Source organism: Aethalodelphis obliquidens, unplaced genomic scaffold, assembly GCF_003676395.1.
Source record: "Aethalodelphis obliquidens isolate GAN/ISIS:26980383/991018 unplaced genomic scaffold, ASM367639v1 scaffold83, whole genome shotgun sequence".
Lineage (NCBI taxonomy): Eukaryota > Metazoa > Chordata > Mammalia > Artiodactyla > Delphinidae > Aethalodelphis > Aethalodelphis obliquidens.
Genome location: NW_020838027.1, coordinates 438,630 through 724,494, shown reverse-complemented (window position 1 = coordinate 724,494; position 285,865 = coordinate 438,630). Strand labels below are relative to the sequence as shown.

The 285,865-nt window shown below is 47.7% G+C and overlaps 4 protein-coding genes and 1 long non-coding RNA gene across 18 annotated transcripts in view; 3 read left to right on the top strand and 2 right to left on the bottom strand.

The window, feature by feature from the left end:
• The first annotated feature begins 74,821 nt into the window (after positions 1 to 74,821).
• CECR2 (CECR2 histone acetyl-lysine reader) lies at positions 74,822 to 229,455 on the top strand. 6 transcript variants are annotated; one of them, XM_027093396.1, is made up of 18 exons: positions 74,822 to 75,081; positions 165,218 to 165,312; positions 181,911 to 182,094; positions 183,136 to 183,275; positions 184,152 to 184,256; positions 186,767 to 186,816; positions 187,642 to 187,811; positions 202,034 to 202,187; positions 214,022 to 214,205; positions 214,657 to 214,694; positions 214,781 to 214,872; positions 215,090 to 215,216; positions 215,858 to 216,234; positions 216,625 to 216,828; positions 216,956 to 217,772; positions 225,914 to 227,213; positions 228,366 to 228,477; positions 229,081 to 229,455. In XM_027093396.1, exons 1-18 carry the CDS (start codon positions 74,956 to 74,958, stop codon positions 229,084 to 229,086), a joined length of 4,281 nt encoding a protein of 1,426 aa, XP_026949197.1. In that variant the 5' UTR covers positions 74,822 to 74,955; the 3' UTR covers positions 229,087 to 229,455. The 6 variants fall into 6 exon arrangements, with proteins under 6 accessions (XP_026949197.1, XP_026949196.1, XP_026949201.1 ...); XM_027093395.1 differs by having other exon boundaries at positions 225,911 to 227,213; XM_027093400.1 differs by having other exon boundaries at positions 74,823 to 75,081; positions 214,076 to 214,205; positions 216,700 to 216,828.
• LOC113613016 (60S ribosomal protein L36a-like) lies at positions 85,076 to 85,502 on the bottom strand. Its single transcript, XM_027093401.1, has one exon. It carries the CDS (start codon positions 85,464 to 85,466, stop codon positions 85,146 to 85,148), a length of 321 nt encoding a protein of 106 aa, XP_026949202.1. The 5' UTR covers positions 85,467 to 85,502; the 3' UTR covers positions 85,076 to 85,145.
• Positions 229,456 to 234,335: 4,880 nt separating the features above from the next.
• Positions 234,336 to 242,134, top strand: LOC113613014 (uncharacterized). Its single transcript, XR_003430053.1, has 2 exons — positions 234,336 to 235,236; positions 240,680 to 242,134. It is a non-coding gene; the product is annotated as an uncharacterized LOC113613014 (long non-coding RNA).
• Positions 242,135 to 248,254: 6,120 nt separating this feature from the next.
• Positions 248,255 to 268,125, bottom strand: ATP6V1E1 (ATPase H+ transporting V1 subunit E1). 4 transcript variants are annotated; one of them, XR_003430051.1, is made up of 10 exons: positions 267,945 to 268,124; positions 262,389 to 262,454; positions 260,553 to 260,662; positions 260,084 to 260,150; positions 253,998 to 254,087; positions 253,365 to 253,433; positions 252,058 to 252,152; positions 249,987 to 250,074; positions 249,230 to 249,498; positions 248,255 to 248,818 (listed from the first exon to the last, which is right to left on the bottom strand). XR_003430051.1 is itself a non-coding variant. In XM_027093393.1 (9 exons), exons 1-9 carry the CDS (start codon positions 267,975 to 267,977, stop codon positions 248,756 to 248,758), a joined length of 681 nt encoding a protein of 226 aa, XP_026949194.1. In that variant the 5' UTR covers positions 267,978 to 268,123; the 3' UTR covers positions 248,255 to 248,755. The 4 variants fall into 4 exon arrangements, 1 of the variants encoding a protein (XP_026949194.1); XR_003430050.1 differs by having other exon boundaries at positions 249,292 to 249,498; XR_003430052.1 differs by lacking the exon at positions 253,365 to 253,433 and having other exon boundaries at positions 249,292 to 249,498; positions 267,945 to 268,125.
• Positions 268,126 to 274,388: 6,263 nt separating this feature from the next.
• Positions 274,389 to 285,865, top strand: part of BCL2L13 (BCL2 like 13) — a 64,247-nt gene continuing 52,770 nt past the window's right edge. For all 6 annotated transcript variants that reach the window (XR_003430048.1, XR_003430047.1, XM_027093385.1 and 3 more), the window contains exons 1-2: positions 274,389 to 274,518; positions 285,801 to 285,865. The exon at positions 285,801 to 285,865 is cut by the window's right edge and continues 106 nt beyond it. Coding sequence is in view for 4 of the 6 variants with exons in the window: in XM_027093385.1 (XP_026949186.1) it covers positions 285,851 to 285,865 (15 nt within the window). In the remaining 2 variants the exon portion in view is untranslated. The remainder of the gene's footprint in view (positions 274,519 to 285,800) is intronic.

Sequence of the window (285,865 nt, the reverse complement as noted above, 5' to 3'; positions counted from 1 at the left end):
AATTAATTCTGGCCAGTTACCTTCTGTATTTTTTGAGAATTTATATAAGTGCTTAATTTCCTTCTATCCAGTTAGGTAGAGCTCACTTACCCAAAGGTAAAAACAAAGATGATGCACACATGAACGTATAGACAGACACAGCGAGAGATCTCACAGCTTCATTTTCTAAATTTAGTCATGAATCAGGTATCACAATATAAAACTCACTAGTTGTAAATAACTATTGGAATAAGTTAAATTTAAAAAGAATCCCCCCCCACCACCCCGTCCTTTTTTTCCCCTCAGTCTCAGGAATTAGAGATGATCTAGATAAGTGATCCTGAGAGCTCTGGGAGGCACAGGGAAAGAAAATCAGGCTCACCTCGTAGGACTTACTCCCTTAGGGTCAGAATTCTGAAGAGAGGTTTTTTTTTCTTCTTCAAGCTAGCTTTCTCTACTGATAGGGAATTAAATGGGGGTTGGTTAAACTTCGACAAGCATTGTGTACTTAACTGGCGCAATTGAAGGTTCATAATTTTTGTAAACATCCCCTTCTCTTTCTTTTTTATGGTCTTGAAAAGTTGGTCAGTCAACATAATGAGGGTGTTTGTATATAACGTGGACCAGCCTAGATTGCATCTTTTGACTAGGGTAGCCAAGTCCTCATCTAAGCCGTCTAAAAAGGCCGAGTTAAGCAAAGCATCATTTTCGTGGTTAGAGAATGATTCCCGCGTCAAGCTGGAATAGGGCTCAGAAGTTTTTTTAACCCTTTCATGATAGTCCAGAAGGATTCATCCGATCTTTGCTTGCACTGTCGAATCTCTGTCACATCTACAGTTTTTGGGAAAAAGCTATGGGATCATTTCGAGTAATTTCTGAGCTAATTCCTTGCATGCAGTGAGAGCCTGTGGTTCAAAATCCATTAAGGGGTGTTTCCATTCTGCTTTCTTTATCCATTCCCTTGCTTTGCCTTCAGAAACTAACAGCTGTATTTATTGATATAGATCTGAAAACCCGGGCTCATAGGTCCGGATGGTTAAATCAGATTCCCTAGCAAATCCCAATGAATCCTGACTCGGATCAGGAAATTCCTTAACCAAGGCTCTGAGTTCTGCTCGGGTCCAGGGTGTGCACGTAAGCACCAAGGATGGTTCATTTCTCCCTGTAATAGGTTTCTCCTTAAAGGGAGCTATAGTCACTTTGGATTTTTTTTCCTTTACTGGGGAAGAGGGGGCAGCAGGAGGTGGAAGAGAGCAAGAGGTGGCGTCTGGGGGCTTCCCTGGTGGCGCAGTGGTTGTAAGTCCGCCTGCCAATGCAGGGGGCACGGGTTCGAGCCCTGGTCCGGGAGGATCCCACATGCCGTGGAGCAACTTGGCCCGTGCGCCACAACTACTGAGCCTGCGCGTCTGGAGCCTGTGCTCTGCAACGTGAGGCCGTGATAGTGAGAGGCCCGCGCACTGCGATCAAGAGTGGCCCCCGCTCGCTGCAACTAGAGAAAGCCCTCGCACAGAAACGAAGACCCAACACAGCCAAAAATAAATAAATAAATAAATTTTTTTTTTAAAAAAAAGATGCCTCTAAAAAAAAACCTTCTTTTTCCCTGTACAGTGAGTTATATGCTGTTGCTATATTCAACCCACAGCAGTATATAGGTTGAGGTTTTAATGTGACGGATATACCATTTTTATAGATGATAATAAGGTCTCTGACCACCAGAGTTAAGAAAATGGATATAATAATAGGTAAAACTTATTGAGAATTATATATATTCACTCACTGAACCCTTGCAGGCCCCTTGACAGGTGGGTGAGCACACAGAGCACCTGGAGACTGGGTAACCTGCCCAGTCACACGGACATGGCCCAGGCAGGCTCACCTGTCGCATCCCTGGCAGCAAGGCCGCAGGTCTGCAGGCGTCAGGGCAGCTTCCCCAGCACAGGTGGGACATCAGACAGAAAAGACCAGGCATAAGACAAATTTTCCAGATACAGGAACTTGTGTTTTTAACAACTAAAGTATTCTTAGGAAGCAGAAAAGTCAGTGCTTCCACAGAACTGCTGTGTGGCATTGAAGAAAATCTGAACATTCCTCAGCCTTAACGACTTTATCTGCAAAGAGGGGGGAGTGACAGGTGCCTCCCACTAAGCCTTTTCCCAAATCAGTTTGTGTGTTTGTGAAACGACACAGGTGGAAATATTTTTAAAACTGTCAAGTAACTATGCAGTTATGCAGGGGAAGTAATGTTCCTTGCACAAGTCTTTCTAAAGTATGGTTTTTTCTGGCTTTGTAGAATGTACCGAACGTAATTTGACCTTTTACGCCGTGTCAGGGTCACGCTCAGGAGCCTTTATTTTATCCTCAGGTAGCTGCTGGGCCATCACACCGCGGTGTGTCCACGCTCAGCTCTGTTCTCAGTGGCTCTGTCCCTACACACGCTTTATATCAATATGACCCTCTGTCCCTCCCCATGCAGTCAACCTGCTCCTTTTTTCTTTTTCTTTTTGGCTGTGTCACACGGCTTGCAGAATCTCAGTTCCTTGACCAAGGACTGAACCCAGGCCAGGGCAGTGAAAGCGCTGAATCCTACCACCACCAGGTAACTCTCCCACCTGCTCCTTCTGGAGGGTCTTTTCTCTAAACTCTCCCCTCTGAAGTGTTCCTTCTTGTTGGCTGTGGACTGAGGGACCAGATGACCAAAACTACAAGGCATGTGGGTCCCCAGCGAGAGCCTGGAGAGTCCTCCAAGCTGGGCACCTTCCTGACTGCACGGACTGATTCCCAGTAACGAAGGCAGACTGAGCCCAGGAATTAACCTCAGCTCCCCTCAAAACCCCATTAACTGACAGCAGAAGAGGTGTTTTGTTTTTGAAAGCATAGATCCACAAGGATGAAGAAAACAGGAGTGGAGAAAAGAGCAAAATATTTTTGGAACAAGTGCTAATAATTTGGAAGTCTCAAAAAGGCGGAATCTTCAACCAGCAGTGAGGAGGGCTAACGACCTCGCTGCTGAGAGCGGGAGTGGAGGTGGGTCCCAGACAGGAGGAACGCGGGAAGGATCCCAAGCTTTTCAGAGAAAAGCAGCCGGGCAGGCTGGACCGTTTAAAAACAAAAACAAACCGAAGAATCGAGAGCCATGGACATCCTTCCTGCTCGCTCTCCGTCCCGCAGAGCACTACAGGTTTGCTTTCGGAGAAGGCAGCGGATTCTGGCCTCGTTGAGGATGGGGGTTCCCCACTACAAGTGAGGGCATTGTTGACATTTTGCATGTTGAGCTCTGAGTCTTCCGAGCTTTTCCCCTGTTTGTCTCCCAGACATCAGTAACCAGCTCATGCCCTCAGCCTAGAAAATCAAAGCCCCAAGCTACCGACAGCGGTTTGACAGACAGCTGCACAGCAGCGGGTGTGACCAGCAACCTGCCCCTGTGGGCACCAGCCTGAGGACCGGGGCTGGATCCCGCTCCCGTCCGCCTTCCATGAACACTGAGTGTCCCTCGGCCTGTCCTCCTGCCTGCAGGTGCCGGCTCACTCTTGGCAAGCCCCACACTTGACCTTTACACTCTCTGTAATGTTTTTGTTCCAGTCTTATTTTTCTTTTCCTATTTTTTTTTGCTGGGGGGAGCTCTTCCCTTATTACACCTGTCCTACCTGCAAGGCTGCTCTGTGGTCCCTCGCTCTGGCTGGTACAGGGGTTCATCAGCAATCATGCCACCTTCAGTGTGGGTTCCGAGTCCAAAGACAAGAAGCGGCCTCTGGTGAGACGGTGCACATTTTGGGTGGCGTGGTCTCTGCAGACGTGGGGACCTGAGCCTCCCGGGGGTGGAGGACCCATCACCGTCTGCCGACAGGGCGTCGGGGATCCGCCGCTCCGCTGGGTGTCCCCCAGCAGCGGGAGAGGGAAAGGGCAGCTCCCTGGACACCGAGGCCTCCCTGGCTGAGCACCTCTCACCGAGGATTCCACTTTGGCCCGTGAAGCTCTTCCAGCATTTTCTCCTCTCTGGGGGAGAGACTTCCATGAAACAAAGCAGATCCCGTCACTTTTCTTCTAAAAACCCTCCGAAGTCCTCGTGGGGCCTCACCAGCCTTACCAGTCACCCCCGGTCTCCAGAGAGACTTCCTGAATTCCAGGCTGTGCCCCTGTTGAGCCAGGCTCGCCCCGACCTCAGACCTTGGCGCGCATTCCCTGGGCCTGAGAGGTTTCCCCTCCCCTTCAGGCCAACTCCCACTTTCTTATCTCAGCGAGGGCTCCTTTTACTCTCAGAGGTCATGACTCCCGCCCCAGGAGAGAGACCAGGTCAGGGGCCCCTCTGGTGCTGTTTTAGGGCTCGCTCACTACATTGAAACGTCCCGGGGCTTTGTCTGCAGGAAGGATGCATCTCCTTTATGGGCAGAGACCCGTCCACAGAGCCCTGTGCCCCTCGCACTGAACCCCCGTCGACACCTGTCCAGCGGTGAGTGGGTGAAGGAAGCGTGGGGTTTCCTCAGCTCTTCCGGGAGACTCAGGCCCTGCGCTGACGGGCTTTGTTTCGCTGACTTCACCAGGTCTTCTATCCCTGAAGTGCATCTCCTCGCCCCGTCCTCTGTCCCTACCTCCTCTTTGATTCCCAAGCTCCGTCCACAGCCTCCCAGTCTCTGACTCTTCAGGAGGGTCAGGGGAGAGTCTGAGCCCGGACAGAGGAGACCTAGGGCGGGAGGAGGGGGCAGGGGAGCCCTCTGCGCGCTGCCCTTTACCCACAAACGCCGCCAACATGCGCAAGACCTGTTGTTGCCCCTGTTGTCTAAGATGCTGCAACAGAGGCCTCAGGGCTCCACACCCAGCCCAGGTGGTCCGTTCTGCAGCCTCCAAGAGGCGGGACCAGGTGGAAACAGCTGCGGTGGCCTTTACCGTGAGCTCGGCTTGCGAGGCGAACTGTGTCCTGTAGCCCTCGCTCTGTAGTCCGCATGGTGGCTTTAGGAGGTGGGCGAGCCGCCTTTCACCCTGTTTGACAGATGAGAAACCTGGAATTCAGAGACGTTCATAAACTCTGTACAGGTCACGCAGCAAGCGGCTGAGCCTGGAGGTACCGTCCTCCTGCCCTTCGCTGAAGCCCCTTGGGGAGCCCGCAGGTGTGTGGACACAGCAAAGCACCGGAAGGATGACCAGCGGGGCGGAGGCTCTGGGCAAGGACTACCTACTCACCAGGAGGCCACGAGCACATCACACACCTCTTAGGCTCCCTCATTATTCCACGGAGCGGCCGGGCCTCACCTCCTCCTTCCCGGACGTGTCCAGCCCTCCCGTCCATACAGACCTCAGACAGCCCTGCTGAGGCCAGCCCTGCCTTCCGGTTCAGAGCCTTGACAGCACGTGGGGTCCTCTAAGCCCCACCCCAGACCACTTAAATCTGCTCCCCCGGCCTTGGGACTTGGGTGCAGGTATTTTTTTTAAGCTTTGCTGGGGGTTCTCTAGCACAGCCAAGGCTGAGAACCACTGCATTTCGGAAGATGGGTCCACGTGGAAAAGTTAAATAGTAGCTCATGGCATTACGGGCACAGATTAAAAAGGCTCAAATTCTTGGGGACTCAGGGAGGGGAGCTGGCGGCTGCCTCGTAAAGGAAGTGAGATTGGGCGTCAGAGGAGGGGCCTGCGCAGCCCTGGGGCCCTGGGCCCCAGACTTCAAGTCCAGGCGGTGGTCCCGGGCTGGAGGTCAGTGGGGAGTCAGGCCATCCAGCAGAAACGTTGACTTCAGGGCCTATTTAAAAGGCGCCTGGTGGTTGTTGAAGCAGAAAGAAGTGACAGCAGTGGGGAGAGGATGGGAGTCCCCCTCCTCCGCCCCCATCGCTCCATCCTCCCCCCGCATCTCCAGACCCGGCGCTTTCACCCCGGCCTTGGGGACATGGTGCTGCCGAGGGGACCTGCACTCAGAGAGCAGTGCCGGCTCCTTTGCTCCCAGAGGAGCTCCTCTGCAGCTCCCCCTAAGCGGAGGCATCGGCCAGGCCTGGCTGGCCCACGCTGTGTGCGGGGCCTCTTGTCCTGACACCAACACCCGCTCCTGACTCCACCCCAAAGCTTCAAAGACAGAACCTGAGGTCTGCAGCAGGAAAACCATCTGTTGGGCAGTGGCACAGGGGAAGTTCCCAGCTGAGACGAGATTGCTCGAGGCCGGTTCAAGTGCAGGAGGGCAGAGAAGGGGAACATGGCTGTCTCTGCCTCAAAACAAAACGCAAACAGGGCTTAGGACAAATCCACAAGGATGCCTTACTTCCCAGACCTACCAAAGAGCCCGGAATGTCGGCCAGCCTCTCGGTCAGCCTGGGGACTAGGTGGGCTCCGGATCAGGGCGTGGGGCTTGTGCGGCCTGCGTGCCCCGCCCGGCCGCAGCTGCATTAGCACCTGGAATTGCTCCATAGGTATGCCAGAGCCAGCGCCCGGGCAACGCTTCTTTTCCCCCAACGCAAATGGAGAGATTTGGGGTGACTCTACCCCCCAACACGGAACCTGGCGAGGTCTGTGTTAAAATGCAAATGCAGGGGTCTTAAATATTTTTAAGGTTGGAATACCAGAAACAGATTGTCCTGGGGCCACAAGGATTACCTTTTAAATGCAAATGAAAATAATGAATCTTTAAGTGCAGTTATTGTCACGGTGATGAGCTGAGGGCTGGAGGGAAGGGACTGACTGGGTGGGCCAGCGTTTTATTAAAACAACAACAACAAGTAAAAGACCGAAAGGGGACGCAAGAGCCCAGGAGAGGTGACAAAAATTTCCCGGGGGAAGCCAGGGTGTTGACCGAGGTCCGGATTCCTGGGGTCAGTGACTCAGGGTGACAAGGAGGACTTTTATTCCACCAGAAAACCCGGGGTCTTCTGGGACAGAAACGGGCCCAGAATTGCTAGCTCGACCGAGTACGGGAACTGAAATCAAGCGGGGGCACCGCGGGCGCCCTCCCCGCCACAGACTCCTGCCCACATCCCCTCCTTGGTAAACGGATGTGCTCGATGTGTGGGATTTGTTTTGAGGTTCCCAGTGTCCGGCCGCCTGAGCGCTCGCTGACAAAGCAACGACTGATCCTTTGCCTCTGATTTCCTTCTGCTCATCCGTTCACTCACCAAACTCTTACCAAGATCTGCTCGGTGCCCAGCTCTGTGCTGGGGGCGGTCCTGCCCTCAGGAAGTTTGCCATCCGTAGGGAGACACAGGCGTGGACGCATTTAGGGTCTGGAGAGATGGGACAGTGTCGGGGGGCGGGGGGAGACCCAACCCAGGGCGGGGGAGCAAGGCAGTGTCTACCGGAAGTGACTTTTTTTTTTTTTTTTTTTTTTTTTGCGGTACGCGGGCCTCTCACTGCTGTGGCCTCTCCCGTTGCGGAGCACAGGCTCCGGACGCGCAGGCTCAGCGGCCATGGCTCACGGGCCCAGCCGCTCCGCGGCATGTGGGACCTTCCCGGATCGGGGCACGAACCCGTGTCCCCTGCATCGGCAGGCGGACTCTCCACCACTGCGCCGCCAGGGAAGCCCCCGGAAGTGACGTTTTAAATGAGACCTGCGGGGGTGGGCAGACGTGGCAGAGGGAGGAGAAGCATCCACCCAGGTGGGGATGCGCGTGGAGGGCCTGGACGGAGAATGAGGAAGGGAGGGAAGGATGGAGGTGGAATAGAGGGAGCGTGGCCCGAGACTGGACGTGGCCCTGCCCAGGCGCTAGGGCCGCAGGCGCTCAGTCCGTGGAGCTGAGATGGGATTGCTCGTCCTGGGGGCCCGGCCCTGTCGTCGTCCCTGCCCCGCACCGGCTGGGAGCAGCCCTCGGCCTCCCCGAGGACACCTTCTGCGTGAAGCGCGGTGCCCCCCGACCCTGGGCGTCCCCAGTGGTGACAGTAGAGTTGTGTCACCAGAGGGTCTGGAGGAAGGGGCAGAGCCTGGAGCCTGCAAGGGACTTGGGTCTTTCTGTGTAATGAGGCCACTGCCCGAGGGCCGGGTGGGGTGAGCAGGAAGGGCCTTAGACCAGAGGCCAATGCGGGCTCCCTGCTGGGGGCTGAGTGGGCCACTTTAGGTGCCGAGGAATCGCGTGTGCGCCCTCTCCGGACAGCTGAAGAAAACCCGGAGGGAGCGCGAGAAGAGGGGGGACTGGGCAGAAGCAGTGTGAGGAAGTGACCCTCACGGTGAGAGCAGGGACATCCCCGGGCCAGGGGACAGTTGGGACTGCGACTGAGCTGGGGTTTCCTTCTGGGGCTGGGGACCAGGCTCACACCACCACAGGGTGCGCGGCCTGGCGGGCCAGGGGCTGGGCAGGAGGTCGAGGTCCTGTAGAAAAGCCAAGAACGCTTTCGGGGACGTTGAGACCATGTCCCGGTCCAGCCATGACTCAGCTTCACAAATTCCAGCTGAAGCCTCCGTTCCTGGAAGAGACTGTCACTGAGCCCGCTGGTCGATAGCCTTAGGGACGTTACACCTGGAAAGGACGCAGTGGCCACAGGCAGGAAGTGACACCATGTGAAGCTGGTCACTGATGGCCATGGTCACGCGGCCGAATATTGGAAAAGACCCAGCAGGCCATCAACAGAGACAGGTGAATGGTAGGCTGTGCTTTACCGAGACAGGAAGACCTTTCTCTGTGCAAACTTCATTCAAGTTAAAAGAAAAAACAGGGTGCAGAGGTATGTACTGGGCCACCCCAATATAAGAAAGGAAGAAGAAAGAACAGTATATACTCGTGACTGTTTACAAAAAGCACCCCTGGGAGCATGCCAGCGAAGCTGGTGGCTGTGATTAGCGACAGGATGGCATGGGATTGGGTGCGAAGGACGGGGCATGGGGGCAGACTTTTGTGCTCCGTCCAGATCCTATGGGGGTGGGCAAAGTTGGGCAAGTGTGACTCACAGCTGACCCTGGGAAGTAGGAACTCACGTGCGCGAACAGCCTTCCCAGGTGCCTGGAGGAGGAAACGAAGAACAGTCACAGACACACGGGACAGCGCTCTGGGGTTAAATCGGGGAGCCTGTGCACCCAGGGCCCACGGCCCAGGCCTCTGCTGGTCTCATAAACAAACAGACGCCTGCCCAAATGGCCTGACCAGCCTCTGTTGTTAGTTGCCTTTTGGTCTCTCCTGGTTGTGTCTCCCTGTCTTTCCCCAGGAATTGTTCAGACTCACGTCTCCGTGGCCTGCCCCCCGTCTCCGTGGCCCGCCCCCCATCTCCATGGCCCGCCCCCCATCTCTGTGGCACAGCTTCCTGGCTGGTGTCCAGCAGCTGGCCTGGCTGAGGGTGGTGACAGCTTAGCTAGACGGCGTGGGTGGCTGCCTGGTGCCGTCCACCTGTCCGGAGACCTGGGCCCTGGGAGGGCGTTCCTAGGAGCCCCCTCAGCCACAGTGCAGAGTGGGCCTTGCACCTCTGCACGATGTGAGGTGACACTCAGTGGCGCTTTGGTGTGATCTGGGGGCAGAGCATGATGGAGTGGGAGGGGCGTGGGAGGCCCGGGCGGGGTGGGGGGGCTCCTGATTGACACACACCCTTTTTCTGTCTGCAGGGAGCATGAGAAGGAGTAAACCCAAGGCACAGCTGGACTGCAGCCCCTCAGGGAACTGCACCGGTGGGCACACGACGCCCACAGGGCATTTCCAGAAGCTGGGCCGCTGAATCTGTGGTAGGAGACACTTGCTCCTGGGCCTCAGCTTCTCGCTCTGTACGAGCTTGCTGGCACTGCCATAAAGGATGCCACACACAGGGGCTTAAACAACACAAATGTGTTCTCTCCCAGTTCTGGAGGCTCAGAGTCCAAGATCAACGTGTCCGCAGCTTGGGTCCTTCTGAGGCCTCCCTCCTTGGCGTGGAGACGGCCTTGTTGCTGTGTCCTCACATGGCCTCTGGTCTCTCTGTGTGTCCAAATTTCCTCTTCTTGTAAGGGCACCAGTCAGATTGGATCAGGACCCACCCTGACAGCCTCATTTACCCTTCATCCCCTCTGTAAAGTCTCCAAGTACAGTCTCATTCTCAGGTCCTGGGGTTAGAGCTTCAGCCTACGAATCTGGGGACACGATTCGGCCTATAACACTGTCTGGAGTTCTAACACCAAACCGTTTCACCAGCTGAAGGAGGTGACGGGGACGAGAAGGCAGAGGTGTGTCAGTCGAGTGTGGAGTGAAGCACCCCGAGGCTTTTGGGAAGGGCTGTCTTGTCCTCTGTTAACAGAAAAGGGCCCCCCTCCCCGTGGTGAAGCCAGGGCCCCGCAGCAGGGCAGAGGCGGCTGGTCTGAGCAGGAAAAGGTTCCTGGCGGTGGAGGGCCAGACACCCTGGACCCCAGGCCTGAGGGAGCTCGTAATTCTTGCTGGGGGCCTGGACAAAGCCCTACGAGACAGCAGGAGCCTGCAGGCCCTGTGCAGCTGCTTCTATTGCAGCTGGATTTCAGAAGGAGGAGGGGCCACGAGGCTGGGGCTCGAGTACCCAGGGGTCTTGAGCCCCTGCTCCTGCTACAGATCTTTCTGTCCGAAACAGTGAAAGCCAGTCAGAAAGCCTCAGTCACGCGGACGCTCAAGCTCTCAGAGTTTTGTTTCAACTTTCTAAAACCTCCAGACGACCGTGGGGTTTGCTCTGCTCCCTAAGGCCCCCTACCCGACACACCAGGTGTGAACTGACACGTTCCACCCCCGAGGGTGGGTAAGAAAGCCTCCCCCCGCAGTCTGCAGGCACCCCTGCGCTCACCCCTGCTGCCCACCGCAGCCTAGCCCCCGGGAGCCCGACAGCCGGTGGTAAAGCCAGCTCGCTTAGGGGCTCCTTCCTGGCCGCTCTGGCCTCGGGCAACAGGATGTGGGCAGAGGGGAAGGAGGAGCCTGTAGAATTAGGGAAGGACAGATGGAATTGGAGAGACAGGATGAGCACGTGCGGAGCTGGGGACCAGGCGGATGGTCTGACCCACTTCTCTCGGCGCTGCGTTTTCAGGTCCAGGGATCCGGCCTGGCCTGGCGCCCCCGGCTCCCCTCAGCTCCGTGTGCCCCACTCCACACTGCCCTCCGGAAGGCCCCCGTGTTCACCGCAGGCACGCGACCCCTCCTGGGCTCCCGGGTTTGCGGTGGGCCCCTCGCCCCGGGGTGGGGCCTCCCTCTCTGCTCCCGTGAGTCTAGGGCAGCGGCCTGGCCCTGGAGGTGGCCAAGGTGCTTCCATTTCAGGTGATGCCTCGGGAATATCTTTAAGACCCGCCTGAAGCAAGCAAATTAGAATTCACCTTTGCTGAGCACGTTAAGTGGGGCTCCCAGGGCCCTCGTAGGGGCTGGGCTGCTGGGTGGAGCGGAGATCAGCAGGGCCATGTCAGACCGGGGACGGGGGGCGCAGGTGTCCCGGGCCTGGCAATCCCGAGGGCCGTGCCCTCTGCCGGCGGCCAGGGGCGAGGCGGTGAGGTCACAGCCTCCGCGTGTAAGGTCCCCTGGGTCTCTGACTGGGGCTCCAGGGGCACCCGCAGCTCCGCAGAAGCCCTGTTTCAGCAGGAATCCGGCTTTAACAGGAACAGAGGATGTCCATCAACCCTCCTTGAGTTTCTAAGGAAAAGGAGCCCAAATCTGAGCTTCCCAGGAACCGCGACTTCAGCTCATGCCCTCCCTCGGCGCCCCGTGGACCCCTGGGGTGCGGGAGACACCCCTTCCTCCGGCACCCCGGAGCTTAGTGATGGAGTTCCCACCCAACAGCGGGCGGAGGAAGGGGCCCCCACTGCTCAGGCGCCCTTGGTGGTGAGACCGCCCAGTGATAACCGTATAATCCCCCATGGGTTTCATTGTGCCGGATGCGGATGCGGTACGTGTATCATCTCATTTAATCCTCCAGGAGCTAATACTGCCATTCCCATCGCAGAGGTGAGGAAACTAAGATAACTGGCCCAGAGGGTGAACGTGCCCAAGGTCACAGCGTGGGTCGAAAAAAGGGGAAGTGAACCCAGGTGAGGTAACCACTATGCTGTCCTGCCGCCCCCCATCGATGGGTGTCAGCTCTGAGGAGCTGGTGGTCTCCAGCAACATCGACCTGAGCAACCAGGGAAGGCCGTCCTGACCCACTGTCAAGAGCGCCCAAGGCAGGTGGGTGCAAGCCCAAGACCAGGACAGGAGAGACCTTGGGAAGAATATTCCAGTCCACAGGCAGCAGACCTACAGCCTGCAGGCCACATTTTCGTCATACTTTATGGAGGCATATTGACGTATAATTCATCCATTTCAAGTGTACAATTCAATGATTTTTTAGTAAATTTAAAAGTCAGGTTGTGCAGTAATCACCATAAATACATTTGAGAGCACCTCCGTCACCCCAGCAACATTCCCCAAGCCCGTCTACCTGCAGGTCCAAATCTGACCCACAGATGTACTTGGTCTACCGTATTTTAAATATATACTTTCTAAATTTGCTAGTTTTAAAAATGAGACCATTTCATATAACATTTTAAAATTTTGACTTCTCTGGAATGATCAGAAGATTGGGCAAACCCGGACCCTCCTTCATACACGGCAAAACCAGCTGCCTCTCTCAGACAAGCCTGTTCCCCCAGTTCCTCAGGAAAGCAGTGAGGGGCCCAGGAGGGGCCCGGCCCACGGCCCAACACCTGGCTTCATCCTCACGGCAGACGGCACAGCCGTTGTGGCCTGTGTGTTGTCACAGAAGCAGTCCCTGCTTTCCACCAACGAGGAGCTGACCTGACTTGGGCGACCTTCTCCGAAAGCGAAGCCGCTTCACGGCTAGGGTTTGCCCCGTCTCTGCTCCCTTTGGGGTTCGCTGTCTGCACACAGGGGGCCTTTGTTAAAGCTTGCTTCTCTCCCCAGGGACCTCGTGACAGAGGCTCAGAGGATGACTCTCCTTAGTTACCACCGTAGACCTTGCTGGCTGTCCACCAACTCCTGCTTTGCTCCTTTTGTTCTGTTCAGGATGTAATACTTTCAGGGGAGGTGGGCCGAGCTCTGAAGGGTGAAATGCGATTGGTCGGAGCCACACCGGGGCCACGCATCTTCTTGGATAGTGATTGGCTTGGAGCAGGCGTGTGGCCTGCTCTGGTTGGGGGGACATTGACTCTGGCTGGGGCTCTTGGAGCAGACCCTTCCCCCCTTGGCCATCTTTGCTTATTGTCACAATGGTGTGTAACACTGGGCGCTGCAGCAGCCACCTTGGGGTCATGAGAACCACAGGGAAGCTGGGACAGAGCCCTGAGGGTGTTGAGCTGCCCGCCCATCCAGATGCCTCCTTCTGCACTTCTTGTCGTGAGATTAGATTCCCCATTGTTTAGGCCACTCCTACTTACGTATTCTGTTATGTGAGACCAAAATCATCCCGGCTGGAGTGTAACATTCTCATCCCAAGTGTGTGACTGACAGCAGGACACCTCCAGTTCCCTCCAGCACCTCCAGTGCTCTATTCATTGCCCGTATTTTGGGGTGGGTTTCTCATGTATAAAGCTACACTCAACCATTTTATGTTTGAATGTTTATTTGTCTTTAAATCTCAAGAGATGAATTTTCCCTCAACTCCAGAGTTAGTGTGTAAGTGATATGCCCGAAAACCTGGATTACAGAGGGCCGAGGGGTTCACCAAGGACTCAAACAGCACACGCACGGAACAGCAGGTGTCGCCCCGCCAGCAACTCACAGGCGTACAGGGCCGTAGGCCCTGAGGACGTGTGACATGGCTTTGTGCGCCGCCAGCCTCCACCCACCGGCTTCTCCTAATTAGAGAATTAAGAGTCGCTTATGCCGGGGAGGCTCCAGCTGCTCCAAGCCTCACCTCCCCCGACACGTGGGGGAAAAGGGGGCAGCCCCTCGCACTGGCCCCGGCCCACTGCTGTGCACACAGCTCTCCCCACACACGAGCTCCCATCTGCTGGGCACCCCCGTGTGCCAGTGTCTCTGTCCATCGGTGCGAATCCCTGAAACTCCTCTGTTAAGGAGGATGATTACGGCGTCCGTTTCACGGACAGGGAAACCAAGGCTCAAGGAGTTTGAGTGAGTTGCCCAAGACCAAAGAGCTGAGAACCTGCAGGGCTGGGTCTGCCTGTCTCTGCTTGAGCCCTTCTTCCTTGCGCCACTGCACTCTCCGACGAGCTCCCCGGAGGGGCCTTGGGCCGGAGCTCAGGGCTCTCTGGACCGCTACCTTCTGGCGACGGGACCTTTGCACCAGAGCCCTAAGCTTGAGCTCCTCTTAGGCCCCCAGTTGGTCAAGGAAGAGCCTTCTGCCCACGCACACGTGCTGAGACTTATCGTAGGGCCTGCCGAGGGGAGGCCAGGCTGCTCCCAGCCCACGTCCGCCTCCTTCTTGCCTGTCCACCCCCCTCCCTGGAGACACCCCCCATGACACCCCCGTTAGTAACAGAACCAGAGGCAGCACCTAGGACGTGCTCTTGCCAAGAAGCTTTCATCAGAATCTAATCAGACCTCTGAGGTCTAACTTTCAGTTTAAAAATATACGGGTAAAGGGACAAGTGAAATAGCACAATGGGGACATAGTTAGATTCACAGTGTGGACTTTTTAAATTCATTTTTATTGAAGTACAGTTGCTTTACAATGTTGTGTTAGTTTCTGCTGTGCAGCAAAGGGAAACAGCTCTACATATATGTATATCCCTTCTTTTTTGGATTTCCTTCCCATTTAGGTCACCACAGAGCACTGAGTAGAGTTCCCTGTGTTACCTCCCAATTCATCCCACCCCCCTACCCACACACAACATGGGATATTATACAAGGTGACTTACCTGTCTCTTCAAGAGTCAAAGACACAGTGAAAGGAGACACGATTGTTCTGGATTCAAACAGATTTGAGGGAAATGATAACAAAACGCAATGCCTGATTCTCGATGTCAAGAAACCAGCTTCAAAGAATATTTGGGGCAAGTGGGGAAACTTGAATATAGCCTTGTTATTAGATTGAAATCATTATTTTGTTAGGTGTGAGGATGGTATTGTGATTATACAGGTGACTATCCTTACTTTCTGGGGATGTATTTGAAGGAGAAAATTCACTATGTTTGTAATTTAAAGGGGTTCAGAGGTATACAGATAATAGGTAGGTAGGTCAATAGGTAGCTAACAGGTGGGTAGATATAGCGAGCAAATATGACAACATGTCAACCATTGTTGAATCTAGGTGGGGGATCTATGAATACTCATTGTACTGTTATTTCTACTTTTCTGTATGGGTTTCAAATGTAATAAAAATGGGGGGGAAAAGCCTTTTCAGGATGAAAAGTTTACAATCTGAGTGAAGAAAAGTTTACAATCCGACGGATGATGACCTGAAGCTGGGGCCGCTGTTGGTGCCGTTTTGCCCACCTGGTGCCCTCTCTTGCCGTTTCAGCCTGGACTCCTTGAGGCTTGAATGAGCTCGCAGACTGGAACCCCTAGCCCCCAGACCAGGGAGCACTCGCTCTGGGGCTGGACGACCAAGGTGTCTTGGGAATGAACAGAAAGGCAGCCCCTGTGGCAGTGATAGGGTTTTGGGGAAACAGACAATCTGGGCGTGATTCTCCTCCTCAAGGAGCTTACCATCTCCAAATGCACTCTTGCAGTCTGTGTTTTGGGCCCACCTCTTTCTCCGTAACAGTCATGCTTTGATTTTGTCAAGTTCCATAAAGTTGTTCACTGGTGTTTGTGGAACTTGTGCTAAATCTATTCACTGGCCTGGGAAATGCCAACCTCATCTTTATCTGTACAGCCAGGAATGACTTTCTACTCTGGTAAACAGTCTTAACTTGGGCCCAGCCTCGTTGCTGATCATCTTGCTGTGCCATTCATTTTGTCCAGCTTTATTGAGATACAACTGACGCAAACCAGTGTGTAAGTTCAAGGTGTACCAAGTGTTGACTGATGCGTTTCCATCTGACTGTGCCGTTACCTCTGTTCCCCGTCATGCTGGGGGAGATGACCCAGCTCCACCAAAAACTGGATATGTGAGCATACACTTCCTCATCTCCTCATTAAAATGGAGATTCCAATAGCCCCTCTCTCATAAAAGAAACCAATAAGGCAATACAGGTAAATGCCTGCCAAAGTGCATGGGATATACAGCAGGTGCTTAGTAGACAACAGTTGGTATGATTATTGTTAGGATTGCAAATGCACTTCCACCTGAATAAGTTTCTCGTTGCCAGTTTTCTTTTTCTTTTAATTTATTTTATTGGGAATTCCCTGGAGGTCCAGTGGTTAGGACTCCGAGCTCTCCCTGCTGAGGGCCCAGGGTGAACCCTGGTCAGGGGACTAAGATCCCATAAGCCATGTGGCGTGGTAAGATAAAATTAAATCAGGTAAGATAAGATAAAGTAAAGTATTTTATTGAAGTACAGTTGATCCAGTTTTCCTAAATATGAGTAAGAAATTCCTCCACCGCCTTTGAAATGCATTCGTCAGTCAATGTAATGATCTCTTTTGCCATGTTCTCTGAGGTTGCGGGGAGATGGGAGACACAGGACAGAAGTGTCCTCCAGGGGTTTCCAGCTCACCCCGGACTAGGTCGTGTCTTTATTCCTTTGGGTCCAGCAACGTCAGTCTCAGAGTAAGTGCTCAGGAAACATTTGGTAAATAGAAGGGAACTCCATCTGATGCCCAAGGCCCCTGGCCTTACTTTTATCAAGTGGAGCTCAGGGAAGATGCCTGGAGGGAGGAAGTCTGGTGGAGGGGCCCTTGTTCCCTAGAAATCACAGGAAATGCTCAAGACGATTCTGCCACTTCTGCCCTTTGGAGCCGTTGACCCATAAGAGGGAAGCTTCCAGAGCTCCCTCACGATCAAAAAGTTTTAACCGGGCTTCAGCGGGAGCACCTGGGTTCAGGAAAACAGGCAGTCATCCAGAGAAAACAACCAGAGAAAACCCGCATGCAGCAATGAAGATCCAACGCGGCCAAAAATAAATAAATAGATTTATTAAAAAAAAAAAAGCATCAGGGGGAATTAGGCTGCAGACTCTTAACAATGTAGCAGCAAATGAGACCTAACCCCGCGGGAAAGGGCATCAGTGGGTGAGGCTGCCTGGGTCTGGGGCAGTCGAAGAGGCAAGCAGCAGGGCCCTGGGGAGAGCGGAGCGAGGTTGGGGCAGTTCTCCTCTTCCCACAGGGGACAAATGTCTTGGGCTTGGTCGAGCTGATGGCAAGCCCAGGACCTAGCGTCTTTGGCCTCCAAGGACTTACGGCTCACACAGGGGACACGGCAGACAGAGGCCCAGGAACACCGATGTGCGTTTGTGCCAGTGCTAACCCAGAGCAAGGGCACTGCCCACCACGGCGCTGTACCCACATGGACACTGCACCTGGCGCGGACGGCATCGCAGGTGTTTGCACAGAGAGACGAGCCTATGGGCCCCAAAGAAGCCTTTCTGAGTAGGGAGAGGGAGGGCGACCCCCTTCCCATCTCTCTCTGGTGGTTTTGCTCCGGTGTCAGAACCTGTGGCAGAGGCAGAAGGACCGCCGGCCCTGCCGTGTAGCTTTTTCCGCCCCCAGCTGCTTCTGTCTCTCTCAGGCTCCCAGACACAAACAGCTGAGCAGATAAACAAGTCAGCAGCTGCTCCTCCTTCCTGGACTCCCTGGTCCCCAAGCCCCGCCCCCTCTGGCCTCCCTCCTCCCCCCCCCCCCCCCCCCCCCCCCCCCCCGCCGGGGGCAGCAGCTGCAGCCCACCCCGACGTGGCCACGGAGGAGCCCTGCACCCCTCCCACCAGCCACTCCCAGCACAACAGTTGTGCAGCCCAGGGTCCCCGAGGAGCACAAGGCTACCAGGCCCAGGAAAGCTGAGAGGAAGGGGTCCATCTGTGCAGAGCCTGGAGGGGGCCCCCATCCCGACTGCAGGGGAGGGTGCCCGGGGGTGGAGGGAGGCCCAGAGGCCAAGGCCCAGCGGAAACCCTGAGCAAAGGCCGCTGTTCTGGTAGCATGTGCGTGCACACACACACACACACACACACTCACAGACACGTGCACATACACGGTCTCATTAACGAAATAAACGTTGTGACAACAGACTCTGGGCTGGTGTGTGTAACAAGCCCCCAGCGCCCACGGCTGCACCCCCGAAGGCTGGTCCTGGGAGATCTGGAGTCGGGGGCCCGTGCTGGTGGTGAGGACCCCCCAGAGGTTTCCTGTGCAATTTAGAGTCTAAGTTTGGGTTACTCCCGGCTCACCTTCACTCTTAGAAGCTGAACACGCTGCACCTCGGAAGACGCACCAGCCCGTCTCACCCCGAAGCTTCCACATCCCCTCAGAGCACAAGGCAGGGAATGGACTTGCTTGAGGAAAGCAAGGTACCGTCTGCGTGCCGACTGTGTTAGGTTTGTCTGCACAGCCCGATGCCGCCCTGTGGGGGGCAGCGGGAGTGCCAGACCGCAAGGCTCGGAGCTGGGCTGGAAACCGGACAGCTGTGTGACCCTGGACATGTTACATAGCCTCTCTGAGTCTCGTCGTTCCCATCGGTAAACTGGATACTATCTACGTCACAGCTTTAGCTCCCCTTCATTTTCCAGGTGCGGTTAGGTAAGGCGAAAAAGGTAATGTCCACAATAAAACACCAGCCCTCTGCTGTGGCCCCGCCGGTGCCCAACAATAATAATATCCTGAGGGAGGCAAGGTGGAAACACAGATGGAAAAGGGACAGTGGAAGTGGCAGGAGCAAAGGGCGCCGAAGCCGGTGCCCGAGGAGGTCCACGCGGGCCCGGCGGCCTCCCTCCTTGCAGCTGTGGGGCAGGGTCCTCACCCAGCGCTACTGACATTTGGGGCTGAGCGGTCCCTCCTTGTGGCCCCAGTTACGACCATCAGGATGTCTGCAACCCGGCCAGTGTGGAGAGGGGAAGCACGCGGTGCCCCTGGCTGAAAGTCGCCGCTTTGGGCCGAGGTGCTTGGCCGCCCGGGGTATAAGGAGCAGCAAGTTCAGAAGGAGGCTCCCCGACCTTCCAGCGAGGCGAGTGGCTCGGACAAGCCCTGGGACGAAGACGTGGTCGAGGAGGAGACGGCGGGCCGGGACGCGGGCCTGCCACCCACGGGACCTCCGGTGCTGCCCCGGTGGGAGATGCCCACGTCGGGACCTTGGTCTCACCTTGTCTGCAGAACAGAGGCGAAGTTTTTTTTTTCTTCTGCGGTACGTGGGCCTCTCACTGTTGTGGCCTCTCCCGTTGCGGAGCACAGGCTCCGGACGCGCAGGCTCAGTGGCCGCTCCTCGGCATGTGGGATCTTCCCGGACCGGGGCACGAACCCGTGTCCCCTGCATCAGCAGGCGGACTCTCAACCACTGCGCCACCAGAGAAGCCCAAGGCGAAGGTTTTTAGTAAACGGAAAACGAGGCAGGGTTAGGAGGCAGCTCCGCTCCGCCCTCTGCTCTGTGGCGAAGGGGCCGTGGCCTGAGGGGAGCCCCACGCCTGAGCGGCCGCAGTCCTGGGCCATGGACGCCTCCACTGCGGTCAAGCCCACCGCTGACGAGGGCATTGTGAAGCCCCCTCTGCCACCGACCAAAGCTGCTCCACAGGGTCCCCCGACACGGGGAGCGCCGTGGACACGGCGTTTCCCTGCTCCTTCCAGGACTCACCATCTGGTTACGGAGAACAAGAATCCCAGAAGAAGGCCATAAACAGAAAATGCCTCACAGCCTCCAGGGGCCCGAGTTAGGAGGCGTCCTCAGGCCAGACCCCCAGTCTCAGTCTCCTCATGTGTAAAGTGGGAGTAACAACAGCCCCCACGTCACCACCTAACTGTCAGAGTGAAACGAGAGGATACGTGTAGGAGACGTAGCGAGGCGGTGGCACAAAATGAAGTGCGACAAGCTTGTTAGCAGCAAATACTCACTGGGTTCTCGGCACCGGGCTCTGCGCTGGCCCAGGGCACCGGGAGGTGAGGGCAGGGCTCCCGCTCAGCTGGCCTCCCCAGGAGCCCTGGGGGGCTGGGCGGACTCTGGGGAGGCATCTGGCCCTGACGCTGGAGGCTGGCAGGGGCATCCATGCTGGGTCTGGAAGCAGGGCCAGTGGTCTTCTGCCCGGTGAGGGAGGTGGAAGGCGGCCCATGCAGGCGAAGCTGAGTGCCCCTGAGCAAGGCCCAGTGTAGGGACCGTGGTGGGAAGGGAGCCCTTTCCATCAGACACGCTGCTTCCCTTTCTGACACCACTGCCAGGCAGGCGGCTGGGCTGACTGTCAGGCTCAGATGTGACCGCATTTCCCCAAACCTGGGCTTTTTAAAAAATTTTTAATTTATTTATTTATTATTTTTATTATTATTTTTGGCTGCGTTAGGTCTTCGTTGCTGCGCGCGGGCTTTCTCTAGTTGAGGCGAGCGGGGGCTACTCTTGGTTGCGGTGCGCGGGCTCTAGGCGATGGGCTCAGTAGTTGTGTCTCATGGGCTCTAGAGCGCAGGCTCAGTAGTTATGGCCCGCACGGGCTTAATTGCTCCACGGCATGTGGGATCTTCCCAGACCAGGGCTCAAACCCGTGTCCCCGGCATTGGCAGGCGGCTTCTTAACCACTGCGCCACCAGGGAAGCCCCCTCGCCTGGGTTTTGACGACGAAGCTGTCATCATCCTCTGGGCCCAGCCTGCATTACAGCCTGGACCTCAATCCTTCACCCGGCTCTGGTTTCGTGGAGCTGCGCCATCACCTAGAACGGCCTGGAGTCCTTTCTGAACACAGAGGGCCTGTAAATACAGAAATAAGCGAGCTGTGAAACACACGAGTGTGTGGGTGCGAAGGAAGCCCGAACCTGCAGGGCCGCAAGCTTGCCTCCTTCAGAGCAGCATGTCCAAAGGCCCCAGGTCCCCGTGGACACTCCCTGGGCCGCACTGGGCCTCCTGGGACGGGTCTCGTTTGCTGCTCCCGACACACCCACCTCCGGGCAGGGGCTCTGCCTTGGGCCCTGAGCCCCCAGAACCCGCCTGCCCAGAGCTGCCTCCCCAGATTCCGGCCTTCAGCCGAAATGCAGCTTTCAGCCTCCAGACAAGGCGGACCAGCCCCGAGGCTCCAGGTCAGGAAGGAAAGAACCGCTCCTCACGCGTCATGCTGAGACCTCTGCACGCGGTTTCTCAGCAGCATCACGTGGCCCCCTTCCCTCGGGATGCGGGGAGGCTGGGAGCAGCCCCTGAGCAGGGCCACGGGCTCGTGTGGGCAGCTCAGGCACCAGCTGCTGCAGCTCCAAGCTCCACGGACCAGGCTCCACGGACACCCACAGTGGGAGGGGAAACGGGAAGCGGGCTATTGCGACCTGACTGTCCTTGTTTACTTGTTTTTAAACTTTTTTCACTTTTGGCCGTACCTTGTGGCATGTGGGATCTTAGCTCCCCAACCAGGGATCAAAGCCGCACCCCCTGCATTGAAAGGTGAAGTCCTAACCACTGGACCACCAGGGAAGTCCTGACTGTGTTTGTTTAGAAAGAGGAACATTTCACAACATGTACGTGTATCCAATCTTTGTGTTGCACACCTTAAACTCATGCAATGTTACAGGCCAACTGTTTCTCAGTAAAACTAGGGGAAAAAGAAAGAGAAACAAGAGGCCAGGAGAATCCACAGGGTTCTGAGGGCCCAGAGGGAAGAGCGAAGCGGGTGGAAGAGCAGGGATCCCCCCAGAGTCCCTGTGGCCTGGACTCCGATCAGCGGGAGTGTAGTGAGGGGTCGGGGCTCTGAGGACTTGGCCCCGAACAGGACACATTTAGAAAATCAGAAAAGATCAAAGCACCGAGTGTGGGCTGTCGGGGCTGAGCCTCCCGCTTCAGTGACACTCAGTGGACACAGCTCCGCCCCAGGGCGGTCGGGGGGCACATGCTCACCAGGCTTCTGGTCTGAAAGGCCTGGGGAGGGGCCGGGCCTGGGAGCCTCCCTGGGCTCGCCGTCGGTGCTGGGCTCACAGCACACTGGAAGGCAGCACCTGTAAACCCTCACCGTGCAGGGGAAGGTGACAGCTCAGTGACGGACGGCCAACTCTGTGCCCCTCCCCTGGGCACTGACCAGTGACAGCAGAGTAATGGAAACAGACAGATGGACCCTGGTGCGAAGCAGCGGCTGTGGCTGGGGCGCGGAGGGTTCTGAGCTGTGGGCAGAGGTTGGGGTGGTGGCAGCTGACCGTCGCCCCGAGTGTCTCTGAAAGGCAGGCCTGCGGTCAGCCTCCCCTCCCCCCGGGGCTCCTGCCGGGGGGCTCCTCCAGCCCACCGCCCCGGTGCTCAGATGTCCTCACTCTGAGCCGACAGTGTTAGGAAGCCGCCCCATGGTCCCTCCTAGCGTCAGATGAAACAGGGTCACACGTGGTGACCAAGGACGCCCAGCCTGGGCGAAGCCAGGGCCTGAGCCGGAGCTCGGACGGGCCGTTCCCCCAGACCCAAGCCCCCGCAGGACCCCCGCCGGGCCCCTGAGACGCAGCGTCCCCTGTGCTCACTGTGAGCGCCGCGGGCCGCCTCCCAGGGCTGCGAGAGCTGACTCCCCGAGTGTCACCAGCTGCAGACGCCCCGTCGTTGTAAACGGTCAGGCTCCAGGCCGCCCAGGGCTTTCATCCCCCCTCCCCCAGATGCTCATTACCCTGCTTAATTAGGCCAGGAAGTGCTCTCACAAAGGGCACTCTCGGCAGGAGGTGCGGACAAGAAGAGATCCCAGCAACTCCACTTCCTGCGGCTCCAGCGGGGCTGCTCCACGTGGCTACGTGGCGGGGCGTCTCCCTCCGGCAGCTGCGGGAAGAGGCTGAGATGCTCCTTTGCCCCCAGGCCCTCGGGAGCTGGGCTGAGCTGGTCTAGGGGAACAGCACCGGATCTGGGAGCTCGGGAGGGCCTGCCCCCCCCCCCCTGCTGAGCAGCCTCGCACCTCCCCCCACCCCCAGGCCCCCCTCGGGAAGAGCTGGCACCTCAGGAGCCAGGGCTTCAGCCCCATCCCTGAGGGAATCGCAGCCTAAGACGCGGCCCGAGACCACCTCCCGTCCCCAGCCGGCCCCACCTTCACCCTGAGCCTCTTCGGTCGGTGCGGGGCCGGCTGGGCACCCCCAGCTACGCAGCACAAATCCTTCCGAGTCTGAGTGCAGGAGCAGCTGTTGGTGCAGGGCGCGGGGTCCAGGGGTTAACCGCACGGACTGATGGACTAGTTCTGTGACCTTGGACGAGCCGTCCACTCCTCTGAGCCTCAGTTTCCTTTGCTGAAAAAACAGAGACAGTTGTCTAGGCTCTTGGGAGGTGTGGGGACTCTTCTCCCCACAGCAGAAGTAGGCAGACCCTCAGGAGGAAGCAGCTGGCATCCAGTGTCAGACGGTGGTCCATCCACACTCCCACTTTGCTTTGGGGGGAGCTTGAAGAAGGGGGGACAAGTGCCTCCCCGGGGGCATCCGTACTAACGTTACCTCACTTAACCGTGAGTTATCTGCTGACGCCTCAGATAAGAAGGAGTAAACTTTCTGAACTTGCGCTCTAGAGCCCGCGCCACAGCTGCTGAGCCCACGCGCCTCGAGCCCGTGCTCCGCAGCAAGAGAATCCACCGCAATGAGAAGCCCGCGCACCGCAATGAAGTGTAGCCCCCGGTCGCCGCAACCGGAGAAAGCCCACGCTCAGCAACAAAGACCCAACGCAGCCAAAAATAAATAAATAAATATTTTAAAAAAAGGAGTAAACTGAGGCTCAGGGAGGGTGGGGAGTAGCCTGCGAATGCACAGCAGACCCTGCCCTGGGGCGATGGGCGGATGCCTCGGTCTCATCAGTCTGGGGCTGCTTCGCGGCCTGGAAGCGTGAGAATGACACCAGGAGGGTGGCCTGAACCTCAGCGCCGAGCCCGGCCATCTCCTGCGGAGGAAGTCGGCCCGGATGGCTGTCTGCAGCGGCTGCTTTTTCCAGCTCTGGAACCCGTGATCACTGGCCAGGAGCTGTGGAACTGTTGGCCCGATGGTCCTGGTCCCTGCTTTATCCATGCTTTATGCCGGCCGCTTCCGTTGTATCGTTTTCTGAGAGAATGTGCATTTCTTGAGAACTGGCCTCGTTTTCCTCTCCCAAAAGGATGGAAAACAAAAGTGATTTTTGGTCCCCACGTCTGGCAGTGCTGTGATGTGGGAGTTTCCTGAGTAACTTTGAAAAGAGCTCTGCCATCCCTGCCACCCTCCCATGAACAGCAGGGGGATGGGGGAGGGGAACTGGGTCCCTCCAACCCCACATGAGGAAGACAGTGGGCCCTTCACCCCCAAGGAGCATCTGGGACCTGGGACCCAGCTTCCCCAGGACCCCAAGGGAGTCTTCGTTTCCTCGGATGCCGCCCGAAATGTGCCCGGCCCCCCAGATCCGCTGCCCGCTGGTCTCTGGCCCTGCTGGCTGCGCTGCTCTGGGACTTATTTGGCCGGTAAGGTGGTCCTCGCTTGAAATCCAGACGTCCGAGGGAGTTCCTAGCTGAGCAGCCAGAGGCGTGCCCCTGAGGGCCCTAAAGCTGGAGGCCTCTGGCGTTGCCACTCGTCGAGCCGAGGGGAGTGAAGCCAGCAGAGCTCCCTGCGGCCCCAGGGACGCAGCCGGGGTCAGGGCACAGGGAGGTGGCCTGGGCCCAGCACTTCGGAGTCCGCCCGGCCTCGGCGTGGTCAGCAGGAGGAAGGGGGGCCCAGGCACCACCCGTGCTGTGGAGGCAGCCGTCCAGGGAAGGTGGGACCCGCCGGCCTGGGATGCTGGCATGGGGATGCGGTGAGGGCGAGCTGGGGGGAGGCTGCCGGCTCCCACGCAGGCCTTCCTGCCCAGCCCCCGCTGGGGGCCTTTGGAGCCTCGCCCTTCTCTCCGCCCCCTGTGCTGATTCCCACACGGAGCAGCTGGGGTGAACACCTGCAGCTGCCGTCCTTCCCCCTGGCCTCGGGGAGCCTGGCCGCGTCACACGCCCACAGCAGCTGGGATGCCTCCTCCCACGTGCCCGGGAGAGGCTGAGAGGGATGTTCGGGGGTCCTTCCCGTGGGTGGGCTGGAGGACGAGGGGAGAAGCCCCCCTCCTTGGGCGTCCTCTGGCTCCCCTGAGCCTGGCGAGGCCGAGCGGCTCCCGAGTCCCTCCCTGCCCTTGGGTCTGCCCAGGGCGTGTCGAAGCACCAGGCGGCAGCGGAGTCCAGGGTCTGGGCGTGTGCAGCCATCCATCCCGCCAAACAGCTGGGTGCACAGGGGCTGCGGCTGGGGCTGGCGCCTTTACCTGCTGACCTGCTTGGGACACGTGGGGTTCGTTCCGGAGCCCTCCTGGCCGCCCACCTCCCAAGCACCGAGCTTCCGATGCCGGGTTTGGGACGGGGGCGCAGGGAAGCCTGGGCTCTCCGTCCTGGAAACGTGGCTGTAGGGGTGTGGAGGTTGTCGAGGAGGTGGGGCAAGGGTGGACGCTGCCGGTAGCAAGCCCAGTGCAGACGTGATGGCAAAGGTGGGTTCTCGGGAACGGGCAATGGCAGGGGCGAAGCAACCCAGGTTGGGGGGCGGCTCTGAGGAAAGGGCATCCCGGCTGAGACAGCAGAGGTGAGGCGGGACCGGGTTTCCGAGCTAAGGTCCTCAGTCAGCGCAGGCCACAGAGGTGCAGCGCTAGCGCCCGGGCCGGCTACACGCCCAGGCCTCTTCCTGGTCTTTCTGCTGATTCGCCGTGTGGCCTGGCCGGCAGCCCTTGACTTCCCTGTGACGATGCTGTCGGCCTGGCTCCCGAGGGTGAGAGGAGCGTTTTGAGATCCCCAGACAAGCCCAACACACTCTTACGTCAGTTACGCCTGTCGTTTCTCCTCTCTGCCTGCTCTGTGGGGCTGCTGCTAGGTCCTTCGCTAGACCCGCCAGCCAGAGGTGCCCCCCGCTCCTCCCGCGGACCCTCTGGATCCTCCCCCCCCCGTGCTGATTTAGAGCCACTCCCGGGTCGGCCATCTCTGCTTCACTGACATCTTCATCGTGGCTTTTGGTGACTTGTTCTTTTTTCACAAGTAAACAAACAATGCACACATCCGGCACAAACCAGGTCCCCTCCTCCTGGGCGTGGTGGCCCTGTTCCCCCCCCAGCCTGTGGCCCAAAGCTGGGGTGCACCGCCCAGGCGTCACCTTGCTCGACGCGCCCACACGTCCGCTGGAACCACGCTTTCACCCTGGGCTTCTCTTCCAGGGTGTGTGTTCGGCTCTTGTTTCTAGCTGCTTCACCGCATGACTTCGTCTGGGTGTTGCGACTTGTTTAATTTTCCCCTTATGGTTGGATATTGACATCCCCCTCCCTCTTTCTGGCTATCACACATTGGGCGGCTTCTTCACAAGGCAGGTGTGGTTATTCTTTAGAGAACCTTCTTCAACAGGGCACGACAAAGACGCCACCGTGGCAAGTGCTGGCCCACTTGCTCAGGCTGCACGAACTCCCGCCACGCTGAGCTCCGCCCCCTGCCCAGCGCCCACCTCCCAGCCCCATCTTGATCCTGGGGGACGCGTCACTTCCCTGTTTCCATCTGGGATGGGCCGGGCTCATGTTTTTGCCCCCCCCATTCTCTCAGGCACCCTTTGGGCAAAGAGCCACTGGGACGTCTCATCCTCACCCAGCCCACCCGCCAGTCCCCCCTGGGACATCTGCTTCTCTGTCCTGACCCTGTTCCTTCACGTCCGCATCACTGTCTCTTCTGAACCTCGGTTTCCGAGGGAGTTTCCGGGGCCCCTCCAGGGAGCCTCTGCACCCTCCACTATGCTGACGGCCTCCCGTCAGGGGTCCTTTAGTTTGCAGCCCCCCGTCGTCGTCCCCCCCCACCCCGCCCAGGGGCACCTCGCCTCTCCACTTTGTGGTCTTGCCCAGGAGCCTCTCCTCCACGCCTGCCCGTCCTCTGCACCAGGTCCCTGGAACACAGAACAGAGGAGGTGGCAATCACCTGATGAGCCCACACAGTGCCCACAACCAATTAAAATACCCGGACGCAAGAATCCTTCACTTGTTTCAGGCTGAGCTCCCGGAGGTCTGCCCTTCACGAGATCTGTCACGCCATCTAGATGATTGGGTGACAAAAACTGATCTTTATCTCACTGACAAGTGAGAATTTCAGCAACCTCTCTGTCTGACTGCCGGCTCCCCAAATAAAGGATATTTAAGTACACCTGCACACAACAAACAAAAACAAAAACACACAGAAAACTACTCTCTTAGGTTTGCGAACTGGAACCCATTCCCCAAATAGGGCTTTCTGTGGAAGGGGCTATTGGCACGGTAACTAAATCTCAGCATTTTATTCATGGACGGATCCTTTGCAAAACACAGCAGAACTGAGTGCAGAAGCTTTTGTGACTCCAGAGACCTGACATTCCTCCCTCTGGTCTTGTTAAAAAAGTGCAAACCAAAGGAAGCCTATAGGATGAAACACAGTTAACGGGCGATGGTTAGAGGCTCGGGGCTGGTGGAAGAGACTTCAACACATTCATATTCTATTTGACAATACCAGCTAGAGAATATTCAGAATTCTACCTCAACAGTTTTAGAAAACACTTAAATGATTTCTGTTCTTTTCCTGAACTGACAACTGGTTGTATTATTTTGTTTTAGGAAATAAAGCAATTACCAGGTACTTTTATTAATTTTACAAGATTTGGACTTCCTTGGGGGCTCAGTGGTTAAGAATCCGCCTGCCAATGCAGGGGTCACAGGTTCAATCCCTGGTCCGGGAGGATCCCACATGCTGCAGAGCAACTAAGCCCGTGTGCCACAACTACTGAGCCTACATGTCATAGCTATGGAAACCCACGTGCCTAGTCTGTGCTCCAAAGCAAGAGAAGCCACCGCTGCAGTGGTTAAGAATCCACCTGCCAATACAGGGGACACGGGTTCGAGCCCTGGTCTGGGAAGATCCCACATGCCACGGAGCAACTAAGCCCGTGTGCCACAACTACTGAGCCTGCACTCTAGAGCCCGCGAGCCACAAATCCTGAGCCCACGTGCTGCAACTACTGAAGCTTGCGTGCCTAGAGCCCCTGGCCTGCAACAAGAGAAGCCACTGCAATAAGAAGCCTGCGCACTGCAATGAAGAGTAGCCCCTGCTCGCTGCAACTAGAGAAAGCCCGCAGGCAGCAACTAAGACCCAACGCAGCCAGAAATAAAATAAATAAATTTTAAAAAAAGAAAAAAAAGATTCAACCATTAATATTGAACTGGATTTAAAATATCTTTGGGGGAAAATATGCATTTAAAGCATGGAGCGTATCTTTCTTGAATAAGTAAAACGAATAAAAATGTATTTGAGGTTTTTCTGATGTGCATTCTCTGACCAGCATCCTCTTTCTTTCCATCCCTGTTCCTGACCCAGGTTATCAGCTCTGAGAATGGGATACTGTGGAAACATCCTCAAAGCAAAACAAACACTCCTTCTCCCCCCTCCCTCCTTAAGCTGTCTATTGAGGGGCTTTTCTGATTTCATGGACTTGGAGATCTAAGCTGTGTGTCTTAGGACAGGTGATTTCCTTCTATGAGCCTTGGTTTTCTCTCCTATATAATGGAGAAACAATACCCACCTCCCAGGGCTGTGGTACAAAATAACAGAGGCTGTATTTGTAAAATTACTTTGAAATCAAACACAGTAAGTCCCTGATGGGCTCTTTTTCTTTTCTTTTTTTGGGCTGTTCCAAGCAGCTTATGGGATCTTAGTTCCCCAACCAGGGGTCAAACCAAGGCCCCAGCAGTGAGAGTACCCAAGTGCTAACCACTGGACCACCAGGGAAGTCCCCCCCGGTGGGTTCTTATGTGGATAAAATTACAAGCACACTTTCATTGCTGAATTGTGCGATAAATACTTTCAGATTTAAGTCCACGTGACTTACAAAATCAACTAAGGAAAATATCACAGAAACACGAAGTTTCCCACATTAAAGAAAGGTTTCAGTGAACTTTCAGAATGCCTTCTTCATATTTTTCACTTGTAAAGACGAAGTGGGGACTCTGCTCTCCCAGATCTTCAGGACCAGCCTGGAAACCCAGTCGAGGCCAGCCCGGCCCATCCCCCAGAGCCGGCTCTGTGAGCGTCACCTGAGGTGCACAGACCCCCTTCAGGAGTCCGGGACAGGCTGCCTCGCCTCAGTGTCTGTCCAGGCCCCCTCCCTGGCGGCTTCTGGGTGACCTTCGGGCTGTCCTCGGCCTGGGAGCCAATGTTCCCACAGCTTCCTGCTCAGCCCGAAGCGGCCCTGCACGGCCTCCCACACAAGCCGGCCATGCAGGCGAGTTTTACTTCCAGGCTTGTGGCTGCCTTTGCAGTGGGGCTCGAGGGGCTGGGCTCTCCCCCACCCTCCCCCGCTGATGCCTAAAGTGAACCAGGAGAGGGTCACTCACCTGAACTCAGGTGTCGTTTCCCGATGCCCTTTATTAAAGGTGTCTCCTGAGCAGCAGCTGTGTCAGGAGGCCTGACCACCCGTCCAGGAGCCCGAGGCCCCCAGTACTCCTCTGCTCAGACTTGGTGCACACACCGCACAGCCCTCGAGGCAGCCGCGATGACGCGGGACCAGCTGGCACGGCGCTCGGGAGCCGGGCCTTCACCCCCTCCTCTCTCTTCTAGGACCCGACCTCCCGGGCACGGATAACCCGCGGTCTGCCTCGTGCCCGACCCACCAGGGCAGCTTACTTTAGCATCGAGGCTTTCAAACGTCTTTAATCTCAACTCACAGTAAAGAGTGTATTTCACGTGGGGAGGCCAGCAACACACGTGAGACGGAAATAAAAGTTTTATAAAATAACACTTTTTTTTTTAGGCCGCGCTGCACAGCTTGTGGGATCTTAGTTCCCCGACCAGGGATCAAACCCGCGCCCCCTGCAGTGGAAGCGCGGAGTCTTAACCACTGGACCGCCAGGGAAGTCCCTAAAATGACACTCTTACTAGAGCACGCACTTCGATATTTTCTATTCTATTTTATCTCATTTTCTAAAAAAATGCTGGTTGACAACCCAAACAAGCCAGGTGGAGACTGAGTCCAGGTATGGACTCAGGAAGAGTGGACACCGTCATGCTTTGAGAGTCACAGAGCACTATCTACAACCTGGCCCCGAACTCGTGGCAAACATCCCTGGCAGCAAATGCAAAAACAATATATGTTGTGTACAACCGTTTCTGTTTTCTTATAAGAGAAAATATCTGCTCACTTTCAGAGATAAATTGTACCTGAGATTTGACTCGGTGCCCTGGGGGGAAGGATAATGGGGACCAAGTGGAGATTGAGTCCACGTATAGACTTCGAGGTTTGCAGATGGATGACCCATGAGCTGTATTGGATTTGCAAAAGTTTTTTGTTGTTGTTAGCACAGTATTTTATTTTATTTGTATTTTTTTGCGGTACGCGGGCCTCTCACTGTTGTGGCCTCTCCCGTTGCGGAGCACAGGCTCCGGACGTGCAGGCTCAGCTGCCACGGCTCACGGGCCCAGCCGCTCCGCGGCATGTGGGATCTTCCCGGACCGGGGCACGAACCCGCGTCCCCTGCATCGGCAGGCGGACTCTCAACCCCTGCGCCACCAGGGAAGCCCTAGCACAGTATTTTAAAAAATATAATTTCCTTTTGTAAAAAAAAAAATGCTGGTTGAGACCCACTAAGCAGCTCTCACGACCAGCTACTGAGCCATGAATCGTGGTTTGGCGTGCGCACCTCTACCTCTGATAGCCAAACGGGCCTCCTGAGTTGTCTGCCGGCAAACTTGTAAACGGTCTCTAACTCCTGGAACCTCAGAGACACGGGCCCTGCCCTCAGAAAGCTGATATGACGGAGACAAGCAACGCAAGCAGTAAGAGTGTGGCATCTCTTGTCTAACAGCAAGAGTTCTCGCGAAGGAGAGGGCGTGAGCTCTGCGGCAAGGGGGGGCCTCTCGGATGAGCCCGAGTGGTGAGGAAGAGTTCGGTGGAACAAGGTGATGGGGAGCCTTTGGGGCCACAGCGTGGTCTGTGGTGCACATGAAGTCCCGAGATAAGGCAGACGTTTGCGGGGAGCCTGTTTTGAAGGGTCTGTGCCACATGGCGCTTAGGTTTACCTCCTGGGAGGTGGGCAGTCGTGCCAGATTTTAAGCAAGGGGTGATGGTGTCAGATTTGCATTTATGAATGAATGCAAATATGCGAGAAAAAAAAGGGACAGACGCTGCTGTTAAGCAAAACCACATCTATGGGTGAACAAACCGGCATCAGAAACCTCAGAGCTTCCTTGGGAAAGGAGGCAGCCTGTGGGACGCCACAGGGGTCGCCGAGGATGGGATGATAGGGAAACGGACGGATCAGTTCCCTTATTGCTCACCCAGCGCCCACTGTGTGTTCCAGGCCCCGAAAGCAGACGGGGGGGTGGGGTTTGCAGACTCATGGGCTGCGGAGTGGCGAAGACTCAGGCATCCGCGCCAGCAGGGCAGAGCAGGTGGAGAAGAATCTGAACTGTTTTTTTAAATTTAATTTATTTTTGGCTGTGCTGGGTCTTCATTGTTGCACGCGGGCTTTCCCCAGTTGCCGCGAGCGGGTGCTACTCTTTGTTGTGGTGCGTGGGCTTCTCACTGCAGTGGCTTCTCTTTTTGTGGAGCACGGGCTCTAGGCACGCGGGCTTCAGTAGTTGTGGCACGTGGGCTCAGTAGTTGTGGCTCGCAGGCTCTAGAGCGCAGGCTCAGTAGTTGTGGCGCACGGGCTTAGTTGCTCTGCAGCATGTGGGGTCATCCCGGACCAGGGCTCGAACCCGTGTCTCCTGCACTGGCAGGCGGATTCTTAACCACTGCGCCACCAGGGAAGCCCTGAACTTGGTTTGGAGTAACACGGGGAGCTGGGCAGGCAAAAGAGAGAAAATCTTCATATTAAACATACAGTCACACATCCTCTGGGACCAAAGCTCTGGAACAAATTCATGCTTGTCAGAGGGGCTAGTTGTGGACTCGGGACTGGCCTCATGGTGTGGTCCCAGGTGTGGCCTTTCCAGCGAGCAGTGACCTGGGCTCCTGGCCTCGCGAAGCCCAGGGTCCCAGGAATCGGGGAGTAGCGCCTGGTTGCGCCCACTGCTCACCTTCACATCGTGAACTCCAAGAGAGGTCAGAACGCCCGCTCCAGGGGTGGGAGGCCAAGCCCGTCCCTGGAAGGAGGGCGGGGAGCCATGTCCTGCAGGACCGCGAGGCCCAGCTCTCGCTCCCGTTTGCCGTTCCCCCACCCCAGTAGCACCCGGCGCACTGTACTGCAGCCCGTATTTACTCTGCGGATAATGGTGTGTCTCCCTTACCGTCCCTGGAAGGAGGGCGGGAGCCACGTCCTGCAGGACCGCGAGGCCCAGCTCTCGCTCCCGTTTGCCGTTCCCCCCACCCCAGTAGCACCCCGCGCATTGCACTGCGCCCCGTATTTACTCTGCGGATAATGGTGTGTCTCCCTTACCAGACGATGAGCTTCCTCGGTGTAGGAACAGCCTTCATCCGCTCCAGGGCCTGAGCCTGCCATCGTCAAGATGAGAAAGGAATGAACGGCTCACCCTGGTTGCAGACCCACCGCCACTTCCTGGGCTAGGGCCACACCCGCCTAGCGGTTGCCCACCTCCAGCCTGGCCTCCGCAGGGACTGACCTTCCCATCACACTACTCCTGGCCCTCGGGACGCTCACTGTGTTCTGGGAGTGACTTCCAAACTCTTTAGCATAACAGGCCCACGTGACCTGCCAGCTTAGCTCCCACACACACCCCCACCGCCCCCCCGACGGTTCCCAGGTGAGTCCTTGGGTCCAGCTGTCTCCTGTGGCCTTGCTGGCCCCCCGTCCCCCGCCCACTGTGCTCTGCGCCCGCCCATCACCGCGTTGTCCCTCCGTGTCGGTGTCACAGCTGCCATTGGTTCAGCCTGCAGCCCACGTCTCTGCACCATGATGCCCTCCGAGCCCCGCCCTGGGCCCAGTCAGTCTCCTGAGGGCGGGGTAAATATAGGGTCTGGAAGAGGCAGGAGGAAGGAGCAGCGGCCAGCAGAAGGGATGGGGTAAATGCGAGAATAAAGAGAAGTAAAAGGATTCTTTTGTTGTTGTTCTTGTTGTTTGTTTTTTGGTTTTTCTTGGACTGTGCTGCGCGGCCTGTGGGATCTTAGTTCCCCTGACCGGCGATTGAACCCGTGCCCTTGGAAGTGAAAGCACAGAGTCCTAACCTCTGGACCGCCAGGGAATTCCCTTTATTTTCTTTTTTTAAAGGGTCTAATGTAGAGCCCAGGAGTGAACAGCACAGGACACAGATGAGGGGTCGTAGATCTGGGGGACCAGCCTATGGGTTTTGTTCAGACACATTACACCCATGGTCCCTGTGACGCATTTGAGTGGAAACGACTAACAGGAAGTTGGAAATCAGTCAGGAGGTGCAGCTGGACAGGCTCATGAGGGGGGTGGCCGGGCAGACTTGAGGGAGATGGGCCGGGGTCCCAGGGCCAAGGCAAGGGCACTGGGTTTGGGGCAGGAGGTCTGGGTGTATTGATGGGAAGGCCGAGGGCAGAGAAGGAACCTCAGGGACAGGAGGGGGAGTCCAGCGAGGCCCCAGGGTGGGGGGCAAGGTCAGCTGCAGAGGAGCAGGGACAGCCTCCTTCCTCCGGGCGAGTGGACGCAGACACAGGCGTCACAGAAGCCCGGGAGGACGCCTCACGCATGACACCCTCTCTTCTCCATAACTTGGAAGATTGTCTGGGGGTCCAGCTCTGGCCCTGCCAGTGACCGGCCTCCCTGTCTTAGCTGCTTGTGGAACCAATGTCCCAGGCCTCAGAATGCTTGGAAAACACCCCGTCTGTACCCCCGATAACCTAGCAACCTCATTACGGAGACTCTTTGTTCCCATAAAAACTCATCTTTGCCACAGAGCACACGTTCCTGCCAAGCTGTTCAAACCTCGAAGGGACTGCCTGTTGGGGCAGAGCGAGTCCAGGGGACAATAAGAAAGGGCCGTGGTGAGCCAGGCCCGCGGTTTACACACGCCGGCCTTGGGATCCAGAGGACGAGGTCCCAACCCTGGGCCTGGGATAGAACTGCACGACCAGAAGACAAGGGCAGACCCTCTGGAGCACTTCTTCTCTCTCCGGTGGAGAGCTCCATGGGCAGCCCCAGCTCTGCTTCGGGTGAGTGCCGTCATCTGTGTATTGGCATCGAGCACCTGCCCTGTGTAAGGCACTGGCGAGGGCTCAGGAGCGTGTGGAAAGGAATGAAACACCCGCCTTGGACGTGAGGGTGCAGCGCTGGTCAGCAGAACAGGGCTGTGAGCTGCACGTGCAGTCTAGAACTTTCCAGTAGCCACGTTACACAAAGAATCAGGGGACTTCCTTGGCGGTCCAGCAGTTAAGACTCTGTGCGTTCCCTGCAGTGGGCGCAGTTCCATCCCTAGCAGGAGAACTAAGATCCCACATGCCGCGTGGTGCAGGGCCCCCAAATAAATTAATTAATAAGCCAAAAAAATAGAATCCGGCGAAATTAATTTGAATGTTTTCTTAAACTCAATATATCCAAACGTTATTGTTTCAACATGTTGTAAATATTTTAAACTTATCACTAGACGTCTTCTGCTCTCCTTTTTTCATAGTAAGCCCTCCAATCCCGTGTATTCTGCACACATAGCGCGTCTCAATTCCCACCAACCAGGCTGCAGGTGGCCCCTGGCTGCTCTTGGGCAGCCCCGTCTCAGTATTAAGGTGAAGGTGAAAAGGGGCTCCGGGTCCCCCGCCCATGCGCCCCTTGGTGCCTGTCGGCGGCTGGGTGATGTGGGCATGGGGTCCCTTCTGAGCTGCCCCTCCCCCCACACCGTCACCCCATCCCTGCCGCAGAGCCAAGCCTCGTCCCCAGGGGACAGGAGCAAAGCTGGTTACTGTCCTTGCTCTCGGGACGCTGGGAGTGAGCGCGTGGAGAGGCCGCGTGTCCAGGCCCTGGACGCTGAGTTCCTGACGACTTGGACTGGGAGATTGTTTCCAGACTTCCTCTGGCCTCACCAGTGGCCACCCCCAGCCTCACTTCCAGGGGACATCTGGGCTTTTCCTTTGTCTGACCAGCAACCTCCCTTTGGGGGACCTGCCCTACCCTACTAGCCCCGTTTCATCGAATTTAGGTGGGGCGTCAATCTCAGGGCTCCGCACCCCGCCACGCGGGCATTTGACCCCCCAAGCCCATCGGTAGCTCCCTCCTCGAATGTAAACACTGAGCAGAAACCGGGGGGCTCGAGGCAAGCTGGAACCAGCGCCCGAGAGCCACCTAAGTGCCGAGACTCCTTTCAAAGAGGGTGGCTTGATCCTTCCTTTGGTTCTGTGAGCCGTCCTCCAACACCCCTCCCTAGTCCCTTCCTTCCCCGCCTCCAGTTAGCAAGAATCCACTGCTGTTACTTATAAACAAAGCACTGGATGCAAAACTTTAACCTCAGCTTTGCAAAAAGGGAAAAAGTAAAGACTCAGACTATATATAGATATATATACACACATATACATATACATTTGACTTCTGTCATATGTGTGCATACACACATATGTATGTATAATTTCCCTTTTTAAACTATGCTGCTATAGGCTTTTTAAGGTTAGCACTAGGTTTGTTTGGTTTTCTTTTTTGAAACAAGGATCGTTGGGAGTTTCCTGTGCTTCAGCACACTCCAAAGTCGGTTCGTGCCCCAGTGATCAAACCACCTGCCCCCTCTGGGCTTAGCGGCCGAGTGGCCAGTGGGGTCTGGAATCAAATGGCCTGTGGGGTCTCAGCCCCCGTGGAGAGGCCGCTTCCCACAGCAACCTGCTGTTGGTGTCAGCTCGCTCCTGCATGTTGAGGGACTGAATTTTTTTTTAATTAATTAATTTTATTTTTGGCTGCGTTGGGTCTTTGTTGCTGCGCGCGGGCTTTCTCTAGTGGCAGCGAGCAGGGGCTACTCTTTGTTGTGGTGCACGGGCTTCTCATTGCGGTGGCTTCTCTTGTTGCAGAGCACGGGCTCTAGGCACGCGGGCTTCAGTAGTTGTGGCACGCAGGCTCAGTAGTTGTGGCACACGGGCTTAGCTGCTCTGGGGCGTGTGGGATCTTCCGGGACCAGGGTTGAACCCGTGTCCCCTGCATTGGCAGGTGGATTCTTAACTACTGCACCACGAGGGAAGTCCTGAGGGACTCAATTTTTAATATTTTATTCCCCCACAAAACCAGCAAAAACAGATGGCTGATGAGGTGAATAACATTCTCTTAGGATAAAGACACCACACACGAGTATTCTCGGGGCTTCAAAACGCTGTGTGACATGATCACTGGGCAATCATGGATTTGTTTTGCTTAGGCGCATTTCCTTAGGGGAGAAAAGGTAAATACTCCCTTTATATTTAATTGAGAATATGAAGGATTATACAAATTAACATTCATTCAACACCCTCCCCAAATATACATAAGATGCTTGGACAGAGCAGGGGGAAGTTGGGGAATATGACACCAGTACTCAGATGCTGCTTGTTACTCTACAGAAAAGCTGGTCTCGATATTTTGGTCAATAACAGCAAAACAACCACAGAACAGAGAGACTGTGGCTCTTCTGAAATGTGGGAATACGCGCCATTGCAGCTGCTGCCCGTCGGGGAGACGCAGTAACTTCCACACAGAAAACCGGAAGGTCAGAGTTCATCCACAGGAAGATCCTCTGCATCCTAAAGCTTGATGGCAAATGGGGAGTCAGAAGGCCTGATTTTGGGAGTTCCTGGCCATCAAGTGGGTAAGATGCAGCGCTCCCAATGCAGGGGGCCCAGGTTTGATCCCTGGTGGGGGAACTAGGTCCCACATGCCGCAACTAAGACCCGGCGCGGCCAAAATAAATAAATAAATATTTAAAAAAAAAAAAAAAAAGGCGGCCTGATTTTTTTTACAGTTCGTGTGCTGCCGCTCACCAGCTGTGTGACCTTGGTGATGGGGCTGAACCAGAACACGGAAGCAAAGCGTGGGCTGGGGCAGGGATCCTGCTGCAGCGAAAGCAGATGCGAATGTGGGCCAGGGTCTGATTGGCTGCCGGCGCGTCCTGGCTCCGGGTCCCAGTGCCTCTCACCTTCCTGGGACTGTGTGTTCACTGCCAGGCGGTCAGGCAAATCTCCCAACACCGCTGGGATTATTAAACAGAGGCGACGTAATGAAGGCACCTCACATGGTGCACGGGCTTAAGTAATGCTATTTCCTTTTCCTTTTTATTTTTTTGGTTAGAACTTGAAGCGCACATATTTAACTTTACCCAGCCTGATTTAAAAGTATAAAAAATGTATAAAAGACAAGTGAAAGCGGAATACGAGGATGGGGAGAGGTGGGGTTATAACTCACACCTCCTCCAGGAAGGGAGTCATCGTCAGCGCGTCCAGCGGAGCCCAGGTGATGGGTGACTGGGCTCCAACACTCAGGACGCACACACGTGGTTAAACGGAAGAGACGTTTTGTCGCAAAAAGACAGCACGGCTGCTGCAATTAAGGGGCATTTCGGATGATGGACCATGGCGGGAGCTCCCGAAAGCTGGGGGCCTGTACGAGCCATGCATTTCGCAGCTTCACCTCAAACACATTTTTTAAGCTGTTTTTTGTTTGGTTTTGGTTTTGGCTGCACCGTGTGGCTTGCGGGAGCTTAGTTTCCCGACAAGGGATGGAACGCACGCCCCCAGCAGTGGAAGCGCAGAGTCCCAACCACTGGACAGCCAGGGAAGTCCCACCGCAAACACATGTGGCGTGGAGAATTCTGTAGCTTTTCTACAGTAGAATGGGGACAGCAAGAAATAGAAAAATAACTGGTGGAGGCAGAAAACACATAAACAAATATGTCTGCGATTAATACCAATACTGAGAAGCAGCCAGACCCGCGGGGCGTGGTTGGCACAAAACAGCAGAGAAGGGGCAGTGGCTCATAAGGGCCAGAAACCTAGCCTGGTCGGCTCTGGTTCAGGGTGGAGAAGGTGGCTTGTTGTGTTATTTGACTTTGTATTATTTTCTTCTTTTTTTAGGTATTTTATTTATTTATGTATTTATTTATTTGGTTGCACCGGGTCTTAGTTGCGGCAGGTGGGCTCCTTAGTTGTGGCGTGTGAACTCTTAGTTGTGGCATGCATGTGGGATCTAGTTCCCTGACCAGGGATTGAACCCGGGCCCCCTGCATTGGGAGTGCAGAGTCTTAACCACTGTGCCACCAGGGAAGTCCCTGTATTTTTTTCTATTTGGCTTAATTTCCCCCCAAAGTGGATATGGTCAATTTCATAGTGGTAACAAACCCTCTGCTGACTTTCTCAAATTGTGACTCAAATGAGCTACTGGAATAGCTGAGGGGACTCAAAGTTCCATACGGGACTGTGAGTGTCACAGGAGGGGGAACAGCCAGGGGTGCGGCCACGACCTGTGCCCAGAGCGAGCGGCCCGTGAACGGCCCCATGGAACAGTACCCGGTGCCTCCCTGTTTAGGGCTCTACTTCTCACACCAGGGCTTAACCAGGGAGCAAAGGAGAAAAAAAATGGGAGCAGAAACAGAGAAGAGATTTCACTGCCTCACGACTATAATAGCTAAGAGCCTAAGAAGATCCCCGCCCGGCATCTGTGGCCTGAGCAACTCTAGCCCACGCCCCGCTCCACCCCAACCCCCAGGCAGCCTCTTCCCAGGAGGACCCTCTCGGTGCCTTCGGTGTGGTCAGTGTGGGTGGTTGTTTGTCAACGCTAAGGAGAACTCTGGGCGGGAGGGTCGGGTAGTTCTTAGACTCCTGGGAGTTCAGTAGTGGCCTCTGGGGAGACACTGTCTCTGCCCCCTGGGATTGTTAAAAGCCTGGAAATGTTGGAATAAGCATCTTCATAATAGGGATGAATTTTCTGCAGTTCTGTCTGAAGATTACAGGGCCAGTGGTAGGGACTGAATTGTCCAAAATTCACATGTTGAAGCCCCACAGTGTGACTGTACTTGGAGATGGGGCCTTTAGGGAGGTAATTATGGTTAAATGCGGTCATAAGAGTGGGGCTCTGACCCAGTAGGACTGGTGTCCTTACAAGGAGAGGAAGAGACACCAGGAGTGTATGCAAAGAGGGAGGCCAGGTGAGGACACAGTGAGAAGGTGGCCGTCTGCAAGCCAGGACGAGAGGCCTCACCAGAAACTGACCCTGCTGGACCTTGATCTGGGGCTACCTGTCTCCAGAATGGTGAGAGGGCCCCCCATCCACAGTGCTCTGCTCTGCAGCCCGAGTGGACTCATACAGATGGTCAAAGACCACTTGGGGGATCCCCGTCCATCCACGAAGGAGCAGGAAAGAGGGAGGTGCTCGATTCACGCTGAGATTTGTGGGAAACGTTATTTTCATATGAAAACACACAGATATATTCTGGGACACGGATGGCCTTATAAGCAAAGGCACTGCCCGTAGCAGCAGTGGGCTGGCTCTGGGGTTCAGTCTGTCCATCCAGGGAGGCAGACATCCCAGGACCGGAAGCTGGACGCACGAGGGGCCAAAGCGGTGCTTGCGAGTCCCCTGGGATTAGCAGTAGCTGGAACCACTGCTGCCTGAGGGTTAGAAGGACGCAGGGCCACGCGACATCGCCACTCCTGAAGTGCTAGTGTCTGGGGGGATGCCGGGCCGTGGGGGGAGCCTTGTCCAGCTGGAGGTGGGCTCAGGTGGGAGGCGCAGCCTTTGCAGGACACACAGCCTTTGTAGGAGAAGCAGCTCTGGCCTGTTCCTGCCTCCCGTCGGCCTGGGAGACGCAGTCCCGCCCACGAAGGGCAGAGAAGGGGGCTCACCTGAGCGCAGCTGCAGGGGTCCTATGGGCACAATCTAAGGCACGCTGGTTGATGGACTTCCCTGCATTTTCCTAGCTCTGAAGCCCGTGGGAAGGGGGACCATGTCCTCAGCCGCCTTCTCTCCGACATGGAGGAGCCTCTCTAGAAGCTGGGTGTGTGTCTGACGTCCTGGCCCACCCGTGGCCCCCTGGTGGCTTCTCTGGCCGCGGCTAGTCCCAGCTCCCGTGAGTCAGAGCGGCACGGGGGACACTCTGTGACCTGGGACTGGCCCTGACAGTCGACTGTCTATCACCCTGCATCACAGGGCGCTCAGGGAGCGGTTGCTGACTCTGAACTTGCGGGGCTCCCCCAGCTCTGCCCCTGGGATTCTGTCCGAATCCTAAGTATTCTTTGAGGCTGTGCTTCTCCCAGGGCCGAGGGGGAGCCTTTCTTCCTCACATGTTGCTTTTCTCTCTGCCCGCGCTTACTCTCTCCTCTTTCTATTGGAAGGAGCTGCTGACGAGGCCGGCCCTGTAACTGGGGCCACGGAGGTTACCATCCATGTTGCCGCTGCCGTGCCCGAGCAATGCTTTGCACTGGTACCTAACCATCATCCTTGAAATAAAACGACTTTAAGGGACTGGGTCGGTGATGGTCTGAAAGCGTGTGTCCCTCCAAATTTCACGTGCTGAATCCTAACCCCCAGTGTGAAGGGAGAGCCTTGGAGAGGTGATGGGGACACAGGGGTGATGAGGTCACACGCGGCATGAGTGCCCTTATGAAGAGGCCCAGAGAGCTCTCCCTCCTTCCCGCCAGCGAGGACACCACGGGAGGAAGGGGGTCTCAGAACCACGAAGGGACCCTCACCAGACTCAGAATCTGTGGCACCCGCACCTTGGCCATCCAGCGCCCAGACTGTGAGAGACAGGCTTTGCTGTCGATGAGCCACCCGGTCTGTGGTGTTTTTGTCAAAGCAGCCCAAACGGACTAAGACGGGGTCCCTTCCCCAAACTTTGAGCCGCCAGAGTGTAAAATGTACTGTTCTGGGCTCGCGGCCGCAGGCCCACCATAACCAGTTCTCTCACCTCTCCCTGCTTCCACTCCAGCAAATTCAAACCCGCCCACCTGCCGGGCAGAGGAAATCCCACTGTATTCCGGCTCTGGAAAAGAAGACTCCTGGGCCTTAGGGGCCGAGGGTCAGGAAAGGAAGGTCCAGTCTGCTGAAGAGCTCAGGCCGTCGCAGCCAGAAGACAGAGGAATTTAGCCCCTGGGACTCACCTGTGATGGGGCACCTGGCGTCCTTTTGCCCCCTGCTGGGCGGTCGTCAGCGGTCACTTCACCCCCATTTTCCTGTTTCTGTAAAACGAAGGGACTGAACTAGATGCCTTTGAAATCCGTTTCAGATCTAAAAATCTTCTGATTGTATAATTAATCAAGTCCCCCAGCTTTACTGGGGGACGGGAGGTATAACTGAAGTATAATTGACAAACTGGTATGTTCTAAAGGGGAACGCCGCCATGATTGATGCCCCTGTGGGATCCACCCACTGCCTCACCGTTTCCTGTGTGTGTGGATGCCCCAGGTCGACTCTTAGCAAAGTTCAAGTGTACAATGCGTGTTCTTAACCAGAGTCACCATGCTGCGTGTGATGCCCTCAAGTGAAACTCTTTCTAAGTTCACTTAAGCTTAATGACGGTTCTCATTAAATTGTTTTCAGGTTTGTCAAGTTCAGTTCACAGGAAAGTTCTTGGTAGGACAGCAGCACATCTCGGTCCCACGGAGGCCTCGTCAACGCCCGACCCGCAGCCCGGCTTTGGAGGTCACGGCTCACCTGCTCTCCCCAGACCACCTTGCAGGTGCCATGTGCCACCTGCAGAGAACAGAAACGGAAGGAGAATTGGGGGAGGGGAGGCTTCTCTTTACTCTGATCTAAGTTTCCTGCCCACACCCCCCCTACCTGTCAGGCTGATCTCTTGCCTGTTCCTAGCATTTGATCTCCTCTTTGGAACCAAGTTAATTGCTTTTTTTTTTTGCTTGTTCAGGTAACAGTCTGGTATCATCTTCAAAGGCCAAATGTCTGGAAGAGAAACAGAATGACACCTCATAATTTACTGGCCTCTGCCTCTGATTAATAATTTTGGACACTTTAACCTATGTGGCCTGTTCTTAGGAAGCTCAAAGTTTTAACTGAAAAAGGCAGAGAGATTTGTGTATTAAGAAGGGGTTAGGAGTCCCTCAGTTTTCTCTGTGAACATGCTTGTGTGTAAGGAAAGGAAAAATAAATAAAAGGGCAGAGAAGTATCTGACCAAGTGAGTATTTTGTTTGTATTTTAAGATTTTCTTTTTAATTTATTTATTTATTATTTATTTTTGGCTGTGTTGGGTTTTCATTGCTGCACGCGGGCTTTCTCTAGTTGCAGCGAGTGGGGGCTACTCTTCATTGTGGTGCGTGGGTTCCTCATTGCAGTGGCTTCTCTTGTTGCCGAGCACAGGCTCTAGGCGCGAGGGCTTCAGTAGTTGTGGCACACGGGCTCAGTAGTTGTGGCGCACGGGCTTAGTTGCTCCGCAGCATGTGGGATCTTCCCAGACCAGGGCTCGAACCTGTGTCCCCTGCATTGGCAGATGGACTCTTAACCACTGCGCCACCAGGGAAGTCCAGCTGTTTTATTTAATCAAAGGCAATTCCTGGGTGACAGGCCCACTGCCCCCTTTAAGAGTTCCCTTAAACAGCAAAGGAAGTGCCACACTCACCCAGCACAAGGGAGCAGGTTTGAAGTAAATTGTCTCTTTTCATTGGGCTGGAAAATATATCAGAACACCTAGCTGGGAGTAACGTGGTTGCTTTTCTGGGGCTGTCTGTGTGGTGCTCCAGAAGCCGGCTCTGGGGATGATTTCCGTAGCCAGTGACGCCTCAGAGAAGTCAGGCGCCCTCCTGTTTGCTGGTGAATCAATCCGCCCTGGGGATGATTTCAGGAGCCGGTGACGCCTCAGAGAAGTCAGGCGCCCTCCTGTTTGCTGGTGAATCAACCTGCCCTGGTTCCCCGAGGGTGTTTTCCTGGCTTCTCTCCTGTACCATCAGCCCAAACTGTGCGACCTCAGCTACCTGCTTACAGGTAGGGGTGTGCTGTTACCAGTTACCAAGGAGATGCACAGCAGAGGCTGCGGGCATGCCAGGCCTGCAGTTCCTTCCAATCTGGCCTCACCTGCCCACACCCGAGTCCGCGCACGGTCACCTGCCAGCCCCTGGGCCCCAAACCCACGTGCTGCTCTCTCCTCTTCCCATAGCTCTGCGTGTGCACGATTCCACCTACATTTCTGGAGCAGCTGTCCTCGGCGAGGAACTGTGATACGGGAGGTCATGAAGCTGGACAGAATATATAGCTTTTGTCTTTCTAAGGGAAAAAAATATATCAAAGACATGGCACTTGAGCTGGGATTGGTAGGAGGGTGGGGATTTTTCTAGGGCGAGGTGGGCAAGGTATTGATAGATTGCAGCGGGTCAGTTTGATTGGATTCATTTTTAGTTGAGTTTTTCAAGATCCCTCCCCCGCAAGTGCCCCTCACAGAGGGAAGGGCTGTGATGGCCACGTGTGTGCGATGGACCCTGTCCTCCCTGGACCCTCCGCACAAGCGGCTGGCCAGCTTCCTCACTTGTGAATCTGAAGTCAGGGTTCGCAGGTGCTGGTGAGTTTCTTCCTCTAGACAAGAGGGTGTGTGTGTGTGTGTGTGTGTGTGTGTGTGTGTGTGTGTGTGTGTGGCTTGGGCTGCAGGGGGCCAGCACCTCCCTGGTCCAGGCCCCAATCCCTTGAGCAGCTGGACCAGATGTTACACCTGTGGGTTTTATAAGATTTCTTCAAATCCTGATAATAAGCTTTCTCTTTTTTTGCTTGCTTGTGTCTTTCAGTTACTTAGCATCAAAAGCGTTTAAATAAGACACAGCGGCCGAAACAGTGGAATTGATCAAAAGAGGCGGGGTCTGAGATGTTCTCCTTTGCCTGGAGTTCAAGGTGGGAAGTGCTTGGCCACCAGGCTGGAAGGGCAGGTTGTTGGAGACACATCGTGGAGACCCCGACTGCCACATACAGAAGTCGGGGTCACGTTGCTTAAGGAGTAAAGAAAGAACGACTGATGTTTCAAGCAAAAGAGCAATTCACTTTCAGAGGCGGCTTCAGAAAGCTGGGCCCAGATGGAGGCAGAACATGTACTTGAAACCCCACTGGTAAAGGACAATATCTTCTGGTTACATTTCTAGACCTTGGGAAAATCGCCTAAACTTTAAACTTGGTTTCTGCATTTCTAAAATGAGAATATTAATGCTTAGCTCATAAGATCTGGGGGGAAATCATATGTAATAATGATAATAAATTGTCAAATACTAAGCACTCAAATGGTATTTTTTTAAATATATATAAATTTATTTATTTATTTATGGCTGCGTTGGGTCTTCGTTGCTGCGCGTGGGCTTTCTCTAGTTGCGGCGAGCGGGGGCCACTCTTCGTAGCAGTGCACGGGCTTCTCATTGCGGTGGCTTCTCTTGTTGCAGAGCACGGGCTCTAGGCACACAGGCTTCAGTAGTTGTGGCACATGGGCTCAGTAGTTGTGGCTTCTGGGCTGTAGAGCGCAGGCTCAGTAGTTGTAGGGAGAGGGCTTAGTTGCTCCGTGGCATGTGGGATCTTAGTTCCCCGATCAGGGCTCAAACCCGTGTCCCCTGCATTGGCAGGCGGATTCTTAACCACTGTGCCACCAGGGAAGCCCTCAAATGCTGTTTTTTTTTTAAATATTTATTTTATTTATTTGTTTACACCGGGTCTTGGTTGCGGCAGGCATGCTCCTTAGTTGCGGCAGGCGGTCTCCTTAGTGGCAGCTCGCCAGCTCCTTAGTTGTGGCATGGGAACTCTTAGTTGCAGCATGCATGTAGGATCTAGTTCCCTGACCAGACATCGAACCTGGGCCCCCTGCGTTGGGAGCACAGAGTCTTAACCACTGCACTACCAGGGAAGTTCCTCAAATGGTGTTATTTTTATCTTTCTCGTCTCTAAATTCCCGTGACACTTATTACCAATACCGTATGCATTTGTTTATTTTCATTTTGGCCACACGGCTTGTGGAATCTCAGTTCCCTGACCAGGGATGGAACCTGGGCCACAGCAGTTAAAGTGCTGAGTCCTAACCACTAGGCCACCAGGGAACTCCCTAGCCTTATTGATTTTTAAATCATTTGGGGATACTGACTTTGTATCACAATCAGATGAAAAGCCCCCAGGCAGTGAGGACACCTTAGCTGGCTTTTGTGTCTCTCGTCCTTCCTGCTGAGTGTCCGGCTGCCGCCGCTTGAAGAGCCATGTTCTCTGATCGGCTGGCTGCTGGCTGCAGCGGGACCCTCTGCACTGGCACTTAGAGGCTGATAAACATTTCCACATGTTGACTCTTCGTGAGCTGATGGTCTGGGTTTGGGGCTGAGCAGGAAAATGACCACATCACTGAAGCCACTTCCCAAATTACGAGATTTAATGAGCCAAGGAAATTAAATTATCCTCTAAAGTGTACTTTCTGGTTTAGATTATGACTGGGTGGCAGCCACCAAACCTTGTGGAAAAATTACACACAGAACTGGGCTCAAAACACTATGATTTTACTCTTTCATTCACGTTTATTAAGAATCTACTATGGGAAAAGTATTGAACCGAGCGAGTCTGATGCCCAGTCATACACAGCATAGGGTCCCTGCCCACAAAATCTGTGATCTGTCAGGAGGACCGAGCCATGGAAATGGACAATTACAACACGAAGCACTATGTGATAAGTAGAGTTAAAATGGTAGAAAGGCTAAAAGAGCCTTTGAGGACCAAGAAGCCTGGAAGGGTCTCTTGGAGTAGGTGTCACGCACACTGGGCTTTGGAGGGTGAGTAGGATTTAGGATTTCAGTAGCTGAGGCTGGTGAAGAGCCATCTGAGCTGAGTGATGTGAGGAGGACACAGAGCTTGAAGAGCTTGAAGAGCTTGAAGGGGGCAGAGGAATCGGGGAGAAAGGGGTCTCACTGGGAGCTGGGGGCCGGAAAGCCTCACGTGCGGATTTGGAGTTTAGTAGATTGGACGAGAGGAGACCCCAAAGGCTGCTGAGCAGAGATTATTGTACAATTTATGGTTAATTGGCAGTGAGACGCGGGTGGGAGGAAGTGGGGTGACTGGCTTCATCCAGGGGTGTGGTGAGAGCTCTGAGTCGGGGGCACTGGGGCCGGACAAGCAATGGACTCACCAGCTACTTGGATATCAAAGTCCGGGGAGACATCAAAGTCTTTGAGAGATGAGCTGAGATCCAGGAGCGTTGATGTTGCTGCTGCCAGGACCACTGAGTCAGGGTCTGGGGCGCTGGGACCTTGGCTGGAGCTCGGAGGAAAAGCAGGACCAGCGCAGAGCCCCCTGCCAATGCTGGATGGAGCTCGGAAGGATCACGTGATAAAGAAAGAACACACACACACACACACACACACACACACACACACACACACAGAAAAGAAGGTCAGTGGGCAAAGTTGAGTCATCTTCAGGGAACCGGAAAAGGAGCCAGAGAAGGAGATGGAGAATCCAAAGATGAAACAACCACAACTAAGGTCGATTAAGTGCTTGTTACTTTCCAAGCACTAGTCTGAGTGTCTCTCAAGTATTAATTCATTTAATTCCCACAATGACCCAGAGGGAAGCACCACTTGGAAATGCTGTGGGTCAGAGACCTGGAGGAGCTTGCAGAGCCCCCAGCAAGGCCCAGAGCCGAGACCGCATCCTGGGCCCCCAGCTGTTCTGCCTCGAAAGCAGGGGTACAGGCCGGGGTCACCGACATGGAGGATGAAGGCGTCTCAGGGTGGGGTGGTCACAGTGCTGAGCTGATGACAGGCCCAGAGGATGAGAATTGTTACTGTGCAGGGATGCTCGGGAGTGAGCTCTAAACTACTCTGTACAGAGTGGAGAGACAACAAGGTCCTGCTGTAGAGCACAGGGAACCACATCCAATATCCTGGGATAAACCACCATGGAAAAGAATATAAAAGAATGTGTATAACTGAATCACTTTGCTGTACAGCAGAAATTAACACAACCTTGTAAATCAACTCTACTTCAATAAAATAAATTTTAAAAAGATAAAATAGAGGCTCTGATTTCAGCGTCATGTGTGTATAGGCACACGCTCTCACCGCCTGTAACAACACCTGTCTGTACCAGCACACCCTCCGCTACACCTGCCCAGCTCTCCAACGAGTCTGATGAAGCATGACAAGAAGGCTTGCACTCCTGTGACTGTTCTGGAAACAAGGCAGCTAATGCACCATCACCAGCCTTCTCTGGCATCATTGTAGAGCCATCAGCCATTTAACCTTCCATTCAGGTGCCTGGAGGGGAACGCCCTCCCAACCCTGACTGTCTGCGGACGGAGCCTTTAACGGAAGGTCCAGGTAAGGAATGAAGGCTTCAGCTCGCCGCTTTAGCTGAGGCCAGAAAGGAGGGAAAAGGGTATCATAATCAAAGGGATTTAAACAGGGTGTAGGGTCTTCCCTGGTGGTCCAGTGGTAAAGAGTCCGCCTTCCAATGCAGGGGACGCGGGTTCGATCCCTGCTTGGGAAACTAACATCCCACATGCTGTGGGGCAACTAAGCCCAAGCACCACAACTAATGAGATTGCGTGCCTCAACTAGAGAGAGAAAAGCTGCATGCCACAACTAGAGAGAAGCCCGCGCACTGCAATGAAGAACCCGTGCTGCAACGAAAGATCCCGCATGCCGCAACTAAGACCCAAAGCAGCCAAAAAAAAAAAGAAAAGAAATAAAAATTTTAAAAATAGAAAATAAACAGGGTCTAAGTAGCACGGAGGGTGCTATCACCCAGCTACTAGGATGTAGAACACGATCCTACGAGGACTCGTGAGGACTGTTGAGTCTTTAGATAAATTTATATTCGGCCTCTGGCTTGGGTTTTTTTGGGGTTTTTTTTGCGGTACGCGGGCCTCTCACTGTTGTGGCCTCTCCCGTTGCGGAGCACAGGCTCCGGACGCGCAGGCTCAGCGGCCATGGCTCACGGGCCTCGCTCCGCGGCATGTGGGATCTTCCCGGACCGGGGCACGAACCCGTGTCCCCTGCATCGGCAGGCGGACTCTCAACCACTGCGCCACCAGGGAAGCCCTGGCTTGAGTCTTTGATTCTACTTGATGATCTTTTGCGCAGAATTTAGGTCTGCCTCCCGTTTGTGGGCCGTTAGCTTCTTAGGGATTATTTCTGACCAAGTGAGGAACACAAGAGACCTCGGATCCGCTGTCTTTATGATGACTCTCCAGCCATCCCCGCCCCAAACTCATGTGTAGGATCCCTGATTCTTCTCGACTTTATTTGGCCCTGTGTACTGTCTACACTGCCTTTGTAACATGGACTGCTCAGCCCCTCCTTTCTTAACTCATTTATTTATTTGTTCAACAGGTAATTATTGACAGTCTGCTATGGGGCAGGTACTGTTCTAGTTGGAGAAGATGAATGATGATCAAATGAACATGTAATTTGTGAGCTGCTGATGAGAGACACGAGGGAAAATCGGCAAGTGTGAGGGACTGGAGAGGGAAGAGGTGGTGGAGCTATTTCAGAAAGGGGCTCAGATAACCAGTAAGGACCTGCTGTAGAGCAGAGGGAACTCTACTCAGTACGCTGTAAAGACCTCTATGGGAAAAGAGGCTAAGAAAGAGTGGACCTATGTATACATATAACTGATTCACTTTGCCTCACAGCGAAAACTAACCCAAGATTGTAAATCAATTAGACTCTGATAAAAAAATTTTTTAAAAAAGAGAAAGGGGCTCAGAGAGCGAGGTGACGAAGGCTGAAGCAAAGTGAGAGGCCCAGACAGGATGTGCTCTGGTTAGGTTGTAAACAGCTCGGAACCGGGGGCCGCGCCCTGTTCATCTAACGCCTCTCAGAGCATTGACTTCTGTGTCAGGTACCAAGTAGCCTCTCGGTGAACACCGGGGCAGTGCCTCTGAAGCTACGATTGGGGGAAAAATACTGCTGACCGTTACACTGAACCAGAGAAAACATTTGTTGCACAGAACCTTTCTTTAGAGGACGCTTTATTAAAACTAGAAATGCCCAGTATTTTTAAATGGGACATGAATGGGCGTGGATTTGGAAAAGGTTTTACTGTATTTTAATATAGAACTCTTCTTTGCAGCAATAACTATAATAAAATTTTATTAAATTAACCAATTATTAGTTATAATGGTACACATTTTATTACACGTAAATTCCATTATAATTTTCTTCCTTATAAAAATAATTATTTCAAGTAGGCAATACATTTATAAGATTTAAAAATCGGAAAGCACAAGTAGGAATGCAGCGAAAAATCTTCCTCCACCTTTTGCCCTCACTCCGCCCAGACCCACCTCATCCCCCCACACACGCATGCACACACATGCACGCACGCACGCACACATATGCATACACACGCACGCACACCCATGCACACACCCACGCACGCGCACGCACACACCCATGCAATACGCACGTCCACACACGCACATGCGTACACACCCACACGCGCGCACACACGCACATGCGCGCACACACACGCACGCACCCATGCACACGCACATTCACACACGTGCACACGCACACACACACATAGGTACTATCACCAGCACCTGTGTCTCCTACCAGAGCTCCTTTATCCATATACAATTAAGTACAAACAGTCCACTCTGCGTTCTGCTGTTTAAGATTTCTTAAGTGTCTTGGAGGTCTTTCCACATCAGTACATGGAGGGTTTCTCATCCCAGTTACAGCTGCCTTGCATTCATTCCACAGCACGAAGGGCCATGACTTATTTAATGTGTCCCACAGATGGGCAAGGAAATGTCCTGTGTTCTGTTATTAAAACAAAGCTTCAATAAATAACCTGGAACGTTGATCGTTTTACATGTGTATGAGTATAGCTGTAGAAGAAATTCCTACAGAAAAATGACTGGGTCAGAGGGTGTATTCATTGTAATTTGTATAGATGGTGCTGAGTTGTCTTCCCCAGAGGTTCTACCATTTGACTGTCATGCTGGCAAATCAAAGAGAACGTTGGCTCCTTTTTTCTTTCATTCATTGCGTGTTTATTGAACATCTACTGCCTCTTAGGCACCAGGGGAAGCTCTAGGGATGAACATCAAATAAGACATGCTTTCTGCCCCAAAGGAGCTGGCCATCGGGGGCAGTGGTTCTCAACTGGGGCAATTTCACTTCGTTGTTCTGAAGACACAGTGAAGAAGTACCTTGTCTGGATGGATGCTCCCAGGTACTGTGGACACTTGTGTTCCTGGAGCCCGGAGGAAGGGGGTGGAGGCTGGAGCTGGCTTCCACAGCTGGTCAAGGAGGGAGGACGGGCGAGTGGAAGGGGACAGGGAGGGCCGGGGCACAGGTGGGGGGCGTGAACTATGTGAAGCCCAGTAGGAAGTTAGGTGGTTGTGAATGGCTAGACGTGAAGCTGTGTGGACGAGGCCCATGGAGTGAGGCCAGAGGAAGAGCTGGGGACGTGATCCCAGGGGCCTCGGTTACTTAGCGAAGGAAGTGACCTGTAAGCACAGTGGGCAGGGGAGAGAGGGTTGTGGGTTGCATTTTAGAAGCTCACACTGGCTGCAAGATGGAGGGCAGGTTGATGGGCCATTGTGGTCCTCCAGATGGGAAGTGACAAGAGCCACCACCGAGTGGGGGGAAGAAGGGGTTCAGGAGACACAAAGGACGGTGGAGTCAGAAGGACAGTGAGCTGGGAAGACGACTGGTAGGATGCTTCCTAGGTTTCCGGTTGTAAGCAACAGAGAGATCATTCTGCAAAGCAGAAAAGGAGGAGAGCAGGTCTGGGGTGAAGAGAGAGTCAAGGAGCCGCAGAGCCCAGGGCTGGAATTCCCTCTCCAGAGGCGCCAGCACTGGTAGCATGAGATCATCCAGGGCAAGCGTAGGCCGATAAGTGGGTGGAGAAGGGGCCCTTCCAGGAAACCGCAGGACGAGCCAAATGCTCACCTCCCAGGAATTGCTCCTGCTTCTTCTGGCTGTGGGGACACGGCTGCCTCTTTTCCTTCCATGCAAGAGTCCCATTTTCGATGACTCTCTAAAAGGATGTGCAAACCCAGCTTGTTATTAACGCTGTCATGTTCATTACCCCAGTTGCTCACCTGGCACCTGAAAGCTTTCTGCAACATACCCTCTGCCACCCCCAACCCTCAGGGCACACGACCTTAAAAACTGAGCTGCCTTAAAAACTCAGCTCAGCAATCCTTGGTTTCCCGCCTGCTTCACAAGGAACCCTGTGCAAGTACCCACTGTGGAACTCACATCCCTCCCTGTAAGTTGTCTGTTGTCTGCTTCCCCAGTGATGCTGCAAGCTCCTTAGGGCAGGAATCATGGTTTATTGTCTTAGACTCTCCCTCAGCACGTAGGCCTTTGAACAATGGCTGTTGAAGGAGTGGGTGTGGCTCAGTCCTGAGAGGTGTGTTGACAGGGCTGCTGTGTGCCCCAGGGCAGTCCTGGTTTACACCTGTGGTCCTGGCATCCTTGTGAATAATGACCCCTTTCAATCTCCACAGTGCCCTATTTGGAAGATAAAATATATGGTTACCCTATTTACAGGACACCTCATTGTCATGGCTGGTCCTAAGGCAGGTGTCTCTGTCTACAAGACATTCCTACCAGAGAAACCTGCAGGGCTTGGTAGTAGTTCTGGTCAAATAATGGGGCCCACTCTTCTGAAATTATGAGACAGAAAGAAGCCCCCAGAGTTATGCAGAGAGAGGGAATTCAGGCAGATCCTCACATCAGTAAAACTTCTCTCAAAACTAGCAGGCTATAGAATCAACAGAGAAATGATGATCACAGAGAGTGCAGCACTCAGCTCCAGGAACCACAGGGCCTTACAGACACAAGGGGCCTCACAAACCCGGTAGGTCCAGTAATTCACTGTGGAGATGAGGAAACGGAGGCCCAGAGACATTATGCTGAATTGACCACTTACACAATTAGCGTGCAAAAAGTTGGGCCTAGACATAGGGATAATCAAATAGATCAGTGAAAGAAAACAGAAAAATCAAACATAGAGGCACCCTTTTCAACAAAGGTGCCAAAGCAAACCAACTGGGAAAGTAAAGTGTTTTCAACAGATGTGCTGGAACATTTAGGTATCCAAGTGAGAAAAATAAACCTTGACCCCAACCTCACACCATTCACAAAGACTAAATGTAAAACACTGTAAAGTTTTCAGAAAAAAACCAAAGGGGAATATCTTTGTGACTTGGGGATAGATAAGTATTTCTTAGAGAGGTTACAGAAAACTATAGCCATAAAATTGACAAATTAGATTTCCTCAAAATTAAAACCTTCTACTCATCAAAAGATAGTGCTAAGAAAAGAATAAGCAAGCCACAGGCTGAGAAAATATCTGCAAATATGTAGCTAATAGATGGCTGTTAGTCACAGAGGGGAAAATAGTAACTTTGCACTGGAGAAATCGGGCAGATTCTATCTTACCTAAATGAGCAAAGTTAACATCATCAGTAATGAGACAACCAACGCCACTCACTCACCTCCTGGTGGGAGGCCGTGGCAGGCAGTGCAAGGCGCCCACAAGATAACGTAACCTCAATCTGGTCGTGAGGAAACATCAAACTCAAAAAGAGGGAAATTCCATAAAATATCTGTCTCATACTCTTCAAAACTTTCACAGTTATATAAGATGAATACTGAGAAACTGTTCCAGATTACAGGAGACTATGTGACCCTAGAGAGAATCCTGGATCAAATAAAGGATTGTAATGGGATGATTGATGAAATTTGAATGAGGTCAAAGTTTAGATAATAGTATTATACCATTAATTCCTAAATTTGATAATAATACCGTTGGTATATAACAGAATGTACTTTTTCATTTTATTTATTTATTTAAAAAATTTTATTTATTTATTTATTTTCAACTGTGATGTGTCTTCGTTGCTGCGCACGGGCTTTCTCTAGTTGTGGCGAGAGGGGTTACTCTTCGTTGCAGTGCTCTGGCTTCTCATTGCAGTGGCTTCTCTTGTTGCAGAGCACAGGTTCTAGGCACATGAGCTTCAGTAGTTGTGGCTCGCGGGCTCGGTAGCTGTGGCTCACGGGCTCTAGAGCACAGGCTCAGTAGTTGTGGCACACGGGCTTAGTTGCTCCGCGGCATGTGGGATCTTCCCGGACCAGGGCTCGAACCCGTGTCCCCTGCATTGGCAGGCAGATTCTAAACCACTGCGCCACCAGACTGCGCCACCAGGGAAGTCCCAGAATGTACTTTTTTTAAAAGCAAATATACACTGAAGAATTTTTATTTTTTTAATATTTATTTATTTATTTATTTTGGCTGCACCGGGTCTTAGTTGTGGCACGTGGGATCTTCACTGTAGCACGTTTAGTTGCGGCATACGTGTGAGATCTAGTTCCCCCACCACGGATCGAACCCGGGCCCCCTGAATTGGGAGCAAAAAGTCTTACCCACTGGACCACCAGAGAAGTCCCTACGATGAAGAATTTAAAGGTTAAAAAGACATCATGCCTGCAATTTACTCACAAACATATGAGAAAAAAAACATATCTGTCCATCTGTTTATACATGAATATGCACATATATGTATGTGTATGTAGAGAGAATAACTGATAAAGCAAGTAGGGTAAACTTGGAACATGTGGGGACAACAGGTGAAGGGTATACAGGAATCCTTAGCGCCAGTTTTGCAATATTTTGGAAGTCTGAAATTATTTCAAAATAAGATGTTTAAAAATATAATAAAGATATGTATATATTTTTACATTATATATATGACAAAGGATTTGTATCCAGGACATCTTTAAAATACCTGTAACTCGGGCTTCCCAGGTGGCGCAGTGGTTGAGAGTCCGCCTGCTGATGCAGGGGACACGGGTTCGTGCCCCAGTCCGGGAAGATCCCACATGCCGCGAAGCGGCTAGGCCCGTGACTCATGGCTGCTGAGCCTGCACGTCCGGAGCCTGTGCTCTGCAATGGGAGAGGCCACAACAGTGAGAGGACCGCGTACTGAAAAGAAAAAAAAAAAAAAAAGCCTATAACTCAATAAAAAACAAAAAACCCAATTAAAAACTGGACAAAATATTTGAAGGGACAATTCACAGAGAAAGATATATAAAAGACGCAGGAAAACATGCTCGAAATCATTTGTCATTAGAGAAACGCAAATTAAAACCACAGTGCAATACCACTGTATGCCCATCAAATTAGAAAGACTGACAACAGTAAATATTGGCAAGGACACAGGAGCAACTTGAACTTTCAAACGCTGTTAGTGGGAATGTTACATGGTGCAATTACATGGGGAAAATTTGTAATGGTTTCTTTTAAAACTAAACAAACACCTCTCCTATAATCCCAACAGAAATGAACGCACGCGTCCCCAAAGACTTGTGCCACGAGGTCCACAGCAGCTTTCTTCATGATGACCCCAGACTGGGGACCGCCTGAGTCTCCATAAGCAGGAGAATGGGCAAACACATTGTAGGGTATTCAAACAGTGGGGTTCTAGTCAGTAATAAAAAAGAAAAAAGAGGTAGCAACATAGATGAGTCTCAAAAACACTTGCTGAATGAAAGAAGGCTTCCACCAAAAAATACGTACAGTCCGATTCCATTTAGATAAGGTACTAGAACAGGCGACACATCCATGGTGAAAAAAATCACACTAGCAGTTACTTCCGGGAGAGTGGGCATTCAGATCGACTGCAGTGGGTAGGAGGGAGCTTTGCGGGATGAAGGTAGCAGTTGTTTCCGGGAGAGTGGGCGTTCAGATCGACTGCAGTGGGTAGGAGGGAACTTTGTGGGATGAAGGTTGCATCCAGTGTCTTGACAGAAGGTTGGGTTACAGAGGCGTAAGCCTTTGTCAAAGCTCACTAGATAGAGCACTGTACGTAAATGTGTTTATTTCATTTACACCGTACGTAAATGTTACCTAAATAAAAGGAACCATAAACGACTACTGAACTCTAGTTATCATTATGCATGTCCAAGTGTTCAGAGGCGAGATGCACTGATGTCTGAAGTGTATCAGAAAATAAGATCATGTGCTATAGGTCTAGATGGCTGGCTGGATGGGTAGATAAGTGATAAAGCAAACAGAACAAAATATTAATTGTAGAGTAATATACAGGCGGCAGGTATATACATGTTCACTGTACGATTCGTTCGACTTTTCTATGTGTTTGAAATTTTTCATAATAAAATACTGGGGGAACATTGGGCCAACATTCCTGGCGTCTGAGTTCCCATTTGTTGTTCTTTCCCCAAACCACCCTTCGTTCTAGCCACGTCCTCGCTGAGCTTTCAAAGCCTGGTCATCAGACAGTGGCAATCCATTTTGAAAGGGCAGGCCAGACAAACAGTAACACATGGAGACATGATGAGATATGTCAGGAAACGCCTCCACAGAGCCTAGGACATCAGTAAGCAAGCAACTCAGATGGGAGAAACAGTCGCCCAACTTAAGTCCCTGTAAGCAAGGAACACAGAGAGGCAGAGCACACCGCCTCTTGGGAGCCGGCGGTGCAGCCCTCAGGCATCAGCTGACCTGTAACCTCACAGCCTGTGAAAGGCCTGGGTTCACTGGGCTGCACGTCTGTCTGACTCTGCCATGCCTGGGCCTCAAGTCTATTTCCTCAATGGTCTCAGCAACTTGGTCCTTGAGTCAGACTCACCTCACCAACAAGAAAGGTGCAAGAACACACCTGCTTCGCCTGCACAGGAGAGAGACTTTGGCAATTCCATAGCTGAGCAACCTCGGGGATGGTGGCTAAGGGGACACACGTGCAGCAGCTGTGCGGTGAGCGGGTGGCAGGTGGAGGGAGCCGTCCACGCAATTTCGGCGTCGGCCAGGGTCTGTACAGGAGCAGTGGGGGCAGCAGGGGCACAGAGCGGGGAGGATGGGCTGCACACGGTCCCTGGTATGGATGCGGGCTGAACCCCAGACCCAATGGGTAGCCAGTCTTGACTGGTTCCTGGCCTCAGAGTGACGGTCAGGCTTCCCTAGCCCCACTCACTAACCTGGATGGTACCTACTGACAGCGTCAACTTTGAGGATTAAGGATATACAGACACAACCAGGTGATGTGCAGGGACATCTAATACACGTGCAACCCTTAATTCACCCTTACAAATTCAAATTTATAAAACACTTAAGTTTGGGGTGATTTTTAAAACATTTTACTTAAAAATAATACATGCTTATATTAAAAAATTAGAAAAGTAGAATACTGAAAAAAAGAGAGAGCTATTTTTTTTAATTATTTGAGTTTACAAATAATATTTCCATAGTATAAAAGTCACGTATGCTGACTGTGAATAATTTGGAAAGTAGAAAAGTGTAAAGGAAGAAAGTTTTAAGTGATTATCCTCATCCCAGCAATAATGGCAGCATTTCTTTGCATTTTAAGCATCTGTTTTTCTCTCAAATGTTTAAAACACGACTGACTCTCATACAACTCTTTCAGGAACAAGTCTGCCATAGCGCTTCTTCAGACGCAGGGAATAAATGAAATCAATTACTGACTAAAGTGTATTTAAAGGACCGGTGTTGTTAGTTCTACTTCCCAAGTTCTACCTCGTTAATCAAATAGGCGAGTGACGCTGGACTCGGCCTCACTGCCCTGCACTAGGGACTGGACCCACCAAGGCAGCCACGGGGGCCTCCATCCCCCCTCTGCAGAGGCCGCACCTCATCCATCACGGAGCGTCCAGTCCCCGTCCGGAGGGTGACCCTCTCTCAGCTGGTGCCCCCGCGGGGCTGGGCCAGTGGTGCTGAGTCTGGTTGCCAGGGAGGGCCTGGCCTCCCTGTTATCTGTCATTTCCCTCTGGCCCAAGTGTGGAAAAATACCAACTCCTCTTCCTTTCCCTCCTGACACAGTTGGGGACTAGTGGGAATTTGCCAAAGGAACTTTCCTAAAAATTAAGGGAAGCCAACAGGAAAATAAACAAGGGAAACTCAGACATAAGGACTCAACAGACAGCGCTGGGCTCAGGCTGACAATGGCTAAGTCACTCACAAGCCATTTCCTGTTTGGTAAGGGCCCCTGGGGTCCTGCCTTCACACCTTGCGGCCTGAGCCCTTACAGAGGGGAGGGCCGCCGGGGTGAGGCCTGATCTCCTGGGTGATTCTAAGAAAACCCAGACCCGCCAGAAGGGCTGAGGGCTCCTCCCCCCTTCACCTCCTGCGGCACCTAGGATAACTCACTAGACTCATCTCTGGAGATCCCGCCATGCTCGCAGAGGATCTTCACAGTTCGTTTGAATTTCCTATCTGTCTTCTCCTGACCTTCCAGGCTGTTGGAGGCCAGTGCCCATATCTGAGACACACAGCTCCTAGCACGTAGTAGGTGCTTTTATGTCTTTCGAGGAGAATTAAATTGAGTTGAACCGAGCTGGACCGCATTGTTCCTGGTCTGTCAGTCCCAGCCATGTACTCACTGAAAGACATCTTCAAATTCTTCACAGTAACTTCAGTTCTGTTCTAATTCTCAAATCTTACCGTGGTGGTTCCCTGGGGACCAGAGGCTGGGTTTCAGGCTGTGCTTCTGAGTCCCACGGGAACAGAAAATCCGTTGAACTGAAACTCTATCCTTCCCTTTTGGCTCTGGCTCCAGTAAGAGGTAAAGGGTGAGGTGGGAGGGAACAGGGGCGCCTCCTGCAAACCGTGAGCAAAGTGGGGCTGCCTATCTCCCTGTGCTGTCGACCCAGCATCAGGGCTGCTCAGCCCAAACGTGAGCTGGCCCGTCAGGGGAGGGTCATCCTCGGTGACAGCCGAGCCTCGTGCTGACAGCGAGGTCCCACCTTCCTTTCCTCCCAAATCATGCCTGCCCCAGTTTCACGTTGCCTCTCTGGCAGTTTCTGGCATCTTCCACCTTTATTTTATGTAACAGGTGGTGCGGGGGGAGCCTCACCTCACTGCCTTTCGAGCATAAGGGACATGAGGCAGGCCCAGCTTTGCATGACGCGAGTGTTACCCTTGGGTTGTAAGCGCTGGGCGTGTGTGTGTGTGTGTGTCTATATTAGAAATCTACTGGTGTAGAGCGATCTGTTCTTTCTTTCAATTAATTAATTTATTTATTTTGGGCCGGGTTGGGTCTTCGTTGCTGTGTGCAGGCTTCCTCTAGTTGTGGTGAGCAGGGGCTACTCTTCGTTGCAGTATGCAGGCTTCTCATTGCGGTGGCTTCCCTTGTTGCGGAGCATAAGCTCTAAAACACAGGCTTCAGTAGTTGTGGCGCACGGGCCCAGCCGCTCTGCGGCATGTGGGATCTTCCCAGACCGGGTCACGATCCCGCATCCCCTGCATCGGCAGGCGGACTCTCAACCACTGCGCCACCAGGGAAGCCCCATAACATGGTTTTTGACAGGAGTACAGGTGTTAGTTGAAGAGTGAATACATGTTGATTGATAACTATAAGAAATCAACAAAATATCTCCCTTGTGTGCTGTAATAGTTTAAGACTTTTTGTTTTAGGTAGTTTATTTGGAATAAAACACATTTCTTCCTTTTATCTCTATCTGCGAGCCACCCAGATCCCCTTCCTGAAGGAAACAATGTTTGGAATGTCATTTTAATACAATCTGGTTTTATATATACATAAAACCAGTATTCATATTCCTCCTGATCTTTAAATTTGGACACCACTGATTTAATATACTTTTAATTTTTCAGGAGACAGGAGGAAAACGTATGAGTTTCTTGATTAAAGAAACATAAAACTTGGGGAACTTCCCCGGTGGCCCAGCAGTTAAGACTCCACACTCCCAACGCAGGGGGCCCAGGTTCGATCCCTGGTCAGGGAACTGGATCCTGCATGCATGCTGCAACTAAGAGCTCGTATGCCACAACTAAAGATCCCGTGTGCTGCAACTAAGACCCAGCATAGCTAAATAAATACATAAATATTTTTTAAAAAGACCCTCAAGCACGCTAAACATTCTCACTAAGAGAGACCGGGCTTAGGCTGTTCTCAGTGAGAGCCCTCAGGAGGGTGGTGTGTAGGAGGGCCAGGACTGCCCTGGCCCTCATCTCCCCAGGCTGCTGGGCGGCCCAGCCTCTCCGAGAGGCGTTGGAGCCTATCAGAGCTGGTTTATTCACCCTCTCTGGTCTAAAACCTAAATGGTGTCTTTGACTCACCCTTTCCTGCAGACTGGAGAGCCCAGCCGGCGTCCTAATTCTATCTTTGAATCTTCCCTTTGACGGTGGCTCTGCCTTCCCACTACTGCAAAGTTCATCTTGGACCCTATCACCTCCGTCCTGCCTTTTGCAAGTATCCTAAAATAGCCTCACCGACTGCAGTGCTTCTCTCCTAAGTCCTTCCTGGCCCGAGGCCGCCTCCCCTGCTGCTTCCTTCTGCCACAGGGAGCCTGGTCCATCCTCCTCCCAAGCACGCTGCCAACCTGCCCGGCCTGTCCGGGTGTTTATCTGCAGTGCCTTGCTTCCTTCTCTCTGGCTATCCTGATCTCACCCATGGTTCAAGTTCAGCTAGGATTTCACCTTCACCCTGAGCTTTCCTCAACAGTCCTAAGCTACAAGCACTGTTGCCTTCCACGTATCCATGGCACTGAGACACAGAGTCAAAGAGCTGAAAGGAGCCTTAGCCATCAAAGAAATCAAAGCATTAATTCCACCAAATGAAGAGACAGATTCAGTCAGATAATGGCAGGACCCACCCAAGGTTACACAGCTCGAAAGTGGTAGAGCAGGAAGAACCAAGACCCCAGCTCTTAGTCTGGGGCCATTTCTCTCCCGCTTTCTACTTTAAGAGGAACTTGCTGGTATTATTCACATGTGTTTCATGGAACAAAGTTGCATCTCCCTATGAAGGTTGAAACTTTTTTTTAACAGCAGTCTCCTGCTTCTTTTATATATACATATATATATATGTGTATATACACATATATATGTATATATATACATATATATGTGTATAGATACATATATATATGTGTATATATACATATATATATATATTGGCCACACCACGTGGCACGTGGGATCTTAGTTCCCCAACCAGGGATGGGACACTTGCCCCCTGCAGTGGAAGCGTGGAGTCTTAACCCCTGGACCGCCAGTGAGGTCTGGTTGAATGTCTCTCAAGATTAGAAGCCATGCCTTTTACTTCTTTGGTATTCTCACAGCAAATAACAACACTCAACAAAAATTTTTTGTTGTATTAAACAAAACAAACTGAAAGGCTTTTGGCAACTCCACGGTGCCCTGCACGCAATGAGCGTGTAACATGCTTCAGAAACACTAGCTGGTGGGTTAGCTGAGCAAAAGGCAGACATGCGTGCAGGCACCCCTTTGTTCATGCGGCAGCAGTTTCCATCAGAGCACCAGAGGGCCGCGGATTGCGACAGTGCTTCGGGGCAGTGAATACGCACACCTAACGGGGGTGTCCACAGCAGGGCGAGGATCGATCGGGAGGAAGCACAAAGACGTCGGCTGTAAGACGGGTCTTGAAGGAGGAGCACAGGTTCACAGAGTGTAGATGCAGAAGAGGATTCCAGGACACGCAGCGGCAGGCGGGTGTCAGGGCTGTGTTGTTGAAGCAGGTGAGAGTCTAGACAGGTAGGTTGGCATCCACTTATAGAGAACCTTGTGAGCAGCGCTTAAGAATTTGGACTTTATCCTGCAGGCAGTGGGGAGGCAGGAAACGTCCTGAAGCAGGGAAATGACAGGACCAGATCCTCGGAAACCCAGTGGGAGGGTGGCCTGGCAGGAAGGGCCCGGAGGCAAGGAAAGCCATAGGGGTGCGATTCCAGGTGGAGGAGAGGTGAGGAGAGGGACAGGATCAGATCCTGCCTTGAAGACATGAGAGGGATGAACTCAGAAACACGGGGGTGGGGGCGGGGGGGGGGCGGGGGGAGGCGGGAGCGGCAGGGCGGGGGGAGAGAACAGGGGGGGGGGGGGACCAGGAGGGGGGGGGGGGGGGGGGGGGGGGGGGCAGGGCGAGGCCAGCACGGCAGAGCCGGGAGGAGGAACACAGGAGGATGCAAACCAAGTTCAAGGTCGGGGAAGAGCAACCAGGGAGGTGACCGCTGGGCCTCTGCTCTCAGCAGTAGCTGAGGGGTTGGCCGATGGAGAGAGGGAGGGCCAGCCTGGGTCCAGACTGGGGTCTGGGGTGAGTGCGGGCAGGTAGCACAGCCACGTGAGGGGTAGGAAAGGACCCTAACCAGGGTCTCAGGAGAGGATTCTAAGCAGATGAGGCTGAAGAATCGTAATTGTCCTGGGGGAGCCAATTAGCACATTTAACATGATTTTTTCTCTAGCAGCAATGAGACAGCAATCTCATCAGCCTCTTCCTCTGGGTCCTAGTTTAAAACGCTTTTCTGCAACTTCCTCAGTGTCTGCACGATACACGTGGCAGCTTTGTCCGCCGGCAGCAGAGGCCTGTGTAGTGCGGGCTGAGAGGGTCATCTTCCAGTAGGTAAATGGAGAATTGGGTGATCAGCTTCCAAAAATCGATTCCAGAGAAATCGTTAGAGGATTTGGCCTCACAGTTTCTGTAAAAGTTTGGACATTTTGGTGTCCATTAGCTCAACGTAACCAGCGGTGTGATGAGCTGCCCAGAAGCCGCAGCTGTCCTGCTCGTCACAATATAAACGTGCTTATCAGATCCAGGGACGCGGCACCACCGTTCTGCGCATTGGTGAGGCCACTTCTGTTTCTACGTGTTTTTTGTGTACAATCCCAAGAAGAACCTCGGCAGAGAGCTTCAACACGACTCTAAGACACGTCGGTGTCCCGTGAGCAAGGAGGAAGGGAAGGACCACTGCTGCATCCTGAACCCTCCCTTCCGCGCGTGCGCACCCCGCCCAGGGAGCCATCCCAAAGTCTCAAGCCAATGGCGACGCAAGAGCGCTCTGCCTGCCCGGGGACCCCTGAACGCCCACCGGGCCTCGAGGTCACCATGTGGACGCAGTCCGTGTCAAGTTTCCTTCGAAAGTGACCGTCCTCACTGGAGGCCGTCCTGTCGGCTCGGACACCTGTCTCCGAGCACACAGGTGCTAGCCCCGCAGTGCTGCCCGCTGCCCGCTCCACACCCTGCACTGCACCTGGCTGGATGCCTGGACTTGGTCTTGGTGACGTCAGGCTGGGTGCTCCGTCTGCTTCCTCAAAAGCACCTCCACACGTCTGCCGGTTTTCTAAAATCAGTTTATGTCATGCTCTCGCTCAAAAGCTCTCCGTGGCTTCTCCAGATGCTTTAGCACAAAGCCTCCCCGCTGCCCGGGCTCCGGGCGGCCTCCAGCCTCCAGCCTCCTTCTCCCACAGCCCGGGCGCTGCTCCAGCCTCCTCCCGCCTTTCAGGCTCCAAGAGCACCTCCTCGTCGGGAGAGACCTCGCTGGGTCCACTCCAGTTTGGACATTCTTTGTCTGGGCTCCACACCACGTCGCACCAGCACTGAAAAACCGAGCCCCTCAACACGTCTGTTTGCCTTCTCTACACTGTCATCGCCAAGGTGCTCAGACCCTGGTTCATGGAACTTTGTAACTGTGAATCTAGAGCCCAGGGCTGTGCCGGGAGCAAAAAAGGCCTTCAGCACAGGACTCTGCTTCTGTTTGGTTTGGTTCAGCTCCCACACCGGCAGCGCTCCAGATGCTGGGACTACGAAATGAAGATCTACGTCTGGGTCCTGCTCTAAATAAACGAATGAACAGGGACTTCCCTGGCGGTCCCGCGGTTAGGACTCCGCGCTTTCACTCCCAGGGGCCGGGTTTAATCTGTGGTCAGGGAACTGAGGCCCCGCAAGCTGCTTGGTGCGGCCAAAAAATAAAATAAAATAAATAAAAATAAATACAATAAATAAGTGAATAAATACTGGCTAAATGAACTGGGCGTATTTACTCGGAGAAAAGAGAACTCAGCATGGCGATGACTAGAATCTTCAGGGGACCGTTAGACAGAAGAGAAAGTGATACATTTTTATCTTGCTCTTAAATTAAGAATCGTTGAGAGACAGTCACGGAGACATAGATAGCACTTCTTTGAATAATTTCTTTTTTTCTTTTTTTCCAGAACTTTTTAAGTCCTGGAACTTTTTTTTTTTTTAATTTTATTTATGTTTGGCTATGTTGGGTCTTCATTGTTTCGCACGGGCTTTCTCTAGTTGCGGTGAGCGGGGTCTACTCTTCGTTGCGGTGCGCGGGCTTCTCATTGTGGTGGCTTCTCTTGTTGCGGAGCACGGGCTCTGGGCATGTGGGCTTCAGTAGTTGTGGCGTGTGGGGTCAGTAGTCGTGGCTCGCGGGCTCTAGAGTGCAGGCTCAGTTAGTTGTGGCATACAGGCTTAGTTGCTCCGCGGCATGTGGGATCTTCCTAGACCAGGGCTCGAACCCATGTCCCCTGCATTAGCAGGCAGGTTCTTAACCACTGAGCCACCAGGGAAGTCCCTGAATAACTTCAATCAATAAAACCTGGAGCAGTCTGGCGGACGATGTAGTGACACCCCATCCTGTAAACGGAGAGTGACCAGGGAAGGCGTGGCACTCCTCGGGGAGGGAGGGGGACCCAGAGGCCTTTGGGGCGTCTCTGGACCGCGAGTCCAGGATGCATTTCTCACTCCCGTTCCTCTCACGCCCCGTCTTGCTGACCTCTGTGGTACAGCGACGGTCATTGTCTCACTAACGCCTTGACTGTGATGATTTAACGACACTGTTCTCCCTCCACGTTATTTTCTGTCACAACATGTCCCAGCATCTAGAGCGCTTTCCAGTGTGGGAGCTGAACCAAACCAAACAGAAGCAGAGTCCTGTGCTGAAGACTTTTTCTGCTCCGGGCACAGCCCTGGGCTCTAGATTCACAGTTACAAAGTTCCATGACCCAGGGTCTGAGCACCTTGGCGATGACAGTGTAGAGAGGAAGGCAAACAGCCCCAGCTCGTCCACCTCTGCTCCCTCGGCCCCTCACCAACAGTCCAGGTGGAGCCCTCGTTCCGGGCGGTGGCGCAGTGGGGCCTGAAAGAGCCGCGGGAGGGTCCATACCCCGCCTGGGTCGGCAACACGGCCAGCAGGTGGGAACCATCCTTCCATCTCAAACAGAATCACGGGGATCGAGAGCCACCGAGGACGTGTCCCTTGGTGTCATTCACACGGTTCCCACGGGAAGCAGCCAGAGCAGCTGCCACTCAAAGTGACTGCAACCTGCAGGCTGAGGCCCACCTGTGCCGACACCCCAGACGGCAGGTGCACAAGGTCCCTTCCTACCTGTTCGAACAGAAGAGCTTGTGCACAGGAAGAAAGAACGGGAGTCGTGCAGATACCGAGACTAAGCCGTCACCGTTCCACACGAGAGGGCAGGACACACCTGTCACCTGCCCAGCCACCGGCCTCCAGTCCTAACCGAGTCACAGCAGTGTTTCTCATTTGTGTCCAATTCTTTCGCTCCCCCTGACCGTTGTCCACCATTCCCCATCCCACCAGCGTCCCCCAGTAGCCTCAGATGGTCTGTCGCCCCCATTCTAGCCTCAGTCAGAAGTGCCAATGAGAAATGCAGCACTGTGCCCCGTGTGACGGGGTCTGGGGTGCAGACAGACACTCGTGGCTCTGCAAAGGGATTGCTGATGTCGATTTGATTTTCACAGTTGACCACCCAGCCTTTAGCTAGAAAGCCTGGTTGGAATTTGGGTTTCCGATGCGCGTGTTGCATGGACCCAGAAGGGTTAGAGATGCCTTCCGAGTTCCTAACCTCAGCTGTAACAACTGTGCCAGGAGACCTGTCTTTCCTGTGTTAACTGGGAAGCTTGCTAACTCCTGCTGTTTGCTAGCAGGGATGTGCCTTTAGATTAGAATGTTTCTTGAGGCTGTCGTATTGGCTAGTGTTTTGGCGGCACAGGATAGAAATAAAGCCAGTTTCTGCACGGTCTATGTTTTACCAGGTATGTCTCGTTCTTGGCATGACTAAACTGAGCAGTGCAATCACCTCCGAATCTACACCATATAGTGGTTATGACAGGGCCTCTCCCCCTGGAGTGCCCATTCCCTTCAGACCTTTAGCCAAACAAAGGCAACAACGTCACAAGCTCTGCTTCCTAGTGAGGCAGGTGACTGGGGAGGCTTGTGAATTTAAAAAGTGATGAAACCATAAACATAATAGATTGGAAGCTCTAGGCAGTTCTAGCTTCTCAACTCTTACAACCATGCTTAGAACATAGTAGCTGCTCAATAAACATTTCATTGGCTGAGGGCCTGGAGCAGTCAGATTAGGAAACCATGCTAATCTCACAGTTTTATTCAAGAAAAGTAGAAATTTGGTTTTCTTTTCTTTTTTTTTTTTTTTGGTACAAGATTGAGGTTAGCTTAAAAAAGTAATAATCTGACCTTGTAATAAAATGAACAGCGTTTATTGTAATTGTTGAAGGTTACTCTAGACTATATACATGTTTACTCTTTATTCCTAAAAAATAAAGATAATTAGCAAGGGAAGCTAATTTCCATATTCTTCTTTTAAAAATACACCCAGGGACTTCCTTGGTTGTGCAGTGGTTGGGAGTCCGCCTGCCAATGCAGGGGACATGGGTTCAATCCTTGGTCTGGGAAGATCCCACATGCCACAAAGCAACTAAGCCCGTGTGCCACAACTACTGAAGCCCACGCACCTAGAGCCCGTGCTCCGCAACAAGAGAAGCCACCACAACGAGAAGCCCGCGCACCGCAATGAAGAGTGGCCCGCACTAGCCGCAACTAGAGAGAGCCTGCGCGCAGCAGGAAAGACCCAATGCAGTCAAAAAAAACACAACCACTCAGATCAAGAAATCCAGTAAAATCAATAGCTAGTGGGAAGCAGCTGCATAGCACAGGGAGATCAGCTCAATGCTTTGTGACCACCTAGAGGGGTGGGATAGGGAGGGTAGTGGGGAGGGAGACGCGAGAGGGAAGAGATATGGGGATATATGTATATGTATAGCTGATTCACTTTGTTATAAAGCAGAAACTAACACACCATTGTAAAGCAATTATACTCCAATAAAGATGTTAAAAAAAATAAAAATAAAAATAAAGCTTAAAAAAAGAAATCCAGGGCTTCCCTAGTGGCACAGTGGTTAAGAATCCGCCTGCCAGTGCAGGGAACACGGGTTCGAGCCCTAGTCCGGGAAGATCCCACATGCCGTGGAGCAACTAAGCCCGTGCACCACAACTACTGAGCCTGCGTTCTAGAGCCCGCATGCCACAACTACTGAAGCCCACGCGCCTAGAGCCTGTACTCTGCAATGAGAAGCCGCAATGAGAAGCCCACACGCTGCAACGAAGAGTAGCCCCAGCTCGCTGCAACTAGAGAAAGCCTGCGCACAGCAACAAAGACCCAGTGCAGCCAAAAATAAATAAATAAAATTTAAAAAAAAAAAAAAAGAAAGAAGTCCAGAGCACACCAGTAAATGGTTTTTACGGTCACGGCAACTAAGACACTCTTCACCCTTTCACTTTGCATCTTGTTATTGAAGGTGATGATGGGTACTCAAAATACGCTGTATAAATTAAATGAATGGGTGGGTGGGATGAATTGGGAGATTGGGGTCGACATATATACACTATTGATACTATGTATAAAATAGATAACTAATGAGAACCTACTGTATGGCTCAGGGAACTCTACTCAATGCTCTGTGGTGACCTAAATGGGAAGGAAATCCAAAAAAGAAGGGATATATATATACGTATAGCTGATTCACCTTGCTGTACAGTAGAAACTAACACAACATTGTAAAGCAACTATACTCCAATAAAAATTAATAAAAATAAATAATTAGGGACTTCCCTGGTGGCACTATGGTTAAGACTCCACGCTCCCAATGTAGGGGGCCCAGGTTCGATCCCTGGTCAGGGAACTAGATCCCACATGCATGCCACAACTAAGAGTTCGCATGCCACAACTAAGGAGCCCACGTGCTACACTAAGGAGCCCACGTTCTGCAACTAAGGAGTCAGTGAGCCTCAACTAAGGAGTCCGCCGGCCGCAACTAAGACCTGGCGCCACCAAATAAATAAAGGAATGGGCTCCTGCATACCCTGTTAGAGGGAGATTTCACTGCTATTATAGGACACCCCTCAGCCTGTTCAATTTTCTGTGCCCAACTTTGCAGCCTGAAGGGATATTCAACAATCAAACCAATGAAGCACTAAGTAGATGCCTGGTGCCCAATGAGAGACCAGGGGAAGACAGAGCTCCCCACGTTCAAGAAGATGATATTTGTTCTAATGTAATACACATATATCAGATATCTGTCTATCTATCCACCTATCTATCTCACAGTCTTCCCCACCTCCATCTCAAACATGTGGGCACAAAATAGAAATCAACAGAGAAAATAACGCACTTGGAACTTGTCCAGATAAATCGGAAAGTTCATGTTTTTAAGGAAGTGCATCACTTTTGGGTTGAACAGGTTTAAAAATAATGAAATGAGAGCTTCCCTGGTGGTGCAGTGGTTAAGAATCCGCCTGCCAATGCAGGGGACACGGGTTCGAGCCCTGGTCCAGAAAGATCCCACATGCCGCAGAGCAACTAAGCCCGTGAGCCACAACTACTGAGCCCACGTGCCGCAACTCTGAAGCCTGTGCACCTAGAGCCTGTGCTCCACAACGAGAGAAGCCACCGCAATGAGAAGCCCGCGTACCACAACGAAGAGTAGCCCCTGCTTTCCACAGCTAGAGAAAGCCCGCACACAGCAACAAAGACCCAACACAACCAAAAATAAATAAATAAATTTATTTTTTTAAGAAAAGAAAGAAATAGATTTAAGCTGTGAATGAAGACAGCCAGCTGTGTTTCTCACCACTTCAAGATACACCTTCCTCATGCAGCTCCCCAAATGCTCCAGCTCACGCTAAATACATTCCACTCTGAACTCCTCTCCAAAAGGAGCAGATGAACTGAATGACTTCTTAGACCCCTTTATAGCTTTCATATTATACAGCGCACTTAGGTGCCATACCACACAGATAATCTTATCAATTGCATTAGAAACTCCTTGAGGCCAGAGACTGAGTTTTCTACCTAAACACATGTTTCTGTGTCAAATGGATCAAATTGGAGGGACAACACCGGGGCCGGCTAAGGAGTTTGAGGCCAGATGTACACAACCCTGGGCACTTTGTCAACCAAAATAATGTGACCTTTAAACTGAGTAGGGAAGGTTTGAGGCCAAAGGAATGACACAAGGAGCTAAAATAATTAAAAAGGAAATTTAAAGAAATTAAGGATTGTAGTCCCTTTGAAAAGAGATTAAGGGAAGAACTCATTAAGATTCACCAGCTTCTGAATGGCTGGGAGAATTGAGATGCTACAAAGCTATTTGACCTGGTGTCAAGAACAAGGGGAGATGCCACAATAAGATAGGCCAGAGATGGACACGCCAGGAATTCGGAAAGGAATTTCAGAGCAGAACAGCATAAACACGGACTGAGCAGCCCGGAGGCAACAAGATTCTTAGACACTGTTCCTAGAAGACAGCTGAAGAAGAGTTTCAATGGGCAGTAAAGTCGGGCGAGGTTCTGAGTCCTAAATCAAAGACGGGCCCACGGTAGAAAGGACTCCCCCCACCCCCTTTCAGTCTCCCCTGTTGAGAACCAGGTTAGCTAACATTTGCAACAATCTCCTTAACGGCTGCATGTGGTGTTAGAATGGCGTTCGCTAGGATGCAGCCCGAGCAGACAGAAGCCATCCTCTCGAGATGGCAGCCTCTCCTCTCCTCAGGGCTGGGCTGCACGGAGCCTCCAGCCTGGCGCTGCGGTTTCCTGGAGGTAACAGATTACCAGCCTTAAGGTCAAAAATAAAGAGAGTGGCTCACGCGGCCCTGGTCTCAGGCAGCCCAGCAGCTGCTGTGCAGGCACCACAGTCCCGGGAACGGGGCCCACGCTAAGGAGCTTGGGGAAGGGTGTGCGCAGGTAAAGAGGGGACCCACATTGCTTTGAGCATGGTTTCCACTTCAGTCTGCCTTTTAGGAAGGGAAATTAACTGGAGGAGCCTCTGGAAGTGGAGGGACATTTACACAGAGGACAGCATGGTCAGCCAAAGAATTTCTGACCCATTCTCTATGCGCTGTGAATCCCTGTAGAGATTTTTTTTTTAATTTAAACTTTTTTTTTAAATTACACTCTCTGCCATGTCCTCTCCCAGTCAACTCTCTCCTCTGTTGCCTCTGTCACCTTCTTCCCCATCCAGTGGCCAGCCCCTCCTTTTGAGTCCTCACTTCTGAAACTTGCTTGCAGAATATTCAAAAGTGACAAGCTTCCCCAGGAAGGTGTAGGGAACACAATGTGGGAACCACAGGCTCCAGGGCAGCTGGGAAGGAGAGTCGGGGCAGAAGCTGGACGGCTGCTGGTAGACGAAGGAGACCTAAGATAAGCACCAGTGGCAGGGAAAGTGACATTTTATCTAATCTCTTTGTAACTCACCTTTTGTTCACTCACTGCCGAGCTGCCCTCTATACCAGGGCAGCGTTGCTGGCCTTCAGCTGAAAATGATGAACATTTACCTGTGTGATTTCATTTGTACAGTACTTAGCTTGGTGTCATGTGAAATGAACTTGATAATATTATGATAGTTGCCAGAAACCAAAAGCCTAACACAATGAAAGGGAAAAATCAGGACTGGGGAAAACAATCTCAAAAACTTGTATAGAAATCACTAGAAAGCAGAGAAATGAAGTGGAAATAGAAAGTCAAGTTTATATGAAACGCTTGAAAGTAATCAGAAAATTAGGTGGTTAACTAGATAACACAGTAATAGCAACCATGCTGACACTTTAAAAATTATAATCTTAATAAACTCCTACCCCCAACATCAAAAAAAAAAAAAATTATAATCTTCCACTACCGACCTTCTTTTATGGTTAACAACATATGTTATAAATAAGCTACAAGGATATATTGTACAGCAGAGGGAATATAGCCAATACTTTATAATAACTATAAATGGAGTATAACCGTTAAAAATTGTGAACCAGGGGACTTCTCTGGTGGTCCAGTGGGGGAGACTCCTTGCTCCCAATGCAGGGGGCCTGGGTTCGATCCCTGGTTGGGGAACTAGATCCCTCATGCCGCAGCTAAGACCCGGTGTGGCCAAATAAATATACAAATAATAAATAAATATTAAAAAAGATTACACACCACAATTACTAAAAACATTGTGAACCACTAAGTGGCACACCTGTGACTTACATAATATTGTACGTCAACTATATCTCAATTAAAAAAATTCTACATCGTAAAAAAATATGTTCAGAGAGTAACTAGTGTTTCCTGTGAACATATTAGTAACACACACATATGTTTATTTCACAAACACTTATTTACGACCAATTATTTGTAGCCTGCTCTAAGGAGGACAGTCCATGGGCTGTTCGCTAGGGAAGAGCTGGGATTTTTTTTGGTGAAATCAAGCATACATGAAAGACGTAGGTTGGGAAATGCTGCCGTAGGCCAGAGTGTTCAGGGAGACCTGCCTGGAGGTGCAGGCAGAGGGAGGGTGTGGACCCGCCGAGGCCGGTGATCCAGAGGTTCAGAGTGGTCAGGGTGAGCCCTGGGCACGTGGGTAACCGCAGACCTGTCCGCCCAACACAGCATCCACAAGCCACAAGTGCCCGATGCAGCACCGAGAGACGGCTGGTCCTAACTGAGATGCGCATTTAAATGTAAAATACACACCAGATTCCAAAAAATCTGGTATGAAGAAAAACGCATGTAGAGTAGCTCACTGATTTTTTTTTTTTTTTTGCGGTACGCGGGCCTCTCACTGTTGTGGCCTCTCCCGTTGCGGAGCACAGGCTCTAGACGCGCAGGCTCAGTGGGCATGGCTCACAGGCCCAGCCGCTCCGCGGCACATGGGATCTTCCCGGACACGAACCCGTGTCCCCTGCATCGGCAGGCGGACTCTCAACCACTGCGCCACCAGGGAAGCCCATCACTGATATATTTTTTAAAAGATTTATTTATTTATTTGGCTGCGCTGGGTCTTAGTTGTGGCATGTGGGATCTAGTTCTCTGACCAGGGATTGAATCCAGGCCCCCTGCATTGGGAGTGTGGAGCCAGGGAAGCTCCATTGGGTGGTCCATTGGGACTACCAGGGAAGTCGCAATTTTTCCTTCACTCTTTTTTGTTTTTTTTAAATCTTTTGGCCATGCTGAGAGACATGCGGGGATCTTACCTCACCAACCAGGGATCGAACCTGCACCCGCTGCACTGGCAGGGCAGAGTCTTAACCACTGGACCACCAGGGAAGTCCCTCTCATGGATATTTTTAATACTGATAATACGTGTTGAAATTATAATATTGTGGGTATACTGGGTTTAAGAAAACATTAAATTTACCTTCTCGGAACTGGCGTACAGTTCTAAGACAAATCCAGCTATGCTGGCGAGACAGAGGAGGTTGGGGAGAAACCAGAGGAAAGAGAACCATTAGGAGGCTTCTCAAATAGGGAGATGAAAGGACCCCGGTTGGGGTGGAGACTGGGGGTGTCAAAAAGAAGTGGGGGGACTTCCCTGGTGGTCCAGCGGTTAAGGTTCCGCTCTCCCAACGTAGAGGGCCCGGCGTTTGATCCCTGGGCAAGGAACTAGATTCCACATGACACAACTAAGACCCCACGCAGCCAAATAAATAAAGGGTGTGTGACTTGAGGAGAAAAATTCGGAGCTAGTTTTCCTCCTTCCTTTTAACATGTTGAGTTTAAGGTGATGGGAAACATCCAGTTGGCATAGGGGGAAATGACCCTGGAGCTCAGGAGAAAAGCTAAGCTGAGGATGGATTCTTCGTCTGCACTTGGTTGAATCCGCGAACGCGGAACCACGGATACGGGGCTGACCCCACTACATCATTTTATAAAAGGGACTTTGGTGACTTTTGTTATCCGAGGGGGTCTTGAAGTCAATCCCCTGACAATACGACTGCATGGAGAAAGGCATGACCTTTGAGACTGCCTGAGTGAGGTCCAGGAGGGAGAAAGCTGAAAGGCAGAGGAAGGAATGAAGGAAGGGAAGCAAGTCGACACCAGGCATTTAAAGGAGTTCTGAATTTCTTATGGTTTTATGTCATCATTAGATAATCAAATTCATCATTTAATTGCTGTGTATTAGGGAGGATTCCACTCGTGCACCCCAAGTCTAATCTGGTGGAGAAGACACCCCCAGCTGCAGTAAAAGATTTGAGTGGTACTTCAATTAAGAACAGAAAGATGACCCAAGGAGGTGGCTGATAAGTGAATCATACAAACTGTAGTTTCTTGAGTCAGAGTACCTGGAGAGATACCCCCAAGCTAGGGTGTTTCAGGGAAGCCATACGAAGGAGGTGAGTTTTGAGTGGGTCATGATTGGAGAGGTTGAGTTGTCTTTGCAGGCAATTGAAAGGGCGGGATCAAAAGGGAGGAGGAGGAAGATCCCGGCAGGCGAGTGAACCAGTTTGGCAGGAGGGAAGGAGTCACTGGTTGGATGAGGTGGGGGTGGGGATCGCAGGTGAGGCTGGGGAGGCAGGTGGGAGCCAAATTGTGGCTTTAGTAAGACTTGAGTGGACTTTCACGCTCAAGGGAGGGTCATAGAGTTTTGAGCAGGTGAGTGACATGATTGAATTTAAATTTTAGAACGTTAATCTGGCTCTACTTTAAAGGTGAAAGTTATAGGGCTCAGGGACCATTAGTTCAGCCCCTCCTCGCAGGTGAAATACAAACGTGAGAGATTAAGCTTTTTCTAAGAGACAGCCAACTAATATAACTCAGTTTCCACAATTTCTAAAATGTTAACATTAGCCTGACTTACAGCCCTCTGTGGGAATAGGTACACTATGGAAGGCAGCTCTCTGCTGAGACAGGAGGCTGTGTGTGAGGGTGTGCTAAGACTTTGTGAGGTGCCTGGACTTCAGGTGTGCAGACAACTGAAGTGGGAGAATAATGGCTCTGTGTCCCTCCAGCTCCAGCTGGGTTCCTGGGCTGAAACGAGGAGCGCCCACGTCAGCGTGGTCAGGCAAAGGGGTAGGAAGGGCAACTTGAGTAGGAGAGAGAAGCAGCGTAATCCACCTGGATGAACAGTTAGATTTGAATTCTAGTCCTGGTTAGCGGGGCTTATGGAAGAAACCACTTTTGTCACACCCCTTCCAAGGTTCAAATAATTGTTTTTAGCTGATCTTACAGAATTTGTATTTCCCAAACAAATGGTGTTAGAAAACGGTCGTTAGTTTCCTAGACCATCCTCCAGGAACCTATAAAAATCCCATAATAGCTGAAATTACTGCATATTTTGCAAAGAGAAACACAAATATTTTTTGTCACATTAATTAAAAAGCAAAACAAGTTAGCCAGACTAAGTATTGTGTGTGTTTTTAATGGGAAACATTTAATTGGAAGATGATATGGAATTGAAGGTGGCGGGGAATCTGGAAGAGAATTTCTTTTGGCACTTCCAAGGTCATCTGAGATTCTTCCAATGTCATCTGAGATCAACAGCGCTGGCTCACAAACAGAAAAGAGGCGAGAGAGAGAGAAAGGGAAAGAAAGTATGAGCTGCGTGTGTCTTCTGGGAACAGGATAGGATACAACTGGTGTTTGGAGGGTGAGGAGTGGGCGGGGCTGGAAAAGGCGTGGGAGGAAGCCCTCGGAGTCCGCGGGAGAAGGGAGGAGACCGGTGTCTGGGGAGGCACAGGGTTAGGGATCCATGTCCCAGGAGGTTAGGCGGAAGCCGCGCGGGGGAAAGGTGGGGCAAACGTTCAAGGGTTCAGGGTATCGGTTCCAACAGAGCAGGAGGGAGGGGTGGGTGCAAACGCGAGGCTCTAGCTGGAGCCTTAGCGCGGGGGAACCCCGAGGAGACACAGAAGACCTCTGGGCTGGAGGGCCAGGACCGGCTCTGGCCCAGTGAGAGCACAGTGGACCAGAGCTAGAGAAGGAGAGAAAGAAAGAGGCCCATGTGGACGCCGAGGCGACCCTCAGATGAAGAAGGCAGCCTGGGGGCGAGGGTGCTGAGGAGGGGGCCTCGGCCACCACCAGGGCTCCCCGGCTCCAGGAGAGTCTGGCTGGATTCCAGGACGGGGCCGTGGTGTGGGGAGAGTAACCCAGTCTTGTCACCTTTCTGCTTCCTGCTATGTGGCGGCCTAGGCGCTGCGACTACCAGGCTGGCGGCCGGACCACGGAGAGGCAGGGAAGGAGGACAAGGATGAAGGGCAGAGGGAGGAGCCGGAAGGAGATCCGGGAAAAGGGGGGGAAGCAGAGGCAGGAGGTAATGGATTAGAAACAAACGTGAAGGGAAGCAGGAAGCTTACACAAAAGAGAGGGAAAGGTGTGCAAGTCAGGCTGACCCGTGGGGAAATGAAGACGTACAGGGGAAGAAAGTCCCGAAAACGTCTAATTCAAGGGTGTCACCCTTCCCACACCTCAGCTGTCAACAGGGCATCTGCCGAGGAGCCGCGCGTTCAACACACAAAAATGCAGCCCCTGCGTCTGGGGGCGTTTAGATATGGGCTCATTTTGGTCAAAGATTAAAACACACGGTAGAATCTGAGGGTGAATTTTAAACCAGCCAATAGTTCCAGGTAATAGAAGAGCAGAACTGCGTAAGCTTGGAGCAGGGGGCGGGGGGGAGGCGGAGTGAGCCAGTGTTGGATGAAGTATTTTCTTTCATGAAAGATACAGTTAAATACACATTTGAAGTTTTTTTTTTTTTTTAGTGCCGCCTTATAAAAACAGGTTACCAAAATGACGGGAATAAAGTGAGGGAGAGAATTATCCGGAGGCGCACTCCACAACGCCCCAGTTGAGCGCGGCCACCGGGCGAGTTCCGCGGCCGAAGGTCCCCGCGCGGATCCCCGAGCGGCCGAGCCGGGGCCGGGACTGGAGCGCGGGCGCCCGGTGCCCCCCGGGCCGGCAGGACGCGCCCGCAGCGCCCCGCGCGCCCCCGAGCGTCGCACGTGCGCCTTCAGGCGCAGTCTCAGCCGGCCGGGCGGGGGCGGGGGCCAGGCGGCCCGTGGGCTCTGCCCGCGTGCGGGGTCCGCCCCCCTCGCCCTCCCCCCTTCCCCTTTTGCCCTTCCCTCTCAACCGCAGCCCCAGCCCCACGTGCGCGCAGCCCCACGAGGCGCCTCTAGCCAGCCCGCCTCAGAGGGGCGCGACCCCCAGCCACGTGGGGGCGGGGCCCGGCGGGGGCGGGGGGCGGTGCTTGCCCGCGGCCCCTCCTCCCGGCCCTCGGGCGCCCCTCCCCCGCCCGTGCGCGGCCCGCGGGCGGCGGGCGGGGGCGGGGGCGGGGTTGTTGTTGTGCCGAAGCCCCGCCCCCGCCCGCCCCCGGCCCATCTGTTCCCCGCGGGCCGCGGCGACATTGTGCGGGCTGGGCGGCCGGGCCGCGGCGCGATGGGCCCGGGGCAGCCGCCTCGGTAGCTCGGCCGGAGCGGCGCCGGGAGCTGGCGGGCGGCGGGCGCGGAGGCGGCGGCGCTGCCGGAGATGCGCCCCGAGGAGGGCGGCGCGGCCGGGCTGGGCGAGCTGCGCTCGTGGTGGGAAGTGCCGGCCATCGCGCACTTCTGCTCGCTCTTCCGCACGGCGTTCAGCCTGCCGGACTTCGAGATTGAGGTGCGCGGGCCGGGGTCGGGGGTCGGAACCCGGGTGGGGTTCTGGGGGGCGGGGGCGCGCGGGGACCTCTGAGGGGCTGAGTCTGAGGGGCTGAGTGGGGGTCTGAGGGCGGGGAGCGCCCCAGGGCGGCCCGGGAGGGCGGGGGTCGGGGTCCGGGCTGAGGGGACCGGGCGGCGGGGAAAGTTGGGCCGTTACTCCCGGCGGCGTCCCTGCGAGCGCAGCGCGGGGCCGGGCGGCCGGGGGAGCGGACGGCGGGCTTTGTGGGGCCGGGCAGCGGGCGGGCGCCCCTGGCCGGCGCCCCGACCCCTCCCCCGGCCGCCTGGGGTCGAGCGCGCGCGGCCGGCCGGTGCCGCGGCCCCGGACAAAGGTGCGGCACCGGCGCGGCCGGGCGGGCGAGCGGGGCCGTGGGTCCGCCGCCCGAGGGAGGCGCGCCCGGCGGCGGAGGGTGCGCGCGGGCGGGCGGCAACAATGCGGCGGCCTCCGGGTGCGGGGGGCTCGGCGCCGCACGCCGTTTTCAAAGTTGGGACGTGACTCGGACGAGCACGGCTTTTTCTAAAAACGTGAGCGGGACGATGGCTCCCGCCGCCTGAGGAGGAGAAACGACAGATTAGGGAATGCCGAGCGTCAGGACTTGTGCCCCAACCGTCCCGAGGACCCCGTGTTTCCTTTTAGTTGGTGAAAATCCTCAGCACTTTAATTCTGCTGCTCAAAATGGTGGCTGCGGTGGGAGGTGTTGTGGTGACAATGCCGTGGTGGTGCCGCTAAACTTGCCCCTGCCCCATTTTCTCCCTGAAACGTAATAGGACTGAGGTGCTGCTGAATTACGGGTTTAGAGTTTAAGAACCCCGTCTAAAAATACTGTGGAAAAATTTCATCTTGCAAAAATCCATGTATTCCGATTTTACTGACGGAAAAATAGAAGAAAGTAATCTTGCTCGAAGTTGTTACAGAAGTCGAGTAATCTATAAATAACGTTTTATGTTCTAAGTAATGAACCTGTGGTTTCTAAGTATTAGCAGCTTGAATTCCTAAAGGCAATGTAACCTGATCTGAGAGGTCCAATCTGTGTGTATAACAGAAATGAAAAATCGTTGTTACAGGTGAATAATCAGGGCCACTTGAGATGAGTGTTTTCTCTTCGGAGCCCAGTATTTCTTGGAAGTGACACTTTTTTGGTGGTTGTTGTAGTTAAAATGTGTGCTATTTGAAGTATATAAGACACGATTGAATATTTGGAATCCAACGTGTACGTATTTTGGTAATTATCCGTATCTGTTTATAATTTGGAGATGTTGTTCCCTAGATGGATACCTAAGGATAGTGACTTTTACCTCTGCAGTTCTTGTTGTAATCCTTTTCACATGTGTTTTGATGAATGCAAAGTTTAATAACTTAAAGTTTTCAGTAATTGTCAGAAATTAAAAATTTTAAAGTAATTTTTAGGCTTCTAGCAAATTTGACTCCGTGAGCGCAGAATTCACTGAGAACATGGTCAATTTTGATTCTCTAAGTATAATTAAATAAGTAAATTATTTTTATTTTGCTTAAGTGATTTTTTTTTAATCTAATAGTTTATTGTCCTGAAAGTTTGACAAACAATCCCTTGGTTAGAGTTTATGATGCACTGGAAGAGCCTTCTTAAAAACAAACAAACAAGAAACAATACTACTGCTCAGTTGGACAGCTGCAAGGGCCCTATAAAATCTTAATTTACTGCAACTTTAAAAGATAGAAATGATGAATAATACCAAGTGGTAGAAGTTGGGTATCAGCTTTTTTAGGAAACCAGTTTTCAGCTGTGGGAAAGAACTAATTTTACCCTTGACCACCAAGCTAAACCCATGGATTTATAGAAAATTTAGGAAGCAGAATCTTCAAGGACTTGGCTTCTATTTATCTAAAGCAAGGCAATCTCTTAGATAGCTGAAGGTCTGGGAGCATTCATGCTGCAATTCTGCAAGAGGTCAAGACCTCCCACTTAGAGAACTGATCCCCAAAGCATGGATATTTTTATTTTTGCATGTAAGAAAACCTTTTTACTCTGTTAATTAGCCTTGAATGTACAGGATTTCTTTAGATGTCAATATACCAGATTCTTGTTTTTTGGGATATGTTTAGGGACTTGTATGTTGCTGCCCCCCAAGTATGGGTCCTGTAATCATCAGACCAAAAATCTGCGAATGTGTAGATATGCTTTAAGTTAAAAATTTCGGATTTTAAAAACAATGCATAATCATTATATAAGACTTGAAAATCATTATATAAAATATAGGTAAGAGACTTAAATCACCCATAATCCCACCACTCAGAGATAAAAGCTATTAACTGTTAACATTGTATCCCACCACTCAGGGATAAAAGCTGTTAGCTGTTAACATATTTAGAAATTCCCAAACATGCTCACACGTGTTTTTGTGCCCTGGATTAAGTGGTGGTTTAATTTTTCAGATGAGGAGATTGAGGTGTAGCTGGACAACAGTAGATTAATGATACTGAATTCAGTAGTTGGTGTTATGAAATATCTATAACTAGCTGCTTAACTGGATGGATTACCAAAGAAGCTCATGGCACACCTTCTTTGCCTCAGAAAATTATCAAATTCAGAGCCACTTCATTTATATCAAGTGTTCTGTAATTGTTTAACATTCTAGTGGGTTAGGCTGGTTATGTTTTGTCCTGATTCGAGAGTGAAGAATGGTGAATTGATCTCCCGAAAGATTTAGTACTGGGACTTCCCTGGTGGTGTAGTGGTTAAGAATCCGCCTGCCAGTGTAGGGGACACAGGTTCGAGCCCTGGGCTGGGAAGATCTCACATGCTGCGGAGTAACTAAGCCAGGACGCCACCACTGCTGAGCCTGCGCTGTAGAGCCCATAAGCCACAACTACTGAGCCCGCGTGCTGCAGCTACTGAAGCCCACATGCCTAGAGCCCGTGCTCCACAACTAGAGAAGCCACTGCAATGAGAAGCCTGCACACTGCAACAAAGAGTAGCCCCTGCTCACCACAACTAGAGAAAGCCCGCGTGCAGCAATGAAGACCCAACACAGCCAAAAATAAATAAATAAGTAAATTTATTAGGGGAAAAGAAAAGATTTAGTACTAATTTTTTTCCCGCTAGCCAAGTGATCTTTACAGTGGTAGCTTGTCTTACATAACCAGAGTAAGGTAAGGGACGATAGACCATCTTCAGTAATCTGGTCTGGAGTTAATCATGGTGGGTGTAGGGTGGGTTGCAGGGGGGAATCCCATCATAAACATTTTGGGCATATTTTCTCTAGAGAAGAAACCAACCATGGGGCTTCCAGGTGGTTCTTTGAAAATGGTCATGTAGAATTACCTGGTTCATATAGTAGCGGCAAGATGAAAATAATGTGATGGTCCTGTCTACTTTTTTTCTTGAGCTTCCTGCTTTGAGTACAGAATCCTTTGCCTTCCTGGTTGTGGTTGTATGTGGGTTAAGACCCTCACCTCATCAGCATGATGATCTGGGGGCAGTGTCTTTAATTCGGGTTCCTGTTGGTGTTTCCTTGGATCCAGCCTCTTGAATCAAGAGCTCTAGGCATGAATTATTAAACATGAAAATAAGTGATAGAACTTGCTGAGAGTAACTTATTAGTACATCAGGCCTATCAGTGGTCTCTGAGCCTGGGGCCCAAGGATGGGTTATAGGAGACTTTGTGTTGGTGTACGTATGTGTACTTTGTCACTTCCATCAAATTTTGAAAGAGATTCCAACCATAGGAAGGTGAAAAGGCCTTAAACTAGATGAAAGATTTAAGTTGGCCTTGAGTAGGGGAACCAGAAGGCTAGTTTCACAACACAAGATGCCCTGGACCAGGAGTTAGGAAACTTGAATTCTTATTACTAGCTTTGCCCCTAACTATGTCTGTGACCTTTGGCAGGTCAAACAGCCTAATGAAAAAGGACACTTGTATAGTACTTTGTACATTTTCCAAATGTTATTTTATTCATAGCCATGCTTAACCATCACTGGGAGGTAGGAATTATCTTAATTTTGCAGATGAGGAAATTGGAAGGTTAGAGAGGCTAAGTTTCTTGCACAGACTCTCACCTGGATCTCAGGTTCTTTGATACCAAATTCTTTGCTACTGCTGCTACATCGCACTGCTTCTACTTTAATTTTCACCATCTATAAAATGAAGGGCTAGACATAGAAGTAATGGCCAAGATTCCACAGTGCAAATGTACAGTTCTTTGGTTCGTAATAACGTAGGGTACAGAAGATCCTTTTTAAAACTTCTGCTGGGACTTCCCTGCTGGCGCAGTGGTTAAGAATCCGCCTGCCAGTGCAGGGGATGCAGGTTCGAGCCCTGGTCCGGGAAGATCCCACATGCTGCGGAGCAACAAAGCCCGTGTGTCACAGCTACTGAGCCTGTGCTCTAGAGCCCCCAAGCCACAACTACTGAAGCCTGTGTGCCTAGAGCCCGTGCTCTGCAACAAGATAAGCCACCACAATGAGAAGCCCGCACACCGCAATGAAGAGTAGCCCCAGCTCTCTGCAACTAGAGAAAGCCCACGCACAGCAAGGAAGACCCAACGCAGCCAAAAGTAAATAAATAAATAAAATAATTAAAAGAAAAACAAAAACTTCTGCTGAATACAGAGGGACAAGTTCATGATTTCATTTGTTTCTTTCAGCAAATAATTATTGAGCATCCATTATGTGCTAGATGCAGTTTATTAGGTGCTGGAGGTACAGATGTGAACATAACAAAAAAATACCTGCCTTCTTTAGTGGAAGGAGACAGATAATAATAAACTAATTGGCATAGAGAGAGCCAAGTTGAGGGGGTAGGTTGTTGGAATTTAAAATAGGGTGATTAGGTGTGGGTGGCCTCATTGAGAAGATGGCATTTGAGCAGGACTGAAGGAAATAGGGGATTTAAGATTATTTAAAAACTAGTAGTTTGTGGGACTTCCCTGGCGGTCCAGTGGTTAAGACTGTGCGCTTCCACTGCAGGGGGTGCAGGTTCGATCCCTGGTCAGGGAACTAAGATCCTGCATGCCGCGCGGCGCTGCCAAAAAAAGAAAAATTAGTAGTTTGTCAGAGTAACGTATTGAATGGAAAATACCAGATGATAAATGTCTTCTAAGACTCAGGGTGTGCTCCTTCTCTGAGGAGGGAAGGCCAAGAACAGGATGGGAATTCCAGAGGGGCAGATCTTGAAACCCTAAAAAGGGGACTGCTCCGTCAGAGTGTCATTCAACCCAAAGTGAACACTGGCTCCTTTTCTGCTTAGACCAGTGTCTTGAAGAGGAAGTCCTCTTCTTCTTCACTTGGCTGCATGTGAAGCTTCAAAGCTTCAAACTGGGAGCTTCTCCAGTTGTAGAAAGGGTAATAACCTCTCATCTCTGAAGGACAGCCCATGTTAGCACCTGGCTTGCTCTACCACGGAAGTTCAGTTTGGTCTTGCTTAATTTTCTGGAACACAGAGGGGAAGCCTAAAATACGACCTGGCAGCATGGCAGCATTTGGTACCACCGCCTATCTGCCCTTCGATCAGGAGAAGCTGAGTGCTGGATTCTTGTGGTGTGTTGGGCTGGCGGTAAGCATGAGGGGTTCTGGCAGAGTGCTGGGAAACCCGCCAGTGTGCAGGGCGGGTCAGGTGAAAAGTGGGTGTGGACAGAGCCCCGGGGACAGAGGGCACAGCTTCTGACTAGATGGGCTTAGATCTAGTTGATGGGATTGAAAATACTTTCAAAAGGGATCAAGCAGAGAGAGCCAAAAACCTGGACTGTGGGCCCACCTCTGTCATTAACTGGAGCTGTGATCTTAGGCAGATCACTTGGTTTCAGATGCCCCAATCTATAAAAAGGCAATTGTGGACTAGGTGATTCCTGGGTTTTTCCTCTGTCAGCGTGCTACGATTCCCTTCGGATGTTTCTCAGCATGCAGGGCACAGGTATCTGATCCAGAAAGTCACCGACCTCCCTGGTTAGGACCAAAGTTATGAGCTGTGTTGGGGTCCGTGTCTTACAAATTAATTTTGTACCAAACTAAAGCTGCAAATCCATACTTGATGTGTTTGTGGATTGTATGAATTTGTTTTTCTGTGGAGATCTTGTCTGCATATACATTACTTTGAGGGTAGCTTAATTGATGTTTTCACTGTCTTCGAGGTCCTCAAACTAAGATTTTGTATTTTGAGATTATGAGGAACTCATAAAGGAGGATGAAGGTCTTGAATTCTGTTCTTTTCAGTTCGCTTCTGTTTGTTCACTTAAATTGAACAGCATTCACACTTATAACTTTGAGTGGAGACCGGTTGAAGGTTCTGACCTGGGGCTTGCCTCTCATTTGACGGTGAAACTTTGCAGGTATCTGTTCTCTGCTTCCCTGTATTTTCCTGTTTCATTGGACTCTTTCTTGGATCCTTTCATCATGTCTTCTCTACAGGAGCCTCTAACAAATACTAGTTTATACCGGAAAACTCGGGAAGGTTTTTTACCGTAGTTCTTAGATCGAGACAGGAGTAGTTGGATGGTGGTACCAAGCTCAGGATTCTCCCAACCTCGCGCTGTGACATTCGGGGCCGGACTACAGCCGCGTGAGTGGCGGGGCCGCGTGCACCCAAAGACGTGGTGCCTCCCAGAGTCCGCCCTCCGCGGTCACACGAAGAACCCCGGGCCCTGAGGCGGGCGGGGGCCCCTCCCTACAGGGAGTCCCCGTCCTGGGTGCGAACCTGTGATGTTTTTACGTGTAGGGTTGAAGGGAGTTAGCTGTGCTTGGTGTGCCGTCATCAGCAACTGCACGTCAGAAATCTGGGAAACAGATGCTTTGTTAATTCTTTTCTTGGAGTCGTTTAGGGGAAGAGGATAGGTTGGGGGGGGGGGGGGTTGCGGAGAGGGCGCTGAGACTCCTGAGGGACGAAGCGGGGACCTCCCTCGGGCCTCCCAGGACCGGAGACGGCAGCGGGAGGGGGGCTAGCGTGCGTGCGTGTGCGCGCCCGCCTGCCGGGATGCAGCCCCTCAGGCTGTAAGAGGTGTGTAACTGTTCCGCGGGGCGCTTGCCTTCCCGTGGGGTCTCCGCTCATGCGGCACCGCGCGCGCGTCGTGGGTGCATACGCGGCTTCGTTTTGGTCGGGAGCGAAGGTTGCGTGGTGGCGGCCCGAGCCGTGTGCAGGACACGCTGCGGGCTCGCGGGCGCCCAGGAGTCCCGGCGGCCGGCGGTGTGGGGTCTGGCCCCTACGCCACCTTGCCCGGCAGTGACTCCGTGACGCAGGTTATCCACACTCCCGTGGGAAACGGGGTGCGGCTTATGTAGAAATGTACGGAAAGTTTCGTGTCCTGATATCGCGTGGACTGGAAGATGGGCATTTGGCTGGTCCAGGCACATGGTCGTGTTCTGGTACGTCTCACACTGTCATGGTCACTTCAGGTTTGGCCCCCGGCCGAGCCGCTACGGCTTTCCGCGGGTGGCTTGGCTGCATGAGTGTGGCCCCTGGACTGAACGTGTGAATGGTGTCACCACAAACTGTGCCTCCTTCTTTGCCCCCCATGACCCCCCAAGTTAAGTGAAAACAGAGGCAGTGATAGAGCCACGGTTACTCTAAACTCTTCATGTTTTTAATGTTGAACCTTCAAATCAACTCCCGTTAATAATTGCCGAGAACGGAGTAAGTTCTTACAGCTGAGAGTGGTGTGATTGGTCAGCTGGAGTGGAGAGTGTTTTCTCCAGGCCAGTTGCTTTTCATGAACACCCCTCCCTGAGTCGTCATTGTTTCAGCAGCAGTGCACTGAGGACGGTGATTTGCTTGACAGAAAATGTGTTAAATTAGCAGACCTACTTCTTTAGCAGATCTTTTCTCACCCCCATTCCCATTGTGTTTCTTCTGTTTCGCTGAAGGTTGTGTTTGCAGTCTTTTAGGTGTGGGAGACAATTTTTATAATCGGTGTCCTGGAGTTCTTTGCTTAGGGGACACTTATATAGGGGGAAGGTGACTTAGAGAAATTTCACTTGTGCCATAATTAAGGGATTTAATTTTTTTTCACTCTTAGGCTGGTATGATTTGGGTTAGTATCCCACATGTTGTTAGAACGTTCCCCTCCCGGTCCCCAACATCCGGTAAGGGAGGCTGGATGCCTGCTTTAACAACATAATGGAAAACGTGTCTCTCAGAAACAATGTTGAGGATGCCTGTGTCCTTATACCACTAGAGTTTCATCACTTTTGGTGATGGAGCCCTCTTCATTATCTATAACTCTACTTGGATTTCTGTACTATGCAAGCCTTCAAAGTGATAGTGGAATTACAAACAAAAGGGGAATCTAAAATCCCAGTCTCCCTTCTGTCTGTTATTGTCATCTTTATTAACATTAACGGCCCCAGAATAATTGCAGAGGTATGGGACCAGGTGGCTCTTCTGCTGCCCTGGGGAATTAGAGTATGTTGTGAGGGAGGAAAGGGTGAATGGCTGGGTGGCAGCGATGGCTGCAGGAGCTCAGAGGCCACAGGGCTCATGAATGACGTGCTTCTTGTGGAAGGCAGGGCTGGGAGTGGGGGGGTCACAGTGAGTAAGCGCATTGCAATCAGAGTTCTCTCATTTGGAGGGCTAGTGAAAAATGAGGTTGACAGACAGGAGGTGGGACGCTGCAGCAAGCCTGGAATGCCAGGCCCACTCGTGTTAATCTTTTTTTTTTTTTTTTTTTTTCCAGTATGCGGGCCTCTCACTGTTGTGGCCTCTCCTGTTGCGGAGCACAGGCTCCGGACGCGCAGGCTCAGCGGCCATGGCTCACGGGCCCAGCCGCTCCGCGGCATGTGGGATCTTCCCGGACCGGGGCAGGAACCCGTGTCCCCTGCGTCGGCAGGCGGACTCTCAACCACTGCGCCACCAGGGGAGCCCCCGTGTTAATCTTTTTTATTCAGGCAGTGAAGTTTTGGGCAAGAATGACAACAAAGTTTTAGACTAAGAATGTCCTGGGTACTAAATGTTTTAGATTAAGTCTGGTATTGGTAACTGGGCTTAACTCTAGGAGTGGAGTGGTTGTGAAATGCTGCAGGTAGCGGTAACAGGAAAGGACCTTCGTCACTGGCTTTGAATAGTGCGACTAGGTGACTGACAGTGTTGGGTGCATAGAGAGGGTGGTATCTGGTAAGGATGTTTTTGGCTGCAAGTAATGGAATGCTGTACTCACAGTGACTTAAAAAACTCTGTGGACTGTCCTATAACACGTGGTCTGGAGGATCCTGGCAGGTATGCTGCTCAGTGACAGTGTCCTTAAGCGCTCAGGCAGTGGTCTGCGAGTGGTTACAGGATGGTTTGCATAGCTCCAAGGTCTGCATTGCTGAGTGATGCAGGGAAGTACAGGAAAATTACAATTGAAAATCAATTGTATGTTGAGTTGGTGATTTGAAGAGGCTGGAGATGACTTCAGAGAAGGCTGTTGGGAAAAGGAAGAGGGAAAGGCTAAAACTACATTGTCCTGGAATGAGAGACGAAAAGAGCTCTCTAGGAGGCTTAAGAGAATGGTGGAAAAGAATGAACTTTTTAAAAATATTTATTTTACTTTATTTATTTTGGCTGCATTGGGTCTTCGTTGCCGCACGCGGGCTTTTCTCTGGTTGCGGTGAGCTGGGGCTACTCATCGTTGTGGTGTGCAGGCTTCTCATTGCGGTGGCTTCTGTTGTTGCAGAGCATGGGCTCTAGGCGCGCGGGCTTCAGTAGTTGTGGCACACGGGCTCAGTAGTTGTAGCTCATGGGCTCAAGAGTGCAGGCTCAGTAGTTGGTGCCACACGGGCTTAGTTGGTCCGCGGCATGTGTGATCTTCCTAGACCAGGACTTGAACCCGTGTCTCCTGCATTGGCAGGCGGATTCTTAACCACTGAGCCACCAGGGAAGCCCAAGAATGAACTTTTTAGAAAAACTTTTTCACGAGTAATATGTAATATTATAAAAAGAAACCCCAGTTCCTCCTAGGTTAATGTTTTAGTGCTGTACTGAAGAGGTCAATTGTAGGACAGCCTATCCCCTGCTTTTTTTTTTTTTTTTTTTAAGACAATCTCAAACGTTTATTGCCTTCATAACAAAAACAAAATATGAAGCTCAGAACTGGATCACTTGGCCCTTTCTCTTCTCATCTCCTCCCAGCTCAAAATGCTTGCATCTCTTAATAGCCAGCATTCTCTTAGATCTGCAGTTCGGCTCAACACATTCAAGCCTCAGCACAATCTTCTTTGTAGTTTTAGCCTTTTTCCGGAAAATCGGCTTAGTCTGCCCACCATAGCCACTCTGCTTCCTGTCATAACGCCGCTTTCCCTGGGCATACAGAGAATCCTTGCCCTTCTTGTACTGTGTCACTTTGTGGGGTTGGTGCTTGCCACACTTCTTACAGAAAGTCCGGGGGGTTTTAGGAACGTTCACCATGTTTGCGAGAGCGCTGTCGGCACAGAAAGCCTATCCCCTGCTTTTTAAAGAAGAGTCAGCTTGTTTCCAAATTCTCCTGCCTGTCTTATACTAGCAGTCCTCTTCACTCTTCTATCCCCTTCTGATTGTTGGGAGTGGGGTGGTAGTGACCCCACCTAGGATTGCCAGTTGCTCCTTGTTTTAGCTTCCTATATAGGAAAATGAAACTGAAAATCTGGGCCCAGAAATGTACCCCTTTTATCATTAGAATTTTAGATTTACTTTTGCTTACCTATTGATTGTTTGGAATTCTTCAGTTTGTAGTTTTTCTCTGTTAAGTATTTAATGATTTGTATGACTACTACTTAATGGGACTCATTCTTCCATAATGGGAGTTTATGTACAAATAAGATAGTTAGGTATCAATGTGGTGCTTCATTTTAACCACAGTTCCCCACACCTGGGGAAGTGACAGCTCAACAGAAAGGAGTAGTTCTTCTGTTTATTTGTTTGTCTTATCTGCCACCTAGCTCTACAAAAATTTTTGGAGGTTATCTGGCTGCTCTACCTGCCCTTTGCCCCTTTTCCCTCCTCCTGGCTGAAGTAAGTCTATATCCTGGCTGGTAATCTGACACATCTTGCAGGAAAAGATGAACTGGATCAATCAAATTCCCATTCTTGGGATTGTAACCTAGGAAATACGAGGGTTATCAAGTTAGTGTGGAAAAGCAGTTAAAAGGTCACAGTGAGGGCTTCCCTGGTGGCGCAGTGGTTGAGAGTCCGCCTGCCGATGGAGGGGACGCGGGTTCGTGCCCCGGTCTGGGAAGATCCCACATGCCGCGGAGCGGCTGGGCCCATAAGCCATGGCCGCTGAGCCTGCGCATCCGGAGCCTGTGCTCCGCAACGGGAGAGGCCACAACAGTGAGAGGCCTGCGTACCGCAAAAAAAAAAAAAAAAAAAAAAAAGGTCACAGTGAGAAGCCTCGATGCAAACCAAATTCTTGCATGTGAAGGAGCAGAAACTGGAGAGAGACCCAGCATTAGGGGAATTAATAGGAAGGCTCCAGCCCCAACACATTGGTGTCCATCCTGCAGGAACCCCCAAGCATCTGAGGGACTCTGTACTCCTTGCCCCCTCCCTTTTCTCCATGTGTGTGTATTAAATATTTTATAAACGTAGGCTCATACTTTTACTTAGACTTCTGAATCCTGTTTTATTCAGTTAACAATATTACATGACACAGGATGCCCTTTCATAGCATACGTTATGACTTTAATAGCTGTGGAGCGTTCATGCTCTGATTTATTTAACCAATCCTCAGTGGAGCATTGAGGTTATTTTTAGTTGTTTACTATCATAACAGCCATGAACAGAAAGATTGTTTTCTTCCCAAGATAGAATTAGTGTTTTTGTTCATTAGACTTCTCTTATTACCCTCTATATTTGAAGTCTTAAGTTTTGAATTTTCTTCATAGTCAGTTTTTATCTTGCATTTCATGACAAAAGCTAACATGAATTTGGTGCCCACTGTGGGCACTCCAGGCACTGCTTGGTGTTTCTCATGCATCCACCTATCCTTTTTTAAAATTGAGATACAATTGACATACAACATTAGTTTCAGGTGAACAGTATAATGAATCCATATTTGCATATGTTAAGAACTGATCACCACAGCAAGTCTAGTTAACATCCCACACTGCACATAGCTACAAATTTCTTTTCTTGTGATGAGAACTTTTTAAGATCTACTCTCAGCAACTTTTGCTTGTACAGTACAGTGTTGTTAACCGTGGTCACCATGCTGTACATTACATCCCCACGACTTACTTATTTTATAAATGGAGGTTTGTGCCTGTTTACCCCCTTTACCCATTACACCCACCCCTGCTTCTGGGAACCACCGGTCTGTTCCCTGACAGTAAGTTGCAGACATGATACCCCTTACTCCTAAACACTTCTGTGTTTTTATGCCTTAAAAATACAGACATTTTCTTACATAACCATAGTATAATTATCAAAATCAGGGAATTAATACTGAATAAAATTTCTAGATAATAGTATATCATATTGTCAGCTGACCCCAAAATATTAATGTATAATTTATATGTTTTTATGATTTTAAGTACAGTGTTATGTTAGGAATTATTTTGCTGGCTCGGGTTTTCAGTCTGGGGTCATGTGTTGCATTTCACTATCGGGTCTCTTTCGGCTCCGGTAGCCTAGAGTGGTTTTTCAGTTTTTGTCTTTCATAACCTTGACCTTTTGGAATTGAGACAGTCCCTCAATTTGGGTTTGTTGTATGCACTCTCATGATGAGATTCAGGTTCTGTGTTTTGGCAGGTGTACTAAAGAAGTGGTGTGTCCTTAGGGCATCGTATCAGGAGTCACGTGATGTCACTTGGTCCCATGGTGATGGTTATTATTAACTTTCATTGCTTGGTTTGAGGTGGTGTCTGCCAGCTCTCTCCTCTGTGAAGTTACTGGTTTTCTCTTATAATTAGTACATAGCTGGTGGGGAGAGGCTATGTAAACATCCTGTTTCTCATCAAAATTTCACCCATTTTAATCCTTGCATGCTTCTTTGCCTGAGTCAATCAGTACATCATAGTTGCCAAATAGTTATTTTCAAATTACATCATTCTTTTTACATTTATAAGTTGGCATTCATAGTTTTCATTCACAGATTTTAAGTGTTTGATTCAAAACTGTTTCTGGTGTCTGATAAGAGTATAATTTTATACATTTTTTTTCTTGGAAATTTCATCTAAATGAATAAGCATTTGATATAGTAATTTTCACAAAGTGAAATAATTTTTTAAAGCTTCAGATCTTATTTTTTCTTTATACTTTGAGAAGTTTCAAACATTCATACAGTGAAGTTTGAAGACAAATAGAGGTGAGCCCTGCATACCTTTACTTTAGATTCACCGGTTGGTAACATTTTACCACATTAGCTTTATGTTTTCTTTTCTTTTAAATTTTGATTTATTTACTTATTTTTAATTAATTAATTTATTTTTGGCTGTTTTGGGGCTTCGTTGCTGCGCGCGGGCTTTCTCTAGTTGTGGCGAGCTGGGGCTACTCTTCGTTGCGGTGCGTGGGCTGCTCATTGCGGTGGCGTCTCTTGTTGCAGAGCACGGGCTCTAGGTGCGCGGGCTTCAGTAGTTGTGGCCCACGGGCTCTAGAGCGCAGGCTCAATAGTTGTGGCGCACGGGCTTAGTTGCTCCACAGCACGTGGGATCTTCCCGGACCAGGGCTCGAACCCGTGTCCCCTGCATTGGCAGGTGGACTCTCAACCAGTGCACCACCAGGGAAGTCCCTTTTTTGTTGAACCATTAGACAGTAAGTTGGCAATGTGATGTTACTTCCCTCCCCCCCAAAATACTTTGCCATGTGCTTCATAAAAATAGGGACACGCTCCCACATGACCACATCAGCATGTTCACGTTTAAGAAAATTAACAATAATTTTGTAATAACATCCATATCCAGACATCCTCACTTGTCCCCACAGTGACTTTTAGAGATGTTGTCCCTCACCTCTATCCCGGATCACACATTTGTTTGGTTGTTAGGGGGGTTGTTTTTTTTTTAATTTTTCATTCATTCATTTTTGACTGCATTGGGTCTTGGTAGCTGCGCGCAGGCTTCCTCTAGGTGGGGTGAGCGGGGGCTACTCTTGGTTGCAGTGCACGGGCTTCTTATTACAGTGGCTTCTCTTGTTGCCGAGCACGGGCTCTAGGCGCGTGGGCTTCAGTAGTTGTGGCACGCAGCCTCAGTAGTTGTGGCTCGCGGGCTCTAGAGTGCAGGCTCAGTAGTTGGGGCACACAGGCTTAGTTGCTCCGTGGCATGTGGGATCTTCCCGGACCAGGGTTTGAACCCGTGTCCCCTGCATTGGCAGGCGGATTCTTCACCACTGCACAACCAGGGAAGTCCCAGGCGGATAGTTTTTAAGCAGGTTGAAGCCAACCCATTTATCTTAGTAATAAGGAAGAATTGGTAAAATGATTTAAATTTCAAGCTGCAAGTATATTAGGTGAAATAATAAGGAAAAAAGAGAGTTCATTGGAATAATACTGGCTCCAGTCCAGGCTGTGCTTAAGGTGTGGGCAAGCTGCCTCTCTGAGCCTCAGCTTCTTCGTTGGCAAGTTACTGGCTTATTCCATAGGGTTATGCTGAGATTCAAATGAGCTGAGGCATAGGAGGGCCTGGCACACACAGATTTCTACACCTGGTAACTATTATCATTAAGTTTTTTTTCTCCTTTTAGTTTTTTTTTTTGCGAGACGTGGGATCTTCTACCAGGGCTCAACCTGTGCCACCTGCAGTGGAAATGTCGAGTCTTAACCACTGGACCACTAGGAAGTTCTCATTTTAGATTTTGAATTATGATAATGTTTTAACAGAATCATTTGGAAGAAAGGAATTAAATAATAAAGATATGTTAGTGAGATTGCTCATTTACTTATTTTGAAGTCAAAAGGCAATAAAATTGTAAAAAGAAAATCAGTCACATGCTTACGTGGATTAAAGTGATTGCTGAGTACAGGTTTTTAATAGCTTTATAGAGACATAATTCATATTCCATACAATTCACCCACTTACAGAGTATAATTTTGGTTTTAGTGTATTCATAGATGGGTACAGCCATCACCACAGTCAATTTTAGAACATTTTCAGTACCTCAGAACGAACCCATACCCTTTGCTGTTACCACCTCTATTTCCCATCTCCCTCCCCAGCCACGAGCAACCACTAATCTACTTTCTGTTTCTATAGATACCCTCTTCTGAGTTTTCATAATGAATGGGATCATACAGTATAGGGTCTTCTGTGACTGGCTTTTTTCACTCAGCGTCATTTTTTCAAGGCTCATCCATGTTGTAGATGAGTGCTTCATTCCTTTTCATGGCTGAATGATAACATCCCATTGCATGGATATGTGGTGCTATATTTACCTGTTGATGGATATTTAGGTTGTTTCCACCTTTGGCTTTATGAACAGTGCTGCTGTGAACATTGGTGTACTTTTTTGTGTGTAGACACGTTTTCAGTTCTCTTGGGTATATACCCAGGAGTGGAGTTGCTGGGTCATATGGTAACTGTGTTTAATCATTTGAGAAACTGCCTGTTTACCAAAGAGGCTGTACCATTTTCTGTTTCTACCGGCAGTATATGAGGGTTCCAGTTTCTCCACATTCTTGTTATCTGACTCCTTAAGTCTAGCCATCTGGTTAGTGTGAAGTAGTATCTCGATGTGGTCTTGATGTGCATTTCCCTGATGACTAATGGTGTTGAGAGTCTTTTCATTTGCTTATTGGCCATTTATGTATCTTTCTTGGAGAAATATGTATTCAGATTCTTTGCCCATCTTAAAATTGGGCTGTCTGCTTATTGTGGAGTTATCAGAGTTCTTTACATATCCTAGACATAAGTCCCTTATCAGATATATGATCTGCAAATATTTTCTCCCATTCTGTGGGTCGTCTTTACTTTCTTAATGGTGTCCTTTGAAGAACAAAGTTTTTTTTTTTTTCCCCAAAATTTTTTCAATTTTTCTTTTTGGCCGCGCCACGTGGCTTGCAGGATCTTGGTTCCCCAACCAGGGGTTGAACCCAGGCCCCAGCAGTGAAAGTGCCCGTCCTAACCACTGGGCTGCCAGGGAATTCCCTGAAGAACAAAAACTTGAAATTGATCTATTTTTTCTTTTGTTGCTCATGCTTTTGGTGTCATATCTAAGAATCCTTTGCTAAATCCAAGGTCATGAAGATTATACCCCATGTTTTCTTCTGAGAGTTTTATAACATGTAGCATAGTTTTATAGTATTTTGGTCTTTGATCCACTTTGCATTAATTTTTACTTATGACGTGAGGTAAGGGTTCAACTTCATTCTTTCTCAGGTGGCTGTCCAGCTGCCCCAGCACCATTTGTTGAAAAGACTGTTCTTTCCCCATCAAAGTGTCTTGGCACCCTTGTCAAACATCAGTTGACCATGGATATATATATAGGTTTATTTCTAGACCCTGAATTGTTTCACTGATCTATACATCTGTCCTTGTGCGAGTACTAACACTGTCTTGATTAATGATGGTTTGTAGTGAGTGTTGAAATTCAGGAGTGTGGGTCCTCTGTTCTTTTTCAGGATTGTTTTGGCTACACCAGGTCCCTTTAGAATCGGCTTGTCAGTTTCTGCGAGGATAGCTGCTGGGATTTTGATAAGGATTTGGTTGAATCTGTTGATCAGTGTAGGGGGTATTGCCATTTTAACAATAAGTCTTCTAATCCATGAACATGGGGTGTTTTCCCATTTTTAATTTCTTTGAACAATGTTTTACAATTTTCTGAGTGTAAGTTTTTGTGCTTTTGTTAAATATATTCTGAAATATTTTCTTTTTGATGGTATTTGTGAGTGGAATTGTTTTCATTTTCAGATTGTTCATTAACATTGTGTTTTTAAATCAATTCTATTAATTCTAATTTAAATACAGTAAAGTTGCACCTTTTTAAAATGTGTAGTTTGAGTTTTGACCAACGCATGCACCCTTGTAACAACCACTACTCCAATCAAGATATAGAACATTTTGCGGGGGGAGGTGCTTCCCTGGTGGCGCAGTGGTTAAGAATCCTCCTGCCAATGCAGGGGACACAGGTTCGAGCCCTGGTCCGGGAAGATCGCACATGCCGCGGAGCAACTAAGCCTGTACGTCACAACTACTGAGCCTGCGCTCTAGAGCCCTCGAGCCACAACTACTGAAGCCTGCGCACCTAGAGCCTGTGCTCTGTAGCAAGAGAAGTCAACACAATGAGAAGCCCGTACACCGCAACAAAGAGTAGCTCCAGCTCGCAGCAACTAGAGAAAGCCCGCGTGCAGCAACGAAGACCCAATGCAGCCAAAAATAAATAAATCTATTAAAAAAAAAAAAAAAAAAACCACAAACATTGTGGGGGAATTCCCTGGTGGTCCAGTGGTTAGGACTCTGTGCTTTCACTGCCGAGGGCGTGCGTTCAGGTTCCATCCCTGGTCAGGGAATAAGATCCCGCAAGCTGTGTAGCGCGGCCAAAAATAAATTAAAAAAAAAAAAAAAGGCATGGAACATTTGTGTCCCCGCCAAATTTTCTTTGTGTCCTGTGGCAGTTGACTCCCACTTTGGTCTCAGTCACTGGTCTGCTTTCTGTGACTGTAGATTAGTTGGCCATTTCTAGAATTTCACATAAATAATCTTACAGTCTGTGTTCCTTTGTATCTGGCTTCTTTCAGTCAGCATGATTTTAAGATGCATCCATATAGTTGTGTGTCTCAGTGGTTAATCTTTTCACTGCTAAATAGTATTCCATAGTATGGCTGTACTGCAGCTTATCCAATTTCCTGTTGTTCTCCTATTGATGGACATTTGGGTTGTTTCCAGGTTTGACAACTGAATATAAGTGCTGAGTATATTCACATAGACATATATCACAGGTGTTTGTGTGGTTATTTGTTCTCAGTTCTCTTGAGTAAATACGTAGCTGTGAATTGCTGGGTTGTATGTAAGTGTATATTTAACTTTATAAGAACCTGCCAAATTGTTTTCCAAACAAATTTCCTTTTAAATTATTTTAATTGATGTATAATTTATATATATGAACACCCTCATGTTTGGTGTACATTTCTGTGGCTTTTTACAGTTGTATAACCACTACCCCAATCAAGGTATAGAACAGCTTCATCCCGCAAGAAATTTTCCTTATGCCACTTGGTAATTGACCATTTCCTCTAGGAAATGCAGTCATTTACGCTGTCGTATAAGTGGAATCGTACAGTATGTAGCCCTTTGAGTTTGGTGTCTTTTACTTGGCAGAGTGTATTTGAGGCTAGTCCCTGTTGTGGCATGTGTCAGCGCTTCGTTCCTTTTATTGCCAAATAATCCAGTGTTGGAGCAAACTAGTTTGTTTATCCATTCACCAGTAGAAGAACGTTGGAGCTGTTTCTAGTTCAGGTGATCACACATAAAGTTGCCTAAGCATTCACACACAGCTGTTAGCCTGAATACCTAGGAGGAGGATTGTTGAGTCCTGGTAAATATGCGGTTCACTTTGGAGAACAGTCTGGCAGTTTCTGGTGTTTCCCCCAGCAGTGTGTGAGCCTCTCAGTTCCTCTGCATCCAGTGTTTGTTACTGTCAGTGTTGTTCTGAAAGCTGTTCTAATAGGTGTGTACTGCTATCTCATTGTGTTTTGAATTTACATTGATCTCATGACTAATTGTACTGAGAGTTTTTCCATGTGCTTATTTGCCATCCCTAATACTTTGGAGAAGTATCTTTTAAAATCTGTTGCCCATTTGAAAACTTGGGTTGTTTTCTTAATATTGAGTTTTGAGAGTTCTTCATTTATTTGCAATAGAAGTTCTTTGTAAGATACACACTGGGAAAATATTTTCTCCTATTCTAGGGCTTGTCTTTTTTAACAGTGTGTCTCGCTCTCTCTTTTTTTTTTTTGACCGCACCTTGTGACTTGAGGGATCTCAGTTCTCTGACCAGGGATTAAACGTGGGCCACAGCTGTGAAGGCCCGGAATCCTAACCACTAGGCCACCAGGGAATCCCCCAAAAGTGTCTCTTGAATGGCAGAACATTTTAAATTTGAGAAATCCAAATTTATCCAGTTTTTCTTTTTTGGATCATGCTTTTGGCATCATATTTAAGAAATCATAGCCTAACCTAAGATCACCAAGAATTTCTTCTGTGTTTTCTTCTAGAGGTTTTATAGTTGCTTTTTACATGTTTTGTTGATAGTGTATGAGAAGTATTTTTATTGCTCTTCATTTAATTTCTAAGAAGTAAGTGGTATTTCTCTATTTGCATGGAACTGTTTTGTCTGGGACAGTCTAGAGGACTAATCCTTAGAAGTAAAGTTCTGATTTCTTTTTCCAGCTTAATTCTGGAGCATAGAGAATCATTCTGTGTTGGAAAAGACAAATCTTCCTTCTAGGTTGTTGAAAGGGGATTTTCCTCAAAAGTTGGCTGCAGTGGTGCTGCAGAAGCATTGGCATCGTGCGTGTTAGCTTTCCTCTGAAGGAAGGAATTTGATGATGAAAATAAAGAGTAGATTATTGAAATAGTTGGTACAAGATAATTTACAAAGCAGAAACAATCAGTTTGCTTATTTTACAGTCGCTTCCTCCAGTACTTAATGATTAATGGGATAAAAAGTTGTGAATGCGCACTCATATGCAGATTAGTACAAGTAAAACTGGAGAAATTGGAAAAGGATCAGTGGATGGTATTGAAATCACTACCATACCCTGGTGGTAATGCTATAGTTGTGGAGAATGTTAGCGCTGGAGGAAAGTGAGCAAAGTGCACAAGTTTCTCTGTATTATTTCTTAGAACTGCAGATGAATCTGTGATTATGAAAATGTCAGTTAAGAAAGTAAGACTGGGTTCAAGACCTCAGAGCCAGAAGGTAATTTGGTGGTCGTCCCTCAAGTGAGTGATGCACACCCGAAAATGTGGACTAAGTAGCTCGCCCAAGGTTACTTGGCTAGTTAATGGCAGCATTGAGTGAGATGACTAGTTCCTCTGACTGACTGTCCACGTGAGCAGTTAATACAGAACCAGGACATGAAAGAGAAGCAGGAACTAGAAGCAGAGGTCTTGCAGCCTCGGAGAGTTTGAGGTTTGGAGCCTGTACTTCATTGTGTGGCTGTGGTGTTTTTTTGTTTGTTTGTTTTTTTAATATCATTTATTTGGCTGTGTTGGGTCTTCATTGTGGCGTGCAAGATCTAGTTCCCTGACCAGGGATCGAACCCAGGCCCCCTGCATTGGGAGCAAGGAGTCTTAGCCACTGGACCACCAGGGAAGTCCCTGGCTGTGGTGTTTTCAGTGTATAGATTAAACACTTCATCTGAAGCTTAGATTAGAATGTTCTTGAATTACATCAAAAAGTCTGTTCAGTGGAGAAGAGGAATCAGTAAGTCCATTATTTTGATGTTGTGTAGACAAATCACTTGATTATGTGAATTTATTTTTTAATTTAGTTTTTATTTTGAAAGATTTCAGACCTACAGAAAATTTGAAAGAATGGTACAATTAACACCCAGTGTTCATTTAGATTCAACAGTTATCATTTTCCACATTTGTTTCTCTTTTCTCTTTCCCTCTCTCTCTCTCTGTATGTGTGAATACACACTATATATGAACACAAATATTCACTTTTTTGTCATGCATACATCATGATCTTTCACTCTTAAATACTTCAGCATACATTGCCTAAGAATAGTATAAAAATAAGAATGTTCTCCTGTACAACCACAATACTATTAATACTTATAAGGAAAATTAAAAACTGTTTCATGATATTACTTAATAATATTTCATAACATCATCTAATCTAATATTCAGACCCTCACCCTGCCCCCATCACAAAAATATCCTTCATCGCTGGTTTGGTTTTGGTTAAGGTTTCATGCTTTGCACCTGGATATGATTTAATTCCTTTTCATCTAGAGTAGTCCCTTGACTTTTTGCTTTTCGTACTCATTGAAGAGTCTCGGTCAGTTGTCTTATAGAATATTCCGTGTTTTAGATTTTTCTGTTAACTCAAGATTAGATTCAAGGTAAACATTTTTGTTAAGACTACTTCATATGTGTTGTGGGGTACATACTGTTTCACATCAGAAGCTGCATAGTTTCAAGTTGTTTACTGTTAGTGATACTTATTTTGATCACTTGGGTAAGGAAATTTATCTTTTTGATTGAGAAGAAGAGAAACCTACTAACATCACTCAATCAAGTTACCCTTGAGAGGATAGCTCTGTACACTGACAGGTACCAGAAAGTGAGGCAAAAGATGTAGTCACTGCCCACAAAATTGAAGAGCTAGTTGGAGGTATTATAGAGATAGATGTTCAAACAGACTGTTGTAGTACAATAAGATGTTTGTTAAAATGGAAGTGTGCACAATACAGCAGAAGCTAGTAGCTTTAAAAAAAAAAAAAAAGCTAATAGTTGAGCCTGTTGAGGGGAATTGGGAAGGTTTCACAGCTTCCTCAGAGCCCGGAAGGCTGGCTGCAGAGTCAGCAGGTGGGTAGGTATAGAGAGAGGGTCATTTGGCAGGGGTGACAGCCTGTGTGGAAGCACGGAAGAGAGACAGTGTGCCAGAGAGGGGAGGGAATATGGGTATTGTAGGACCATCTTTGCACGGTGGACGGGGGTGCAGGAGGTGAGGCTTAGGTTAGTGCTGAGGCGATGGTTAGATAGGAAGATTATTTGGTTTTATCCTGAAGGTTGGGGTTTTCAAACTTTTAAAGCGGTGAATCACTTTGTTAGAAGGAAATCTTATGCAGGAACTCAATATATAAAACAGATAAAAATGGAGCACTGTTTGAAAATTGCCGTAGGTGATGAACTATTATAGTTTGAGCAGGGGAGAATGATGTGATCTAGTGTTTAGAGCAGGTCTGGCATATAATCTGTGTGCAGTAAATATTTGTTGATTGAATGGAGAGTAAAAAGTTGTTCTCAATGTAGAATGAGCAGATTGGAACCAGAAAGACACATTACCAGGCTGTGGCAGTGGCCTAGGTGAGAGCTGACGGGACCTGAACTCTAGATCGAATGAGGCTGCATATGAGGGTTGGAGACGGTTGGATAGTGGCTGAATATCTAGCACAGCGGTCCCAGTCCCACCCACGGTGCCACGTCATCCCCAGGGAGTGTTCCGGGAATATGTGGAGGCATTTTTGGTCCCAGAGATCTGAAGGCAGTACTGGTGTTTCGTGGATGGGGGCGGCGTCCTAGATGTCATACAGGGCTCAGGACATCCCCACAATGAGGACTTAACCCCCAGGTTAAGAGCGTTCACGTAGGTGAAGAAAAAAATTGGAATCTAAATCCAAACTTCCGTTTTATATGTAAACACAAGATAATTTTTTCAGTGTTTTAACATGTATCAAAAGTTTTAGGAATGCGACCGTTCTTTTTTTTTTAAGTATTTATTTATTTTGGCTGCACTGGATCTTCGTTGCGGCATATGGACTCTTAGCTGCGGCATGCAGGATCTAGTTCCCTGACCAGGGATGAACCCGGGCCCCCTGCATTGGGAGTGCAGTCTTACCCACTGGACCACCAGGGAAGTCCCGGAATGCGACTGTTCTGAACCAAGAGAAGCTTATAGTGTTTTGTTTGGAACATTGCTGAGAGTTTTTCACCATTTCGGGACATCCTATATCATATCTTACTCATCATCGGTCATAGTTGAATTGCTTACACTACAGCTGTATGTCGGTCTGTGTTCTTACCTTTGGGTTCTGTTTTAACAATTGACTGACTGTTGTGTCTTGTAGTGAGTCCATGCTTAAGCATTTACATTCTGAAATGTATTTTATGACATATTTCATTTTGTGTCTCCTCTTGATTACAGTTGAGGTAATATATCAATTATGTTATATATGACCAGTGATGAGTAAGATATGATATAGGATGTTCTGAAATGGTGAAAAACTCTCAGCAATGTTCCAAACAGAACAGTATAACCTTCTCTTGGTTCGGAACAGTCACATTCCTAAAAATGATGGATGTAGGAAGGCTTTATTATCTATGAATTTTACATCAGGATAATGTGGGGCATGTCAGAACTGTACTATGAGGAGGGGAGTGCAGGGTCTGACAGGGGAAGAATCTCTTGTCTTCTATGAGTTCTAGAATTCTGGTTTGGGGACTGCCTGCATGTCGTTACTCATTGAGATGAGGATTGGGTCTGGGGTGAAGGTAGTAAGTGTGGGGCACGCTGAGGTTGGGCTTACATGCAACCTTAAAGTAGAGATGTGTGGTAGAAATTGTAAATGGGGATTTGGAGATCAGGAGGAAAATAACAGTTGACGTTTATGGAGAGTGAGGTGGTTAAGAAACAGGTTGTGGAACCAGCCTGGGTTTGTTTCCTGTTGCCCTGCTCCGTACCTGTGTGACATTCATTGTACATTGACATGGACTGCTCTCACACCCGGTTTTTTCATCTTTAAAAATGGGAATAATAGTGCCTACTCATTGAATTCATGTGGGAATTAAGTGCCTTAAAACAAGTCAAATACCTGAATAGTGCCAACTTAAAAAGTTGTACTCAGATTAGCTATTATTATTCACCAAAAATTCAGTAAGTGCCAAGAATTACAAATTAATATATGAATTATATCATCTGGTCCTTACAAAACAATATTTTTATGAGAAGACTGAGGCTTAGGGAGATTTACTGTAGATTTGGGAGTCCTAAATTGTACAGTAAGTAATAAGCCTAAATTGGATAGGATCGAATCAAATGCTGTGAGGTCTTTCTCTTCCATCTGTGATGCTCAGTCTGGCAGCATCAGCATTGCTCGGAAGCTTGTTAGACTTGCAGAATCTGAGGCCTCACCCTCTGTTTACTGTGTCAGACTCTGAATTTAGATAAAGCTGCCAGGTGATTCCTGTGCCCCTTAAAGCATGAGAAGCTTTGGGCTCAGAGATGTGAGCTGGTCTAACTCAGCAGGGGTAGAAAACGAGGAAGCCTTGTTAGGTGGTATAGTAGAAGGCTCATGCGGTGGACCACCAGGTTGGGCCCTGTCCCTCGCTCCAAGTTTTAGCTTTGGGACCTTGGCAGGTCTCTTTCATTCTCTGGACCTCAGTTTTTTCATCTTTAGGTGAGGCAAGTTGTCTTTCAGCTCTAACATTTTATGGTTCTGTGTTCCGGGCCTTCTACTTCTGCAGAAGGCTTAGGGCTTGGATGGTGCGAGAGGTAAGTGGTGATCTGGGTAGGAGGGTCAGCAGAAGTACACTGAGGAATGAGTATACCATGGATGGAAACGGTGGATTTTACTAAAGTAACTATATTTTAGTATAATTTCATCCTTTCTGAATTTTGTCCAGAAATCTTCAGATTCAAGAGATACGTTCTTGAAGCATGTCTTGAAATTTAATGCTGGCATGCTGATGCTCATGTGATAATTACTTTTTCGTTACTCGGCTTATTGTAATTCTCAAGTTAACATTATATTTGGATATATTTTATATTAAGTTCTAAAACAGTATTATTTTTTTTAAAAAAATCTATAAGTCAGATTTGGGCTCCACATTTGTCTGAGCTTCCTCATTTTCCTTTAAACTTCCTGAGGGCACTGACAGTGTCTACTACTTCTTTGTACCTACAGGGATGATGTCTAGAATAAGCACATTTTAGTGTGCTTAGGTATTAGATGACATTTTATTTATTTCTAAATGTAGGCGAGCAACTTTTTTTTTTAAATCTTATTTATTTTTGGCTGAGTTGGGTCTTCCTTGCTGTGTGCAGACTTTCTCTAGTTGCGTTGAGCGGGGGCTACTCTTTGTTGTGGAGCACGGGCTCTAGGCATGTGGGCTTCGGTAGTTGCAGCACCTGGGCTCAGTAGTTGCAGCACGCGGGCCCTAGAGCGTGCGGGCTTCAGTAGTTGCGGAGTGTGGGCTCAGCAGTTGCGGTCTGCAGGCTCTAGAGCGCAGGCTCAGTAGTTGTGGCACACGGGCTTAGCTGCTCTGCGGCACGTGGGGTGTTCCCGGACCAGGGCTTGAACCCGTGTCCCCTGCATTGGCAGGTGGATTCTTCACCACTGTGCCACCAGGGAAGTGCCAGATGATCTTTTATTTGTGTTTGATTTACACATTTTTCCTAAAAATATATTAACTTCTTTGAAGTTTAAAAATCTAGATCTTTTCCCCTTGAATGTAGTTGCAGTGTAATCTTTAGGATTACCCTCAATTTTTATGCCAAACTCAGGTTGAGTGACTGAGGAAAAGAGATTTGTATTATAAAAAGCAGAGGAAGGTATGTGGGAAGTGGAGAGCTCAGTGACAGGCAGCCACAGAGATGTGCTGGAGTAGGTGGAAGCGGGTGTTCTCTGTGGATGGTGAGGTGGAAAGTAACTGAATGGTGCTGAATGAGGTTAAGGTAGCCAGAGACCACCACCTCCCAACGCTTCTTCTTTCCCATCCCCTAGGAGGCCCTTTGGAATGTCCTACTTCTTGCAGGTCACTTCATTTTGAAATCCTTGTTTTAAAGAGGGGCTGCATTCTGACTCCTGTGCTGGCTGCCATCTGCTTTTCTCCCAGGTTTAGGAGTGTAAGGCGAGCCAGCAAGCCGGGGAAGGCTAGAGACAGGGGAGAGGTTGTTCTGAAGGGGGATGGAGGTTGGTTGTTCTCTAAGTAGCTGGCTGCATATCTGGGTAATTGTAATCTCATCTGTCTTTGTAGAGGTGGTTGGCAGGACCCCAGGAGAGCCTTGTCCTTGCAGGATAGACTTATAGAACAAGTGTGGCTATGATTCAGAACCCTCCTCTCCTCCAAAGAAAAAATATTCTGGGGGAAGGGAAGGGGTAGATGGCGGAAATTGGCAGCTGAAGAGGTTTTGATGGTGGATTAGTCTGTTTCTCCATAGCACTGCTTGTTATTGGAAGACCAGAAGAATATTTTATCGATTTAATTAAGTTTGAAAAACAGCTCTTTTGATGTATAATTGGCACACGATAAATTGCGTATGTGTAGAGCTTGATGAGTTTGCATGTATGTATACACTTGTATGTCATCACCAGGTGTCCATGGCCCTCAGGAGTTTCCTGTGCCCCTTTGTGTGATCCTTACCTCCTCCTCTCCCTCCCCACCCTCCTTTCCCAGGTAGCACCAGATCTGCTTTCTGTCACCTCATTAGTTTGCATTTTCCCAGAATTTGGTAGAAATGCCATCACACAGTATGTACTCTTTGGGAGAGGGGGCGATGTGCTTAGTCAACTCAGCATAATTAGCTTGAGATTCATCCACGTTGTGGCATATGAAGTAGTTCATGTCCTTTTATTGCCGAATACTTTCCCCCTTTATGGGTTTACTGTGATTTGTTTATCCACTTCACCTGTTAACGAACATTTGTGTACCATTCCTTAGACATAAATTTTCATTTCTTTTGGGTGAATACCTAGAAGTAGAATGGCTGGATAACATGGTGGGTGAACACTTAACTGAAAAAATTTATTTATTTATTTTTAAAGAATTTATTTATTTTACTTTTGGCTGCGTTGGATCTTTGTTGCTGCACGCGGGCTTTCTAGTTGCGGTGAGCAGGGTCTACTCTTCGTTGCGGTGCACGGGCTTCTCATTGTGGTGGCTTCTCTTGTTGCGGAGCATGGGCTCTAGGCATGCGGGCTTAGTTCCAAGGCATGTGGGATCTTCCCGCACCAGGGATCGAACCTGTACCCACTGCACCACTCGGGAAGTCCCTAGAATAATTTTAGATTTACACAAAAGTTATTGTGACAGTACAGAGAGTTCATGTGTATCAGGGTCAGCAAACTTTTCCTGTAAAGGGCCAGATAGTAAATATTTTAGGCTTTGTGGACAGGTGGTCTTTCTTGGAACTGCTCAGTTCTGCCAGTGTAAGGCAGAAGTGGCCATAGATGGATTATGAGTAAATGAATGGGTGTGGTTGTGTTCTAATGAAACCTTTTTTTGGGGGGCGTACCATGCAGCTTGCGGGATCTTAGGTCTACCACCAGGGATTGGACCAGTGGCAGTGAAAGCGCTGAGTCCTAACCACTGGACCACCAGGGAACTCCCCCAGTAAAACTTTATAAAAGCAGATGGCAGGTTGGATTTGGCCCGCGGGCATTATTAGTTTGCTGACTCCTGCTGAATACCCTTTACCCAGCTTTCCTAATATTTAATCTTACACAACCATGGTACACTTGTCAAAACTAAGATATTAACTTTGATACAGTACTGCTAACTAAACTCGGACGTTATTCGGATTCTGCAGTTTCCCCCGTGTGTCTTTGTTTCAGGTTTCAATCCTGCATGCTGCATTACACTTAGTTATCCTGTCTCCTCAGTCTGTTACTGTCAGCTGGAGACTCTGGATACTCATCTTATTCTGTGAGTTTTGTTGCTCAAATTGTTCTAGCTTTGGCCTTTGGGAGTTCTTTCACGTTAGCCTGTGTCTTTTAGATATGTCCTCATTTTTTCTGTTTTGCATACTTTAATTTTTGTCTGCACGGCATGCGGGATCTTAGTTCCCTGACCAGGAATTGAACCTGAGCTCCCTGCAGTGGAAGCGCCGAGTCTTAACCACTGGACCACCAGGGAAGTCCCTTGAATACTTTCTGACCGAATAGTATTCCATTGCATGGATGTACTCCTCCTTTTTGTTGATCCTTTCATGAGATGGTAGACATTTGGATTGTTTCCACTGTTTGGCTGGTATGAATAATAGCTTTGTGTATTTGCTCATGGGTGTTTGTGTGGACATGTATTTTCTTTTCTTTTGGGTGGATATCCAGGAGTGGGATTGGAGTTGTGTTTAACTTTTTAATAAACTGCCAAATTTACTTACCAAAGTGGCTGCACCAGTTCCAGTTTCTCCCATCATTGTTAGTATTCATTATTGTTTGTACATTATGACATTCTAGTGGGTGTGGAGTGGTACCTCTTTGGTTTTGATTTGTATCTCCCTAATGCTAATGATGATCAGTACCTTTTCATGTGTTTATTAGTGAGTCACATATCTTTGATGAAATTTCCATTAGGATCTTTAGCTCATTTTAAAAATTAGTTTGTTAAGTGTATGTATTCTGGATACAAGTCCTTTATCAGAAAACATTATATTACATATATTTTCTCTCAGTCTGTGGGTTGTCTTTTCTGAAGTTTAGAATTTTGATGAATTCTGATTTATCAATTTATTCTTTTGTGGTTGTGTTTTTATCATCACATCTAAGACATTTTTTCCTTGCCCAGGGTCACAAAGGTTTTCTCTTATGTTTTCTTTTTTTTTGACCGTACGGCGTTCGGAACCTCCCTGACCAGGGAGTGAACCCACACCCCCTGCAGTGGAAGCATGGAATCTTAACCACTGGACCACCAGGGAAGCCTCTCTTACGATTTCTTTAAGAAATTTTATTGTTTTAGATTTTATATTTAGGCCTATGATCCATTTTGAATTGGTTTTTGCGTATGGTGTGAGGCATTAATCAAATTTGTTGTTGTTTTGTTTTGAGTATGTTATAGCACCATTTATTGAAAAGGCTGTCCTTTATTCACTGAATTGCCTTTGTCCTTCTGTCAAGAATCAGTTGTCTGTATATGTGTGGGCTCACTTCTGGACTGTTTAGTCTATTTCATTATTGAATTTGTTTTTAGGCTGTTACCACACTATCTTGATTGCTGTAGTTTTGTAATAAGTCTTAAAATTAAATAATGTTAGTAATGTTCACTCTTTTGTTCATTTTTTGTTGTTTTGGCTATTTTATGTCCTTTGCATTTCCATATGAATTAAAAAATTTTTTTCATTTATTTATTTATTTGTCTGTGTCGTGTCTTTTGTTGTGGCACTCGGGCTTCTCTCTAGTTGTGGCTCTCAGGCTCCAGAGCGCGTGGGCTCAGTAGCTGCGGTGCGTGGGCTTAGTTGTCTCGTGGCGTGTGGGATCAACCAGGGATCAAACCCGCGTTCCCTGTATTGGAAGGTGGATTCTTAACCACTGGACCACCAGGGAAGTCCCTCCATATAAATTTTAGAATCACTGAGATTTTGATTGGGATTGTGTTGACTATATAGATCATTTTGTGGAAAATTCACCTTTTAATAGTATTTAGTATTCTCTCTCTGTTCAGATTTTCCTTAGTTTCTCAGAGGAAAATTTTATATTTTTCAGTTGAGGTCCTACCTTTTGTTAGATTTCTCCTGAAGCATTTTATAATTTTTTTATTCTGTTGTACATTTTAAAAAATTCCAGTTGTTCTTTGCTAGTTTACAGAAATGCCCTTGAGTTTTTTATATTGAGCTTATATCTAATTGTCCTAAACTCACTTCTTTTAGCATTTTTTTTTGTAGGTTCCATTGGATTTTCAACATAGATGATAATGTTATCAGCAAATAAGACAGTTTTGCTTCTTTCCCATCTGGGTACCTCTTACATTTCTTGCGATATTGCTCTGTCTAGAACTTCCCATAAAACATCAGGTAGAAGCAGCCAGAGCAGACATCCTTGTCTTGTTCTTCATCTGAGGGAAAGCATTCAGACTTTCACCCTTTTCCTTTTGATTTCTTCCTAAACCTATGGGTTATTTAGAAGTATGTTAATTTAGTTTCAGATACTTGGGAATTTTTCAGAGAGCTTTCTATTATTGATTTTTTTTAAAACATCTTTATTGGAGTATAATTGCTTTACAACATTGGTTAGTTTCTGCTGTATAACAAAGTGAATCAGCTATATGCATACATATATTCCCATATCCCCTCCCTCTTGCGTCTCCCTCCCACCCTCCCTATCCCACCCCTCTAGGTGGTCACAAAGCACCTAGCTGATCTCCCTGTGCTGTGCAGCTGCTTCCCACTAGCTGTTTTACATTTGGTAGTGCATATATGTCAGTGCCACTCTCTCACTTTGTCCCAGCTTACCCTTCCCCCTCCCTGTGTCCTCAAGTCCATTCTCTACATCTGCGTCTTTATTCCTGTCCTGCCCCTAGGTTCATGAGAACCATTTTTTTTTTTTTTTAGATTCCGTATATTTGTGTTAGCATATGGTATTTGTTTTTCTCTTTGTGACTTACTTCACTCTGTATGACAGACTCTAGGTCCATCCATCTCATTACAAATAACTCAGTTTCGTTTCTTTTTATGGCTGAGTAATATTCCATTGTATATATGTGCCACATCTTCTTTATCCATTCATCTGTCGATGGACACTTAGGTTGCTTCCATGTCCTGGCTATTGTAAATAGTGCTGCAGTGAACATTGTGGTACATGACTCTTTTTGAATTGCAGTTTTTTCCATGTGTGTGCCCAGTAGTAGGATTGCTGGGTCATATGATAGTTCTGTTTTTAGTTTTTTAAAGAACCTCCATACTCTTCTCCCTAGTGGCTTTATCAATTTACATTCCCACCAACAGTGCAAGAGGGTTCCCTTTTCTCCACACCCTCTCCAGCATTTATTGTTTGTTGATTTTTTTTTTTTTTTTTTTTTTGCGGCACGCGGGCCTCTCACTGTTGCGGAGCACAGGCTCAGCGGCCATGGCTCACGGGCCCAGCCGCTCCGTGGCATGTGGGATCCTCCCGGACCGGGGCACGAACCCGTGTTCCCTGCATCGGCAGGCGGACTCTCAACCACTGCGCCACCAGTGAAGCCCTGTTTGTAGATTTTTTGGTGATGGCCATTCTGACTGGTGTGAGGTGATACCTTATTGTCGTTTTGATTTGCATTTCTTGAATGATCAGTGATGTTGAGCATCCTTTTATGTGTTTGTTGGCAATCTGTATATCTTTGGAGAAATGTCTCTTTAGGTCTTCTGCCCATTTTTGGATTGGATTGTTTGGTTTTTTGATATCGAGCTGCATGAGCTGCTTGTATATTTTGGAGATTAATTCTTTGTTGCTTCGTTTGCAAATATTTTCTCCTATTCAGAGGGTTGTCTTTTCGTCTTGCTTATGCTGTGCAAAAGCTTTCACGTTTCATTAGGTCCCATTTGTTTATTTTTGTTTTTATTTCCATTTCTCTAGGAGGTGGGTCAAAAAGGATCTTGCTCTGATTTATGTCAGAGTGTTCTGCCTATGTTTTCCTCTAAGAGTTTTATAGTGTCTGGCCTTATATTTAGGTCTTTAATCCATTTTGAGTTTATTTTTGTGTATGGTGTTAGGAAGTGTTCTAATTTCATTCTTTTACATGTAGCTGTCCAGTTTTCCCAGCACCACTTACTGAAGAGGCTGTCTTTTCTCCATTGTATACTCTTGCCTCCTTTATCAAAGATAAGGTGACCATATGTGGGTGGGTTTATCTCTGGGCTTTCTGTCCTTTTCCATTGATCTGTATTTCTGTTTTTGTGCCAGTACCATACTGTCTTGATTACTGTAGCTTTGTACTATACTCTGAAGTCCAGGAGCCTGATTCCTCCAGCTCTGTTTTTCTTTCTCAAGATTGCTTTGGCTATTCAGGGTCTTTTGTGTTTCCATACAAATTGTGTAATTTTTTGTTCTCATTCTGTGAAAAATGCCATTGGTAGTTTGCTAGGGATTGCATTGAATATGTAGACTGCTTTATGTAGTATAGTCATTTTCATAATGTTGATTCTTCCAATCCATGGACATGGTATATCTCTCCATCTGTTTGTATCATCTTTAATTTCTTTCATCAGTGTCTTATAGTTTTCTGCATACAGGTCTTTTGGATCCTTAGGTAGGTTTATTCCTAGGTATTTTATTCTTTTTGTTCCAGTGGTAAGTGGGAGTGTTTCCTTAATTTCTGTTTCAGATTTTTCATCATTAGTGTATAGGAATGCAAGAGATTTCTGTGCATTATTTTTGTGTCCTGCTACTGTACCAGATTTGTTGATTAGCTCTAGTAGTTTTCTGCTAGCATCTTTAGGGTTCTCTGTGTATAGTATCATGTCATCTGTAAACAGTGTCAGTTTTACTTCTTCTTTTCTGATTTGGATTCCTGTTATTTTCTTCTCTGATTGCTGTGGCTAAAACTACCAAATCTGTTATTGATTTTTTAACTTAATTCCATTTTGGTCAGACAAGTTACTTTATATGACTTGCATCCTTTAAAATTTATTGAGACTTGTTTTGTGGCCCAGAATGTGGTCTCTCTTGCCAACTATTCCGTGTGTACTTGAAAAGAATACATAGTCTGTTATTGTTGTCTGGAGTGTTCTATGAATGTCAGTTCAGGAATTTTGTATCTTTTAACACAAAAAGGGTGAAATAAGAAATGGATTCATTTCTCTTTCCCCAGATTCATAGTGAGAATCCTTGGAAATCCTGCCGTCTCTTTCTGCTAACTGAGGAGCAGTCTTCTGATTGGAATGACAGCTCTGAACTGGAGGACATTATTTCATAAGTGCACTAAGCAGCCACAGAGATTACCTGATTGGCTACTGAATAATTAAATGAAATTGCTTGTAATTCTTTGAGCATACACAGAACTAATTAAATTAACCCTTTATTGCCCAGTATGCCTGGGGTATTCTTTAATGAATATAGAAGAGCCTAAAATCCTTGAAAACTCTGGGGTAAAGATGTTTCAGTCAATTTCAAGAGAAGACCTTAGTTTTTAGTTGGTTTTTTTTTTTTTTTTAATGGTACGCGGGCCTCTCACTGTTGTGGCCTCTCCCGTTGCGGAGCAGAGGCTCCGGACGCGCAGGCTCAGCGGCCATGGCTCACAGGCCCAGCCGCTCCACGGCATGTGGGATCTTCCCGGACCGGGGCATGAACCCGTGTTCCCCGCATCGGCAGGCGGCCTCGCAACCACTGCGCCACCAGGGAAGCCCGAGAAGACCATATTAAATAAAAATAAAGATAAAACAAAAAGTAATACAGATTCAGAAACTAGTCCTCTGACAACTTGAATATTCCTTTATTTGACAACTTGAATATTCCTTTATTAACTGATTTTTGGAGTCTTAATGGAAAAGCTTCTATACCAGCATTTCTTTTACATAGCCAGTTTTATTCTTCGAGGAGATTTCACTGTAGAAGCATTTCCTTGGTTATTTCATCATATCCTTGCATCAGCCTGTGAGACACAGAGTCAGGTTAGTGAAAGAGAAGGCTGCACTGGATTATAAATCATGGGGGGTGAACAAAATATGGACTAGAATCTCAGAATTGGAAGAGTTCTTGGATAAGGTGATGTACGTTCGGTGGTTGAGGACATTAAGATGCAGAAAAGTCAGTGGTTGTCTAATAGCCATTCTCAACAGGGGGTGATGTGCCCCTCTGAGGCCTTTGGTAGTGTCTTGAGACATTTTTGCTTGCCACAAGTTGGGACATGGGGGCTACTAGTATCCAGTGGGTAGAAGCCAGTAAAATTGCCAAGTATCCTACAATCCCCAGAACAGAACAGTCCTCTGGCTCAAAATGTCATACTGCTGAGCTTACGAAAGGTCTGCATTCAGTTGATCTTGAGTTTTGATTAGAACCTGGATCTCGAAAACTGCTTCCAGTGACTTACATAGACTCATCATTAGCTGCTATTATGTTTCATTCTTTTCAACTTCATTTCTAAAAATCGAGGTAAAATTCACATTAACATGAAGTTAACCATTAACCATTTTAAAGTGTACAATTCAGTGACATTTAGTAAATTCAATATGTTGTGCAACTGCCATCTCTGTGTAGTTCCAGGACATTTCCATCACCCCAGGAGGAGACCCCACACCCTTTAGAGGACACTCCATCCCCTGCCCCAACTCTGGCAACCACTAGTCGTCTTCTGTCTCTGTAGATTTTATTTTATTTTTTTTAATTTAATTTTTACGTCTCTCTGGATTCTAAATTCTCTTTATGTGGTGCTTTGGAAAGAACACTGGACAAGAAGTCAGAGTGGACGTGACATCTGGGGTCCCCATTCTTTTCTTACTGTCAGTGATGGAGGCAAAGCGTTCACCCGACCTAAGCCCCTGTTTCCCCTTTATTTATGTTGCTTCCGGCCCAGTACCCAGAATATTTTTCTGCGTTACACGAGATCTTTAAAATCTGAAATTCTAGCCCACAGTCTTTTTGCTCAGAATTTTTGTTGGATGTCTGTAACAGAATTTAAATTCTACTTCTTACCCAGGATGCTTCTGAGCCACCTTCCCAGGTGCTGAACTAAATATCCTTGCATTGATGTGCTCAGAATTAGAGACTGAAGTGTTTAGGGAAGTAAATTCATCCCATTACTAAACGTAAATGGATTTGGGGTCACCTAATTTAGCACCTAACTTGTATTGCTTTGTAACTGAAAAAAAAGCGACAAACCCAAACAAAGTATATTCCTATATTCTCATTCCTGCTTAAAACCCTCCAATGGCTACTTCTTGCATTTAGAATAATTTCTGAATTCCTTACCATTGTATAGGAGGGTCCCCACAGTCTTTCTGCTCTCACGGCCTGGCCTGTGCCATCCTCTCCCTAGCTCTTGTTGTGGCCACAGAGCCTTTTTTTCTCATAAAGGCTCCCAGCTCCTTAAGGCCTCTGCACAGCTGTTGCCTCTACCTAGAAGGCATAGGGGAACATGCCTTGTACTGGTTTTCAAATCTCAGCTCAAATGTCATCTTGGTGAAACTTTGCTGATTATTCTGTTTATCTATGGCTTGTTTTAAAAATTTAAAGTATTGTAGAGGGAATAATACAATGAATTCCTATTACGCGTACCGTTGCTCATGGTCACCCAGTTTAAAGTAGCCCTGCCTCTCTTCCTGTCAGTCTCTGTCATACTACTCTTTTCAGTTTTCTTTTTCTGCAGTTACTTTTTCTGTTTACTCCCCAGAAGTTTCTTTGAGCAGGCATCTTCGTCTATCCTGTTGACTCTTGAGCCCCTAGTGCCTGGAACATGTCCTTGTGTCTGTGTACATAGTAGGTGCTCAGTAAATATTTATTGAATGAATGAATGAAATGAAATAAACTTCTGCACATCAGGGACTGTGTTTAATGCATATTTGTCTCCTTCTTTAAAAAATTTTATTTATTTATTTATTTTTGGCTGTGTTGGGTCTTCGTTTCTGCGCGTGAGCTTTCTCTAGTTGCAGCGAGCGAGGGCCACTCTTCATCGCGGTGCGTGGGCCTCTCACTGTCGTGAACTCTTGTTGTGGAGCACAAGCTCCAGACGCGCAGGCTCAGTAGTTGTGGCTCACGGGCCTAGTTGCTCCGCGGCATGTGGGATCTTCCTAGACCAGGGCTCGAACCCGTATCCCCTGCATTGGCAGGCAGATTCTCAACCACTGCGCCACCAGGGAAGCCCCCATATTTGTCTTCTTAACTGTGCCTGATATAGAGCTGCTGCACACGCAGTCACCACTCTAGTAACCCTCTTGCAGGATTTCTTTAATGGAAAGAAGGAGAGTATACTTTGCTTCCATTTGCTTTCAGATCACTCTGCTTGTATAATAAGATTGGAGATTTTTTCCTCTTGCCAGATTCACTTGGTTTTTAATCTCAGTTGTTGTCTGCTCATAGGTAATTTGTAACACATTCTAGAAGCCCACATTTATCTTGCCTTTTCCTGATTGGTTGTTTCTAGAACTGTGGAAGGTAAGATCATCAAGATTTAACTCCCAGTTTTACAGATGAGGACTTTGCCCAGAGTCATATGGTAAGGTAGTGGGTTCCTTTGTGATTGGAAACGAGACCCAAGGCTAGCAGTTAACAATACTGAATCATTTTCTCATTGTTTCGTATTTATGAGTTCTGTTTTATTAGTTGGACTCTTAATTTCCTTGTAGTCAGGGGCCCTGTATTGTACTCTGAGTACCTTCCATAGCTTTAATTAATTTATTTTTATTGGAGTGTATTTGCTTTACAACGTTGTGTTAGTTTCTGCTGTACAACAAAGTGAATCAGCTATATGTATACATATATCCCCTCCCTCTTGAGCCTCACGACCCCCCACCCACCCCACCCAACATAGCTTTTAACACCAAGCACAGAGTTCTGTTTTTGGACTAGGAGAATAATGTAAGGGCATTGCTTTATTTGAGAATTAATTTAATTTAGTATTACATTTCTCCCTGCCTTATGGGAAGAGACACCAGAGGGCACATCTTGCTTACTTGTGCAATGGGTACGTACAAGAATTGGGAATGGGGCAGATGAGACCGGGAGGGTTAACAGAAGGCTGCAGATGGAGGCTTCGCTGTTGGCGTGAGTCCATCGCTTCCTGCTTCCAGTCCAGTGTGAAAGACCATCTGGGCCTCCCCTGAGTATGAGAATGTGATGTAATGGACGTGGGATGTAAAAGCTGGGTTTTGCTGAAAGTAATTGTTAGGTTAGGTAGATTTGGAAATGTTCAGTACAGAGACGGGATACATAAAACTGAAGACTTGGACTAGGTAGTTCCTAATCTATGACATCTCTTTCCACTTATCTAGTAAAATCCAGAACATTGGTTACCTTGGTTCCAATTTTAATTTTTTATCAAAAGAAAACTTAAGTAAATGTCAAAATTAACAGTACCTTTTCTCACAAAGTTGATTGTAAAAACTTTAGAAGATTGAGATAGGCAAAAAAAAGAAAATAAAATGATTATTTATAATTAGTTATTTTGAGCCTATGTAGGTTTATTTATATACATGCAGACATATACTTTAAAAATTTTTTTAAATAAATTTTATTTATTTATTTATGGCTGCGTTGGGTCTTCATTGCTGTGCGCAGGCTTTCTCTAGTTGTGGCGAGTGGAGGCTACTCTTCGTTGCGGTACACGGGCTTCTCATTGCGGTGGCTTCTCTTGTTGCTGAGCACAGGCTCTAGGCGCGTGGGCTTCAGTAGTTGTGGTGCATGGGCTTCAGTAGTTGTGGTGCATGGGCTCAGTAGTCGTGGCTCACGGTCCTAGAACGCAGGCTCAGTCACTGTGGCGCACGAAGTCCCCCCCAACCCCTGACACCACCACATATTTTTAAAGTATATGTCTGGGACTTCCCTGGTGGCGCAGTGGTTAAGAATCTGCCTGCCAGTGCAGGGGTCACAGGTTCAATCCCTGGTCTGGGAGGATCTCACATGCCACGGAGCAACAAAGCCCCGTGCGCCACAACGACTGAACCTGCACTCTAGAGGCCACGCGCCACAACTACTGAAGCCCATGTGCCTAGAGCTCATGCTCTGCAACAAGAGAAGCCACCGCAATGAGAAGCCCGTGCACCACAACGAAGAGTAGCCCCCGCTCGCCGCAACCAGAGAAAGCTTGCGCGTAGCAACAGAGACCCAATGCAGCCAAAAGTAAATAACTAAGAAATAAACTTACTTAAAAATTCAAAGTAAAAAAATAAAATATGCGGTGTCATTATAAGATTATATGATATAGTTTTATTTCTTTTTAAAAGTAATATATAATGAACATTTTCCATGTTAATATGCAGATCTGTACTGTTGTTACAATCAGACGTGACTATGCTATCATTTATTTACTCACTTCCTCTGTTGTTGGACATCTGGGTTTTCCCCAATCTTACATACACTGACAGTGCTAAGATGGCATCTTTGTATATGTGCGTACATGACTCTTTCCTTAGGATAGTGGAATTTCTCTACTCATGGTTATGTACTGATTTTTTTTAAGTGATGTTTTTGATTGTCATGGCCGATATTCTAGAAGCTTGCCTCATTTCTCCTGCATGTTGAATGAGTGATGTTCCATAGCTGTGGCTGCAGTTTTGGTGTTCTTATTTATTATAACTAGAAACGATTGGGGAAGGTAATTTCTGTGTATTCAGTCTGGTTCCCCAAAGTAAGGCGGTAGGAATTGTCACCATTGAGTCTTAATGGTGCGACCAAAGCCAGTTAATAAAGTCATGCTGTTATTTTCTTAGAGCTACACTTCATTTTCTGTTCTGGCTTTTCTTTGCATTTTAATCCCCTGTCCTGCCCCTGTGCCCCGCAGCTGCTTCTGTGTGTGCCTGAAGCAGGCCTGGGCTCTGGCTTAGCTCCCATTCTTAGGGCTGAAGAAGCCTTTGGCTCCCAGTCCGAAATTGTGTATCACTTGCTAATTTTCACATTGCGGGAGGGATATGAGGACTGTTTCAAATCCCTGCTGTCTTCAGCAGAGGTAACTGATGGAAGATGCTGCCGTGGGGTCAGCTAAAAGTTGGAGAACCTTTTTTTCCAGAGGCTCTGCTGAAGGCAAATGAGGACTTCTGAGGTTTGGAAGATTGCGTCTGGAAGTCCCTCTGTATCCCTCAAAGCTCTTTGAAGTAATTGGAGAAGCTTACAAGTGACTTAAGTCTCCATTAGTGGGGTATTGTGTCTCTGTGGGGATGGGTGGGGCCGGAGCCATCCAGAGCCGCCTCCTTTCTCGTGGTCTGTTTGTGCATCTGCACTCTGTCCCTCGAGGGGGGTGTTCTCTTTTGGCTGATAGGCTGCAGTCAGACTTTTGATTGCCCGTTGCCACAGTTTCCTTTGGGAAACGCCCGACACCCCACTGTAAAGCTGCTCCGAGGTGGCGAGGGTCTGACCTTGCGTGGGGTGCACAGACCTTCCGTTGACCTTGTTGGGGGCACCTTCTGCAGAGCCTGTAGGTAGCTGTGAGGCTAGTTTTAGATGAGGGGGATCTGTGATGATTGTGCACCCTTGTATAAAGGGGTCAGAATCAGAAAATTATTCTTGTGGGGAGAACAATGAAAGGAAGCTTATAGTTCTGACCTTGGAAGCTGGAGTGTGGAGAAGCACAGGAATGAGTTGTGTACCTGCAGGGTCTGACGTCTTCCTTTGCAAGGTTTCTCTTTTCCAGGCACTTACCCTTCAAGACCTAGAGTCACACTTGGAGGCCATAGTATCTGTTTGTGCTTAGACTTTGCTTTTAACTGTTTGTAAGCGGATCCTTAATGCAACTGGTCTGTCTTGGCGGTGGTTGCCCCATGTGGTCACACTCATTAGTCCGACCGTGGTTGGGCTCGCTCCTCCCCCAGCACTGTCCGGATCTGCGTGTCTGAGCAGCAGGAAAGTGGAATGGTTGGTCTCAGAGGACCGTCTCTGTTGCAGGACCTTAGGTCCGGGTTTCCATTTGGCCTTTTGCACCTGCCCTCCTCTCCAGATGTTCTGTAAGCTAGATGTGCCGTTTTCATTGATTGATTGATGGATTGCTGGGTCTTCGTTTCTGTGCGAGGGCTTTCTCCAGTTGCGGCGAATGGGGGCCACTCTTCATCGCGGTGCGCTGGCCTCTCACTGTTGCGGCCTCTCCCGTTGCGGAGTGCAGGCTCAGTAGTTGTGGCTCAAGGGCTTAGTTGCTCCGCGGCATGTGGGATCTTCCCAGATCACGGCTCGAACCCATGTCCCCTGCATTGGCAGGCAGATTCTTAACCACTTTGCCACCAGGGAAGCCCTAGATGTGCAGTTTAAAACTAGCCCAAGTTTCATATGCATTTGGAGGACGGAGTCTAAAATCACTCTAGGTCTCTAGAAGACAGAGGTTCTCATGATGACCAAGTTTTGAATTGTATTGCAAGTACTTTGTTGTTGATTATGAATTACCTTAGTTGGCAAAGGATACACATAAATGATTAATTTGAGCAGATGTAATCTTTTCTCTCACCCTCTAGGATGGGGGAAAACTTGTTGGGGTGAGGAGTTGAGTGAATCACAGCTAGTAGGGGCCGGAGTCTGTCCATCATTCACCTTAGCCCTTCTTGGTGATCTTTCCTGTTGGAAGCATGCTTACGTGTTTAAGGAGTCTGTTTGTAACCAGTGATTAGTTCCGGAAGTGTGGTTTTAAAAGTGAGAGTTGCCTACACACGATGTTAAAATACTTTTTATTAAATTGTCTCTTATTTAGATGGTGGAAAAGTGTAAGCTGGTGACTCAGTTCACTTAGAAGCTCTTTGTATTGGTACCTTTCAGGCCTAGCAGTGGGCACCTAAGTGTTTGAATAAATGAATCAGTAGATGAGATGATTTTCTTCTTGCTATTGAACTGTACCTGTTGACAGGCACTTGGCTTTTAGTCCAAGTCACTGACTTCAGTATCACTTTTCTTGCCTTCTTAGAAGGTTCAGCATTCTTCCCTGCTTTTTTGGTCCAGTGTTTTCATTCATTATGCTGCTGCTTATTAGGTGAACTGATTTCCTGCTATAGATTTCAAATAAAGAATTTTATAACTAATAGAGTAATTCAGATGTAAATTGGGACATGACTGGCACTTTGGGCATAATTCATTGGAGCATAGGCAGTATGACATGGCCCATAGTTGCCTTCATATTTTATATTGTTCCTCTAGAGAGATACCCATAGATGGACAACGTTTTCTGGGTGATTCCAGATTAGTACTTTACAGTGTCCAATTCCACTAAATCCTAGGTTCTCCAGTTATTTCATGGTGTTGTAAAACTCAAGGCACTCAAGATAAAATTTTAATTCACCTATAGAAATAATTCCCTATAAAAGGATACAAGGTACAAAACTAAGGTACTGTACAGTGTCTGAAATCACCCCTTTTGCTATAAACTAGAGAGAAGGGAAAGTGAAATGTTTGTACATTATAATAGAAGAGAAAGGTCATCTCATCTTCTCACATGTGCTAGTGTACAGTAGCATTACCTTTTAGTACCATGTGTGAGCTCTCTGGGGCTGCAGTTGAAAGGAGATAATTTAGTGTTCAAATACATCTGAACTCTTGGAAACAATGTGACCTATAATGTAATACATCAAAGTACAGTAAAAATCTGAAAATTCAGCATGTATTCCAGAAAATCCTGATGGTATAGCATCTGTGTCCTAACCACTAGGTGTACAAAGAGATTTTTATTGTAATATGTTTTGTTGTGGATAGGTAGAGTGTATTTATTAGAACTGTTTGGCTTGCTAGTGACATTAACAAATTGTGATACATCCTAGGTGAATGGGAGAGTATATTTTACCATTCTTGATATAGTTGCCATTTTATGTAATGCAGTTTGGAAGTCAAATGCTATATTCAGTTGTGATGATCTCAAAGTCTTTTGACTTTTTTTTTTTTTTGCGGTACGCGGGCCTCTCACTGTTGTGGCCTCTCCCGTTGTGGAGCACAAGCTCCGGATGCGTAGCCTCAGCAGCCATGGCTCACGGGCCCAGCTACTCCGCGGCACGTGGGATCCTCCTGGACCGGGGCATGAACCCGTGTCCCCTGCATCGGCAGGCAGACTCTCAACCACTGCGCCACCAGAGAAGCCCTCTTTTGACTTTTTATTTCATATATAATTTATGATGGCCTCAAGCCAGAAGCAGATGTGTAGTGATAGTGGGGTGGGGTAACCTTAGTGATATACCACCAGAAAACAGCACTAATAAAGTGAATAAGGTAAAAACAGAAATGTGACCATTCAGGATTTCAATATAGGTTATCTACATCGACTGGTATAAATTTTTTTTATTTAAATTTTTTATTGAAGTATAGTTGATTTACAGTGTTGTGTTTCTCCTGTACAGTAGAGTGATTCAGTTATACATATGTATACATTCCTTTTTAAATATTCTTTTCCATTGTGATTTATCATAGGATATTTAATATAGTTCTCTGTGCTATACATAGGACCTTGTTGTGTATGGTATTAATTTTTATACATAAGGGTAATGTTTATTTACTTTAAATAGGAAAAGAAACTTGCACTTTATTCTGATTTGTTAGATTGTTCTCCCTTCAGGGTCCACAGCCCTTTAATATGTAGCACAGCTTCTACACTAATCCACTCAACAAATCCTCTTTTACAGGCCATTTCTTCAGTACTGAAGAATTCTATTTATATTTATGGGTATTTCTTAATGTAAGATTATTTAATCAACTATGTTTTCAATAAAATTGTACCTGCATATGTTGTATTATAGTTCATTTAAGTTACCATACCTTCTACCATTGAAATGTCCACCACACAGAGCAGAAGACGAGAAGGTGTCGACTAGCCTCCCGCAGTCAGAAAATCTGAGTCCAGGCCACCGTGGATTAGCAGTTATTCTGCCTTTTGCTTTTGGCTTGCCTTATTGGTGGAGAGGAAAGACGCCTGGTAGCACATCTTCCTGAGATGATGGTTGTGTTTACAAGTGAGTCAGAATTTGGAGTCAGAATGTGGACTTTACCAATATCATTTTATCTGTATACTGCAAATAATTTGAAGCTTTTAATCTATCCATCAATCATCCATCCATCCATCCATCCATCTATCTGTAGCATCCAACTGAGCACACTTTCTTCTTCCATTTAAATTTCATTCACTGGAGATTTGAGGCCTCATCACTGCTTCCTGAGGCCCAGTATACTGATGATTTCTGGGAAGAAACTTTTTAGGATTCTTTTTAATATTTCCAAGTCTTTCACATTCTGCGTTGGGGAGGTTGAGATGGTGAAATTATGAAGCCAGCAGTTAGTGCTGAGGGAGTCGAGTGCCCTGTTTGCTGAAATACCTTTGAACTCGGTCCCCTTAATGGTGATGAATTTCATGTGAAATGTTTGGACTTAGGCAAGTAAGGTATGTGTAGAGTCCAAAGTAAGTTAGAGACACAAAGAAAGGAGTAGTGATTTTTATCTTTATTAAAGTGCTTCAAAATGATTACTAATACTGAATTTAGAATTCCTTAATTTTGTGAGGAAGATGGAATATATACCCTTTTAATTGTTTTATTTTTCTAGAACTTTATTGTTCCTTACTGATTTTTGTGTTGGTTTCCTTGGCTGTCAAATATTGATCAGTTCCTTCCCCTCATTAATGCTCTGAATGGTAGAGTGGGTGAGGCAAAAGAGGATGTTAGTTAAGGGCTTGGGCTCTAAACTGCCTGGATTCAGATCTCAGACATGCTGTGAATGGACCTAGTTACTTTTCCAGTTTGGACCATTAGATTGTTGCAGTAAAAAAAGTAATAAAGTACCAATGGATATCAAATGTGCACATTTATGATTATTTCCATATGATAAATTCCTGAGAGGGCTAGTCTTTTTTGAAGTCTCTCCATATAATGTCACATTGAAGTGTTCCGATGTGTTCTTTCACAACAGAGGAACTTCTTTTAAGAATTTAAAATTGCTTCATCACACAGCTAGCAGTTTGGTGAGTGTTTTGCCCATGCTGATTCTTGAGGAAGAGACTTAATTTCTTTTTTTAAATTAATTAATTTATTTATTGATGGCTTGCTGGCTGTGTTGGGTCTTAGTTGTTGCACGCAGGCTTTCTCTAGTTGCGGTGAGTGAAGGCTGCTCTTCGTTGGGGTGCGTGGGCTTCTCATCGCGGTGGCTTCCCTTGTTGCGGAGCATGGGCTCTAGGTGTGTGAGCTTCAGTAGTTGTGGCACGTGGGTTCAGTAGTTGTGACACACAGGCTCAGTAGTTGTGACACAGGGGCTTAGTTGCTCCGTGGCATGTGGGATCTTCCCGGCCCAGGGCTCGAACCCGTGTCCCTTGCATTGGCAGGCGGATTCTTAACCGCTGCGCCACCAGGGTAGCCCTGAGACTTAATTTCTGATGGACTTTCTTACATGAATTCAACAAGTTTCTGTTGTGTGAAGTTTAGTAGAGGGTAAATTTAAATATTGGCCAGCAGCAGCCTTTGGCTACCATTATGTTTTCTTCGAGGGTCACCTCTTGGTAATTCAGTTTCACTTTATAAAATGGGAAATTTTCTGTACTGTGCTTGCTTCTTCGAGAAGCAATAATTACTTTGAGTTCTAGGGAAGGAAAATTTTTTATAGCAGCTTAATAAGTTGTAGTTAGTGAAAGTATCATTGATGAATTCGCTGGTCAAATTTTGTAAAAAGTGAGGAAAAAAGTGTTAAGATGTAGCAAAGTGTTTTGCTACAATCTGTGCTTAGGGTGAAAGGTAAAATTGTGGCTTCCTGGAATTTCCTTGGAAGCAGAGCTTCTGGGTAGCCAAGATTACTATATATTGCAGAGTTTACCACTATTTACGAATTTATGGCCTAAATTTATTTGAGAAGAAATCTAGATAGAATGTATTTAACTTCCCAATCTTTAAAAAAAATTCATCAACTTTATTTTTAAGTGTACAGTTGAGTTTCAGCAACCATATACACCCGTGTAACCACCACCCCAAACAAAATACCGATGATTTCATTCCCCTAAAAGTTCCTCATCCCCCTTCGAGTGATGTCTCCCCGCCAGAAACACGCGCGCACCCGGTCCCATGCAGTCGCTGGGGTGAGCTCTATCACTAGAGATGAGATTTGCCTGTCTTGGAAAGTAAACAGAATCATGTGTATTCCTTCATATCCTCCCCAGCCTAATACAGTGTATGGGACATACTTTTATCTGGTCCCAGTAACTGTGCATCCTTACACCTGCTCTGCACTGCAGCACGGTAATTAATTTCATCTCTCCTGAGCAGTGTATGCCTCTGCCCTAACTTTAGTAGTTCCACACTTAGGTTTGGGGGTGGGGCTCGTGTACTAGCTTTTTAAAGGATTGTTTCTAGCTCTTCACTTCGTGTCAGACCACTAGCTACTGGGCCACTGTTACATTTTTTGCCGTTTTATCTGCACTGTATTTTTCATAGGTCAGGCCTGTTAAACGGGTCAGACTTCCCAGTAGGGCGCTGTATGATAAACGCACATGGTCTGTGTCAACATTTGTTTAGCAAAATGGTGAACGTGAACATGGACTTCTGAACACGGATTCTGCTGGTGTGGTCCTCCCTTTCTGCACCCTGTCCACGACCCTCTCCCCATGGGTCCTTTGGCCATCATTCCATCTGTCACTCTTCTTTTGCCCCGAGTTCTCCAAGAGGTTCTGTGAGCCCATCTATCCTGCATCAGTTCATTACGCTCAGTTATTTCTAACCCTCTCCCCTCCCGGCCCCCAGCACACACCCAGTGCTCCTGTCTCTCAGGCTGTGATTGATTTCCTTTCCTCTCCTGCCAGCTCCCTTTCTAGGCTGGGCCGCCCAGCAGATTTTAATGCTGGGGAAATAGGAGTTACGCCTTAAGCTCCAGTTGCGCTGTGTGCAGCGAGGAGGACGAGAGCAAGCTTTATTGTCCCTGTGGGTTGTGGCTGCAGCGTCTCTGCTGGTTTTTAAAAGACGACCCTGAAGACAATTACTCTGCCTCTGTAAGTCATAATAGTTACAGACGATCACTGCCACCGTTTATATTTAATTATTATTTAGCAGAATTATGGTAACATGCATCATTAAATGTATGCCAGATTAACGGTTAGTTTGTTCAGCCAACACAGTAACTTCTGTGAATGCTGTTTCCTAGTTTGTTACTTAGAGAACCCTGGTGAACATGACAGTATTGGTGATCTTTGAATATTGATCATAACCCTCATCACTTATATACGTTTTACTGGCTTTCTGAAGGTTGTTATCTGTTTTTGCTGAAGCTGGGGTAAAAGAAACAGAAATGTGAGTGACTGTTTAACGTGTCAATTATACATATACATACATACATATATATATATATATATATATAAAATTTTTCCTATTCTTTTCCATTATGGATTATTACAGGACATTGAATATGGTTCCCTGTGCTATACAGTAAGACCTTGTTGTTTATACATTCTTTGTATAATAGTTTGTATCTGCTCATCCCAAACTCCTAATCCATCCCTCCTCCACCCCTCCCCTCCCACTTGGCAACCACAAGTCTGTTCTCTACGTCTGTGAGTCTGTTTCTGTTTCATAGATAAGTTCATTTGTGCCATATTTTAGATTCCACATATAAGTGATATCATATGGTATTTGTCTTTCTCCTTCTGACTTCTTCACTTAGTATGATAATCTCTAGGTCCATCCATGTTGCTGCAAATAATGCCAGGCTCTTAATACACTTTATTTCATAGAGCTCTTACAGCTACTCTGATGTAGGGAGCACTGTGCTTCTTTCATGGATCAGTAAACGGAAGCTTTGACTACTGAGTTGAACTGTTGTCTTCTGGTCTTGAGGATATTTGGTTTTGGCTATTTAATATGAAGACAGTGATACCCACCTTGTAGGGTTGTTGGAAGGATTGCACTTAGTATATATGTTAAGCATCAAGCACAGTGCCTGACCGTGCGATTATTATACAGACATGTTTCCTGTTCTCAGTGAATTAATGGTCTAGAGCATCTTCCAAAACCTCCTAGCCTTTGCTCGAATTTGTTCATTTCTAAGGTAGTCCATTCCATCTTGAGCCACAGCATGAAGTGATTCGTATATAGATTCTGAATAACTACCATCAGTCCTTTGCTTTTGTACACTACTGTTCAACCTGACTTCAGTGAATTAAAATATGAGCGCTAAAAACATACTTCCATTTTGAATGGTATCATTGGAGCATTACTTTAAAATGAAGAGCAACCACAACCACAACCACAACCAAAAAACCCAGACTACACTTCCTGGTATTTTTTCAAAGACTTTTTTTCTTTCCAGTAACAGTTCATTGAGATATTCACAAACCACACAGTTCACCCATTTAAAGTATGCCATTCAACGGTTTTAGTATGTCCACAGAGCTGTGCGACCATTACCACAATCAATTTTAGAACATTTTTCATCACCCCTAAAAGAAATTTCAAACTTCTTGGCAGTTACCCTCTACTCCTGTCTCCCACCCCATCATCTGGAAACTTCTGATCTATTTTCTGTCTCTGGATTTGCCAGTTCTGGACATTTCTGACAAATGGAGTAATGCAAAATATGGCCTCTTGTGACTGGCTTCTTTTACTTATAATGTTTTTAAGGTTCATCCACTTTGTACAGGTATTAGTACTTCATCCCTTTATTGCTAAGGAGTGTTCTGTTTTATGGATACACCACATTTTGTTCATTCATCAGTTGATGGACATTTGAGTTGTTTTCACTTTGGGCTGTTATAAATAATGCTGCTATGAACATTCATAATATAAGTTTTTGTGTGGATGTAGGTGTTCATTTCTGTTGAAGAACTACCAGACTTTTCCAAAATGGCTGCACCATTTTACATTCCCACCAGCAGTGTATGAGGGTTCCATTCTCTCCATACCCTCACCAGCGCTTGCTTTTATCTGTCTTTTTGATTATAGCTTTCATAGACTTTTTACATATCGGCTTGGGTGACCGTGAGATGCTTTAGCGCGGTCTGTAAATGTGGTGCATTCTGCATGGCGTTTTCCCTGGTATTTCTGTGCTACTCTGACTTTGGGGTGGAAAGCGTAATATATCATTGGAAAACTGCAGGGTTAATTTTTTTTTAAAATAAATTTATTTATTTGTTTTTTATTTTTGGCTGCGTTGGGTCTTCGTTGCTGTGCGCGGGCTTTCTCTAGTTGTGGCGAGCGGGGGCTACTCTTGGTTGCCGTGCTCAGGCTTCTCATTGCAGTGGCTTCTCTTGTTGCGGAGCACAGGTTCTAGGCGTGCAGGCTTCAGTAGTTGTGGCTCGTGGGCTCTAGAGCACAGGCTCAATAGTTGTGGTGCACGGGTTTAGTTGCTCCACGGCATGTGGGATCTTCCTGAGCCAGGGCTTGAACCAGTGTCCCCTGCATTGGCAGGTGGATTCTTAACCACTGTGCCACCAGGGAAGTCCCTGGAAGGTTAATTCTTTGAACTGATAGAGTGTTATCGATGGTTAAAGTCAATACATATGTGAAGGCCTAGTATTGCTATTGCTAAAGTCTTTAGAAATACTTTTATGTGTTTGTTTCAATAACAGTTGATGGATTTTATAGGAATGCTGTTAGTATAATGCCCAGGGTTTGGGGAAAGTTGATGTGGAGAACTGATGAAGGTATTTAAAACTTAGTAACACATATCAACACAAATCATGTCTTGATTTGGTCAGAGAAGTTAAAATTAAGTGTTAAGCATTAGACTGACATTCTCCCCATCATTTCATCGTTGTTGTTAACATTCACACACTGTTGAGTGCATTCTAAAAGAGGTGATGTTTTCCCAAAGGGGGTGAAAATTGGTTCTCTTCCGTGTGGGGCGACCTGAAGAGCAGAGAGACTAGCATCATCCGGGCCTGGTGTTAACCCTGGACTGGGTGGGCCGTGTCCGCGTGCAGGCTGGTGCGCTCACTGAGGTTGCAGCTACGGGGAGCAGGGCCCTCCAGCGTAACCCACCGAAATGGTTACGTTCTCATGGTTGTCCTGGCCCCTTAGACTATGCAGTGTCTCTAACCGTGAGTTAGTATATCAGATGTTCTGAAATACATGGTAATAAATTCGATTTGGGGCCATCAAATATGAATTATCAGTAATCCCCTAAGGAGGCTGGGCGTTAGCAAAGAGAAATCCCCTATTTTCACTTTCTTGGAGTACAGTTTGCTGTTACTTTTAATTATGCTTAATTACAGTCAAAGCTGAATTAGATAAACTTTAGATAAAGTTTATATTCAGTAACAATATGCAGAATTTCACATTGCCTGTTTCTAGTTCATCACAGCATATTGGAGCGACTTGAAAAGACTCGAGTCAATTAAGAATTCTTTACTTGCTGCCTGTTTGTTCCTACCTTTGAGTTGTATTTTAGTCAACTTGCTTGATGGTCTTTCATCAGATGCTTAGGCTATGTCCCTTTTGAATAATTAATGTCCCTTTTGAATTAGTTAATTACTCTTTGGGTAGCTGATTTTGAAAAACCTATATTTGTTCCACTACTAATTCCGACAGCTCTTTTCTCAGATGGAGATCCCTTGTATGCCTGCTTCTCAGTGTTGACTGAGTTTTCCCCACACAGGGCAGTCCTGTGGGACCGACACCAGTCTTCGGGTAGGAGGAGATTGTGTAAATGGTCGTGCCACACTCTAGAGGAGGGGAAGGAGGAGGATTTTAGTGTTGGACCCCAGATGTGAGCTCCTCCTGGTTTTGTTTTAGGGTAATTAATGTTTCCTTGGATTGAGCTGTGCTTTGGACTCTGTGTTCTGGTTTTCCATTCAGATCGGCAGCCTTTAGGCACGGGCTGGGTGGGGGTGGAGTCTGTATTTCAGGTCGTCCCCAAATGAATGAAGTAACCTGAGAGCAGTGCTGTTTTTAAGCTTGGCCTTGAGGCTGGAAAATGGGCCACGGAAGATGAAAACTTTGCCCCTTGAGCGGTCTCTTGCTGTACTCCGAGGACTTCAGTTCCTGGCCATCCCAGACTGCTTCGGGTTCTCTGGTGTGATAAGGTGGTCTTGCTTCTCTCTGCCACTCTGCCTCTCTTCCGGCTCCCCTTCCCCCTTCCCCCCTTGGCCTTCTAAATGAGGTACGTCCCCCTCTGCTCCCAGACGTCTCCATCTCCCGGTCCCCTGACAGAGCCATCATTTATCAAGTTGTTTCACGCGTTGTCGGGAGGGGGGCCCTGGGGACTCGAGTTTGTTTCGTCCCTTTGTTGGAGCTCCACAGGATCGGCCAGCTTAGTCTCCAGCCAACTGCTGAGCGTTGCTGGCCTCCAGGAGCAAATGTTAAAGGGGCCGCCTTTCATCTGTGTGCTGCTGCTTCAACCTTTTATTTTAAATTCCAGCTTCTTGGAACTGTAATCACCCTGTACACACACACATACATTTTCTGGATACATATGTCATCATGAGAGGTTTCTTTCATTATGTTCTTTCCCCCCGCCCCAGTCACTGAGAACCTGGAAATAGATTTTTCTTCTTTCTCTTTGTTATTTCTTGTCCATTTTCTGTTCTTCCTTCTTTTACGATTGCACCTTTTTCTGAGTGGTATGTCATTATGGATAGATTTAGTAAGGGAGTTCCTGCTTTTACCAGATACAGTGTTTTTAGATATGTTTTAAGTATTCCAGGTGTCCTTTTCCCTGCTGTCACACTGTTCATTATCAGCTTTTTATCTAGATAGTATAAGGATGAAAAAGATTTTAAAGTTTGTCAAACTTTAAAGTACAAGGAGAGTGGTATTGCGTGTTACTAAGGGTTTTGCATGTTTTCCAGAGTGTCTAAAGAAGTAGAAGGAAAACTGTGCTTAGCCTCAGGGATGTAGTGTGCATGTTAGCCTGTCTTCATTGACCATGACACTGAAAGATAGATGTTGTTTGCTGTAATTTCATAGTTTAAAAGGACAGTCTTAATTTTGTGGGGTAAGGGAAATGAGACTGTAATGTTACGAGGGTTATGGGAATTTTTTTCTCTGATCCTGGAACATTTCCCCCCCAATATTTTACTAAGAAAACTTTCACACGAACACAAAGGTTGAAAGGATTGTACATTATATTTGGGGCTTAAAAACAGTTTTTTGTTTGTTTGTTTTACCGAGTTGAACGAAACACATAGTAGTCTCACAAGGCATTGTAAAGTTATGCTTGGAAACAGGATAACGTGGGAAAAAAAGTACCCCAGGTGACACGTGTCACATAGGGTTTGAATTCTGATGTGAGCCTGCTGTCTCGCGTTTATTGTAGGCAAGCCGAGCCCAGAGCCTAAAGCTGCATGTGTTGCTGATCATCAAGTTTAGTGGGGAAAGTGTTCCCCCTTCTCAGCAGGTCCTTTAGGTTGAAAATGCTTAGACATCTTGATCACACTTGTTAACTGAAAAATAATTTATAAGCAGTAAATTGTCTTGAGTGCTGTGAGTTGGTGCCTGTATATAAAGAGTCTCTAAAACAATTTATTGATTTTTAACATCAAAGTGACCCCCAAATGTTCTCCTATGTGGGATGTCCTTATTATTGGGCTACTTTTCAGCTATAAAACTGTAGTGGGTTGGTTCTCATTGATTTTCATGGTAAAACTTCATAAAATCATGCATTGCTAATAAAAAGGATCTTTCTTTTATAACAGTCCTATTCAAATATCACTAATACTTGGCTACATTTCTAATTAAGAATGTGAGAGCAAGGGGACCTTGCATTAATTCTGAAAGTTTAATATGTACTGTTTGCCAGATACTGTTTTACACAGTATGTTTATGTGAATAAAACAAATAAAAACTCTCTTGGAGCTTAAATTCTGGAGGCGGACAGGGAAGGAGACGTACCAGGCACCCCATTTTCTTGACATTCCACAGCAAGCATTGGTGACGTTTTTTCTGTGAAGGTCCAGACACTGTCTGTTGCAATTACGTGACCTAGCTATGTAATATTTGGGTGAGGCTATGTTTGAATAAAACTTTATTTATGGTAACAAGTGGCAGACCATAGTTTGCTGACCCCTGTTCTAAGGTGTAAAACACAAACATTAGACCATAAAAGTTAAAAAAAAATGTATAACAAAAGATACCGTTAAGTCAATGGACAAACAGAAATTTAAAAGTAAAATATTGGCAAAAGAGTTGACAAAAGAGTCAATATCCCATTGGAACAATGTGCAAAGAATAATAAGTAAGTCACAGAATAACAGATTTAAATGGCCAACAAATATCTGAAAAGATGTCCTTCTGACTGGCAGAAATTAGAAGGTCAGCAATATCTGTTATTGGAAGAGAAAAGGGTACTCTTAAATATTGCTGTTGGAAAATGGGATTCTGCCTTTTTGAGAAATAATCTGACATCTTACTAAAATTAAAACCACACACACACTCACTCACTCACTCTTTGTCCCAGAGATGTTACTCCTTGGATTTGGGGGTTGGGGAAGTAGTGATAATTCATTGTGGTTTTATTTATTTTTATTTTTTTCCAATTTTTAAAATTGTGGTAAAACACACATAACATAAAAATGTACCATTCTAACCATTTTTAAAGTGTACAGCTCATTGGTATTAAATACATTCATAATGTGCAACCGTCACCACCATCCATCTCTAGAACTCTTTTCATCTTATAGAGTTGAAACTCTATACCTGTTAAAGAGTAAGTCCCCATTCCCCCTCCCCAGGCCCCTGGCAACCACCGTTCTACTTTCTGTCTCTCTGATTTTTACTGCTCTAAGTACCTCTCACATAAGTGGAATCCTTTTGTGACTGGCTTATTTCACTGAGCATAATGTCCTCAAGGTTCATCCATGTTGTAGACTGTGTCATAATTTCCTCCTCCTTTAAGGCTGAATAATATTCCACTGTATGTATAGACCACTTTTTTTTTTTTTTTTTTGCCTATGCTTTACGGCACGTAGGATCTTAGTTCCCCCACCAGGGGTGGAACCCGTGCCCTCTGCAGTGGAAGCGCAGAGTCTTAACCGCTGGAACGCCAGGGAAGTCCCTAAACCACATTTTTTTTTTTTTGGTGGAGGTACTGCGTTGGGTCTTTGTTGCTGCACATGGGCTTTCTCTAGTTGTGATGAGCGGGGGCTACTCTTTGTTGTGGTGCGCGGGCTTCTCATCGTGGTGGCGTCTGTTGTTGCGGAACACGGGCTCTAGGTGCGTGGGCTTCAGTAGTTGTGGCATGCGGGCTCAGTAGTTGTGGCGTGTGGACTTAGTTGCTTCGCGTCATGTGGGATTTTCCTGGACCAGGGCTCGAACCCATGTCCCCTGCATTGGCAGGCGGATTCTTAACCAGTGTGCCACCAGCGGAGTCCCCACATTTTTTATATTGGTCCATTCATCAATGGAGATGTGACTTGCTTCCACGTTTTGGCTATTGTGAACAAGACTGTTGTTAATGGGTGTTCAAATATCTCTTTGAGACCATGCTTTCAATCCTTTGGGGTATAGACCCAGATGTGGAAGTGCTGAATCGTATGGTAATTCTGTTTTTAATTTTTTGAGGACCCACCACACTGTTTTCTATGGTGGCCATTCCATTTTATATTCTCATTAGTAGTGTACAAAGGGTTCCAATTTCTCTACATCCTTGCCAACACTTACCTTCTTTTTTTTTCTTCCAGTAGTAGCCATCCTAATGGATGTGAGGTGATACCCCATTGTAGTTTTGATTTGCACTTCCCTGATTAGTGTCATGTGCTTATTGGCCATATGTGTATCTTCTTCGGAGAAATGTCTGTTCAAGTTCTTTGCCCATCTTTTAGTTGTTGGTTTTTAGTTGTTGAGTTTTAGGAATTCTCCATATAGTCTGGATATTAATCCTTTAGCAGATATATGATTTACAAATATTTTCTCCCGTTTTATGAGTTGCATTTTTACTCTGTTGATATCTTTTGATGTGCAAAATTTTCAAGAAGTCTTTCTTTTGCTGCCTGTGATATCCAAGAAATCACTGTCAAATCCAGTGTCATGAAGATTTTGCTCTTTGCTCTCTTCCAAGAGTTTTATAGATTTAGGTCTTACATTTAGGTTTTTGATCTCTTTTGAGTTAATTTTTGTATATGGTGTTAGGTGAAGGTCTAACTTCATTTTTTTTCAACGTGGATATCCAGTTTTCCCACCACCAGTTGTTGAAAAGACTGTCCTTTCCCCATTGAATGGCCTTGGCATCCTTGTCAGAGATCATTTGACCGTATATGCAAACAGTTTTTTCTGGCTCTCTATTCCGTTGGCCTATATGTCTTTCTTTTTGCCAGTACCACACTGTTTTGATTACTGTAGCTGTGTAGTAAGTTTTGTAATGTGGAAGCCTGGGTCCTCCAGTTTTGTTCCTCTTCATGATTGTTTTGGCTGTGGCCCCTTGAGAGTCCGTATGAATTTTATGATGGAGTTTTCTATTTCTACAAAAGACGTCTTTGGGGTTTTGATAGGGATTACATTGAATCTATGGTAGTATTGACATCTTAACAATATTGTCTTAATTAGTGAACATGGGATGTGTTTCCATTTATTTATGTCATCTTTAATTTCTTTCACAATGTCTTATAGTTTCTATTGTACACATCTCTCACCTTCTTGGTTAACTCTTAAGTATTTTACTTTTTGATGCTCATGTAAATGGAATTATTTTTGTCATTAAAAAATTTATTCACGTATATAGAAATGCAGCTAAGTTTTGTGTGTTTGTATCATGTTACTTTTCTGAATTCACTTGTTCTAACCGTTTTTTTTTGTTTTTTTTGCGGTACACGGGCCTCTCACTGTTGTGGCCTCACCCATTGCGGAGCACAGGCTCCGGATGCGCAGGCTCAGCGGCCATGGCTCACGGGCCCAGCCGCTCCGCAGCATGTGGGATCTTCCTGGACCGGGGCACGAACCCGCGTCCCCTGCATCGGCAGGCGGACTCCCAGCCACTGCGCCACCAGGGAAGCCCTAACCGTTTTTTAATGTTATCTTTAGAGTTTTCTACATATGAGATCATATCTGTAAACATAATTTTGCTGCTTTCCAATTTGGATGCTGTTTGTTTCTTTTTCTTGTCTAATTGCTCTAGTTAGAATGTCCAGAATGTGTTAAATAGAAATGGTTAAAGTGGGCATCCTTGCCTTGTTCCTGATCTTAGAGCAAACGCTTTCAGTCTTTTAGCACTGCTGGGATTTTAGCCCGTAATGGAAAACAACTGCAAGGCCATATGAACAAGAAAGTTCATTGTGACATGGTTCTAAGCAGCAAAAAATGGAAAACAAAATGAAAGTCCATCAGTAGTAGAGTGGATGAATACAATATATTACCTTATATCATGAAATACTAGGTAGACTTTAAAAGAATGAATTGGAGCTATACCCTTGGACTTGGAGGGATTTGTACAAGATAATGAGAAAAGCAGTGTGCAGAGAAGTATGGGTAATAATAATCAATTAAGAAAAAGCCAACACTCATATGTTTTTGTGTATATCTGCATTCATATTTGCATGAATCATGTATATGATTTTATGTGCATTGAGAGAAACAAGGAAGGATATATATTTAATTGTGAACATGAAATGTTACTGTTGTAGAGGATAAAGAAGGGAGGAAAAAAGATTGCATTTATGAAACACCCAGAATGAATAGTATGATTGCTTTTTGAATTTACATAAACTGTGTTTGTATATATATATATGTGTACATATAATCATTTACAACGTTTCTTAAAAAGGAAAAACAAACACCATCATTCCTGCTTTGAAACTCTAGTGATTTGTCAAAGGGCTTCCTAGCACCTGAACTTGATGTCCTCAGATACGCTTGCCTTTATGTACATCTCTGATTACTTGTCCTATTTGTCCTGTTGACTGAGAAATTGAACTCTCTTTTTCTCCCCATTTTTATGACACAAAACTTCAAGGAAAAGACTGAAGATGCCTCAGAGAAATAAAGACTCTCTAGGTCACACATCTAGTAACTGATGGAACCGACATTTGAGTTGAATCCAGGTCCATCCTGTGTTTCCCACTGTTCACCACTCCATCTGCTTGTTGACTCCTCAGGCCTCTGTTGATTATTGATGTGGTACCTGATCCACTACAGAATGTGGCCTTCCTTGGGGACAGATGGAAGGGAATGGTACATAGCAAAGAGTTGTAAGGAAAAATTTTTATTGCAGTTGTTCCTCAAAAGATTTATTAGGAATGAATTTCTCCCACCCCCTCATCCCCCTCACCGCCCCTGCCAAGTCTGGGACTGAGAAGCCAAGACTGGCTATAGCTTCTATTATTCCTTAAACCTTAATTCCCAGGGCTAGATTTAGCCAGGTACATTTTTATGCACTTCTAGCTAGTCTTCCTTGGCCCCTGTCTGCTGTGTTTGCATCTTGGATAAGCTGTGGAAAAACAGAGGTGCTCAACATTACGTGTGTACAGTCATCGGAGGCTCAGCCTGAGTTGTCTGGCACATTTATTTAGTAAACTAATGTCCAAGAAGTTAGTGCCGTGTATCTCTGGATGATTATGTTTCTAATTCTGTAGTTATTCAGAGGATTGTCAGGTCTAATAACACAGGGAGATGGTGTGTGTTGAGGCAGCAGTACCGGCTGTTGTTGGGGTCTGGGGTGCTGTTGGATGAGTTAGACCTTCCTTGCTGGCAGAAGAACCCGGAACATGGTGGAAGGCAGGGGCGTGCTTAGATGATCATCTTATTACATGAGACACCTAGTTTTATTCTAGTTTATGAAATGACTTTTGTGCTGCAGTGTGGGTTTTTTTTGTTTGTTTTCTGTGGTACGCGGGCCTCTCACTGTTGTGGCCTCTCCCGCTGCGGAGCACAGGCTCCGGACGCGCAGGCTCAGCGGCCATGGCTCACGGGCCCAGCCACTGCGCGGCATGTGGGATCCTCCCGGACCGGGGCACGAACCTGCGTCCCCTGCATCGGCAGGCGGACTCTCAACCACTGCGCCACCAAGGAAGCCCTGTAGTATGTTTTTTTAAAACCAGTTACCCTTATTCATATAGAATAATGCATCATTTAAAAAAGAATTGCCTGGGGTGCTTCACCAAGGGTTTAATAGTTTCCGTGTGTCTTACTCCATGACACCCCACCCCCACCCCTCTTTTGGAAAGAGTGTATGTTGTTCTTTTTGAGGATCTTGCCAGAGGATGACTTAGATAGATAGCTCAGTCCTGGACCTGTGAATGGATTAGTCTTAACAAATATTTGTTTCTAAGTTGAAGTTTATATGGAAACAAGATTAGAATAGAGGGTAAATGTTTGGTTAAAGAGCTTTATGAAAGAAACTTTACAGAGGTGTGCTTGACATATTATGTATAACTCATCTTAAGGTAAGAATTTTATGGAATATATTCAAGTATAAAATAAAAGTTCTAAAAGGAGATCACACCCGGCCATCTGTTGTGACCAAGCATGTTAGTTTGTCTCTCAAAAGGAAAAGAGAAATTTAGGTCTAAACCTGTTGATTTGAAGAAGGGGCATGGCAGGCATATTGACGTTAATTTGAGTGAACACCTACATAGAATCAAACTGTTCTGTCTTTAGAATTATACAGATTAGGGAACCTAATTGAATCCAGAAGAAGATATAAGGCGAGAAGGGCAAGAAGAAGAGAACTCCAAAATAGAACACATTATACTTGGAGAAGAGTTCTGTGTAAGAGTTCAGACACTGAACTGGGACACTGGTCCCCCTCTGACACTCCTTACTTTGATGTTCCTGTGAACAACGATGAGGAGAGTTTGTTAAAGAGCAGATCCCTGGGCCCCGCCTGAGATACTCTGATCCAGTAGGAGCCGAGTCAATTTGCATTTTTAAATTTTGTTTTGTTTTTTTGGCAGTATGCGGACCTCTTACTGTTGTGGCCTCTCCCGTTGCGGAGCACAGGCTCCAGACACGCAGGCTCATCGGCCGTGGCTCACGGGCCCAGCCGCTCCGCGGCATGTGGGATCTTCCCGGACCGGGGCACGAACCCGTGTCCCCTGCATCGGCAGGTGGACTCTCAACCACTGCGCCACCAGGGAAGCCCAATTTGCATTTTTAATTACTGCCCATGTGAGATGGTGCAGGTCCGTAGACCTTATGTGGAGATATATTTCTCTAAGACATTGCTTAAATTAACGTCTTAAAGTTTTCTTAAGAACAGTCTAAAAAGAGTGATGAGTTTGATGATGTGGTCTCAGACTGTAACCCAGAGAAGCAAAAGTGACTTGACAAAGTCATAGAACTTGTTAATCACTGCAGTGCTGGTGCTAAAACCCAACTTTCTTTCTTTTTATTTCTTTTTTAAAATAACTTATTTATTTATTTATTTTTGGCTGCATTGGGTCTTCGTTGCTGTGCACGGGCTTCCTCTAGCTGCGGCGAGCGGGCACTACTCCTCGTTGCAGTGCTTGGGCTTATCATTGTGGTGGCCTGTCTTGTTGCAGAGCACGGGCTCTAGGCGCACAGACTCAGTAGTTGTGGCTCATGGGCTCTACAGCGCAGGCTCAGTAGTTGTGGCGCATGGACTTAGTTGCTCCACGGCATGTAGGATCTTCCCGGACCAGGGATCAAACGCGTGTCCCCTGCATTGGCAGGCGGATTCTTAACCACTGTGCCACCAGCAAAGTCCTTTTTTTTAAAAAAAAAAACTTGGCGGGAAAACCCTTTTCTCACTTTAAAGAACCTTTTTTTCCATTCTTTAATTGGTCTTAATTTAATTGTTGTCCAGTCTTGCTTAGTGGTACATATTCCTTTGTCTGCATCTCTCAGCTTCTCTTCTTGAGCTTGTTTTCTTAAACCAAATCTCTTACTCAAGCATTCTACAGATCCTTATGTTTGCAATACATAAGAACAACAAAGCGGGTAGAAAGTTGTATGGTTAAGTTAGACTGGCATGATTTTAGGTTAGTTTTACATGTTTAATTTTGCCACTTGGTAGTATTCCACGGGGTGATTTCCCTATTAAAATTCTGCTTCGCTGTAACTTGTTAGTAATTGTAATCGTATTTGAAATGGTTTTATTATCTTTGAAATTAATCTTGGAAGATTTAGAAAGGAAGAAAAGGCAGAGTCCCTTTAAGCAAGAATCCTATACAGACTCCCTGAGAGCCCAGGTGGATGGTGGAGAGGCCCCAGCAGGGAGGAAGAAGGTCATGTTCAATCCCAGGTGTTAACTCATTTCTAATTTTGACTCAGAAGAAGAGAAAAACTGTCATAGGGAAGAGACTCTTCAGCAGCTCCATTTCTCTGCTAAACAGGGTAAAGTCTCAGAAGGGAGCCGTGAAGGCCTGCTGGCGGCAGAGCCTCCCCGGCAGTTCTGTGCCCCTCTGTTCTTCTTAGAGACTCTGTTGGCTCCCCTCTCCTCCCAGTCTCCTTTCTGGTTTAGCCTGCGTCCTGCCAACCCTGGAGGCATTGGGGTGTGTAATCCTTAAGTAGCAGGCCCTGCCTGGGCCGACAGGCTGAATTCAGGAGCTCAGGTATGAAAGTTGATAGAGGCACAAAGGTTCAGGCTAGGAAAACATTTTGAAATGTGGGGCAAAGGATAACAAAAATGATGCAGCCATACCTTAAAGAAGTAGAATGCACTGACTACAAGCAAGTTGTTTAGATAGTTCATCTGCTTTTCCTTAGATCTCCTCAGAGGTTGGTTAAACCCTCTAGGATTCAGGGTGCTCTCCTAGGTACTTGCACATGTAAGTACACATACCCACACTTAGCGGGGACTCATACAGGACCCATGGGGCACCCCATGGATCCCAGGTCTCTCTTTTCTCGTCTCTCTCTCCTCCAGGCCCTGGCGGTGGTCTCTTTTCACAGTCTGCTTCCATAGCTGCTTGCAGACAGTGAAGTTGTCGCTGGCTGATACAGGTAGTATCCTCAGCTGGCATCTTAAGTGCCAGGTGATACATGAATAAGCAACTCTTTCGGGCTGTCAGGCTGGTGAGAAGCTCAAAATAGCTCTGAACTACCACTCTCACTGTCATAAGGTTTCCCATAGCAGAAGTTATATAAAATGAGAAATAGTAAAAGTGTCCTCTAAACCCTGCCTAGAACTGAAAGAGTTTAACCAAAAAGAGATGTTTTCCTTTTACATAAAATCAAAGGGTTGGTAAAAACTTCCAGTAAGAGAGCACTTGAATTTATTGTATTAATTATCTCAGATAGAAGCAGTACTTTCCTAGGAAGATGATGCAGACAGTACCAGTAGCTCCTTAAAAAGAATATTCAACAAAAAACCGCCAAGCATTCTTACTTAAGATGAAAAAGAATGTATCGTGATTTCTTGTTGAAAAAGTGATTTGATCTTTAATTTCTCAAATAGGTTAAATTTTATTTTTCTCTTCCTAGTTTAATGTTCTTAAATGCTTTTGAATTCTCCATATCAACAATTTGGATTTGCACAGGGAACTGTAATCAATATCCTGTGATTAAAGCATAAAGCAAAGAATATTAAAAAATGAATGTATATATGTATAACTGAATCACTTTGCTGTACAGCAGAAATTAACTCAACATTGTAAATCAACTATGCTTCAATTAAAAAAACTTGGGTCTGTTAGACTATTTGTATACCTAGTAGTAAGTTATGTCTTAAATGTCATATATAAAAATTTTACATTAGTGCCAGAGTCATAGTAGACACATTTCAATGTTTAGTAACTATATATTATGTGGCTAGTGGCTGCTGTATTGGGCAGTGCAACTAGAGAACAGGAACAGATCCATCATCAGAGAAAGCTCTGTCTGAATACTTTGAGAACTTTCTGGGTAACTTTAAATTTTTAGTGTTTTAATTTTAGGGAATGAATTTATACTATCCTTATTTTCCCCAGGGAAAATACAAATATACATTCAAAGACTAAGAGATGAGTAGGCTGTGCAAAATATCTGTATTTTGATTAAAACTTGTTTTTCACATCAAATCAGCCATAATGATTTATGCATTTGCCTTATGTAATCAGGTCAAAAGACAAGAAAGTGAGATATGTAGTGTATTTCTGTGATTCTAAAAAGCGTGTTAGAATGACTACTGTTGGCAAATACAGTAACTCTCCCCTCTCCCCAGTGTGGGGGAACACGTTCCAAGACCCCCAGTGGATGCCTGAAATTGTAGGTAGTCCCGAACCCTACACACACACACACACATTTTTTCCTAGACATACATACCTGTGATAAAGTTTTTTATTTTATATTGGGGTATAGTTGATTAACAATGTCATGTTAGTTTCAGGTGTACAGCAGAGTGATTCAGTTATACCTATACATGTATCCGTTCTTTTTCAAATTCTTTTCCCATTTAGGTTATTACAGAGTATAGAGCAGAGTTCCCTGTGCTGTGCAGTAGGTCCTTGTTGGTTATCTGTTTTAAATATTGCAGTGTGTACATGTCAATCCCAATCTATCCATCCCCCCATCCTTCATCCCTGGTAACTGTAAGTTCATTCCCTCTGTAAGTCTGTTTCTGTTTCGTAAATAAGATCGTTTGTATCATTTGATAAAATTTAATTTAAGTAAAATTTAAATTAGGCACAATAAGAGATTAACAACAACATTAATAACAGTTATAACAATATACTGTAATAAAAGTTATGTGACTGAGTCTCTCTCCCTCAGAATGTCTTATTGTACAACTTCAATGCCTTTTCCATCGTAACTGCGCAGTTATCGTTCACTGTGGCTGTAACTTGCAGTTTGAGGCACGACAGCAAAATCAGCATGAATTTCTTTTTCCTTCATCCCAGTTTCACTGATAGAAGATTTCTTCTTACTGTACATCTTTGCAACCTTGGCATACGATTGTTTTTCTTTCCTGAGTGAGAACTTTCACCTTTTCAATTAAAAGAAGCACTTTATGGCTTCGCTTTAGCAAATCCAAATTGCTGGCATCACTCCCTTTGCACTTTGAGGACAGTATTAAGTGAAATAAAGGTTGCCTGAACACAAGCATTGTGATAACCACAGTCCATCTGATACGTGAGGCTACTGAGTGACTAATGGGCAGGGATATACTGGACAAAGGGATGATTCACATCCTGATCGGGACAGAGCGGGGCAGAGTGAGATTTCATCATGCTACTCAGAATGGTGCACAGTTTAAAACTTAAGAATTACTTATTTCTGGAATTTTCCATTTAATATTTTCAGATGTTAATTGACCGCAGGTCAGTAAAACCGTGGAAAATGGAACTGCAGTTAAGGGGAGACTGCTGTAATTAAACTTCTACGTGTGCTAGTATGAAAAATCAAGTTAGATTATTTATGTAGCAAGTCAGTGTAATGTCCAGCTTTGTCCCTTTACAATTCTTACATTGTTAAGTTAGAGTTTTGTAAGTGTAGTAACGTAATTTCCTGTGTGTGATGCATTGAAGGAAGTAGTATAAGGGAAGGTAACTTGGTTGTTATACGATAGATAGTTGGTTCCTCCCTTTCTAGATGTGTGACCTTTGGTTTTTCTCTGATGAATCTCCATTTTTGCATCTGTAACACATGGTTAATTAGATTACTACCTACCTCATAGTATTGCTGAGGATTAAATGAAATAGAGTATATAAAGCTCTAAAACACTGCCTTGTACACAGGTTTTTGCTAAGAGACAGCTCACATTGTTAACAGTGTGTGTGTTTATACTTTGGGGACTAAATAGGTCTACTCTGATTCTCTGCCCCATCCACTGCTGTCTTCCTTTCTCCTGCATGAGTCAGCTGTCCTTTCTAGGGCTGTTGACCCCTAATGCTCAATCAGTTGCTGTTCATTTTGAACTCTAGCACTTTCCTTCCTTCGGTCCTGGCTTCCCAGATGCCCCTCTCCTAACAGCACTCTCAGTCCTCAGTTTCAGGTTCCTCTTCTTTCACCTACCATTTAAATGTTAGCATTCTCTTTTCTGCCCAGAGTGGTAAAATCTCTACGTAGTAGCAAAAGACCATGGCCTGAACACTGTATAAACTCTGTCTCCTGGGCCCTGTGCTCCGTAAAGATGCCCTCACCTGTTTGTTCCTCAGGCATGGCAGACTGAACATGTTTAACAGTGAACCCATTTTCCCTAACCGCTGACCTACTGTTCCACCTGTCTCCTCTGTTTGGTGACTGGCACCACCATCTCTAGTTAAGAAAGAATTTTCGTAGTTTTCCCTAGTTCTCCCATTTGTCATAGTTGCATACATTTAACTAGTGATCAGTTCTTCTTAACATTTTTTCATCTGTTCCTTGTTCAGTACTTAAGCGTCTCTTGCCTGGACAATTACAGTTGTCTGATAAGTACCCTGCCTGCAGTGGCTATTACCCCAATCTAGACCCACACTGCTGTCAGTGGTACCACATTTCAGTTACTTACATACATAGCTGCATTCCAATAGACAACGTTCTTTGAAAACAAGGATCGTGTCTCAGCCAACACTGCATCTTAAACATCATACAAGGTAAATGAACATGAATAAACTGATGGTACCCTCACATGCCTGGACTTGTGTGAGAAACATCATTCTGCATTTAAGGAATAAGACCAGTAGGAAACAGGATTCTTTGAACTCGCGCTCTTAGTGGTCTGAATTTCCTATTGTTGTTTTCTTACATCAATTTGAGTAGTCTTAAGGTTTTTTTGGCATTAAAAAAATTTTATTTATTTATTTATTTTTGGATGTGTTGGGTCTTCGTTTCTGTGCGAGGGCTTTTTCTAGTTGCGGCGAGCGGGAGCCACTCTTCATCGCGGTGCGCGGGCTCTCACTGTCGCGGCCTCTCGTTGCGGAGCACAGGCTCCAGACGCGCGGGCTCAGTAGTTGTGGCTCACGGGCCTAGTTGCTCTGGGCATGTGGGATCTTCCCAGACCAGGGCTCGAACCCGTGTCCCCTGCATTGGCAGGCAGATTCTCAACCACTGCGCCACCAGGGAAGCCCAGTCTTAAGTTTTAAATGTATATGCAAGTAATTTAGATTCTTTGTAGGAAAAGAATGGTGTAAATTTTTTATTTAAAAATCAATTTTATAGTGAGGTGGATGGACCTAGAGTCTGTCATACGGAGTGAAGTAAGTCAGAAAGAGAAAAACAAATACTGTGTACTAATACATATATATGGAATCTTAAAAAAAAAAAGTTCTGAAGAACCTAGGGGTAGGACAGTAATAAAGACGCAGACGTAGAGAATGGACTTGAATATATGGGGAGGGGGAAGGGTAAGCTGGGACGAAGTGAGAGAATGGCATATACACTACCAAATGTAAAATAAATAGCTAGTGGGAAGCAGCCACATAGCACTGGGAGATCAGCTCGGTGCTTTGTGACCACCTAGAGGGGTGGGATAGGGAGGGTGGGAGGGGGACTCAAGAGGGAGGAGATATGGGGATATATGTTTACGTATAGCTGATTCACTTTGTTATAAAGCAGAAACTAATACACCATTTGTAAAGCAATTATATTCCAATAAAGATGTTAAAAAAAAGAATGAAACTATCCAACTTAATTCTAGTAATCAAGTTAATACATAGGAGATTGAGTTTTTCCTACGTTGTATTAATGGTTTTTGTAAAACTCAGCCACGTAAAATGCAGAATTGCTTCAAAATTACAGGCTACATGCCTAATTGAATCAACAGAAAATAAATATCAATAAAAGACAAACTCTTGGAAACAATTTAAAAAATCAATCATTTTATTTTATTCAACAATACTGAAAGTCCTAGCCAGAGCACTTAGACAAGAAAGAGAAATAAAGGCATCCAAATTGGAAAAGAAGTAAAATTGTCTCTATATGCAGATGACATGATATTATATATACAAAACCCTAAAGACTCCACCAAAAAACTGTTGGAGAACTAATGAACAAATTCAGTAAAGTTCCAGGATACAAAATCAGTATACAAAAATCAGTTGTATTTTGGGCTTCCCTGGTGGCACAGAGGTTAAGAATCCGCCTACCAACGCAGGGGACTCAGGTGTGAGCCCTGGTCTGGGAAGATCCCACATGCTGCAGAGCACCTAAGCCCGTGCACCACAACTGCTGAGCCTGTTCACCACAGCTACTGAAGCCTGCACACCTAGAGCCTGTGCTCTGCAACAAGAGAAGACACTGCAGTGAGAAGCTTGTGCGCCACAACGAAGAGTAGCCCCCACTTGCCACAATGAGAGAAAGCCTGCACACAGCAATGGAGACCCAACGCAGCCAAAAATAAAATAAATAAACTAAATAAATTTTTTAAAAATCTAAAAAAAAAATCAGTTGTATTTCTACACACTGACAACAAACTGATTAGAAAGAAAAAGTTAAGAAAACAGTTTCATTTACAGTAGCATCAAAAAGAATACAGTACTTAGCCATAGATTTAACCAAGGAGGTGAAAGATCTGTGCACTGAAAACTATAAGACATTGTTGAAAGAAATTGAAGAAACAAATAAAAGATACTCTGTGCTCATGAATTGAAGAATAAATATTGGTAAAATGTTCATACTATCAAAAGTACTATGTAGGTTCAATGCAATCCCTATCAGAATTCCAATGGTATTTTTCACAGAGATAGAATAAACAATTCTAAAACTTTTATGGAACCACAAAAGATCTATGAAAGATTGCCAAAGCAGTCTTGTGAAAGAAGAAGAAAGCTGGAGGCATCACACTTTCTGATTTCAAACTATCTTACAAAGCTGCAGGAATTAAAATAGTATGGTATTGACATAAAAACAGACACCTAGAATAGAAAGCCTAGAAATAAACCCACACATATATGCTCACTTAATTTATGATAAAGGAGCCAAGAATATACAATGGTAAAAGAACAGTCTCTTCAGTAAATGGTGTTGGCGTACCAGTACAGCCACATACAAAAGAATGAAACTGGACCACTATCTTACACCATACACAAAAATCAAATTAAAATAGATTAAAGACTTGACTATAGACTGTAAAACTCCTAGAAGGGAACAAGGAATATGTTTCTTGAAACTGTAAAACTCCTAGAAGAAAACAAGGGGGTGTGCTTCGTGACATCAGTCTTGCAAATGCTCTTTTGGACTTGACACCAAGAGCAGAGGCAACAAAAGCAAAAATAAACAAGTGGGACTACATCAAACTAAAAATCCTCTGCTCAGCAAAGGAAACCCATCAACAAAATGAAAAGGCAACCTATGGAATGTGAGAAAATATTTGCACACCACATATCCAATATGGGGTTGATAACCAAAATACATAAGGAACTTGTATAACTCAATAGCAAAACCCCAAACAACCCAATTAAGAAATGGGCAAAGGATCTGAATAAATAGTATTCCAAAGACATACAAATGACCATTTTCGTGGTACATGAAGGTACTCAACATCACTAATCATCAGGGAAATGCAAATCAAAATCACAATTAGGTGTCATCTCACACCTGTCAGAATGGCTGTTACCAAAAAGACAAATGATAAGTGTTGGTGAGGATGTGGAGAAGTGCACTGTTGTGCACTTGTTGGTGGGAATATAAACTGATACAGACACTATGGAAAAGAGTTTGGAGTTTCCTCAAGAAATTAAACGTAGAACTCTACCATATGATCCAGAGGAAACGAAATCATTGTCTTGAAGAGACATTTGTCCTCCTATGTTTATTGCAGCATTATTCATAATAGCTAAGGTATGGAAACAACCTAAGTGTCAGTCGTTGGATGAATGGATCAAGAAGATGTGGTCCGTATATACACTCAGTTGAATATCATTCAGCCTTTAAAAAGAAGGAAGTCTTGCCGTTTGCAGCAACATGGATGAACACAGAGGGCATTATGCTGAGTGAAATAAGCCAGACACAGAAGGACAAATGTTGTATGATCTCACTTATATATGATATCTTAAAAAAAATAATAATGATAAAGTAGAACTCCTAGAAACTGAGAGTGGAAAAGTGGTTGCTGAAGGTAGGGGAAATGGGGAGAGGTTGGTAAACGGTTTAACCTTTCAATTGTAAGATGAGTAAGATCTGGGGATGGTGACTATAGTTGATGTCACTGTATTGTATAATTGAGATTTTCTAGAGAGTAGAACTTAAATGTTCTCCCCCCATAAGAGGGTACGTAAATATGTGGCGTGACAGGTGTGTTAATGAGTCACTGGCAGGAATTCTTTCACAATGTCTGTGTATCTAATGATCACATTGCATACTTTAAATATCTTACATTTTTGGTCAGTTATACCTCTAAAGCTGAAAATATTAGTTTTTAATGGAAAAAAGTGATACATTAGCTTAATTTCTTAACATTGAAACAGTACAGGACTTCCCTGGTGGCACAGTGGTTAAGAATCCGCCTGCCAATGCAGGAGACACAGGTTCAAGCCCGGGTCCGGGAAGATCCCACATGCCACGGAGCAGCTAAGCCCGTGTGCCACAACTACTGAACCCATGCTCTAGAGCCTGCGAGCAACGATGCTGAAGCCCGTGCGCCTGCAGCCCGTGCTCCACAACAAGAGAAGCCACGGCAACGAGAAGCCCGCGCACTGCAATGAAGTGTAGCCCCCGGTCGCCGCAACCAGAGAAAGCCCATGCTCAGCAACAAAGACCCAACACAGCCGAAAATAAATAAATAAAGAAATTAAAAAAAAAAAGAAACAGTACAAAAGCCTGTGCAATGAAAGGATCTCCTCATTAGCTTCTGGTCATATGTATCTTTCCAAAAACACTTTGTGCATATCTAACTATCCCCTATGTGTATACATTTCCCTCTCCCTAGTGAGTTACTGCCTTAGTTTGATTTCCCCAACCTCTAATTGAATTTTATCCACTATGAAAAAGGTCATTTTTTACTGAAGTTTTGCCTACACCCAAATCCTCAGAGTCGTCTTAGTCTCCTGCTTCTCCTTTGCCCTCCACACTTTCTACCTACCAGCAGTTCTGTTGGTTCGACTCTGGGCATGGATCTCGAAACTCTCCCCTTCTGTTCGTCCCTTGTCCTGCTACTGCTCTAGTCCAACCACCATCATCTCACGTCTGGAGTTCCTTTCTAACCCATCTCTAATCCACATACCACCAGCAGCTAGAGTAATAAACACATTCAGACCCTGTCATTTTCCCGCTTAAGAGCTTCCTGTTCATTGTCACAGAAGGTAGATTCTTCTTGTCTCAGTTTACAAGGCACAAAGGCACGCTTCATCCCGCAGTGCACTTCAGGTGCTGCTTCACTCCTGCCTTGCAGAAGCCCCTGCAGCTCCTCAGGGCTTTTCAGCTGTGGTTTTATTTGCCTGGAAACCTCTAGCTTGTGCCTTCTGTATGGCTGGCTGTTTCACACCCTTTAGGTCTCAGGTTAAACATTGTCTCAGCTAGACTTCCTGTTCCAGTTATCCTCCTGCTACCCAGATTATTTCCAGTAAACACTGTATTAGGAATACAGCAGTGAAGGAAGTGCCTTCCCTTCAAGAGTGTAACAGCGTGGCGCTTGGAGCCTGTCTGAGTAGCTCCGGAAGAAGGAGAGTTGGTGGTGCAAATGTCTGGAAATGATGGAGGATTTTGGTTTGAGGGCACGAGCACCAGGGCTCTGAGGCCGAGTGTAGCCTTGGCGTGTAGGGGACTAGTGTGAGCCCAGCGGGTGGGGGGAGTCACGGGGGAAGAGTAGGAGGGAGGCCTGAGACTGGGACGGCAGGGCATCTAGGCCTTCTAAGCCACGACCTGAGTTTGAATTTTATTGATTGTGATGGCAGTCTTGGCATAAGGGGTCTTTTTAAAGATCTCAGGCGTAAGAGCGAGAGGGGAAAGAAAACTGGGTGGTGAGGGTAGGTAGCAAGAATTGGTTAGGTGTTAATGGTAGACATGACAGGTTTCGTGATTGGTTTGGATGTGGGGTGTGAGAGAGAGGGGTTGAGGGTGAGACTAAAGATTTTGTCCTGAGCATCTGAAGGAATGGAGGTAAAGTAACCTTTACGGAGGTGGGGAGGGCTTGGGGAGGAACACTTGTGGGATGGGTGTTGTCTGTATTCAGGTTTTGGAAATGCTAAGTTTGAGATGTTTATTATACATTGGTTACTGTATAGGAAGTTGAAGAAAGAGTGTGGAGTTCTAGGCTGGAAAGATAATTCTAGGAGCCTTCAGAGTATAGGGACTTCTTAAAGCCACGAGAAAGGATGAGAGATCACTTGGGGTTGAGGTTGGGGAGGAGTGAGATAGAAGAAAAGAGATGACTCATCATGTCTTGTAAATGTTTTAAAAACTTAAAATTGTGATTATCTGTGTTCCCCACTAGCAGTAAGGGTTATGAAAGCAGAGAAGTCTTTCCATACATCATGTCAATTCCCTGTTTATGAAATAGAGTAGACACACAGATGTCTATTGACTGAATAAATGTAGAAATCTTCTTGCCTCCACCTCCATACAATGCTACTGGTTCATATTTAGGTCTTTCCATGCCAGTTATAAAAATATGTGTGAGCATACTTATAGAAGTGGTGTGCATTTGAAAATTTAATAAATTTTACCAACTTACCTTTAAAAGAGTTTGTACCATTTATGAGACTGTTTGTTCCGTAAAATTTGGCCAGTGCTATCTTTCCAGCATTGTCATTTAGAGTAGTTTATTATTGTGTGCAAAATGGATGCATCAACCCTACATTCTCCTTTCTGTGTAAAGGATATGGAGCTGACTGACATAAGAATGATAGTTGGATTTTAGAGACATTTTCTTGATATGAATCTAAATTTTGATAACATTTTTGGTCTTTGATGAAATTTTCTGCACCTCAGAATTGTACAAGCTGAGCTCCTCCTCCAAGAGTCCTACCCGGAGTTCTCTAACTCAGGCTAATTCCGGTCTGGTGTTTGTGCCGGACGTCAACCCGTTAGGTTGCCTCAGGAGGGCTCTTCCTTTTTCTTTCACCTTATTTGTCAAATGGGTCAGCTGAGATAATGGATGTAGAGAGTGCAGCGCGGTGCCTGCCACGTAGCGAGAGCTTAGTGTGAGTTAGCTAATGTTGCCGTCAGTTGTGAAACACTATACTTTTCTTTTAATATTTTGCACCAATGTGTGAAGGGCTTCGTGTTTGTTTGTTTATTTATTTGTCTGCATCGGGTCTTAGTTGTGGCACACAGGATCTTCGTTGCAGCATGCGGGATCTTTTGTTGTGGTGTGCGGTGAAGTGCTTCTTAATTGAAAAAATAGAAAGTTTTATACTTAAATTTATACTGTAAGGAAAGGTCAGCTTTTGTTCTATCTTCTTACTGCTAGGTAAGTAAGAATTTCAGCAATATTCATAGTTTCTTTTTAGTTTGAGGAATAAGAATGCTGACCCATCTGGTCAACAAGCAATCCTGTGTATTTTTTTTTAGTTATTTGCTGGGAGGAGGCTACCTCTATCAATTACTGGGAGAGGACTGTCGAAACTGTCAATTATAAGTGACATTTAAAAATCACCCCCCTCCCCCCAGTCGTGTTTTTTTTTTTTTTTTTAAAGAAAACCATCTGAATAGAGCGAAGCTGTTATTTGACCAGGGAGATAGAAATTTGGATGTTGTTGCTGGATTTCAGAGACAAGTTTAGTATTAGTGGCCGTCAGTAACTGCAACTTAGAAGAGTATGAAATAGCCAGCCTCCCAGATGTCTCAGTGGTCCTTGTCCCCTCCCACTCCGAGTCAGGCTGACCCACGTGGCCTGTGGAACCCAGCGGGAGGGATGGTGTGTGCCTTCTGAGGCTGGGACAGAACAGCCTCAGCCTTGGTCTCTTGGGTCGCGTGTCACGCAGTGCAAGGACGCTCCGGCAGCCCTGTAGAGACCCCTGTAGGAGGGACCGACTGGCTGACACCAGCATCTGTGTGCTCACTGTGTACATGACCCCCTGTCCTTAGATGATGGAACCCCTAGCCAGCATCTGGTGACAGCTCACGAAAGCCCCGAGGCCGGACAGCTCCCAAGTTCCTGATTCAGAGTCGTGAGAGAAAACACGTTTGTTGTTATTTTAAGCCACTAAGTTTTCTGGTGATGTGGTTTGAGTAGCCAGATGACTGGACCAGAATGATTTGTGATAAGCCGCTTAGCGACATGTCCGTACTGCAGGCCAGGGCTTAGCGTGTGGGGTGTCATGACGAACAGTTGAACTGAGAAATTGATCCCGCAGCTGAGCAGGGAAAGACAGGTCTGTTAGTTCCTGAGAAGGCTGTACAAGTTTGTGTTAGTATCTCCTAAGTGCGACGCAGTGAGAAAAAGCCTAGACCTGTCGTTTACCAACAGCTGCAAAACCTGCATGACTTTAACGTGAAGCCCAGCACTCTGAGCATCGCCAGCGTTTACTCCCGGCACCTGAGCTCCGGCAGCCTTCCTTCCCCGGATGTGCACACACGAATTCCTCAGCTTTCTCGGTCCCTACATGCACATCTTCCTGACCCACTTTCATTTTCATGGTCGGTTATAGTTCCTCTCTTGCATAAGACTGATGTGTAACAGCGTGCAACGGGTGTGAACTCTGCGTCTTAAAGCCGCACGTGCTCCTTACCTCAATTCCCCTGGGCAGGAGCTGCGCACCGCTGAGCCACAGCTAGGCCTGGTGGGGACTGCGGTGGCCTCGGAAGGCTCAACTCCAGAAGTGGGGGGATCTGCTGCCACGATCGCCTGCCGTGTGGATGGGAAGCCACCCCTCAATTCTTTGCCACGGGAGCCCTCCACGCGGCCGCTTGCTTCCTCCAAGACATCTTGGGATGCACCGACACTGAGCATCACCTTGGCGTCATCCCGTGACCCTTGCTGTCTTGTGGGGTCAGAAGCAAGCCACAGATGCTCGCCTTGGAGGAGGGGAGATGGCATGGGGCTGAAGGATGAGGAGGCAGGGGTTCTCTGGGAGGAATGCCAGGGCTGGCCACCACCACTGCTGCCCTTCCTCTGACACCTCCAGCCAGTCCTGGTTAAATCCAGCTCTTCCTTCTCTTACCTGCAGGGCCTGCACAGAACCGGATGCGACGGCAGATACACAGTGGCGCTGCCTCTTGGTTGCAGCTCTTCAAATTCTTAAACTTCTTCATGACTGACACCATTGTGCACCCTGCACCCTTTTTGTTTTTGTTTTGTTTTTTTGTTTTTGCGGTACGCGGGCCTCTCACCGCTGTGGCCTCTCCCGCTGCGGAGCACAGGCTCCGCACGCGCAGGCCCAGCGGCCGTGGCTCACGGGCCCAGCCGCTCCGCGGCATGCGGGATCCTCCCGGACCGGGGCACGAACCCACGTCCCCCGCATCGGCAGGCGGACACCCAACCACTGTGCCAGCAGGGAAGCCCCCTCCCCCCGTTCTGAAAGTTCAGTGCGGGAGACCTGGCTTTTCATATGGGTTTTCCAAACATGCAGCTTCAGGCACCTCCTCGGCAAGGAGCGTCCCAGCCTCTCAGCTCCTTGAGCAGAGCCCGTGCCTTCCCAGGGTGTCTGTACAAAGGGCCACTAAGTGTGTGCCCTGCAGGTGTTTCTCAGGCACAAGTAGCCTAAACAAACGGGAGACAAATTTCCCCCAAACAAAAAAGCCTCCACCACTAGGACCCCTTTATGGCCTCCATGTAGCACAGGCGCATTGAAGGCCTGTGGTCTGAGTGCCGCCCGACCCCGCACCTTGCCGGCTGCTCCTTAGCGGTGCCTCCCGGGGGCTGCGGCCCCACCCCTCCTCTGCTGAGCTCTGTTCAGTCCAGACCTCTCTGCACTGAAGAGTGATCCTCCCTGAGCCACAGATGATGCCCTCACAGCACAGTTTTTTATTGGACTCATTTATTCTTTTTATTTATTTATATTTATAAATATTTATTGTTTTATTCTTTTATGCATTTTTATGCTTTTATAATCCAATAGTTTATTTTGTTACTCAAGTTGTTCCAGCTTTGGCCATTGGGAACTGTATCATTTGGCTATGGGATGGCTTTTTAAAAAAATTTATTTATTTTTGGCTGTGTTGGGTCTTCGTTGCTGTACATGGACTTTCTCTAGTTGCAGTGAGCGGGGCTACTCTTGGTTGCAGTGTGCGGGCTTCTCATTGCGGTGGCTTCTCTTGTTGCGGAGCACAGGCTCTAGGTGCGTGGGCTTCAGTAGTTGTGGCTTGCTGGCTCTAGAGCACGGGCTCAGTAGTTGTGGCACACGGGCTTAGTTACTCTGCGGCATGTGGGATCTTCCCGGACCAGGGCTTGAACCCATGTCCCCTGCATTGGCAGGTGGGTTCTTAACCACTGCGCCACCAGGGAAGCCCTGTGGGGTGGCTTTGTTTTGTTTTGTTTTTGAGTGCTTCCTTACTTTCAGACACTAAAAGGTCCTCCATTTACTACATTTCCAGCCCCTATCCTAGAATCTGCCATTTCTCCAAGGAGCTCAGGTTTCTTTTATTGGAGAACGGTATTGAAAACTGAGATTTGGGTGCTAGGTGTGCACTTTGCTCTTGGGTTATTTTTGCTTCTGGGCTCTCTCAGCTGATAGCGCAAGGAGACGTATGTGTGTGTACTAAGGTGTATAAATATTTGTGTATTAACTGTCGCTATGTAAGGCTAATCATGAGTTCATACTGAGGTCTCCCAGGCCACTTGCTTCGTGGCCCGTCCTCGCTTCTCTGTGAGCTCCCCGTGCAGCTGCAGCAGAGAGAGAAGCCGGCTCCCACATCTGCCATCCACCAGGTGACTGTCCAGTTCCAGTGCCGGGTCCAGCAGTGTCAGGCTTGTTATGACACATATCCCCATGGGAAACAGCTTTACCAACTAGAGTACAGTGCTTCTGGACAGTGCTTCTTGTAATCTCGCTGATTCTACTCATTTCCAAAGTTACTTAGGTCAGCACTTGTTTACTACAGGGACTGACCCTCTTCCTCCAGCCAAGAAGGCGATATGGTGTCCTCGGTATCCCATCACCTATGACATCTGTCTGTTTACACTTGTAACTTGGAGTCTCATTTTGGACCTTGAGAGGGGTCCTGATTTAGGGGCTCAGTTTTCTTGCCCCTCTCATTGAAGTGTGAAGCTTGCAGTTGACATGTCTGGAGAGAGACAGTCTTGGATGTGACAGAGTGTCTCTGTCTCTGTCATTTGTCGGCTGCTCTGAGGGTCTCAGTCTGTGTCCTGATAGTTGAGCTATATCCTGTATTTCATATCACATGTTTCTTTTTGGAGGAGAAAATTCTCTCACGTTTGCACCAAATACTGTCTTTTCCTGCCTAGGACATCACCCCTCTGGGTCTCTTCCGGTGTTAGCAGCCTTCCATCTCCACTCAAACCAGCAGGCAGTGGTTGACAGGTTTGGTTTCATTTTCCTTGGCCCTTTGTGGTGTCCTGGAGAGCTGTTTGGGGAAAGCTGCCCTCCTTCTGGTTGTGGGTGCTCCCCTCATTCCCAACATCAAGGAAACACGGTCTTCCCGCTGGCATGTAACTGAGCTGCCATGCTGGTGGCCCTTGGTATTTGTCAGCAGAAGCAGAAGTTTGCGTTTATGCAGAAGTCTTAGTTAATCCTACAGGAGGAACGTGTCTCTCCTCCTCTGGTGGTTCAGGGTTTATTCTTGTCCTTCAGTGCAACTAGTTTCGTTGGACAATTTACTGACATTAGTTATTGACTCCCACCAATGTCAGTAAGTTGTCCAGCAAAACAGGTATTTCCTTGATCCTCTTTTAAATAGTCAGTTGAGATGTTACTTTTCAAGCCCCTTTTCCTTTTCAAGCATTCATAGTTGATGGCGCCACAGGCAGAAAAAGAAACACAGCACAGCCCCTGTTGTCCACCCCCTCCACACTTGCACTGTGGGCTTAGGGCTCTCGTGACTGTCATCGTCCAGGTGAAAGCAATTAGCAGAAGTCCTTGGGGCTGAGCTCGAAGGCCACCTTTGAGCACCACAGGAAATCCACCTTCCCCCTGAGGCCTTGGGCCCCTGCGATGGGATGGGTGGGCGTGAAGGCGGGACCTGTATTCTAACAGAAGAAACAAACAGGAGTAAAGATTGGGAAATACCTGTTATTTTTGAAAAATACAGCTGGTTAGTTCTCCACAAGATGTCTCTTTAATGGAGAGAATATTGAAAGGGTCATTTGAGGTCTTTGAATGGCATACTCAGGGGTTGGAGCGTGTCTCAGTTTGGTGAGTTGCGGGAGTTTTGGGAGGCTTCTGAACAAGCAATGTGACAATAATTGAGTTTGAGCACCTCTCACAGGGCAGGGGAGGAGATGGTCTGTGTTGGAAGTGGGAGATGGGCTCGGAAGTGCGGGGAGAAGTGCCGCAGCCGTGGGGGCTGGGAGGCTGACCCCAGAAGGGCTCCTGTACAGCCTGTGAGCTTAATTTAACCTCAGACCAACCCCTGTGCCTGCTGTATTAGTGAATCCTTCCAGATTAAATTTTTGGAGAGAAAAGTTTTCACAGATGAAGGTAATTGTTAAGTGACTTCAGACCAAACTGCCGAGTGGTCATAAAATGTTTCAGATGCTTTATATTCATAATATGCTGTTCAATATTCATATTTTAAATTATTATCCCTTATAATAGCTAGAATTTAGGGCTTACTGTGTGTGATACAGTCTTACTGTGTTAAGTTTAAGATCTTGGCTTATGGATGCTGGCTAACTTTCAAAAAACATTTACTAAATACTCACTGGGCATTTCAGGGAAACAGCCACAAGCAAAACCCAGGAAGCTTCTCAAGGGATTTGCATAATAGTGGAAGAAAGAAAATAAACAAACATATAATAAATAGGTGATCAGTTAATTAGAAAAATAAAGTACAGTAGGTGGATTGGGGAATGATGGGGAAGCCATGCAGATGCAGGAAGGGGGCCCCTGGCAGGAGCGCTGCGGGTGCCCGAGAAGAGGGCAGGAGGCTGGTTGTTGTGGGCTGGGGTCAGAGGGCTGAGTGTCAACGGGACTTGAGCCCGTTGATGTGCACGGACAGGGGTCCAGTTGGGAGGGCCTGAGGAAGTCGATGCTGAGACAGTGGACGGAGGAGAAGGCATTTGAGGACACAGGGTGGTTTCTGAATCCACTTGGAAGGGAGAGTCAGCAGGGCAGGTTGCTGGGTTAGTTATGAAATGAGCGAAGGGTCAAGGGTGACTGAAAGGCTTTCTGCTGGAGCAGTGGAACAAAGCTGCCATTTGGAGACGGGCGGCCAAAGGGGAAGCAGGTCCGAGGCCGAGGGACCGGGAGTTCAGGCTCCTTGTGCTGGGTTTGCTCTGTCTCCTGGGATTCTGAGGAAAGGAACAGAGTATGTATGGCTGGAGGGGCTCAGCAGGATGGTGGGTGTGGCCTGCAGAGGACAGGGGAGGGGGGAGGGGGAGGGGAGGGTAAGCTGGCAGAGATGAGAAGGGAAGGGAATCGGCCTGGAGGAGGAAGGGTGTCTGGGTGGAGGAAAGAATGGACTAATTTACATGCTCTTTTCAGCCCAGGCCTTAGATGTGACTTGGATGCAGTAGACTGGTCAGAATGAGAGTGCATTTGCATCACTGATGTTGGCCGGATTGTTTTTAACTACCCCTGAGGTTCAGTCACTTTAGTGCAGTTTCACTGTACATGAGCTACTGATTCATTTCAGTTCGAGGCAGGTAATTAATCTTTTTTTTTTTTAGTATTGTTTTTTGTTCGTTTGTTTTTTTTTATACTGCAGATTCTTATTAGTCATCAATTTTATACACATCAGTGTATACATGTCAATCCCAATGGCCCAATTCAGCACACCACCATCCCCACCCTACCGCGGTTTTCCCCCCTTGGTGTCCGTTCGTTTCTTCTCTACATCTGTATCTCAACTTCTGCCCTGCAAACTGGTTCATCTGTACCATTTTTCTAGGTTCCACATACATGCATATATTAATATACGATATTTGTTTTTCTGACCTCACTCTGTATGACAGTCTCTGGATCCATCCACGTCTCAGCAAATGACTCAATTCCGTTCCTTTTTATGGCTGAGTAATATTCCATTGTATATATGTACCACATTTTCTTTATCCATTCGTCTGTCGATGGGCATTTAGGTTGCTTCCATGACCTGGCTATTGTAAATAGTGCTGCAATGAACATTGGGGTGCATGTGTCTTTTTGAATTATGGTTTTCTCTGGGTAAATGTGGATCATATGGTAATTTTTATTTTTTTAAGGAACCTCCATACTGTTCTCCATAGTGGCTGTATCAATTTACATTCCCACCAACAGTGCAAGAGGGTTCCCTTTTCTCCACACCCTCTGCAGCATTTGTTGTCTGTAGATTTTCTGATGATGCCCATTCTGACTGGTGTGAGGTGATACCTCATTGTAGTTTTGATTTGCATTTCTCTAATAATTAGTGATGTTGAGCAGCTTTTCATGTGCTCCTTGGCCATCTGTGTGTCTTCTTTGGAGAAATGTCTATTTAGGTCTTCTGCCCATTTTTGGATTGGGTTGTTTGTTTCTTTAATATTGAGTTTCATGAGCTGTTTATATATTTTGGAGATAAGTCCTTTGTCCGTTGATTCGTTTGCAAATATTTTCTCCCATTCTGAGGGTTGTCTTTTCATCTTGTTTGTAGTTTCCTTTGCTGTGCAAAAGCTTTGAAGTTTCATTAGGTCCCATTTGTTTATTTTTATTTTTATTTCCATTACTGTAGGAGGTGGATCAAAAAAGATCTTGCTATGATTTATGTCAAAGAGTGTTCCTCCCAAGTTTCCCTCTAAGAGTTTTATAGTGTCCGGTCTTACATTTAGGTCTCGAATCCATTTTGAGCTTATTTTTGTGTATGGTGTTAGGGAGTGTTCCAATTTCATTCTTTTACATGTAGCTGTCCAGTGTTCCCAGCACCACTTACTGAAGAGCCTGTCTTTTCTCCATTGTACATATTTGCCTCCTTTGTCATAGATTAGTTGACCATGGGTGTGTGGGTTTATCTCTGGGCTTTCTATCCTGTTCCATTGATCTGTGTTTCTGTTTTTGTGCCAGTACCATATTGTCTTGATTGCTGTAGCTTTGTAGTATAGTCTGAAGTCAAGGAGTCTCATTCCTCCAGCTCCGTTTTTTTCCCTCAAGACTGCTTTAGCTATTCAGGGTCTTTTGTGTCTCCATACAAATTTTAAGATGATTTGTTTTAGTTCCGTAAAAAATGCCATTGGTAATTTGATAGGGATTGCATTGAATCTGTAGATTGCTTTGGGTAGGATAGTCATTTTCACAATATTGATTCTTCCAATCCAAGAACATGCTATATCTCTCCATCTGTTGGTATCATCTTTAATTTCTTTCATCAGTGTCTTATAGTTTTCTGCACACAGGTCTTTTGTCTCCCTAGGTAGGTTTATTCCTAGGTATTTTATTCTTTTTGTTGCAGTGGTAAATGGGAGTGTTTCCATAATTTCTGTTTCAGATTTTTCATCATTAGTGTATAGGAATGCAAGAGATTTCTGTGCATTAATTTTGTATCCTGCTACTTTACCAAATTCATTGATTAGCTCTAGTAGTTTTCTGGTGACATCTTTAGGATTCTCTATGTATAGTATCATGTCATATGCAAACAGTGACAGTTTTACTACTTCTTTTCCAATTGGTATTCCTTTTATGTCATTTTCTTCTCTGATTGCCATGGCTAGGACTTCCAAATCTATGTTGAATAAGAGTGGTGAGAGTGGACATCCGTGTCTCGTTCCTGATCTTAGAGGAAGTGCTTTCAGTTTTTCACCATTGAGAATGATGTTTGCTGTGGGTTTGTCATATATGGCCTTTATTATGTTGAGGTAGGTTCCCTCTATGCCCATTTTCTGGAGAGTTTTTATCATAAATGGGTGTTGAATTTTGTCAAAAGATTTTTCTGCATCTATTGAGATGATCATATGGTTTTTATTCTTCAGTTTCTTAATATGGTGTATCACATTGATTGATTTGCGTATATTGAAGAATCCTTGCATCCCTGGGGTAAATCCCACTTGACTGTGGTGTATCATCCTTTTAATGTGTTGTTGGATTCTGTTTGCTAGTATTTTGTTGAGGATTTTTGCATCTATATTCATCAGTGATATTAGTCTGTAATTTTCTTTTTTTGTAGTATGTTTGTCTGGTTTTGGTATCAGGGTGATGGTGGCCTCAAAGAATGAGTTTGGGAGTGTTCCTTCCTCTGCAATTTTTTGGAAGAGTTTGAGAAGGATGGGTGTTAGCTGTTCTCTAAATGTTTGACAGAATTCACCTGTGAAGCCATCTGGTCCTGGACTTGTTTGTTGATGAGTTTCTTGATGAGTCTGGCTAATGGTTTATCAATTTTGTTTATCTTCTCAAAGAACCAGCTTTTAGTTTTATTGATCTTTGCTATTGTTTTCTTTGTTTCTATTTCATTTATTTCTCCTCTGAACTTTATGATTTCTTTCCTTCTGCTAAGTTTGGGTTTTGTTTGTTCTTCTTTCTCTAGTTCCTTTAGGTGTAAGGTTAGATTGTTTACTTGAGATTTTTCTTGTTTCTTGAGGTAGGCTCGTATAGCTATAAAGTTCCCTCTTAGAACTGCTTTTGCTGCATCCCATAGGTTTTGGATCGTCGTGTTTTCATTGTCATTTGTCTCTAGGTATTTTTTGATTTCCTCTTTGATTTCTTCGGATATCTCTTGGTTATTTAGTAACGTTTAGCCTCCATGTGTTTGTGTTTTTTACGTTTTTTTCCCTGTAATTAATTTCTGATCTGATAGCGTTGTGGTCAGAAAAGATGCTTGATATGATTTCAATTTTCTTAAATTTGCTGGGGCTTGATTTGTGACCCAAGACGTGATCTATCCTGGAGAATGTGCTGTGCGTACCTGAGAAAAAAGTGTAATCTGCTGTTTTTGGATGAAATGTCTTATAAATATCAATTAAATGTATCTGGTCTATTGTGTCTTTTAAAGCTTGTGTTTCCTTATTTATTTTCATTTTGGATGATCTGTCCATTGGTGTAAGTGAGTTGTTAAAGTCCCCCACTATTATTGTGTTACTGTCGATTTCCTCTTTTATAGCTGTTAGCAGTTGCCTTATGTATTGAGGTGCTCCTATGTTGGGTGCATATATATTTATAACTGTTATATCTTCTTCATGGATTGATCCCTTGATCATTATATAGTGTCCTTCCTTGTCTCTTGTAACATTCTTTATTTTAAAGTCTATTTTATCTGATATGAGTATAGCTACTCTAGCTTTCTTTTGATTTCCATTTGCATGGAATATCTTTTTCCATCCTCTCACTTTCAGTCTGTATGTGTCCCTAGGTCTGAAGTGGGTCTCTTGTAGACAGCATATATATGGGTCTTGTTTTTGTATCCATTCAGCAAGCCTGTGTCTTTTGTTTGGAGCATTTAATCCATTCACGTTTAAGGTAATTATCGATATGTGTTTCTATGACCGTTTTCTTAATTGTTTTGGGTTTGCTTTTGTAGGTCCTTTTCTTCTCTTGTGTTTCCCACTTAGAGAAATTCCTTTAGCATTTGTTGTAGAGCTGGTTTGGTGGTGCTGAGTTCTCTTAGCTTTTGCTTGTCTGTTAAAGCTTTTGATTTCTCCATCGAATCTGAATGAGATCCTCGCTGGGTAGAGTAATCTTGGTTGTAGGTTCTTCCCTTTCATCACTTTAAGTATATCATGCCACTCCCTTTTGGCTTGTAGAATTTCTGCTGAGAAATCGGCTGTTAACCTTATGGGAGTTCCCTTGTATGTTATTTGTCGTTTTTCCCTTGCTGCTTTCAATAATTTTTCTTTGTCTTTAATTTTTGCCAATTTGATTACTGTGTGTCTCGGCATGTTTCTCCTTGGGTTTATCCTGTATGGGACTCGCTGCACTTCCTGGACTTGGGTGGCTATTTCCTTTCCCATGTTAGGGAAGTTTTTGACTATAATCTCTTCAAATATTTTCTCCGGTCCTTTCTCTCTCTCTTCTCCTTCTGGGACCCCTATAATGCGAATGTTGTTGCGTTTAATGTTGTCCCAGAGGTCTCTTAGGCTGTCTTCATTTCTTTTCATTCTTTTTTCTTTAGTCTGCACTGCAGCAGTGAATTCCACCATTCTGTCTTCCAGGTCACTTATCCGTTCTTCTGCCTCAGTTATTCTGCTATTGATTCCTTCTAGTGTAGTTTTCATTTCAGTTATTGTATTGTTCATCTCTGTTTGTTTGTTCTTTAATTCTTCCAGGTCTTTGTTAAACAGTTCTTCCATCTTCTCAATCTTTGCCTCCATTCTTTTTCCTAGGTCCTGGATCATCTTTACTATCATTATTCTGAATTCTTTTTCTGGAATGTTGCCTATCTCCACTTCATTTAGTTGTTTTTGTGGGGTTTTCTCTCGTTCCTTCATCTGGTACATAGCCCCTCTGCCTTTCATTTTGTCTGTCTTTCTGTGAATGTGGTTTTTGTTCCACAGGCTGCAGGATTGTAGTTCTTCTTGCTTCTGCTGTCTGCCCTCTGGTGGATGAGGCTGTCTAAGAGGCTTGATGGGAGGGACTGGTGGTGGGTAGAGCTGACTGTTGCTCTGGTGGGCAGAGCTCAGTAAAACTCTAATCCGCTTGTCTGCTGATGGGTGGGACTGGGTTCCCTCCCTGTTGGTTGTTTTGCCTGAGGCGACCCAACACTGGAGCCTACCCGGGCTCTTTGGTGGGGCTAATGGCCAACTCTGGGAGGACTCATGCCAAGGAGTACTTCCCAGAACTTCTGCTGCCAGTGTCCTTGTCCTCAAGGTGAGACACAGCCACCCCCCGCCTCTGCAGGAGACCCTCCAACACTGGCAGGTAGGTCTGGTTCAGTCTCCCCTGGGGTCACTGCTCCTTCCCCTGGGTCCCGATGCGCACACTGCTTTGTGTGTGCCCTCCAAGAGTGGAGTCTCTGTTTCCCCCAGTCCTGTCAAAGTCCTGCAGTCAATTCCCACTATGCTTCAAAGTCTGATTCTCTGGGAATTCCTCTTCCCGTTGGTGGACCCCCAGGTTGGGAAGCCTGACGTGGGGCTCAGCACCTTCACTGCAGTGGGTGGACTTCTGTGGTATAAGTGTTCTCCAGTCTGTGAGTCACCCACGCACCAGTTATGGGATTTGATTTTACTGTGATTGCGCCCCTCCTACCGTCTCATTGCAGCTTCTCCTTTGTCTTTGGATGTGGGGTATCTTTTTTGGTGAGTTCCAGTGTCTTCCTGTTGATGATTGTCCAGCAGCTAGTTGTGATTCTGGTGCTCTCACAAGAGGGAGTGCGATCACGTCCTTCTGCTCTGCCATCTTGGTTCCTGCTCTATCGGTAATTAATCTTAAGGACACCAAGGGGCCAAAACCAGGCTTAAGGACAGCTGATGAAATTTCTTGACTAGTAAGGGAGTTTTAAAGGTGTCCACATCCTTTATTTTTACTCCCGATTGGTACACTGTGGGAGAAGCGACCTGGCCGGCAGATCTGCTCTGTGTTCCTGAAGAGGAGAGCTTGCTCTGGGTGCCTCTTCACCACAGCCCCATGTCAGTTAATTTTGTCAGCTGTCACCGTTTGTCTAATGCTCATTACGCTTTTGAGGAATGAAAGTCTCATTGGATGTATGAAGCAGTGCTCTCCAACATTTGTTTGTTTTCTATTGTGTTTGGTGTCCTGGCCTGCCCTGGTGCTCCCAGGCACTTGCACACACAGGTCACCAGAGAGCAGCAGTAATCGCCAAGCATATGGGTTAGTGTGCCTTGGTTTTGTCCTTTTCATGCCCGTAGTCTTCTTTTTTACCTTGCATACCTGTATTACTTCTCCATCCTCCAAGTTGTTTGCATTAAAATCTTCAATCAAACCCAAAGTCTCCTACCTAATTCTTTTTTAAAAATAAATAAATAAATAAATTTATTTATTTTTGGCTGTGTTGGGTCTTCGTTGCTATGCGTGGGCTTTTCTGTAGTCGCGGCAAGTGGGGACTACTCTTCGTTGCAGTGCGCGGGCTTCTCACTGTGGTGGCTTCTCTTGTTATGGAGCATGGGCTCTAGGCCTGCGGGCTTCAGTACTTGTAGCTCGGGGGCTCTAGTTGTGGTGCACGGGCTTAGTTGCACCATGGCATGTGGAATCTCCCTGGATCAGGGCTCAAACCCGTGTCCCCTGCATTGGCGGGTGGATTCTTAACCACTGCACCATCAGGGAAGTCCTAATTTTTTTTCTTGTTAAAACCTTTTAACTCCTTCCTGCTGTGAAGTTTACATTTCCTACTACAGACATTGGTAAAACTTGACTGGAAAATATTGGCTTATTTGTTTTACTAATCACTTCGATCAAAAAAAGTGCAGTTTTTATATGGAGGCTGAGGGGACACGGGAGGAAAGACAAAGGAGAGACCTGGAGACAAAAAAGCTGCATCTCGAGTGAGGCCCAGTGAACCTGACGATATTTGTTAGTAATTGGCTGTGGTGGGATGGAAGTAGGGTGGGGGGTGGGCAGTGATTCTGATCTGTTTGAAAGCTGAATAAGGGATGTGTGAAATCAGTTAGGCTACGTTTTAGAAGAAATGAGGTCGTTGTCCGGTATTATTCTCCATACCTTTTCCCGTTTCCAAACAACTTTTTTTTTTTTTAAATTGTAGCTGTGACTTTTTTTTTTTAATTTTTAAAAATTTAGTTTTGGCTGCATTGGGTCTTTGTTGCTGCGCGCGGGCTTTCTCTAGTTGCGGAGGGCAGGGACTACTGTTCGTTGTGGTGCGCGGGCTTCTCATTGAGGTGGCTTCTCTTGTTGCGGAGCGTGGGCTCTAGGCGCACAGGCTTCAGTTAGTTGAAGCATGCAGACTCAGTGGTTGTGGCTCACGGGCCCTAGAGTGCACGGGCTGCAGTAGTTGCGGTGCGTGGGCTCAGTAGTTGTGGCGCATGGGCTTAGCTGTTCTGCGGCATCTGGGAACTTCCTGGACCAGGGCTCGAATCCATGTCCCCTGTATTGGCAGGTGAATTCTTAACCACTGCACCACCAGGCAAGTCCCTCTCCTTTCCAAACTTTAATGGTCTCTTCCTTTTTGGTAAAGTGGAAAGAGTGGGAGTTATGAATTCTGACTCAGTTCCTTTTATAGTGGTATTAACATGAAAACTTCCCACACATGCTTAAATTTAGGCGATACCCCATCTTCCCAATGAGATGATTCAATAAAACTTTGGGACTGTTGATTTATCCTAGTGTATTTAAACTTTAATAATAGAGATGAAATAGTCAAATTTCTGTTCGGAGATTTGACTGGGGATTTTACATAAACATTTGAATTTTAAGTTTAGAAGTAATTGCTTTTTCTCCCCATCCTTATTTCCAGAAATAATTTCTTCATCATCACTAGAACCACTTTTGGAGATCTCAAGAACAGCTTTCTAGAATACTTCAACCTCACTTCTATCTTTTTGAATCTGCTTTTAATGCTGATTTCTGAAAAATTTGTCCCAAGTCCCTATTCACTCAATAGTAAGATAGTTTGGTTTTTAGTTGCTCTGTGGGTATATAGTCATGGTCATTAGAACGTAAGCACTTTGTATGTTTCTATTTAAGGTGACTTTCAACACTTGTAATTGTTATCACACCTGCGGAACCATTATGGAATCGTTGTTGAGGTTTTTTTTTTTTTGCCTCCTTGTAAAATGATTCAGTCAGTGGCCTTTGGAGGCATCCAGAACTGGCATTGACTGAGGTTGTCTCAAGCTATTGTCTCTTCCTTAATTTCTTACCCCAAAATAAAACAGTTGAGTGAGTGTCCTGTAATAGAAGAAACTCGGTCAGTATTGACGTTCTGTATAACTCTGCTGTGAGAGAATTTTGCTGAGGAGTCTGCCTCAGCCCAACAAGAGTGGTACCTGCTTGCTGCACAGCTTCTCAGGTGTTCCTTTCCTAGAGGTCCTGCTGGGACTGTATGTAGCTGGCTGTGTTGTGAGGCCTCTCAGGTGATCGATTTGGTGCTCAGCTCTGTAGATTCAGAACCCTAACAAGGTCAGTGGGCCCAGGGTCTCGCGATGGTGTTTTGTTTATTTATTTAAATTTATTTTTAATTGAAGTATAGTTGAACTACAGTGTTGTGTTAATTACTGCTGTACAGCAAAGTGACTCACTTATATGTATATATACACATTCTTTTCCATATTCTTTTCCATTATGGTTTATCATAGTATATTGAATTTAGTTCCCTGTGCTATACAGTAGGACCTTGTTCGTTGATTTAAAATTGGATTGGTACCTGCCATTCAACACACACCACCTTCCTAACACCCAGGCCCACGTACTGGTCAGGGAGCTGAGAATCAGAAGAGGGGGTGATTTCTCCCCAGCCTGATGAAAGGTCCTGCCCCACCAGGGTTGGGGCTGGGTCAACACAGCCCAGTTCTTTACCTGGGGACATCTTTAGATAGCATGCAGATTGGTTAGAACATTCTTTATCTTTTCCCAGTGAGAATTCAGAACTATTTTTTTCAGTTATAACGACATCCAGATTTCCTCGTTGTTCGATGGCAGGCATTTCTGCAAACCTTCAGTCACACATTCATCCTTCAGCCTGGTTGCTCCCAGGGGTTCCTGTCTTTGGTTTTCTCTCTGCTCTTTCCAGCCCTTCCTCTGCGGAGGCCCGAGGGCTTTCGGCACAGGTGCTCGTGAGGTGCTCATTCTTAGTCATGCTGTCTGTAGCCGCAGCTGGGAATGGGGACTACTGCTCCTTTTGCCTGCCCCTCCCAGATGTGAGGCTGCCGGAGGGGGCGTCTCCAGACCTGTTGGCACACTTAGCACTAGACAGAGAGCCTGGTGTGGAGCATGTCTTCAGATGCAGGGACACCGTTCACTTGTGGACACCCCCCCCCCCACACACACACACTGTCACGTGACCACGGAGGGGTGAGCTGATTGGACCGGTCAGGAGGGCCCCACACACCCAAGTCATGCCTGCAGGTTTCTGTGCTGCTCTCAGGAGACCAGGCTGTGGTCACATACCAACAACCAGCATGTTTCCCAGTTTAAACTTTGTCGTCTTTGTCCCTCCCACCTGGCCTCCTTTCAGCTTTTTTGTTTATCACTTAGCGATCCCATAATCTTTTGTTGGGGGGCGGGAGACGCAGGATTAAAACTTGTTACCTAAAATTTCCTGTCCTTTGCCCTCTACCTACAGTTAGTTGCAAATCTCATTGACTCTGCTCCTGAAACGCTCCCGTTTCACCCCATCCTTTCCATTTCACTGACGTCCTCCTGGTTTTGGCCCCTTGGCGTCTTCCCTGGGCTGGGCTTGGGACCTTCTCACCCTGGGTCTCTCTTACCTTGTGTCCTGCAAACCGCGCCCAAATTAACCCTCCAGCCTTGACTGTTGCTTCTCTACCCACATTTCACTGGCTCCACATAAAATAATTTCCAGCCAGTCCAGTGGTGAGCAGGGAGTAGGGTTGCTTAACCTCAGGGGTCTAGAGCTCTACCGTCTGAAGTAGCTTTGGCATAACTTGTCTGATGAAGTCTCCTGTTTCAGTTGAAAAAATCTTTCGAAACAACAAGCAACAACGATGAAAACAAAACAATCAGAGTAAACCCGGCTTTCTAGGAAGCTGTGCCACGTCCATGCGCCGTGGGATCCGAGGGGCACAGTCTCTGCGATGACGTCCATACGCCGACCTGGGTCTGAGGCTTGTAGGGGCCGCAGGGCCCTGCTCATCCAGCACCAGCTTTGTGGACGTGTTGCGAAGCTTCCATCTCTTCAGTGCTCAGGAATTATTTGTGTATCGTGGGGGCTTTCTTGTGGGAGAAGATCCATGAAAGTTCTGAGCCTTTTTAAAAATTTCTGGAGCCAGTTTTGGTAATGTATACCTTTTTAGAAAATCAATTTCTTGTAGGTTTACACATTTATTGCTTTGATTAGTATTTTGCAGTAATCTAATATTCTAGGGTAGCAGTCCTATCTGAGGGGAGCTATGTGGTTTCCTTTCTGTTGTTCCCCAGCATCACAGCCAGTGACAGCCATGTTGTGGGCTGCCGAGAGGAAGGTGTGTCTGCAGCGAAGCCGCGGTGCAGAGCTGCCGGCCACGGGGAGGACGTTGGGGTAGCACTTCGGGGATCCTCAGCGGTAACCCGCTTGGGCTGATGTATACCGCACGGTTTGAATTGGCCCGGGCAGCCTTTGGGATTAAATTAATTTATATCACGTTAGAAAGCATCAGCGGCCAGAGCCAGGGAGGCCTTCTGGAGGCTGAGCCCGCTCCCCAGGCGGTCTCATGGAGAGCAGCTGGGATGGTCCTCGGAGGGCCTGCTGTGCATCTCCTTTGTGTGAGTGCAGTTCTGGGGCCCACGCAGAAGCCCCCGCCTTTGACTGTGACCCCTACTGCCTTGCAGTTGGTTCCTGTGCAGGTGAGAAAGATTCGTAACCTTCTGAAATCAAATACAGCACATATGGCTGTTTTCCTTAGCCCTTTTTCCCTCCTTAGGTACACTCAGCAGGATCTTTGTGCCCGGAGGGTGCAGCTCTGTGATCTTCATCCTTCCTTGGAAGTTGAAGGAAAGAAAGTTGTTCTCTCTTTACCACCTTCTTTCGCAAAAGATTAAAGAAGACTTGTACGGCGCTCAGGAGCAGATCAAACAGTAGAAAGTCCCTGCAGTGACATTTGAGAACAGGTGCTAAGTGGTGGCCGTGCGTCGAAGGAGTTAGTTGTGTTCCCTGTGCTGCACTTGGCTGTCTCTTCTGGACATTCTCCCTGTTTGTGGCGAAGAGTTTCCACGACATAGGCTAAGGGCCCCCTTTCCCTCCCTGGCTCACCCTGGGGTTCTTTTCCCAGCAGCCACCGCTGGGTCCCGAGGGCAGGGCCGTGTGCCGGTGCTGAACAGGCCCGTCCCTAATGAGCTGTGCCGCCAGCTGCAGAGAGGGCGAGCCCTGTTCTCCCTCCGGCCCCTCTGAAGAGCGGGAGCCCAGGAGCCCTTCTCGTGTCCCTTCTCGGCTGATTTGCTGATCACCACCACCCCCCGCCCCCGCCCCAGAGCATCTTGGCAAAGTTCAGATTTCTGTCCTCACAGCTCAGTGCCCACAGTGAAAAGGAAATACAAAAGGGGAGGAGGAAAGTGGGGGTGGGGCGCTTGAAGCGTGTTTATTTCTCGTTGCCTTAGCCTAAGCCTCAGGCTCCCGGCTGAAGGCGTATGTGGTAAGGCTTTGAATAACTGGATCTGGAGATGGTTTTATTGGCTCATGCACACAGGCCGTGTATTAAGAGTTTGAATTTCTGTTGTTCAGAAACCTGAATTTTGAAAAGACCGCTTTCTATCTCTTCAGTCTGCTTTTTTCTACACACCACCACTTAAGGAAGATGAGATAATTGCTGTGCTCACATGCTATAGAGCATTTGCTGTGTGCCAGGCTGGTCTGGCTTTTATAAGCATTGCCTCATTTAAATCATCACAACAACCCCTGCACAGGGGAACTTTTAATGTGATAAAGTTTTTTCTTCCTATAATAAATTGTGGTAAAAGACACAAAATTTAGCATCGTTTTAGGTGCACAATTCAGGAGTGTTAAGTATATTCACATTGTTCTGAATCAGCTCCAAAACGTTTTCACCTTGCAAATCTGAAACTCTATCCATTGAAGTGAAAACATTTTAACCGATAAGCCGGCACTTTTTTTTGTTCAGCGGGATTGAAATTGCTCTCCTGTTTCTCCTCTGCTGTCTCTCTGTAACATTAGGCCGAGGGCCGTGAGTGCCGAGGCTGCGCCCGGTGCCCTGGTCACCATGTGGCAGCTGCAGGGGAGGACAGCGGGCTGTCCAGAGGCAGTGCCTTCTTCCTCGGACTGCCCACCACTTGTGTGGGTCAAGCCCTGCCGAGCTAGAGGGAAAAGTGCACCTCACAAGTTACCAGGGGCCTGCATCTATTTTGGTTTGTTTTCTAGGTAGCTTCTGATTTATGAAGCATAGTATCATAGAAATACATATGAAAAGCAATTGTATATTTTGTGAGTTACTGTTTGTGAGTCACCGTATCCCATGGGTGAAATGGGAGGCAGGGGGTGGGATTGCATTCATGATATCAGAGCCCTTCTCAGTACTCTTTTGAGAGACATTTCAAGCCTGTCCAGTTGCCCTTGGAAGAGCTGATTCAGCATCCCCGATGCACAGCCTCGTATGTAACCGCCTTCCCAGTGGCTACCTAGATTATGGTTGTGCCAGAAAGGCAAGCCCAGGTTCACTGGGGATAGGTTTTCACCAGTGCCATTTAGACTCTCTGCCAGAGTTGGACAGAACAGATCATTTAATAATTTTTTCAAATGTAGATAGGGGTGTTAGTCTTCACTTTCTGCTGATAATGTTAAGAAAACAATGGTTGGGGACTTCCCTGGTGGCGCAGTGGAAGGGACTCTGCACGCCCAATGCAGGGGGCCTCAGTTCGATCCCTGGTTAGGGAACTAGATCCCACATGCATGCCGCAATTAAGACCCGGCACAACCAAATAAACAAATAAATATTAAAGAAGAAAACAGTGGTTGAATCACCAATGAAGCCTGGGCTCTGAGGCCAGCAGAAAGCACAGTGCAACAGTTTTTTCTTTCCTTTTTTAAACCTCAGATTCACAGGTTGTATTTCATAATTCTTGGTTCATGACACATTCCCATCATTGGTTTGTGGATGTTTTCCTTCCGGTTCTAGTGTCAGTAATTCTGGCTAATCTATTGAACGAGGTGGCCTGGGACTTTGTGCTTCAAGGGTCCAGCCTCTTCTCTTACTGCGGTTTCCTTTGGGGTCTTGCCCAGTGTGACTGGGCTTCAGTAGGAGCCTGAATCTTCCCTTGCTCTGTCCCTCCTGTGCTCCTGTTGGGCTCTGGATGTGCGTGTCTCCCCTCCTGCTGTCTGTCTCGTTCAGCTAAGTCCCTCAGAGTCTCCTCTGGGCTGTTGCTCGAGCCGCAGTGGCCTCATCTCCACCCTCTGCCGCAGCAGCCGGGCGGGTCCCACCCTCTCCACGGCAGGCCGGGCCCACCTGCCCCGTGTGCAGCCCCACCCCGGGTGTTGGGCCCCTGGAGCAGTGCCCGTCCCTCCCACAGCACCGGTTCTATGCCCAGCGGTGCTGTGTCCCGTCTACTCCCCCCGCTGACTCCAGCTCCCCAGGGCTCGGGAAGTGCTGGGTGCCCCGGAAATGTTTGTTGAATAAATGAATTCTGACCAAATATAGTTCAAATCCTTGTTATGTTTGGTCGGTAGAATGTAGAAAAGAGCTCTGCCCAAAGGAATTAGTAAGCTAATAGAAGAATAAGAGCCATTGTAATAGACATGCTCATCGTTACCAAATTTGTATGTAGGGCAGGCACAAGGTTTTCACGCTGGGCCTCGTCTTTGAATTCTGAGTTTCGCTCACCTGGGCTTTCAAGACGTCTATGCCCTTTCCTTCTCAGGGTAGTTTGTATTTTGTTTGCTTCTATCAGTTGGTGTGTTTAGCAGTTTTTTGTCATGTGAAGTTTTCGGAGTGCGTGTTTACAAACTTAGAAACTTTTAAACATAGAATAATAAACGGAACAATTAAAATAGCTTTAAAAAGACCATTACCATTTTTACAGCAGAAGTGGATCCCCACCTCTTGTGTACACTGCCCGGTACTTGGTGTGGGCAGAACAGAAGCTGCATATTCGGCACACCTCATGCTTTCCAAACCACTCATAAGACCCTCGCAGTTTTGCTTATGAGCCGACCACACCACAAGCGTAGTGGACCCTTGGGCAATGACTTGCATGGTGGGTGGACGGCATCCTGGTGGACCAGACGTGGGCCCTCTCTGCATCCCGGGAGCTGGTGATTGGGGCATGTTCCATCATCTCAGGAAACACTGGTTCACTGTGGGAACTTGAGAAGGGAATAGAATCTCCCAAAATTCCACGCTGTCACCTTTTGTCCCTGTAGCTCCTCAACGAACCTTTGTTCAGGGTCTGTGCAAAGTCAAGCTAAATCTTTGGCATCTCTGCCTAAACCCCAAGGACAGCACGTGCACCTCCCCTGGGATTAGCCCCTTAGCACGGCATCGCCTCACTTCCCTTCAGGTGATGTCAGCTCGGCCTTGGCGCTGGCAGCCCCTCCCCGGGCCTGTGGGGACCACAGATTGCTCACTTCCTAGTGCCGCTTCTCAAGGTAGCGTGGCTCTGGAAAGCTGTTGCGGTTGGCTTGCCTGCTGAAACTCTTCAGTAAATGAATACTTTCTGAGTAATTACGTATTGGCTCCTTTACACTCTTGCAAAGTAATAGAAAGCAAAACAGTATATTAATATAAGTTAAGCTCTTTTATGACTGTGCTGCATTGACTTGTAAAAAGAGGTGTCTGTGTGTGCAGGTGAAAGGAATGGAGCTTGGTAAGGAGCAGTGGGGGAGTAAACTCTTGGAAAACCAAAAAGGAGGGCAGTTGGCCCGTGACGGTGACGGCAGTGGTGGTGTGGTGGCGACCTGGAAGGGATGAGCTGCTGGCTGTTAGGAAATCTGCATCCGTGTCTGAGCTCTCAATCCCTCTCCCTTCTCCTCCTCAGGAGTTAGAAGCAGCTCTTCACAGAGATGACGTGGAGTTTATCAGTGACCTGATCGCCTGCCTACTTCAGGGCTGCTATCAGCGAAGGGATATCACGTGAGTAACCCCAATCTTACCGTTTCTGGCGGAGGGAAGGAATTAACCAGTCCTAGTGATGTTTCGTGTCTCCTGGAATAAACCAGAGCAGATCACCGGCCAAGACGTAACAGCATTTACACACGGTTCCCAGGTCCCGTGTTTGGCTCCTTCTGCAGCTGAGTTTTCATTTTATTGTAATTCTTGACTTTATTTCACTCTCAGAAATCTATATCCCTTACTGTTGGGTCCACCAGCTGCCATATTCAAGTGTGGAATGTGTTCTCTCAATGTAGGGCTTTCTTTCTGATCTTTGTTTTCAGTATTGGTAAAATGATGCCTAACAAATTAAAACTAGATTTTTACCGTATTTCTGCCCCTGGGGTATGTATCTTCTGTTCATGTGAACAGTGGCAACGACACGTTTATTCAGCGTCACGATCAGACTATCACGTTTAGCAGTCAACAGCGTGGGTGCAAAAAAAAAAACCTACATTAAAACCCTTTGCTGGAATGCTTTACCCTTTCCACAGAACAGAAACTAAAATAACCTGTTATACAGTTAGTCACAAATAACAGTCCTCGAGTTTTTTTGCCCATACACATGAGTATTGTCTAAAACATGTCTTCTTTGTAGCAGCTAGGCCCTGCCACCACTGTGCTTGGCTGAGCTCACAGATCTGTTGTAACCTGTAGCTTCCCTGTCACTTCTCTGGCTCTCCTCTCCTGCTAAGCTTTGTTTCCTGGCAGTAATCAAAACCTTCTGCCACTGCCACAGCTACTGCTGCTGCTGGAACCACCACAGCCACCTTGGTTTCGGGGTTTGGCAGACTATTGACCTCCACCACCCTAGGGGCCAGAACTTCTGCCTCCAAAGTTTCCTCCTTTCATGGGTCCAAAATTTGAAGATTGATTATTGTAACTGCCGAAATCATTGAAGCTTCCACCACCTCCAGAATTGCTTCCATCATTACCAAACCCATTATAGCCATCCCCACTGCCACCTTATCCACTGCCACCATATCCCCCGCCACCGCAGCTGCCACCAAAGCCACCTCGACCACTGAAGTCTCCTCCACGACCAAAGTTGTCATTCCCACCAAAACCCCCCTCCACGACCACCACCAAAGTTTCCAGAACCACTTCGGCCTCTTTGGCTGGATGAGGCACTAGCCATCTCTTGCTCAGATAGGGCTTTCCTTACTTCACAGTTGTGGCCATTCACAGTGTGGTATTTCTGAATGACAGTCTTGTCTACAGAGTCATGGTCATCAAAGGTTACGAAAGCAAAGCCTCACTTCTTGCCACTGCCTCCATCAGTCATGATTTTAATCACTTCAGTTTTCCCATACTGTTCAAAATAATCTCTTAGATGATGTTCTTCAGTGTCTTCTTTAATGCCACCAACAAAAATATTTTTCACACTTAAGTGGGCACCAGGTCTTTGAGAATCTTCTCTTGAGACGGCCCTCTTGGGTTCCACAACTCTCCCATCCACCTCGTGTGGCCTTGCTTTCATGGCCGCACCCACATCCTCCACAGTGGCGTGTGTGACAACCCTGAAGTCTCTGGAGTGCCTGGTGCTTGGATCTCTCGTCGCCACACAGTCTGTGCGCACTCCCCGCCGCTCAGGATGCCTCCTCAGGCTCGCGTCGCTTGTTTCAAGGCTCAAACCTCTGACGAAGAGCTGCTGCAGCTGTGCAGCTCTTTGGGAGACCCTGACTTAGACGTGACGGCAGTGCGGGGCGGGGAGACGTCAACGATGCTTACTCGGCTGCGTCCACGGGCAGAAAGGAGTAATCTACCGAACGTATCTCTAGCATCATTTCTAGCGTGGAGCTTCTGGGTCCCCGCACGCCATAGCTGCCAAGTACACAGCTGTCTGGTGCATTGAGATGTGTAGACATTTGGAGCAAGATTTCACCTCTGTCAGCAAATAAAGGGTCTTCCCGATAAGGCCTCATCCCTTGTTTTGATATAGTTGATAGACGTTCTCTTGCTACTACGTTTCCACACAGTTGGACTGTGAGGCCAGCTCCTGGGAAGCTGAGACAGGACGGGGCTCCCCGTGCAGGCAGGAGGCTGGGGTGCCACGGTTTAAAAAAAAGACGGTGTCTGAAATATTTCTCTGCTAGTAGATCCACTCCTGGACGCTTGTCAGGGCTGGGGGTAGACTTGGGGTAACAAGGTGAATGAGGGGTTGACGAGCTGCTCCTGCATTGAGCGCGGAGCTCGGCGTTCGCGCGCGCGTGTGTGTGTGTGTGTGTGTGTGTGTGAGCGATCATCCCTCTTCCTTTCTGTGTGTGTACTTCTGCCTGTTTCATGCTGTAGTCATCGTCTCCTGCATTCTCCACGAGTGTACTGACTGTCCCCAGGGCGTCTAGGCTGTTGTGCTAAACAAAGAGGAGACAGAAATCTGCCATCTTACCACGTCAACACCATGACGAGGGGTTTAGTATGTTTTCTCCCATTTTCTTTTTGAGATGTAACTTGGGAGTCTGTGTGGTTTTTAAGCAGTTGTAGTCATACTCTGTATATAATTTCACTTTTTCATATCTTCCATTTTTTTCCTCACAATGATAATTTTTCTTATAACCACTTTTTTCTTTAAATGGGATTGTCAAATACTCCGATTTAATAGATGGACGTTTGTGCCCAGCTTTTAACTGTTATAAACATGTTATATTACATAGCCTTGGACATAAAAGTTTGCACACCTTAGTGAATCATACTCTTAAATTTCTGCAAGTATAGTCACTCCGTAAAAAGAAATGCCCACTTAAGATTCAAAAAATAAATTTCCAGGCCGCTCACCCCAGGGGTTGCTCCATTTCACCCATGACCATCAGTGTCCGAGGGGGTCTGTTTGCCTCACCTCGCTCTGGCCAGGGTGCTGGAGGGCAGATGCCCTCGGGACCCTCGGTCCTGGGCCCCACTGCAGAGTGTGTGCAGTTGCCATGGCAAGTGCTGTGACATCCACAGAGCACGTGGCCTGTGTGAGAAGGGGCCGTGGACCGAGCTGTCATGGGGTGCTTCCTGAGCCAGTGCCCTTATATTACAGAGCCCATTAAGAGGGTGAGTGGAGGAAGGATGGACCCTCCCCCCCGAAATTCCAGGTAGGAAGGTGGGTGTCTGGGGTTCGACACCCTGGAGCAGAGGCTAGGGGTTGCAGAGCAGAAGGTCCCATGTGTTTCAGAGATGTGATTCATTTGAGCTGCAAAGTCCAAAGTCTTATTAGCCCCTGAGTGTTAAATTTTGGTTCGTCGCCAGCATCTAAAATGCGACTTCATGTTGAAACCCAGTTTGTAGCTTTTAGAAAGCATCTAAGACACTGATCAGCTGGAGGGAAAACAGGGCCCCAGCCTGCCTGGTGGCTCTCGACACAGAGGCTGGTTGTCACACTGCATCTGTGGGGCTTGCTTGGCCCACCTGCTCGCCTTCTTTCCCTGCTGTCTCCGACAAGCACAGCCATTCGAGGAATCCTGTGGCCACAGCACAACAGGAGTAGGAGCCTAGTAGGCCTTGTAGGCTGAGCAGCGAGTTTGGGGGTGTGATCCTGAGGGCAGGGAGGGCGGGGGACCAGGAAGGGGCGAGTGAGTAGATCAGGCCTGAGGGCAGAGGCGAGCCCATCATGAAGGCCTGTTGGGGGTGAACGTGATGACCTGGGGTCTCCTGCCTGACAGGCTGTCTCTCCAGCCTTACTGCGCACATTCGTGGTTGGTGGACTTGAATTTCCGGTTACATACTGAGGCCGTGTCTCCATGGGTGTGTTGGTGATGATCAAGCACAAGAAACGCCCATTTAAAATTTGCGGGGCAGGTGTCGCACGCCTGCCTTCTGTGTGATGGTGGGGATGGGGGCCAGGCTGCAGTTGAAGGTCTGAATAGCTAGAGTTGGCTCATACCATCTATGGAGTAGAGCTTCCCTTCCCTGTTGGCATGTGGTGTCTATTTGACATTTCACCAGGTTTTTGACACGTGAGAATCCACTCGGCTCTTCCTGGCTGTACCTGCCAGTCTCTTTTGGCTCTGATACCATTGCTCTTAACTAATCCTACTTGTTAGTTCTTCCAGAAAGTGATACAATCTTGTCATATTCCATAAGGAATCTCCTTATTTTGATTAAAGTCCTTATGTTGTGGGACTCCCCTGGTGGCACAGTGGTTAAGAATCTGCTTGCCGGGCTTCCCTGGTGGCAGTGTCCGCCTGCTGATGCAAGAGACACGGGTTCGTGCCCCGGTCCGGGAAGATCCCACATGCTGCGGAGCAACTAAGCCCTTGCACCACAACTACTGAAGCCCACAGGCCTAGAGCCCGTGCTCCACAAGAGAAGCCTCTGCGATGAGAAGCCCACGCACTGCAACGAAGACCCAACAAAGCCAAAAATAAATAAATAAATATATTTAAAAAAAAAAAAGTCCTGATGTTGCTCACTAAAAAGTTGTAGCTTTGTTCATGTAGGTCAGATCCGTTCCTGGGTTACTGTAACTTGTGTTGCTGCTAAGAGTTGAGTGATACTCACACACCGTACAAGTACTTCCAAGTGTAGAATGTGATATATTCCTAACATATTCCTGTGTTTGTATCTTGAATCTGCCCAGTTTATTGACCTTGATTTTTTAAAGTTGATTCTCTTGTTGTTCTAGGTTATCATCCCCCTTCCTTTTCGTGTTTGTGCTTCTGCCTGTTTCATGCTGTATTCGTCATCTACTGCTATGTAACAAATTACCCTAAAACTTAGCAGCTTTAAACATCAGTTTCCGTGGGTCAGGAATCTGATGTCCCGGCCATGCTGCTGGGACCGTGGCCACTGCAGGCCCGCCCTCGGGAGGGCCTATGTTTGTTTCCTGTGGCTGCTTAGTGCAGTTCACAGGCCGAAGAGCTGAAACTGCATTTGGTATCGGTCGGTTTTGTGGGTCTGCACGTGGCTTGTCAGGGGCCCCGCTCGGCGTGTCTGGAGGCCTAGCTGGGGAGGGACACAGGGTCCTTCAGGCTGCTGGCAGAGTCTCCCTGGCAGCTGTAGGATCCAGGTCTTTGTTTCCATGCGGCCCTCTCGGCCCCGCTGTGTCTCCTCTCTTGACCTGGTGTGCTCGCGGGAGTACCCTCACCTGCCCAGTTTTGTGACCAGAAGCGAGCCCCAGATGGGCTGTGCCCCACTTGGGAGAGCCCAGCACATGCTGTGAACCCCAGGGGGCCTGTTGCACATGCTTTTGCTTGTTAATAGTGACTGTCTTCTCCAGAGGAAAACTGCATATTGGTGGGGAGGCTTATGCTGCATCTAATCACGTGTACTTAGTTATTAACAACGTATCATAAGTTCTCTTTTTTCCTAGGCTTTTGGACAAGAACCAGTTGATTTTTGGATAGTCACATGTGGTCCTATATAAATGAATTGTCAACAAGAGGTTTTGATTTTCCCTTTTGTTTCAGTAAATGGCTATAACTAACTTGTTCCTAGTTTAATTTTCTCCCATATTTACCATTAGCCTCCACTATAAATGTACTTACATTGATAATATCTCCCATAGAAAAACAATTAGTTTGAAGATAACGGGTGTTCTACAGGATATTCTTAGCTTAGACGCAGGCTTCTCCCATCACTCATCTACTTTCACTTTGGCACATTTCATTTCCTCAGTCTTCTTGTGAGGCTATGAAGAAGAGGTAGAGGGAGATCCCCTCAAAGGCTAACCGGGTCCTGTTTTACAGGGAAGGAAACATCCAGAGACTTAGGTAGCTGGTTAGAAGATGAATAATCCCTACAGAGAATTGAGAGATCAGGAGCCCAGATCTTCATCCCTCATAGAATCTGCAGTTTGAGTCTCTAACTCTGACTCTTTGTTTTCTGTCGTCTTTACATAAAATTAATGATTTTAGCAGTATAAAAAAATAAATTCTGGGCTTCCCTGGTGGTGCAGTGGTTAAGAATCCGCCTGCCAATGCAGGGGACACAGGTTCAATCCCTGGTCGGGCAAGATCCCCCATGCCGTGGAGCACCTAAGCCCGCGTGCCACAATTATTGAGTCTGTGCTCTAGAGCCCGCAAACCACAACTACTGAGCCCACGTGCCACAACTACTGAAGCCCGCGCGCCTAGAGCCCGTGCTCCGCAACAAGAGAAGCCACCGCAATGAGGAGTCCGCGCACCGCAACAAAGAGTAGCCCCCGCTCGCTGCAACTAGAGAAAGCCCGCGCGAAGCGACGAAGACCCGATGCGACCAAAAATAAAAAAAAAAATTAAAAAAAAAAAGTTTTAAAGCATCGCCTAAAGTAGTATAGAGCAGAAACCCAACGCGTTCTTAAGATGGGGTGCCAGGTGGGCTGTTCTGGACAGTTTGCTTTTTCACACGTGTGTAGCTAGAGGTGCAAATAGCATTTAATATTTCAGAATGTGTCTGTCTCATCAAGCTGTGCTGGCTCGTCAGACACCCGCAGACAACCGTGTCACCCTGTCTTCTATGTCTTCCCCCAGCCCTTCTGCTTCTGGGTACGGTGCAGAGCGGCCCGCCCTCCCCAGTGCTGATGGCAGGCCTCTTAACACTAGTTTCTTCCTTATGACACACTGTGTCAGTTACTCCTAAATGATTTCTTTTGAAACGAGAGGTTAATTTATTTTAAAAAAACAAAAAAATGACCCTAGTTAAATAAATGTCATAAAATTTCAGATGCTGTTGTAACCGGGAGGAGAGAAGAGTTTTTTCCCCTTCCTTTTACAGGCAGCTGCTTCTGTGACTTTTTTGCTTTTGAAGGAAACTGTGAGTCTCAGATGGACAGAAGCAGCATTAGTGGGGGGCCCGTCAACCCCCTTTGGTGGGGGTATCCTGGTGCCCTCCGAGCTCGTCCCCCTTTCCTGGGGACAGCGGGTGGCAGTGTTGGTCCTGCTGTTCTGTGCTGGGCCAGGGAGGCAAGTGATGGTTCCACCCTTTTTCATATCATACCTGTGAGGTGTCAGAGCATTGCTGAAAACATAATCTGTAAATTGTGTTAAAAACAGCTAAGTATACATGAAATAAAAAAACTTCTGAATGGGCAAGTAAGTTTGGGGTCTGATTGATCCAAGTTGAACTAATTGGTCTGAAGTGAGGCTCAGGCTTCAGCCCTTTAAAAACTTGTTTTTGTCGACATATTATAATACACACAGAAAAGGGCATATTGCTTAATCATACAGCTCAGTGAATTTGTACAAACTGAATACACCTACGCAGTGATCACTCAGACAAGAAAACATCACAGTGAATTTTACTTTTCATTGAAAGGAATTGCCTAAAGTGATTGCTATTCTGTCCCTCCAGTGGTATCCACGTACATTTAGAGTGAATTTGTGCTCGGTATTCTCTGAAGTTTTATTTTCATCCCACCCTAAAGAAAGAGGATTTTGGACAGATGAATGCTTGCCTTTCTTGGTTCTAAGGCTTACCTGTTATGTGGAGCTAAGAAAGTTCCTTAATCTCTTAGTGCGTTACTCGCCTCATCTGTAAAATGGGAATGATAACCATACCTATTACTAAATTTATTGTGAAATTAAATGAGTTTACTCATGACAGCCTTAGAACAGTCTTGAGCTTTTAGTAAATACCAGAAACATCTACGTGTGTGGAGTAGGAAGTGGATATTGACCCAGGCTACTGCCAATGTCTTAAATGTTGCGGTTTGCACGTCTCAGAACTGGGGTTAGCAGACTTCTGCAAAGGGCCAGAGAATAACCATTTTAGGCTTTGTGTGGGTGACATGGTCTAAACTACTCCCCTCTGCCATCCCAGTGCAAAAGTGGCCAGAGCAGTGCTTCGTGACTGATTGTGGCTGTGTTTTATTAGATTTTCATAATCTGGAATTTGAATTTTATATCATTTTCTCTTGTCATAAAATTGTATTCTTTTGATTTCTTTTTTCTTCCAACCGTTAAAAAAGAATGATTTTCACATTCTTAGCTTACAGGCTAAAGATAGACATTCAGGCCAGCTTTGGCCCATGAGCCATAGTTTGCCCCTGTTTTTAGAAAATTAAATAGGTTCCTATTTCTAATTACACAAACTCGGTCACCATGCTGCTCAAGATAATACATTTCCATCTCCTCAGAAAGTGCCCTTTGCACTAAATCTAACCTCCCCACACCCCCAAAACCCCACTGCATCCCACGCAGTGACCTGATTTTTATTGATGCAGATTGTTTTGCCTTATTCTAGAATTTCGTGTGTGTGTGGCTGGGATCATGCAGTGTGGGTTCTGCGTGTCCAGCTTCTTTGAGGAAGCACAGGGTCTGTGTGATACTGACACTGCTATTTGTATCAGTTCTTCGTTCCTTTTAGGGGAGGGGGTCTGCATTGGATTCCAGTGCAAAAATATATGACAGTTTTTTTGTCTGCTAGTTGGTAGACTTGTATGTTGCCTCCAGTTTGGGGCTGTTGAGAATAGAGCAGCTGTAAACACTTGCACGGATGTTTTCGTGGATGTCTTTTCGTTTCTCTCAGGAATCGCTGGGTCGTGCGTGAGAGCACGATTGACATTGACTTGTTTTCTAAGCAGCGGTGACCTTTATTCTCCTACCGGCAACACATGAACAGTCCAGTTGCTCCATATCTTTCCCGACATCTGTTAATTTTAATTTTACCCAGTTTTTCATTTTACTGATTCTGTTGTGTGTGATGTGGTAACTCATTGTGGGTTTAATGTGCATTTCCCTGATGACTAGATATATAATGGGCTGTGACTATTTTCTTCTGATGTGTAGCTTGCCTTTCCATTTGTTTGGCACTGTATTTTAAAGAATAGCAAATTTTAATTTTGTTGAAGTCTCATCTATCAGTTTTTTCTAGTATGTTTTTTCCTAAGAAATCGGGACATACCTTAGTGTCAAGATATTTTTTTGAGGTTTTCTCTTAGTTTTAGAGCTTTAGCGCTTTTTGCAGTTGGCATTATGATGCATTTTGAGTTAGTATTCGTGTATGGTATGAAGTAGAAGGTCAATCAGTGTCCATTTTTCCTTACGAATTTCATCTATGTTCAGTCTGTTTCTGGACTCTGCCTTATTCCATTGATCTATATGTCTTATATTTATACAAGTACCAGATTGTCTTGAAATTGGTGAGTTTTCTACCTTTTTATATTTTAGTTTTGCTTTTTTTGACTATTCTGGGTTCTTTGCATACAAATTTAAAAATCAGCTTGTCAACTCCCCCACCCCCCAAAAAAGGCCTGCTACAGAAAATGGACATTTTGAGCAATGTTGAGTTTCCCAGTCCTTGACCATGATATGTATCTCTCCACTTGTTTATCTTCCTTTATTTAAATTTTTTTTTTTTTTATTTATTGATTTGGGTGCACTGGGTCTTAGTTGCGGCGTGTGGGATCTAGTTCCCTGACCAGGGATTGAACCCTGGCCCCTGCATTGGGAGTGTGGAGTCTTAACCACTGGACCACCAGGGAAGTCCCTGTTTATCTTCTTTAATTTCAGGAATATTGTATAGTTTCATTGTAAAGATACCGTACACCTTTCCATTTGTGCCTAAGTATTTTATATTTTCCAGCTATTTGTTGCCATTATATGTAAAATACAATTGAGGTTTTTATATTGACCGTGTTACTATAGTCTTCCTGATTTCACTTCTTAGTTTATTGGTCTTGTTGCTGACTGAGGAGTTTCTGTAGTCTGTTTCCGTTCCAGCCTCTATCCCGGCTCTCTGTCCCAAGAGCTTCCTTCTCTTGTCTTATTACTGTGCCAGCCACAACTCCTGTGTTGTTCCTGATCTTGGGGGAAAGTGTTCAGCCTTTCACCCTCAAGTGTGATGAAGTGCTGTCCCTTTTGTCTGTTGCTGAATTCAGTTTGCTGCTGTTTTGTTGAGGATTTCTCCATGTATGTTTATGAAGAATATTGGTCTGTAATTTTATTTTCTTATGAATCTTTGTCAGGTTTTGGCACAAGGGTTGAGAAGTGTTCTCTTCTCTCGTTTCTGAAAGAGTTTGTGTAATTTCTTTTCTTTTTTAAAAAAATTTATTTATTTTATTTATATTTATTTTTGGCTGCGTTGGGTCTTCGTTGCTGTGCGTGGGCTTTCTCTAGTTGCGGCGAGCGGGGGCTGCTCTTCGTTGCAGTACGCAGTCTTCTTGTTGCTGTGGCTTCTCTTGTTGCGGAGCATGGGCTCTAGGTGCGCGGGCTTCAGTAGTTGTGGTGCATGGGCTCAGTAGTTGTGGCTCACGGGCTCTAGAGCACAGGCTCAGTCGTTGTGGCGCACGGGCTTAAGTTGCTCTGCGGCATGTGGGATCTTCCCTGACCAGGGATTGAACCCGTTTCCCCTGCATTGGCTGGTGGGTTCTTAACTACTGCACCACCAGGGAAGTCCGAGTTTGTGTAACTTCTTTCAAACAGTTCACCACTGAAAGCCTTTGGGTTTGTAGTTTTCTTTGTGTGCAAGTTTTTGATTGAGTATTATTGATTTGATTTCTTTAATTAAGGCTATTTGAGTGTTTTGTTTCTTTTTAAAAAAATTTTATTGAAGTATAGTGTTGTGTTAATTTCTGCTGTATAGCAAAGTGATTCAGTTTTACATATATACATTCTTTTTCATATTCCTTTCCATGACAGTTTATCACAGGATATAGAATATAGTTCCCTGTGCTATACAGTAAGACCTTGTTGTTTATCCATTCTAAATGTAATAGTTTCCATCTATCAACCCCAAATTCCCAGTCCATCCCTCTCCCCCTGCCCATAGCAACCAGTAGTCCGACCTCTATATCTGTGATTCTGTTTCTGCTTTGTAAATAGGTTCATTTGTGTCATATTTTAGATTCCACATATAAGTGATATCATACGGTATTTGTCTCTCTTTCTGACTTTGCTTGATATGATAATCTCTTGGTCCATCCATGTTGCTGCAGATGGCATTATTTCACCCTCTTTTTATGGTTGAGTAATATTCCATTGTATATATGTACCATGTCTTTTTTATCCATTCATTCATCTTTCAATGGGTGAAGGTTGCTTCTATGTCTTGGCTGTTGTCAATAGTGCTGCTATAAACATAGGGGTGCATTTATCTTTTCAAATTACAGTTTTGTCTGGATATATACCCAGGAGTGGGATTGCTGGATCATATGGTAGCTGTTTTTAGTTTTTTGAGGAACCTCCAAAGTGTTCTCCATAGTGGCTGCACCAATTTACATTCCCACCAACAGTGTAGGAGGGCTCCCTTTTCTCCTGAGTGTTCTATTTCTTAAGTCAATTTTGGTAAGTAATTTAGGCATTTTTCAAGGAGTTTGTCTATTTTATTTAAGATTTTACATTTATTTCCATAGTACTATTCATAATATTCTCTTACTATCTGTAGGATCTACAGTGGTTTCTCCACTTTCATTCCTGATGTTGGAATTTGTTCTCTCTCCCTCTATTCTTTCTACAGGTTTATCAACTTTTCAAATGCTTACTAAGGAACCAGCTTTTTTTTTTTTTTTTTTTTTGCGGTATGCGGGCCTCTCGCTGCTGTGGCCTCTCGCGTCGCGGAGCACAGGCTCCGGACGCACAGGCCCAGTGGCCATGGCTCACGGGACCAGCCGCTCCGCGGCATGTGGGATCCTCCTGGACTGGGGCACGAACCCGCGTCCCCTGCATCTGCAGGCGGACTCTCAACCACTGTGCCACCAGGGAAGCCCAAGGAACCAGCTTTTAACTTTACCTACTGTTTGCCTGTTTTCTTTAAAAAAATTTTTTTCTATTTTTGATTTATTATTTTCTTCTATTTACTTTGGCTTTAGCATACTCTTCTTTTTCTTTCTTCTCAAGTTATAATACTTGTTATGAGCCTTTTTTCTTTTCAATACAGGCATTTTAAAGCTGTAAATTTCCTTCTAGGCAGTGCTCGACTGGGCTGTTCAGTCCATTTACATTTAGTGCAGTTACTGGTATGGTTGGTTTCCCACTGTTCTGGGGGTTTTTAAGTGTCCAATTCATTGGTGTTTAGTATATTCACAAGGTTGTGTAGTCATCACCAGTGTTGAATTCCAGAACATTTTATCACCCCCAAAGACCCCTCACACCCATCAGCTGTCACTCCTTGCTTCCTCCAGTCACCAGTCCCACTAACTAATGTGCTTCCTGTCTGTTTTTACTATTCTAGGTACCTCTTATAGGTGGAATGCATACATATAGGTATCCAGCTACTTTCACTTCGCATGTTTTCAGAATTCATCCGTGTTGTAGCGTGAATCACATACTCATTCATTTTATGGCCCCAAAATACTCCGTTGTATAGATACATGTTTTATTTATCTGTTAGTTCATGGACGTTGGTGCTGTTTCAGCTTTTTGGCTGTTACGAATTATGCTGCTGTGTATGAACATTTGTCTACTCGTTTTTGTTTGGAGGTATGTTTTCATTTCTCTTGGGTATATACCTAAGAGTGGAATGGTTGGGTCATATGGTAATTCTGTGTTTAAGTTTTGAGCAGCTTGCCAAACTTTTGCAAAGTTGCTGCACCATTTTACATTCCAACTAGCAGTATATGATGGTTCCCACTCTACGTCCTTGTTAACAAGTGGTCAGCACTTGTTCTTATCTGTCTTTATAATTTTAGCCATCCTGGTGGGTGTGACCTGGTACCCTATTGGGGTTTGATTTGCATTTCCCAAATGACGAATGAGCGTCTTTTCATGCGTTTCCTTCTTTTTTCCTCTCTTTGTCCTTCAGTGCTTTCTTTTGGGTTATTTAAAGATTAATACATGTTGATTTCCAGGTGACTTTTTTTAAAAAATAAATTTATTTATTTTTGGCTGTGTTGGGTCTTCATTGCTGCACGCAGGCTTTCTCTAGTTGCGGCGAGCAGGCTTCTCATTGCAGTGGCTTCTCTTGTTGCGGAGCACAGGCTCTAGGCATGTGGGCTTCAGTAGTTGCAGCACGTGGGCTCAGCAGTTGTGGCATGCAAGCCCTAGAGCATGCAGGCTCAGTAGTTGTGGTACACGGGCTTAGTTGCTCTGCGGCATGTGGGATCTTCTTCCCGGACTAGGGATTGAACCCCTGTCCCCTGAATTGGCAGGCAGATTCTTAACCACTGTGCCACCAGGGAAATCCCCCAGATGACTTTTAATACTTTTCTTTGTTACTTAACATAAACATTCATATACACAAATAAAATCTATATTATATACATATTTCCCAGTTAAAAAGATATGTTTTGTATCTTAATCATATTTTCCTTTAATTTGAAATTGTCATGATTTTTTACTTATCCTGGCTCTCACATTGATTTCAGGATATATTTCAGGATATGGCAGGCAGTATATAGTCCTATAGAAGAGACATTATTTTAGTTGTTTTGGGCTGAATCTTTTTATGATCTTTAAGAATAAGCACTTCATCACATTTTCTTATGGAGCTTTTTATTTGTTGCTTCACTTGGAACCAAAATCTTTATCTCAATCCAGTATTTGTGTGTTTATGTGTGGTTTTTTTTTTTTTTTTTAAAGCTTTTTGCCCGCACTGTGTGGCATGCAGGATCTTAGTGCCCCGACCAGGGATTGAACCCTCCCCCACTGCACTGGAAGTGCGGAGTCTTAACCACTGGACCTCCAGGGAAGTCCCCCAGTACTTGTGTTAAACGTGGCCTAACTGTGAACATGGGTGTTTCATTAGCTGCACCAGTAGCCATAGCAAACGGGAAGATAAAATTTTTCCATTTAGTCTCCACATGGCACCCGTGGTGCCAGGTCTTCCTTGCTCCCTGTGTGTGGGCTGCACATACACTTTCACGTCTCAGAACTGACACAGAGCCTGCCTTCTCCCTTGTGATCTTCTCAGGCAGCTTGTTTCCTCCGTGGTGCAGGGTCCTGCCAGCTCCGCTCGGGCCGCGCTGTCCCTGGGAATGTGGGTCTCACAGTGCAAGCCTGTTCTGTCTGAAGGAAAATAAGCAGTTCTCTGCTGGGGTCCTAAGAGATGCTCACTCTGCGACTGTGGAAAGATAGTTCTGTCTTTTTTTCTCTCTCTTGTGCAAACTATTTTAAGAAATAAAGGGATAATTAGCATTTGGAACTTTTCTCAGACAAGGAGCTCTGACCTGGTTGTGCTCAGAACCTCCAGTTGGTTCCATCTTTTTGTTCCTACATCCTGTTGAAAGGATTAGTGACAACTCAGGAAGAAGTGCCCTGAGCTGAGCTGAGAGATTTACAACGTAGGATCAGTTTGTAGCAGCTGTTGCCACGCACTCTTCCTCTGAGCAGCACACAGGATCACGGCGCTCATTTTTCTGAGGGCGGGAGTGCATGGTCTTACCAGATTCTGAAAGAGTTTTGTGTCCTAGAGAAGATGAAGAACCGCGAAGTACAAAGTATTAACCCTAATTGTTGGCTTACTGAGCCTTTTCGTTTCAAATACCCTTGACCACGCTGCCTTCAAAAAATTTTTCCCTCGAATATCTGACCCTTAAAAGAAAGATCCAGATTTTTATGAGGCTTATCTGTATACAAGGCAAAGGAGTGATCTTGAATTGTAAGTCCGTTAGTATCTCTTGGTAAGGTGGTATGGAGATGACTTAAACTTTTAGCAGAAGTGATGTAATTGGAACTGAGTAGGTTAATAGGGCTGTTGGAAAGGAATCTCAGACATGCAGCTATTGGGACTCGGAGGGGCTTTCAGGCAGATCGCGGCTGTCTGTGCTTCCTCGCCTCCTGCCGCGTCCTCGTGGAATGAGCTCATGTCATGATCTCATGTCATGGAGTCCACGTTTCATTTTACTGCAGGAAGAACACACCTTGTTGTTTAGGGTACTTGGTGTGCAGTAGAAATCCTAGAAAGCATGTGGCGGATAAAGGGGTTTATTACCAAAGGCAGGTTGTCTTCTTCACATTCTGTGAAACGAAAAAGCACCCCGTTTTATGTTCATATTCTGCTTTGCCACACGACCTGCTTTTCACCGCCAGCTAGAGCTGCTCTTTGTCGGCTCCTCCACCTGAAGGGGTAGCACTGGCTTTGCGGGCGGAGGCCAGGCTGGTCCCAAGGCTCCAGCAGGTGCCTGCAAGCAGGGCTCAGGTCATGGTGCTGAGAGCCCTGTGTTTCCAGGTGTAATGCTGCATTTTGATAAGGTAACCACATTCACAGTGTCCGCATTTGAGGTCTCAACAGGAAGGAAATAAAGTTTCTTCTCTCTTTGAAAAAGCAAAATGTTTAATTTCTTATTTGCCTAAGGCCCTTTGTTTTTTCTCTATGAGTATTTCTCCTGACTTTTTCTGCAAATATAACTACATAGATTATCAGTTAACATGATACATGCCTCTTGTAAAGATTATATTGACACATAATTCCTTTAGAGCTCTTTGTTTAGTGAGAAAAATTTTTTTTTTTTTTTTGCTGTACGCGGGCCTCTCACCGCTGTGTCCTCTCCCGCTGCGGAGCACAGGCTCCGGACGCGCAGGCTCAGCGGCCGTGGCTCACTGGCCCAGCCACTCTGCGGCATGTGGGATCTTCCCAGACCGGGGCACGAACCCGTGTCGCCTGCATCGGCAGGCGAACTCTCAACCACTGCGCCACCAGGGAAGCCTGAGAAAAATATTTTTAAATCAAGCATTAGGTGAAATTATATCCAGATTCTTTAATAGTTGAGATATGAAATAACTAACAATTAAACAGCACTTGTTATATACAAGGCACATTTAGGTACTAATCAAAAATTTAAGTTGTCTTAAATGTTTTCTATAGAAAAAACCCTCAAATTTAGTGTTTCGTAACACACCCACAAGTTTACGTGTAACAGCACATGAAAGTATAGTTACACGTTGGAGTAGCCTCTTTTAAAATTAATTAATTAATTAATTAATCTATCTGGCCACGCAGCGCGGCTTGTGGGGATTGATCCTGGGCCCTTGGCAGTGAAAGTATGGAGTCCTAACCACTGGACTGCCAGGGAATTCCCTGGAGTAGCCTCCTGTGTTCTGGAGAAGGTTTTTTCAAACCTTTGCATCTTAACCTGAACTATAAATGGATTAGGCCAGGCAGACATTGCCATTCTTTGCTGTTTGCCATCTAGGTTGTGGACCTAATCTTTTTTAAAAATTAATTAATTTATTTTTGGCTGCGTTGGGTCTTTGTTGCTGTGCACAGGCTTTCTCTAGTTGTGGCGAGCAGGGTCTACTCTTTGTTGCGGTGCACGGGCTTCTCATTGCGGTGGCTTCTCTTGTTGCGAAGCATGGGCTCTAGGCGTGCAGGCTTCAGTAGTTGTGGCTCACGGGCTCTAGAGCGCAGGCTCAGTAGTTGTGGCGCACAGGCTTGGTTGCTCTGCGGCATGCGGGATCTTCCGGGACCAGGGCTCAAACCCGTGGCCCCTGTATTGGCAGGCGATTTCTTAGCCACTGTGCCACCAGGGAAGGTCCCGCAACCTTCTTAAATATTGATGATCTTTGGGACTTGACGGTGTCAGGTCCCAGGAGATGGTGTAATAACATAGTGCTTCCTCAAGGGATCCCTGGGCCCTTCCTGGCACTTTCCACTACTGCTGCTGTTGAAGATTTGTCAGCTGTCCAGCCACCCACCACCTCCAGCACCGCCTCCCCCCCTCCCCCCCTCCCCGCCCCGCCCTGCCCTCTACACCACCCTCTCTATGTGGTACTCATGTGTCTTTGTGTCTGGGGCCGCCTGGTTAGGCCTCAGACCTTCCACAGCTACCTGGAGGACATCATCAGCTACCGCTGGGAGCTGGAAGAAGGGAAGCCTAACCCCCTGAGGGAAGCCAGCTTCCAGGACCTGCCCCTTCGCACCCGTGTGGAAATCCTCCACCGCCTCTGTGACTACCGGCTGGACGCAGACGATGTCTTCGATCTCCTCAAGGTGCGTAGCTGACAGGCACCCTGTCCCTGGAGCAGAACTTAGAGCAGCCAGCGTTGGGATGCTGTGCTGGTCTTGGGAATCTTGTGGATGCAGCTGTTACCACTGTTGCCAGGGGGATCCAAGCCACACGCTCAGATGACTGCATGTTATTTTATTTTGGTTTAACTTCTACTTTGGTTTGTTCTTCGTTCTGTTTACTGAGTTCCCGCTGACATGGGAACAATCGTAGGTTCCTGTTTGCTCTGTCATCAGTCAGAATTGCAGTTACATTAGTCACTGAGTTTTATTTCCTGAGATCTGAAATTTGACTTAGAATAATTGAAATATTTATGAAACCTCCCAAGGACTTTAACCCATCCTCACCGCACACCGTGTGCACATTGTAGATGTGTGCTGGGCGGGGCTGTGGACGCCTCCCCCCTCCCTCTTATCCTGTCTCAGAGGGAGGGCACGGGCGGTCTTCTGCTTTGCCCTCACCGGGAGGTCGGTCAGAAACAATGAACTGCGTCGACGGTGCTCGTGGGCTCAGGTGGGCACCATGGTGAAAACCGCAGTGCAGCCCAGCACAGTCTTCGCTGAGGTCTCGGCCTCCACCCCCCGAGGGTTGGCAGCGCAGGTCAGGCTGGGGGAGTGGGGAGCCCCGGGCCGGACTGGCCGGCGGCGACAGAGCGTCGTGGGGGACGAGGCTGCCACAGCAGCAGACTCTCCTGTTGGAATTGTCTTTCCTCTTGTTGGTACACACAGAATACACGTCTAAACCAAGTATGTCACATGTTCACCAAAATCCCTTCAGGTTGCTCTTTTTCTGGTGAGGTGGGGCAGTGGTGGCAGTGGGCTTCGTGTGAAGTACTTCCGTATCCTGCTCTTAAGGCAGGCACCTTCTCCCCGTCCCGTGTGTCGGGTACCCTGACTGAGAATTCCCTAGGATGCTTGAGCATTTTGGTGTGAGGGATGTGTGAGGATAAATGCAGAACCCTCCTTCCAGTTGGCTCTTTAGTTTTGTTCGTTGTGAGCCCAAACCTCTTTCCTTGTCCTGCCCAGGGCCTGGATGCAGACAGTCTCCGTGTGGAACCGCTGGGTGAGGACAACTCCGGGGCCCTCTACTGGTATTTCTATGGGACGCGGATGTACAAGGAGGACCCAGTGCAAGGAAAATCCAACGGAGAGCTCTCTCTGAGCAGGTACCTTCCTAAAGGTCAGGGCTGCCATAGCCACTGTTAGAAGAGCGTCGTTAAAATCACATACATTGGAATTCCGCAGCACAAGTTATTTTTTCTCATGAAGGAATTAGCTGTAGCAGCATGTCTACGAAGAGATGGCAAAGAGTTATTTCACACAAAAGTGAAAAGGAATTAATCTCTAGCCCAGCTCTCAGCGGCCCCACCCCAGAGGCCGTTCTGCCCGCCAGGTTCTCAGCAGCACAAGTGCTCCCCGGGGCCTTTCCCTCCAGCAGAGTGGGTTCTGGAGAATCCCTTCTCCTACTAGAGCTGATGTCCTCAGTGAGGAAGAGGGCTTGTCTCCAGCATCCCAGAGCGATGCTGCATCTTCCCCAGACGTCCCGGTTGCTGGGCCCTTTGCTGTTAGCGAAGCCTGAGGCCTCACTCAAATGTTCATGTGGGAGATGTTGTTTTCCTTGGTTCCACGTTTTAACAATGGAAAATGGGAGGTCACCCTGCTCTTTCCCTGTAACTGCTGCCTTTGTTGCTTTTTATAACCTCGTGGCCAGAAAAGCTAACCACTAGCTTAAAGCCAGTTTTTTGTTTTGTTTTGTTTTTTGTTTTGTTTTGCGGTACGCGGGCCTCTCAGTGTTGTGGCCTCTGCCGCCGCGGAGCACAGGCTCTGGAAGCGCAGGCTCAGCGGCCATGGCTCACGGGCCCAGCCGCTCCGCGGCACGTGGGATCTTCCCGGACCGGGGCACGAACCCATGTCCCCTGCATCGGCAGGCGGACTCTCAACCACTGCGCCACCAGGGAAGCCCCATAGTCACTAGCTTATAAATCATGTGTAACGCATCAGTCCTATGACAGAACATTTCTATTTAATGTACTATTTCTTAGGGAAACTGAAGGACAAAAAAATGTCTCAAGTGTTCCTGGGAAAACAGGGAAAAGAAGAGGAAGACCCCCAAAACGGAAAAAACTGCAGGAGGAAACTCTAGTGAGGTGAGTAAATCTTGTTAGTCTGTGTAGGTCCCTAACGCGAACCCTTACGCTGGAGGGACTCGCCTCCATCCTGCTTTCTGTGCCTCGGGGGGGACATGGGCCCTGCGTCACAGTCCTCAGGGGCCTCCTGCCTGGCCCCTCGCTTTCAGTGGACAGTGGGGACTCTGACAGTGAACGTGACAGTGGACGGCACCGAGAACTGAGCCCGCCTGCAGGAAGTGCCCTGAAAATCCCATCCCTACACCACACGTTTCTTCACAGGAGTGTGGAGAGAGTTAATACTGTATATGAGTTTAGGAGTTAATTCTTTCTTGGTAAGGAGATTTTAGTAGTAAACATGCTTTGTTCTATGTAGAATACAATTTCTTACAATAACGAAAAGGTAAGACTTTAAACATTTTTATAGTATTTATTTTATATTTAATTTTAGCAAAGAAAAAGATTCTCTTACGATTGGGAAATTGTATTATTACTATTTTTTGGCCGCACTGCGCGGCATGTGGGATCTTTGTTCCCCAGCCAGGGATCGAACTCGCATCCCGTGCAGTGGAAGTGCGGAGTCTTAACCAGTGGACCACCAGGGCAGTCCCAGGAAATTTTATTTTAATATATCATTGCCTTTTAGGAATTCCCACAATGTGAATCTCAACATAAGAGTTTTCAGGATCTGACCTGTTCTGTGTAGAAATACTTTTTCCTTTTACTTGAGGATCAGATCTGTCATTATTCACTTATGGAAGTTAGGTCATAGTCTTAAAAATTCTAGTAACACAGGAGAAGCTGCTGCTTCCTTCGGTGTTTTAGAACTACTTAAGTAACCTAAATGCCTGAAGTGAACCAGATTTCACTGTGCTGCTTATTAACTACTAAGAAATATTTTTAGGAATCAGATTATGAATAAATCAATCAGAATTTGATTTTTTTGCTACAACAGTCAGTGTTACACTTTCCAGAAATTTTGACTACAGATTGCAGCTTTCCTCCCACCAGTATTTGTGAGAAATGTTCTTATAATCATGTTTTATACACAAGACGTCTGTTTCTGGATTTTGTTAGCGATCTACACCTCGTGATACATTCAGAAATCTGTTCTGTACTCTCTCAGTTTCCCTGTGAGTCCCAACAATTAAAGTGCCTTAGTGGTGGGGCTGTAGTCACTTTAAGAAGCGTGTGTGTGCTTATGCTGCCCTCTGCTGGTGGTTCTATTCTTTAGACTCCTGTATCCAATACAGTATTTACGTATTTTTAAATTAAATAAAATTTTGTGAAATCTAAAAAGTGAAACTAGTGGATATAATAAAACAGAAACAGACTCATAGAAACAGGACAAACTAGTGGTGACCAGCGGGGAGAGGGATGGGGGAGGGGCAAGATAGGGGATTAAGAGGTACAAACTACTAGGTAAAATAAATAAACTATAGGGATATACTCTACAACACAGGGAATATGCCAATATTTTATAATAACTATAAATGGAGTATAACCTTTAAAAATTGTGAATCATTGTGTTGTACATCTAAAACTATACCTCCGTTTTTTAAAGAATGATGAAAAACAAATGTAGACAATAAGATATGTGTAGAAGGGGGAAAAAAAGTAAAGAGAAAGGGCAGCCCCTAAAACAAATTATTTTTTAAAAATAATAAATAAAATTTAAAGTTTGGTTCCTCAGTCACACCTGACACACTTCAGCTGAGCCAGGCACTCGTGGCCCGTGGCTGCCTCGTTGGACAGCGACAGTACAGGACGTTTTCCTTCTCCCGGGAGGCTGTTCGGGGCAGTGCTGGGTTAGGTGGTTGAAAAGAGACCAGAAAAGCCAGAGAATGTCGTTCATGATTCAGGGAGACTTAACACTGTTGGGCTGATGAGCACATTTGTATTTTATAATTTAATTCCAGCATCCCTGTGAGGTGGGCATTATTAATAGCCCCATTTTACAGGGAAGTTCAGCGACTTCTCTGAGGTCACAGGGTAGGTGGTGGCAAGCCTTGAATAGAGGTGGCCCGGCCTCAGGACCTGTGTTCTTCACCCAGCCTGCCGTGAGGGCCGATTCAGTATGCCTCGCCTGCAGTGCCACCCCCAGTGCAGTCTGGGAGGAAGCCCTTTTCTTGGCATTTACCTGTGGACACTGAACTTCTCCTTTCCTGTGTCCCCGTGTATCTGTCCTTCCTCTCTGTGCCAACACACACTCTTGGTAGTAAGTCATGGGTCTACCTTACAGGGGAGCACAACAATTTTGGACATGTCTTTGTTTTTTTTTTTTTCTTCTTTTCTTGCGGTACGCGGGCCTCTCACTGTCGTGGCCTGTCCCGTTGCAGAGCACAGGCTCTGGACACGGAGGCTCAGCGGCCATGGCTCACGGGCCCAGCCGCTCCGCGGCATGTGGGATCTTCCCGGACCGGGGCACGAACCCGTGTCCCCTGCATCGGCAGGCGGACTCTCAACCACTGCGCCACCAGCGAAGCCCCATGTCTTTGTTTTAATTGGTGCCTCTTTTTCCTGTGTTTCAGTGAAAAGCAGGAAGAAAACTCCTTAGCATCTGAGCCGCAGACAAGAAATGGTAATGGCTTTTGTCGGGGTCAGAAGGGATTGCATGAACATGATTGACTTGTGTCCTTTTCCAGAGTCTAGTGCAGAGCGTTACGACTATTAGAGTAGCCTCTGACTAGCCTCCTCACCCTTCACACGTCGTCTCCCTGTGCCCATCTCTCCCCCGATGGATAGCTTGAGAGCAGGACCAGGTCTTTTCACTTGGGCCCCCTTACCCAGGCCCAGCAGAATAGACACCCAACGTTGGAGTGAATGACCAGCTTCTCTGAGAGCTTTCTTTTAATGTATTAGATTGGCCAAAAAGTTTGTTCGGTTAGTGAATACGTTCAATAAAGTTCTTGGTGAAAATGAAAAATGTGTCTTATTTTTACTTAAAACTGAACGAACTTTTTGGCCAACCCAGTAAAATGCTTTACTACATAAGGAAGTGTACTGGGTTCCTACCTAGACTTCGGTTCTGGAATCCAAATTGTATAAATTTGGGGAGAAATAGCAATTTAGTGTATCTCAGTACAACAAGCGAGACTGCAAAAGCTCGACCGAAACCATTTTGTAGAAAAGCAAATACATTAAAGCATTTCTAGTATATTAGAGTCTATCATGAAGGTTACAGTAGTTACATTTGTATTGCCTTTACGTATTCTTATCTCTTAGTTGTAAACAGTGATAGTAACAGGAAAATCGGAAGTACACAGCATCAACCTTAAAAGGTAATGGGCCCCCCATTTTTCTGATTACCTGGCTTTGATCATAACCCAGGGTCCAACTGAAACTGAAGATAGAAAGAAACAGGTCTCATGGGATCTGTTTACTGAGCCACCCCTTTCTCTTCTAGGGTCCCAGGGGCCAGGCCAAGGCTCCTGGTGGCTCCTGTGCCAGACAGAAGACGAGTGGAGACAGGTCACCGAGAGTTTCCGGGAGAGGACCTCCCTGCGAGAGCGGCAGCTCTACAAGCTCCTCAGCGAGGACTTCCTGCCCGAGATCTGCAGCATGATTGCCCAGAAGGTGTGCAGACAGGGTCCCTGTCCTCCGTGTGTGGCGTCAAGCTGCTCTGGTAAAGGGTTACTTCATTAGAGGTTTGAGCACCCTCCACTCCACGCTCTCCTGCAGCTGGTCCAGCCTTCATCTTTCTTCATCTGGGACATTAAAATGGGACCTCGTGCCCCCACTCTCCTTCACTATGGGCCATGTGATTTAATCCTCATGCCTCTACCCCGTCCTCACCGCTCTTCACCCTTGGGAGCCAGCTCTCCTCCTCCCCAGCATCCCCTGGGAACCACCCCCTGAGCCCCAGGTGTGTCTCTGCAGATCACCCTGTGTGTACCTCTCCCTGTGCATAGACTGCTGCCTTTTTTTTTCTTTCCTTTTTAAAAAAGGTCATCTTCTGGTCTGTCTTCTTCTAACAGCAGGCTCTAAAGGTGCTTTTCTTTGTGGCTCTAGTGCTGGCTGCCCCCTCTGACTGCAGGGCACCGAACCCTGGCTTCGTCCTGCACCCCGCCTGCCCCCGCCTGTTCCAAGGCTCTCAGAAGCCCCACTTGAGGGCCTTGTGTCTGTGAGCTCTCCCCTGCCTCTCCCAAGCGAGGGTGTACCCCCCCGGTGTGCTTCCCGGCTTCATTTCATTGGGAGTTATCTAAGCAACTCTGGATCAGGAGCCATGTCTTCCCCATCATTGTAACCCCACAGGTGACCTCCTGGAACACCCGTTCTGTGGTGGATGCCTGGCAACCACCCAGTTTCCATAAATCTGATGCTTCTGATTCTTAATACTTTTTAATAGAAGACAGAAAAATGTGAGCACTGCCCCTGACATTTGAGGAGAAAGTGTTTTTAAACTCGGTCACGTGACAGATACATCACTTGATTTGTCGTGACTCCAGTGATATTTGTAACCATTGAGCAGGTTGGTGCTTTGGGGTGAACCGTAGAAAGTCACGGAATTGCATTTTCATGGGTGAGCATCTCCCCATCGACGTCCTTAATCCCGTTGACTATAATTACACTTGGATCTTGTCCTCCACAGTGCACTGTGACCATTTTTCCAGGACTTGAAATACGTAATCTAGTTTTCTTAAAGTAGCTATTAAATAGAGCTGGTTTTATAACTTTACGTAACCTTGTATATGACTTTATTGATATGATTAATGACAGCACCTTAAATCATCTGTAAGGCATTTACCTAATCTGCTTAAACTTTCTTTTATAATTCTGTCTTTTTAACTGCAATATTCAACCTCAGACTTTTGAATAGTGTAACTAAGGGAAAAAACTTTTACAGGCATAAAATGGATGGTTTTGATACAGAAAATTTCAGGAGTTGATTCTTTGCAAGAGAATAAAAAATTAAAATAAGGTAAACCTTAAATACAAATTTCAAGAACCATGAAATTAGAAGCTGAAAAAAGAAATAATAGATTTGATATTTTGAAAGCTATACAGTGCTGTAAATTTGCAAGCCTTAGTGAAATGGGGTGTTGATCCCCCCCCAAAAAACCCAGAATCTAAATTATGCAGCCAGAAACCTTAGCAGACCAGTAATTAGGGAAGAAGAGTTTTCACAAAAGCATCCCATCAAAAGCTCCAGAATCATTTAGATTTATTCACAGGTAAAATTTTCTAAACCTTTACGAAAAGATAATTTCCGAACAGTTCAAAAATAAAGAAAGAAGTGGCTTGGTTACTGTGTCCACTGAGATATAGTTATCTTAGTGCCCCATTCCTGATGAATTTAAATACGCTCTTCATTCAGTAATATAAATGTCAAGCCTTTAAAGGTGCACTAACAAGTAAAGACCGTTTCCTCATCAAAAGAATAATAACTCATAACCCATCAGGGTTGAGTGGCATGTGTGGTACGGGAATACTGTCTTGGAAGTCTTGTGTGTGTGACGTAAGAAAAGAGTAAGAGGCAGAATTTTAGAGCGTTTCGTCTGGGGGAATAGAATTGCGCTTAACGAAGTCTGTTGCTTAGCGACCACAGCAGTGCTGGCTCCCGACGTCCTGCGTGGGCATCACCTGGACCGCGCGCTAGACGCCGGATCCCGCCCTGCTCTCGTCCCAGCCTGGCAGGATGGCTGGAGGTAGTTCTGTTGCTCTGTGATTCATTCCTGTGCCTGCTAAAGAGGTTAACAGTTACTGGCCGCCGCCGCAAAACAGGTGCTGCTGTGAATCTGACTGTGCCTGTGCAGAATTGATGAGAGAGAAGGTGGTACAAAGCTGTGAGGACGTGTATCTCTTCACATCTCGAGTAAGGATGCCAGACCTCTCTGTTTCTTGAAGGAAAGTTTAGATGTCAGTCGTCACCAAGATAAATTGAGGTTTGTTGTCGCCTTAGCCAAGTCCCAGCGTAACAGAGCTCTCCTCGAGAATACCCGGTGAACGTAGATATTGCGGGTGGGGGCAGTGGGGTGACCCATTTTAGCACTGCCTTGTCCTGGCACAGAGGCCAGACATCAGAAGCACCCTCGGGGGGGTCTTCATTCGAGAGGCCACCCACGGGAAATGACAACCTGCGAGCTGGGCATCCTGCTGATGTTTTCACAGACTTGTGTGTGTCCGTTGTTCTCGTTACTGAATTTACACAATTAAATATTATGAAACAAAATAAGGGCATAAAATTTTCTATAAAAAGTTTTTATTAAACAAAAACATGAAAGGTGAGTTGCTTCTGAAAGGTTGACTGTCAAATTAGGATAAAATAGTAAAAAATGAAAGGAAAAAAATTCATTACAATCTTATGGTTTCGGTATTTGGATTGCAAGTATCATTAACATCTCACTTGCGATTATAAAAACAAAACTGGAAGGGCAGATAAAAGTATAAGAGGGTGATTATTGGGAGGGAATCTCCGGGAACCCCCTCAGTGGGCCTGCATCATATGACTAGTGAATGGCAGTACATTTTTATACATTAAGTTAAAACACACACACTGTGTAGATTCTTCCTTTGACAGTGACTGTGTGTACCTACCAGTACCCATCCAAGTTATACTGGCCAAAAGGGGTCTGTTCTAGTAATAAACACACCTATGATTTGAATGTGAAATGGAAATCACATGCCAGTAAAACAGAATAGACACCGTTACAGGTTACAGTGCAGCATGACAAGCGCAGAGCCGCAGGGTCTGGGGGGCTGCGCGTCGTGAGCTTTCCTCTAGGAACCCCCGTAGGTGTGGCGCCGCCCTCTTCCAGCTGCCCGTTTGGATGAGCTTCCTAATAGCTCTGAATTTCGGTTTTCTTATTAGTAAAATATGAAGTGCTCTAACTTCCCAGTTTCTGTGGGAAGGACCATTGTCCAGTACCTGGCCTAGTACTTAGGGATGGATTGACACTTGGTCCCTCCATTGTTTCTGGCGGCTTGTAACTGGCGAGGAATTTTGATAGAATACTAAATCCACGTTTCTTACCAAAATAATTGCAAGTCTGCAGAGAGGCAAAGCTGATGGGATAACTCATGGAGGTATGATAGTCCTGTAAACTTTGAAATAATGAAAGAACCAGAAGGCCGCTTTGACCACATGAAAGTTAAACTTCTATGGCGAGATTAAAGTCAAGGGTGTGTAGACTAGTGAAAGCATTTTAGCTAAGGTTACAGACAGTGATAGTCAGGTGTGTTATACATATCAGGTCTTTAACAGATAAGTTGATAAGTCACATAGAAGGTGGTTGTGAGGACAGGGAAACCGCAGCGCTGTCTGGCACCAGCACCTGCCTCACTCGGCAGAGGTGGAGGTAGCCCCCTGGCCCCTTTGCTGTTGGTCCCCTGAGAGAGCTCGTGGCCCGAGGGCTCCTCCCCTGGGCCTGAACTTCCGAAGGAGTCGCTCATAGGCACATTTGAGGAGCTGCTGCAGTAGCTTTTGGGGTAAAGGGGGTCATGCCCCCCTTTGACGGTTGGGGTTTTATCTCTACTGAAGCTGGTCATTCTCATAATGGAAAAGCTTTCTAGATCCCCCATCTCAGCAGATCTCCTGCCGTTCTGTGGTTCGTTTGGGTTGCATAAACCACCACTTAGTGGCATTAGCGCCACTGAGCTTTTTCCATCCTTTGTGGCTTTAGCTCGTTGATGCCACAGGTCTCAAGTTTTTCAGTTAAGTGGTACCAGACCACACGCACATGGTGCTGATGTGACGCCGCAGAGCGTGCTCACCTCACCTGCACAGCCCTTGCTTACCATTTCCTAATACGAGGTTATGATGGCGAGGCTTTGGGGCTCAGTCCACAGAAATTCCAAAACTGACGTTGGCCTTTGAAGTTCCGTGTAACGGCCGCTGCCAAGTCTCTGACATCATCTGGGGGTCTGACACCCCCAGGAAGCTCTGCGATCCCTCCTGGCTGAGCCTGTCGTATCTCGTCCTCCTACCTGTTCCAGCCTCACCGGCCGCAGAACCGCCTCTAGAGGAGAGCTGCCCTCCTGCTGCTCGGAATCCGCCTTGAGAGCCGCTCCCAGCAGCTGGAGGTGATGAAACTGGCTTTTCCTTGGTAATATGAGACAAAACTTGTTAAAAGTGTTAACACCATTCAGGGAGTTTGACACATGGTATCTCTGAGCTTTTTTGAACGTTTTTAAGTGAATAAGCTGCGTGGGGCCTTGCAGAGCTGAGTTGTCATTTTTGCTGACTGGCCTGGGGTGCCACGGGCCCTTGTTTAGGTAGAGCCTCACCTGGCCCTTCCAGGCCTCTCTCGACTGGTGGCAGTGGCAGCAACAGCAGCAGCTGAGGATACCCTCACCCATCTTGTCCTCGCTCTTCCTCACTTGTAACTGTAGGGAAAGCGTCCACAGAGGACACGGACAGGATTGCAGCCTGGGCGGAGGTCTGACCACCTGTCCGTCAAGTCCACTGAGCAATAGGTGAGTGTGTGAGAGGGAGCAGAGAGAAGGGTTTACATGTTCAGAAAAGATTGTCCCGTTTTATTTCGTGTACTCCTTCTATCCCAAGTTCTTTATTTACCTTGATTTCATTTTTAAAACCTCAAGCCTTTATGGAGTATTCTTTTACATAAGATGCATTTCCAGAAAGAGAAGGAGTTGTAAAAATAAGACGTAAGTTGACTGTTGGGCTCTCCTAATCTCCGGGGATGATACTCACATCGTTATTTACTGTAATACCGAGGAGATTGATGCGTTCCGTAACAGACACACATGTAATAGGAACGCAAGAGGCAAGGATGGAAGGAACTGGGGCTGCGAGTTGGAGCAGCAGAACTGTGTCGTCTGAGCCCTGCAGGGTGGCTGAGGTTTTGACGGTGGCAGTGCGGGCGGAGGGTCAAGGCAAGCAGAAGTACAGAGGCAGGGTCGTGTGCAGTGCAGTCGGAGAGCGTGTGTGCTGGGTCGTGGCTGGCGTGTAAGATATGTTGTGACTCAGAGTGGCGGTTGGGCTGGAACAGTCAGACTTTGGAGTCCCCTGGCCGTCCCCTGCTTGTTTGTCCATGGGAGGCAGTGGTCGGAGGCTGTGTCGTTCGGTCTTTGTTTCAGGAAGACACATCTGGGGTCAGACCCCATCAGGAACAACTGCAAGGTGAGCAAGTAGCTGTAGGGTCCCTGCTCTGGGAGCGTGGGCCTAGAGGGGAGGATGGCCTTTGGGGGGAGGACTTCACTAGAGGATGATAGGAATGAAGGTCGGGTTGCAAGTGAGTAAAAGAGGAGTTATTGGTCAGAGTGGTGTTTGACCTCTTGAGAAGTCTGGCCATGAAGGAAAACAAAGGAATAGTGACAAAGTGCAGAGGAAGCAGCAGGGAGGAGAGCTCTCGGCATTTCAGGCCCCGTTTCCTTAGTTGGAGCAGGATGTCCATGGGCTTCCGGTGCTCCCTGTGCAGTAGGGGCGTTCGCATGTCCTGGAGGGGGACGCGAACTGGGAGGGGCAGGGTAAGAGTTGAGACAGTGTTTGGTGAAGAGATGCTTCGGGGGGAGCAGTCCCCGGGAGCCACCTCTCTTTGGGAACTTCTGTGACATTGTTCAGCATTACAGTTGTAGGAAGGGACGAAACTGCTGTTTGTATTTACTGAAATGTAAAAGTGGGCAGATGGGGGCGGAATGAGGCCCGAGGGACCTGGACTGCAGGGGAGGGGGGATGTTTGATGACAGTGGTTGGATGGGGGAGGGGGGCGTGGGCAGGACTGAGGGGGCACCCCCCACTTCCCCTGCTGCCCAGTTCCCAGACTCGCTCCACTTTTTAATGCCTTGTCTCCTTTTAGCATCCATCCCATTGGCTGTTCAAGCAGTTAGTGGTCAGAGCACGTTTCCCCTGGAGGCCGTGTCTGGCTGGCTTGTGACAGTGTGGACCCTCTGCGGCCTCGCGGTCGTTGATGTGACTGCAAGATTGTGTGTTCAGGGACTTGGCCATTAACCGAGTACATCCTACCTTGATCCCCGAAAGGGGAGAAGCTCATTTATAAATCTCTGTATTTACAGTATATTTGGACTTATCCTCTGTGTCTTTTTTCTTCAGCTCATAAGTATGTCTGTACCAGGAGGTAAACTGAGGCAGTCCTGTTCTGCCTGATTTGCAGGTGTCCCCAGTCCCTTCTTCCCTCGAGGCCCTGGTTGGAGGTGGCCTCAGTCAGGCTGTCCAGCTGTAGTTCTCAACTGGTTTTCTGCCTCATTCCCCTTGACGGGCTCTCGCTGCCTTTGTATCTGGACAGTTAACCACCTCCTTGAAAGTCTTCCCATTTTCTGCTCACTGCCCTGGGCTGAGTCCTAAATGCCATAGTTTACATCTGGTTGCAGAGTAATCTGAATACAGATAGGCAGGTTCTTCACTGCTGCCAGCAAAAGCCTGGCTTCGGACACTAAAGTTTTAGGTTATTTGCAGCATTGTTTGTTTGTTTGTTCTGCTCTTTGGTCTTAGATACAAGTAACCGTGGTATTGAAGAGATTCGTGCTGTCAGTTACAGTGCTGAACAGCCTGGAGAAAGCCTTCAGTGTGGCATGAGTTTTGTGCTTCTGTTTAAACAGCAGAAGATCTTCAGGTCTTTAATGGCTTATAGGCAGGGTTTCTGGTCACCCAGGAGTCCAATCTTAGTGCCTCAGAAAGTCTTTTAATTATGACTCCTGGGGAAATACCAGTGAAGGGACACTGTCTCCCTGACCTCCTGGACTGTTTTTGTCAGGAGACTCTGGACATGCCATTGCCAGGGAGCTCGGGTCCCATGTGTGCTGGGGATGGGTGGGGGGCATGGACGGGGAGTCCTGGGCTCAGCTTCAGCCAGATTCTATTTGTAATTGTTGAGAGGATTTCAAAGTGCTGTTTCTAATTAGCTTCTCATTGAAACCCTGTCCTGGTCCCACAGGCCTCTTCTCTGCACAGCATTAAACACAGCCCTGCCCCGTCTGCAGCTGACCCCTTCTAAAGAAAAAAAGTTGCAATGCAAAACAGTGTAAGATTTTTTTTTTAACTGCTAGTTTTTTGTTTGGTTTTTGTTGACTCGACTCTATGTACTTGTTCTTTAAACTACTGGAGTTTAAACTATTGAACTGCCACGGGTGTCTTCAGGTCATAAGTCCCATCCACTGCTGAAAAGTAGCACAGAAATTTAAAACAGACTCTTGGTGCACCACGTACATATTTTTTCCCAAATGTGTGTGATGCAATTTATATAAAATGATAATTGTTCAGAATTCACATCAGATGGGAACTGCTGGAATTATAACACGTTATGATGCAGGAGAAAGGGGCATGAAAAATTGTGAGGCAAAGAGGTATCTCACTAAGCAGAGGTGTTTTTATGCCAGCAGGCACCCCAGGGTGGGGGCAGTCTGGAGAACGCATTTGGAGACTAGGCAGGGATTGAAACCCCGGAGAAGGGCCACTGCGGGCGGGGGCGGTCAGGACGTTGCAGCACGGATTCTGGACCTTCCTTCTTGCTCCTAGGCGCTCTGCGGGCTTTGAGTTTTGTTGTTGTCGAGTTCTCCAAATCACAGACTTTCTTTTTTTTAAACATGTAATTGACTTATAACATTAGTTTTAGGTGTACAACATAATGATCTGATACTTGTACACACTGCAAAATGATCACCAATAGGTCTAGTTAGCATGTATCACCTCACACAGTTACAGATTTGTTCTTATGATGAGAACCTTTAAAATCTACTGTCTTACTAGCTTTTGCATACACAGTACAGTATTATTAACTACGGTCACCTGTTTATAACTGGAAGTTTGTACCTTTTGACCACCTTCGTTTTTTTAAATAGATCTTTATTGGAGTATAATTGCTTCACAATACTGTGCTAGTTTCTGTTGTACACCAAAGTGAATCAGCCATATGCATACATATGTCCCCATATCCCCTCCCTCTTGAGCCTCCCTCCCACCCTCCTTAACCCACCTCTCTAGGTCATTGCAAAGCACCAAGCTGATCTCCCTGTGCTGTGCTGCTGCTTCCTACTAGCTAACTGTTTTACGTTTGGTAGTGCATATATGTCGATGCTACTCTTACTTTGCCCCAGCTTCCGCCTCCCACCCGATGTCCTCACGTCCATTCTCTATGTCTACCTCTTTATTCCTGCCCTGCAACTAGGTTCATCAGTACCATTTTTTTTTTTTTTAGATTCCATATATATATGTTAGCACACAGTATTTGTTTTTCTCTTTCTGACTTACTTCACTCTGTATGACAGACTCTAGGTCCATCCACCTCACGACAAATAACTCAGTTTCGTTTCTTTTTATGTTTTCTTTTGTATATATGTGACACATCTTCTTTATCCATTCATCTGTCGATGGACATTTAGGTTGCTTCCATGTCCTGGCTGTTGTAAATAGAGCTGTAATGAACATTGTGGTACATGACTGTTTTTGTTTGTTTTTGTTTTGTGGTACGCGGGCCTCTCACTGTTGTGGCCTCTCCCGTTGTGGAGCACAGGCTCCGGATGCACAGGCTCAGCAGCCATGGCTCACGGGCCTAGCCGCTCCGTGGCATGTGGGATCCTCCCGGACCGGGGCACGAACCCGCGTCCCCTGCATCGGCAGGCGGACTCTCAACCACTGCGCCACCAGGGAAGCCCTATGACTGTTTTTGAATTATGGTTTTCTCAGGGTATATGTCCAGTAGTGGGATTGCTGGGTTATATGGTAGTTCTATTTTTAGTTTTTTAAGGAACCTCCATACTGTTTTCCATAGTGGTTGTTATCAACTTACATTCCCACCAACAGTGCAGGAGGGTTCCCTTTTCACCACACCCTTTCCAGCATTTACTGTTTCTAGATATTTTGATAATGGCAATTCTGACCCAGAGTGAGGAGATACCTCATTGTAGTTTTGATTTACATTTCTCTAATAATTAGTGATGTTGTGCATCTTTTCATGTGCCTTTTGGCCATCTGTCATCCTTGGAGAAATGTATATTTAGATCTTCCGCCCATTTTTTAATTGGATTGTTTGTTTTTTTGATATTGAGCTCCATGAGCTGTTTGTATATTTTGGAGATTAATCCTTTGTCCGTTGTTTCATTTGCAAATATTTTCTCCCATTCTGAGGGTTGTCTTTTTGTCTTGTTTGTGGTTTACTTTGCTGTGCAAAAGCTTTTAAGTCCCATTTGTTTATTTTTGTTTTTATTTCCATTACTCTAGGAGGTGGGTCAAAAAAGATCTTGCTGTGGTTTATGTCAAAGAGTGTTTTTCCTATGTTTTCCTCTAAGAGTTTTATAGTGTCTGGTCTTACATTTGGGTCTTTAATCCTTTTGGTGTGAGTTCAGTTTTTTTAGATTCCACATACAGGTGAGGTCATACAGTACTTGTCTGTCTCTGACTTATTTCACTTAACAGAATGCCCTCAAGTCATCCATGTTGTCACAAATGGCAGCATTTCCTTCTTTTTGTGACTGAGTAATATTCCACTGTATATACACCACCTCTTCTTCAGCCATGGACACTTAGGTTGTGTCCCTGTCTTGGCTGTTGTGAATAATGCTGCAATGAACAAAGAAGTCCCTATACATTTTCAACTTAGTGCTTTTACTTTCTTTGGAAAGATACGCAGGAGTGGAATTACTGGGTCATATGATAATTCTGTTTTTTATTTCTTGAGGAACCTCCATACTCTTTTCCATAGTGGCCGCACCAATTTACATTCCCACCAACTGTGCACAAGTGTTCCCTTTTCTCCACACCCTCACCAACACTTACCATCTCCTGTCATTTTGATGATGGCCATCATGGCCATTCTACCAGGTGTGAGGTTTTAATTTGCATTTCTCTGATGATTAATGATGTTGAGCATCTTTTCATGTGTCTGTTGGCCATCTGTATGTCCTCCTTGGAAAAGTGTTCAGATCCTCTGCCCATTTTTTCACAGGATTGTTAGCTGTTGTTATAACAGTTTGCTTTTTTAAGATGCTGTAAATTCAAGTTATTCAATTGTTACATCTTATGTGCTTAGTATAAATATTAATGTATTTAAAAAAGAACTAACTAGACAACAAATTGTATGATCCCATTTATGTGAAATGTCCAAAATAAGTAAATCCATAGCAAGCATAGCTCGGTGCCTCCAGGGCCTGGGGAGCGGGGGATGCAGAGTGGCTGCTCATTGGGTGCGGAGCTTTCTTTCAGGTGGTGAAATGTTCTGTGACTTAACACAGATGGTGGTCGCACACGTTGTGAATATACTGAATGCCCCTTTAAGGTTATGCACCTTAAAGTTGTTCATTTCCTGTGAATTTCACTGCAGTATCTTTACACGTATTTCTGAATGATGCAGAATCTCTGATTTAGCAGCAGTCCTTGGCATTTATAATTTTCTAAGTTTTAAAATTCCTGCTTCAATATATAAAAGATAACTAATAAGAACCTACTGTATAGCACAGGGAACTCTATTTGGTGCTCTGTAATGATCTATATGGGAATGGAGTCTAGAAGAGAGTGGACATGTGTATGGCTGATTCACTTTGCTGTACGGTAGAAACTAATACAGCATTGTAAACCAACTATACTCCAATAAAAAAATTAATTAAAAAAATTCCTGCTGCATTGTTATCGAAATATTTTAAGCTATTTAAAATCAATTTTAATACCTCACCATAAAATCTGTACGTGATAGTAACCTTTTGGTACTTGAACCTTTGAATGTTAGACTTTTAATAGGGATCACATGGTAGTGGGGGTAAGAAGTTAATAAAAATTCGGTCGTTTTAGAGCAGGTAATACTAGGTGATTTCCCCAGCTTATTTGGGAAGGGGCTGTTCTGTGTCCGAAAGAATTTACACGCTCTTACAGAAAACTCTCGTAAAAAGTGCAGGAGACGTGGTAACAGTTTCCCTACTTACAGTTTCATGTGTTTGCTTCAGGCCCTTTCTCTATGCATTTATTACAAACCTGGGATCACACTGACTGTTGTCTTGTGACATGTGTTTTTCATTTAACATCAAGGTGCCTTTTCATATTTCATTAAATAGTCCTCAGAAAAAACAATTTTTAATGATTGCATCGTGATTATGTAATTTTACCTATTTGTAAACATTTAGGATATTTACAGTTTTTCACTGTTTTAAATAATGTTGACTTTAACGTACTCAGAAATATTTTGCCTCGCTGTCCCACTTTTAAGATAAAGTCACAGCAGTGCAATTACTCTGTTCAGGGTTCCTGATACGTGTGTCCATCTTGTCCTCCAGAAGATCTGTGTCCCCAGCTCACTGAGGGAGTCCCTGTTACCATGTCTTAGCAGACGTGTTACGTGTTTCGTCTTGTACAGTTTTGTAAGTGAAAAGGCTGTTTTGCGTTTCCTTATGATCATGGATGTGTTTTACCTACTTCTGTGAATTTTGTATTCATGTTTCATTTTCTTGGTGGGGGCTACTGTTAACTGCTTTGTAAGACATCTTCCCATATTAAGAATAGTACGTCGTTGTATTTGTTGAAAAAATTGTGTAGATATTCTTAGGATGTGCGTAATTACCTATTTTTCCCTTTTCCCCTCCTTCCATTGTCTTCACGCGTGAGTGCCTCTCTTGTGTGTTGACCAGGTGACTCTGGTGAGCAGCCCTGGGGCTGCGTGTCCTCAGTCCTCACTAAGGTGCAGATCCTCTCTGGTATGTCTCTGTTCTGGCTGAAGGGAGAGCATTCCTCATGTTGTCCTTTGTTAGGCAGGGGCAGGACACACACATTGCTGTCATCATTGTATGCAGTAAATAACTAGTGGTTATTATATGTGCTTGTTTTTTTCTGCTTTTTCATTGGGTCTGATGCGTAGAAAGCAGTGCCCTTTTCTTTGAATGAAATAATTTGTTTGGCGAGGCTTGTGTGCCTCTCTGCCCTGCCTTTCTGCCACCCTATCAGTTGACATCTCAGGGGCATCTGCTTGGAGTCACTGTACAGCTGAACAGAGTAAAGGCATGTTCTTCTGGTTTACTTTGCTTTGTAAACAGTAGCTCCACTGTAACTTCTCAACTAGGTAAAGATGTTGCCCCAAAGTTGGAAGAATTAGGGACCTGTGGAGCTGGGGGCAGAGCGCCGGAAGGTGCTTCCCCAGCCTTAGGAGGCTTGTCTGTGTGCAACGCCAGCGACAGCCCAGTGTCACGAAGGACATGTAGCTCGTGTACCCTGCCCACTCTGGTTATAGGAGAAAGATTTTAGGGAACTTCGTTTAATTCTATTTGGGTGGCTGAGTACAGTGTCATGTGTGCAGTAATAATGGTTAACATTGTTTTCATTTTCATCTCTCTTCTCTTAGTTCATATTTTTACCTTGTCAAGTAGCCACCATTAAATTTTAAAGTCAGGCTCAGAATTTGAACAGTAAAACCTTTGACTTTCAAAAGGTCTACTATCTAGGGAAGACTGCTTTCCTAATTATGAGTCAAATGACAATCGAAACAAGTTTTAAGGACCATAAAAAAATAGTAGAAAATTTCAACGAGAGTGGTTTCAGTGTTTAATTATGACTTTGTATAGATGGCAGTCGGCTGTCATTTTTTTTCCCCCAACATTAAGACCACTTGTGTAATTTCCACAGAATACAGATATCTAGCATAGAAGATTCTTATTAGGTCTTCTTCCTACTGAAAACATCTGTTAAGAAAAAGTCATATTCCTGATTTAGTTTTGCCTAACGTGGGATAATCAGCATTATCTTTTCTGTAAGGGGAACTGGCATTTTCCCTTCGTAGACACCTGATTCATTTTTCTGTGTCTGTGCAACTTACAGGTGTTCTCTGTTGCAGGCAACAATTCTTACCTCTTCAATAACAATTTTAAAAAACAAAAAGTTCTACCTTACACATCAGCACAGAAGTCAAGGGAAGAAATTGAAAATAACGATTTCAGTCCTCGTTTGCATGTTCTGGGCTACAGAATGGCTCAGAACTAGCTGTGTTGGAAATACCCAGAGTAAAACTTTCAGAAATTATGATGGTAATGGTCCTGTTTTCCTCTTCTTTCCTTAAATTTCTTAGGCAATCGCATTCGCACTAACCACCTGAAATCATTATGTATTAATGCTGTTTGGGTTGAAAAACCAGGGGAAAGCTCTCCAGTCTGAGGGAAGCAGTGCATTTCTGTGCCGTCACCTTCATCTCTTTTCTGTATCTTAAGGCAAAACGGTGGCCCTTCCCACCGAACCCTCCATTTTATTTACTGTTTGATTAGTAAAGAAAAGTGCAAAAGTTGGGAGTTTCGAAGGCGTGCACATTATTGAAATTGTGCTAGCTCATCCTTCTCTTAGTTATTTAGATGAAGGTGCTTCCCCCCCGCCCCCGCCCCCAGCCCCGGCACGCGGGCCTCTCACTGTGGTGGCCTCTCTCGTTGCGGAGCACAGGCTCCGGACGCGCAGGCTCAGCGGCCATGGCCCACCGGCCCAGCCGCTCCGCGGCATGTGGGATCCTCCCGGACCGGGACACGAACCCGTGTCCCCTGCATCGGCAGGCGGACTCTAAACCACTGTGCCACCAGGGAAGCCCGAAGGTGCTTTTTAAGGTACCACTTTTATCAAAGATTAAATCTAAGAGTGATGTTGCCTCTCTGCTCCGGTCTGCTCTCCAGATTATCTCCCAAAGACTACAAATTAGATCCGTCATCGGGGCCAAGCCTTTACCTGTTCTGATCCCCACTGTGTGTCTTAATGTGAGTGTGTGTCTGCATCCGTTCATTGATTGTACAGATGAGAAGATGAACTTGTAGCTGGGGTGTAAGTCACCCAGCTGTCTGGCACTATGTGCTGAATAGAGAACGTGGAATCTTTACTCAGAGGCGTGGTCTTGCTTTACTGTGTGTTGACTGAACTTCTTGGCCCCTCGCAGGAGACCCCTGTGCTCGGCAGGATAGAGAAACAGAAGCGCAGGGCGGAGGAGGAGGAGCGCCAGATCCTCCTGGCGGTGCAGAAGAAGGAGCAGGAGCAGCTGCTGAAGGAGGAGAGGAAACGGGAGCTGGAGGAAAGGGTCAAGGCCGTGGAAGGTAGGAGGGCTCTGCCCAGGGCTCCGGCAGCAGGGCTGTCTGGGGGGGGGGGGGGGGGGCGTGTCCCTGGAGCCCTGCCGTCTGGCTGGCTCGGGGCCGGCCCGGCAGTGCCCTCGCCCTTGCCGTCCTGGGGTCCTTCCGTCCCCGCCTTCACTCTCGGCTCCGCTGCATCCCCGTGTGCAGTTGAAAAAAGGTGACTCTCGCAGAAGTAACCTTACACACAGAGGAGATGTACTTAAGAAAAGCCTCGCTCTGCCCCGGTGTGTGCGGGCGTGCGGGGTTTCTAACCTTTGTACTTAAAGCACACATGTTAGATGCAGTGGTGTTTATAAGCTGAACTTGATAAATCACTGGATAGCAGAGCATTTTGGCTTTGTTAAATACAGACCAGTATTTTAAGTAAATGTATTGAACTTTTTATTTTTTATTTATTTTTAAAATTTATTTATTTATATATGTTTGGCTACTTTGGGTCTTCGTTGCTGCGCGCGGGCTTTCTCTAGTTGTGGCGAGCGGGGGCTACTCTTCGTTGCGGTGCACGGGCTTCTCATTGCAGTGGCTTCTCTTGTTGTGGAGCACAGTCTCTGGGTGCGTGGGCTTCAGTAGTTGCGGCATGTGGGCTCAGAAGTTGTGGCACACGGGCTTAGTTGCTCCAAGGCATGTGGGATCTTCCTGGTCCAGGGCTTGCACCCGTGTCCCCTGCATTGGCAGGCGGGTTCTTAACCACTGCGCCACCAGGGAAGTCCTATTGAACTTTTTTAAAGTTTAAATAAAATAGCATAACACGGATTTCGCTTTTTTTGTTTTTCTTTCCCCCAGCCACACTGCATGGCTTGTAGGATCTTAGTTCGCTGACCTGGGATAAAACCTGGGCCCTGGCAGTGGAAGCGCCAAGTCCTAACCACTGGACCACTGGGAAAGTCCCAGATTTGGCTTTTTAATGCAGTGTTAACATGCAAACTTTAAACACATTTTGGCTGTAAAATTTAAAGGATTCTGGCCTTATGTGATTTCCCCTCTCATTCCTAGGGTATTGCCTTCTGATTTTTTCTTTTTTTATAAATTAATTAATTAATTTATTTTTGGCTATGTTGCGTCTTCGTTGCTGCGCGCGGGCTTTCTCTAGTTGAGGTGAACAGGGGCTACTCTTCGTTGCGATGCCTGGGCTTCTCATTTTGGTGGCTTCTCTTGTTGAGGAACATGGGGTCTAGGTGCGTGGGCTTCAGTAGTTGTGGCACGTGGGCTCAGTAGTTGTGGCTCGTGGGCTCTAGAGCGCAGGCTCAGTAGTTGTGGTGCACGGGCTTAGTTGCTCTGCGGCATGTGGGATCTTCCTGGACCAGGGCTCGAACCCGTGTCCCCTGCATTAGCAGGTGGATTCTTAACCACTGCGCCACCAGGGAAGCCCTGCCTTCTGATTCTTAATAGGCTAACCCTATTCTGACCTTGATCATTTCTTCATTCTAGAATGCTTAGTGCATTTAATCTACTAATGTAGCCTGTGCCACATTTGGTGGTATATCATACGTTGAGATTTTGCGTAATTTATTTCCAGTGCTAGATTTAAATTCCTCAAAATAGTAACTATGCTTTTATTTCTTTATATTTTTCAATAGAGTTCTGTAATTTTCAATGGAGTTCTTATTAGGTACCATTGTCATTTGACTTTTTTCTAAGTTGAAGTATGATTGGCATACACCATTCCCTTATTTTCAGGAGTAAACACAATTCGACATTTATGTACATTGCAAAATGGTCACCACAATAAGTTAAGAATTTGATTTCTTGTAATGAGAGTAGCTTTCACATACACAGTACAGTGTTATGGACTGTGGTCACCACAGTGTACATCACATCCCCGGGACTGACTTGTTTTGTCACTGGTAGTTTGCACCTCTTGACACCGTCACCCATTTCGCCCACCCCGGCCCCCCTTCTTTGTGTTCTCTTTATCTGCGAGTTTGGTGTTGTTTTGTTTTGTTTTGGAGGTAGATAACGGTAATGGTTGTACAACACTGTGAATGTACCTAATGCTACTGAATCATATACGTAAAGTGGTTATAAAGGTACATTTTTATATTTCTCACTAAAATTTTTAAAAAGCAAAAAGAAAAGGAAAAGTCCAAATAAATATACTGCTATTTATTAGGATTGTCTTTGTATAAAAAGGATGTTACAAGACTGGAGTCTGACAGATACTCATGCTAAGTGAAATGAGCCCATATGGAAGGGGACATTGAGACTTCCTTGTTCTCAGTGTGGTTGATGCGAAACCTAAAAATTCTTCTTGCCTCAATTATGTGGAGATTCTATTTGTTATTCAGTATAATACTTTGTCTGATATTGTGTAAATACCCTTTTTAAGAACATTTTTGAAATCTTAACCAAGTAAGGAAAATTATCAGAAGCTGCTTTTAGGGGGATTAAAAACAGCAGTAAGTGAAACAGACTGTCAGATCGAATTGTGGGTGTGGAGTGGTCCGTCTAGGGAATCTCTGCCCCGGGAAGGATGACCATGGATAAACCTGTGCTGAAGAGGAATAGACATGAGGAGGCACCACTGTGAGCAGCGGTTAGTAGGTGGCAGCAGACAAAATAGAAAAATATTTAGCATTATCAGGTATAAAAAAGAAGAAATTGGAAACATCAGGAAGAAATAACCTTGAGGAAAGTACAGGCAGATTCAAAGGAAACAAATATTGAAGGAACTTCTAGAAATGTAAATATGGTAATTGGAATAATAACTTGATAACTGGGCTCTAAAGCTTAGTTAGACCTGAGGAGAGAACCACACTGGAAGAGCTGCGTGGGGCTTGTGCAGAATGCATCACGGAGATAAAGGGGACGTGGCGGGAGAAGTCGCCTCTGGTCCATCGTTTAGTGTGCGGTCACAGAGATGCCTCAGTGGAGAACTTCACGTGGGTCTTTGTTTTAATGCAAGTTAGAGAAATACAAAAGCTGAAAGGGTGTGAGGCAGGGGGAATAAAGAGAAGGGTTGGGGTCATCAGACCCGCAGGTGAGGAGGGGCTCGCAAGCTGGATGTTAGTCTCAGGGCAGGCGCCAGCCCGGTTCTGGAACTGCCAGCTGTGCCTTCCCAGTGATGGACGTCTTCCTAAGGAGGGACAAGCTGGTGGGCTGTTTAAGAGCACCCAGTGGGGGAGAAATCCATCCCCCCCCCCCCCACTCCCCGCCGTCTCCTGTCCCCTCTAGTGCTCCCTGTGGCGGAATATTAAGCCGGCAGAGAGTGGGGAAACTGCTTGATAATGGACTCACGGGCCCCAGACCAGAGCTGCAGGGGGTGTCTGTCCACTGTTGTAAAATGGAAGGATCAAGTGATGGGGCAGAGGAAATATTAGATATGAATGGTTGAGAGATGAGATACAAACTGGATAGAATACAGACCCAAGGGACCGAATCATGGAACACATGGCCCATTTCCAGTCGGGAAAAGAGAATGTTCTGTAACAGAGACAGCAGACTTCTCAGGAGCAGCAGTAGGGTTCAGGAGGAAATGGGATTGGATTTTGTGTTAGTTTCCTAGGGCTTCCATAACAAATTACCACAACTAGGTGGTTTAAAACAGCAGAAAGTAAGTGTCTCACAGCTCTAGCGGCTGGAAGTCTGAAATCTGGGTGTTGGTGAGGCTCTGGGGTCATACTCTCCTGTGCTGCTTCTAGCTTCTGGTGGTTCCTGTGTTCCTTCTTTTCTGGTTTCCTCTGGGAACTTCCTTAAACCAATATCTATTTTCTTAAATGTAAGCAAACATTCTACTTAATATGGAAACATCAGAAGGGTTCCCTTTTTGTTTTTTTTTTTTTTTTAATTTTATTTATTTTATACAGCAGATTCTTCACCCCCAGGGCACAGCAAAAGACTATAGACCAGGAGCTCGGTCTTTCTGGTGGAGACTTATTAGCTGATCACCATGGCTGCGGCCTGAGGGGTAGGTTTGTAATTAAGCCTGCATCTAGGGGCCCCCGAATCCTTTCCAGAGATGTCAGAGGGCGGGCCCTCCAGAGCCCAAATTTCTTGGAGGGAGGCTTTACGTGCATCTGACACCCATGGTTCACACCTTGAACACCTGGCTCTGGTGGCCAGAGGGGCTTGTATTCCTGGGTCCCACAGGACCGTGGTGAGCGGAGGGCCAGTTTGGGACAGGCTGGCACACTCCATGCTGTCACGTGATGGAGGCCACCCTGCTTGTCCTGGAGCGTCAGCCTGAGGGACAGGCTTAGGTTGGGTGTGCAGAGCTGCTCTCATAGGTTGGAGGCTGTGAGTGCCTGCTGTCTCCCACTTGCCCTGAGGTGGGCCCCCGGAAGAGAGTTTATACACTTGTCTGTGACTGCCACTCAGGGGTCACTGCAGGTCCCTGACTGGTGGCCAGTGGGACTCAGGCTTGCAGTTGCTCACAGCCCTGTATGTTTGTGAACTTTAGAGGAAAGTGTCCAGTCAGTCTGAATCTGGGTTCTGAGACCCTCCCCTTTGGGACACTGACAGGTCTTGGCACACCCTCAACTGCTGGGAGCCACTGAAATACATCAGGCTGCCTGGACAAGCACAGCGATTTGAGAGACGACCAAGAGCTGGGAAGAGCTAAACAAAAAGGCTCATCTCCCACATGAGGCCCCGCCTTCAAGACTGGGAGAGGCGGTTGTTTCCTTTTCTGCACAGAAGTCAACAGAGTCCAGCAAAATGAAGAAACAGAGGGGGCTTCCCTGGTGGCACAGTGGTTGAGAGTCCGCCTGCCGATGCAGGGGACGCGGGTTCGTGCCCCGGTCCGGGAAGATCCCACATGCCGCGAAGCGGCTGGGCCCGTGAGCCATGGCCACTGGGCCTGCGCGTCCGGAGCCTGTGCTCCGCAACGGGAGAGGCCACAGCAGTGAGAGGCCCGCGTACCGCAAAAAGAAACAGAGGAATATGTTCCAAATGAAAGAACAGATTACAACCTCAGAAAAAAGCCTTAATGAGACAGAACTAATTTACTTGATAAAGAGCTAAAGTAATGGTTATAAAGATGCTCACCAAACTGGGGAAAAGAATGCATGAACACGTGAGAACTTCAACAGAGAAGGAAAATATTTGAAAGTGCCAAAGAGAAGTCTCAGCTGAAGAATGCAATAACCAAAATGACTGAGATACAATAACCAAAATGGCGGAGACTCGATGGTTGAAAACTTCCTGACCTTTGGGAAGGAAACAGACATCCAAGAACTCAAAGAGACCCACACCAAGGCACATTATAGCTCAGTTGTCCAAAGTTAAAGACAAGGAGAGAAAAACAACTTGTCACATACAAAGGAAACCCCACCCTCTCCCCATAAGAACGTGAGCAGATTTTTCAGCAAAACTTTGCAGGCATGATATAGTCAAAGTTCTGAAGGAAAAACTTATAACCAAGAATTCTCTCCCTGGTAAAGACATCGTTCAGATTAGAGACATTAAGAGCTTTGCATTTAAGCAAAAGTGTAGGAGTTCATCGCCACTTGTAAGAAATGTTGAAGGAACTTTGTTAAATTAAAAAGAAAGGGCACTTATTAGTAACAGGGACACATGAAAGGATAAATCTCACTGGAAAAGTAAATACATAATAAAGGTGGTGGATTAATTGCCTATAAAGCTAGTATGAAGGTTAAAAGACAAAAGTAGTAACAATAACTATGATTATAATAATTAAAGGATAAACAAGATAAAAAGATGTGAAACATGACATCAAAAGTATAAAACATGGGAGTGGAGAGTAAAAATGATGAGCTTAGAATGGGGTTGAATTTAAGTTGTTACAACTTAAAACAGACTGTTGTAGATGTAAGTTATTATATGTAAGTCTCATGGTAACCACAACGCAAAAACCTACAGTAAATACACGATAAAGAGAAATGAATTATAAGCATATCACTAAAAATAGTTATCAAACCACAAAGGAAGGGAGCAAGAGAAGAAAGAAACAAACTACAAAAGCAGCCACAAAGCAGTTAGCAGAATGGCAATAAGTACATACCTACTGATAGTTACTTTAAATGTAAATGGGCTGAATTCTCCTGTCAAAAGACACAGAGTGGCTGAATGGATAAAGAAAAAACAAGATCCATCTATATTCTTTTTTTTTTTTAACATCTTTATTGGGGTATAATTGCTTTACAATGATCCATCTATATTCTGCCTACAAGAAACTCACTTTAGATGTAAGGACACACACAGACTAAAGTGAAGGGATGGAAAAAGATACCCATGCAGATGGAAACCACAAGAAAATCTGGAGTAGCTGTCCATATATAAGACAGAATAAACTTCAAAACGAAGACTGTAGTAAGAGATAGAGAGGAGCTATATATAACGAAAAAGGGGTCAGTCTTCAAGAAGATATAACATTTGCCAGTATTTATGCACCCAGCAGAAGAGTATGTAACTATATAAAGGAAATATTAACAGACTTGTAGGGAGAGAGAGACAGCAAAACAATAAGAGTGGGGGCTTTAATACCCCACTGACATCAACGGACAGATTATCTAGACAGAAAATCAATAAGGAAACACAAACCTTAAAGTATATGTTAGACCAGATAGACATGGACTTCACAGATATTTGCAGAACATTCCATCTCGAAGCAACAGAATCCACATTCTTTTCAAGTGCACATGGAACGTTTCCAAGATAGATGAAACGTTAGGCCACGAAAAAATCTTAATAAATTTAATAGGATGGAAATATTTTCCATTCACACTGGTATGAAACTAGAAATTAATAACACGAAGAAAACTGGAAAATTCACAAACATGGGGAGATTAAACAATGTGCTCCTGAACAACCAATGGGTAAAAGAATATCCAAAAGAGAATCAAAATACCTTAAGACAAAAATGAAAGTGTAAGATACCAAAAATTATGGGATGCGGCAAAAGCAGTTCTAAGAAGAAAGTTTTGATAAATGCCTACCTCAAGAAAAAAGTAAAGTCTCAAATACACAAACCAACTTTACACCTCAAGGAACCAGCTAAAGAAGAACATAAAAATCCCACAGTTAGAAGGAAGGAGATAAAGATCATAGCAAAAATAAATGAAACGGAAACTAAAAAGAATAGAAAAGATCAATGAAACCAAGAGGTGATTCTTTGAAAAGATGAACAAAACTGACAGACCTTTAGCTAGACTCACAAGAAAAAAGAGGACTCCAATAAATAAAATCAGAAGTGAACACTAGATATTACAGCTGGTGCCAGAGAGATACAAAGGATCGTAAGAGACTACTGAGAACAGTTAACATTGCCAACAAACTGGACAACCTAGAAGAAATGGATAAATTTCTAGAAACATACAACTTACCAAGACTGAATCATGATGAAATAGAAAACCATAACAGATTAATTACTAGTAAGGAGATTGAATTGGTCATCAAGAAAACCTTCCTACAAACAAAAGTCTAGGACCAGTCCAGGAATATACAATGCAGAAATGACAGTCTCTTCAATAAATGGTTTTGGAAAAACTGGACCACCGGGGCTTCCCTGGTGGTGCAGTGGTTAAGAATCTGCCTTCCAACACAGTGAACACAGGATCGATCCCTCCCTGGTCAGGGAACTCTAGATCCCACATGCATGCTGCAACTAAGAGTTCACGTGCCACAACTAAGGAGCCCACTGGCTTCAACTAAGACCTGGTACAGCCAAAAAAAAACAAAAAACAAAAAACAAAACTGGACCACTGCTTCACCCCATACACAAAAATTAACTCAAAATGACATACAGACTTGAATGTAACACCTGAAACCATAAAACTCCTGGAAGAAAACATAGGCAGTAAGCTTCTTGACATCTGTCTTGGCGATGGTTTTTTGGATCTTACTACAAAGGCAAAAGCCACAAAAGCAGAAATAAACAAGTGGGCCTACAGCAAACGAAATAGCTTCTGCACAGCAAAGGAAACCATACACAAAATGAAAAGACAACCTACTGATTGGGGGAAGATATTTGCAAATCATATACCTAATAAAGTCTTAATACCCCAAGCAGGTAAAGAACTTATACAAGTCAATAGCAAAAATCCCCCCAAAAAACAAAACCACCAAGCCCAAACAATCCAATTAAAAAATGGAGGACCTTGGGACTTCCCTTGTGGCGCAGCGGTTACGAATCCACCTGCCAACGCAGGGGACATGAGTTTGATCCCTGGTCCAGGAAGATCCCACGTGCTGCAGAGCAAGTAAGCCCGTGCACCACAACTATTGAGCCTGTGTTCTAGAGCCCATGAGCCACAACTACTGAGCCCACGTGCCACAACTACTGAAGCCCATGTGCCTAGAGCCCGTGCTCTGCAGCAAGAGAAACCACGGCAATGAGAAGCTCGCGCACTGCAACGAAGAGTAGCCCCTGCTCACCACAACTAGAGAAAGCCCGTGTGCAGCAACGAAGACCCAACGCAACCAATAAATAAACAAATTTATTTTAAAAAAAAAAAGGAGGACCCGAATAGGCATTTTCCCCAAGAAGACATAGAAAAGATGCTCAATGTCAAGTCAAAACCACAATGAGATACCACCTCACACCTGTCAGAATGGCTAGTATCAAAAAGACAAGCGATAACCAGTGTTGGCGAGGATGTGGATTAGAGCAAAACCTCGTGCACTGTTGGTGGGAATGTAAGTTGGTGCAGCCACTATGGAGATTTCTCAAAAAACGAAAAATAGAACTACCATATGATCCAGGAATTCCATTTCTGGGTATTTATCTGAAGAAAACAAAACTAATTATAATAAAAGATACATGTACACCCATGTTCATAGCAAGATGTATAATAGGCAAGATACGGAAGCCACCTAAGTGCCCATCACTAGATGGATAAAGAAGAGTTGGTGCACACACAATGGAGTAATGTTTAGCCATTAAAAAAAAAAGCGTGAAATCCTGCCATCTGCCACAACATGAGTGGGCCTAGAGGGCATTATGCTAAGTGAAATAAGTCAGAGAAAGACAAGCACAGGATGAGCCGTTTTATATGTGGAATCTCTAAAGAAAAAAGCTCATTAGATAGAACAGATCGTTGGTCACAGGAGGCAGAGTGTTGGTGGGGAAGTGAGAGAACTGGGTTATGTTGGTCTGTCTGTTTAGTTTAAATGAATGGAATAAAAGTTTTAAACAGTAACTGGTAAAAATCGAAGGATGAAGCATTTTGTTTCCTCTTTATGTTTTATTTTGAATATGAAAATAATTGATGAGAAAAGAAGAATTCGGTCAATAAATTTAGCAGAAATACTAGAATTAGAGTAACAAGTAACGAAACGGTGGATCTAGACAAAGCTTTCCTCAACCAAGCTTCCAGGAGACTGCTGAGTCCTAATGCCCTGCAGTAGGGGTCAGCTAACTTTCTGTGAAGGGCCCTGGTGGCCATGCAGGGCTGTGTTATAAAACTGTGTGTGTGTGTGTGTGTGTGTGTGTGTGTGTGTGTGTGTGTGTGTGTGTTTAACAAAAGTAGTTTGCTCCCCCCTGCGTGCTAGAGTTTTTGCTCGGCCCTAAAGCATCCAGTTACATGTGTTGAGTTAACTTCTGTCCCACATATATTTACACGTAGTACTAGGTATATACCTTGGAATTATTGAGAAAACAATCACACAAATAATTTTCTCTACAGTTTACTTCTATCTTGGAACTGTGTTTGATCTTTAAGTATAGGAACTTTATAATGGAAGGATCAGGTAAACACTAATGGAATTTAACACCACAGAAGAAAAGGTAACCATATATTGTGTCTGCTGAGGTGATGAAAAAGGAAGTACAGGTATCACCTATGGAATAACATTGCCAAGAAACACACCGTTTGTCTGGTCAAAGGCCCTCAACAGAACTACCACAGCACATTAACACTGTGATGAGAATGCCACTTGCTAAATCCGGAACGTGGGAAATTCTACCAAGACAAAATGACCCAATTTCTCCACCAGATGAATTGGAAGAGGACATTGTTACACATTCCACTAAATTTAAGAGACATACCAACCAAATGCACTGTCTGGACCTTTTTGGATTTGATTTGAACAAACCAACTTAAAATTATTGAACAAGTGGGTAAGTTTGACCTTGACTCAGTATTTGATGTTAAATATTAAATAAATCATTTTATGTTCCTGAAATTCATACAGAAGAGCAGAGGGCCAAGTATAGCCAAGATAATTTTAAAAATCGATATGTTCAGGACACTCATTCTACCAGATAGCAGAATAAAAGCTGCCGTGAATGTGGGAGAGTGTTACTGGCTTGGAGATGGGTAGTGAGACCTGGCAGTGAACAGCCAGAAACAGACCTGGTTCCTCACCAGGCGCTGCCAGCACCATTGCCGCCTGATGGGCTAAAGGCCAAAAGCTTTTTGAAGAAAACATAGGTGAGGGTCTTTAAGATGCTGGGACAGAAAGAATTTAAGTAACAAAAGCATAAACTACGGGGGAAGGAGATTGATATACTCGATGACATTAATTGTTTAAAATTTACAAATGACTAAAACACCTTAAACAAAGTGAAAAGACAAATCAGGTATGGAAGAAGATAGTTTTAATAAAGACTTCTTATCCACGTTATTTAAAAGCACTTCTCCAAATCATTTAGGAATCCAACAACCCACAGGGAAAAAAGGCAAAGTATATAAGCAGGGTATTCACAGAAGAGGATAATAAACATGAAAATACGTTGTGTCATTCCAATCAGGAGAAGGCAAACAGAAACATCAGAATTCCACGTCATATGTATCAGGATAGAAAAAATGCTAAAAATGTCCCCCTCGATGTGAGAGTGAGGCAGCTCGCTTGCATCACTCGTGAAGGAGTAGCTGTGAGCCTCTAAAGGCTCCGCAGTGCACCTGGCAGGTCCCTGCTGCCGTGGACCCTGGGGGGCTCACCCGTGCTCGGGAAGGCGCCTCTCTCGAAAGGGTGGTTCTCACGATGCAAAGAATCAGAGTCCTAATGTTAAAGGTTGACAGCTTGGTATGCGGATATTCGTTAATTTGGTTATACTTTTCTTTAAGCTTGAAATCATTCTCTTTGTTAAAAAACAGTTTTGAACATCGTTCATAGCAAAGTGCCTCTGATTAATTAAAGCAGATACAGATTCTCTTACACTTAAAAGTTTATTTATAAATGAGCATGAAGTAGGAGCAGAGGGAGCTTGGTGAGAGCACGCTGTCTGCAGGTTTAGGGCTGTGTCGTGCTCCCACCGGGCACCTTCCCGGGCCTCTCTCTCCGTCGTTGGGTCTTGCCTTCTGATGGTGTTCTGCATTCCTTGCCTCTCTTCCGCCCTGCTGGCACGAGGGCCAGGCAAGCCAGCAGTGCAGTGTCAAGTATGTTTCTTGTGGCCACAGCTGGGAGCCAGAAAACGCCCTCCGTCTTCCAGCTCCTGGCCCACCCAGCTGGCTTCTTCCCTCGCTCGCAGGAGCCCTCCTCCTGCACTGGCAAGGGTGCACCAGCTGCCGTGGGTGGGGTGGCCGCCAAGCAAGGATAGCTGGTGTGAGAGCTGCGATGGGCTTGTACCGTCCTGGGTGTGTTTGGATTGAGGTCTGGTCCTAAAAAGGGGATGTTGTCTTCTTGCTGGAAAGTTAGGAAGGCCTTGGGGTTGTCAGAGAGGGTGACCCTCAGTCAGTGCTCTGCTTTTCCCTGTCCCTGTAATTCTGCTTTCCTTCTCTCTTGGTCTTCCCCGTCCCCGTCTGGGGCCGCCTTCCTCCCTCACCCCCCGACCTGAACTTGGTAGGACTAAGAGGAGGTGGGTCCACAAAGCATTGCATCTCTAGCACCATCCGAATTAGCAAAGAGAGGACTCAAAGGGAGCAGAAGTCAGCGTTTGGTGATCTGTTTCCTCCTCTCAGAACAGACGTCTGCCCCTCTGGAGCCCGACGCACCTGTGCTTTGTGTTCACGCAGATCGCGCCAAGAGAAGGAAGCTCAGGGAAGAGAGGGCCTGGCTGCTGGCTCAGGGCAAGGCGCTCCCCCCCGAGTTGTCCCACTTGGACCCTCCCTCCCCTCCGCGGGAAGAGAAGAGGACGAGAGACCCGTGAGTGTTGAGTGGCCCCAAGCCTGCCTCGTCGTGTCCTTAGAACAGCCCTCTGTGGGGGTCGTGGCCAGTGCTCGTGAGCTCCTTCCGCTGCTGTCTGACTTGCTGGGTTATTATTCTTTAGATCACAGAAGTACTTACTAGAGTAGAGTAAAACCTTGGCAAAGAGTGTGCTATTAAATCACGAACGTTACAGAATTATAAATGAGTTTCACGAAACCATCATTTTGTAGATGGAAAAGGTGGTGGTCCTGTTCGGCTGACGTATGCTGGCCCTCATCCTCGTCGCATTGTCAGGAGCGTTCTCAGTGTTACAGACTTTCCTTAACAAAGGTGTACTGGGACTGTTCCAAACCTGGGCGCAAGTGAGCTGTGTGTGAGGTTGGAGCAAGAGCTCCGAGGAGAGAAGGTGGTCTCAGCTACCGCTAATCTCTTCTTTTCTGATTTACAGCTTTGAGCTGGACGACGATTTCACTGCCATGTACAAAGGTCAGTTCCCACACTCAGCTCCCGTGTTCTGCCTAAGTGTGTTCCCACGTCGGTGTGTTAACCCAGCTCTCCTCTTTGGCCCTCAGTTCTGGACGTGGTGAAGGCTCACAAGGATTCCTGGCCCTTTTTGGAACCAGTGGATGAATCGTATGCCCCTAACTATTACCAGATTATCAAGGTAGAGGTGGCCTTGTCAGCTGTGCGCGACTGTGGTGTGTGCATCTTTAGTGGTCTGTGTTGCTGTGTGTACGTTCACCTGCTGCCCCTCAAGGGTCAGGGCTGCTGGGTGCACCCCAGGCTTCTGAGCAGCTCCTAATGCTGTGATCGCTCCGCCTCGCAGGACCTGCAGGATGCTGTGTTCTCCGGCCTGTGATAATTAACGTGTCCTGTTGTAGGTCCCCATGGATATTTCAAGCATGGAGAAGAAACTGAATGGAGGTTTATACTGTTCCAAGGAGGAGTTTGTGAATGACATGAAGACTATGTTCAGGAACTGTCGAAAATATAACGGGGAAAGTAGCGGTAAGTACAAGAGGGGTGGCTGTGGATGCACACTGGCACACCAGTAGGACCAAGAGTAACACGCCCCCTCTTTTAGAAACACACCTTCCAGAGGTTCAGACCTTCCTTGGGGACCATCAGGAGAATGTGTGTTAACGCTGTGGGATGGGCGTGCCGGGCCCTGTCCCGCCCCACCTGGCCAGAGGGGCAGCGGTGGCTGGCGGCCCGGGTCCTCGTCTTCCCCCAGGCCCGCCTGGGTCTGTTTGTCCTCGGCCCCCACCGTCAGCCACCTTTGCATCACACAGCAGACCTCTGATGACACAGCCCGTGTCGCGCCAGGTGCTGAAACTGGAGCTCACGATGCCTTCTTTTTTTTTACTAGACGGATTCAGTGATTGTACTTAATGTTTCTGCGGTTTGGCATTAAAGAATTCAATTTTTACCGGTTTGGGGTACTGGGCTCACTGTCCCAGCCACACAGGCTGGAGGCCAGAAAACCGTGTACTGGTTTCTTGTTCTGGTCTCGTGTCCGTAGCCCTACAACATAGGAAGCGCTGCAGCCCAGGCAGCCGCGCAGTCGAGCCCGGGGCTGCCCCGTTGCATGTTTGTGGGCGGAGGTCTGGGGGCCTGCCCAGCGGGGCTCAGGCCTCGGTCCCCCGCAGAGTACACCAAGATGTCGGACAACCTGGAGAGGTGCTTCCACCGCGCAATGCTGAAGCATTTTCCTGGTGAGGATGGGGACACGGACGAAGAATTCTGGGTCAGAGAGGAGGAGAAGCGGGAGAAGAGGCGTGGTCGGGCTGCACGCAGCCACGTGTGCACCCGCTCCCGGGACTCGGAGGCGCCTGGCCGGAAGCAGCAGCCTGCGGAGAACGGCGGGAAGTCGCTGCCCCCTGGGCGCCGCGCTGCATCCTCTGCGGCCGGTGAGAGCCGCGGCTCTGCGCAGCCCCCTGGCGAGGTGGGCATCCCGAGCAGCCGCAGCCTCCCTGGACCCCTGCATTACGGTGGACCCAGCCAGGCGCCCCTCGCAAGCCAGCTGGTGAGGAGCAGCTTTGTCCCATCGTGGGTTCCCCTGGTTGAGGGCTGGGGCGGGGCGTGAAGCCTTCTCAGTAGATCCTCTCCCAACATGGTGTCCTGCTTATGGGTGGTCTCTTCTCCCTGTCTGCCCTTCCTCTATCCTTCCTTTATTTTAAATCCTTCTTTTTCGAAATCATTTGAACCACACATTCTCAGCACGGGCATTATTAACCCCTTTTAAGTTCAAGGCACAGAGGTACATACAGTATGTAAGTGAACCCTTCACGAGGGGAGCAGTTGGGGAGAACACTGGCGGAGGCGGCTCTGGGGAGAGACAAGGACGGGAAGCCCCTGCTCTGGGCCCTCCTGTGGTGAGTGTGCGCACGGAGCAGGTGGCGGCCTTGTCCTCCAGCAGGACATTCGTCTTGCGGATGCGAAGGGTGTGCCTGTTCTCTTCTTCTTCTTGCCTTTGCTCCGTGCCCTCCAGAGGCCAGCAGGACAGGGAACGTTTTGTCCTCTCCGAGGGTCGGATCCTGCCACCATCCGTGTCTCCTCTGGAGCCCCAGAGCCGCACCCCGGCGGGCCTGGACAGCATCCCCAGCCTTTAGCAGTGCAGGTAAGCAAACGGCTCAGCATGCACAGGTACAAAGGTGCGTTTCAGAAATACAGTCTCTCCCCAGGTTAAATTGGACTTGTAATTTCCCATTACCTTGTGGTAAGCACATCTCTTTTCTTGTTGCCAGCCTCCAGCTGGAATTAACCATCACCGAGGCCCCCCCGACGAGAAGCCGGTGTGCGGGGGCCTAGCGCCCCTTGCTGACATGGGATCGCGTCCTGGACCCTCGCTGCTCGGGCAGATGAGCAGCCCCAGCCAGGAGGGGACTATGTATCCTCCAGCTCATTTCCAGCCAGGCTTTATCCCTCCCAGGCACGGTGGGGCTCCGGCCCGACCCCCAGCCTTTCCTGAGAGTTCAGAAATCCCTCCCAGCCACATGTACCGATCCTACAAGTACCTGAGTCGAGTACACTCTGCAGTCTGGAATGGGAATCACGGTGCTACAAATCCAGGACCCTTGGGGCCAGATGAGAAGCCCCCCATGGTGCCAGGACCCTCTCACCAGCCTCGCACTCTGGGTCACATGATAGATTCCCGAGTGATGAGAGCACCCCTCCCCCCAAACCAGTGGCCAGAACAATCAGGCTTCCTACCTCACGGAGTTCCTTCTTCGGGGTACATGCGACCACCCTGTAAACCTGGTGGACATCGGTTCCAGCCCCCTCCAGCACCAACGCAAGGTTCTCTCTTTGGAGCACCGGCCCAGGCCCTGCGGGGAATGCAGGGCGGGGACTCCATGCTGGACAGCCCAGAGATGCTCGCCATGCAGCAGCTCTCCTCGCGGGGGTGCCCGGCAGGCATGCCTTACCGCCCCCGCCAACCCGTGCCGCCCCCTGCGCCTGGCCCTTTCCCCCCAGTGGGCGTGGCGGCCCCCAAGCCTGCCTCGGGGGACCCTGGGCGGACACAGGACAGCAGGGAAACACTGGAGCCTGAGAACGGCCGAGGTAATTCTCAGGCTCACCTTCATCTGCCCTTTGGCTCTCTAAGCTGTCAATTAAGCACTCACCTTTTTTTTTTTTTTAACATCTTTATTGGAGTATAATTGCTTTACAATGGTGTGTTAGTTTCTGCTGTATAACAAAGTGAACCAGCTATACATATACATATGTCCCCATATCCCCTCCCTCTTGCATCTCCCTCCCACCCTCCCTATCCCACCCCTTTAGGGGGTCACAAAGCACCGAGCTGATCTCCCTGTGCTATGCGGCTGCTTCCGGCTGCTTCCCACTAGCTAGCTGTTTTACATTTGGTAGTGTGTATATGTCCATGCCACTTTCTCACTTCGTCCCAGCTTCCCCATCCCCCTCCCCGTGTCCTCAAGTCCATTCTCTACGTCTGCGTCTTTGTTCCTGTCCTGCCCCTACGTTCTTCAGAACCTTTTTTTTTTTTTTAAGATTCCATATATATGTGTTAGCACACAGTATTTGTTTTTCTCTTTCTGACTTACTTCACTCTGTAGGACAGACTCTAGGTCCATCCACCTCACTACAAATAACTCAATTTCGTTTCTTTTTTTGGCTGAGTAATATTCCACTGTATATATGTGCCACATCTTCTTTACCCATTCATCTGTCGATGGACGCTTAGGTTGCTTCCATGTCCTGGCTATTGTAAACAGTGCTGCAGTGAACATTATGGTACATGACTCTTTTTGAATTATGGTTTTCTCAGGGTATATGCCCGGTAGTGGGATTGCTGGGTCGTATGGTAGTTCTGTTTTTAGTTTTTTAAGAAACCTCCCTACTCTTCTCCCTAGTGGCTGTATCAGTTTACATTCCCACCAACAGTGCAGGAGGGTTCCCTTTTCATCACAACCTCTCCAGCATTTATTGTTTGTAGATTTTTTTTTTTTTTGCGGTACGTGGGCCTCTCACTGTTGTGGCCTCTCCCGTTGCGGAGCACAGGCTCCGGACGCGCAGGCTCAGCGGCCATGGCTCACGGGCCCAGCCGCTCCGCGGCATGTAGGATCTTCCCACACCGGGGCACGAACCCGTGTCCCCTGCATCGGCAGGCGGACTCTCATCCACTGCGCCACCAGGGAAGCCCTGTTTGTAGATTTTTTTGATGATGGTCATTCTGACCGGTGTGAGGTGATACCTCATTGTAGTTTTGATGTGTATTTCTCAAGTGATTAGCGATGTTGAGCACCTTTCATGTGTTGGTTGGCAGTCTGTATATCTTCTTTGGAGAAATGTCTGTTTAGGTCTTCTGCCCATTTTGGGGTTGGGTTGTTTGTTTTTTTGATATTGAGCTGCATGAGCTGCTTGTACATTTTGGAGATTAATCCTTTGTCCGTTGCTTCATTTGTAAATAGTTTCTCCTATTCTGAGGGTTGTCTTTTCGTCTTGTTTATGGTTTCCTTTGCTGTGCAAAAGCTTTGAAGTTTTATTAGGTCCCATTTGTATATTTTTGTTTTTATTTCCGTTTCTCTAGGAGGTGGGCCAAAAAGGATCTTGCTCTGATTTATGTCAGAGTGTTCTGCCTATGTTTTCCTCTAAGAGTTTTATAGTGTTTGGCCTTACATTTAAGTCTTTAATCTATTTTGAGTTTATTTTTGTGTACCGTGTTAGGGAGTGTTCTAATTTCATTCTTTCACATGTAGCTGTCCAGTTTTCCCAGCACCACTTATTGAAGAGGCTGTCTTTTAAGCATTGTATATTCTTGCCTCCTTTATCAAAGATAAGGTGACCAAATGTGCGTGGGTTTATCTCTGGGCTTTCTGTCCTTTTCCATTGACCTATATTTCTGTTTTTGTGCCAGTACCATACTGTCTTGATTACTGTAGCTATGTAGTATAGTCTGAAGTCCAGGAGCCTGATTCCTCCAGCTCCGTTTTTCTTTCACAAGATTGCTTTTGCTGTTCGGGCTCTTTTGTGCTTCCATACAAATTGTGCAATTTTTTGTTCTAGTTCTGTGAATAATGCCATTGGTAGTTTGCTAGGGATTGCATTGAATCTGTAGATTGCTTTGGGTAGTATAGTCATTTTCACAATATTGATTCTTGCAATCCAAGAACATGGTATATCTCTCCATCTGTTTGTGTCATCCGTAATTTTTGTCATAAGGTCTTTTGTCTCCTTATGTAGGTTTATTCCTAGGTATTTTATTCTTTTTTGTTGCAGTAACAAATGAAAGTGTTTCCTTAATTTCTCTGTCAGATATTTCATCATTAGTGTATAGGAGTGCAAGAGATTTCTGTGCATTAATTTTGTATCCTGCTGCTTTACCAAATTCATTGATTAGCTCTAGTAGTTTTCTGGTAGCATCTGTAGGATCTCTATCTGTAGTATCATGTCATCTGCAGACAGTGACAGTTTTACTTCTTTTCCGATTTGGGTTCCATTTATTTCTTTTTCTTCTCTGATTGTTGTGGTTAAAACTTCCAAAACTATGTTCAGTAATGGTGAGAGTGGACAACCTTGTCTTGTTCCTGATGTTAGAGGAAATGGTTTCAGTTTTTCACCATTGAGAACGATGTTGGCTGTGAGTGTGTCATATATGGCCTTTATTATGTTGAGGTAGGTTCCCTCTATGCCTACTTTCTGGAGAGTTTTTATCATAAATGGGTGTTGAATTTTGTCAAAAGCTTTTTCTGCATCTTTTTCTGATCATACGGTTTTTATCCTTCAATTTGTTAATATGGTGTATCCCACTGATTGATTTGCATATATTGAAGAATCCTTGCATTCCTGGGATAAACCCCACTTGATCATGGTGTATGATCCTTTTAATGTGCTGTTGGATTCTGTTTGCTGGTATTTTGTTGAGGACTTTTGCATCTATGTTCATCAGAGATTCTGGCCTGTAGTTTTCTTTCTTTGTGACATGTGTGTCTGGTTTTGGTATCAGGGTGATGGTGGCCTCGTAGAGTGAGTTTGGGAGTGTTCCTCCATCTGCTTATTTAGGAAGAGTTTGATAAGGATAGGTGTTAGCTCTTCTCTGAATGTTTGATAGAATTCACCTGTGAAGCCATCTGGTTCTGGGTGTTTCTTTGATGGAAGATTTTTAATCACAGTTTCAATTTCAGTGCTTGTGATTGGTCTGTTTATATTTTCTGTTTCTTCCTGGTTCAGTCTCGGAAGGTTGTGCTTTTCTAAGAATTTGTCCATTCTTCCAGGTTGTCCAGTTTATTGGCATATAGTAACTTGCAGTAATCTCTCATGATCCTTTGTATTTCTGCAGTGACAGTTGTTATTTCTCCTTTTTCATTTCTAATTCTACTGATTTGAGTCTTCTCCCTTTTTTTCTTGATGACTCTGGCTAATGGTTTATCAATTTTGTTTATCTTCTCAAAGAACCAGCTTTTAGTTTTACTGATCTTTGCTATCGTTTCCTTCATTTCTTTTTTATTTATTTCTGATCTGATTTTTATGATTTCTTTCCTTCTGCTAACTTTGGGGATTTTTTTTGTTCTTTTTTCTCTAATTGCTTTAGGTGTAAGGTTAGGTTGTTTATTTGAGATTTTTCTTGTTTCTTGAGGTAGGATTGTATTGCTATAAACTTCCCTCTTAGAACTGCTTTTGCTGCATCCCATAGGTTTTGGGTCATCGTGTTTTCATTGTCATTTGTTTGTGTTTTTTTTTTTTCTCTTTTCTTTTTGCGGTACGCGGGCCTCTCACTGCTGTGGCCTCTCCCGCTGCGGAGCACAGGCTCCGGACGCGCAGGCTCAGCGGCCATGGCTCCCGGGCCCAGCCGCTCCGCTGCATGCGGGATCCTCCCGGACCGGGGCACAAACCCGCGTCCCCTGCATCGGCAGGCGGACTCTCGCCCACTGCGCCCCCAGGGCAGCCCTGTTCCTGGGTGTCCTTTGATTTTCTCTTGATTTCGTCATTGATCTCTTGGTTATCTAGTAGCGTATCGTTTAGCCTCCGTGTGTTTGTGTTTGTATATTTTACAGATCTTTTCCTGTAATTGATATCTAGTCTCATAGCGTTGTGGTCGGAAAGGATGCTTGATACGATTTCAGTTTTCTTAAACTTGCTGAGGCTTGATTAGTGTCCGAAGATATGATCTATCCTGGAGAATGTTCCATGAGCACTTGAGAAGAAAGTGTATTCTGTTGTTTTTGGATGGAGTGTCCTATAAATAGCAATTAAGTCCATCCTGTTTAATGTGTCATTTAAAGCTTGTGTTTCCTTATTTATTTTCATTTTGGATGATCTGTCCATTGGTGAAAGTGGGGTGTTAAAGTCCCCTACTATGATTGTGTTACTGTCAGTTTCCCCTTTTATGGCTGTTAGCATTTGCCTTATGTAATGAGGTGCTCTGTGTTGGGTGCATAAAATTTACAATTGTTATATCTTCTTGGATCGATCCCTTGATCATTATGTAGTGTCCTTCTTTGTCTCTTCTAATAGTCTTTATTTTAAAGTCTCTTGTGTGTGATATGAGAATTGCTACTCCAGCTTTCTTTTGATTTCCGTCTGCATGGAATATCTTTTTCCATCCTGTGTTCTGGTGGTTGAGGGTGGATCTTGTTTTCTGGTGGGCAGGACTGCATCCGGTGGTGTGTTTTGGGGTGTCTGTGACCTTATTATGATTTTAGGCAACCTCTCTGCTAATGGGTGGGGTTGTGTTCCTGTCTTGCTAGTTGTTTGGCATAGTGTGTCCAGCACTGGAGCTATCTGGTCGTTGAGTGGAGCTGGGTCTTAGTGTTGACATGGAGATCTCTGGGAGAGCTCTCGCTGGTGGATGCTACTTGGGGCCTGGCGGTCTGGTGGTCCAGTGTCCAGAACCTGGCTCTCCCACCTCAGAGGCTCAGGCCTGACAGCTGGCCAGAGCACGAAGACCCTGTCGGCCACACGGCTTTTGGGAAGTCTGACGTCTTCTGCCAGCATTCAGTAGTTATTCTGCACAAGTTGTTCCACATGTAGATGTATTTTTTGATATATTTGTGGAGAGGAAGGTGAGCTCCATGTCTTACTCCTCTGCCATCTTGAAGGTCCTCTCTCTTCACACCTCCTGTTGCTAGAGAGGATCCCCATTTTATCTGGAAAGGACATAAATCTGGCCACCTCACTTCACGCCTAGCCCATCCACCTTTTTCCCTTTGTGCTTATTGGTCTGATTCACTTGCTCATAGCGGGCCCCATGCAGAGGCCTTGCCACCGGCCCTTCAGACCAGAGTTCCTCGTGAAATGGCTGAGCCGACACTTCAGCTCAGGACGTGCACTGAAGCTCCACACAGGACACTGAACTCAAAATGACTCACCTTTTAACACAGACTGTTGTACAAGATGTAGACTGGCCTCCAGCCTCTTTTCCTTAAATTACGCTGGGTTGAGCCAGTCCTGGTCAGAAGGATTTTTGTGATGACCATCGCTGCACAGGGGCAGTGCTTACTGTACCAGGCACTCTTTTTGAGACTTTTACCCATAATGACCCTCTGAATTCTCAGAGCAAGCCTTTGAGGGAGCTTTTATTATCATCGTCGTTTTTATAGATAGAAATTCCAAGGCACAAAGACGGTTATTTGCCTTCATCTAGTTCTGGGGACAGGGGTGGTTGGGTGGGTCCTGGGGTTTGAACCAGACGCACCGGGTCCAGCGTTCGTGTCCTCAACCCCTGCATTATCCAGCCCCACTTAAAAATTGCTGTGCTGAAAGTTACCCATGGGAAATACATTTCCAGTGTTTTACTTCACGTCCAGTCCTCTCCATTCTGCTCTCCTCGGGTGCGTATCTGTGCCGCTGGGAATGAAGAGTAGTTAGTGAGAGCAGCCAGTCTTGAAGGGGTTTCTCAGAAATGCCATTTAAGCGAGTAAACGTAAAACTGCAGGAGAAAGCTGACAGGACTGCTCTGTGTGATCAGTGCTTGTTTCCGGGATAGACATCTAGCCTGTGTTGCATGTGAGAGAGTGGGGGACACCTGGACTTGTGCAAAAGATGACGACGATTCCATGTAAAGTTGGGGGTGGACCTAGAACTCAAACTTCCACGTAGTGTTTCTTTGGAGGAAAGCCCCGTTCCGTGAACACCAGCTTTAGCAAAATTTTCCAGTAATGATTTCAGACATGTCTGGAATTCACAGCTTTGGAGGAAAAGTCCCAGGACCAAACCTTGGAGCAGTCTGTCTGTTAGTTGCCATGGATTTTTGTTTGTTTTGTTTGCGTTTTATTATCTTAATGAAGTGTAGTTGATTTACAATGTTGTATTAATTTCTGCTATACAGCAGTGATTCAGTTACACAAATAAATACATTCTTTCCCATGATGGTTTATCACAGGATATAGAATATAGTTCTCTGTGCTATACAGTAGGACCTTGCTGTTCATCTGTCCTGTATGTAATAATTTGCATCTGCTAATCCCAAACTCCCAATCCATCTATCCCCCACTTCCCCTCGCACTTGGCAGCCACATCTGTTCTCTATGTCTGTGACTCTGTTTCATAGATAACGTTATTTGTGTCATATTATAGGTTCCACGTGTAAGTGATATCATATGGTATTTGTCTTTCTCTGACTTCACTTAGTGTGACAATCTCTAGGTCCATCCATGTTGCTGCAAATGGCATTATTTCATTCTTTTTTTTACGGCCGAGTAGTATTCCATTGTGTACACATACCACATCTTCTTTAGTCATTCATCTGTCGATGGACATTTAGGTTGCTTCTGTGTCTTGGCTATTGTAAATAGTGCTGCAGCGAACATTGGGGTGCATGTGTCTTTTCGAATTATGGTTGTCTCCAGATATATGCCCAGGAGTGGGATTGCAGGATCATACGTTAACTTTATTTTTAGTTTTTTAAGGAACCTTCATACCGTTCTCCATAGTGGTTGCATCAATTTACATTCCCACCAGCAGTGTAGGAGGGTTCTCTTTTCCCCACATCCTGTCCAGCATTTATTATTGGTAGACCTCTTCAATGATGGCCATTCGGACCAGTGTGAGGTGATACCTCTTTGTAGTTTGGATTTGCATTTCTCTAATAATTAGTGATGTTGAGCATCTTTTCAGGTGCCTCTTGACCATCTGTACGTCTTCTTTGGAGAAATGTCTGTTTATGTCTTGTACCCGTTTTTTGATTGGTTTGTTTTTATGTTGAGTTGTACGAGCTGTTTGTATATTTGGAAATTGAGCCCTTGTTGGTCGCATAATTTGCAAATACTTTCTCCCAGTCCATAGGCTGTCTTTTCGTTTTGTTTATGGTTTCCTTTGCTGTACAAAAGTTTGTAAGTTTCATTAGGTCCCACTTGTTTATTTTTGTGTGTGGTGTGAGGTGTTGCCGTGTTTTATGGTGACTGAATGTTGAAAAGTGCACATTTTCATCACCATTGTATAGCTTGTACCTTTGATCTTCAAAGCCAGCATTAGTTTTATCAGGAGCCTGTGATCCTAGTTGATCTTAAAAGTCATGAATTCTTGATCTTGTCCTTAAGCTCTCACCAGAATCGTATTGTGGCCGCCTCTGGGCAACAGCTCTGCCCTACCTCAGAGATCACGATAATAAGACGTGTTTATGGCTAAACACAATAGCAAGGAAAAGAATTCTGAGTTTGTAATTAAGCAGTTGAGTCTAGTAATTCAGTTTGATTGTTTATTAAATTTCTGTAATATGCTGAAGGTGCCTTCTGAGTGTTAACACTGTCGGCATCCTGTTTTCAAGATGTCCAGACAAGACGTGTATTTTCATCCATTCAGCAAATACTGATTGAGCCCCGTTTTGTGTGAATGACTGAGTGTGTGGTGGGGAACAGAACCTAGTCCCTACTCCCTTGGGGCGGGTGTCCTGACGGCAGAGGTCGGGTTCCGGCATTCCTGGTGTCCTCATGCCGGGTCCCTCTTTCTCACTGTCAGGCCACAGCCTCCCAACCAGGCCTGCAGTTCCAGCGCCAGCGCGCCCTCCGTCCATGTTTCACATGTCCTTGGAGTTGGGCACACGGATTGCACCCCCTTGCTAGTGCGGAAGGGATCGCGAGGCCTCTGGCAGATCTTGCAGGAGCTGCAGAGCCTTAGCCCTGGTCTGGGTTGGGGGAATCAGGGTGTCGCCACCGGGGCCCCACGTCCACATTGTCTGACTGCCCATCATATGCTGAGGTTTTAGCTCCCGAGGCGCAACTTTGTCTCCGTTTTTCTTGCAGCAGATCCCTTGCCTGGGCTCGAGGAGAAAGCAGCCAGTGTTGGTGCTTTGGAGGGGGCGTTCCTCAAGCAGCTACCTCACCCCGCGCCCCCACTGCAGGCCGACTGTGCCAGGCGGAGCTCGCCCCAGGGAAGGGATTCGGATGGCCCAGAGCTCAGGCGCGAGTCCTCGGAGCCTGGAGACAGCTGCCCAGTGAGCGCGGGCAGGGGCGCCTGGCTCTCGGGGAGCGGCTTCGCAGGCGCAGCCGCCCAGGGGTGTGCCCTAGCTGACCCGGGGGCACTGCCTGAAAACGGACTGAGGGTGGAAGCCTCCCCGTGTGGGTCCGAGGGCAAGGGCAGAGCGCCACCAGAGGCCATGCCACCCGCCGAGCCCACATGCGCCCCCCTGTATGCGCCTGGCCTGGAGTACCCCAGCTCCACTGCACGGTACCACGTCGGCCCAGGCCTGCAGGCTGTGGGCCCCGTGATGGGGGGCAAGCCCTCAGCCCCGCACCCTCAGCCTTTTCCCCCTCGGGCGTTTCCGTCCCACGACCCTCATTCTGGAGTCTTCCCCCGGTACCGCCCCCACCAGGGAATGAGGTACCCCTACCAGCCGCCACCTCAGCCTTCCTACCATCATTACCCGCGGACTCCTTATTACTCGTGTCCACAGGGCTTTTCAGACTGGCAGAGACACCTCCCTGCCCCGGGAAGCCCGAGCGGGCCCCCGCCGGCTCAGCCTGCCCCTGCCAGGCCCCTCTTCCTCGATAAGAGCGTTGGGGCTGGGCTGCAGGGCTGCGAGGCACTGAGCGCTGCCTTAACTTCCCCCGCGCGGGTGGACACCGTGGTCGCCAAGACAGCTGATGGGCAGAATCCCGGCCCAGAGGAGAAGCAGGATGAGTCTATGGAGAGGCCAGAGAGTCCCAAAGAATTTTTAGATCTGGACAACCACAATGCAGCTACCAAGCGGCAGAGTTCGCTGTCAGCCAGCGAGTATCTCTACGGAACGCCCCCTGCACCGCTGAGCTCGGGGGTGGGCTTCGGTTCGTCTGCTTGCCCCCCGCACGGGGTGATGCTGCACGCGGGGCCTCCTTACCCGCCGCAGCGGCCGGCCGGGCATTTCCAGCCCAGGGCTTACTCCTCCCCCACGGCTGCTCACCCACCTCACCGCCCAGTGGTGGCCCAGCCCAATGGCCTGTCCCCCGAGTGCCCCCTCTACCGCTATCCAGAAGAGGGCCTGGGCCACTTCCAGGCTGTGATGATGGAACAGATGGGCCCTGGAAGTGGGGTGAGGGTGCCTTTCCAGGAGATGTACAGACCGTCCGGGTAAGGCTGCACAGAGTGCTGTTTTCTAGGGAAAAAAAGAGTAGATGGTAGTTTTAACAAAGAAAAACGGCCTTGGTGATGAAGGTGGTGTGCGTGGTGTGGGCGCGGGAAGAGCGTGTGGGTTGTGGGTGCCGGGGACTTACTGGGAAGGCGCTAGCTGTGGAGTCCAGTTTTGTCTGTGGTGTTTTTTTCCCTCGTGAAAGTGAATTGGCATTTAAGTGACCGTTCAGATAGATTTTGGACACCTGACGGCCAGCGTTTGGGAGCTGTAGGCAGAGGCTGTCACCTGGGTGAAGGGGTCTCAGACCTGGGGTGGGCGGTCACAGGTGGTATCCCAGGCTTACTCCTTGCCTCTCATTTCTTCCTTTAACACTGAATGAAAAAACTAGGTTTATCCAGAGCTAGGGCAAGTTACATTACTGTCCCCATGAGAATTCTGATAGACCCACCCGGGTAATCTGTCATCCAGGAAGTTTTCAAGTCAAAAGTCTTGAAAAAGCCTCACCATAAAACGAGCACCATCCACCTTAAGAACCCGAGTGTCCCTCCCAGGGCCAGCCTCAGAAGACCTTCCCGCATTTGCTTTAGGCCTCTCTGAATACCTGTTATGTTTCTTGTCTTATCTTTGTCTCTGTCCTCCTGGAGCGCAGCCCCAGGCCATTACCCCAGCAAAGGAAGTAGCGTCAGCTGGTCTGATGGAGGCCTTATTGGATTTCTTCAGTTGTCCGCAGAGTGTCCTTGTAGCTCTGCTGCTTTTTGATTTTTTTCCCCATTCAGGATCCATTCGAGGTTCATGGATCTAGTTCGGTTGCTGTGCCTGTGTAGTCTCTTAATTTACAACGTTGGCTTTGCTTTCTTTGTTTTTCAAAGTCCGGAGGCCACTTCTGCTGTCAGAGTGCCCCAGACCCTGGATTCTTCTCGTTGTTTTCTCATGTTTAGAGTCACATTGCACACCTTTGTCAGGAGTCCTGCACAGGTGGTGTCAGGCATCTCTCACCCGCCACACTTGGAAGCACCTGTGTCAGTGTGCAGTGTTGATCTCCTGGGTAGTCAAGGCAGGGTCTGTGTGAGACTTTTCACAATTAAAGGTTTTTTCCTTTGCACTGAGTCTGTCTTCGCTCATTCTTAACCGTTCCTTACTTACGTCTCTAGACTGCAGATGCACCCGGCCCAGTCCCGGCCCTCGTTCCCAAAGACGCCGGCACCAGCAGCGCCACAGGAGGGGCTGCCACCACATAAGCCCCCAACACTTCCTCTCGATCAGGTCAGAATGATGAAGTATCAGAGGTCTTCTCATTCTTCCAGGTGGCAGGAAGTAAGGACTTGAGTTTGTTGCTGTCGATGCAGAGACTGTCCCCAGAAAGGGCTTTGTGTCCTGTGGGCAGCCGGGGAGGACCCGGCCCAAGCACTCCAGCTGACGGGGCGTCGGAAGCAGCTTCCCTCCCGTACTGGCGAGTCCCTTATTCCTGTTCTTACGGCACCAGCTGTTTGGGGATTATTTAAACTCCCTTTTCCCAGACTGGCTGCCAGCATTTCTTGGATACCCTCCCTTGTCTGTTTTACCCTCCCCACCTACTTCATCTGGGAGAGGCTGGTCCACGGTGCTGGGCGCCGTGCCTTGAGCTGCCCGTGCCTGCTCTCTCTCCCCTGCCCCGACCCGGCCTCCCTGGAGGCAGGAGTCCTCGGCGCTACAGGGCTGAGCTGTGAGTCGGGCGGTCCAGGATTCAGAGCCCGCAGTCCAGCAGAACTGGCTGACAAGCCAGATCAGGCTGTTTCCCCAAACGGAGAGGAGTGCTTGAGCTTAATTGTTCTCAACAGTTAACACATGTTAATTTTGTTTAAATTGTCTTTATTTTGCTTCCCTCAGAGCTAGTCCAAGGAGGAAACAAGCCCCAGGGAAACAGAAAGCTGCATATGACGAGGGTGGAGAATGGGGAGGAGGGGGGCGCAGCCCCACCCACCTCTCCCGTCATTGGCATCACTTCGTGCGTCCCAGAGCCTGGACGCCCCTCCTCACCGACGCACCTGCTCGCGAGGTCCTGGGCGAGAGTGGAGACCAGATGGGCTGGACTCTGGTGGCTTTTCCAGACCCTGAGACTCTTGTTCAGGGAAGATCATCCTGACCTGGGGGGGCGGTGCTGGTGGGCTGTCATGGCAGCTGCACTCAGGTATACGTTTGGGGAAGGGACTACTCGTGTTGGATGTGTTTGGAGCTGGGTCCAGTTTACAGAGTTTTCATGTTGCCTTTAAGATGATTTCTGTCGTTGGTGGTGAATGTATTGTACATAAAGCCTGCAGGGCGGGTGGTGGGGATGGAGTCTGGCTGGTGGGCCTGCAGCCCTGCTGACCCTCCTCTGTTTACAGCCCTGACCCACTCACATTTGGGAGCTGGAGGAGAGGTCAGGCAAGGCCGCCGTGTTTCCTCTAACGGGCTCTTCCTGTCAGCATGAGGGGCAGCCCCCTGGCTTGGCGCCCAGGTCCTGATCCAACACAGCGGCGCCCCTCCTGGTTGGCCAGCTGCCCTGCCAGGTAGTTGTGAACCAGTATCAGGCATTTGCTCGTTAGAAGGTGAGGTGACCTGTCCCCATCACAGGCCTGCCGGGACTGTGGTCTAGAAGACGCCACAAGCTTCCTGGCACGAATCCCAGTTTGTGGCAGTGACTACTCAGGTTTGTATATGTTTAGTATCAATAAAGAAGCTGCACAGTTCTTAATAGGAAAACGTATTCTATAGATTCACAGCTTGAATTTAGGAATATTTCAGTATATATAGTTTTTATTCATTTTATGTGAATCATAGTAAAATAAGTCATGGTGATTTAAAATAGCTATCAAGAGCAAGTTCTTGAAATCACTTGTTTGTCCGTGATAGGAAACAGTTTTACAGTATTAAGTTACTTCATTACAGTTTAGAAGCCGACGACACTGGGTTCTCCCTGTTTAGCATCCTTGATTTAGCTGAGGTGCCACCAAGGTTAGGACTCGCACGTTTTAAACTGTCGAAACCCCACAAAGGGAAAAGGGAAAACACCTAAGGAGGATGCCCTCAAGGGAACAGGCTTCTGTAGAGAATAGTGTATTTTTCAAGCATGCCTTTGGGTTAGTAGAAAAGCTTCCATAGAACATTGATTGGTTGATTTGCACTTGTTTCTTATAAATTCAGCTGTGTGAGAGGCCGGGAAAACCGTGCCTCCAGTCCTAGCGTCCTTGATGAAGCTGGAATAAACCTGCGCTTTCAGTAGGAAAAGAAACAAGTTGGAAACATCCCTGTTGTCCACGTGGAACCCAGGCACCAGCTCCAAACACGTGGATGCTGACCTGCGGGGCGCACGAGGCTTGGGCAGGTTGAGCCCTGGGAACGCGGACGCCTCCCAGACACGCTGCACAGAAACACGAATTTTTCCTTACCAGACTAAAATTTGGCGTGCTTTTAGATGGAGTGAGTTTGGGGGCTGTGTTCTCATTGGATCCTGGTTCTTGTTAGAACCCTGTCACGGGCGTGATGTGGTTCAGGGTGGGGAGGTCAGCGTCGCCCCTTGGGAAGGATGGGGTAGGGTTGCGGGCAGGTCCAGGTTGGCCCCCGAGCTGTGAAGGACCGTGCCCAGGACACTGTGCTTCCCCGCGTGTCTGTGCGCCAGCTGGCAGGGGAGACCGCAGCTTTGTGTAGCTGGTCTGGGCCCAGAGCCTTCTCCCCGCCGGCCTTGAAGCTGCTTTGGGTGCGAGGCTGTGGGCACCCCTGCCTTGAGCCGAACCAGCCCGGGGCAGGGCCAGGAGGGACCACAGCGATTCCGCCCTCTCCTTCTGCCTGGGGGCCTCGCAGCCTCGGGTCGCTCTGCTCCCCCCGCCGCAGCCCCTCCCCCATCACCCGCTGCCCCAGGAGCTGTGGACAGGACAGGAGCCTCCCTTCTGGGTAAGTGGACACTGAGGGGGTGTGGAGGGAGTGGAGCCCCACGTGGATACTGTGGTGAGCTGGCTGTGTCCCTTGGCCGGTAGGGCCGTCCCCGGCCGGGCCCCTGCGCTCCTCCCAGCTGGAACGTGGCTTGGGAGGAGGTCCCAGAGGGACCTTCCCCTGGGGCTACTGCCGCCTGTCAGGGGCCAGGAGGACTTCACGTCCACCGCTGACCTTGGTTAGAAACTATCTCCCCAGGACCCAGGGAAATAAAAGATCCAGAGAGAAAAGTAGAGCCTTTGGGGAGGTGTCTGGCCTGGGGTTTTTTCCCCTCAGAGTCTGTCCATTTAAAATTAGCTCTTGGCTAAAATTTATTACAGTAAAAACATAAGACTAAGTAAGGACAGACACACAGGATCCTGTTGGTAACACTTTTCTCATCCCACCTTTTAAAAGTGGAACTAAAGCTGCTGCACCGTCTCCCTTGCAGGGGGTGGGGGTGGGGGACACACTGGCCTGTTGTCAGCAGGACGCCCTACCTGGGGCCCCGGGGGCCTCTGAACAGGAAAACTTAACATGTTGCTTGAAAGCCTTCGGCCCTCAGCCAGCCTGGCCCACAGAGCCTGGCAGCGTTCTCGTGACTGGGCTGAGACTGACTGGGCGTGAGAGGTCTGGGCTGAGACGAGACTGGGCGTCCAGGTCTCTGTCGCGCGGGTTATCTGCTGGGTCATCACTTGTCTTAGTTCCTGCCGGTCCGGGAGTGGGCTGCGTGCTGTCCAGGACAGCCAGCGTCACCTGGGCTGAGCTTTTTTCTCACTTTTTAAAGGAAGTTCCTATCTACAGCTACACACTGCTCTCAAGTCCTGGTTTGAAATTTCCCGTGAAACCCTAACCCAATCGCCCCGAGGCAGGGACCGTCACAGAACAGCGGCATCCAGGGCGTTCAGAGTCCAGCGGAAGGACTGGGATGCCCACCTCAGAAATCGGGTCGTGTGGGAGTTGGGGCGTCGGGCCGCGGCTGCTGGGGTGCGGGGTCCCCAGCCAGGGGCTGAGCCCGTGACTGGACTCTGCTGGGACACGGGCCTTCCGTGCCCTGCGTCCTCTCGCGTGAGGCTGGCCGCTCTTCATCCCCACTGCTTTGTAGGCCCTTGCCGAGCAGTCCGTCCGCGGGCTGCCTGCACACTGGTCTCTCCCTCGTTCTGCCCGCCCACTGGTCTCTCCCTCGTTCTGCCCTGGGGGCTGATGTAGAAACGCCTCAAACCAGCTAGCTGACCTGTGGTTTTGAAAAGGGTAGGTGGGTTCGGGAGTGAGTTACTGAACGCTGTCCTCCCAGCTGGGGCTCGTGCCCGGCTCCCCTGCTGCAGAAGCCCGTGGGCTTTCCTGGCCAGTACTGGAAAGGGGAATGCTATTTATTTTTATATTGTGTATATTTTGTCTGGTCTGCTGATTCCCTGTTTCACTGAGAGCCACACTTACCTCAATAGTTAGTTCTATACTGTGTGTTGGATAATTTTTTAAAAGAACTTTTTCAAAAGCTTTTTGATCCTTGGAGGTCTGTAGATTTATTTCCATATGAACTGGTTATTTTGTATAAAGTACATTCTTAAAATAGCAAGGTGATACGTGTGAGTTGTGTGTGTCCTGTGTCACTTTCATCATGGGGCAAACTCCCATCAGGACAGAGGTTTGAATTAGGCCCCAGGGCCGTCACCTAAAAAGGCAGCCCCATCTCAGCCCACATGGTCCCCGCGGGCCACGCACTGGGCGGGGACGGGGTGGGGACGGGGTGGGCCCCGCACCGGTGACGGGGACTCTGCAGAGAAGCTGAGCAGTAACAAGCTGGCTGGTGGGTCCAGGCGGCGTCTGGGGATCACACACTCTTCCCCACCAGGCCTGTGGGCCCCACCTTCTGCGCCCAGCCCGGGGCCATCCTCACCAGGCGCTTGCACAAACAGCGCTTCACCCAAACCCAGACCACCCGTCCCGTAAGGTAAGTGAAGTGTGCGCCTGCGCCTGGGCTGGAGGCTTGGAGACTAGGCGGTGCTCTCCTCCCTCCCAATTTAGTTTTCCTTCCCAGTTCCTGGGAGGGTGTTTGTTGTTGGGGGAGGGGGAGGAGAGATGAAGAGGAGCCGCCTGTTATCAGTTAGCTGGAGTCTTAGGTCACAAACATTCCTGGCCTGTTTTATCCTTGTAAGTAATACCTTTCAGTAGAAATGCTACCACAGATAGTCCCAGTTTCCAGATCTGTTCCCCCTCAGGTTTATCACTTTCTGGGCCGTGACCTTCGTGACCTTCAGTTGTTTGTTGTAACAGTATCCCCATTGATATATTGGTATATATTTTTGAGACTTCAGCCCTTGTCCTTTTTAAGAACTGTGTTCACAGTGCAGTCAGTCTCCCATACAAAACACTTATCCTATAAAACACTATGTCAATCACATTTTCTAGTTGAGTAGTTGCATTTCCATGTGTTTTTTGAAACCCCCCAAAAATGAACTTTAAAATGGAAGTTGTTAGTAAACCCCGGATTTGATGTGATGCCAGTCGGGGTGTTTGACTTGCTTGACTCTCAGTCCCTGCAGCCTGGGCGGGGCCGGGGGCAGGGGGCCAGGGCCCTGGCCTGGCCCCCTTTGCATCCTGATGTGTGGACCTGTGTGTGCTCGTATGAATACGTGCGTGTAAAGTTTGATTTCTAACTTTTGGATTCCCAACTGGAACCCCTCCTACTATGACATGAATTCCTCACCAAATGAAGGCCAGAATGTTCTGACAGTTTTAGCCAGAGATTGACTTTTTAGTAGGAACTTAGCTCTTAGCTGAATGCCTTTAGGGTGTTTCCCAGATTTATCTCCTTGGGACCAAAGCAAAGTGTCTTCCACTGGTCAACTCTGTTTCAAAACCTGGTCCATCAGATGGTGTTAATCTATCCCTGTTTACAGAATCATTGTTTGACATTTACACTTGTTAAGCCCCATGGGTACCATACCCGTGCTTACTTTAGATAGATGGGAGCGTGAAAAGAAAGCTGGTGGGGAAGATTTAGGGAAAAGGAAGGAAGCCAGCCATGAGTGATCAATGCGGGTTAGTCTCAAAATACTGACAGAACTTTCCATTTTGTTTTGTTTTTTGTTTTTTTGCGGTACACGGGCCTCTCACCGCTGCGGCCTCTCCCGCTGCGGAGCACAGGCTCCGGACGCGCAGGCTCAGCGGCCACGGCTCACGGGCCCAGCCACTCCGCGGCATGTGGGGATCCTCCCGGACCGGGGCACGAACCCACGTCCCCTGCATTGGCAGGCGGACTCTCAACCACTGTGCCACCAGGGAAGCCCGGAACTTTCCATTTTGACATTTGGAAACATCCAGAGGTCTTTTTGGACAGTAATGGCTTTTGTCTCTAAACCTATTCCTGTCATTGGGAGGGAAGATGTCTTAATTTTATAAAACAAGTGGCACCTCCAGCGTGAGATTAATCCAGGGTCGGGCCCTTGGAGGCGACCTTCACCCTGAAACTTTGTGGAGAGGACTTTGGGAGAAATGCCTCTGGGCCGAGTGTCCGGACTGAGTGTCCAGGCTGCCGCAGCCCACCCTGTCCCCTCCCCCAACTGCATCCTGGAGATCTGTCTCCTGGCCTTATGGTTTTCCTTTGGGTTTTTAAAAGGGGAACATATGTGCTCCTGTTTTTGTTCCCTTTCTGCTACCAGGGTTCACTCCTTTAGTTTCCTTAGGCAATTCTAGCAAAAATCTCGAGTGAAAGATGGACGGTGATATACTAGGCAAGGAGGCAGCTGGAAAGTCTCCCGAGTTGGCTGTTGTGTTCTGAAGCCCCACCCCCTCTGCATCCCTGATGTGGGTACCAATTCAGGTGCCTTTGAGATGTCTTCCGACTTGGAAAAGCACTGCCCGCTCCTAGCTGCTTGGGTCTGAACCTCATTCCAGACGGCAAGTGGCAGGATGGCGGAGCTGTTCTGGCCAATTAAGGCTGGCTGTTATTTTTTAGAGCCTTGCAGTTGGTTCCTTGGAGCGTGTCCACAGCTTTTGCTTTGGGGAGGAATTGAGTCGGCAGGAGGAAGGCAAGGACGTGGCCCAGCCCCAGGAACTAAGATGAAAACAGACTAACTCGCAGTCACCTTCTCAGTAAGTATTTATGAAATCCCTTCTGTGTGCCTGGCGCTCGCGTACTTACTAACAGGACAGAAGGAAAAATACGACTTCGTCTGCAGACTTCACAGTAAAGGGAGAAAAACAGGGCAGAAACGCTGCACGAGAGCAACATATGAGCAGAACGCAGTGCTGAGCTGCCATGGTGGGTCAGGAGAGACGCCGGCGCAGGGCCAGACCTTAAGGGGCAGGGTCTCAGGCCCTCTCAGGCCTGTTCCGTTCTGTCTCCTCTGAGCCCTGTTCTGGCTTGAGTCCCTCTCTCCCCTTTCACCCCGGCTCTGCTCCCGGCCAGGCTGAACTGCAGTGAAGGTGACACAGTGCAGAAAACAGCCTCTGGAAGTGATCCCCAAGGCGCAGGGGTGGAGCTGGCCTTGGGAGGAGTCCTGTGTGTCCCTTGGCCCAGGGAGGGGGCTCCAGTGTGGCTCTGGGCTGCAGCACTGCCCGGGGCTTCGTTAGAAGTGCGGATTCCGGCTTCCTGTCCCAGACCTGAGAAATCACAGCGAGCTGGGCCTCAGCCAGCACCTGTGGGCCTGAGGCAGGGTGCCGAGTGCGCGTGGCTTCAGGGCTGATGAGCCCTTCGCCGCCCCTGCATCCCCGGCCCTGCCCTCCTGACACCTGCCCCCGTTTGCCTGTCTCTGCTTCGAGTCCCACCCTTGGACTGGTGGGTGCTTTGGGGTCTAAACCCAGCAGACCTGCTGTCCAGTCCTTTCTGCCGTCCATCCGTTTACTCCCCGTGGCGTCTCCCGCCGCTGCTGTTGTGATTGATCCAACAAATTTTAGTGACCTTGTGTTCGGCCTTGCAATGCCCTAGACCAGTGGTTGCCAATCTAGGCCACCCATTAGGGGTTTAAAAACCTGGACTTAAAAAAACCAGATGCCTGGGCCCTCCCCACAGTCTTTCCCTGGTCTGGGGCGCAGCCTTGGCACCGGGGTTTCTCAGAGCTCTCCTGGTGACCTTTGTGCCGTCAGCATTGCAAACCACTCCCCACAACTTGCAGCTTCGGTGTGCACAGGAATCCTGTGAGGGCTCATTAAGATCAGACCCTGGACCCTGGGTTGGAACGTCCCGAGGTCCATGGGGCCGGACTGTCCTCGCTCCACCCCCCACCCCCCGCAAGTCCTCTGACCACACCCATCTCCTCCCCTGGGTCCCCTCCCCATAAACGTTGCCCCAGTCTCCTCTCTTTACCTTCATCCCAACTCATCCCAGCTCTTCACCTGGCATTTTTCTCCTGGCATCTGGCTCCTCCTTCCCTTCCTGGAGGTGGGGACTGAGCTGCTGCCTTGGCCACACCTACTTCACAGCCCTCTGCTCCTTCGTGGCCCCTGGCAGTGCATCAGCCCCTCCCGGAAGGGCCCAGGCCTGTCCCACTGCCGCATCTCACCCCACTCCCACCCCTTCTCCTCTGGACGCCTCCTCCAGACGACCAGACTTTTTTACCTGTAACCTCAGTTGTCACTGCAGCCGACTGGCGCTTCCATCAATTCTGAGACGCTGATCCCCTTTCCAAATTCCTGTTGGACTTTGACACCCATGTGTCCTGCTGCTGTTTGGTAATTTTTCGTTTGCCAGTGTTTTAAATTCCTCAATTAGTAAACAATTGGCAATTTTATTTCCAGACTTTATTTCCTACACCTTGTATATTGTTTATAAAACCCTTTCTCAACCATTTTACTGTAATTCACATTAATGTGGACACCTTCCTCCGCGCCCCAGTGCCCCCCATTCATGTTTAAATGTAATTTAAGACCTTCATTACTCACCTCTTGTTTTGCTTCTTATTGTAAAATACACATAAATCTTGCCATTTTCACCATTGGTAAGTGTGTGCTGCAGTTGCATTGAGGATACTCACATCATCATGCAACCACTACACCATCCAGCCCCAGAAGTTTTTTATCCCAAATTGAAACTCTGTCCCCATTAAACACTAACCCCCCCACCCTTGGTAACCACTTTTACTACTCTGTGTCTGTGATTTTGACTGATCCAGTTTCCTCGGATAAGTGGGATCATGCAGTATCTGTCCTTCTGTGTCTGGCTTATTTCACTGAGCGCAGTGCCCTCCCAGTGCATCCGTGTCATAGCAGGTGTTAGAAGCTCTGTCCTTTTCAGTCCGAGTGACACTCCACTGTGTGGATGGACGACATCGTGTATATGCGCCACCCGTCGATGGGTGTTTGGGTTGTTCCCCTTTCTGGCTACTGTGAATAATGCTGCAGTGAACGTGGTGCAGTTAATGTCCGAGGCTCTGCTTTCAAATCTGGGTGCACACCCCGGGGTGAGAGTGCTGGGTCCTAAGGTAACGCAGGTTTTAACTTCGTGTGGGGCTGCCATCCTGTTTCCCACGGATGCGGTACCACTTCACGTTCCCACCCACAGGGCGCCAGGCCCAGCCAGTAGCTCCAGCTCTGTCTGTTACACCTTAGCTGGTGTGCGATGGTGTCTCTTCTGTGGCGATGCTTTAAGTTCATGCCAACAGCCAGGCTTTTCTCTCTGCCCCCGAGTCCTCACCGCCGCAGCCCTCCTGATGCCCCTCCTGCTGGTTGGGGGTTCACACATGGCATCTGGCCATGCTGCTGCTTCACAGAAAGCATTCGCATCCCTTCCCTCCCACTGCAGGTTCTCCTGCCTCTTCCTGGATTATCGTAATGTCCTTGGCCTGTGCCCTCTGGACCCAGCTTCACACCCTGTGTCAGCATCCACTGCCACCAGGAAGGGGAGGGACAGTACCATTAAGTGGACGCCTCGTATGTGCCAGGTGCTGTGCCAGGTTCTCTACATCGGAGTATGTCTCATAGTTGAGGAAACAGGCACAGAGAAGTTAAGTAACTTGCTTAAGGTCACACAGCTAGTGAGTGGTAAATGAGATCATGCAGCTCGTAAGCAGCCTGACTGCAAAGCCTACTCTGCCCCGCTGCCCTGCGTGGTCCTCAGCAAGGCTGTGACGTGGAGACGAGACGCACTGAGTGAGATCACTTGGCTAAAGCGGGGGGTGCTGACTTGAGCAACAAGTCCCCTGCGTCCGGAGCCGCAGCCTGACCGCTCGGGAAGCTGGTCTTTAAGACCATCACATTCCTCTCTAAAGCTTTCCAGTCCCTGAGTTGGAAGAATCCTTAGGGCAGCACTGAGTTCCCAGCTCAGCTGTGATGTTCTTCAAAGTGCAGGGACCTTGCAAACCAGCCTGCAGCGCCCTCTCCCCCTAAACGGACAGAAGGTATCCGTGCGGAGAGAGCACCGGAACAGGCCTGCAGGCCGGTGCTGTTCGTCCTCCTCCCTGAACTCCAGGCCTCTGGGGAGGTGGGGCTGCCCCCCCCCCGCCCCCTGCCCCCGAGTAATAGCCTCTGGGGCTTCATTCAAGCCCGCCTGTTGGAGAAACAGGAGAGGAGATGGCTCGGGGTGAAGGGGCTGCTGTAGGCAAGTGGGGGTCTCGCAAAGCAGTCGTCCCACAGCGGGCGGGGATCTGGCCTCTGTCGAGGGAGTAGAGAGGCAGAAGCTTTGGCTGAAGGTGGGTGACTGTCCATGTCGAGCTTAGAGTGAGGAGGAGAGGAGCTGCTGCTGCCAGACAGGAGGCTGTGGCACGGCCTCGTCTCCTTTGCTGCACGGGCACCGTACGCACGTGGAAGTGCAGTGCCCTGGGGGCTGCAGCGCCAGAGCTCCAATCCTGGAGGCCTCCAGTAGGTGGTCAGGGCCTCGCATGCTTGGGGAGCCAAGGGCCGTGGGAGGGGGCACAGGATGGGGCTCGGGGCACTCCTCCAGGCCAAGCATCTGGATGGGATGCCAGCCGCGGACTGTGGTTGGAGCCCTGGGCTGGGCCTGTACCTGGGTGTCAGGTGGGCCCGCAGAGGCCAAGGTGGGAGCGGCTGAAAGGGCCGATGCGGGGAGCAGAGGCCCAAAGGACCTCCGTCCCATCAGGGGGACAGTGAGTGGGGGGCTCAAGGGTGGCACGGTGCGGGGGTGCCATAAGGTGGACCCCAGGCAGGGTCAGGGTCCTGGGAGCAGCAGGTTGGGTGCCGGGCGGAGGCCGGGAGCTGGCCTCTGGGCAGCATTTCTACCCATGAAGAGGGGCTTGTTTCCCCCCAGCCTACTGTGGACCAGTAATTTTGTGAGATACAGCAAAAATGGATTACTAGAAAAATAGAATTAAAAAAACAAAAGCGCACATCTTTGTTAGATTCTAAAACATGAAATTACTCAAGGTGCCATAATGGTTTCTCAGCACTGACCCAGTTTCTGTTTGAGTCCCCGCCCAGCATGTGCGGGGCCCTGTTTTTCGGAGGAAGCGTGAAGGCATAGACTGCTTGGCTTTGGGGACGGGAGGGAGAGGCCACCAGGGGCTGGGGGGTTGGGTGTTGAGTGGCAGGGAATGACCAGAAGGCGGGGAGGATGCTGACGGGGGAGCCGGGCAGCTCACACAGGCGGTGTGCGGAGGGAGGGGTGTTCTAGGGCACTGGGATCCAGCGACACAGGTCCCAGGAGGGTGGGGGGCCTTGCAAGTCAAAGGGGTGAAAGGTTCTCGTGAGGGAGGCGCCTGCACCCGGGCGGCCTTGTCCCTGCAGTGCACACTGAGCCCCTGGGTGCCTCAGGCCTGCTTTCTGGAAGAATTGCCCTTGCCTGGGGCCGGGGTGGGGGGGGGGCTGCTTTTGTTCTCAGCTGAGTTCCCCCTGCACACGGCAGGCACCCAACAAGCTCTGGCAGAGCGGCAGGCACTCGGGCCTCGGTCGCCCTGGGCTGAGCATCTGTGCGACGTGACTCCAGGGCAGCCTGGCTGCCGGTTTTCTTTCTGCTGACTGTTGAGAATCCACTCACCACCCACAAACCTTGCCTTCACGGCTCGAGGGCGATGCCAGGCCATAGCACCTGGCATGTGGCTGGGGCCATGGGCCCGTCGTCTGGTGGAGGGGCACCTGCAGCTCCACTGGCCCTGGGATCCGGGTGCCCTTGGTTTTTCTGGCTGCTTCTAGGTACCTCTGTTCCAGTGGGCAGTGAACCACAATTTGTAAACGAGTAATTTAGTTCCACAAACAGCAGGGGATACGGCTGCAAGATTCTCAGTTATTAGAATGTCTGGATTCCGACAGGAAGGGTTTTCCGTGCGGCCCGTCGTTTCCTGCAGCTGGAATTCAACACGTCCTCTCCACAGCTTAGCAAGCGTCTGGAAGGACAGCCAGGACACGAATCTCCTGGCCTTAGGGCTCCTAAGGCTGCAGTCTGGCGCCGGCCCCCTCCTCTCCCCAACTCCAGGCCTGGGTCTGCGGTTGGCAGATGCTCAGTCCCTTTGCTGATGTCGGGGATGATGAAGGCTCTGGGGCCGGAGCACTGCAAACCAGTGCTAATGACCTCGTTTGCTGAGGGATCCTGAGGGCAGGGATCGAGCATCCCCCCCACCAGTCTCCTCCAGCCCTGTTCCTCCCACAGACCCAGTTTCCCATGTTGCCAGGGCTCAGACCCGGTGCCTGCAGCCTCCCTGTCCCAGCTCCGACCCACGCACCCCGCCCACCTTCCCGTGCAGCCTGGATCCTCTCTGTCCGCCCTCACCTCTGACCTTCGCCATCTGCTCTCCACGCAGCGGCCGGTCGTCCCGTCATCTTGAGACTCAGCACTCTTCAGTGGACTCTTTCAGAAGAAAAGCCAAAGGCAAGAGGCCTCAGGAGGTCAGGCCTCGGCCCCGCCACCTCCGTGACTCGGTGTCCCTGCTCGCAGGGACGGCGCCTGCCCCACTGGATGCTCTTCCCGGACACCCGCAGCCCTCGCCCTCATGCCCTCTGGGGCCTCAGGTCGCCTTTTCCCCGTCCCGGAGCCTCCGCCTTCCCTGCTGCGTCCTTCTGGGCAGAGGCGGGTCACTGGCTGTCCCCCAGGATTTGCTTTGGCTACCGCCTGTCTCCTTCTTCACGTGCGGCTCCTGATAACCAGCGTTCTCGCCCGGACCTGGGGCACCCAGCGCCTAGCACTCAGTCCATTTTTCCCGAAAGGGACAATACACACCAAGAGAGATGCTGATCTCTTTTCTTCCCCAAAACAAAATCGCTGGAGACGCTTGAGCCGTGTCGGCTGCCCGGGAACGAGGACGGGCCTTCCAGATGCTGGGACTCCCAGCGCCAGCATCCTCACCCGCTTTCTTCTGACCTTTTGATCCCAAGGCCCAAGAGGTCCAGGAAGAGAGCGGACTGAGCACGTGGGCAGCTGGCACGGGTTCCCAGGCGACTGACCTCCCCCTGCTCTGGAGCCGCGGCCCTGGGAGCTTCCCGACGATCTCCGACCAGGATTTGAGGTGAACGGCTTCCCTTCCCGGTCCCAAGGAGAGCATCTGTCCCCCGGTGCCCTGGACGCCATGGAACTGGTAATTGTTGGCCCTGCATCTTCTCAGGCTGCAAAACTTAAGTCACAGTCTGTTTGTTGCCTCAGTTTCTGGCTTGTTTATCAAGGTCCACTCCTGAGAAAAACGTCCTGTTATCCTCTCTCAGGTAATCTACCTCCAAGGATCTGCCTCTGCCTGAGACAGAGGGACTCTGTGCTAGGTTCCGAGGAGCCTTGTTTTCCATTTTCAGTCTCCCAAACTCAAGGACGAGGGACCTCACGATGTATATAGTGTGACTTTCTTTCCTTTTGGCCACAATCAGATCATCTCAAGCTCTAACCCTGGTTCTCTTCCTTTATCAGAAGCGTGTGTTCTTACTGTTGATTGTGGCTCTCATTTACCAAACACATAACCTCTTTATCCTCACAAACCCTGGAGTGAGGCCAGCCTCACCTGGGGGACTGGGGGTGAGAGATCAGAGGCAGGTGACTGCTTGAAGCAAACAGCACGGCCAGGATTCACACTCAGTCCTGACCTTAAGCTGGAAATAAAACTGCTTGAAAAATCATTTGAAACTTTTACACGTGGTTCCAGGGTGGGGACCGGCCAGAGAGCCCGGAGGCAGCCCTGAAGGAGCTGAACCCCCTGGGTGCGGAGCTGGCCTCCCTCCCAGAAGCCCCCGCCCGGCCTCCTGGCTCCCCGTGGGGCTGGGGGCGGTGCTTTCGCCCTGCAGGGTTGGTCGGGCCGAGGAGAGGGGCCTCTGAACTCCTGTGGGGCAGGGGCCGAGGAGCCTCTCGTGCCCGTTCCCCGCTCCGTCCTGCCCTCCGTCCCCTGGTCCCATCCTGGCTGTGCGGCCAGCCTCCCCCACTGTGCCCACCCCCGACCCCGGGCCTAGTGTCACAGCAACGCTCATCAACGGAGGCGTGCCAGGGCTCCTGGGGGTGACCCATGTGTTTCCCATCGACTTGGCCGAGGCTCGGCTACAGAACCAGCGTGGACAGGAAATCTACAAAGGAATGGATGTTGGGGGCCAGGGGTGCGTCGGGGTGCGGGGCCCCGCAGGCCTGGGCAGGGCGAGGCGGCTGCCTGCTCACCCTGACCTTGCTGGCCTCCGCCTCCACGGCAGTGGGCTGCCGGGGAAGACAGCTCGGGGGGAGGGCTTCCTGGGCACGAACCAAAGCGGGCTCCTCAGGGCCCGGGTTGGCACAAACTTGGGGGGCTTGACCTTGCTTCTGCGAGGGGAACGGGAACACATTTGCATGTGGTGAGGCGCGGGGGCCCCGTCCTGGTACCACTGTGTGTGGCGGTGGAGGCCAGTGAGCCTCACCACCTCTGCTCCCCCCGCCCCAGAGCCGGCACAGCTGCAGAGGGAGGGGCTCCTCCCCGGCACCAGCCCCTGCTGGTCCCGCCCCCGCAGTGTCCCCAGCCAGGGCCGCACACCGTGGCTGTCGAGCCTTGCAAGATGGACACGAGGCTGGATTGAGAGGGGCTGATGCGCCAGTGGCCCTGAGCGTAAAGGCAAAGCCCTGGGACCCACACGGCTGCCAGCCCTGCCCCGCAGGACCTCGCGATCAGGCTGAATTTGGGGAACTGGTCACTTGTCGGGGGGTGGGTGGCACGAACAAGACGCAGGTGACTTGTGGGAAGTGCACGAAGGAGCCGTTGGGCACACGCAGTCCTAGCGGGGCAGCAGAAAAGAGAGGGCGTTTCTGTGAAATAGGCAGAGGAGCCCCCCGACTCCCAGGGGCCTCACTCATCCCGGAAGCTCACTGGCTGGGGGAGGGGTCCCTATGGCTGCAGACGCCCCACCCTCGCGGTTTCCTTCCAGGAGCTGCGGTGAACCTGACCGTGGTCACCCCAGAGAAGGCCATCAAGCTGGCAGCCAGTGACTTCCGGCAGCAGCTCCTGGAGGACGGGTGCATCGCGCTCTTTTCTGGAAGGTGGCGGGAGCGGGTGGCAACCACGCGTTGGCTCACCTGTCAGCAAGTGTGTAAATGTGCATAGGTGGCTGAGCGCTGGTATGGTTTGGCAGATGGAAGGTGATTTCTAACCTGGAAAGACAGGCCGTATAGGATCTATATGCTCCGTCATCAACCAGCAGACGATTTTTTTTTTTAATAAATTATTTATTTTTGGCTGCGTTGGGTCTTCGTTGTTGCACATGGGCTTTCTCTGGTTGCGGTGAGCAGGGGCTGCTCTTCGTCGCGGTGCGCGGGCTTCTCATCGCGGTGGCTTTGCAGACGAATTCCTTTTTCAGTTTTATTGAGGGCAACTGATGTTCAGCGCTGGGTACCTTTAAGGTGTTCCGCCTGACGACCTGACATCCATATACTGCAAAATGATGTTAGTTAACACCCATCCGCTCACAGAGTTAACAAAGATGTTTTTTTTAAGAGTTCTTTTATTTTCTAAAATATTTATTTGCGCTGGGTCTTAGTTGTGGCACGCCGGCTCCTTAGTTGTAGCTTGCATGTGGGCTCTAGTTCCCTGAGCAGGGATCAAACCTGGGCCCCCTGCATTGGCAGCACAGAGTCTTAACCATTGGACCACCAGGGAAGTACCCTTCTGTTTTTTACAAAGATGTGTTTCTTGTGATGAGAACTCCTGGGATCTGCTCTCTTGGCAAACCCTCACATACACAGCGGTGTCGTTAACTCCAGTCACCATACTGTGCATCATGTCCCCAGGACGCACTGACCTTGTAACTGCAGCTCTGCACCGTTTCACCCCGTTCACTCAGTCCCCATCTTCTGCCTCTGGGAACCGCAAATCCAAACTCTTCTTCTATGAGTTTGCATTTTTATAGATTCCACGCATGAGTGAGATCATACAGTATTTGTCTCTTTCTGTGTGATTTATCTCACTTAGTGTAATGCCCTCAGGGTCCATCCAAGTTGTTGCACATGACAAGAATTCCTTCTTTTTTTTAAATGGCTGAGTAGTATTCCATTGTATGTAATAAATAAATAGATATACACCTCGTCTTCTTTATTCATTCGTCCATCCATGGACACTTTGGTTGTTGCCATGTCTTGGCTACTGTAAATAATGCTGCTATGAACGCAGGGGTGCATAAGTCTTTTTGAATTACTGTTTTTGTTTTCTTTGGGAAAATACCCAACTTAAACTCCCACCAGCAGTGCATGAGGGCTCCCTCTTCTCCATGTCCTCACCAACTTTTGGTATTTGTTGTCTTTGGTGATGGCCAGTCTACTTGGTGTGAGGTGATAGCTGAGAGGTTTTGATTTGCATTTCCCTGATGATTAATTACACTGAGCATTTTTTCACGTATCTGTTGGCCATTTGAATATCTTCTTCAGAAAATGTCCATTCAGGTCCTTTGCCCATTTTTAAATTGGATTATTTGGGATTTTTTTTTGCTATTGAGTTGTATGAGTTCTCTGTATGTTTTGGATATTAGCCCCTTATCAGGTATATTTTTGCAATTATTTTCCCCCATTCAGTAGGCTGCCTTTTCATTTTGTTGATGGTTTCCTTTGCTGTGAAGAAGCTTTTTAGTTTATTTTTGCTTTTCTTGCTTGTGCTTTAGGTGACCGATGTCAAGGAACTTCTCCCGCTGTTGGGAGTTTAATGATCTCAGGTCTCACATGTAAGTCCTTAATCCACTTTGATAGTTTCGTGAGTGGTATAAGATAGAGGTCTAGTTCCGTTCTTTTCCATGTGAATATCCAGTTTTCCCAGCACTGTTCCTTGAAGAGGCTGTCACTTCTCCATCGAGTATCCCTGGCTTCCCTGGCGAACATTAGGTGACCATCTATGCAGGAGTTTATTTTCCCAGCACCGTTCCTTGAAGAGGCTGTCACTTCTCCATCGAGTATCCCTGGCTTCCCTGGCGAACATTAGGTGACTGTCTATGCAGGAGTTCATTTCTGGGCTCTGGATTCTGGTCCATCTTTCTGTGTCTGTTTTTATGCTGATGAATTGAAACAGATCAACTGCAGACACTTTGTAGTTCTCTCTGTGCTTCCCGTTGCCCCAGTGACAGTTGTTGGGGGATCAGGAAGGAAGCAGTCCTGCAATGGGTTGTTTCATGGTCCTGGTCTCAGCCTCCCTGGCAGCCTGTTTTAAATTTAGTCTCTTGTCATTAAGGAGACTGAGCTTGACTACTTACCCAGTGGGGTGAGTGGCAGCCAGCCCAGGGGGACTAAATACCTAGGGGAGGGTAGACGGGCCAGGGTGGGGCAGCAGGGCTGCCTGTGGCCGAGGGAGCCTGACTCCGGCCCACAGGGCACAGCGGAATCTGAAGCTGGTGATGCTCGCCGGGTGTGGAGCTGGGCTGTGCCAGGCGGTGGTCACCTGTCCCCTGGAAATGCTCAAGATTCAGCTGCAGCGTGCTGGGCGCCTGGGTGAGGCCTCTCCCACCTTCGCGCAGGATCGATAAGGGGCTGTCAGAACAGATTTCCCCACGTTCTCACTCATCCGCCAGACTGTGACCCAGTCAGCGCTCCAGGTCAGTAGAAGTCTTTATTTTGTGGATTTCAACACCTCCAGCTGTAGGACAAACAGCAGGGATGAGACTCAGTTCTGGAGGGGGAGAGAATGTTTCCCTGTTACCTCTGTCCTGCTGCCTTAACATGTAGGCCCGATTTCCTAAAGATTTTAAGCAACGTCAGTGGCCTGCTCATGCACACTTCAGTGTTGCTATGGAAGCTGGCCTTCCGTGGGACGGCAGTGAAAGGGAGAAGAGGGCCATTCCTATTCTTTTGCTTTTCTCTGGAAAAGGCGTTTGGCCCTTTCCTAAATCTGGGTCCTCTCAAAGACACACTGGTCAGGTATCAAAGCATCTATCGAGGACAGGGGTGTGTCCCATGAAAGGAGGCCAGCGGGGGGCACAGACGGTGTCTCCCCAGGGCGAGGCGTGTCAGCCACGGGACTGACACAGCACCGGTGAGGCCTTGGGTGTGCGTCTCCCCTCCAACCAGCTGGCCACACATGCTGAGCTGGCATTTAGCCAGGTTTCCAGGCTGGATCAGACCAGCCTGAAGCAAACAACTGCGGAGAGAGTGAAGTCCAGACACTGGAAGCCCCTGCTGTGTTTTGATCTGCAAAGGGTAAGGTTCTGTCACGTCTCGTTTTTCAACCTGGACGAGAAGTCTTAGTTCTCCTCCAACACTCAAAAAGAAGTAAAACTCAGGATATGGATGGATGGGTAAATTATGTACACCTAAGGCAGACCATGCGGAAAATAATGTTCACTGATTGACCACCTTCTTAAAGCTACTCGTTTGAGACCTGTGCCTAGATTTCTACCCTATGAAATATGGTAAAAGGGGCAGCAAGTACCTTCTTAGTATGCATTGTTTCTCTGCTGGATACCAGTCAAAATTGAGGCAAGAAGTAGCTTCCTTTTAGGGCTTAAAATCTAGGCCAAGTGTCTCAAACACTGAGAATTTAAAAAATTAATATTCACACAACTTCAGTGCATCGAATGCTGTGGTCATTAATGAGACTCACCCACATTCAACACGCTTGCATCAATAACCAATTTTCAGGGGAAAAACTCGGTTCTGTTTATTAGATGCTTAACTCATCAGATCATGTGCTCTGAATTACTCCACTAAAAAGGGTTGACGTCTGAAGAACCTAATTCCATAAAATGGGACATGTTCCCCTAGTCTTGGAATTCTAGAGAAAGGAGGCGCCCCTTAAGTAAGTCTGAAGGGCAGTTTTTGAACAAAGATAATTTGCTGGTCTACAAATTACGCAGAAGATATACGGGGATTCCTGTGTCCCAAAGTACGAGTCCCGTGAAACTCTGCAGGTAAGTTGAGAGATGGTTGAGGAACGGAAGGAGGATCAAAAGCACAGTTTTAACAGGAGGATAAGGAAGTGGCGGAGGAGGGGGTCCTACCACAGTTTCCTATAAAGAAAGCCGGGCAGGCAGTGGCCGTGCCCTTGGGAAGCAGCCTAAGCAGCAGGGACATCCTATTAATTAGATAATATAGACCCGAGAGAGAGCTCCCTGGAGCCAAGAACTGATGTCCTCACCTTAGGACAACCCTCAGCTCTAGGAAGGGCGGGGCCCGAGGGGCTGCCTTCCCTCCCCGCAGCCCGCGGCCAGGGTTCCGCTGCCAGCCCTGCCCCGCGGGGCCCCCTTTCCCCCAGCAGGCGCCCGGCCGCGGCCCTCATCGCCAGCGAGCTGCTCCGCACCCAGGGCCTGGTGGGGCTCTACTGGGGGCTGAGAGCCGCCCTCCTCAGGTGAGGCCTCTCCCCAAGCTGGACACAGAAGGGCCCCAGGGAACAGGGAGAGGAACCCAAGGCCAGAGGGACGGCTCCCCAAGGGGCCTCTGTGCTCTTCTAGGATGTTCAAACTCAGGATGGCAGAACCGGGCAGGGCTGCAGGGTCGGGCCTGGGAGAGTAGTCCAGGCCCTTCTGCGGGGACCGGGCCCACATGACTGTCAGGTGCTCTGGGGCCCGGGAAGGAAGGGAACACCTGTGTGCGGACAGTCTTAAGGGGCTGGGAGGGCGCCTCTAGGTGAGGCTTTGGTAGAAAGTGGCAGATGCGCCTGAGGGACACAGAGAGGGTTCGTGGTTTCAACTGCTGATGGCTGTCAACCCGCAAATGCTCCAGGGGTTTGGAAAATGCTTCCTCTTTCCAGATTCCCGAGAACTTCACCCTCTCAAACCACAACCTGCAGCGAGCACCTTGTGTAATAAATCAGTGACATCCACGTACGTGTTACATTTTAATAAATAAAGCATATTCACGGCTTAGATCTTAAATCACATTTATAGACATTTCTAGGCCCAAACAGGTTAACAGTGAAGCTGCTGCTGCTGGAAGAAATGAGGCCCCACATGCACTTGAAGCCCAAAGAGTGGAGACCTGACCCCAGAGCCCACCACTCCGCCCCCCCCGAGGCTGGACCCCAGGAGAGCAGGAGGCCTGGGGACACTCATGCACCCACCACCTGACCCCTCGCCTCTGTGCTGCAGAACAGCGGGAAGTTGTGTTACTTTGAGACAAGCTAGAGGAAGGTTTCCTGGTCGTACTAAGTGAGACTCTCGCCCGTTGGTCCCCACCAGCCGGGGTGTTAGCTACAGCAGGGCTTCCACCGATAGATGCAGGACAGGACAGGAGGACAGCAAAGAGGAAGCTACGCAGGCCATCTTGTCTCTTCAACTGTCAGAAACGTCCACGTCACGCAGTGGGTGGACGCCACCTCCCTCAGGCTTAGTCCAAAAACTTCCTGTTGGCATTTGCCCCAAACAAGGCTCCCCGCACTTCGGGCATCATCTGTGAAGAAAGAAGCTCCCGCGTGAGGCGGCGCCGTCCCCCGCGCCTCAACCCCGCCCCGAAGTCACGAAGCCCAGTAGTTGGCCAAGCACCGCCCGAGTCCGACCAAGAGACTCGGCGATCGCAAACGTGGGCTTAAGGCCACTGCTTAGGGGGAAAGAGAACCAATGACGGGCGCCATGGCCGTAAGGCTTCCCTCCCACTCCGATATGGGGAGAAGAGGCGACGTTCTGGAGCACCTACACTCGTTCCTTCAACGGGTGCTGAGCGCACGCCGGGTGGAAAGCTGACAGCACAGGTCTGTGCTGAGACGCGCCGCAGCAACTGGAAAAGCCCAAGCACTCAACCTCGGGACGCAGCCACCAGCCACGTGCGGCCAGTGCAACTGAGGCGGCAAACTGCGCACCTTACCTAGCTTTAGTTAATTAGCCACGTGTGGCTGGTGGGTAGCATGGCTCTGAGGTGTAAGTTACCAGAAGACGCCGGTCAAGGTCGGGGCAGCAGACCACACCTCTGGAAGAGGCCCCGCACTCGGGACAACTCAAGTTTTCTGGCTGGTTTCCTGCAAACCCGGAAACACCTGAAGAGCCTGGCGCCCTGTGGCAATTCCTTTAAGAGCAGTTGCTTGACTTTCCATCATTCCTGCTGCGGTTTGGGGTTCTGGGGCTTTGGGTCAGCATCTCCACATGCAGTAAAATAGATACATTAAAATCCTAGACACAGGGCTTCCCTGGTGGCGCAGTGGTTGAGAGTCCGCCTGCCGATGCAGGAGACACGGGTTCGTGCCCCGGTCCGGGAAGATCCCACATGCCGCGGAGCGGCTTGGCCCGTGAGCCATGGCCGCTGAGCCTGCGCGTCCGGAGCCTGTGCTCCGCAACGGGAGAGGCCACAACAGTGAGAGGCCCGCGTACCGCAAAAAAAAAAAAAAAAAAAAAAAAAAAACCTAGACACACAAAGCCCTCGTTCTGACCCCAAGGCCACCCTCATGTAAACATATCCTCCCAGCAAATGGCACTAAATGCCTGAATCCCTGCTCCTTTTAAGAAAATGTCAAAAAACGTAGAAAGAATCAATGAAGTCCAAATACGGCCAATTGACATGTTCTCCGCAGCACCTCCTCAAGGTAACCACAGGCCAACTAACTGATGAGACATGTCCCCACACTCACCTGCTGGGCTATGAGGTCCAGCCGGCTTTCGAGGGTATTGGAGACCTTGATTTTGCGATCCCCGTTGTAGATCTCAACCCCGCCAGCTCTACAAAGAACACCGGAAACAACGTTCATAGATTTGAGGGAAACAGACACACGTTGTACAATTACCTTCTTCCCTTGGAGAATAGCTGTCTTGGTGTGTGGACGGTCTCAACACTCTTAGGGGCAATAAACATATGCAATAAGTTTGAAACTAATTCAGAAGCTTCTGAAGCTTCAAGGTAAAGAGGCTGATAATAACTCATTACCAAGCGACTATGTGCCAATCTGATTTCACGTTACTCTAACAACCAGCCCTCCCCAACTGGACGAAAAGGGGGAAGACTGCGTCCCAGTTTGCAGATCAATACATACAGTCCTCATCTGAATGCTTCTTAAAGGCCAGTGCTGCAGGGACCAGGGGTGCTGACAGGCAGTCCTCCTCAGTGCCTGTGTCTCAGATAAAAGGCTCCATCCCAGCAGGTGCCAAACCCAGTCCTCAGTGGTGCAAGGCCGATAGGTCACATCCTACTACAAGGAGCCTCAGGTATGAAATTATTTTGCTACATTACAATTCTACTTTTTACAAAATATTTCTTGAAATAAGCAGGCTCTGAGGCAAAGGCTGGGAAAAATTTTGCAAATTTTCTCTAGAAAATTTCAAAGGGCTCTGACGTGAATATTATTTTCTTACTCCATCCTCCTCCCCCATTTCCTCTTTGTTTCTCTGAACAGCCCCTGTCCCCACGCGGGCAGCAGGGGAAGGGGGGTGTCTGCTGTGCACCAGGCACTCCTGAACGGCAAGTCCAGGCCCTTCCGTGTCTCCTATTCCCCAGGGACCTATAAAGCAGGAAACAGGCTTAAGAGTGGATAAAAGGACCAATTTACTGAATAAAACTCCAGTTTAAATCTGCAGAGTCCTTCACCTGCAATTCTGAATCTCAAAGGCTCTGAAAACAAAACCATCTAATTCAAGTGGCTCCAGGGCCTGAACCGGGCTCCAGTGACCTGTCAGCGAACGGCTGGTGTCCCTGCGTAAGTACCCCTCGGGTGTGAGCGCTCCTGCTTCCGTTCAAACACGTAGGGCACGCACGGGACTGCTGCTCTAAGCACCCGGCACCGTGGTCCCGACTGGAACTGCCGAGTCCCGCATGGTCTCCACACACCGACTACCCACCAGCAGAGTCACTGTGGATCCTGAGCCCTGCTGTCAGTGCTGCACAGACACGACCCCACTTCAGCTTCCAAGAGCTCAGTGAGGCGGGTGCTGTTATCCCAGGTCAGAGATGAGGAAGACTAAGTAACTAGTCCAGCCCTACCTGGCCAACAACACCTGGCAGAGTGGAGAAGCAGACCTCGATCTGACAGTAATGCTCAATAATGCTTAGGCTCTCACAGGCCCTCAGCTTGAAAGCACCGTCACACACACACCCTATCTCTGATCCTCAGTTTATGAAGCAAGCAAGATTGATCCCTCTTACAGATGATGGGATTTGGGCTCGAGGTCCTGCAGCGAGCAACAGGCCAATCGGGACTCAGAACTAGGCCTTGCAATCCTAAATTCATGTGTCCCAAGGCCTCCACAATGCTGGCCCGTGGGGTGGACCAGTGGGCAGGCGCACAGGGAACATGCCCCGGGCTCTCCCCGGCCAGGAGCTCCTACCGCCCCTCCCAACCACGCCGAGTCTCCCCGCACTCAGCAGAAGCACCACGGGTGGTGGCGTTCCACACCAAGGGATCTGCCAGCCAGACATGGCTACTTCCTTGTCAGAGGGAGTGATCACCTTTCTCAGTACCTAGGACACACGTGGACCCACGTTCAAGTTCTGGGTACAGAATCCATGCTGCTGCTAGGCAAGCTGAGCCACAAGAAGCTGGTTAACAAGGGGGAGACCGACAGGCGCCAGCACGAGGCAGCACGAGGCACGCGTTGGGTGGCCACACCGCCATCCTGCCCGGGGCGCCCAGAGGACATGCGCAAGGCCGGGCGGACGGCCGTTCGCGCGGCCAGAGCAGCCCAGGGGCTAAAAGCAGAGGCGCCCCTTACACTTCCTCAGGCAGGCAGGCCTCCTGGTCAATGTGGACATCAGCGTCTCTTTTGGTGGCGATTTTGTACACGGGGATTGCTTTCTGCACCGCAGCCTGGAAAAACACAAAACACAGAGGTTTTATCAGAAACTACGGAGCAGGTATCCAGAAAACCAACAGTCTGTACAAACAAAGATATTCCTACGCATTTCAATTTTCATTTTTAAAAGAACAGACGTGTTGCTGGTGGGAATGTAAAACGGTACAGCCGCTGTGGCAGATGGTATCGTAGTCCCTCGAAAATCAAACACAGAATCACCTCAGGATCCAGCAAGTCTACCTCTGGATACTTATCCAAGTGAAGTACAAGCACAGACCCAACAGATATTTGTACACCCGTGTTCACAGCAGCACTGCTCACAATACTCAAAAGGTAGAGACGACCCAGGTGTCTATTAACACATAAATGAATCAATAAAATGTGGTCTATAGATATAATTCAGCCTTAAAGAAAGAAATCCTGACACACGCTACAAGGTGAATGAACCCTGAAGACATTACTGCCAAGTGAAATAAGCTCGTCACAAAAGCACGGATACTGTCTGAGCCCCAATGTATGTGTCAATCTGTTCAACTAGTAATCGTGTCAGAAAAAGACTAAAGTTCCTTCAAGAAAACATTCTCACGTGTCTCCTGAAGCCTACAGTGCTGTCCGAAGATGGGACTTCCACGCCACACACAGTGCAGTGCAGCGTGAGAAACCCCCTTCCATCTGTCCTACACCTCCACTTCCCCCAGCTTACTGCTTTTTAAAACTGCGGTAAAATGCACATGAAATTTACCATCGTGATCAGCTTTAAGTGTACAGTTCTGTGGCTTTAAGTACGTTCATTGTTGTGCAACTGTTCCCACCATCCCTCTCCAGAACGTTCCACCTTCTCAAGCTGAAACTCTGTCTCCATTAAACATGGTCTCCACCTGCCCCCCCCCCCCCCCCCCACCCCCAACCTCCTCCCCCCTCACCCCCGGCCCCTGCCCCACCCCCCCACCCCCCCCCCCCCCCGTCTCTTATTTAGATGGTATTGCCTATCCTCTGCTCCAATCCAGTAGGTACTGTTTTCTCCAGAAAGGGAGGAGGGTACTAACTCAGATGGCAACTTGATTTGTTTAAGAAAATAAATAAGAGGCTCAGGTACACTTAAGTTAGTATCTATAACACGTTAAGACTCTTCTAGTCCCCATAGTTGAGCTGTCATTTATTACAGCATGCATTTCATCCCTAACATTTTGATCTTTAAAAAGAAAAAGGATTTCTTCAAGCTCTACCTTCACCAGAGGGAAATCCTGTTTCCTGCAACGAATGATCATTCGGGGCTCCAACAACTGGTACAAACCCTATTAACGCACAATCAGATACAATTAGTAAAAACTGCAAACTATAAAATAAAACAACAGTAAATAAAATGTCTTCATAACTCTTTCATCTAGTTTGGGAAAGCAGTCCTCTTGTTTAATTAAGTTCCCCCAAAGATGGCCTACATAGTATGAGAACATGGCAAGATCTTCGTATCACAAACCAGATAAATATACCCAATGCTCTGGTGATGGAATGAAATTCATACGGGAGTCTTACATCAACTAGGTTGAGGACAAGTATTGTACTTAACAGCCGAACAGCAAACAGTTAAAAGGCACAGCCTGGGGTCTGAGCCTCAGTATGGAAAGCAAGCATCTAGGGGTAAAATTTCATCAGGAAAGTTCACAGCTGGAGGCCACAAAGGGCAAGTGAGACAACAAGTCTCATCCACCAGCCAGACAGCACCGTCCTCCCACACATCTCCCGGCCAGACGAGGAAAAGAGCTAAAATGAGAACACAGGAGAAACAGCCGGCTTCTATCCCATCTTGTCGACTCTGCAGGGACGTGGCTCTCAGTGGTGCATCCGACCTACAAACTTACCTGGAGGACCAGTCCATCCAGCAGCACCTGGTACCTGGTCGTATCTTTTACCACTTTGCTGAGCCTCTGTTTGGCTTCATTTAGTAGGTCCTACAAAGAGTGGAAAAAGAAAAAGTTATCTACACACCTGGGTAGTCAGCTTGGAACCCACGTGGGGCTGGCCCAGCCCGTGTCCAATCACTTCTCACTTTACGGCCGTGTCTTCTCTCCACACGCGCTCTCTGAGGGGTACGATAAAGCAGATGCTGCCCGAAGGACACAGATGCGAGCGAGAGCGCTACCGCGGCTCCCAGGGGACTCGCGCTCAGGCAGAAGCGCCCAGGTTACCGATCATGAGTGACCAACACAGAAAGAGCCACGTGACACAGCCGTGGAAAGCAAGCTACTGAGGCAGCTGGGCAAGATGCTTCCATTTTTTATTAGAAAAAGCAGCCTCTGCACAGAGAACAAAGTGTCATCAATGTTTACCTGCGGGAGGCTGGACTATCAATGATTTCAATTTTCTTTATGTTAGTTTGTATTTTCCAATGGTCTATAATAAATGCTGGCTTGTATAACTAAAGCAGACATTGAAAGGGACTCCGGAGACAAATCTCACATGGTTGAGAAGAGCACGCTGGCATCTACTCGTAAGTGGTAAGCACGTACAGGCTTACTGGTAAAAGAGGACCGAGGTCCTTTAAATGGCAGAGAGAGCGCCTCTCAATCCCACTGCTGGCCACCCAACACCGCTGAGAACAGTTCGTCCTAGTAAATCTTCCACATACGTGTCTCCCTTATTGAATATGATCTCTGGAATGATTTGGGGGATTTAAAGAGGGAGAACATACATGCTCGCTCAGAAACCAATCAGAATTTGAGCAGTGAGGGTGGAGAGAAGGAAGTGGTCCTGTATTTGGTTCTGAGTCTCCCTTGGACCCGCACCCAGCCCGGAACGACTCCCGAGCAGTTGAAGCCTTTAGAATCTAGGACGCTACGGCACAAAGATTTGAAGCATTTATGATATAAGATATCTGGCTGAAAGAAACCTCAGCCCCTCCTCACCAAGAGACCCCTCAAGCACAGTTCTCTTTGTGCTGGAACTGACTGTCCACACTGGTCATGCCGGTAGGGGTGGACATGAACAGTACGGAGACAGGTTTATTCTACAAGAGTGAGCATCAAGTGGAGCTGTAACGAGTGATGCCAGCCACTGGTAAAAATAACCCACGAGAAGTCTGGAAATGGACAAATGAGGACTCTTACCACCACCCAGAACTCCAATCAAGGGAGTAGGAACTTGGAATAAACTGAACTCCAGCCAAGGAAGCTGGAACCGAATCGACATAAACTGCACTGTCCCTTGTCTAAACCATTCCTGTCCACTTAAGAGACATGCCCCACAGGTCAGGAAGGTCACTTAAGTAATGCCCCAGTGACACTCTTTGATTCTAAACTCAGCTTTCTGGCTGTAGTCTGACTCCCCGTGGGGAGGGGTGTAGGTTACTGCCGCTCACGTGTTAGCCTACAGATCAGTGTTTTGAGAGTTTGGAAGGGCATTTCGTTATCTGTCCACCTGCACCTAACTGCCTCTAGGATCCTGAAAATATTAGATTCTGCTCCTGGAAAGCAAGAAACTAAAGCCCGATTATGACGACGACATCAAAATCGCGCCTCCTTGCTCGTGCCCGGTGTAGAGTCGGGGCCTCCCCGGTGTAGAGTCGGGGCCTCCCCGGTGTAGAGTCGGGGCCTCCCCGGTGTAGAGTCGGGGCCTCCCGCAGAGACGCTTCTGTTTCGTCCCTTTAACTGCAGCACCAGAAATCTCTACCTCAGGACCAGCAAATCAGAATTTCTAAAGGTCGGTCTGTTCTTTATCTCCCTTAAATGACAACAACAACACCTTACACAGTGTGAGGTTTAGGAAGTGACGGTAAAGAGCTGTTACTTACCCCAGGCCTGTCCTGTGTGAGGCACTTTTCCTATGTGGACCAACTTAATTCTAAAGAAGCTTCACGTATATGCTTTCCCCATTTTATAAAAGGAAGGTTCCAAAGGGTTAAAAAATTCACCCACCGGAACTTCCCTGGCGGTCCAGTGATAAAGAATCAGCCTTCCAATGCAGGGGACACGGGTTCGATCCCCGGTCTGGGAACTGAGATCCCACATGCCGCAGGGCAACTAAGCCCACGCTCTCTAGAGCCCATGCACCACAACTGGAGTGCCCACACGCTGCAACTAGAGAACCCATGTGCTCCCCGGTCTGGGAGGATCCCACATGCCGCGGAGCGGCTGGGCCTGTGAGCCATGGCCGCTGAGCCTGCGTGTCCGGAGCCTGTGCTCCGCAACGGGAGAGGCCACAGCAGTGAGAGGCCCGCGTACCACAAAAAAAAAAAAAAAAAAAAAAAAGATCCGATGCAGCCAAATAAATAAATGAAGAAATACTAGGAAAAAAAAAATTCGCCCACCAAACAGCAGATTGTGGTGAAATAGAAACACACCTCACAGGGATTCCAAAGCATGGGCTCTTACACCTGGAGAGCCTCAGGGCAGGCAGGGGAAAAGGGTAGACAGCAGAGAAAAGTAACTAAAGGACTATAGGCAACCGTGCACTTCTGGAAGCAGAATAGCTTGCCTGTTTGCTTTTCATTTTCATCCTGGTTCTGTATTTCCTCCTTCCTTCTATCTTTTGTCAACATCCTTTTCTAGCCAACTGCTTGACAAATCCCCTTCCTTTCATAGTTTCTTATTCTACGGATAAAGCTGGAGAAATAAACGTTTTAAAAGAGCCAAATCCACAGAAACATACACATGTAGCCCTGTCCCCCATCATCTCACAGCCGGTTTCCTCACCCTCTGTGCCGCTTCATTACTGGGGTTCACTAAACCGCAAATCACCTGACGGCAAGATGTTAGGCTGCAAAGGACTAAGGAAAGAAGCGCTTTAGAACAACTGAAATTATAGAAATGTTTATTTTAACAAAATTCTCATTATACATTAGCAAAACAAAAGCTCAGGCTGTGCTCTGAAACCGAGTTGCACGCTACAGAATAACTGGCTTTGCCGTCTACCAAAACACGGACAGTTCAACAAAATGAGAAAAAATAAAAGAAAAACAAGAAACCCCGACAGTTCACACGCCCGCTGCCTTCAGCCCCTCACCGCATGCTCGCCTGTCCAGCTTTCACCACCAGGCTTTGTCTCTACCAGCCCAACGATGCTGCTCTAGTACGAGTCAGAAGTGAAACCTCGATCCCCAACTCCAAAGACCACTGCGCTCTTCCCCCTTGGACTCGCCGAAGCATGAGACACTGTATTCGATTACCATTTTGTTCTTCCACTTTTCTGTCCCCTTGGCTTCTCCTTCACGACTTCTCCTCCAACACGACTGCTTCCCCCCATGTTCCTTAGCAGTCTCTAATTTTCCTGCCGTAAGCTGAAGGCTGCTCGGTTTGCTCCCCTGGCCCTGTAGTTCTACATCCACAAGCTTGCGATCTCACCCATGCCACGCAGCTCCACGTGGGACCTGTGTGCTGTCTGAGTGGAAGCCCCAGCCTCTCCTAAGTTCGCCTGGACTCCGAAGGCGATTCAAATGCCAAGATTCATCACTATTCCCCACTGGCTCCTCCCCCTGTATTTCTAACCCTTATCACCTATCCAAGTGCCTAGCGACCTGGTGAGAAAGCTTAGGTCTTTCTTGACGCCTCACAACCTGCAGTCACCAAGTCCTACAGACCACACCTTTCAGCATCTGTGGATGCCGTCTCTTCATGTCCTCTGCTGCCATGTGGTCTTGACCTTCAAGTCAAAGTTAAGCCATAACCTCATTTCCTCTCCCCAAGTCACCAGTTCTCTTTCTCCAGAACAAATCTAAGGCTAAAGCAGTATTTCTCAGTGTGGTTCTCAGACCTCCTGCAACAAGATTACTCTGGGCTGTTTATTCCTGATGAGAATACAGAAAATCTCTGGAAATGGGGCCGGGAGTCTGAATTTTAACAAGGCCCTCCAGGTCATCTCTATGCCTATTAGAGTTAAGAGAGTTGGTCAAAGGATTTGTCCCACACTCTTCAGCAGGCATTCAAGGCTCTTCCAACGGAACCCTAGTGTCTCTCTCCAGCCTCAGTTCCTACACTCCCCGCTCTCCTGGACAATTCCATTTCCTCCCCGTGTTGTCAATTCCAGGCCTCTGTTTTTGTTTCAGGCTGCTCTTTCCATTCCGTCTCCAAGGTAATGACATTCTTTACAGTCACACTCAAAAGGCTGCCGTATAGATACAGTCTCTGGTCTAGACCCAGTTAGACAGCAGACTCCTACAGCACTGAGCACCAATGCAGGACCAATACAGGCAAACCCTGCAGTCCAAACAGCTGACTGCCAAAGGAACCCAGCTAATTATGAAATGAAAATAGAAGAGTGAAAACTAAAAGATCAAGTTAGTATCGAAGGCAGAGAGACATTTAGTTGTGACAATTTTAGAAGCAGATCAACTCTGGCTACTCTGGGGTCTATTAAGTGTTATGGGAGTTATGTTAGTGAGTCACCTCTGTGTGTCCTCACACTCGACCTCCTGGCAGACACTTCCATCTGAAGGCTTCCTGGCCCCTCAAAGAATGTCCAACGTGATCTGGTGGTTCTTCTTAAAAGAGCCCCCGCCCTCCTGACCTCCTATCATGCTAATAGAGCCACCACCCTCCTAGGGGGTTTGGCGTCAGCCTTAGAAGAGGAGGTGAGGGGCCTCCCTGGTGGCGCAGTGCTTGAGAATCCACCTGTTGATGCAGGGGACACGGGTTCGAGCCCTGGTCCAGGAAGATCCCACGTGCCGTGGAGCGGCTGGGCCCGTGAGCCATGGCCGCTGAGCCTGTGCTCTAGAGCCCATGAGCCACAACTACTGAGCCCGCACGCCACAACTGCTGAAGCCCACGCGCCTAGAGCCAGTCCACAACAAGAGAAGCCCCTGCTCACTGCAACTAGAGAAAGCCCACGCGCAGCAACGAAGTCCCAACACAGCCAAAAATAAATTAATTTTTTTTAAAAAAAGAAGAGGAGGTGGAGGAGTCAGTAGCCAACGTCCGGGGCTTCCTCCTGTAAAACATGTCACCACTGACACCCAACTCAGTCCTTGCTGTCACCATGCCAGGCTCACCTGACAAGAACCAATATCTTACAATATTAGTTTGTTTCTCTAGTCATCTAAGAAGATGGTATGTCTTCTGCTTAGTCAAGTATTATATTTTCAGTTTTATAGCTTTTCCATAAAGTTCCTATTCACCAACATTTACTCCTAATTGCTTACTGTTGGCATGTAGTAAAACTATCAATTTCTGTATATTCTCTTTGTAGCCAGTCACCTTTTTGAACTAATTACTAGTTCTTAGTTCTTTTGAGATGTTGTATTTTTTTTAATATACAGTCGTATCTTCAAAAAAATAACTGTTTCTTCCTTCCCAATATTTATATAACTTGTCTCTCCATTTTGTAAGAAATCTAGGGCCTCCACAGTAACAATGAGTCACAGTGGGAACAGAGGCCTCCGCTTGGTTTCTAAATTTTTTCTTTGGGCTGCACCACACAGCTTGTAGGATCTCAGTTCCCCGACCAGGGACTGAACGTATGTTTCTGTCCTCTCCTTTGGGTGACAATACTCCCCAGATGGTTTTCTGTCTAACCTCTTCTCTGTTAAATTTAGTCTACGTACTCATATCATGAACCCTGTTTATGATATGCCTCATAAAATAAAATGAAACCTTCAACAGCTTTCTACTGGAAGCAAGCAAAGCTCTTCACTTGCACTCATGGCCCCACAGCAACTCCATCCTACCTTTCTAGCCTTATTAGTCCCCATCGCCCTCAGATACTGTATGGTCCCCCCATCATGTGCTATATACCCAGGAGCTACATGCTCTGTTAGAGCAGCAGGTCCTTGAAGACTGGACACACATCTTATTCATTTCTGTATTTATTACAATACCTAGTGTAACGATTTGCTGACCAAATGTTTTCTCTCTAAAAATCATTCATCAGCTCCTTAATCTAACATTAACTAGTGAATTCTCTATAACAAATGAATAAACATTTTATAATTCTATAACTAAAGGGGCTAATTACTCACTGTGATAAGGTCATCTCTCGCTCTGAGGACTTTGAGCCTCGCTTGATTCATCAAATTAGACATCTGACTGCAAAAGGCACAGAAAAGTAGTATCATTACAGCATAAAAAACAACCAACGTAGAGAAAGAAAGGTACAACCTCCTACATATGTGCAAACACTTCTCTTTGTACAGATCCCAAAGAGAACTCCCTGAAATACATGTAGCGGTTTTTATCCACTTATTTTCAAAGATAAGGAAATATTTATTGAATGCTTATGAAGTGGCAAGACTTTCTTATCAGTTATTTCAACTATATCTTTCAATAATCCTGTGAGCCTTCTGTTTTCCCAAATGAGGAAAGAGAAGTTAAGTAACTTGACCAAGGTTAGTTAATCAGTGAATGGTCCATTTCAGACCGGAACCCATAACTGCCTGGGCTCCAAAGCACCTGCTTTACCCTCTCGTCCCAGTGATTTTCAAAGCTCACATTTTCTTCTGCTGCTCAATCTGCTTTTCTTTCTTCTCGTAGTATTCCATAATCTTCAGTCTTTGGGTCTGCACAAGACGACCTTTCTCAATGTTGAACTCTTCTTCTGCCTACCGAGGAATTTATTATTATTACTTCATTATACAGATTTTGACAGTTTTATTTTAAGCAGCTGATGACCAGGGTAGTTGCTTATATTCACCTTATTCTATGTCTAGTATCCACTAACAAAGTTTCAATGAACAGAATCAGAAGATTCTGTGTATGAAAAAAATTATGTATTTTAAATTTGATCCATCTGTTTAATAGAGGGCTAATGAAAAGGACACAGAATTTGGAGTCAGAAGATATGAGTTACTGTCTAAAAAATTTGGTCAAGTAATCTGTCTAAGTGTCCTCCCTTATAAAATAAGAAAATAAAAATAGTATTCTTTCCTTTGTAGGTCAAAATCTAACAGTCCTTTTAAATTATAAACTACATAAATTTGAGTTATTAGTGTTATTAGTGTTAATTATTGAGCAGTCACTTTTTACAAAGGGTATCTTAGTGTATCAGCCATCTGTGATTTTCAGGCAGTAAGAAATTATGACTTTGGAAGCTAGCTAAAGTGACTGATTCAGATGTTTAATGCTTGGCACAGACACTGGAACTTTCAAATTCTAAAATAAATGCCTAACAGCTTGTTTCTATACCTATCACATGAGATAAGACTACTTTAAATAGAAATGCATTTACCAACTGAAATAGAAGTTCTGTATTTGTCCCAGAGAGAAATAAGGAAACTAGTCATACGAGAAACTGCAGTGCTCCTAAGGCCATCAAAACAATATTAAACAAGCAACAAGGACATACTGTACAGCACAGAGAAATACAGCCATTATTTTGTAATAACTTTAAATGGAGTATAATCTATAAAAATATTGACTCACTATGCCGTACACCTGAAATTAATATAATATTGTTAACCAACTATACTTCAATAAATATATAAAACAATACTCTCTCAACTGTTTTACTTCAGTGACAGGCAAAATAAGTCTTTTCTTTCTTAGATGATAAATTACTCAAACAGTTCAAAGGTTTAGTTTTGGCCCTAGGATACCAGGCACACACAATTTTAAGGCTTTACCGTTAAGTAACAAATGTAACCACTGTAGAATAAAGTAAAAGGACAGTGAAAATAAAGTATTAGGTGATATATTCTGACCTACCATGATTATACCTAGAGAAAAGAACAATTTTATATACTGTACAGAAACACTGTGCAACTCGAAATATCTGTAAAATTTCTAGATGCTGACTGCCGCCTTCGTGATGGACAGGGGCTTTCATTTTATGCCTTACATACACCAAACTGTGTATTTACCTTTTTGGCAGCAAGCACAAATAAAAAAGCAACATAACAATGAAAAAATACTACATCCTCCCCTGACCGGCTATCAATTAGCTGCGGTTGCTCAATGTCTGAGTTTGGATTCCATGAGAAAATTAATCCATCCCTTACTTTTCTACTCCCTACCATAAAATTTCAGGACACTTATTGACAATCAGAATTTTGGGACTTCACTGGCGGTCCAGTGGTTAGGACTCCATGCTTCCACTGCAGGGGGACAGGCTCGATCCCTGGCTGGGGAACTAAGATCCCGCGTGCCACGTGGCACAGGCAAAAAAATTAAAGAATGTTTAGAAAGGAAAATTTACTTTTAACGTTAAGGAAATTCTTACTGGTCCTATGCAATGAATGCTCTGTTAAACAATTTTACTAAGTACTAATTAGCAAAGCAAGACAGTACGAAACTTTGATAACTTCTTAAACCTAGCAAGTGGAATCTCACCTTTGCATCTATTTCTTCTGCTTTCTCATTGGCTTCTTGTTCAATAAAAGCCATCATGTGCTTAATCTAGAAGGAGAAGGAAAAGGTTACTTTTGAATATGACAAGAAAAAATATCTATGTTTTCTGATTCTTCCAACAATCATTTATGGAACGCCTTTCTGTTCTCAGGTAACTTACAATCTGGAATTTACTCCAGCAAATGGACCAGATGCAATATTCAACAACACAGGTAAATAGGCCATTATCCTACTCTCAAGGAACTTGGAGTCTATGGGGAGGAAGGACTGAATACACGTCCTCCTCTACTTCCGGCCTCCTTCAGCCAGACCGTCCTTCCCCCTTCTCCATTTCTACTGGAGTGTACCAGACAGCCTCCTACTCTCAAGGCACTCCAGCCTGACTCCCCTCCCCCTAACCCAGTGAAATCACTTGTAAGATGACGGCCATCTCGCCCTTATCTTACTGCATCTGCAGCGTCTCCTGGTACACTGACCACCACCCTTCTTGAGCACGTGCTTCCCTTTGCTCCCCCCACTTCCTTGCTCTCCTCCTTAGCCTCCTCTGAGGCCATATGCTTCTTCCTCCGCCTCCCAGACAGCTCCTTCAGGAGACCCTACCCACAGCAACTGAAATCCCACACGCTCCGTAAGGAACACTGATGGCTCTGCTCCCATGTCCCCCTTGACCTCTGCCTTGATGACCAGCACCAACAACAAGTAGTCCCCTCCCGTATCTCAGGCCCCAGGTCCAACCACCATGTCCTACGAGCTCTCTCTTCTAACACCTCTTTAATCTGTCCATCTCTCTCCACCTTCACAGCCACAATCTCATCTTTGCTATCATCATCTCCTGGCGGAATTACTGCAACAGCGTCCATATCTTCTCCGGGCCCTCAGTCTTGTTCCCTTGCTAACCAGCTGGCAACCAGGAAGATCCTTTACAAATGTCCCTCTCATCACGTACCACACCCCCCCTTAGGATAAAGTGCAGAGATTTTAGAAGGTCTGCCATGTGGTCACTGCTCATCTCTCCAGCATCACATGAAATGTAACCTCCACCACTGGCCACTCCTCAGACTCCTAGTTCCTGTCATCCTACATTTTTAAAAGTTAATTAATTAATTTTATTTTTGGCTGTGTTGGGTCTTCGTTGCTGCGCGCGGGCTTTCTAGTTGCGGCAAGCGGGGGCTACTCTTCGTTGCGGTGCACGGGCTTCTCATTGCGGTGGCTCCTCTTGCTGCGGAGCACGGGCTCTAGGCGTGCAGGCTTCAGTAGTTGTGGCATGCGGGCTCAGTAGTTGTGGCTCACAGGCTCTAGAGCGCAGGCTCAGTAGTTGTGGCGCACGGGCTTAGTCGCTCTGCGGCATGTGGGATCTTCCCGGACCAGGGCTCAAACCCACGTCCCCTGCGCTGGCAGGCGGATTCTTAACCATTGTGCCACCAAGGAGGTCCCCATGCTACTCTCATTTCAGGTTTTCAGTTCCTTGAGCTCGCCATTCTTTCCACTTTGGAGATTTCAAACATGCTGTTCCTTCCACTTGGAACACTCCCCCACCCCCAGCTCAGCTATCTTCTCGAGCCTCAGCCCGCTTAACTGTCACCTCCTTTGGAAAATCTCCTGACCCTCTCACTTATCTGCACCCAGGACACTGCACTTCTCCGCCTAAACACACAGTCCTAATTGCCTGCTTGCCTGTGCCTCTCCTCAACTAAACTATAAGGCTAGGAACTTGCTAAAGGGTTTTAGATCTCTGGCTACAATTGGAGAATGAAGTCCCCAAAGTCTTCTGAATGGGGCTTGGGGTGACTGATCTAATTTATATTCATAAACAGAGTACTGTCTCTAATGGCAGATGTAAAATATACCCAAATGAATATACAAGCAACAGAGCTAATCAAACTCACTGGTAGTTTCATTTCATAGGGGCTCTACCTGAAAGGAATAGTGAATTAAAAAGGAAAAAAAGCAGCTTAAAAAAATTTAATGTAGAGCCTCTAGGTTATTAACTCATTTCACATTAATTGTCCTGCATAAAGGTAAACACCACTGTAAACCCAGGACACGGGGTTAAGGGTTTACTTCCCCCACAGTAGGTGCTCAATAAACATTTGTGAATGAGTGAGAATCTGTTGGGAGTTTCAAGCCTTCTGAGGTACCCCAACTACTTTTTAGAGTCTGTACAAAAGTGAGTTAAGATTTGTTTCACAAGAATGTGAATATACTTAACACTACTAAATCATTCACTTAAAAATGGTTAAAAAGGCCCTGAGAAAACCATAATTCAAAAAGACACATGTACCCCAATGTTCATTGCAGCACTGTTTACAATAGCCAGGATGTGGAAAAAACCTAAATGTCCATCGACAGATGAATGGATAAAGAAGATGTGGTACATATATACAATGGAATAAAAAGGAACAAGATTGGGTCATCTGTAGAGACATGGATGGACCTAGAGTCTGTCATACAGAGTGAAGTAAGTCAGAAAGAGAAAAACAAATATCGCATATTAACGCGTATGTGTGGAATCTAGAAAGACAGTACAGATGAACCCATTTGCAGGGCAGGAATAGAAACGGAGATGTAGAGAATGGACATGTGAACACAGCGAGGGAAGGGGGGGTGGGATGAATTGGGAGATTAGGTTTGACATACATACACCACCACGTGTAAGACATAGCTAGTGGGGACCTGCTGTATAGCGCAGGGAGCTCAGCTTGGTGCTCTGTGGTGACCTAGATGGGGGTGGGTGGGAGGGAGGCCCAAGAGGGAGGGGATATGGGCATACGTACAGCTGATTCACTTCGTTGTGCAGCAGAAACTGACACAACGTTGTAAGGCAACTATGCTCCAAAAAATGGTTAAAAAGGTAAACTTCACGTAATGTGCTTTACACAATTAAAAAAAGTGAGTTAAGAATACAACCTAGGGACTTCCCTGATGGCGCAGTGGTTAAGAATCTGCTTGCCTGCCGATGCAGGGGACACGGCTTCGAGCCCATGATCCCACGTGCCGCGGAGCAACTAAGCCTGTGCACCACAACTACTGAGCCTGCGCTCTAGAGCCCGCGAGCCACAACCACTGAAGCCTGTGTGCCTAGAGCCCGTGCTCTGCAACAAGAGAAGCCGCTGCAATGAGAAGCCCACTCACTGCAACGAAGAGTAGCCTCCGCTCGCCGCAACTAGAAAAAAGCCCGCGTGCAGCAATGAAGACCCAACGCAGCCAAAACATAAATATATTTTAAAAAAAAAGGGAAAATAAAGAGCAGGTGCTTTGAAAGAAAAAAAAAAAGAATACAACCTCATGGCATCAAAGTCTTGAGGAAAACACACAGCACGGTTTTAGAAGGGAAGACTTATTTTTTGTCAAAATTCTTAGGAGCTCCCTACCAGTGAGGAGCCAAAATAATGACGACAATCAGAGCCCGTTTTATAGGTCATACAATACTTATAAAATCTCAAGCCTTGAAAAATTGGGGTGCCTAACCCAAATCTACACTGTTAAGAAAAACCACAGTGAACTTGCTAGATGGATCAACCTCCACACATCTGTGCCTGTGTGTGTGTTTCTGTTTGTGCTGTGGAATGGAATCGTCACAAGCTCAGATCAAACTCACACTGCACTGTCTGGAACTTTAAAAGTAGTTTAAAGACAGTAATCAACTCAGGTGCTTACAAATGCTACAAGACACTGGCCTCTAGAGGGGAGCCCTCATTCAAACCTGCATCACCTGCCTCTATCTCTCAGGCCGGACCCTCTGCTACCAGATCTGACGAGATCAGCACAGCCTAGAGCAAAACACGCTCATTGTAGCCCAGGTCACAGAAACCCGTTTACAGTCAACAAGAACACATTCTGCCTTCAGGAGTTCCAACAGGAGAAAAGTCAACCCCTTCGGGACATTTAACTCCACCCTTAAGGCAGAAAAATCTGCCCTTAAAATATACTTTTCTTCTTCCTGCTAAAGCTACTGGGTTCTACACTTCTGGAGTCAAGATTCTTTTGAAAGTTTGATGAAATAAATAACCATACTCCTCAGACAAAAAAAGCAACATACACAAATACTTTAATACAGGGGGGAAGAAATCAGGAAACCCAGGATTTCTTTTCCTTTTTACATTTAAGTATTAGTGTTTTATTTCCAGCACTCAAGTTCATCCTTAAGAAGATTTAGTAGATTCTAGGGGGCTCTTTTTAAATACATTACCTACTTGTGATGGAAGAACCAACAAGAACCAGCACTCCATTTCTGACGTATGTACACAATATACCTCCTATAGGAGACTGTTCGGTTTAGCACTCTTGGCAGCTCCGGTGCGATCTCACAGAGCGTCCTAGGGTTTCACTGACCCACACCTAATGGTGCCTGAAAAACATCTATGTTTCCCCCTTGTCTCAGGATCCATGGAAGTCTGCAGATTCTCCCAGCTCTAAAAGCAGTGATGTTTACAGAAATCAGCACTTTGCTTTACTGAAGCAGACATCTGACAGCAAAGAGAGTAACAAGATTTGACTTGACCCAAAGTGCATGAGGACTAAAGACAGTTTCACCATTCGGCTTTGCAATGTAGTTTCCAGAAATCAACTGTGATGAAAAGCAGGAAGTAACTATATTAAGATTTTACTAACTCCTAAAGAGCAGGAAGTTGAAGGAAACCCAGATTTCTAGACGTCTACTCGGTGCTCGATACTCAGGCCTGGTCACTGCCGGGAATACGCGGAAAACAGGCACCGCCCTGATGGGGACCGCGCGTAGCGTGGAGGAGTACAGACGATACATTTCCTCGTTCTTACTATTTTACAGAAAGAAAACGTGGTTCTGGCCTAGTTTCACTGCTTTACCTTTGCCGTGTATTCTAACTGGGGAAGCCCTAGTTTTCAATACATCACAAGGCGGAAAACGAAGGAGAAGAGGAGGACGAGAGCTGGTACTAGGGGTGTGACCGCTGGACTACGTGGAGCGCACTGCGTCCTTTTTCCTACAATAAAACTCAGACGCAGCGCTGATTAATGTTCAAAACCCGCGCTGTTCTGTAAGCATGCGGTAAGATTTCCTACAGTGCCGCACAGACGCTATTTTTGTTACCCTCCGTGATCAGCCTAAGATCCCCTAAACGGAAGAACCACCACGCTTCCGAGAGCATATCACCTGACGAATAAAGTGCAGAATCGTTTTAAAGGAACTGGAAACATCCAAGGAAAAAAACACCGTACTGCTCATCTAAGAAGGCTCACAAGGCACTGAGTGAGCGTTAGTCAGGGTTTTCCGAGAACTTCTGCCAGAAAGAGACGAGTTCTCTAAACTGCGGCCTGAGTGCCCTTCCCCGAAGTCCGGGCCTGGGCGGTCAACGCCCGCCGCCCGCGAACTCCAAAGCGCCGAGCAACGCCGCGACCCCAGGCCGGCCGCTCGCCCGCCAAGCCCGACGCGGCCCCGACCCGCACAGCCCCGAGGCGGGGTCCCGGGGACGGGGAGATCTGGCCAACGAGGCCGCCGCAGAGCTCCCCCAGGCCCGGGGCGGCATCCGCCCACCTCTCGGGGTCCAGGCCGGCGCTCACCTGCTTTTGCACGTCGGCATCGCTGAGGGCCATGGTGCAAGCGACGGGAGGCAGCGGGTGACCGGCCGAAGCTCAGAACCGACGCGGGCAGCGGGCGAACGGGAGACGAAAGCGAGACGCGCTTCCGACCTCTTCTGTTTTGTGAGCGCAGCTTCCGGTTCCTGCGCAGGTCGCCGGGCAGCCCAGCCAGTGGGGAGAGAGCGGCCCGGAAGTCACGCCCCTCCACGCCCCGCCTCGCCTCCTGTCGCTCACTCGTGACGTCTCGTGACCTCTCCCGGTCTTTTCCCCAGCAGCCCGCTCCGAGGCGCGAGGGAAGGTCTGTTGTCGTGCCCCTGACTTTAACTGAGACTTGTAGCCCTTGCGTTTTTTAAAAAAGTTTACTTCTGCCAACCAGAATTTGTTTTACTTTCCTGGCCCTAATGGAAGCAAATGCGTCAATATTTTACTTATTAACAGGTTTTATATTTAGAGCAGCTTTACATTTACGGGGAATTGAGCTCAGGTTCCCATATTGTTAGCCTCCTCCCTTTCTGGGGTACATTTGTTATATTTCATTAACCGAGGCTAATGTGTTGACAAAAGCCCACAGTTTAACCAATTTCCTTAGTTTCCCTCTGTTGCGGAAATTCGGCCTCTGTACGCCAGTGCCGGATTGTATCTTGGAGACGGAGTTTTGGGTGAAGTAGAAAACAATAGTTTTATTGCTTTGCCAGGCACAGGGGGCCACGGCAGGCTAATGCCCTCAAAACAGTGTGTCCCACCTGGAGGGGGTGGTGAGGAGTCTTACAGTGTTCCAGGAACAGGGCATGATTAGCTCGTGGAGCTTCTTCTGATTGGTTGCTGGTGAGGTAATCGGGAATCAGCATCATCAACCTTCTAGTTCCAACCGGTCTCAGGCCTGTGTGCTGTGGGCAGCGAGCAGCTAACGTCTCCCACCTGGTGGGGGCTTCAGTGTCTGCAGAACAGCTGGAAGGACCCGACTGAGAACATTAACTGTATAGCCCTGAGGGAGAGCTAAAGGTCCTGACTGTGTAATGGCTAACGTATTATTATTTTGGCTTGCTTGACTGCTTGCCTTTCTGCATTTTCCCACTTGTCTGATTAAATGTATTCCTTGACTGAAGTTTTTCTGCAGACAAAGGGCAGGCAGAAGACATGGGTGAGGGTCTATTCTGGGAAGGCCTCACGGGGTCCTGCTCAGTGACACCCCTGATGCCCTTTTCCTGTTACAGGACCCCAGCCCGGTTACCACCTTTCATTTAGTTGACGTGTCTCGTAAGTTCTTCTTGGGGGTGACAGTTGCTCAAACTTCCCTCTTTGTTGACCTTGACAGTTTGAGGGATACTGTTAGGTATATTATAGATGCACCTCTGGGGATCTTCACATAATTGGTCAGGGGTTGTGGGTTTTGGGGAGGGAAAGCCATTTTCATCACATCACATCAAGGGTTCATGCTGTCAGCCTGGTTTCTGACTGTTGCTGTTGACCGTGATCACTTGGCTGAAGCAGTGCTTGTCAGGTTTCTCCACTGTAAAGTTACTCTTTTTTTCCCCTTTCCATACTTTACTCTTTGGAAAGATGTACTATGTGCAGCCCACACTTAAGGAGTGAGGAGGTATGCTCCACGTTCTTTAGGGTGGACTACCTACAGAATTTATTTGTAATTCTGAATGAGCATGTGAATTTTTCAACATCATTACCAGGATCCATTTACAGAAAATTATTCAGAAAATTAAGGGAGAAATTCGAGCCCACGTTTTATAAAGAAAAAATACTTTGAAAACTTATTTTGAGGATAGATTCCTAATAATAGAATTATGGGCCAAAGGGTACACACATTTTTATTACTAGCTTCTTATTTTGAATTTCAAATACAAGTTGTAAGAATAGTGCAATAAACTCGCATCGCCTAGACTCACCAACTATTAATATTTTTGCTATATTTATCACCTGTATATATATAAAATCGCATGAGTCGATAAACAGTTCAGTGTGTGTTTCATGAGACTAAGGGTGTATATCAGTCAAATTCAGGAAATTTAGTAAGTCCATATTCAAATTTTGCCATATGTTCCATTAGTATTCCTCGTAGCAATATTTTCTTTTCTGATCCAGGATCCAATCCAACATCACCTATTGTATTAATTACCTTGTCTTTTTAGTCTCCTTTAATACGGAATAGTTCCTCAAACTTTGTCTTTCCTGATACTGACGTTTCTAAAGAGTACTAGTCATTTGAATTGGCCAGTTGTAGAAAGTCCCTCAATTGGGTTTCATCTGATAGTTTCCTCATAATTACATTCAGGTGCTGCATTACAGGAGAAGTACATGTGTGATATCGTGTCCTCAGTGCATTGCATGTCCTTTTAATGGGAATGGCACACCCATTTTTAAGGCTCTTAATACAGATGCCAAATTATTGTCCAGCTGTGCTAGTGGACACTGTTCTTTGTAGCGTATGACAAGTTGGTACACATATTTGAGAAAAGTGGTGGTGTTGGATAGGGAAGGGTTCAGCCACAAAACAGTAAACCTAACAGGGCGACAGAAATCCATGCATTTGATCGCAATTTGATCGGTAGTCTAATCAACTGAACCAGATGGTAGGCTTGTTTCTCTCATCTAACTAGTTTTTGCACTAATGATTTCATTCATCATCCCAGAAGACAGGCATGTGCATGCCTCCAGCAAGCTAGGTCAGGATGAGGTGGTGTTCACTCGTCTGGATTACAGTCCTTCCTCCCGTTTATTTATTTTTGGCTGCACCGTACAGCATGCAGAATTTCCCCGACCAGGGATCAAACCCATGCCCCCTGCAGTGGAAGCGTGGACTCTTAACCACTGGACCGCCAGGGAAGTCCTCCTCCTGTTTATTTTTACAGTGTTCTGCAAATATCTGAGGCTGAAGACTGGGAGCCTCAATCTAATACATGTCTAATCACTTATGAAAACAATGTCTGGAAGAGATGTGATACTATCCAGAGATCAATGTGCTTCTGCTTCTTTGGAAAACAGTGCTGATTTTTATGATTTATCATTATTTTCAGACATTAAAAAATACAGCAAAGTACAAAGAATTCAAATGTCTATGTACCATGTACCACCACCCAGAGTTGACAATGAACATTTGTCACATCTGCCTTAGGACTTCATTTTTTAAATACAAGAGTGTTACAGGCACACTTAACATCGCCTTTTGTGCTGCTTCCCTCTCCCCCATGCCAGCGCTCTTACAACTGCTTTCTGCAGTATTCTGCTGACTCACCGAGGAACAGGCCAGGTGCTATCTGGTAAGAACGTGGTAAGCTTCACAGAGTGAAGCACAACTGAAAAAGTTATCATGAGCCCATGCAAAGATTAACTAGTTAGTAGTTTTCCGAATCCAATTTCCTCCTATACTAGCTTAGGTCTTGTGAAGAAGTTTTACTAAAACAGCTTTTCAGAGAAATTCCGAAAATCCCACTCCCTGATAAGCCTGTTGACTATGGCTTCACCAAAACTGCCGACCTAAATTCCTTTCAGGTTAGTCACTTAAGAGAAGGTTTGCGTGCTCCTGGATTTACCTGCTCCCAAGCTAAGGCCTCAGTCTGTGGTTTATTTGGAAACTGAGTCACTAGAATAGATAAGGTAAGGCTTCAATTTGTCTGCTGGGGAGTGCAGAAACTGGAGGTAGATGAAAAGCATGTCTTTGAATGTTGAGGAATTAATTTTTAAAAGAAAAGACAAATGGTGGCAGAAAGCAGTGGAAGTCTCCCTTACGTGCTTTGCACTTTTTAGCCTTTTCCAACCAGTTTTCCGCACAGCAGAAAGTAATTTAAAACCTAGCTGGTCTCTAATCACTCCCTAATTTGTAACCCCTGGTGGCTCCTGTGTGCTCTGGAGGAGCTGGCCCTGCCCATTGACCTCATCACTCCTCCCTTTCTCACCAGCTCCAAGCTTTACTGGTTTGTTCTCTAGCTTTTTGCCTGAGATCTTTTCCTGCACTTGCCCCTTGGGTTGTTCTTCAGTCTTTAGGTCTCAACTTAAAATATCCCCTCCTTGGAGAGAGGTTTGCATCAACACCCTGTCACCTTAATCTTCTACTCTTGTCCCTTGTTTGTTTACTTCAGGACATGCCACAATTTTAAACTACTTTGTTTTTTTTCGTTTCATTTCTATGTTCTTATCTGGTTTTCCAACGAAAACGTCAGCTTCACAAGAGGGACGTCATGGTTTTTGCCGGCATCCAGCATACTGCCCGGTACATACATACTAGGCATTCAATAACTGATGAATGAGAATGAGTGGAATCTAGAGTTTAGATTTTATTATCACATTAGGCTACAGTCTAGGTCTCTGTGTCACTCATAAGATCCGTCAGAAAAAAAAAAACAACCCCAAAACCCACGAACTGCTTGTGATTAAGTTTTGTAAAAGCATTATATATTTTACACCATTTGCTGAAGAGACTATCTCTTTCCTCATTGAATTGTCTCTGTTGAAAATCAGTGGACCATTCTGAAGTTTCTATTCTGTTCCATTGGGCCATATGCTATCCTTGTGGTATTTATTCAAAAAATTAAAAAAGGGGGAAAAAGCAAACCCTAAAACTGAAAGCAATCTGAAATTTACTTAACCATATATCAAATTGGCAACCTAACTACACAGAATTATTCCGTATGACTTTTTTTTTTGGAATTTACATACAATGAACTGCATAGACCTACAAAGTACAATTAGATGAGTTCCGACACCTGTGTGATCACCACAATAGACTAATTCCATCACCCTAGAGAGAAAGCTCTTTTCTAGTCAATCCCACACTCCCAGTCGACAGTGCTGATTTCTATAACCATTGATTAATTTTGCCTGTTCCTGAAATTCATATAAACCACACAGTAGGTACATTTTTATGTCTGGCTTCTTTGACTCAACGCTTTTGAGATTAATCCATATGGTCACATGTAACAACGGTCAGCTTCTCTTTTATTGCTAATTTCCATTGTATAATTCAAAAAGTCAACTTTTTAAAAATTAAGACTAGAAGACTGTTAAAAGATTTAACAACCAAATGCAATGCATGATCCTGGTTTAAATCAAAAACTATATGGAATCTAAAAAAAAAAGGTTCTGATGAACCCAGGGGCAGGACGGGAACAAAGACGCAGACATAGAGAATGGACTTGAGGACACGGGGAGGGGGAAGGGTAAGCTGGGACGACGTGAGAGAGTAAGATTGACATATATACACTACCAAATGTAAAACAGATAGCTAGTGGGAAGCAGCTTCACAGCACTGGGAGATCAGCTCGGTGCTTTGGGACCACCTAGAGGGGAGGGATAGGGAGGGTGGGAGGAGGGAGACAAGAGGGAGGGGATATGGGGATATATGTATACGTATAGCTGATTCACTTTGTTATACAGCAGAAACTAACACACCATTGTGAAGCAATTATACTCCAATAAAGATGTTAAAAAAAACTATAAGAGCCATTACTTGGAGAATCGGGGGGATTTAATATGGCCTGGTTAATAGGTACTATTAGGGAACTATTGATAGTTTTCTTAGCTCACTAAGTCTCTCCTTGGCAAATCTGTCCGATTTCACTATGAACAGCACCACCCGAGTTCTCAGTCACTCGGGCCCAAAGCCTCGGAGCTCCAACCTTCTTTCGGATTCCGCCACCCACCCTCATTATCAGTTCAGGTTTTTATCACTTCTTTTTTCACGGCTGTATTGAGATATTCACCTTTTTGAAATGTACAACGGAGTATAATTAAATGGCTTCAAGTGACTGTATTCACAAAGCTGCGCAACCACCAGCACAATCACCCTGAGAACATCTTCGTCACCCCAGAAAGAACCCTTGACCCCACTAGCAGGCACTGCCCATCGGCCTTTTGTCCTCAGGCAGCCTTCAGCTCCTCCGCCCGACCACGTCAGGCGCCCGGACACAGTGGCTCCTCCAGGGCGCGGTGGAGACACCGCCCCGCCTCCCAGTGGCAGCTGCAGATGCGTTCCTTCCTCGCTGCGCTACGGCGCCCCGCTCCCCCGCCCGCTCCGTACCCTCAAGGCCCAGCCCCCCACCCGGCGCTGCGGCGCCGCAGCTCCCGGGACTCCACGCTCGGTCAGCCGGCTCGCCTACAGCTCCTCCGGCGAGCGTCGCCAGCCTCCGCACCCACGACGGTGGGCCCGTCCGAGTCCGCCTCTTTCCCAGCGGTCCCCGGCCGCCGCCGCCCGGAACCATAGAGCTGCTCCCCAAGAGGCGAGCAGGCCGGGAGAGAGCGGCTCTTCCGGCTCACACCTGCGCCAAGAGGCCTCCGGGACTCCGTGGTCAGGGCTTCCTCTTGGAAAGGCGGATCCGCCCTGGCGGCGCGCCCGGCTCCCCGCCCCGACGCCGGCGCTGACGGAAGCACGCCGGGTGACCTCACCCGCCAACATGGCGGCGGCGGTAGATTAGGACCGCGGGTCGGAGCCGCCGCCGCCACCGCCACCGCCACCGCCACCGCCGCTGTGGGATCCTGTGCGGAGCCGCCGCCGCCGCCGCCGCCGCCGCCGCGTTTTCACCTCTTCGGGGACACGGGCCTGGACCAGGTGAGGGGAGCGGGGTTCCGGGCAGGCCTTGCCGGGCCCTTTCCCAGCTTCGCCCGAGGCGTCCCGAGGCCGACGCGGGAGATGGGGGGCAGTGAGAGGCTGAGGGCGCGAGGCCGTTCCGCTGCCCCTCAGACGCGTCCGGGCGCGGGTCGGCGGGCGTGGGCCTCGGGCGAGGGGTGCGTGCGCGGGGCTCGCGGCCTGGGTCCCCGCCAGCCGGCCGCGCCGCGGCTTCAACCCAAGGTTCCCGGTGCCCCTCCCGGCGGCTCCGACGCCGCTGTCATTGCTGTTGCTATTATTTCACGTGTTCGTTTTTGCCACCCTTAGAGGAGGCACGGTTCGCGCTAGGTCGTTTCTTCCTTTGGTCTTTCTTCCACCATCCCAGGCCGACCCCGAGTGTCTCTCCTTCGTGCCGGGACTTTCCGAGATGGGGCTTCCCCGCTGGGAGCCGGGGCCTCGGGCCCGCTGTCTTGGGCCCTGGCCGCCGCCCTGCGGAGTCGGCCCGATGCCCGCACGAGCGCGCGGTTACCCGTGCAGCCAGCGCCCGGTTTCTGTACAAGTTCTTAACGAAACTGACGGTCTCCCCTCTCCCCTGTTTCTTTGCGACGTGGGGCAAAACAAGCAAGTCCTCCAGCGAAACTGTCAGTGCGATTTCCCCGGGAGGTTTGGTGTAAACCAGAATGCTGGTCTCTGCCCTGACTGGTGTGACCTTGGGTGGGTTGCCACACCCTTCTAGTACCTTCTTGTCTTCAGTCTCCCAGAAAATTAAGCAAGTGTTCGTGTAGGTGGTGAACTGCTTATACCTCACGTACATCGCGGGATAAATAAATGTACACTGTAAATTGAAAATCTTTAAACCACTATGGAATATTCTTCGTTTGATAATAGGCCGTTAGGGACTTTGATAATTCTTTTACTCTGATTGGTCAAGTACCATTCTCAGTATTTTTTTTTTTTCCAAAGGATGGATTTTCTTACGGAGGACCGTACCCCAGTAATTGAGTTCGGTTGAGGGATACAGACGGTTGAGTCCAAGGCGTTTTGTAGAGAAAAGATGCTCGTTAGCCCGTCAGTTAGTCAATATTTACTACATATCTTGCTCAGCTTTTAGGACAAGTGATTTGCAACAATAAGTATTGTTTTAAGAACATGTTTCTCTTATGAAACATTTTAGACATACAAAGCAGCAGTTTTAACCAATCACAGTACCACCATCCTGCTTTTTAATCATAGTTTTTTCAAACTTGATTTTGATGCATATGTTATTCCAAATAAGTGGTCACCAAGAGTTCTTTTTTGTTTTGGCTGCTCTGCTCAGCATGCGGGATCTTTGTTCCCGGACCAGGAATGGAACCCCCGCCCCCTGCCATGGAAGCACAGTCTTAACCACTGGACCGCCAGGGAATTCCCAAGCGTTCTTTTTTTTTTTTTTAACATATTTATTTATTTGTCTGTTTAAGGTGTGCTAAGTCTTAGTTGCGGCACGTGGACTTCTTAGTTGCAGCATGCATGCGGGATCTAGTTCCCCGACCAGGGATGGAACCAGGCACCCTGCAATGGGAGCACAGAGTCTTAACCACTGCGACACCAGGGAAGTCCCCCCCCAAGAGTTTTGTTTTTTTTTTTAAATTAATTAATTTATGGCTGTATTGGGTCTTCGTTGCTGCATGCGGGCTTTCTCTAGTTGCGGCGAGCAGGGGCTACTCTTCGTTGGGGTGCGTGGGCTTCTCATTGTGGTGGCTTCTCTTGCGGAGCACGGACTCTAGGCACGCGGGCTCAGTAGTTGTGGCTCGTGGGCTCTAGAGTGCAGGCTCAGTAGTTGTGGTTCACGGGCTTAGTTGCTCCGTGGCATGTGGGATCTTCCTGGACCAGGGCTCGAACCCGTGTCCCCTGCATTGGCAGGCGATTCTTAAGCACTGCGCCACCAGGGAAGCCCAAGAGTTCTTAATTAATATATGTTAACAGGGTTGAAGGAAGGGGGCTATTTTCAGAGTTGCTGATTTTTTTTTTAAGTAGTGTTTTATTGAGATACCATTAAGTTGTTCACATGTGTAGTCACAGAGTGTGCACCTATCACTGCAGTTTTCATTCCCGAAAGAAACCTTGTACTCATTAGCAGTCATTCTTTATTCCCACACTCCCCCACCTAGGCAGCCACTGTTTTACTTCTCTGTAGATCCCCCAGTTCTGGATATTTCATATGAACAGAATTATACAATATGTGGTCTTTTGTGACTGGCTTTTACCTCCATGTTGTAGCAGGTAGTGGCATTTCTTTCCTTTTTATGGCCACATAATGTTGCATTGTATGAATAGACTACGTTTTTAAAATTCATCAGTTGACGGGCAGTTACTTCCACTGTTTGGCTGTTATACGTAATGCTGCTGTGACCATTCATGTGAACGTTTTTGCATAGACAATGTGTTTTCATTTCCCTGTGGCACATACGTAGGAGTGGAACAGAGAAATTGACTTTCATGTTTCCCTTTTATGTGCGTTATCTACTCACATATGGGAAGCCTGACTATGTGTTTGTGGGGAGAGTGAGAGTGAGGCATTCCTCTTTAAGTACATTATGTTGGAGTGCCAGCTGCTGAATGGAAACATTTTTGGACGGCCCTTAGCACAGGATTGAACTGGCGTCTTCAGTTAGGCACGTTCCAGTTGGAAAGGGACAGTGGACACTGAAATAGTTAGTGTCTGCTGAGTTTTCAAATGCTTAGTTGCATTTCTCAGTTGGACCCAGTGAAATTTTTACAGTTTCACAATTTTAATTAGGATTATGTAACTTTTCTTTTGCAGAAAGTCCTAGAATTGTATGATACCTAATAAAGTACAGATTGAAGAAATAAAGTCATTGGACTTCATGCTACTTCGTGGAGCTTAAAAATTCTTTGCTAAAACCACCAGTGGGTCTGGAGACTGGGATCGGGGAATCAAAAACTTTGTCCGTGCTTAAAACTCCAGAGTTTTCATTTGTGACTGAATTATCTGTGGATTTTCACTTTTCTCTTTGTAAACTGGGATTGTATATCTACTCAACTCCACATTATTGCAGTATTTAACAATCTTATTACAATTTTATTTTAGTGGGAGGAGATAGTCTAAATACAAAGCTTCTTGAAATAATTACATCATGTTAGATTGTAGTATTTTTCTGCTGTGGTTCTATGGGGTTAAGAAATAGAATATAGGTATGATATTCTAAGTTAGTATTTCTGATGTGGGTGCTAGAAATTTGTTTTTTTGTTTTTTTTGCGGTACGCGGGCCTCTCACTGCCGTGGCCTCTCCCGTTGTAGAGCACAGGCTCCGGAGGCGCAGGCTCAGCGGCCATGGCTCCCGGGCCCAGCCGCTCCGCGGCATGTGGGATCCTCCCTGATCGGGGCACGAACCCGTGTCCCCTGCATCGGCAGGCGGACTCTCAACCACTGCGCCACCAGGGAAGCCCTAGAAATTTGTTTTTAATAGCCTCCAAGATGATTATGATCAGACAAGGTTGGGAAACAACTACAAAAAACTCATGTTGCTGCGGATTTGCTTTTCATAAGAATTTAAAGTAGAATGTAATAGTTGCTGTATACCTTCTGGTTACCGTTCATAAAATGTGCCTAATTCCCACAGTACTATCTATTAACATCCTGGGATTTGCACTGGTACTCAGAATAGAAATCTGGTTTTAAAAAAAGACGATTTATTGTAAGATTGTGGCTATTACATTTGTTACTGAAGGATCGTGGATGTTTCGGAGATGCCACCAAATGGATGTATAAACACAGGATTAAGTTACCCAGAGCTTCGTCAGGCTGTCCATCTGGCTGACAGCTACCTGTAACTTGAGAGAAGAGCAAATTAAAGGTGTAAGGCAGAGAAAGAAACAGCTGGGTAACACAGCTGTATTCAGTAGGTTGTTAGAATTGTGTAAAAAGCAGGAGTTTTTATATTGAAGATCACTCTTGTATTTAATCACTTCTTGATACCGAGAACACTTATACCTAATTTGAATTCTGTAGGGTTCTAGATAAAATTTAAAGAGTAAAAGTAGCTATGTCTTTTTCATCATTTAAAAGGAAGCTTGAGCTGTCTTAGGCATGAAATGTCCTCTGGTTGGTGAGTAAGTAGTGGGGTGGACCTGAGCCTGGTCCCCTGCTTCCAGGAAAGCTCTGGGTGGTGGTCTCAGATCATATTTACTTTTTCTTTAACCTGTCTTTTTCCTTTTTGCCCCCCTGTCCCGTTCTGAAAATTGACAAATTTGCTTCTTTTGGTATTGTGGGTGTCTGATATTTGGGAAATTGCCTTGTTTTTCTACCATTTTTTCCTGTTATCATTAGTGTTAGTGTTTCCACCTCTGTGTTCCTCTCACCCAGCACGTTGCCTGGCTTGCAGGAGATGTGTATTGAATGAATACAGTTAAGGCCTAAGAGTTCGGAGCGGAAGAGGATGTACTCAACCAAGTGGTTGCACTGTTAACTAGCTGTTACGATTTTGGGCAAATAAATTGTCTATTCTTGTTTGTCCATCAATAAAGTTGAGACTGTTATCTTTTCCTTCTGGTGTGCAGGATTACTGTGACAACACGTGGAAAAGTGCTTCAGAAATAGAGGTCTCGTGCAGAGGTGATTTATTTATGGTATCTTATAGAAATGCAAGAGCTCTTTGTGCAATATGCAGATTAGTCACCACCGAGTATGCAGAGGGAGTGATGCCCTCTCTCCCCAGAATACCCTGCAGCAGTGCTGCAGAGTTCACACTTGGCATATTTTCAGTGCCTTTGAGAAATTGTAATTTAATACAAATGCACGAGACCTGTGATAGCATTTCTTTCTGTTTATTTATTTTAATTGAAGTATAGTTGATGTACAATGTTGTATGTTACAGTTGTACAACATAGTGATTCACAGTTTTTAAAGGTTATAGTTCATTTATAGCTATCATAAAATACTGGCTATATTCCCTGTGTTGTAGACACATAGTAGTGTTTCTGAGGTCTGCCTGCCCCATCACCTAAACACAGGCCTGAACGAGCTGCTTCGCTGCTATAAGCTGGCAGCTCAGGTGAAGTTAGAGGAGTTGGAAGGATGTTATATCCTGCGGGTCTCGTTTGTTTATGACTGGAACGTCAGAGACAAATTTGAAGCCTAAAGACCATGCACTAAACTTAAATGATGGAAGTACGTATGGTCAGCTTCTCCATTAGTGTGAGTCATTGAGAATGGTTGAGTGTCATGGAAGCAGTCACCAACTGTGTGGACGTATGGATAGTAACATGTGTACTAGAGCTGAGGACTTTATAGTGGAGAATTATGAAATCCATGATTAAAATGGCATTTATGGGGCTTCCCTGGTGGCTCAGTGGTTAACAATCCGCCTGCCAGTGCAGGGGACACGGCTTCGAGCCCTGGTCTGGGAAGATCCCACATGCCACGGAGCAACTAAGCCCACGTGCCACACCTACTGAAGCCTGTGCTCCGCAACAAGAGAAGCCACTGCAATGAAGAGTAGCCCCTGCTCGCCACAACTAGAGAAAACCAGTGTGCAGCAATGAAGACCCAACACGGCCAAAATAAATAAATAAATAAAATTTAAGGAAAAAAAGATGGTATTTATGGTTAGTTGATAGGGATTTGTAAGAAAATTTGAAGAGCACTAGGTTAAAAATCCAGTTTGGATACTTGGTAAACTGTGCTTTGTCTGTAGCATCTGGGTTGGTGTGTAACTAAAAGTGTCTTAAGAGATACGGATTTTTGATAAATACAAGAAATTTTTTTAAAATTTTGTTTTATTGAAATATAGTTGATTTACATGTTACGTAAATTTCTTTTTCTTTCTTTCTTTTTTTTTGGCTGCGAGGCTTGTGGGATCTTAATTCCCCAACCCAGGGATTGAACCTGGGCCACGACAGTGAAAGCGCCGAGTCCTAACCACTGGACCGCCAAGGAATTCCCAATGTTGTGTTAATTTCTGCTGTACAGCAAAGTGATTGTTATACGTATATATATACACACACACACATATACATTCTTTTTCATATTCTTTTCCATTATGGTTTATCACAGGAAATTGTATGTAGTTCCCTGTGCTCTACGGTAGGACCTTGTTGTTTATCCATCCTTGATATTATAGTGTGCATCTCCTAACCCCAAGCTCTCAATCCATCCCTCCCCCACCTCCCTCACCCTTGGCAGCCACAAGTCTGTTTTCTATGTTTATGAGTCTGTTTCTGTTTGTAGATGGGTTCATTTGTGTCCTGTTTTTTTTTTTTTTTTTTTTTGCGGTACGCGGGCCTCTCACTGTTGTGGCCTCTCCCGTTGCGGAGCACAGTCTCTGGACGCGCAGGCGCAGCGGCCATGGCTCACGGGCCCAGCCACTCCGCGGCATGTGGGATCCTCCCGGACCGGGGCACGAACCCGCGTCCCCTGCATCTGCAGGCGGACTCTCAACCACTGCGCCACCAGGGAAGCCCCTGTGTCCTGTTTTTGATTCCACGTGTAAGTGATATATGGTATTTGTCTTTCACTGTCTGACTTACTTCGCTTAGTATGATAATCTCTAGGTCCATCCATATTGCTGCAAATGGCATTATTGCCACCACATCTTCTTTATCCATTCATCTATCAGTGGACATTTAGGTTGTTTCCATGTCTTGGCTACTTTAAATAGTACGCAGCCAACATTGGGGTGCATGGATAAATACAGGAAATTTGATTATAACAAATTCTAGAACATCAATTTTTTTAAATGTAAAATATATTTAAAATATAAAGCATTATTCAGAAGATGAGTACTTCTTTTTTCCTGTTACCAAAAAATTCTGAGACTTTTTATACGTTAAATTTTGTTACTGATTTGCTCTTTTCTCCTCTCTTTTGGAACTTAATCATTTATTCCTTGCTCTCTATTTATATCTCATTGGCTTCTCCACTGAATGTAAACGTGCTTAAGTCTCTTTCATTGTATATAAACCAAAACAAAATTAATGAACTCTCAGACCCTTTGTCTCTCTCCCCAGCCTCCATTCTTGTCTTCCCTTCAAACCATGAAAGAATAGACTAAAACCCATTTTCTCTACTGATTCACTTTACATTCACTCTTTTTTTTCTTTTCTGCTCATTTCTTCCTTTTTATTTTTAATTAATTTATATTTTATTTTTTGGCTGCATTGGGTCTTCGTTGCTGCACACGGGCTTTCTCTAGTTGTGGCGAGCGAGGGCTACTCTTTGTTTCCGTGCGTGGGCTTCTCATTGAGGTGGCTTCTCTTGTTGTGGAGCACGGGCTCTAGGCGCTTGGGCTCAGTAGTTGTGGCACGTGGGCTCAGTAGTTGTGGCTTGCGGGCTCTAGAACTCGGGCTCAGTAGTTGTGGTGCATGGGGGATCTTCCCAGACCAGGCTCGAACCCGTGTCCCCTGCATTGGCAAGCGGATTCTTAACCACTGCATCACCAGGGAAGTCCTCCATTCGCTCATCACGTCCCTGGCCTCTGCCGTTGCCCTGCCAGTCAGATTAGCCCATCCTGTCGGGGACATCATCTTGACGTTGCATTTTTTTTGGTGTGTTGTTTGTACTGCCTTCTTCCCGAAGCGCCTCCCCCGACTCTGAGCACACCCTCCTGTCCCCTTTATGCCTTTCTGCCTGTCCACTGCAGACCTTAGCAGGCTCCTCTGCCAGCTTCTCATCTTTTTGGCCAGCCCTGAAATGGTAGTTTTGCCTTGAATTCTAATTGGGTTTCTTTTTCAGATTAAACCAGTGTTTCTCAACATGTTTTTTAAAAACCCTTTTTCCCTTTGATAAATAAAAATCTCTGGCTCCTCTTCTGGTGGTGCTCGGGGTTGGGGCGGGGGGTATGTGATTCTTCCCTCCCATCCTCTCACTGAGAGTCAGTGACACAAAGAAGATTGAAGGTTTACTCAGATTTATTTTCTATACCTTATAATCTGAAAACAGTAGGTAATGTTTGCTTTTCCAAGCATGAATATGCTTTTTCAAACCCAGCCACCCCTTCTCCCACCTCCTGGAAACTTTGGCGCTTCCTCCCCTTGGACGTCGCTGCTGTCCGTCCACTCTCCGTAGGTGATGCTGTAGACCCGCCTCTGCGCAGGCCACAGCTTTCTATCTCCAGTGCAGACCTCGTTCTGAGTTGAAGGCCTGTATGTCTAGCGTTTTGTTCATTTCCACCTTGCCGGCTGTGGGCATTCTACAGCTCAGTACGCCCCCAAGTGAACTGGTCATCCTCTCCCCCAAGCAGCTCTTGCTGTAGTGTGTGACTTGGGCAGTAGGAGCAGCGCCACGTTCTGTACAGCTGCCTGGTGAGTGCCGTTGAGTTGGTTCACAGATCTTCAAACGCATCTGCAAGTTTTCCCTGTGTCCCCTTCTCCTTCCCTGTGTTCCTGCTCTGGGTCGTGCCTTCATACGCTCCTGTTCAGGTTTTTCCAGTATTACCCTAACTTGTGTCCTTGCCTCCAGTCTCCGTTCTGGCTTCCACACTGCCTCCAGGATGATTTTTCTAGAATATAATCTGTTCATGTGCTTCTCTTGCTCAAAACCCTTCAGTGATTCCTACTGGTGTTCTACAGAGTTCCTAGCGTTTTTTTGCATCATGATCTAATCTGAGAGGCTACCGAAAGAAATTGAGTGGTTTTTTTTCCCTCCAGAAACAATGCTCATGCGCACAGAATTTGCATACAGTTCTGTGGGTTCGTTAATGGACATGGTTAAAATAATTTTCCAGCTTACAGGATAAAACCCGAGCTGCCAAGCATCCTGTAGCATACGAGGCAGGCCACATGCTGACTACTGTGAGCCCCATCCTTGTATCATAGGACTTTGCCATGTCAAGTGGGTAATTTTTGTGTTGTTCCCTGCTGTTCCAAAACACTTCTGTGCCTTTTCCGGGTCTACTTGACATCTAAAGTTCACGTCGTCCCATTCCCCAGCTGGGTCAGTTGGTGACTAATCACTCATGTTCCAAGATCTGCTCAGATTTTACCTTATAAAGCCTTTCCTGATTTCCACTTTTTTTTAAAAAAAATTTATTTATTTTATTTATTTTTGGCTGTGTTGGGTCTTCGTTGCTGTGTGCGGGCTTTCTCTAGTTGCAGCGAGCGGGGCCTATTCTTCGTTGCAATGCGCGGGCTTCTCATTGCAGTGGCTTCTCTTGTTGTGGAGCACGTGCTCTAGGTGTGCAGGCTTCAGTAGTTGCAGCACATGGGCTCAGTAGTTGTGGCTCGCAGACTCTAGAGTGCATGCTCAGTAGTTGTGGCGCACGGGCTTAGGTGCTCTGCGGCATGTGGGATCTTCCCAGACCAGGGCTCGAACCCGTGTCCCCTGCATTGGCAGGCGGATTCTTAACCACTGTGCCACGAGGGAAGCCCTCCACTTCTTTTTTCTTTCTCTCGAGAGAATTACCTGTTCCTTGTTTTGGGTTGCCCTTCCCACTCATGTATACTGACTCGTATCACAGAATTTTATTGTTCTTATTTGTTTCTATGCTTTTGTTTTCCTCTACTTGATAGAAAACTCCTGAGGGCAGGCGATTGAGCTTAAGCCTTTGTGCCCAATGCACAGATATTTCTTAAGATCTTAAAACAGTCTGTATCATTGTTTTCAGTAGAAAACAATTATTTGGAAACTTCTTAATAAGACATTTTGGTTTGAAACAACTATTAAGGTACGTAGTAGGGGTCAGAAGATACAGACTTCTCATTGTGAAATAAATAAGTCCTGGGGATGTAATGTACAGTCTGGTGACTATAGTATATAATTCTGCCTTGCATATTTGAAAGTTGCTAAGAGAGTATGTCTTTTAAAAAGGGGGTACGTGGTATGTGAAACAGCTGTTAAGTCCACATGGAGAAGTGAATTTTACTTGCATTGATTAGGATACAAGTTAAAGTACCTATTGAAGAGATTCAGAATAAAGTGGCTTGAATAGGAGTCAGAGGCTAGTGGTCAAGGCGGGCAGGGCAGCTCTGCTCCACGGGGTCATTCAGGGACCCAGGTCCCTTCTGTCTCGTGCTGTCCCCTGGAGTGGTGTCCTTGTTTGCATGTCAGAGTGAGGTGTCTGCCATATGCACATTTCAAACCCAGAGAGGAGGAAAGAGGAAGTCTTCAAGGAGAGACCCCCGCCACCACCACATTGCACATGTAACTTCTGCTCTTCTTCCTCAGGCTCAGGCTAACCTTGTAGCACACGAAGCTGTAAAGGAAACAGGGAAATGTTGTTTGCAGCTGTGTGGCCATGGACGTAGCTGAAATTTAGTAGGCTTTACTAGTAAAAGAAATAAGAGAACATATGCTGGCTCTGGGGGGAAGGTAAAGAGAGGGCAGAGCTAGTGTTTTTGCCACATAGGTGAAAATAGAGTAACTAGGGAGAGGTAGAAAGGGAAATTTTCTTTTTTTTTTTTTAAGGGAACTTTATTATTTTTATTTATTATTTTTGGCTGCGTTGGGTCTTTGTTGCTATGCGGGCGCTCTCTAGTTGTGGCGAGCAGGGGCTACTCTTCGTTGCGGTGTGTGGGCTTCTCATTGCAGTGGCTTCTTGTTCAGGAGCACGGGCTCTAGGCACGTGGCCTTCAGTAGTTGTGGCTCACGGGCTCTAGAGCGCAGGCTCAGTAGTTGTGGTGCACGGGCTTAGTTGTTCCGTGGCATGTGGGATCTTCCCGGACCAGGGCTCGAACCCATGTACCCTGCGTTGGCAGGTGGATTCTTAACTACTGCCTCATGAGGGGAGCCCAGAAATTTGCTTTTGATTTGATATCCGAATAAATAAATTCCTACTTGTCAATAAATTAAATTATGTTTTTTAAAGATTACTGAGAAAAAAAAGGCCAAGAAATATTTATTTTGGTATTTAGTTGAATAGTTGGAGTCAATGGGAAAATGTACTGGCATGTAATAAACTTTATTTATTTTCTTTTTTATACGTTTATTTATTTTTACTTTATTTTTGGCTGTGTTGGGTCTTCATTGCTATGCACGGGCTTTCTCTAGTTGTGGTGAGCAGGGGCTACTCTTCGTTGTGGTGACTTCTCTTGTTGCAGACCATGGGCTCTAGGCGTGCGGGCTTCAGGAGTTGTGGCATGTGGGCTCAGTAGTTGTGGCTCGCGAGCTCTAGAGCACAGGCTCAGTATTTGTGGCGCATGGGCTCAGTTGCTCCGCGGCATGTGGGATCTTCCTGGACCAGGGCTCAAACCCATGTCTCCTGCATTGGCAGGTGGATGCTTAACTACTGTGTCTCCAGGGAAGCCCCTGTAATAAACTTTAAACTGAAAAAATACTTTTATGTTTTTAGGTTTTACACATCTGTAAGTAGACCTTTCCGGAGCGCTGCCAGCAGACCCCATGGCGTCCTCTACT

Excerpts from the sequence above, each read along its gene's own strand:
- LOC113613016 (XM_027093401.1), bottom strand. The coding sequence starts at position 85,466 with ATGGTGAACGTTCCTAAAACCCCCCGGACTTTCTGTAAGAAGTGTGGC.
- ATP6V1E1 (XM_027093393.1), bottom strand. The coding sequence starts at position 267,977 with ATGGCCCTCAGCGATGCCGACGTGCAAAAGCAG. Across the intron at positions 260,663-262,388 it reads CAGAAGAAATAGATGCAAAG|GCAGAAGAAGAGTTCAACAT; the intron begins GTGAGATTCCAC and ends ATTCCTCGGTAG. Across the intron at positions 250,075-252,057 it reads GCCTGCCTGCCTGAGGAAGT|AGCTGGCGGGGTTGAGATCT; the intron begins GTAAGGGGCGCC and ends TGTTCTTTGTAG.
- CECR2 (XM_027093395.1), top strand. The coding sequence starts at position 74,956 with ATGCGCCCCGAGGAGGGCGGCGCGGCCGGGCTGGGCGAGCTGCGCTCG. Across the intron at positions 182,095-183,135 it reads ATGTCTTCGATCTCCTCAAG|GGCCTGGATGCAGACAGTCT; the intron begins GTGCGTAGCTGA and ends TGTCCTGCCCAG. Across the intron at positions 216,235-216,624 it reads CGCCCCTCGCAAGCCAGCTG|CAGGACATTCGTCTTGCGGA; the intron begins GTGAGGAGCAGC and ends CTTGTCCTCCAG.